The following is a 262,829-nucleotide window of genomic DNA, read 5'->3' as shown; positions in this document are numbered from 1 at the left end:
CATCTCATAGAAAAGCTCTGTTTTAGGTTTCTTGTTCTTAAGAAGCCCTCCCTAGCACACCTGCTAGGGTCCAGGCTGACTGTGCAGGTAGCTGTGCCCAGGGCCAGGGTTGGGAGAAGGGACAGATTCTTCTTCTGGAATTCACCCAGTTGGGTTGGAGCTCTGGTGTTTTGTCAGGTCTTTTCTTTCTTTCTCTGTTTCTTTCTACTCTTTGTGATCAGAGTATTTCCAGAAGTTTCCAAGGTGGAGGAAGTAACACCACAAATTCAGTGAGCAGATGACCGCTCCCTCACATCCTTTCATTTCATCTCCAGCCCAACAGGAATGAATTTTCCTTTAGATTGGGCTTTGAAAACAGATCCACATGGTCAGTCAAATTCTCAAGTTTCTCAATCTACTTTCTGCAGCTATCAGCCTGAATTAGAACCCAGGTATGGCTCTGATCAATTAGTTTCCTCTCAAAAAATAAATAAAATTAACAAACAACTCTAAAAATTCATCTGAGTCATCCGTATGACCCTGTTCCAGGGTCTGGAAATACTCCTGTGATATGCTTTAGTACCACCAAAGTTAGCAGTGGATGGCACTGGCAAAGGCCATGAGAAGGGCCAGTCATTCAAGATGGGAGTGGCATGCAGGAAGGGAAACAGGGGTGAAGAAGTTGCAGTTAGGCTAAAGTCCTATAAGAGCTTGCACTGGAGGTTTCTGAGATTGTTTTACATTGTATGTTTTTTTTTCCTTTTTCCCAACAAATAAGCAGCTCAGAGTCAGGCAAGAGTGGGATGATGCTCAGTGCCACCAAAGCACATTTGAGCTGCCAGGCAGCAGGGAATTTGCTAGTGGTCTTTCATGGCTCATTCTGGAGAGGTAAGTTGGGGAAGAAAGCAGTGTTTGGGGGAAGGGAGGAGAAATGTTTTTGCAGTTAATAATTTGGAGAAGGTCCAATCTCCCTGACACTCTAGCCAAAAAAGGTCTTCTTCATAGGAATAGCAGTCCCAAAAGAAGAAAATGACCCAAACTTCGGCAAACAAGTGAGGATGTAGACTAGACTTTAGGCAAATTCTAAAGAGAAGGATGCAGCTGCCTGGAATGGGTTTGTACTGAGGAGCTCCAGAGCCAGTTAGTGAGCTGCAGCCTTTGGCATTTGACTCATGCCAGTCATGCTCCTGTGATCCCAATTAATTAGGAGGCTGAGGCAGGAGGATGACTTAAGCTGGAGAGTTTAAGACCAGCATGAGCAATGTAGTGAGACCCTTTCTCGAAAAACAAAATGAAACAAAATACCTCCAGAAGTAGAAGTAACCTCACCAGATGGAAAAATGCTGCATACTGATCAAAGAACAGATTTACCATGGACTTTTTCAAAAGCAAAAGAAACACTAAAAGCTATACGAAAATGGATAGATGTTTCAAATTCCAAGGAAAATGAATTTCAAACTCAGAATTCTTTCATCATTTAAGTAAAATAGTACATTAGATACAGGTTTAGATGTGAATTTTCTTTTCTTTCCTTTCTTTCTTCCTGTGTGTGTGTGTGTGTGTGTGTGTGAGAGAGAGAGAGAGAGAGAGAGAGAGAGAGTGAGGGGGGGAGGATTGATTGATTGATTCTGAGGATTGAATCAGGTTGTTTTACCTCTGAGCCACATCCCCCAGCCTTTTTTATTTTATTTTTGAGACAGGGTCTCACTGAATTGCCCAGGCTGACCTCAAACTTGCATTCCACCCTTCTCAGCCTCCTGAGTTGCTGAATTACAAGTGTGCACCACTGTGCCCAGTTAGATGTGCATTTTCAAAAATTCCAACGCTCTTTGCATCTCTTTGCAAGGAAGCCTCAGATGGATGTTCTCTACTAACATCAGAGAGTAAATGAGGAAAGAAGTGGATGCAGTTTCTCTAATTCTCATTAGGCCCAGCTGTTAAATGGCTTTCCATGCATAGTTCAGCTATTAGTATGTTGAATAGTCTTGGGAGAAGGCAGAAACAATAACACTACAGTAGGCTGTATTTATAACTAGATACATGGACCCAGATACTTATGAAGCAAAGAGGTTTATTGAGTTCACAGTTTTAGAACTTGAAAATTCAAGATGGGACAGCCCCATCAGTTTAACCTCTGGTGAGGGACTAATGGCAGATGGCATCATGGAAGAAGTGCATGTAAGAGGGAGAGGGCACATCAGAAAGCTGCAAGCCACCATGAGGGGGAGGCGCTGTGATCATATTTTGTAACAACTCTTTCCTGAGAACTCACTCCAGGAGAACAGCATTCCCTTCAAGGCAGCCCCACCATGACTTAAGGGCCTCACACCAGGACTCACCTCCTTTTTGTTGGGGGTATTGGAGGTTGAACTCAGGAGCACTCTAGCACTGAGCTAAATCTCCAACCCTTTATATTTTGAGAGAGGGTCTCACTAAGTTGCCGAGACTGGCCTCAAAATGTGACCCTCCTGCCTCTGCTTCCAGAGTAGCTGGGATTAGAGGCATGTGCCATTGCTCCCAGTTTAGGCCACACCACTTAATATCACCACAGAGTACCAGGAATTCAGCACATAAGTTTGGAATAGACTTTATCCATAGCAAATACCTACCCACCATGGGAACTGCAAAATTTTGGTCTCTCTTATAGCCAGGACTTGTAGCTTGACCCAATTGATGAGATGTGTCTGTGTTACATTAAGACAGTGAACAGGGCTGAGGAGGGTGATCTATCCTTGGCTCTGGAGTGGCAGCATTAACACACTGCAAGGCTGAGATCCTGGCACAGAAGTGCCAGGGGTACAAACTGGAATCCAGAATCTGTATGAAATAGCAGCAGTTTTACCATGCACAGTGGTGTCCACTCAGTGCACCTCAGTTGTATGTCTTTTCTTGTTGCACTTTGTGTTTTTCCTGGACTTGGCAATTCTCCCAACTTTTTATTTACTTTGTCTTCATTTTACTAATTATGAATTTTTCCTCATACTCTTTTATTTTGTGTGGGGGAGGGGGTCGCTCAACCACATACCTACCACTTTTTGTATTTTATTTAGAGACTGGACTCTCTGAGTTACTTGGCCTCTCACCAAAGCTGAGGCTGGCTTTGAACTCACCATCTTCCTGCCAAAGCCTCCTGAGCCTCTAGGATTACAGGCTGGCACCACTTTGCCCAGGTCTTCCACATACTCTTCAACAGAATCATGATTTTTTTTTTTTTTTACAATGCAGCAGATATTTCATCATCTTTGAACTTCCTCCCTGCTTAATGAGTGAAAGTCCACTTTTGTTTTTATTCTTCCAGTGTTGGGGATTGAACTCAGGGACACTGTACCACTGAGCTCCATCTTAGCACATATTACTTCTGTAATTTTGAGACAGGATCCCCCATATTGCTAAGGCTGTCTTCAAACTTGTGATCCTCCTTCCTTAGCTTCCCCAGTAGCTGAGATTTCAGGTGTGTACCCTTGCGCCCAACTGTTACCACTTGATTCTTGGTTGCAAATAAAGCTGCTGACTCAGGGCTGGGAAGTAGCTCAGCCTCACATGCATGAGACCACAAAACACAAGGCCTTGTGTTTGAGAATAATAGTACGTCTAGCCTAGACATATCCTTTAGGGGGGCCCTGGACTATTTATTTCTCCTGACTTGTACTTCAGGTCAAGAAGTTGGTAAGGACAGCAGAAGTACAGCCTGCTGGGACATCTGCTCCTCTGCTTGTTGAAGTAGAGGATTCAGGTGTATTGGGCTTGTGGGCCAGAGTTCTTTCTTCCCCTGGTTAATCTCTCCTATGTCTGCTTTTGCCTCTGGGTTTGCTGTCCTCTCCTGCTTCCATCCTGAACCCCCTTTCTTCCACTTCTCTTACTGCAGCCAAAGTCATCTTCCTTGTAGAGGAACAAACAGGCCAAGTCTGACCCCTGCCTAAAATCCTCCCATGGGCTCCTGTGCCAAGTGCTGTGCTAAGCATTTGGCTTGACAATGACTAAGATACAGCCAGGCCACCAACATGGGCACCAGCTAGCAGTGAAAAATAGAGGCCCACGCAGCTGACCCCAAGGAAGTGGGAGAAGGGCTACACAAAAGAAGGGAAAATGAATTAAAATTTCCTGCTAACCTACTATGATTTGGTAACTTTATCCCATTCCTTCATTAAGTCATCGAATAGACACTTATTAAGTGTCCATAGGAGTTGTGCTAAGAATACAAAGATGAACAGAAAAGGTATTTGCCCTTGAAGGAATCACAGACTTACAAGGGAAAGATGAATAGGTAAACAAGAAAAAAAAAAGTTACCATTGGTATTTCAGAAGTCTGTGCACAAAAGATATTCAAAGAAGTCAATGCTAAAAAGCATCTCAAAGTATCTTAGGCTTCACACAAAAAGGCTATTTATATGAAGTTCCAGAACAAGCAGAACTAATCTTCTATGAAGAAATGTAGAACGAGGTTTGCCTGTTGGGGAGATGTTGGCAAGTTTTCATGCTAAAAAAGGCACCTGAGGGCCAGACACTGTGACTCATGTCTATAATCCCATCAATTTAGGAAGCTGAGACAGGAGGATCTCAAGTTCAAGGCTAGCCTCAGCAATTTACTGAGACCCTGTTTCAAAAATAAAAAAATAAAATTGGCTGGGGACGTACCTCAGTGGAGTACCCCTGGGTTCAATTCCCTGTACCAAAACAAAAAGGACAAAAACAACCTGAACAAACTGCCTGCTTTGACAGTAAGGTCATTTATTGTGATAGAGGTTTGATTGCACAGGTATACGTATTTGTCAAAACTCATCAAATGGTACACATAAGATATGCACAGTTCATTGTTTGTAAATGTCCCCTAAAAAGGCTCTAAGTACATGTTGGATGATAGAGAATGATATATAATAGGTGTTTAGAGGGAGGGTTTCTAAAGCCTTCATTTGAATTGCATCAAAAAATAAGATGGGGGGCTAGGGATGTGGCTCAAGCGGTAGTGCTCTCGCCTGGCATGTGTGCGGCCCGGATTCGATCCTTAGCACCACATACAAACAAAGATGTTGTGTCCGCCAAAAACTAAAAGAATAAATATTAAAAAAATTCTCTCTCTCTCTCTCTCTCTCTCTCTCTCTCTCTCTTTAAAAATTAAAAATAAATAAGATGGGATTGATGTTTAGTTAAGAGGTAGAGTGCTTGCCTGCCGTACACAAGGTCCGGGTTCAACCCCTAGCCCTGGAAAAGAGAAAATAAAAAAGATGGATGGGTAGATGGAGGCAGAGATGCACAGAAATATGTTAAATCAAATACAGCAAAACGTCAATTGTAAAATCTAGGCAGTAGATATACTATCTTTCCAAAATTTTGATAATTTTCAGAATAACATAATAGGGGGAAATGGGTGTTAAAGTTAAATTGGGTCTAACCTGCCCCATTTCCAACTCTCCAGACACAGGGTATGCCTCTGCTTCTCCCAACCCTCCATAAAGCAGCCTGGATGCTAAATATTTACTCCCCTCCCTTGCTGACAGGGCTGACACGTGGCATAGTTCTGGTCAATGAGGTGTTAAGAAAAGTCTGCTGGGTCTTCTGGGAAAGCTTGTGTTTAGGTGGTGCTGTCCCTTCCCAACTTGAATACAAATGTGTTATCTGGAGCTAAGGCAGCCCCTTGCAACCAGGAAGGAAACCTGCAAGAATCAGACACCCACCCTAACATTATTAAGCCACAGATACAATATCTACCCCTGCTCAATTCTAGACTTCTTGCTGTGTTAGAAAAACAGTTCCTTATTTTTTTTAGCTACTCAGTCAAGTTTTGCATTAATGGCAGTTCAAACATTCTGAGCATGAGGCAGAGACATAAAAAGCCCAGTCTTCGGGTAACTGCAAGTCATGTGATGGCTGGAAACACAGTTCAGAGAGGAAAATGTAGAGCAAGGGATGAAACTTCAGAGTTAGGAAGAGGAGAGACTCTGAGGGATCTTCATGCCATAGTAATGACTTGGGAGATATGGACATAGGCCTGTGGTGGAGCACTTGCCTGCATGCTTAAAGCCCTGGTTCAAAGAAGACTTAGGATTCTCTGGAGGTAAGGGTGACAGAACATGGGGGGCCAGTTCAGATCACCTTTCAGAGCAATGATTTTCAAACTTATGATTACTATCATTTGGGGTCAAAAATACAAATTCAAAGCCCACATCCAGAGAGTCTGATTGTGGATCCCAGGGCCACCCTCATATCCCCTCTCCTTCTCAGCAACTTCCTTGACCAGTTTTGCATACTGACAGCTCTGATGGCTTCCTGTCCCAGTATCTCTGGGTTTCTCTGCCTGAGGGCTTTCCCTGGACACAGGGTATGCCTCAAGCCTCCTTGCTTATCCCTGAGACATTTCAGAGGGGTGTGCTTCTCAGAAGAGCTCCTGGGGGTGCAGCACTAGTTGCCCAGAGTGGCGAGTAGCCCTCCACCCCGAGCTGCCTTTCCTTCCAGCCCTGTCTCCCTTCCCCAGGCCCCTCTCAGGTGGTACAGCGATCACTTCTTGAACTCCAGGCACTGAAATCCTGTCCTAAGGTTCTGCTGTGGGCAGAGCCCAAAGGAGGACACTGATTCAGAGCCACGGAGGCTGCACTTATCTTGCCACTCTCTGAGCTGTCAGGCACCAGGCTCAACCTCAGTCCCTCCTCCACAAGCAACTGTCCCGGTTGACACTGTCAGACACATTTGTAGATCAGAGTGAAATTCTTCAGTGGCAAGAAGATTTTTCAGTTGAGTTGAGACAAAGAGATTTAGCAAATTCTCTAGCTAATTCAGTTACTCCATGAAAAGTTTCCAAACATAAGCGTTTTCAAAGACAAGGCCTTAACCACAAGGCCCTCAAATCAGCTTATGATGTTGAAAGTAATAATCAGGAGATTGTCCAAACCCCACTACATAAATAAATACATAAGAATAAACAATCCTACAAATTATTTTATGTCTACATTTATGAAGACTTAGTATCTATTCTTCAGTTGTTTTGAGGAATTTATCTTTTACAGAAGACAATTAGATCTTATCAGAAACAGTGATTTAAATGTGTATAGGTCATGCAAAAGCTGTCTCCTGTGGTTTCAACATTCCCTTACTAGGAAAGAGAGCTCAAATATTTTCAGACCATGATTTGCTCTCATGTTAGGATTTTTTTTCCCCCCTCAGTACTGGGGATTGAATTCAGGGGCTCACTTATGCTAGGCAAGTGCTACTTCCCAATCCTTTGTAAATTTTTTAAATTTTGAGACAGGGTCTCACTAAGTTGCTCAGGCTGGCCTCAAACTTATCATCCTTCCACCTCAGCCTCCTGAGTAACTGAGCTCATAGGCTCAAGTTAGCAATCTGAGGGGAAGGGCGGGTGGGGAAGAAGAAGACACAGGAGGGTCCAGAGCAGGAGGAGCTGGGTTTCTCTGATGAGCCAATCTCTAGGGCCAAGAGCATGGGGTCCTCATTTTACAAAACTCAGGTAAGGGGACTGCCTAACACCTGTGGCAAACACCCATGGTTCCAGCTACTCAGCGGGCCTAGTGGAGAATCACATAAGCCCAGGAGTTCAAAGCCAGCCTGGGCAACAAAGCAAGACCCTTTCTCAAAACAAAACAAAAAAAAAAAACCCAAGTAAGTTGTCCAAGCAAGAAATAAAGTGTCCTCTGGAATCTCCTAGGAACAATCCTTAGGGATGTCTCTGAATGTAAAGGGCTAATTGAACATGGTAAAAATAAAGGAAGAGTTCCTCTGAAAAAAAAGGGGGAGCTATTGAGCTGGTGACTGTGGTGGAGCGCTGGCCTCAAAGGTGTGAGGCCCTGGGTTTGATTCCCAGCACCACAAAAAAAAAGGGGGTGGAAGGGAGCAGTGGATAATAAAAGGAACACTTTGATAAGTCCTAAATTTAATTTTAAAAGGCTTGAGGATGGGAGGGAGGAATTAATTTAAAAACAGGCTAGAAAAAAAATGAAAGGCCATTTTGCCTTCTTGAATGTATACTGAAACCTTACTGCCCATCACTGCCTGCCCCCAGGGCCTCAGGGCCCGTCTTCCTACAAATCATTCACTCACTTGACCTCTCTTACCTCTAGCCAACATTAGGTTCAATGTCAAGGGAGTCATCCTTCCCCAAAGTCCATAAAAACACTTAGCTCTAGGTCCAGTGGATCTTCTCCATCTGCTGCCTAGCCCTGTGGCTGGTACTCAGAGATTTCTCAGTCTTGAGAGTTTGGGTTTAACAATGTCAACTATACCTCAACAAAGCTGTTTAAAGAGTGTGATGAAATGTTTAAGAAAATGTAGATTCTTTTAAAAAAGAAAGTGTCTCATTATTGTAAGCTATGGGCTGTGGGTTTTTTGTTGTTGGTTTGGTCTGGTTTGGTGCTAAAGATTAAGCTCAGGGCCTCAATGCTAGGCAAGCACTCTACCCTGTACTACAACTCCAGTCCTTATGAGTTTTTAAAGTAATTTCCAGGAGCTGGGGACATAGTTCAGTGGTAGAGCACTTGCCTAATACACATAAGGCCTTGTATTCAATCTCTAACACCACACACACACACACACACACACACACACACACACACACACAGGAAGGAAGGCTTTTTGACTTGCACTGAAATATTTGCACGCTAGTAGTGATGGTGAGCAGCACACATGTGCTGCTCCCTGTATCCCCCACCTTCCCTGTTCTGCAGGGCTGCCCCATCTCTGTGCCTTTGCCAGGAAATCAGTTTCTCAGTCACATTAGGGTGTTAGACCGAATGCCAATGCCACTGAAGACAGACAGGATGTTCTGGAAATTTCCCATTAAAATCTTCAAGAGTTAGAGGATTGGCTTCAACCCTTCCAGCCAATATCATTTTACTTGTTGTTCTGGGGAAAATGAAAATGCAAACTGTCAAAAAGTAAGTGTGGGCTGCAGGGAAAGCTGTTGACTGATGGGGGATAAAAGAAGAATGTAAAAATACCACCACATCAGATTTTCTTTAATCCAAGCAGAAGAGAAGGGAAGGTCTGCATTTCTATGCCTGGATTAGTGTTCCTGTGTGTGTATGCACGTGTGTGTGTGTGTTTTCTATATTGAAAAGTAAGTCTTACTCCACAAAAGCATGCAATGCCACCTGAAAGTCTCACAAGAAAAGTTTAATATTTTGGCATAACAGGCAAATAAGAAAAAATACACTGACTTATAAGACTTATAACAAATTACAAACATTTCTTTCAGAACCTACTATGTGCCACATGCCTTTCTGAGTTACATGGAGATTCCAAGAAGTAAGGACCTCATCTCAGCCCTGGAGAAATTCATGTGTAATTGTAGAGAAATGACAAGAACCTAAAAGATAAATAACAGTCTAGTGTGCATACACTGCACAATAAACATCTACAGCATAGTCAATTATATTATTATGAGGGTTCACATAGAAATCACTCCCCCTTCCTTAGGATGTTTTATTTAGTGGGGGTGTAGAGGGAAGGTAGGAACTTAATAGCTTTGAGTAATTTTGATGTTTGCACATAAATGCATAATGATATTATTGATCCTCAATGCAAACTACCAGCAGAAACAGTTAGGAAACCTGCTGGGGGTTTGCACCCGGCAGCCTGGTTTCCCTATTCATCAGGGAGCCATGGAAAGAACCAAAAAGTACCGATGGCTTCCAGGATGTCACAGCAACCTAGGGTGCTTACTAAGTCAACCTAGGACTTCCAGAAGACCAAGGAAGTTTGAGTGGCAGTATACAACAGCACCAAATGGGAAAGAGATTGCTCTTCTGATCTCCAGCCACCAAAGTGCTTCACAAATCAATATTAGAAGCTGTGTTTATAAATTACACTATCATCAGAGATGGTCTGTGAATTTTTATGAAGATAAAAACAGAAAATTTTATCTTTTTTTTTTTTTAAATGCTATTTGCTGTGGAATTCAGGAGTTATTATTTGGCCCCCAAATAATAGTCCACTTAGAGCAATAAGTCATCTACTTATTACTATTATAAGAACACCGTGAGATCTTTTGAGTCTTGATTAAAGTATTTTTCAAGTTTTGATTAAAGTGTTTTTAAAACATTTAAAATAACAATATATCTCAGAAAATAATGAGTTTCCTCCTGTTAACTATCGAATTGTTTACTCCCATAACTGAATAATAACAGCACATCAAAGCCAACAGTGGTAATTAAATGATTTGTGAACATAGGTTAACAAATTAGTGCATCATAATGTGTAATTGTCTAATTAGGATAAAAATGCTAGTCCTACCTAAAAGACTGACAAGATAGCAAAGCAGGAAGGAACAGGTAAAAGCATCAGGCAAAACACTGGATGGATATAATGATGTCATTGTTCTGCTCTCAACTTGAGGGGAGCTACAAGCACTTCCAGACCTCACACATCCGAGTTGAGCACAGTCCAAGTACATCAGCCAAAGGAAGAACAAACAAGCAGGAAGCATGCATTTATTGTTTTCAAGGTGACCTGGCAATGGCCTACATGACCTCCAGTGAATTGTTCTTAGTTTTCATACAACAACTACTAGCTTCCCAGGCCTGTGAAGAAACTTAATGAAAATTCCTTTGAATTCCACCTTAGCCATGTAGGAACAAAGAAGGTGAAGAAGAATCAGCAGCAAGAGGAGGAGGAAGAACAAGAGGAGGAGGAGGACAAAAGAAGGATCTCAGAGGAAATGAAGAGGGTTATATTATAATAAGGCCCGAGCTGCTGGGATTACAGGCATGTGCCCCCATGCCTAGCAGCATATTTTGATGTGAGCTACATGAGTGAAGGGGGAATTTGGAAGTGATTCAAATGGGAGTCAGGAGGGCTGGATTGTGGCTCAATGGTAGAGTGCTTGCCTAGCACATGTGAGGCACTAGGTTGGATCTCCAGGAGAGGTGGCACACACCTTTAATCTCAGTGACTAAGGAGGCTCAGGCAGGAGGATTGAAAATTTGAGGCCCGTCTTAGCAATTTAGCAAGACCCTCAGTAACTTAGCAGAACCGTGTCTCAAAATTAAAAATAAAAAGGGTTGAGAATATCTCTCAGAGGTAAATTCCCCTGGGTTCAATCCCCAGTTTCCCCTCTCCCCCCCACACAAAAGTATCTATTCATCCCTCTTACTACACACTTGCTACTTCTCATTCTCTTATTTAATAAGTATTAACTAAGCACCTACTGCATGTCAAGTATAGAATTAGGTTTTTCTAAGGTTATGAAGATGTACCAAAGTTAGATCTTCTCCTACAGGGTTTTCTTTTTGATCAGAGAAATAAGACATGCATATGGCTGTAAACATTGCGTGTGAGACCATGTGCTGTCAGAGTCTGAAGACCAGGAGAGCCAGCCTGCTGCTGGAACCCAAGCTCTGTGGTGTTGCTGCGGTGTGGAGTTTGATCGTTACTGGTGAGGAGTGCTGGTGGTCAAAGAATGCACGCAGAATAATGGTGTGCACAAAGGCACATGTAGCTTATCACTTATTCTGCCACCAGTTTGAGGTTTAATCCTAATTACCTTCCATAAATGAAAGCCAACTCTGCTTATTTCCATTGGCAATGGAGGCTATTGGGCAGCTGAAAAAAAATCTGCTCTCTCAACAGGCAGTCAGAGACATGGCAGGGTCCTGGGGGCTTCAGAACTCTGAATCCTCAGAGATCATCCAAGCAAATGAGACCCCTAAATGTACACATCTCGTCTGTAAAAGGATTTGAAAAATAGTGTGGCCTGTGAAATGTACACAACTTTCTCTCCTTTCCTTCTATGAGCCATGCTTGTGACACCGTAGGACACACAGTCACAGCCACATTCTTGGGACTAGGGAAAGCCTCCTCATTCCTTGGTTGGTTTCCATTCCACTTACCACATCCTCCCTGTGGCCTTGGGAAACAACCTCAAAGTGCTAGTGAAATATGAAGTGAGGATGTGTTGAAGACGTTTCCTGCTTTTTCTGTTGGTTGCAAGAATTGACATTTGTTGGGCACTGTGGATATGCACATGCACGTGCCTGTGTGTCAATATTAATATGGATATAGATGTTACAGCACAGATCAAGTTTTGGTTAATAATACAAATCAGGACAAGAAGAAAAAAAAACTAAGCCGGGTACACATAGGCCTGTAATCAATCCCAGCTATCTAGGAGGCTGAGGCAGGAGGATCATAAGCTTAAGGCCAGTCTGGGCAATTTAGAGACCCTGACTCAAAATAAAAAATTAAAAAGCTGGTCAGGTAGCCTAGTGATAGAGTGACGCCAGATTCAACCCCCTATACCAAAAAAGAAAAAAAAGGAAAAAAAAAAAAAACTAAATGGAATCTCAAAAAGAAATAATTGATTTTTAGGCTCCAAAGACAAAAAACGGTTTACTGATATGAGACCTTGTGCTCTATGAGGGACTGCAGGACACTGTCTCATCACACCAGGACCTCCCGACAATGAGCCTTACCAGTCTCAAAGCCTAGACACACTGTCGTTTCAGTTACCTCTCTTCAGTCATTCACACTTGTGTTCAGTCATCAAGGTTCATCTAACACCCTCAGATCACCAGCCAGTGAGAAAACGCTTGGGTACACCTTTAATAGCATATATATATATATATATATATATATATATATATATATATAGAGAGAGAGAGAGAGAGAGAGAGAGAGGCAGGGGTGCTGGGATTGAACTCAGGGGCACTCAATCTGCCACATCCCCAGCCCTATTTTGTATTTTATTTATACACAGGGTCTCACTGAGTAGCTTAGTGCCTCACTATTGCTGAGGCTGACTCTGAACCCCCGATCCTCCTGTCTCAGCCTCCTGAGCTGCTGGGATTACAGGCATGTGCCACCATGCCTGGCAGCTCGTATATTTTGAGTGAGCTACATGAGTGAAGGGGGAATTTGAAAGTGATTCAAATGGGAGTCAGGAGGGCTGGGTTGTGGCTCAGTGATAGAGTGCTTGCCTAGCACATGTGAGGCACTAGGTTGGATCCTCAGCACCACATAAAAATGAATAGAATAAAGTAATTAAAAAATGGGAGTCATGAAGGGGTTAAAAGTTTGTTAAATGGAAATTTCTTTTGTGTGCGAGAAACTGGCTGAGGAAGACTGGAGGGAAGAAATCTACAGAGGCGAGATCTACCCTGCCTTTCTGGGGTAGTGCCGCAGTCTGGTTGGGCACAAAATCACTAGCCACCACACAGCTTGTAGATTCAAACAGCAACTCTTTATTCCCAAACTCACACCAGCCGTCTACTATCACGTTCTGCGGAAATCCACCCCCACTGGGCTTCTGTCTCCCAAAAAATACTGTTTGAATCCCGTGAGAACTCAAGGGGAACTCAGGCAGCAGGATACTCCCTATTCCCAGCAGGAATAACCTTAAACCTGGAAACACCCTAAACCGGATAGTCCTAAACCGGGAACACCCTAAACCCGGATCCGCCCTGGTCCTTGAGCAAGATCACCTTAGATGCAATGTCACTGCAAAATGTCCTATTTCCACGAGTCCTTCCACTAAGCAACATGGGGTACGCTGGCAAGGAAATTGTCATACCTACTTGGCTAATGGCTCCCAGCAGGGTAGGGAGCGCCCGGGTGGGTCCTAGAGTACCTCACTGTGATGGTTCCCAGGGCTGCTGAGAACCATCCATTTGCCTGGCTTGTTGGGACTCTCAGGCAGCCCATAAGAAATCAAATGCTCATTTAAAACCACTTTCATTCTCCCACCACTACATGCAGGAATGTTGGGTTACAGCCCTGTTTAGTTCTCAACTTGCTGTGGGAGATCTTAGAAAAGTCATTTATTTCCCAGAGTCCTCAATTCTTCCTGGTCTAAGTCAGGAGTATTGAACTAAAAGAGTTTTAAGAAGGGAGACCACACACGTTCCTGTAGGAGCTAGGCCAAGTAGGCCAGGACACATGTTGAGCTGGAGGGAGGCCTGCAGGGCCATCCAGGGGTCATGGCCATCACCTCAAGAAGCCTTTCCCACATTGGAGGACATTCCTAGTTCACAGGCTCGTCTCCCCAAAATAACCCCCAAGCCATCAAAAATGCTCCCAAACTTAACTTGAAAAAAAAAAAAAACACGAAACATAGTAACATAAGAAAAAGTAGCTACTTTGGAAAAGATATCTTACATGCAATTTCACAAAATTTCTTAGAAGTAGGAGGGGAAAGCAATCTGACATCAGAAATTAAGAAGCACTTAAATAGTTTATGTAGGAAGAGGTATTGAAGTGTCTTGAGATTTTTAAATCTTTTGAGATTTAAATATATACACACACACACACACACAAAGAGGAAAACAAAATCTATCAATATATAATTCTGTTAAACTGTTTCGTACTTAAATATATTTCAAAACAAAGTCAAATTGCTATAATAAACTAAAATGTTGTCAAAGAATAAAGCAAGACTAGCCAAATCACAGTGAATTAGACACTGTATTTATTTTTGCGGCACTGGAGACTGAACCCAGGGGCTCTCTACCACTGCGCTCCATCCCCATCCCTTTTTAGTTTTTATCTTTGAGACAGGTTCTCACTAAGTTCCCCAACCTGGTCTCAAACTTGCAATGCTCCTGCCACAGTCTCCCCCATAGCTGGCATTACAGGCATGTTTCACTTAGACATTTTAAACCCATTTTTTCCAGCAAGATGTCCTATTTTTAGTAACTAATACAAATTCTAATACTATTAATTCTGACATACCTTGCAGTATCATCTTTCCATAGATCTGCTGTGGTAAAGTTGTTGGTTTATGGCTGGTTTGGGAGTTAGTTTGGGGGATTTTGCAGTTTTACCTTCAGTGAAGATTTGGAAGCAGAAAATGTAATGATTTATCTTCTGTACAAATTGTTTTCCTGACACTATTGTTGTTGAAATAAAAGTCCTTCTTTGGAAAAAAAAAATCCCAAAACACTCTGTAGGGCTCAGAGTAAGAAAGAACATTATAAGAAACAGAAGTTTCCATTATAAGGCAGGGAGCTCCCCATCACCAGAAGTATTTCAGTATCCCTTAGGGTCACAGGGAAGATAAGTTTTCATTGGATGTAAGGCTGGATGGGTGGCCTCAAGTTATTGGCCAGTTGTAAGACTTATGAGTTTTGTGATCCCTGGGTGCATAGGATTGTAGCTGAATCCATAGTTAAAGCATCACCCACCATAGTCCTTTAGAGCAGGGCCTGTTCACACTTGCACCACCACCCCATCACGGGTGTGCTGGTGTTAAATTGCTTTCCTACTGCTTGGTTGAGAAGGAAGCTGAGTTTTATTTTGACTAAAGCAATTTTAATGCATCTGGGAGAATCAAAAAGCTCTAATAGCACACCTCAGCTTTTCTAAGAGAACACACTGCTTCATTACCAGCCCATGGCAAAAGAGCAACACAGTGACCCATGCAATAAAAATTCTCACTCAAGCCAGGTTGCAGGATGCAGGCCTATAATCCCAGCTACTCTAGAGGTAAGGCTGGAAGATCACAAGTTGGAGGTCAGCCTGGACAACTTAGTGAATTCCTTTCTCAAAATATAAATATAAAGGGCTGGGGATGCAGCTCAATGTAGAGCTCTTACCTATTCCCAATACTCCACCTCCAAAAAGTCTCTCTCAGTCGTTTACTATTTAGTGAAAGACTAGAGGAAGTAAAATCAGGCCTAGGTTCATTTCAACACTCAGGTCATCAAAGCAATGTGGGCAAGCGTGAGCGTTTCCATTCACTTACAGGGGTGGGTGTCTAAGGCGGCCCACACCTGTATGTCCTGCCTCTGTCAGGCAGGCTAGCAGAAAATATGCCCTGTACTTCTTCAGTCTCTGGCACCCCTTCTGAGGCAATGATTGACTGGGCACTGCATGCAGCAAATTCCATGACTCAACACTTTGGAGTTATGTTTCACAGTGAAACTAAGCAGGGAGAGGGAAGCCCTGGGTATGTGGGTGAAGGAATAGGCCACAAGGATTTTAGCAGAGCTGGAATCTTGTAAATAAGTCATATTGCAATAAGTAAAATGTCCTGAACATCCCGAACATCCTGAACAGATAAACTCAAGGTTGAAGACAAGTATTTTGATTTGTAGGCTTTTGTGGGACTCAATTGGCAAGATATGAAAGTATCCATTGGGCTGGGGCTGTAGCCCAGGGGCAGAGCACTTGCCGAGCATATGTGAGGCACTGGGTTCTATCCTTAGTACTGCATAAAAAACTAAACAGGGGCTGGGATGTGGCTCAAGCGGTAGCGCGCTCGCCTGGCATGCGTGTGGCCCGGGTTCGATCCTCAGCACCACATACAAACAAAGATGTTGTGTCCGCCAAATACTAAAAAATAAAAATATTGAAAAATTCTCTCTCTCTCTACCTCTATCTCTCTCACTCTCTCTTAAAAAAAAAAAAAAAAAAAAAAAAAAAAAAAAAAAAAAACTAAACAAATGGCATGCTGTCCATCTATAACTATAAAAAAATTAAAAATTAATAAAAAAGTATCCATTATCAGAGGCACTTCATTACTCAGGCTATGTGCTTCCTTGCTTGCTTGCTTGCTTTGGTGCTATAGATTTGAACCCAGGGGAACTTAATCACTGAACCACTGAGCTACATCCCTAGCCCTTTTTATATTTTATTTTGAGGCAGGGCCTCACTAAATTGTCCAAACTGGCCTTGAATTTTCGATCCTCCTGCCTCAGCCTCCTGAGTCACTAGGATCATAGATGTGTGCCACCATGCCCAGTCATGGCTGTGTTCTTTATGGATTAATCATGGGCCATCACCCAAAGCATCTTGGCCATAATATTAGAGATAGGGGGTCCAAAGACCTAAATTAACATTTAACCTTATATCTTAAATATCTTGGGTAAATCATTTCACCTTTTCTTTTTCCAGTGCTGGGGTCGAACCCAGAGCTTCACACAAGCTCAGCAACCATACTACCCCTGAGCTGCATCCCCAGTCCTTATTTCACCTTCTAATCCTTATCTACAAAATCAAGATAATAAAATCTACTTAACATAGTTACTACAGTGATTAAATTTTATAATTAATCTGGTTATCTGAAAATTTTAATGCACACTTAAAACATGCCAGGCACAAAAGATCTAAGTAGACATCTCTGCAAAGACCTACAAATGGCCAATAAGCCCAGGAAAAGGTGTTCAACATCATTAGCCTTCAGTGAAATGCAAATCAAAACCACAGTCCTGCTGGGAGGTAGCTCAGTGGTGGAGCACCTGCTTAGCATATGTGAGGCCCTGAGTTGGATTTCCAGGAGTGAAAGAAAAGAACAAAGAAAGAAAGGAAGGAAGGAGATAAGGAAGGAAGGAAAGAAAGAAGGGCAGATGAACAGACAAGACAATCCACAATCAAACACCATTCCACATATCCTGGAATGGCTATAAAGAAAAATACAATGAAAGGTATCAGTAAGGATGTGGAGAAATCAGAATTCTCATAAACTACTGGGGGAAATATAAATGCAGCCACTTGGGAGAAGTCTGACCCTTCCTCAAAAGAGCGAACATGAATATTCCTAATACCGTTCCTCATAATTGCTGGAAGGTGGAAATGATTGAACGTCTTTCATTTGATGAAAAGGCAAGTGAAATGTGGTCTATCTCTACAATGAAACATTATTTGGCAATAAAAAGAAATGAAATACCGATTCTTGCCGCAACATGGAAGAACCTTGAAAGCATTATGCTCAATGAAAGAAGCCAATTACGAAAGACCACCTACTGCATGGTTCCATTGATATGAAGTGTGTGGTGTACAGGGAACTCCAGAAGCAGAAAGCACACAAGTGCTTGTTTGAAACTGAAGGAGGAAGGATTTGGGCAGGTTTGGAATGGTGATGGCTGGGGAGTGCAGAGTATCTTTCTGGGGTGATGAAAATGTCCTAAAATTGATTGTAGTGATGCTTTCACAACACAACTCTGAATATACTCAAAGCCCCTGAATCATACATCTTAAGTGAGTAAATTGTATGGCATATGAATTGTATCTCAATAAAGCTTTTTTTTAAGTGTGCCAGGCAATTTGCTAGACACTCGATGCATAATGAATATGAAATGCACATGTCATGTGCTTAATAAATACAACGCAAACACATAATGCCTCATTTACTTTGAATAAGGCGAAAATACCTTCTAAAGGAATACAAGTACATGTGGAATACGGAAGCCTAAATTAATGTGCTAATTAGGAATAAAATAACCATCTCTAAGGCATATCAGCATGTAGTATTGTTCTGGGATATCATTAAACTGTACTTGAGTGTACAGAAAGGCAAAGCCTTCTGTAGCAATAATCTTTAGTAACATGCTATTGAGTCATAGTGCTACTTAAATGGAAAGCAAAGGCTCTTATAAACTAGAGCTGAGAATCAAAGACAGAGATAAAAAGACAGTTTGTTGCAAGAGGAGAGAATGCAGAGAGGGAACTATATCTCTCATAATTTCTGGGCTGTCACATTCTGAGTGCTCAGGTTCCCACTCTTTCCATGTCCTGCACACACATTCAGTACAAGAAAAGATAAGCCCTGTTTCTCCCTACCCTGGAATTAAATAACCAAAAGCAGAAAAATAGACCATGGTATACTTCTTTAGTCTTGGCCTCTCTCACTCCCCTGTTAGCCCCAGGAGGCTATCGATTCACAGTGTGTCAGAGCAGACACAACCCTCCTACTGATGGATGTGGGTCCCATGGAAGAAGTTGCCCTACTCTGGTAAGGTGTGAATGGTCTGAGGACAGATGCTGACACCTACCCCTGCTTTCACTGGCCAGGATCTTACCATTCCTGTCTCGATGTGACATCACAGATGGTCCTGAATGATGGGGAATACAGTGACACCAGCAAAGGCAGAGCTCTAGAATGTGTCCAGTGGCATTCAGACATAAGGTATCTGCAGCTCTGGGGGAAAGAACTGGTGATGGTGCTCTGACTCCCTAGAGCACCATAGTTCTGGATGGAAGGCATGTGGGCATGTGAAGAGTTTATCAAAAATAAATGGGAGGGGGGCTGGGGATGTGGCTCAAGCAGTAGCACGCTTGCCTGGCATGTATGCGGCCCGGGTTCGATCCTCAGCACCACATACAGACAAAAATGTTGTGTCTGCCGATAACTAAAAAATATTAAAACTCTCTCTCTCTCTCTCTCTCTCTCTCTCTCTCTCTCTCTCTCTCTCTCTCTTTATTAAAAAAATAAATGGGAGGGCAGAGCATTTGCTTAGAATAAGCAAGGTCCTGGGTTACTTCCTCAGCATAAAAAAGTAATTAATTCATTTCTAAAAAGAGAAGGAAAAGAGAAGTCACTGTGTGAAGAAGCAACAATAACATATAAAGTTAAGGTTAGAGATAAGAAAGGAAGGGAGAGAGAGAGGGAACACAGGACAGAGAAAGACTATGACAGAGTCTGTCCATGCATTTAAAAATCTGCCAGAGGGCTGGGGTTCTGGGTCAGTGGTAGAGGGCTTGCCTAGCACTGGTGAGGCACTGGGTCCCATCCTCAGCACCACATATAAATAAGTAAAATAAAGGCAGCGTGTCCATCTACAATTAAAAACATTTTTAAAAAAATCTGTCAGAAAGAGAAATGTTAACTTTAAGCACCAAAAAAACAAAAAGACCCCTCTTTGGTGGATTCATTTCTACAGTGAGATGGTGGCAGAAGATGCTAAAATATATTAAAGATTAATATATGTTAAGCAGGAAAAAATAAGGTGGTTAGCAGAGGACAATGATGGCATGTCAGAGCACTAAAAAGATAATGAGTGGACATAAAATTATTCATATTGATATGACAAGGGGATTGGACTTGTGGGCCAGGACAAGGATGGATGTGCAGCTGCGGGAACAGGAGAGGGCAGAAGGGAACAATGTAATAACAGCTGAGGCCAAAACTGACTGTACAGTGACTCTGAGAAAGTAAAATCAGCCTCAATGACAGAGATGAAGAGAAGCAGCCATGATACATCCCCAAATAGAAGCAGATTTAAATGAAATTCCAGAGCATTTACTGAAGGGATCACATGAGTCCGAAGAAATGTAAATCATAAATATTTAGTTGAGGAGAGCAAGAGCTTTAAAATAGAATGCAAATTCTAAGCCTGGAAAACAAAACACAAAATCGAGTTCACAATTGACAATTAAGTTGTGTTCCTCCTTTTCATTCACTAATTGTTTTCTTCGGGCTGCTTTGTAACTGAGAAATACTTTCCCACAGCAACACCGTGATAACTGGTGGATAAGTTCCAAAAGAGACCCACAAAAATCTCTTGATTTATTAAAATCCTACCCTAACAGTGCTCCACTAGTCTCAGCCTGAGTTCAGGGTCCTGGGCATGAGGAGTGTGTTGTCAGCTTTGTGTTACTGACAAGGATCCGAGATGATCAACTTATAAGAGGTTCTGGTCCATGACCAGGACATGCTGCTCTTTGGGCTCTGGTGGTGGGCAGCTCATGGTGGCAGGAACCCGAGGAAGCACAGAGCCACTAACCTCGTAGGAGAGATGTGGAAGGAGGAGAGAGAGAAGGGGCTGGGGTCCCACTGAGCCCTTCAAGGCCACTCCCCCAGTGACTGGAGACCTTCCCCCTGGTGCCACCTCTTAACAGTTCCACCACCTTCCAAAGCTTGAGACCAAGTCTTTTTTTTTTTTTTTTTTTTTTAGTTGTCAATGAATCTTTATTTATTTATATGTGCTGAGAATTGATACCTGTGCCCACACATGCTAGGCAAGCGCTTTACCACAGAGCCACAACCCCAGCCCTGGAGACCAAGTTTTTAACACACAGGGCTTTGGGGAACATTCCAGATCTAAACTATAGAAAGGAGTAAAAAAATGCCTGAGAGGACAAGAGGAGAAAAGGAAATGAAAGGATGAGAAATAAGAGAAAGGTGAAGGAAGGTTTCTTCCTTCTCGAACACTGGGTTTCAGAGCCCTGGCTCCAGTCTCCACAGTTCTGCTCAAGGTTAGAAGTCACCTAATTCACAGCAAGCTCTAAGCATCTGTGATAATTGTCCATTAGACTTCCTACCACGGGTCCTTGCTGTTTTATTTTTATTTTTTAAGACAGGGTCTCGTTTGTTACCATGCCTGGTCTTGAACTATTGGGATCAAGAGGTCCTCTTGCCTCAACATCCCCAGTAGCTGGGAACACGCGTGCACCACCACACCCAGCTGTTGATTTGGAATTTAGCAAGAATGTTCCAGGACAAGTCTCCCAACCATTCCTACTTCTCCCAGCCTCATCTTTCCTTTGTTCCTCTGAAGCATCCAGGGTTTTGACTTGGGGCTCTGAAGGTTATAGATATAGAGGGTTGGGTATGTAAGGGTCCCGCGAAACATCGGAGAAAGAGACCACCAAGTGACCACTCATGCAATTGGCAGAAGGGGGATTTATTGAACCAGCATGCTGGGGCTCCGTGCCTACTCAAGAAGGGAAAGCAGCCCATAGCCCCAAGCAGGGGCTGAGCACTGCTTAAGTACACTTTTTTTGGGAGGGCGGGGATTTTACATACATCCCAGTTTCCTTTAACAAATCATTATACGCCGCGGGAAAATCAAACAACAATTCCTAAACATGATTAGTTCATTCATTGGCGGGAACAGGTCAGGCTGGAGTGATAGGTCATTTCTAAACGGAGTACACATTCAAACTGATTGGTTTTAGGGCCTAGAAGACTACGTGATCAGTTTCACAGAGTCCCTAGTTACTGGACAACCAGGGAGTCAGTGGGAATATTTACTGGGCAATTCCAGTATTGTCCTAACAGCTATAGGGATTTCAGGTTTTGCAGGTAACATAGAAACCTAACAATACCTCCTTTACATTTTAACTCAGACCTTGCAGCTTAGAAACTTTTACAACACCCGGTCTTTTACCCTTTAACTTTTACGCTTTAACTTCAATTTCTTTTACCCTTACAGGTAGTTGTGTTTGGCAGATACAAAGTGTCTATGCAGAAGGTGCACCTAGAGAAGTGATATTACAGATTGTAGGTGAAGTATAGAGACTGTTTAAATCTTTTAACATGGGGAAGTATGCCATCACGTAAAGCATGTCAAAACTCTGAATCAGCGGGCGAAGACTGTGTGATTACTCAGAGACCCATAAGGGAAAGCAACAATTTAGAGAAATAAATGGATGACAGATAATTCAGGAAAACATGGAAAGTCAACTTGGAAAAACAAGGTTGGAAAGAGAAAGGAGTCAAGAGATTGGAAAGATAGAAAAAGGATATGGCAAGGAGTCATGAGGTTCACATCAGCAAGGACACAAGTAACCAAACACCAGTAGTCAAAGGTGAAAGGCAAGTCACCCTCAGAACAGAAAGAAAGCGCAAAGGATTTACAGAGTTCCCACTGATGAGATGTTTGGAAGAACAGTTCTCAAAGAGGACTGGGACAGGAGGAAATCTTCAGTAGGACAGGAAAATACTTGAACTGTAAAGCTATGTTCCACACTGGCAGGGTGTGTAAATACATCTGTGAAAGGATTATTATTAGGGGAGAAGATTTTTTTTAATGTGTATTTCCAATAAAGTGTCTTCTTACAGTTAATATTTGGGGAGGGGCTCTCTCAAGGACAATGAAGGGCACATTTTTATTGTGGGTTGGGTTTTTGTTGTCATTGTTATTGTGTGTTTTTTAGTGTACTGCCTCCAACAGGGCCAATATGCACAACTAAAGAAAATATCAAAAAGAAAGAAAGAAAATATCGAGGGGCTGCAGTTGTACCTCAGTGGCAGAACACTTGCCTAGCATGTGTGAGGGACTGGGCTTAATCCTCAGCACCACATAAGGATCAATAAATAAAATATTTTAAAAAGAATGCTACGTTAAAAACAAAGGAAGAAAGAAAGAAAGAAAAGAAAATATCTATACACAACAGCTTTGGATTTGTATTGTCCCTTCATTTTTGCCCATGCAGAAGTTATTTTTATTCACCTTGTTTCCTAAGAAACTGAAAAATTTTGTGACTTATCATCAACGATACTCCATTGAACTCTCTGCATGTTATTGTTAGATGTTGGCGTCTGGAAAACAGAGCTGAGAATACAGAATCAGGGCAACCTAGTTCAAGTCCCAGTCTGTCCCTTACGAATAACCAAGCAAAGTCATCAAACTTCCCTTCCCTCATCTTGTTATGAAAGCCTTGGATGAAAAGAACTTACTGGATCTTGTAGTCCCCTTGTATTCATGGTATTAGTCCAAAAGATAATCTATGGTAGTTATTATTGTAAGTTTTTCTTCAGGATGGCTTTATAAAATTTATTGATAGCCTGAAATAATCAAAAATTTACAGATATATAATAGATAAGAGAAGAAAGAATAAGTAGATTATGTCTTCAAAGGCAATATTTCTGTCATTATGTAGAGAAAATATTTGGATATCATTAAAAATTTTAAATCTGTAACTAGCATGCAGTTATTGATATGCAAGCATGTTAACCATTAATATAACCTATTAATATATGTAGCTATTTAAAACACGAATTAGTGCCTCATTTTGCTGAGGCTGACTTTGAATCTGTGATCCTCCTACCTCAGCCTCCTGAGCTGCTGGGATTATAGGCCTGCACCCCTGTTCCCGGCTGCGATTCTAATCATTTTGAATCACTTTCTAGTTTGTTGCTTATATTTTCCTAGCTCTGTAAAATGAGACAAGTAATAGCTGCTGCGTCAATCTCTCAGAAATGCTGATGTAAAGACACACTGATCACATAGCATACTCACCTTGAAATATATGGTCTGTGACCTCACATCTGATGTCACTGTGTTGGGAACATTCATAAAGAAAATGTTTCTTTCATCCTCTACGGAGAGAAATGGAGGATTTTTTGAGTGGCAGGGGTTCTACTGAGCAGGAGTCAGGATGTTGACTTCCACCGGTTTAGTCTAGTATTCAAAGTGTTTTTCATCAGTCAGTAGTAATCCTATTTCAACCTTATTATTTGGGAAGCTGCTTGGTTATGTAGAGAATCCTTCTTTGAAGTTCTAGTGAGATGAAAATCTTCTCAAATTCATTGAACTTCTGTTTCTTCATCTGTCACATGAGGGTAAAATCTACCTTGTCTACTTGACAGGATTCTTTTGAGGATTCAGTGAGGTCTTTCCATTCATTTTATTCATTCAGTACATATTCATGGTGTGCTTATCACTTATGCTGGAGGATGGGAATGTAATGTTCATCAAAGCAGACAGGTTCCACACCTTCCTATAGACTCCAGTTAAGAGGCATAGACAACGTATGTGAGGCACCTACAATGGTGCCTGGCATGTTTGTAAGTGCCAGTAAACATTAGCTTTCTACCTGTGATGTTTAATTGTATGTGTCAACTTGACTGGGCTATGGAATACCCAGACATTTGGCTAAACATTATTTCTAGGAATGTCTGTGAGGATGCTGCTGGATGAGATTAGCATTTGAAGCTGTGGGTTCAGTAAAGCAAAATGCCTTCCCCAATGAGGTAGGCCTGCTTCAATCCACTGAGGGCATGTATGGAAAGGTAGAAAAAGGAGGAATTCTCTTTCTTGACCTGCCTGCTTGAGATGGGAAATGGCCTTTTCCTGCCCTCAGACTAAAATTCACACCATATATGCTCTTGACTTTAAGGCTCTTGGATTTGGACCTGAGTCTCCAGTTTACAGACAGCAGATTGTGGCACTAATACACTAACCCTTGAGGTAAGCATCCTCAGAATGACTCGTGGGTATCCAACTCAGTGCCGAGGAATCAGGAAGCTGGATCTCAGTTGCAAACTGATTCCCTTACTCGTCGGGTCATGTTGTTCATATTCTCAATCCTAAGCTATTGCTACCCATACTGTAAAGAGTCATTCTTCTCCATATAATATGAAATGAGGTGAGGGGTGGGAGAGGGAGAGCTCTCACAGGTCATTCAATTTATCTTCCCTCGAGAGCTGGTAAATGCAATTTTATGTCCAGAGAATAGAGGATTCAAAAGTTTACCAAAGTCCTGGGAACTTAAATTGAAGGCAGGGATAATATTGCTGTTCATCACTGTCTACTTATTTTCTATTTAAAGAGTTCTATCTTCCTAGTAGAAGGGGTTGGTTTAATACAGTGTCCAGTAATGTATTGATTGAATGCATGATGATAAATATGGCCAAATTACCTCCTAATCTTCCTCTAAGTTTGCCTAGCTGAGGGTGAATGAAATTATTATTTATTATTTTTTTAGTTGTAGATGGGCACATTACCTTTATTTTATTTATTATTATGTGGTGCTGAGGATTGAACCCAGTGCCTCAAATGTGTGAGGCAAGTGTTCTGCCACTGAGCCACACTCACCACCCGAAATAATTTTTAGTACAGCCATGAAGGTCTTTTTTCTTTGCCTTGGGACTGTTGTACCATATATTATTATTATTATTTTCATATATATATATATATATATATATATGTTGTCAATGGACCTTTATTCATATGCACTGCTGAGAATTGAACCCAGTGCCTCACACATGGTAGGCAAGTGCTCTACCACCATGCTACAATCCCAGCCCAATATTATTATTATTTTTCTTTTCAAAGAGTAAGAATTTGGGACCTGGGGATGTGGCTCAATTGGTAGTGTGCTCGCCTAGCATGCGTGAGGCACTGGGTTTGATTCTCAGCACCACATAAAAATTAAAAAAAAAGATATTGTGTCCACCTAAAAAAATAATAAAAAATAAATATTAAAAAAGAGTAAGAATTTGTAGATTGGCATCAGGTATAAGATATTTTCATATGTGGCACTATATGCCTGAATATGAAGTTTTAACATTTCAGCTAGGAGCAATTAAGTTATGCCAGGATAATACATAAGGAAGGAAATGAAGAATACATACACTGTTCACATGTCAAAAATGTGTCCACATTTTACCAGAGAAGATGGCTTTAATACCTGATCCAGAAAAGGGAAGGACATTTATTAGCAAGGGAGAGAAAAGGTTTCTAAGGAACTTTACATATTGCATGCAAAACCAAAGCAACCTGGGTGCATAGAAAGAATGAGTCTGTTTAACAAAGCAAGTTAATTTTAGTTTTAAGACTCTCTTCTCTAATATGCAATATTTCTAAAAAAATAGTTGTATTGAATGTAGCATTTTTGTTGTACATCTCTCTTTGGCTTGCTCAAGACAAATGCAATGCTGAAAAGTTTTTTTTTTTTTTTTTTTAATGATCTAACAAGAAGTGTACTTCTGTCACATCCAGAGTGACTGATAACGCTCAGGCCTATCCATTACTCCATTCAAATAATAGGGTTTGATTTCTTTTAAAGTCACTTGGGCTATAGTGTTATTATTGTCTTTCCTGCTGTGCTGTAGTCTCATTTTCATGGAGGACTGGTAGAAGAGGTATTGGTCAGCACTCTTCACAGACATAATGCCACTGTCAGACCTCTTTGCCTGCAGTCCTGGATTTCCTTGCATACAACAGGGATTTTAGTGGCATAAGAAACTTGAGTTTCACTATGGATTCAACAATGCAACAATAGAAATCATTCTTGAATACTATTTGTCTTCAAGTTAGAAAGTAGGATGAAAATATTTATCAGTTTGCATCTCAAGAATGCTTTGTGGTGCTTAAAATAACCAAATCATATATTTGAGGCTGGAGGTATAGCTCAGTGGTAGAGATTTGCCTAGTATGTGCAAGACCCTTGATTAGATCAACAGCAGAATAAATAAATAAAATCATATACTAAGCAGAGTGGTAGGAGGAAAAGGCTTTTAGGTCAGAATTTAACTAAATTTCTGATCATTTGAAGTTCCATTAAATAGCAAACCACATCTTTAACATTATAGTCAAAAACATTCATTCGCATTTTAAATGAGGTCTCATTTTTCGGTAGTGGATATAGACTAATCTGAATTTCTGTGTTGTTGTTTTTATAAAAGGATATACATAACCTCATACTTTTTTCTCTATTTATGTAATTTCCTATTATAAGCTTGACTTTATTAACTTCCAAAAGTCTTACATGTTTCAGGTTTTGCTTTGTAGTCTCATTTTCATAGAGGATTGGTAGAAAAAGAGAGAGGAATTGGTAGCACTCGTTCATGCAAAAAGTCCAAACTTTTTATTAAACTGAAATAGCTCAGGAAATTTTAGATTGTTGTTGTTTTGTAGAAATAATTGTACATGAGGAAGCCTCAAATGTTAATAGAACACTGGACTCCTGGTTTCGAAATCCAGCTCTATTGTTATGTTGTGTGACATGGGGAGAGGCATATCTCTCTGAGCCTCTGTTTGTACTATAGCATCTCTGATGTCATATTTAACTACATAAATATATGCAATCCTTCCTATGACTGCAGGGAATTGGTTGCAGGACCTCCTATGGATACCAGAATCTGAGGATGCTCAGGTTCTTTTATGTAAAACAGCATAGTGTTTGCATGGAATCTTCACACATCCTCCTGTATGCTTTAAATTCTTTCCGGACGGACCACTTATAGCTAATACAATGTAAATGTCTTGTAAATAATTTTTTAGGGAATAATGACAAGAAGAAATCTGTACATGTTCAGTAAACACAATTCTTTTTTTGGGGGGTGGGATTACTATTTTTGATCTGAGATTCATTGTGGCTGGAGAGATAGAACCTGTCCTGAAATTTCGAGTCTACATAGCAATGTCTGTTGTATACCTGATGCTGACCCTGCTCCCTTTGCTCCACAAACTTGGAGAACTCTGTGTTTTCTCAAAGCAAAGCATGTTGGCTTAATGTAAGTAATTAAACCCAGGACTTCTTTCCCTAAGAAATGCTGGATTTTGGTTTAATAGGTTTTCCCAAGTTTTTTGTTTTGCAACATTTCAAATCTTCAGAAAAGTTGCAGGCAAAGTATAATGAGGAGCTTATATCTACCAATTGCTGACGTTTTGCCACATTTGTTCTCTGTTTCTGTACTCCTTCCCTTGGTGTATAGGTTTTGTTGAACCATTGGATAATTTATTGCAGGCATCCTGACACTTCATCCCTAAATACTATAGCATATATTTCTTAAGAAAAAGGACATTCTTCTACATAGCCACAATATGACTACTTGGGAAATTTAACATTGATCCAATATTATTATCTGAAAATAAACTCTATATTAAAATTTTCACAATGGTTCCAATACAGTTCTTGTAGTTTTATTTATTTGTTTGCATTCCATGATATAACCAAGATTAACTGTTACATTCATTTTTTCTATCTTTTTACCCTCCCTTGAGTTACAAATTTCTAGTCTTTTTTTATTTGTTCCCTTTTATAGTATTAGCATTTTTTTTTAAAGAATTCATGCCAGTTTTCAGTATGTCCCTCAAGTTGAATTTGCCTGGCTGTCTCTTAATGATTAGATTCAGGATAAATATTTTTGGAAGGAATGGCTCAGGGGCAGAACACATGCTTAACATGCACAAAGCCTGGGTTACCATCTCCAGCATCATAAAATTTTTTGAAGGAATATCATATAGGTATTAATGTGTACTCAATGCATCATATCCAAATTTATGTGCTGTTGTAATTGGTACAATATATTGGGTCATTTGATTAAGGCAGAACTCACCAAATGTCTGCAATGTTAAAGTACTATTTCTCCTTATAATTAATGAGATGTGAAGAGTGACACTTTGAGACTTTATTTGTCAAAGGTTCTGACATCCATTGTCAATGGTGATTGTAAGATTGCTATAGTTTGATTGCTTTCTACAAAAGTAATTGGGATAATCATTAGATCACTTGCAAGCATGGGCTGGACCACAGACAGACCCTGGAGTGTGTTTGTGTAATGGAGGTGCTAAGGCAAAGTGAGAAGATTAAACTGACATGCTCTTTGTATTTTGAACAGTGTTAAATGGAGGGCTTGGGGTACCTAATGGGAAGAATCTAAGAAAAGTAAACATTTATTATGTGTTGAACAGAACAAACACATTATACTGTTTTCTGTCTTTGCAGATAAGACCCAGAGCTTGAAAACAATGGGTTTATGCAATGCAAATAATGTATTAAAGTCTTTCTTTTTTAAATGGTGAGTTATAATTTCCCTTCTTTATTTCAGTTCCCCTCCTCCATTATATTTTTGGTTGTAATTTCATTTTGTAATTTCACTCTAATTCTGGTTGTAATTTCACAAAATTCATATATTATTGATAGTAAACACAATTAGTAACCCATACTGTGTCAGAAAGAAAAGTTTTCAAGAGACATTACCGATAGTGAAGATTTTAAGTGATAAGGAACAGTAACAAATAATCCAAGTATATGTCTATTTTTATCTTGAATAATTTGTTTTCTTTGTGTTTCTCTGATTTATCAGAGTTAATTTAGAACAAAAGCAAATTCTACACCAATGGGTGAACCAGTTTTTAAACAATAGGGAGAACATACCAAGTGTTACAATAAAGAGAAAACATTCTGCAGAGAAGAGCAAAAGTAAATAATAATAGCAATAATCATGATGATGATAAAGAATGCTAATGAGCTTTGATAAAAGATCTTGTAAAGCTGAGGTAGTCTAATAATAGCACTGTAACCAGAACGGAGTGCATGGAAGGTGGATTGTGCAAATTACATTTTAAGTGGTGAGAATAACCTGGCATAGGAAACAAGGAAGAGAGATTCGAAATGATAGATGGCATGTAATCAATTAAGAATCGCACTAACATATGTCTTCTTTTTGCTATCTTCATGTTTCTCTGATTTATCAGATGACTTGGACCCAAATCATGGAGAACAGTGTTTTACGATGATGTCAGTATTTTAGGAAAAAGAGCCAGGAATTTGAGATGTAAGCTGTTTACAAATACAACGGTGTCATTGTTGCTGCTGTTGTGCTTTGAGGATAACTGTTTGATTGTTAATTATGAAAACACAAATGGTAGATACAATTTTTTCTTAGAACAGGAGTGCTATGCCACTAAAACATGTATAACGGGGATTACAAGATCAACGAAGTGCAGGATTTTATAAAGACTGAATTTTAAATGCAATACAGCCAAAACACACAAAGAAACCAGACTTGTCTCATGAATGAATATTATTATAGCCATGTTTTATTAGATTTATTTAAAACTATCTACAAGTTGAACAACCTTTTTGAGCCCTCTTTAGAAAACACTTTTGCAATTTGCTGGAGCAATGGATTCTTTTCTATTTTTCTTTGAGCTACAGTGGCTAATCTGATTTTGATGTTTCGGTAATTATGTCAATTAATGTGTGCTGAGACTAATTTCATTTGTTGAAATGGATACCAGGTGAATATGTAATTAGTGTAATTAGAAGGTTGTCTCTTTAAGAACTTGAGTGCAATTTTCTAAGAGTAGCTGTAACATGGAAGAGGTTAAAATATAAATAATTTCTGATTGGTGACCAAACTAGTATCTAGTTTATTTCTTAACAATTGAAATTAAATTATAATTTCTTGCTGGGCATGGTGGCATACATCTATTATTCTAGCTATTTGGGAGAATGAGACAGTAGGATCACAAGTTGGAAGCCAGCCTTGGCAATTTAGCAAGAGCCTGTCTCAATATAAGAGTAAAAGGGTGCCAATGTAACTCTGAGTTCAATCCCCATGGTCTCAAGAAAAAAGAAATAATTTTTTAAATCATTTCTCCTACCAATTAAAGATACATTATAGGGTGACTCATCATTCCCACTCACCCAGGATGATTTTGATTTTAGTTATGAGATGTTCAGCATTCTGGGAAAACCATTAGTTATAAGCAAATGGGGACACTTGGTTACTACAATATACACACTTTACTCTTTAAAATAAAACATGATGCTTTATTTATTATCATATTAAATTTAGTATAAGAAGGAGCAATTTAAAAATAAATTTCTGGGGCTGGAGTTGTGGCTCAGCGGTAGAGCACTTGTCTAGCATGTGTGAGGCACTGTGTTCAATCCTCAGCACAACATAAAAATAAATAAAGAAAGGCATTGTGTCCAACTACAACTAAAAATAAATACTTAAAAAATAGATAAATTTCCATTTATATTACCACTAAAATCAAATTTACACATGCAGTTTTGTTTCTTCTACATGTTGTTATGACAAATAATATACAACTTAACAACTGTAAAAATAATTGTAACCTGAAAACCCAGTGACTCCTGAGTCTGAAAAAGAGCAGCCTCAGCAACATGAGGTTTAAATATAAATAGTGAGATTCAGTCTCAAAATGAAAATTTAAAAAAAGGGCTGGGGATGTAATTCAGTGGTAAAGCACCCTGGGTTCAATCCCCAGTAACAAAAAAACTTCAAAACAAACAAAAGACAGAACAATTGTAATCAGAGGTATTTACAATTCTATTTATTAGTTAACAAATACATAGTTTCACAAAATCATAGTTTTAATAAATTCATTAAATTCTAACATATGTTCATGTTATAAGTTACTTATCCTTCATTTTAGGGCATTTATGTTGTTTTTTCAAGTTTTTCCCCCAAATATAATGTTACAAATGTTTTTGTGTGCATAAATATTCATTTTGTATACATAAAATTCCTCCTTCAAATTTGAACTTTCAGGAAAAACACAACATAGGATAGAATTGTGCTGACAACATATAAACATTTTTCTTTTCATTTAAAAAAGAAAAACTTTAATACATTTATTTGCATTGCATAAACCCATTGTTTTCAAGCTCTGGGTCTTATCTGCAATGACAGAAAACAGTATAATGTGTTTGTTCTGTTCAACACATAACAAATGTTTACTTTTCTTAGAATATATGTTTTATATATATCTATATATTTTTATGATAGCTTATCAATTATCCTTCTATGTAACCATTTCATGAAACTTCCTGGTAATATAAATCCATTCTAGGAGTGGGGCAATATATTTATCTGGATGTTTCAAACAACAAGTATTTGCTTGTTTGTTCTGAAAGCCAGGATGATTTCATCACAGATAAAAATATTTCCTTTTTTTTTTGATCTTGCAAAACAATTAATAGCATTTGAAGAGAGAAATGTGATCACTGGGTAGTCATAATTTCATAAAGAAACATCTATTGTGTTCCAAAATTGACAGAGGCATTAAGGAACTCAGGAATACCACAAACTCATTTTTAAGGACCACATTGCCCCCACTTTTCACACTGGAGATTGAAACTATGGCTGCTCTACCACAGAGATACATTCCCAACCCTTTTTTTTTTTAAATTTTGAGATAGAGTCTTACCAAATTACACTGCCTCAGCCTCCAGAGTCACTAGGATTACAGGTGTGTATCACCACACCTGCCTGGCTAAGGAGCCCCTTTAAAACTAAGTCTTGAGTTTCCTTCCAACTTATTTTTAGAGTTTCTGAAGGAGAAGTGTGAAAATCTAAAGATTCAAGTCTTCATCTGTACTAGAAAACATAGCAGCCTAAGTCTACAAAATCTAAACTCAAATACAGAAAGGATAAGTCTTAAAAATCAGTTTACATTCATTGAGCATTCGACATTGCCCACCAGTCCTGTGACAGTTGAGTTACAGAATATATGTGTAATTACAAAATAAGAGAATATTGTGGCAAGTCCCATAACAGCAGTATAAACAGAGGGGACCCTGTCTCCTTCTGCACTGCGCTATTTCTAACAAAAATTGTAAGCAATCTAAATTTCTATTGATGAGATAGAAATCAAATAATATGTTGTGGAATGTTCATGTGATGGAATTAGTAGGCAACAGTGAAAACAATGCCCAGAAACTGTATGTATCAACAGTTCTGACAAATAAAACACTGTAACAGCAAATTTTAAAAGAATACATATAGACTGATCATGTATGTAGATTAAAAAACATGCAAAAGAATCCTATATATTGCTTAGGGATACTTCCATATGTATTAACAATATAGAGAAATGCATGGAATGGTAAGTGTGGGATTCAGAGTAATGATATCCCCTGGAGGATGGGAAAAGAAGATTTAAGGGCCAGGTATTGCAGAGATTGGACAGGACTATAGACAGGTACATAAGAGGGGTCAGGTACTTTGGAAAGGTATATAGACAGTATTCTTCTGGTAGGTAGTTTTTTTTTTTTTAATCAATTATCCTTCAACTTAATTATTTTGTAAATAATATAAACCCTTTTAGAAATGGGAAAGTACATGATTTGTCATTATATTACTTCAAAATATTTAACAATACATTGAAATATACATAAGCCCATACATTATAGTGCCACATAAGTAGAAAAAGGGTGATAATTCTAAATGGAAATAGTAAAAATAAGCTTTCTGGATGAGTTGGCTTTGATAGGTGAATGGAAATTCATTAAGTCTGGATAGCAGTAAAGAAGATTCTGGACTGATGGATCAGCATGGGCAAGGGTATGGAGGTGTTCTGGAAAGAGCTAGCTTAGGATGCACTGACAAATACATTCTGAAATAAAGGAGTTTGAGAGGCAACAGGAATCAGACCATGAAAGGCCTTGAACATGGCAGAAACACAAACTAATTACTAAGTTTTATGTATAGGAGGCTTGTAACTCGATCTGGACTAGAATTTATTATTTTTACTCATTATTATTGTTATTTGTGTGTGTTGCTGGGAACTGAACTAGGGCATGTCCCCAGTATCTAGTATATTTTTTATGTAATTCCAGAGGGTGGATACTTTCTTCAACCAGGATGGTATCTTAGCTGTATCTGTATTAGATCTATATTGCTCTTTAAAAATAAATATAAAAATCATAATTCATCAGGAGTCATCTATCAAATCCATTAAAAATTGACACTTGGGTTTACAATCAGTAAAAAAACACCTTGATCTCTCATTGGTTGCTTTAAAGAGTCGTTTGAAGTTTTTTCATATGACCTTCCATCAGTTTTCACACTTGATCAAGTCACATGAAATTTTGAATTGAAAACATTTCCTAAGAAGAAATAAAGACACAATTTTTAAAAATATAAGGCTTATTAAATTTTTCGGAACCACTTTTTTTGCATGAGCATCATTTGGTCACCAGCAGGCATCTTTCATTGGCTTCATATGGCAGAGACTGAAGAATATGTTTGCAGGAGCGCTTCGGGGCCTCGCGCGGCCAGAAGCCCGCTCCCTCTGCAGCGCCTGGTCACGCCCCGATCCCGAGCGCCCCGCGGTGTCCCCGCCCGAAGCGTCCTCCTCCGACCCCGTGGGTCGCCCAGGGGAAACGCCCTGGGGCTCCTCGGGCGAGTCGAGGAGCAAGTGTCCCGGGAAGACGCGCGACGCGTGGAGGGTCGGGGGCGGCCCGCGGGGCGCTCCGGATGCCGCACCCGCGCGCGGCCCCCGCCGCTCGTCCCCCTCGCCCCCTGCCACTCGCCGTCCGCCCCCCAGCGCTGCGCCCCGCTACCCCCAGTGCGCAGGCCCGGCCTCGCCAGCGCGCATGCCCTGGGCTCGCGCTGCCTGGCCCCGGCCGCCGCTGGCTGCGCGGCTTGGACCTCTTGCGGCCCGGCAGTGAGTTTCCTGCGTGAGCAGCGGCGGGGCGTTCTGCAGCGCCGGGGCGGGCGAAGTTCCGCGCCCCCACTTTGCCGCCACCTTTGCTGGCCCGCCGGCGGGTGCGGTCGGCGAGCGTCTGCTCTGGGCGGAGGGACGCCGTGCCGCCGGAGGGAGGGCTCCGTGTCAATTGTTTTTTTGTGCGGCCGCGGCTGGAGCCTGTGGCGCGCGGGCGGCCAGCGCGGGGACCCCGGCGTGGCAGAGCCATGGATGGCCCGGCTCGGGGCCATGGACTCCGCAAAAACCGACTGTCGCAGCGAGACCGGGAGAGGTGCTCCCGGGGCGGTCTGGGGGCCGGCGCGGTGGGCGGCGGCGGGGCCGGCCAGACCGGGGGCCCTCGCTTGCCTAGTCGTCGGGCTCCGACAAGGAAGACAATGGGAAGCCCCTGTCCTCCGCCTGGTCCCGGCCCAGACCCCCGCGGAGGAAGCGGCGCGAGTCCACCTTGGCCGAACAGGACATCATCGATGGGTTTGCCGTGACCAGCTTTGTCACTTTTGAAGCGTTGGAGGTAAGCGCCCCCCCCCCCCGTCTGCCTTTATGCGGGGCCCCATTGGCGGCGCTGGGTCCCCGCTGGGCTTGCCACGCTGGGCGCTGTCTTTCGGTCTGTCTGGCCCGCTGTAAACATTTTCCTTGGGTGTCTATACCACGTTTTGTTTACCCATTCATTCTTTATTTTACATGTGAGGTGCTTCTGCCTCTTGGCTGTTGTATATATAGTGTTGCTATGAACATGGATGTGCAACTCTCTTTGCAATCCTCTTTTCTGTTTTTTTTTTTTTTTTTGTGTGTGTGTGTGTGTGTGTGTATGTACATACATAGATATCTATATATGTATATATACACACACAGAGAAGTAAAATTGCTAGATCACATGATAAGTCTGTTTTTATTTTCAAGGAACTGTTTTCCATAAATAACTAGATTTTAAAGATATGTGTTTAAGGTCAACTTGTTGGTCCTTGATCTCTAGATTGTTTTGAATTGACCCTGGGTAAGTGCTCTCGGTCACCTGCTGTAGCATACCTTGATCTTGAACACACTCCCACCACTGTCCATTGCTCACTGAGGCCCAGACCCAAATAACAGATTCTCAGGATCCATGACTGGCCAGAGAAGTAAGTTGAATCTTTGCAAGCCTGAGCTTAAATATTTCTTAATTGTCCAGATCTTTCATTGCCCCACTTGGAGATTACTGTCATCACTGTGTCTCATCAGTTCTATTGTAATTATACAAGACAGTTTTTTTTTTTAAATCAGGCTTTGTATTCCTTTGTGTAGGTACCACATTTTAGTACTATCTCCTCTAAAACCTGCAGAATTTGGTACAATACTCTGTTGGCAATTTTCTAGTGAATGTTTGGTTTATCAGACAAGTGATTGATGGAAAGGTATATGGTAGAATTAGTGTCTTTAATCTTGACCATGGCCCCAGGTGGCTGTTTGACCACATCTAAGCTACCAGCCCTCTTCTTGTCATGTCAGATTATAAGCTGAAAGAAAGAATGAGCATAGGTTAAAGAACATTTAGCACTTACCTTGTGCTAGGTAGTTTCCTAAGCACTTACATTAGCTCATTCCGCTTTACAGTAGTGCAGTGGAATACATTTCACTTATGTAGGATATGAAACGATAGAGAAGGGAGACAGTCTGCTCAGCTCAAAGAGGTAGACTAGGCACAGGATGTATATTTCTTTTCCATGAGGCTAGTAAACTCATAGTTATAGCCAGGAGCTAGGATAGTTTCAACACCAACAGCAATGAACTATAAGCTGTAAGGTTTAGAAGAATGAATAGGAAGATCCTGAGGTGGGGTACTCAGACCCTGTATAAAAGAACCTCATTTTAATTAGTAATAAATGGAAGGAGTGATCAGTGCAAGGTGACAGTGGAGAAGGTTATGTGCTATCGGAAAGTGTTTGAGAGAGACAGTTGCCCTGATTTGGAAGAAGGGGAGTTGAGGGGAAAATGAGTTCCAGAGGACAAAATGAGAGGATGAGAAGAAAAGTTTCTTCACAGAGGGGCTTGGGTTTTCCAGTCTCCAAGCAGAACAGGGAAATGTGACCTGATGGCTTAGCTGGTGTCAAGGCTCCAGGTGGCAAGACAGCATCCTTCTTCTTAGATTGGGCCCTCAACATCCCCACCATGGAGCATGTGGGGCCGAGTTTCAGCACACATGTTGCACATATTCTCTTCCCCCACCGTGAGTGAAATAGAACATGAAGGAGAAATCAACAAATATTCTGAATGTCTTGACACAGAGAGCAAAACATACTGATGGTGTCCCGCAACTCTTGATAATTTCATTGAACTAGCTGAAACTTAAAATTGATACGTAGGTCCTGATTAACAGTGTTACTGTCATTCTGACTTGACTGGATAAACTGATATGGAATAATCTATTAAATATGTCACACTTGAACAAGGAATGTAAATCATATTTCATCTATAATTAGGTGGGAGACAAAAATCACAAAGAGACGATTTTAGTGAATATGTCTTGGTGTGTACACAGCATCACTAGAATTTTTTTCCTGTTCCATGGGGAGAAAGAAGTTGATTGCCTTTCAAGAATTGATTGCTGTCCAGGAAATGAGAGGGTGAATTATGTAATGTTCACAGAGTGGGTTTTATTTATGGATTCAATGAGATTAGCTGCAGTCTTCCTAAAGTTAATGGCACTGGAAATGCACCATTCTGTATTTAGCTGGAAATACCTAACTTTCCAAGTTAGAGACCTAATTGCTTCTCAGATTATAATGTGTTTGTATTTGTATCTCTTTCTCCTTTCATGGGAGCTATCTGCTGCCTTTATTGTTTGTGAATTAATGTTGCAAACCAGAGCTTGTGAGTGAAAAGGATGGTATATTTTTTTTTTTATTGTATGTCTATTTTAATTTTTTTTAAATTTTTTATTGTTGGTTGTTCAAAACATTACAAATTTCTTGACATATCATATTCCACACTTTGATTCAAGTGGGTTATGAACTCCCACCTTCACCCCATACACAGATTGAAGGATGGTATATTTTCAGTTCTTTGGTGCTCTTGTTTCCCAGTCACAGAATAATCTATAGTGAACCTGATTATTGATAATAAATAAGAGAAATAAACCAAAGTAAAAAAGATAAAGACAGTGTGTTTGGAGGGGGTCATTGAACCAAACTGTAGCTAGGAAATAATATAATTGTAGTTTTTACCTCATATGGTTGTTTTGAAGGGTGAAAACACATGCTAAACCTTTATAACAACATGTAGAATGTGTTTCAGTGCATTTTATTTGCTTTCATTATTATTAGATACGTAGTTCGTGTTTGTGGTGAATGGTGAGTGTGGTATGAATGTGAATGTTAAGAGCATAAATAGGCATGTAACTGATATGTTCATGTCTTTTTCCAGATGGTTGGCATAATGAAACAAAAATTGACATTATGGAATTGTTTTTATTTGGGACTAACATATCAGAGAATGTTTTAAGTTGTGGTTTCATTTTGTTTTGTGAGGTTTTACTTGACTGTTGTTGGTTTATAGTATTTTTGGTGCTGGAGGTTGAACCTGGGACCTTGCACATGGTAAGGACATGATCTACCATTAAGCTATACCCTAGCCCCTTTTTGTTAGTTCTTGACATATTAGTTTGATTTATTTCAGGTGATGTTCTCATAATGTATCAAAGCATCTTTTTATACTTTTAAAAATATAAATGAGGACCATACCATCATTTAGAAAATCCCTGTAATATTAGGTACTCAGTATATGTGTGGGAGTATTTTTTTAATGAGGATTATGTTTAGAATTTATTGACTCTGTGACACTGCCCTCAGACTTGAGTTATAGGGCTTTCCAAAAATGAGGTGTGAGTGCTGCAGTAGAATCATCCAGGGCTACCTGAAGTGTGTTTTTGAGGTGCCAGCCTTTTGCCTCCAGTGTGTTTGGAGCAGGTAGTTGTGTCTTGAGTCACCTGGACTATTGGGCATGGGATGCATGGTTATACATAGTATAGGGTTAGCTACGTGGAGTTAGGTGCAGCTGTGGTATTTCACCTAAGTCATAGCTTTTTGTGGAATGCTTCATTACAGAAATTTGGTGGATTTCAGAGATGATGTACTTTATAAACGGAGTCTAGAGAGGCCTATGAGAGAATAACAGAAGGCTGACATTTCTCACTCTGGGCCAATTGTTTGTCTCACTGCTTTGCATAATAACTTTCTTTCTCTCCCCTCCCCACCTCTTCTCTCATGCACTTAGAAGGACTTAATGGCATCATTTATCTTTAGAGAATAAATATAAAACTGATTTGTTCAAGAACACCAATAAGTTGCACTTAAAAAAGAAAAGACTCATATAAGGCAGGACAGATTGCTACTGGAGGGAGATACTGGCCAGTTGGTTTTAGAGTAGATCACCAAAGGAAATGTAGCTTTACCTGCTGACCCCACAGTTCAAGGCTGTGTTCATAGTGTTGGAGCATTGTGGGGAGGGCTCAGATTTTACAGCAGAAAGAACTGTGGATGACTAACCTTGCAGTTGCTCTGGCCTCTGCACCCATGACTCTTGTGCATTTCACATGAAAATTTCACCCCCCTCCCCCAATCTTCTAAACCCTGGAGATCTTTCTATACGTAGCCACAGGCTTTACCTGGTACCTGGACAAGGGAATGATGAGAAAGGGGATTTGGGATTTTTAGGGGAAAATTACTTGGCTTTGAGAAACTTAATAGAAAATATGTATTCAGTGCAGCTAGGTTCCAGGCACACACTGGAATAAAGAATTAAGCATTGTTTCATCTCTCAAGAAGTTGTCTAGTGTGAACCATCTGTGTGCAAATAAATGGTTTTAATTACTGTGAAAACAGCAGCAATGAAAGGGGCCACAAAGGATGGTGGTAGTATAGAACATGCAGTGGTAGTATAGAACATGCAGCCAGTGGAAGTGTTCAGGAGGAGTTTGAAAGACAATGAGAAGCTTGCCAAATAAACAAGAAGGGAGATCACCAGGGCAGAACAACAATGAATGGTCTGTCTCTTAAGAAGATTTGGAGCTAAGAACCAAATCCAGAGACTGGGTGTATTTTGCTTCAGTTCCACCTTATACCTGCCTGTCATGTGACCTGATTTCTTTGCTTTTACTAAGGGAAAGAAATGGGAATCCACATGTCTCCCTTTTGTTTGGCATAGAAAGCTGAAATGTCTAAAATTGTGATCTTGGGCTAAGATTATTTAGTAATCATCTAATCATCAGTGGTAGAGTATTTGTCCATCATAAACAAGGCACTGATTTCCATCCCTGGCAATAGGGGTGGGGTGAGGGAGAATTGTGATTGTGTCTAACTTGGATAATAAAATTTATAGAGCCTGGGATAGATGTACACGATTAGTTTAATGAAAGATATAGGGTCAAATAAGACATTCACATTGGTCCGGTCCATTTCAGTTGCTCTACATTTGAATCATTACTTTTTTTTTGCCCCCCTTGCTGGGTTTATTGCTTCTCATTCATTAAGTCAGTGCTTACTGAGTTGGTTCTAAACAGCTGTGTAGTTTAACAGAAGTATACTTTTATTTTTCCTGTCTGGAGCTTAAAGCCTTAAAACGTGAATTAACTTTGAAAATATAGGCTGGTATCAGTTTATGAAGAGCTAGTCTAAGAAGTTAGGACTTAATAATTTGCACCTCCCAACCCAGGGAGAATGCCAATGAGTTTTTTTAATTTATAGCCTAAGGCAAATCCTTTTTGATTCCTGTGTTCCTTGACTTTATTTATTACAGGAGGATAATGCCTTAATGTGTTTGAATAAATTTTGAAAATGTATACATAAAGGTAGGTTTATAAGCTTTGCATTGTGTGAGAGAGTAGTTTGTAAAAATGTGGAGTCAGGGAGCAAAAGAGCATGGTTTTGAATTCTGTCTCCATTATTTATGAGCTGTGTGATCTTGGGCTATTAAACTAGAAGTATCTCCTTATATGGAAAATGATAATTTAAATCATTGTCACACAAAAGTTTCTATAAGGAATAAATGAACAAATTCAAACAAAAGTATACAAGTAGGTCGCCTTACACATAGTATTATCCACAATTGGATTGTCTGGTGAGCCCCTTTAGTGGGTCTGATTTTTCTAATGCCCTAGAACATTGCTGCTGTTTCTGCACATTTGTGCATCAAAATCATTGAGAGGGCATCTTAAAGATATACATCTCTAAGGGTTCTAGTTCTGCAAAGAGTGTTAGCCCCATTCTTTCCTTTAAACTTTTCCCCCTTAAGGTCTTTTTCCTTAAACTAAAAACCTTGAACATGACACAACAAAAAAGCACATGAAAGGTAGAAAGGTAGACTGTCTACCACTTAGGGACTTGAGAAAAGGCATGACGGTGAATCCTCTGGATTTCCTTAATGATGCTTAAGGACACAAAACTCATAAATTGTGTAGTTGTAGAATGGGTGTTGTGGGAACTTCTGGTCAGTAATGGCGACAGTTATAGGAACTCCCCTCCTGCCCTGCTCCCCTATCCAAAAAAAAAAAAGCTTAAATGTCTTTTTCCCTTGCCAAGCTCTGGGAAAGGATGGGTGAATAACAAAGCTTTGTTTGACAGTACTCTCTCTACTGTATCCAATACTAAGGGGAAAATCATATCCCATACCCCTAAAGCTACAGCAGGGCAGAGCAAAAAAATTGATCTTCCCACTCTGCTTGTTGGAAACAGGCAGTGTTCATCAATACCCCTGCCAGGTGGTGTCAACAGCAAGGTGCTGGTCTTCCATTCCATGATTGACAGAACTAGGTGGTAGTCTAGAGGAGGACCAGGGAATATAAGTAGGGGTGGGGGGTGGGGTCCAGGCTGAAACTGAGCTTCCATTCCCATCCTTCTGCAACAAAGTGGTAGAATCATCCCTCCTCTCCCCTTCCCCTGGGTGCCAGTGGGGCTGAGAGGAACCTGATCTTACACCCTCAACTGGTGGAAATGAGGCAATGCCAGCGAGTGCATATTTTCTTTGGAAAGGTGTCAGCAGGGCCAAGCAGGGAGGTGAACTTGCACCTTGCCATCTGTAACAGGCAGTGAGACTCAGTGCATTCTTTTTCCACTGTAGTATTTGGTGGGTCCCAGAGGGAAACGGAATCTACACCCTGCCTCCCCATCCCCCATGCTACATTTCAACATGCCTACTAACTAAAGACATCTGGAATAAAATGAAAAGAATCAGGAAAATCGAACATGAATGAGAATAGCCAGTAGCACATGTCAGCACTGAGATGAATTAGATATCGGAATTATGAGAGAAATTTAATACTTCAACAAAGAATTTATTTAAACAATTGAAAAACATGAAATCTTAAGAAAAAATCTTGTGGGCCCAACAGGAGACCAATTTTGATGTTCACAGCGTGATGGAGATGTTGTAGATCTTGGTTATGGATACTACACCAAACAGTGTACTTAGAATGGGTATTTTCTTCCTGGATCTAAAGTTTTAATTTTAAATAACCAAACTTTATAATTTTATACATAATCCAATACAATGTTAATAAAATTAGCATTTCAGCCTCTAAGAATTGGTATGTGACGGAGATAGTCTTGAAACCAGAATGGGTACTTTTATTTGAAGTAAATTATACCTTAATAAAGTTGATTTATAAAAAATACATGGGGCCAGTAATTCAACTGTGGAGCTTCTGGTTCAGTAATTCTATGACAGAGTCCAAGCATATATATATTTTTTATTTTAATTAATTCCCCACATGATTTGAAGGCAGCTGGAGGCTCCGAGGAATACAGATTTCTCCAGAGAAATCTAGGCTAGTTGTGAATTCTTTAGAATATAAATCTGTTAGCAATATGTACAAATAGAAACTTGTTCTGGTAAATTATGAATTACCAGATAAGTACCTGCAGAATAAACAGAATACATAATTGCAAACGGTTAAGTGTATTATCCCCATATGGAAGTTATTTTTGTCTGTTTCTTTTACTGGGCAATGTTGTGAAAAATGTTATGTGGTCAACGAATTGGACAGGGGGAAGTGGGGGGAACTGGGGGAAGGAATTTGGGGTGGGAATGGGAAAGATAGTAGAATGAATTGGATATAACTTTCCTATGTTCAGATATGAATACATGACCAGTGTTACTCCACATCAAGTACAACCACAAGAATGGGAAGTTGTACTCCATGTATGTATGATATGTCAAAATACATTCTATTGTCACGTATAACTAAAAAGAACAAATAAAAAAAGTTATGTGGTATTTCTGGAAGTTGTCAATTATGGTGCTGGGTCATAAAAAAGCTGCATTGTGGTATGTCAGGTGACTAATAAGAGAGGAGATTAGATACAGTTATATATTCTAATCCTATTGGCTTTGTGTTAGGGGAACTATTTGTGGGGGAAAATAAACCTTTGGAATTTTCAGCCTATATTAACAGGTGATAACACTTACAAATTTGCATATGTATTTGTCTTCAAATCTGTATGATTTCTAAGATGGGGTAGATTTTTTCTTTTCTAATGTAGAACCATGACTGAATTAGAAGGCAAATACAGTATTATTCTGTTTTAGGAACAGCACTCTGGTAAGATTTTCAAAAATGTAAATAAGTCTTATGTAAGTGAAGGTATTCAAGAAGTTTTGGGTGTGGCACAGAAGGGATGGGTACTGGGGAACCTCTAAGAATATTTTAAAAATTCATTTTGTGCTGTTCTTTAAAAGACAGTAAGCCATGTATACAATTGTGGAACCATAAGAAATACACATAAAAAGTGATTTCTGCTGGGTGTGGTGGTGCACACCTGTAATCCCAGCAGCTCAGGAATCTGAGGCAAGAGGATCAAGAATTCAAAGCCAGACTCAGCAAAAAGCAAGGAACTAAACAACTCAGTGAGACTTTGTCTCTAAATAAATACCAAATAGGGCTGAGGATGTGGCTCAGCGGTTCAGTGCCTCTGAGTGCAATTGCAGTATCTCCCCTGTCTCCCAAAGTGATTTCTATATGTGCCGGCATCCCTGGCTATGGATCTAATGTGCTTGTTTGTTTAATAAACCTAGGAGTTAATAGTGAGGAGTCATTTTTGTTTCCTTAGGTGGCTCTGGGATCTATGAGATAACAAGAAATACCATGGTATGTGCTTATCTCTGTGTCTCTTGCCCTTCCCTAACTTTGCAGGATCCCTGTTACCTGTCTGTGTTTGACAGCGTGATTCTTAACCATGTGTAGTATGTATAACCACTTTCAGCATCACCGTTGTTTGACCTGGGGAGGAACACAGCCAGTTTGCTAATCATTAATCCCTGACTGTGGAAAGCAGTTTACTCAAGAGTGGGTCCTGATTCCTACTCGAGATGAGGCTTCTTTTATTGAGAGCAAAAATAAATTCAAAGTGGTTTTTCTTTGGGGGTGGGGTGGGAGTAGGGTTACCAGGGGTTGAACTCAGGGCCATTCGACCACTGAGTCATATCCTCAGTCCTATTTTGTATTTTTTAAATTTAAATTTTAAAGACAGGGTCTCACTGATTTGCTTGGTGCCTTGCTTTTGCTAAGGCTAGCTTTTAACTCAAAAGTGGTTTTTGAAGTAACCATCATAACCACTTTTCCCGCTTGGTGCCTGTACTTGCCCTTCTATGGTTAGAACAACTTAATATGTTTGGAAAATAATAAAGGCATTGTATCTAAAGGGAACTTTAGAATTACATGTCTTTCCTTAATTCTTGGGCAGTCTCAGGTAATCCCAGAAAGTGTGGTCACAATAAATCAGCGGAGGCTATCATAAACGGAGGAAATCTATCCCATTATGCTTGCCCCATGCCATTTTCTTATCTGTCACTTAGGGTTTCTAGACTACTAAAGTTTTCTGGTTGTATTAATGGAATGGTTGAATTTATTTCAAGCTCTGTTACTTAAGCAACTTTCTAAAAGTCATTGTACACTTTGTAGTTCTGAGAACACACTTTGCTTTAATTGAAGGTCTTGCACCCATATTCTGATGGAAGCAGCTAACATTTTTGGAGCAATTCCTGTGAATGCTTCCCTTTATGTAGATGATTCTCAGAAAGCTAGGTTTTAGAATAATTCCCTATAGGTGCTACTGTTTTACTATAAGGCCTTTGAGCCTTGATTTTTTTTTTGAGGTTCCAGGTATTGAACCCAGGGGTGCTTAACCACTGAGCCAGGTCCCCAGCTCTTTTTATTTTTTGAGATAGGGTCTCACTAAATTGTTGAGGCTGGCTTTGAACTTGGAATCCTCCTATTTCAATGGCATGCACCATTGCGTCTGGTCTGAGCTTTGATTTCTAAGAAATAGTTGAATCTTTAATGAAGTCCAATGAAGTTTTTTTATTCAATATATGACTGATTATTACTGATTTTAATATAAAATCATTTCCCAATAATTTTTTCTTTCTTTCTTTTAAAAACAGACTTTGAAGAAAAATTTCTTCTTCAGGATAATTTTTTCCAAATTTCTTCTTATAACTCTTGATTAAAGGAAGAGAATTTTTGATTTTTGGATAGTATGGGAACAGCTGACTCCTATAGGTTTAGAAGGAATTGGCATTTAATCAAGTTTCTGGGGACAGACCACTCTTGCCAGTTTATATTGGCATAGAGCCCTCCCTTTTCTCTGTGGAGAGTGTGGCTTATGATTCCACATGGAGGCTGGCTGAATGATAAGCCATTAAATATTAACAAAGCACCTACCCGTGTAAGGCACAGTACTGTCTATAGGGATATTTAGAAGGTTCACTTTCTTCCTTTGAGGACTTTATTATCTAATTGTAAAGGTAAGATGTAAATGCCTTAAAAATGAATCAACAGTACAGTAATTCTTAAATATTTTTAGGTTTTCTAAGGTAGTGGTTCTTGGATGTTAATGTACCTCAGAATCACTTGGAAGCCTTGCTGAAATACTGATAGTGGCCAGGTGCCATAGCCTACACTGCAATTCCAGTTACTTAGGAGGCAGAGGCCAAGGGAATCTCAAATTTGAGGCCAGTTTGGGCAACTTAGACCCTGTCCCCTCCCCTCATTATCTCTCCCTCCTTCTTTCTTGTTCTTATCGTTTCTCCTCACCACCTCCCTTTTGTGGTTCTGGGGATCAAACCCAGGTCCTTTACTGATGAGCTACACCCTCGACTCTGAATTTCTAAGAAGTTCCCAGATGTCACTGGTGTTCCTGGTCCAGAGACCACACTTAATGAAGCGCTAGCTGTCCTTGTGCATTAGAATCATCCAGCGACTTTAAAATACACACACACACACACACACACACACACACACTCCAGACCAGGTAAACGAGGCTGTGTGATGGGACCTTCAATGTATTTTTCTTTTTCTAAAGCTCTCAGATATTTGTAGTATGCAGTCAGATTGGGGAGTTACTGGTCTCACATGTAAGGGGCATAATTTTAGATTTAGAGTACATGATATTCCTGAGAAGTTATTGATTCTGATCTTAAGAATGGTAAGAGAAAAGAAAGGGATGTTTTATGTTCTTATAAAACTAACACTGAGAATAAGTCAACTAGTTTTCTAGTGGTTTCTTGGGGGTAGGCAGAGGGGCTTGTGAGGCAGCAAGGGGCCAGTGGGTAGGATTGAGGTGCATGCTACCACTAGCAGTAAGGAGCATTTGCTAACTGCCTTCTGAACTTCCCCTTAAATAGGCTAGTACTTACCCTAACAGACTTTCTTGTAAGTGCATTTGGAGTGATGCATGGCTGTGGACTATGAAATAGTGATAGGGTGAACTTTGAAAAATGACTGTCATTTTTACATTTCATTTAAACTATATTTATTCATGTATAAAATAAGGTACTGCATATAGTTGCTATAGTTCAGTGTGTGTGTGTGTGTGTGTGTGTGTGTGTGTGTGTGTAACAATTTTAGAAACATTGTTTTTTACATGTTGATCCCTTAAGTTCTAGCTGTGGGTCCTACATACAGTGTGTGCTCAATAAATCCATGTTTGTTAAATGAATTGGAAAGGTTATCTTTTCACATTAAGTGCCCCTACATTAGGAAGGACAGAGAACACTTGTTTTTGAGCTTTACAAAACAAACAAGCCCCTGCCATTTTAGGTTTCCTAACCTAGGCAAGAAGTCTCATAATTAAAGGAAATAATAAATAATGGAAATACATTTTCTCTAGTGTACTAGTCATAAGCTGCCTGTCATCTTTAGAGTTCTTTTCCTTTTCAGTTCCAATTGATATTTAATCATGTAAAATTTAGGTACTATTTTTAGATTTTGTTTTTGACTTTATTAAGTTAAATCAATTATAAAATAATAGAATATTTTGTGTTTAATTTCTTGGAAATAGAACTTTTGTTATAAATTTCCTAGGGCTCAAAACTTACAAAATAAATATTGGAGATTTGGTGTTAAAATTGCGACCTTTTCTGTTTTAAGTCAGTTGGAATGCTATGGTGAAGTGGCCATCCTGTGTTGGCGACAGGTCTTTTCTCCACCCATCAAGGAAAATGTGATGCACAGCAGCATCTGGATTTTTGGTCCAGGGCGAAGAGGAGGAGAGATAGTAAAGAAACCTGATCAGATCATTTGATGCTAATTTCACAGGTGGCTGGTCACTGTGTAGGGCCTGGCTGTTGCTATTTATAGAGCTGTAAGTGGATGTAGGTATACACTGGGGCCTGAAAGGATGGTCATGACTATCATGAGATAGGTTCTCATTATGTGGCCCAGGCTGGCCTCCAACTTGGCAGTTCTCCTATCCTACCTCAGCCTTCAGATTCATGCTTGGCTCAATTTTTTTCTTTTTCTACTCTGTTAGTTCTATAAGATTATCCTTTGGTGTGATATTTTCTCAGAATTATTTCATTAGTTGAAAAATGTCTCTGTTGTTTTTATTTCTTAAAATGAAAAATACAAACTCCTTTAATTGATAATACATCTGCTCAATGCCAGCATTATTAGTAATAGTCACAGTACCTCTTGGGAGAAAAGGGGGGTTGGCTAGATATGGGGGTCAATGAGAAGCACACAACATTAGTTAGCTGTTGTCCATAGACTGGTGGTACCTGATATAATTGCCTGGAGGGGTAGTTACTTTGAATTACATCTTGGTCTTGACCTCAGATTTGGAGACCAGCTCTCCTAAGAAAACTCTTCTTCTGTTCTGCCTTCAGCAGCCTTGCAGAGAAGTAGAATAACATATTGTTTAAATAATTGTTTTTTTAAAGTTTTACTAGCTAGTTCTTCTGTACAGAATTGACAGGCATCTCTGTGAGAGTATTTCTAGTCTATTAAAGGCTCTTCACCACATTACTTGTAATCTAATCTCAGTGAAGAATGTAATGATAGGTTTCTGTTTTTCTCTCCTTCCCTTCCCACTTGTTTCAAAGGCCACACACCAAGCTCTGGAGAGGGAGATGCCTGTGGGCAGGGAGTTGGCTGCCCTTACTCTGGCTGACTATATGTGTCTGCTGAAACAAGTGCCTTTGGGTCATTCATTCTCAGGTCACAAAGTTCTAATGTGAAGGCCTGAACATAGACTCTCTCCTGAATGATTTATTAGTTCCCCATCTGTAATTGGAGGGAAAGAGATGAACTTAATGTTTCTTGAACTTCAAAATAACCCCAGGGAACTTATTAACAGCACACACTCCTGGATGCTACCTCTGGGGGTTCAGGTTCAGGTCTAAGACTTGGGCCATATTTTAGAACCAGATTGCTCTGAGTGCTAGGATCTCATTTAGTCCTGATAATTTTTTATCATACCTACCAGTGGAAGATGGATTTTAGGCCACAGAAAATTTATTTGTAGTTATAGTCAATTCTCAAGGATTTACCTCATAGATGTTTTTAATCCCATAAACTTTTAGCTTGGGAAGGTCCCAGGTTATATTTTCAGGCAACCTTGTTGGTATGTACCCAGATACTGAAAGATATATATATTTTTATTTTCAGAAGAACTAATTTGGATGGGAAATCTGCCATTTGAAAAACTTCTACCTTCTGTTACTGTAGTCAAGTACAACTGTTGGCATTCTCTATTGGAAAAGAGCAGTGTGATATGTTGCCTTGTGTTTGGGCAGTTCTTTAGGGTCAGCCAGTATAGTAGCTCTTAACTTTTGGGCCATGTTAAGAGTAAATTTGATTTTTGAAAGGATTTTCTGAGTCCATTTAAATGGACTCTAAATGTGTGTAATTCAGTATTGTTTCTAGTTGGTTAGATTTGTTGTGTATCAGTATTGGCTTAGACTTCTGTCCCTGGCTCTGGATGTTACCTCTTACTCATATCCAAATCCATGCTCCACATGCTGTGGGGCTCCCTGGCATGTCCAGCTTTGCCACGTGGGGCAAGATAATCCCTGCATGCCCCCCCCTCCATCCCACTTGACATCACCAAGCCTGCTGTGACCTGAAGCACCACTACCCTGGTGGCTCTCTTCTGTGCCTCACTGAGTCTGTTTAGGATTTGAACATTCACCTTAGAGGGAGGAATGATTTTATAGTCATTGGAACTTCTAACGGGCCAGTGGTGATTTTAGGAGGGGTTTCTTCTCTGATCCTAATAACCACACACTTTATACTTAACTGGACACAGTCTATTTAAATAGATGCTTGCTCTTCAATTATCGAGTAGTTCCCATTTGGCAGATTTTCAATTGGGATTGAATTTCCTTGGCCACTGCTGTTTGTTGTGCTCATGCTGGTTTTTGTGGCATCTCTCCATGTTTTTGAGCCTTTTCTAAGCAGGAGAGATGTCAGAGTGCTTTGTCTCATTCTCTTGGCTATTAGGGAAGGACTTCCTGTAAAATAAATGGAGGGCAAAGGATAGTATCATGCCTGTGGCATAGAAATGCTGTTAGCAAGCTTGAGGCGTATCAGAGAGATAGGTCCTATGAGTAATATTTACTATTGCCTTTCTGCTTTGGAAACTTTCTTTTTTCCTTCCTTTTCCTGTTTCTGAGGCCTGAGATTTATCCTGAATTTAAAAATGGATTGGTTTTGATCACTTGAGTCAGCAACACATTCAGCAGGGAATACATGTCTCTTAAAGCCAATTTCTAGTATAAAATAATTTGAAATGATATCTTGAGTCAGTAATGTATTTCTGCTTCAGAGTCTCTGGCTAGTTTTATGCATTTATCTCCTGTTTTACTAGGTGATTTGCTTTTATTCTGCTAGGAGAGCCCATTCCACCTCCCAAACTTTAAATGTCAATCCAAGACACATGCATTTTTTAATGAGAAGGCATTAAACTACTACAAATGACATCAGACAACAATACCATAAGCTTAGAAACAAGGAGAACCTTGGATTCTTGTTAGATTTTCCAGCAAGCTTGATCAAGTCATTGCAGAAAGGATTACGTGACCCTTAACATGAGTTTTGGAGAGATTCAGTCAAATAGGTGGATGAAGTACCAATGGCAAATCAGTACCCAACTGCCAGTTGGTTTGATCTTTCCTCCCACAACTTGGGGTATGCAGCCAGAAGACAGCTTCTTTTTCAGAGCCCAACTACTTCTTTGCAGAGGGATACAAATAGAAAAAGATGAAACCATTTTCAGTTTTACTGGTCTACGTCAAGGTAGAAGCCTCTGGTTTGTTTTGCCCTGCTGTTATTTGCCTTTTCCTTGCTGCTGTTATTTTTTTGTGGCCTGAGGAGCTTCTGACTTTAGCTGAAGGAGGGGCATAAGGACAGGGTGCTTTGATTTCACATCTGTTGTTTTTTCAGAAAGGAAATGAGCAACTGGTAGTTCCAAAACAGTGCCAAAGGGAGCTGGGGAGTTGTTACTTGTAAATGTAAAGGAAGAAAGAAGCAAGCACTGATAGGTAGTGCATGATGTACAGCTTATGCCTTCAGAGTATAGGGGCTTGTCTTTCTGTGATTCTCTCATAGCCATGTAGGAGGGAAAAGAATGAGGCACTTGAGTTGTTGGGGTTGAACTTCTGTGCAGAAGTCAGTATTCTACTCATTTTATCACTAATTTATTAATTTATTTCACAAATATCTCTTGTGTTCCTAATCTTCTAAGTACTAGGGATAGCAGTAAAGTAGACAAGCAAAAATGGTCCTTGCCATCATGAAGCTTAGACTCAAGTGAGGGGATGCTGCTGAAGACACACGGTGGTAGTGGTGATGAATATGATGAAAGGAGAAATAAAACAGCAGAGAAGAGAATGAAATAGTGTGGTATGGAATATCTCCTTATAAATGACCAAAAGATAAAAAAGGACCATTAAAGAAAATATGGAGTTTTTATTATCTAAATTTTTTATAACATTTCAGTTATTCAATTTATTATGGAATATTAGCATGTATAGTGACTTAGAAGATTTCATTTTTCCCTTGCCATATGGAAGTTATCTAAGAACATAGCATTCCTTGGATATTCAGCCTCAGCTGGACTAGAGTTTATCATCACAGTTGCTTTTAGTGTAGATTGTATATTAAGACATGTCTTATCCCCCCCCCCTTTTCTTTAATATTACTGGGGATTAAACCTAGGGAGCTCTAACAATGAGCTATACCACAACCCCTTTTATTTTTTGAGATAGGGTCTTGCTAAGTTGTTGAGGATGACTTGGAATGTGTGATCCTCCTGCCTTAACCTCCCGAGTTGCTGGGATTATAGGCATGCACCATCATGTGTGGTTTAAGGGCTTGCTTTTTTTTTTGGGGGGGGGTTGTACTGGGGATTGAACCCAGAGCCTTGTGCATGCTAGGCAAGAACGCTACCAGCTGAGATATATACCCTCAGCCCAAGGGCTTACTTTTTATAAAATTGCTATAAAATTATTTTCTGTGATTAAGAGGAGCCTTCCCACTTTAAATAGATGTTTAGTGGTTTTCATTGTCATTTTGTTTTTAACAGTAATGAGTAAGCTTAATGCATTTTAGTTATATATAAAATCAGAATGCATTGTAGTATATTCACATGTGTACCCAGTATAATTTGGTCAACTTTATTTCACAGTTCTTTCATTTTCCCTCCTCTCCTCTTTATTACTTAATCCCCTGCTTTTACTTTTTTGATCTCACTTCCGTTTTGACAAGATCCCTTCTCTTATTCCTATCTCCTCATGTAATTATGCGCACTTTAGGGAATAAATATTTATTATTGTTATATCTTCTTGTTGCATTAATTTTATTCTCTTTGACAGTATTTAGTGTTCTTCCTTGTCTCTTCTGATTAACTTTTCCTTGCAATCTACTTGGTCAGATATGAGAATAGCTACTCCTGCTTGTGTTCAAACTCCATTTGCATGGAATGGTTTTTAATATAGCAATTCTCAAGCTATTAGTGATAGCCAGCATTTTATAAAGTGGAATCAAATAAATGATTATCAGAGTATATCACACTTTCTAAGATTTCATATTATTTTATTAACTTTTTTAAGGGATATGTGTACATATCACACACATGGATGGGTATGTGTGTGCATGCCATATCCTGATGATATTTCCATTATGTGTCATGCTTAAAATTATTAGAAAAATTAATAGAAAAATTATAACAACATGGTGTAATAAAAATTAGTTAATGTGGTCTTTCTCGGACCAGTCAAGAAAAATGTTAATATTTGCTAATAAACAATGGATTTCAGGGCCTTGTACATGGTTTCACTTACACAAAGCCCAGAAGTCAGGCAATCAGGGGTAAGCAGTGCCTGTGAAGTGGGTGGAAACCTGGGGAGAGGGCCTCAGGAGGAGGGAAGTCAGTATTGGGGTGCTGTTTCCTGCCTGTCTGCACTGACTTCCTTGATGAGCCCATCCAGACTCAGCTTTAACTGCTGTCTAATGGTAGTGACTCCATATTTATGTCTTAAGCTTACCACTATCTTCAACCTCCGTCCTGCCCAGTCTCCTTTCCTGTCAGCAACCAGAGAAACATTTTCTTAAATATCACTTTCTCATTTAAGGCTTTCCTGGTCACTAGCATCTCTGTACCCACTTTTCCTATGCCTTCTCCTTAGCATTTGTAAGTACTCTGTCCTCGTAGTTTCTCACCTCCTCCTCCATGATACTGGGAAATTTATACAGACTGGTTGTGTTAAATGCTCCAAGGAGGTTTGTTAAATCTCTGAATGAAAGTAAAAGAAATAGGACAAGTGAAGGAAGCCCAGTGAGAACGTGGAGGCAAGAAAGAATGGAAGAAATATGGGAGAGAGAAAGTTTTATCCACTTTCTGTTGCTATAATAAAATAGCTGAGCCTGGTAAATTTATACTGAAAGAGGTTTAATTTGGCTCATGGTTCTGGAGGCTAGGAAATTTAAGAACTTGGTATGACAAGGGACTTGTGCTTCTCCAATCTATGCTAGAAGATGGAATGGCAAACAGGTGTGTGCGTAAGACATGAAACACGAGGGGGTTGCCTTGCTTTACCACAACACACTGTTGTGATTACTTGTGGAGTCCTGCAAAAGTAAGACCTCAATCACAGGAGTGAGGCATTAATTCATATGTGAGGACTCTGCCTATGTCCCAGATGCCTCCCCACATAGCTGTGCCTGGAACTAAGCATTGTCGTGCATTTTGGTGGGGACAAACCACATTCAAACCTCTACTTCCTTAGTGACCACTAATGAGAGATAGGTGATATAGCACTGTGTTAGTCAACTTTCTGTCACTGTAACAAATATACTTGAGACATTCACCTTATAAAGAGAAAAACCTTTGTTTTGGCTCAAAGTTTTGGAGGTTCCAGTCCACAACCTGTTGGCCCCTTTGTTCTTGAACCTGTGGTGGCACATCAGGACCTGCATATGTGGAGAGCAAAACTGTTCACCTTGTGACCAGGAGGCAAAGAGAGTAAAAGGAAGTGACAGCTTCTCACAATCCCTTGCTAGGACATATTCCCAACTTCCTCCCAGAAGGAAAGCTCCATCTCTTAAAGTTTCTACCACCTCCAAATAATGCTAAGTTGGCAACCAGACCCTTATCACACTACAGACACAAGAGCACTGAGCTTACAGGGAACTATGCAGAGCCTTCTGGTTGGAGGGACAGTTGAGGGATGTGGGATTTTGTGAGAATGTGTGGAAGAGCAAGATGCTGGAGCATGGGTGAGGTTCCTGAGTAGAGAGGACAAGAGGCTTCGCAGCAGAGTGGCAGGTCACCTCTGGTCACCTCTGGGGAGGGGCGTGTACATGGGCACCGCCATCTCACAAGTCAGCGTCAAAGCAAGAGAACTGAGCAGCCATGTGGCCTTGCTCTTTAGAGATTTAGGGAGATGAAGTGTTGTGAGGTTTTTCAGGGTTTTTTTTTTTTTTTTTTTTTTGTATTAATGAGTGAGTTCACATTTTTTTCCAAATCAATTATTCTTTTCATTGAACAATCTAAAAATTGAGAAAAAACAGTAAATTCTGTTCTTAATACAAATGACAGTTTTAAAATTTTATGTATTTTTCCATCATGTTGTGGAACCAAAACTTGTGTCATTTCATAGATTATTCTCTGAGGATTATTTTGGAGAAAGATTTCCTTTCACTGCTTCAGGAAAGAAAAAACGGTCAGAGGCTGTGGGGCTTCTTTTGAGTTATATTTTCATTCCAAGTGTTTTCTTTTTCTCTTCAAAAATGTCATATGTTAGTTCCTGCTGCTAAATTTGTGATCTGGAGCAGCAGAAATGTATTCAATGTATTCTCTCACAGTCAGGTGGCCAGAAGTCAGGGCATGAGCAAACCCAGACCCTCTTAGATCTGGGCAGGACCCTGCCCTGACCCTTTTGGCTGTTGGTGGCCCTGTCTCTACCTTGATCCATCTTCAGGTGACCCTATTCCCTGTGTATCTTTGTGTCTCAAATCCCCTCTCCTTTCTCTCATAGGATATAAGTTCTTGGATTTAGGAACTGCAGTAAATCCAGGAAGGTGATTTTATCTTGAGATACTTAATTACATTTGTAAGCATGTTATTTTCAATAACAGGTACAAGGATTAGCACTTAGGTGCATCTTTTTGAGGGCAGATGTGTAATCCACTACAGATTGTTTTGTAATTTGAGATGTGAGTTTTTGTTATTGTTTTAAGTCAACACATCATTGTTTTGTGTTCTAGGAAAATCAACATCATTTAAATAATTATATAAATAAATAAAGTTGTTTTGAGTTTCAGCAAAACAACTAAGACCATGTTTTAATGTTTTTTTTTTTTTTTTTTTTTTTTTCTGGATCATGTGCCAAAAATAGCTGACATGGGAATTAATATCAGATATTCAACAATCTAAAAATTGTATGTTTCTCTTGCTGGCATTAAATTGTCTAGAAAACACAATTGGTAAAATGTCTGTTGAAGAAATGTGTTTTGCTCAATGCATTCCTCCAAGGACTGGCACATAATAGAATCCCAATTAATTTGAAGTCATGTCAATCTTTAATTTGTTTCTTTGAAACAATCTTGTTTCAAAGAATTGTTTCCTTTGAACATAGAGCTGCAGGAGTTCACGGAGTAGCAGGGATCCAGCAAAGGTTTCACATGTGGCACAAGGGAGGGGAACACATACTTAGCAGCTGCTAATTCAAGCAGCTGCTGCTAATTCAAGCACTCTGCACCGGGATCTCATTCCTGATCAGAGCAACCCAGCAACGACAGGGTTTGCAGCAAAACCCTCTTACTGTGAAAGTAGCAGAAAAGTGGATGCATGTGTACCTGACCCAGCACCAGCAGAAGATTCATGGGCAAGATGTGAACTGGCTGGTGTCAAGAAAATTTTGTTTAAAAACATATATTTGTACAATAATTAAATATTGAATTAGCATTCTTAAAGATCCAAATTCTGTTTTTTTCTAGTGGCTTTGGTTTGCTACTATGTAGACAGAACTTAAAACAATGTATTTCTTGTGTACTGAAAAAATGCTTAATGAAGAAACTACCTTTTTTTCTTTTTTGTGGAGATGGTGATTGAACCCAAGGCCTTACACATGTGAGCTACAGCTCCATCACAGAAACTATTATTTGTAATTAGTGAAAAAGGTAATAGAAATAACGTACCTTTTGGTTATTTGCATAAGTAAACTTCTATTTATCTACCATTGGCTCTTTTTCCTATAGTCAAACCTCTTCCATTTGCCTTGTCTACCCCCTGCCCATTTTAAATTATAGTGGTTTTTGGCAACAATAGGATAAAATGTTTGTGAATTCATTGCAAACTTTTAGTTAATTTTCAAATAAGTCATAACCATTTACTGTGAGTTAGCCACACACGATGTCATAAAAGCGTCATCTAAGACTTTATCAACTGCTAAGAGCCACAGCCAAGTAATATGATGCATGGCATTTTTGGTTGAAAGGTGATGCCAGCAAGCCATTGACATGATATGATTATGTTAAGATCTGCATTCATATGGATATTGGACTCCTGCTGTTCACCTTGGCCTGCTATGGGACTCCTGGAGAGTTCCCATTGGTTGGGAAAGTGCGGTAGGAGGGAATTCCGGAGGAGGGACTTCCTGTTGGCATCTGGGAGAACATGGCGTGGGTCAGTCAGCAATCTTCCCGGGAGGATACGAGGATACGGGGCATTGGAGGCAGTTTCAAAAATAAAGTTTGTTCCTGCTTGAGTGGCTCGTAATTTTGTGCCCAGCCAGACTGCGGCAATCAGCAGGTCCAAGTTAAAGGTAATTGGATATCATCATCTTGAAATGAATTTTATTATTATTATTATTATTATTTATTATTATTATTATTATTATTGCACTTTGCAAAGAAGCTGGCTAATGTATTCAGCTGCCCAGCTATAGAATCATCTAGGATGAGGGTATACAGGTGGCCTTTTGACACCCCTTTGATTCATGTTCTGCAGGGACTGCTAATGAGTATCCAATGTTGGTTGTTTTATTCAAACTGAAGAGTGAAAACAATGTCTGTATTTTACATTTGGAAAAATTCAGACAGTAAGATGGAAATAAGTTAATAGTTTTATATCAAATGTACTGTGAAATAAGGTAAAATAAACACCCATGGAATTTCCTTGTACTTCATGCCTAGTAATGAGAAGTAATTGTGAATAGCTATTCAGACATTGTATTTGTTTTTCTTTTTTCTTATATTGATAGTAATGATGAGCTGAACATGTTAGTTCATACCTGTAATCTTAGCGACTCCAGAGGATGCAGCAGGAGTATTGCAAGTTTGAGGCCAGCCTCGGCAACTTAGTGGGACCCTGTCTCAAAAGGAAAAATAAGCCAGGTGTGAGGGCACATGCCTGCCATCCCAGTGGCTGGGGAGCCTGAGGCAGGAGGATCCTAAGTTCAAAGCCAGATTCAGCAAAAGCAAGGTGCTAAGAAGGCTCAGTGAGACCCTGTCTCTGTTAAACACAAAATAGGGCTGGGGATGTGGCTCAGTGATAAAGTGCCCCTGTGTTCAAGCCCCAGAATTTCTAGCTTCCTTAGGATTCCTTTAAGCGCAACATGGAGTAGTGCACTTAGAGGGGTGGGTTTGCCTTATTATTAACAGGGGAACTAGTTCCTATAGGCCTAATTATGGAATTGTGGTGTCTTATTTTTCCTCTTATTTTAGCAACTAAACACAACCACTACTCAATAAGCTTCCCTCCCATTCCTAATGTATTCCTGGTTAGAATCACGTGATCCATGAGTTCACTCTTCAGGTGATTCACTGAGTGTCAGACTTGCTCTCTGGGAGATTTCAGGCTGTAAGAACACAGAGTTAGAGATCTTGGAGACAAATGAACTGGTTCAATTCCTTTTCTTCTTCCTGTTTAACTTGTAGTTTTGTTAAAATGTTGGCAGATTTAGAACACCATTTTAGCCCTAGAATGACCCTCTGCAGAGGCAGTAAGCCTTAGAATGGGAAGTTTCTCTTCAGCATTTTACTTTCCCTCGGATGTGCCCCTGATGGCCTCACAGGGTGGCCTCACACCCAGGTGCGAGATGGGAAGAGCGAGGCCTGGCAGCCAACCCGGCAGGCATCTGTCAGACCCGGGCTGTCTCCTGTTGAACCTGAGCTCTTCACCTCTCATGAACCACAGGCAAGGTCCTGTATCCATGATGGATCCTAACAATGTCTCCACTTTCCATAAGCATCTGTGAATATAGACAAAACACCGAATGTCATCCACACCACAAGAAAAATGACCACACAACTCCCAAGCCTGGCCAACATGACTGCGTTTCTCTGTCCACCACGGGTTGAGCAGGGCTTTGTTCTTCCCTCCTCCTAGAAAAATAAGATTTTTTAAGATACCTAGTCATAGACTTTCCCCCACATCCTGGTAACCACCTATGCTGAACACAGCCCTTCACCCCTGAATCTGCCAGAGATCCCTTAATTTAAGCCAAATCCTATTCTTGGTTCCGTGGCATTGACATGGCTAGCAACTTGCTTTTGAAGTTTACTCTTTCCAAATACCACCCTATTATCTATGTAAAATACATGTGTATGTGCATTGTACAATTTTGTGTATGTATGCATACACAAAGATTTGTAAATATATACACATATATACATGCAAGCACATCATATACATACGTGTGCATGTTAGCACACAGATACACGTATATATGTATACATACACACATGTACTCATAAGCACAGATACATGTGCATATCCAAATATGCATAAAAATGTTAGAAGTGACCTGGGACTTTGTTACTTTTTCTCAAATTCTTAATCTAACCTGGAGGCACAATCCTGATCTTCTCCTAAGACAGACTAAAAGCTGTAGATCAAACATCCTTAGATCCTGTCCTTCTAATCTTAATATCGTGAGCATCAAATTCTTTCCTTCCAGTTCCCACTCTGGGTCCACACATCTAGGTGCTTTTCTAAGGAACAATATGGGCTATTAATTTTAAAATAGGTACATAGTTGTAGAATATAAGCATTTTCCATAAAGTCATTATGTTTTACAAGGTAAATTTTATGGGTACTAATTTGCAATCTTTTCCCTTGGGCTATTGCCACCAAAAAGAACCTGTTCAAAATTTCAGAGCAACTCAATTCTTATGTACATGTATTATTAATTTTTCCTTGTGTACATATTTTTCTTGAAACATCTAGTAGCCTTAATGAATAAATAAATAGCACTTTAAAGTTAATTGACACTACATAGGTGTTATGATATAACTGATAATATCCTTTGTCCTAATCATCTTTTAAAATATTTACATCTTCAATAGAAGCAGCAATTCACTGATGTTTAAATTATATGTAATTTCAAATGCTAAATAATATCATAACTTTTGGCTAATCATGGTACATTATTTTTCCTCTTCAACTTCTTCTAGATTGAATTCAGAGAAGAAGCCCATTGTTTGGCAGAGACTAATTCCAGCACTTGGTACCCACAATAGTTCAAAGGAACCAATTTTGTCATTATTTTACTGTTTGTCTCTCTCCATTTCAGCAGCCAGTAGAAAACTTGCTGGTTCAAATCATTCCTCCTTATTCTGAAATAAAAGGTCCTAGTCTCCAAAAGGTGGCCTAGCCTGCCCCACCTGCCCCACTGGTCCAGGCTGTGCCTGAGATGAATGACAGAAGATACCCTTATGTGTGGGGAGGAAGGGGGGTTCCCAGTGGGTCTCCAAGAGCTCCCTTTTCTCATACTTCACACGCACCCATCCAAACCCTGCTGGATCACCCTGCAAATTATACCCAAACTCTTTGCTTCTCAGGACATTCTGCTCTCACCCTGCCCCTCAAAGCCAGTTATCAACACAGCAGATCCAGGGACCCCTTCCAAAAACTCAGCTTTATCCAGGTATATTTGATGAACAGAAATGCACATTTTTAGGCCTGAAGTTCGTGCATTGTAACAGGTGCTTATGTCCATATAACCACCATCCAAGTATCTCTCTGGAGAAGCATCCAAGGGCCTGCAATAGCCAGCATATCCTCCAAAGTCTGGGCCCCTGTTGCCTCTCTTAGCAAGGCATGCAGGGCCCACTCCACTTCTCCCACTGGCCTCTCACCTCTTGCCTGACATGCCAAGCCCACTTCTGCCACAGGCTCTTTTTCCTGGCCACTGTATAGTAACAACGCCTGCACAAACCCCCACATGCCCACACTCCCAGGCTCTGATTGTCCTGATCTCCATGCTGTTTTTCCCATCACTTTAAGTGAGTTTCCTGTGGCAGCCATAACATAGTAACAACTGAACACCTTCAAGTAACAGAAATCTGCTTTTGAGTGCTTGGTAATCAGAAGTCTGAAATCACAATGTTGGAGATTTGGTTCCTTCTGGAGACTTGAGAGAGGCTTGATCCAAGCCTCCTCCTAGATTCTTGTTTTGCCAGGTAGCCTTAGTGTTTCTTGGCTTGCCAATGCCTGTCCCCAGTCTCCACCTCCATCTGTATACCACCTTCTTCCCTCTCTTCCTGTTTGTCTTTTATAAAAAGACACTCTTTTTGTACCTAGGACCATTCCAATCCTGTATAGGCTTGTCTCAATCTTTACTCTAGTTATGTCTGCAAATCTATTTCCAAATACGATAGGATTCTAAGGGGAACATTATTCACCTTACTATACACTTAGTATGACCTGAGAAGTAATCTGTTTTTCTCTTTTAACAATTAATTACCAATTCCCATCTGAATGTAAGTTCTCCAAAGGTGGGAACATTTGCTCTCTTCAGTGCTGTGTCCTGGTTGTTAGAGTCTGTAAACAAGTCAGGATGGCGCCTGGTATTTTACCAGGGGGAGTGGTTTGTGAAGTAACGCCAGCGAGCCATTAAGTGTGGAGATTCCTTATTGGTTGACTGCTGTATCTAGTTTATGTTAATTAAGATAAGCTGTGTGGAATATATAAATACCTCTGCTGTCCTACAATAAAAGGCTCCCACTCCTGCTGTATCAATCTACACAAATTATTCGTCACCCCCCGGTTATTTTGCTGCAGCTGGACTGCGGCACTGGTGAGAAGGCATGGTGGCTGCCCCGTAAACACTGGCAGGTGGAGTAGGCGTACTGTGGCTGGATCCTTGGGCACAGCAGGCAGGGGTAGTAGGAATATGGCAAGAAGTGAAGGCTCCTGGGCCTTATAGGAGCCAGATGCAGATCACGGATGTTACATTTTCAAATACATAGATTTGCAGGTGGTGGCCAGGAAGTCAGAGTAAATCAACAGAAGAGGGTGCCTGGTAAACAGATGTCACACGAGAGACTCTCAGACCTGGAATTGAGGAGGAGACCAAGAAGCTAGGTCTTGGCAGTGGGGGGTCTTCTGCATTAGTTTCCTGCAACTGCTTTTACAAGCTAACACAAAATTACTGGGTTAAAACAACACACTTTTACTCCTGCTAGTTCTGTGCATCAGAAGTCTGAACTCAGGTACTCTGTGCCACACAAGGTGTCACTAGTGCCTTGCTGCTTGCAGAGCTTCCAGAGGGAGGTCCATCCCCTTGCCTCCTCCAGCTTCCAGAGTACTGCTTTCCTGGCTCCCGGCTCCTTCCTCCATCTGCAGAGACAGCAGCCTCCCCTCTCACTTCCCTGTTTCACTGCCTCCACCCGTGTCCAGTCTCCTGTGTCCTTGTTTGAAGGATGCTTGTGATGGCATTTAGGGCCCATTGGATGATCCAGGATGATCTCCCATCTCAGGACCCTTCATATGGTCACATCTGCCAGACAAGACAATACTCACAATACCAGGGATTAGGACCTGGGTCATGTGGGGTGACTGTCTAGTATCCCATGTATTCTAACCAGAGACCAAACACAGGGCAAGTGTAGAGCATCCTGGATCTCTCCCTCCTGGTTTTCCAGTGGGATTCTGTCCTTTCACTGAGCCAAAAGGACTAGTTCCTTTTCTTCTCTATTAATTTCTCTCCTACTGGCAGGTGACTTAAAGGTGCCTTGTGAGCTGGGCACATGTCCGTGGAGCACAGTGGCAGCTCCATCATGAGATTGACCCCATAAGGCATGGTGGAATGAATAATGCTTATGACTCAGTTCAGGGAATTCCATCTAACTCAATATGGAAAGCCTGAAGAAAGCCCTTTCTGTCTAAAAGCCATATAACAATTGAACTCACTTTCTAGATAGTCCTAATTCTGGTGCTACTGTTTATATAAAAGCAAAGACTTGGGCTGGGATGTGGCTCATGTGGTAATGTGGTCGCCTGGCATGCGTGGGGTGCTGGGTTCGATCCTCAGCACCACATAATATAAAATAAAGATGTTGTCTCCCCCGAAAACTAAAAAATAAATATTAAAAAATTCTCCCTCCCTCCCTCCCTCTTCCTCCCCCCACTCTAAAAAAAAGCAAAGACTTTTTCAAAAATGTGATTATCCTATTTGTTTTGTGTTACAAACTATCTAGGAATGAGGGTTGAGACATTAGTGATTTCATGTGTGTATCATTGAATAAGTTCTTTTGGGTTGACATATCTTCTTTTTATCATTTTAAAAATCCTTTTTTTTTTAATATCTAGCACTCTTCAGCCCTTCCAACTTAATCAACAAGCAGCATAAAAAACAAAGCAGCCTATCTTCATAGCTCTAGATATGAATGTCAAAGTCAGTAAGGTCTTTAAAACTTCAAAAAAGTTCAAAAGTTCATGAATGATTAAGATTTCCACACTTTTATATAACTTCCATACAGTCAGGCTCCCAGTGGAAGTTATTCAGGTTGCATTCAAAGTGAGCAGTGTCCCCTCTGACATGAAGCCATGTCGAAAACCAAAGTTTGAATTTGTGAGGACCCTGGGTGTCTCTACACTCTTTTCCTTGGGTAAACTTAATCAAATGTTATGATAGTCCTCCAACTCTTTGGTTTCAATCCCAGTATAACTTTGTAAAGAACTTCAAACTGTTTTCTATTTAGCTCTGTGCTAAGCGTTGTGATTTTAACAGTTCAGACAGTCCATATATGAGTGAGGGTTTAGTCACAGTATTGTTGGTCTATGTGACAAGTTTTAATGAAGAAAAGGTTATATTTGCATATTCTCTGGTTCCATTAACATTCTGAAGTGAAGCCCAGTAACAAATGAGTGTTGAGTTCAGCTTCTTAGAAAATTATAGATGCTTCTTGCTTCTTATTCTCCTTTTCTTTGTCTAGTTATATGTAACACCTGACATTTCTAGAGAGCCTACACTGTGTGCCATCTGTGCCTGTTATTGCCGATCTCCCACCAATATACCAGAGCAGGAATTATGATTTCAGGGAGGCAGATGGATTCCAAGTGCACCTATGTGGCAAATACTCCCCACCACATTCTGATCAGTGGAGGCTCAGGGGCAAGCTGGACAGACTTGAGCCCATGGCTGCAGAGAAAGTTGATGGGTCAGCAGGGTTCTAACCAGGTCTGGCTCCATCCAAAAAATCTTTTCCATTAACCCACCCTGCCTCTGAGGGAATAGCAAGAAAGAAAATAGTTTCAAAATGGCAAATGTTGATAGAAGCAAAAGCAATCTTTCTCTTTTCACTTCAATTTCTTCACATAAGCATAATGTCCAAATGGATACATGTCAATAAAAGGAAAGTTCTTAAAAAATTAGATGATGTCACATGATTATAAAAGAAAAATGTGTCCCTATAGCACTCTTAGCATTACAATTACTAGAATATATCTAGCTCTGAGTAGTTTACTAAGCACTTACCAATTTATGGTATCTTCCATGAGAACAGTGCTATTATTCTCTATAATATTATTCTGTTATTATATTACACTGTTACTCTCTATTTCATCTATGGAAGCCAAAGTCAACAAAGACTAAGAGACTATCCCATATTTACAAGATACAAGAGTTAAAGACAAATGTTCAAGTTCTGAACTCTTTTCCAGTTTTTCTGATGCCAAATCCTGAGATCATCCTCTTACAGTAGCCAAGGAACTGAGGCAGGAGAGAGTGATGCCCACCTGTCTCCAGGGTGACCAGCACAGAGAGCTGGGGAGGCAATGTAGAAGGCCAAGGGGACCTCCTGTCCTTTTACCAGGAATTCTGGGAGCCACCAAGGGTATGAAGCAGGAAATGGAGATAGCCAAGTTCATTTGAGTATGGTTAGATGATAGTGGGAAGGGCAGTGAGGTGGGGGGTGACTGACAGTTACAACTAGGTCTGTGGAGGTAGAAATAGGGATGGGTGGGGCTTTGGTATTCCAGAGGTTTGTGGCTAGAAGAGGTGTGGGAAGCCATCCTGACACGTGACTGGGCGGCTCCTGTTAAGGGTCTGAGGCGTTCTGGCTGTGTCGGAACTTTCCCGGCCCTTTCCTGATGAGAGAACCTGTCCGTGTGGGGGTGTGACTGACCACTGACCCTGGGGGCCCAATCACTGACCCTGACCTTGGAGTGCAGTCCCCCCTCAACCTTCATTGGATGGAATTCTCCCCTGAATTTCTTGTTCCCCAATAAAAGGCTACTCCCTGGCGTGTTCACTCTCTCTCTCTCCTGCTAGCCCTGAGTAATCCTTGCTGCCCTGCTGGGCAGTTAGAGGTTGGAGCCAGAGAGGGGAGCCGTCTCGGACCTGGCAATAGAAATAAGGTAACTGAGTCTGTGTGTTTTATTTCGATCTCTTCTAGCTAACTTTTATGCCAAGAATCTCATTAATGAAACCATTGCGCAGGCCGCATGGTGGAAAGAGGTGTTAAGCTGGTACCAGGTTCCTTCTGACCTATTAGTAGGGAGCTTGGATCTCTTCTGGATTCATGATTCTTTGGAATGTTCATTAGTCCCATATGAATTTTGGGGGGTGACATGTGTGGCTACACATGTTTACATTGTATGCATGTGTTCAAAAAGTCTCTAAGTCTTCTCCCCTGAAGCTCTTGTTCGAAAGGTATGTTCCTTGAGCCTTTGTCTAATAGAGCAATTACTACCTGGTTAATAAAATAGACTGAAATAAGTTCTTCACTAATCACTTCCTAATAGCCTAAACTTACTGAATTCATCTTGGTCACCCATTGTCTTAAATTTGTAGCTGCCCTGCAGATTTTGATGTTATTTGCAAGGCATGTAATTCTAGAGGGCTACTTTCATGAGAAGGACCATGCTATCTCCATATTGCAGTGGTGGTTTGGGATCATGCAACAAAAGGAAATTAAATTTGAAAGAAGAGCCAGCTTCACATATTTAGTTTTCTACTGTGATCACATATCAAGAAGGATTCAGCATCAGCAGTCACTTATACCTGTTTCCCAGCAAATGTAGTATTGTGCTGTGTGTCTGGTTGAGAATGTGCATGAATCTGCCTCCGGCGGTATGTAGATTTATTGAATAGTCAATGCACATGAAATCAAATGCTTTGTCTTTCCAATAAAAACAAAGCCACTTCAAAAGCCATCCTATTTCATAGTGTCTTCAGTAAAGCAAGCACCAACACATTTCAGGGTTTTCTTGACAGCTCTACCAGTTGTGATAAAGGAAAGATAAATAGAACAGGTTAGATCCTATGAGGAAACTTTTAACCTTTGTCTATTCCTTTCCATCCTATTTTTCATGACTATCTCCATGCAGATGACAGCGGTGACCTGACATCAGTAGGATGCATGCTTTTGAGTTGTTTCACGAGGAGTAGGAGTAGATGCTGCACAGCCATCTCATTCCTCCTGTAGCCCATCTTTCAGATAAACAGCACCCTTCTGTGCCTTGTGAGGTCAAGTTTTTATCTGTGGTCTCAGAGGTTGGTTTTTTATTTCTCAGTTAAAAATTGGTTCTCTGCTTCAAGAATAGAATCCATAGAGTTGGTCCTGTCAGCATTGTGATCTAACTGGTTGAGCTGAGAGATTTCAAAAAAAGAATATCCATTTGGACAATGGTACAATATCACTTCTGATTTAGGATATCTAGAGCATATTCCTTAAGTTTAAATTGAAAAATAGATTTTTGGAGTAGGTCAGATGTAAGAAGGAGGATTCAGGCAAAGAATATTTAGACATAAAATGTATTAACATTTTGTGAATACATGAATGTCTTTAAATAAATAATTTCCTCCTAAAATGTCATTTTGTTTTTTGTACTTTTGTCCCCAGAAAATCATTAAGGGAATATGTCTGTGTTTTATCTTTTCTTTTTTAATTTTTGTCTACTTTTTTCAGGACTGAAGCTCTTCTATTTTTTAAAGTGAGTTTATAAAAACAGCAACCACGAAAATGAAAATAATGATGTTATCAGCATCACCTACTATCATGAATTATATTTTCTCGTATCTGAAAATTTAGCTAAATGCCATGCCTCAGTTTTTTTTTTAAATAATATACTAGGAAAAGGTGATCTCTACAAAGTATCCATATAAGCCAAATTTAAAAAAGTGTATATTAATATAATCATGGGTCATCTTGTTATTTTTCATAATCATTATCTTCATAAATTTGGAACTTTAGTTGATACATTTAACTTCATATATATGTACATGTAATCTTTTTTTTTTTTTTTAACTTTTGGGTTCTAGGGATTGAACCCAGGGGCACTTGACCATTAGCCACATCCCCAGCCCTTTTTGTTTTCAATTTTGAGACAGAGTCTTGCTAAGTCACTAAGAACCTCACTAAATTGTTGAGGCCAGCTTTGAACTTGTGATCCTCCTGCTTTAGCCTGCCAAGTTGCTGGGATTACAGACGTGCACCACCATACCCAGCTATATGTGTCTAGAATCTTATATAATCAATGTGTATGGGTGCACTTAAAAACTATTTACATAAGGTGATCTTTTCAGGATGCTCTCTTAGATGTGTCCATGTGTAAAGAAACCAGAAGAACAATTGTGAAATATTTCTGTATAAACTAGTAAGTACAATTCATCAGTGTGCTAACCAGATGCCAGAGCCTAGAGGGCTCATCCTCATGTTCTCCTGCCTTCCTTTTGTTCAGAGAATTTGGATGGAGAGACCCAGAACTGCCCGAAGTGATCCAGATGTTGCAACATCAGTTTCCTTCAGTGCAGTCTAATGCTGCAGCCTGTTTACAACACCTCTGTTTTAGACAATAAAATTAAAGCTGAGGTAAGCACTACTTGGATTCTCAAATGAAAGGTGTCAGATGAGTAAGTATTCAGAATTTTTTAGAGAAATGTCAATGGGAAAAGACATCAGTTAAACTAAAGTTGTGTTTTCAGGTTTAGATCTCTCTTTAAGACGGAACCATCATTCTTTTCTTCCAGCATTAGAATACTGAGGCATAGAGGACCAAGGATGCATGCCAGAAGCAGCAGAGGCTAGATTATCAATGGCACATGTGGGTGTGCCTTCCTCTTCTGAATTCCATCTCTGGAGTCATCTCTGCCTCTAAGCCCTAAAAAATTACAAAGCATCAATTGCTATCTCCTCAAATTGCAATCAATATGAGGAGCTATGGCCTATCCTTCTTGGAGAACTCATTGAAAGAATGAGGATGTTAGGCAATATAATGGCTTTGCCTTATAAACAAGCATTTTGAAGCCATTTACAAAGGTAACAGCAGATATAATATGGATATATGTGATGCATTATAGAGACTATTGTCTGTGTCTATCACATAAATGATTGTCAACATGCCCATATAATATGGATATATGTGATGCATTATAGAGACTATTGTCTGTGTCTATCACATAAATGATTGTCAACATGCCCTGTTCTTTGGGAACACTCTAAAGTTCATAGCACCACTGCGGTGTGTGATTATTTTTGGAAAATCATTGTGGTCACTGCAACTCTGATTTTTTCAGATAAGGGAAAAGAATTTGCATACAAGCAGCTGAGTAATCAATTTTTTATAAAAAAGATTTTATAAGCTATAATGAGTCATCTCCATAGCATGTAAGCAATTTTGAGGATGAGTCTAAATTAGTTTAAGAGTGGAAAGAAGAGATTTGAAGATATAATTGCAATTTGTCATAGATTTTGCTTGCTCGCATTTGGATATATGTATAGCCCAGCAGCTTTTCATCTTTTTTCCCTCTCTTCCTCTGGGACTACAGAGGACTTGGTTCATGCCCATTCTTATCAGAAAAGTCATATATCTTTTTTGAATAAATGTGGAGCAGTGGTGTTCAACCAGGTGTGATTTTTTTCTCCCGAGTTACATTTGCTGTCTGGGGACAATTTTGGTTGTCAAAACTGGAGGAAGATGTGGTGATGCCACTGGTCTCTACTGGGTAGAGATCAAGGATGCTGCAAAATGTCCTATAATTCACAGGGAAGAACACAAAACTACCCAGCCCCAAGTGTGAATACTGCCAAATTTAGATACAGGGAAAATATTGCCCACCTAAGGCAAATTTAAAATGTGAAAAAATACCTACTGTTAAAATGACCTAAAAAGTCATCAAAGTCATGTGTCTCCCATCCCCAGTGGAACTCTCATCTTAGTCATTTGAATAGAAAACAAAAGATCCATACAAACTGAAGGACAGACTTCTGATGAGGGCATCATACACCAGCATGTAAGGTTCAGAAGAATGCAACCTGGAGAGTTTCTCAGTGGCCACAAAAGCATTCTGTCCACTGTTAGCCTGAGGTTGTCTCAGGAGTGTGGTGGTGTCCACCCGCAAGTGAGCTGGATCCCACTCAAATTGAGGTTCCAGTGTTGAGACTGCCAAGATCACTCTCACACCAAGAAGGTACAAAAAGGTGGGCTACCCACATGGTGAGGCTTTCCAGAATCAGCAGCATCACTGCCAATCACTCCAAAAAAATGGCTTGAGAGAGTTCTGGAGAGGAATCTGGCTGAGATCCTGGGGTGGTAGGCAATGGATTCTCTCTTGAGGACGGGACCTTGTGTGGAGGGAGATTCTTCCTATCAGCTTGTTCAGATGAGGGGCAGCAGACAGAAAGGAGCGATGGAAATCCAGGAATCAGGGGTGCTGTCCCACGGAGCTGTCCCCCAGTCTTTTCTAAAGTTTTTTTATTCTGAGACAGGGTCTTGCTAAGTTGCTGAGCCTGGTCTTGAACTAGAAAATCCTCTTCAGCTTCCCAAGTACTGAGATTACATGTGTGCACCACTGCATCTGGCAAAACTTTATCACAAGGGATCGTCTGGTCTGGCTGTACAGGCGTCATGGTTCAGGGTAGTTTGAACAGACTTCCTAACTGACCCTGTATGTGTTCCGGACTCATGGCCTAGGCATGGAGGTCTCAATAGTGATAATGGCTGGCACCTGGCTGTAGACTTACTTGTGGCCACACTGGAATTACCCTCAATGCCCTGTGGTTTCACATAGGCTGTTCAGTGAAGGGGCACATACATCACATCAGACAGAGGCAGCTTCCCATACTGGGGCCCCTGCTCATCAGTGGTTACCTGGAACAAACCAGTGTTGTCTACTGGAGCCTCTTACCTTTAAAATAGAGATGTGGATACCTTTGAGGGGATTAAGGGACTGCAGACTGCTTAGTGGTGGACATCCACTCATCATCACAGGAACCTAGTTAAGACACTGAAGCTATTTTACCTTATGAATATATGTGTGCACATGTGTGTATATATATGTCTTCTCTGTGCATGCATCTGTGTGTCTGCATATATCAGTGTGTACTTATTTTTACTTTGCTGTGGGTCCCCTCCAGGTCATCTGTATTACCTCTTAGTATTCGGAGTGCCTGCCAACAGCTGACCCTTGAGTAGTGGTTCAAATTATCCCAGCCCTCCTCACTGCACCTGATAGATTACTGGCTCCATGATGATGGTTCCTGGTACCTATGAGGCTGGGGTGAGGGATGGCAAGGGTGTAGGACTAGGGGCATGCCCTGATATCAAATGGAAAGCATGAGATCAAAGTTGCTGTCAGCCAGGGGGACAGAGACATGCAAAGGGCCTAAATAAAACCCAGAATGAGCAGCTCAGAGCTTTCCTTCCTCTCCACCCTCAGTCACATGGGGAGGTGTACATGCATGCAAAACTCTCATAAGAATCCTCCAGACCTGTTTTGTTCTCTCATCCCTACTCAGAGCCCAAACTATTAGTAATGGGTTCTCTGTTTGTGACAGATGGCTGCCTGTCATGTTTTCATATACAGGTATTGATTTTCGTAATTACCTGTTGTCCAAATACTAATCTTGCAGGCACTAGCCTTTCCAAATTTACTCAGTCCTCTAGTCTTTCTATTGCATTTTATTGGATTGATTTAGCCTTTCAGTCTACATTTCATTATTGGTATTGACTCTGCTCACACAATGGATTGGCCATTGATCAAAAGGCAAAATTAAATCTCCTATATGTGGAGGCCATAAACCATGCCTTGCTCGTTCCTTATTACAGTGCTTTGTACAGATTTCATATAATGAAGCCAAGAAATTCAGTTTTGTTCAAAATGATGCTGGATCTTATAGGTACAAAGTAGAGAATTCACTGGCATAAATCATAGACAAAAGCCCAGTCCTAACTTTTCCTTGTAGCCTAGTGAACTGGGGTTTGAGAGCCTCCTGGTGCACCTCCCAGAATTCAATTTGATTGATGTACAAATGTATGATTAAGTAAATGGTTTTTTAAAAATTAAAATAATCCCTTTTGGTCACTTAAAAATGTGGAAATATTTTTCAGTCTCTAGGAGATACATTACCTGGAATTCCGCCATTTAGGAAACCTGGGTGCGTGTGTGTGTCCTGGCTCATCCATAAATCTCAGGTGTGAGTGGGTCTTCCTCTACCTGCTGTTTTCATCAGAAGAAATGAAGAGAAATGCAGGAAAAAAACAGCATAAATAGAATGCTTTTGGGTTCAGGAGAGTGCCAGGTAGGGCCCAGCTTGATAGTCTCTAGTGACTTAGGTGAAGTTTGTATTCCATGGATCATCTTGACCCAGAGTCAGACATTTAGTGATTAGCACAGATCAGCCAGTGTGATTGGAGGACGTCACATAAGCAATGAGTCAGAGGTGGATAGAGATGAGATCTGAAGCCAAGCAGCTAAAAAAAATTAAAAGAGGTTGTAGGAAGCTGGAGAGGTGAAGAGGGGGCTAGGTTCTGATCACAAACACGCCACATGTGTGTGGCTCTTTTTCATGGACAATGGCTATCTGATCTATAAGTGGGTCCACCTGTGTTAATGGGCAGAGGCACCATTAGGGTGGATAGATGTCAGGGTGTGTGAACAATGCCTGTGGTCCACACTGTCTCCTACATTGTTGGCAATGTCACAATAAATTGAGTTTCAGAGAAATTGTTAGACCAGGCAACTAGCTTATGTGTATGGAATGCAGGGGGCTTTGCAGGGGTGCCTCAACATAGGTAACTTCTGGATATTTTCACAAATCCTTTCTTCTTTTTTTCTAGGAACTCCTGCTCAGGTGAGAATATTAAGAGCATCTCATTGGTTGAGGATAATTCTAAGTGCCTTTCATGGGTTGTGATCATTTCAGTTTTTTTTATGCTATTTTTTCTCATTTCTTCTGATGAAAACGGTGGACTAGGCAGATAGAGGGACACTCACATTCACACCTGAGAGTTATGTATGATCCAGGACACACACACACACACACACACACACACACACACACACACACCAGTGGTTATCTAAATGGCAGCATTCGCTGTAATGCGTCTCCTAGAGACTCTAGGAAAAATATTTCCACATTTTTGAATGTCCCAAAGGGATTATCTTAATTTTTTTTTAATTTTAAAAATATTTTACTTAATTACACATTGATCAATCAATCAAATTTAATTATAATTTTATTTGATAAAAATTTTAAGTATTTAAATAATTAAAAAAAATTAGTTAAAAGATGTTTTTATTCACTTAAACAATGTGCCTTTTTTCAGATCACAATATGACATTGCCTGTAGGAAGGGTTGGCTATAGTCTCTTCTTTATGACAGAAGTGGTCACTGATCACCAGTGATGAGGATTAATTTAGGGCCCAAGGTGGTGGTTCATGCCTCTAATCCTGATTGCTCAGGAGGTAGAGGCTGGAGGATCCAAGCTCCAGGCCAGCCTCAGCAACTTAGTGAAAACATCTCTCCAAATAAACTATTTAAATAGTTGGGGAGGTAGCATAGAGGCAGAATGCTTCTTGGCTCAATCCTCAGTATACACACAAAAAATATTCCATTTAGGGTTTGACCTGGTCACTTTTTGTTTCATGAAAAATGAGCCTCAGTATAATAAAGGCAGCAGAAGTACTGAAGATTTTACGTTATGAACTTATACTGTTACAGTACAAGGACCTTGGCCCTACAAAACCAATCCTCATTGTATTTTCCTCTCTCCAAGTAGCTTCTTTATATTTGCTGTATCATCCCAGTTCCTGTAAAGATTTTTATTATTAAAGAAGTGAACTTTTCATATTGATTGGCAATTAAGAAAAGATAACATAAACCACGCTCTCAGTGGAATTTTTTTTTAATGGCAACAGGGCATTAAAATACCCTGGTTTATGTGTATGGAAAGGCACATCCACAGCTGTAGAGGATTTACAAAATACTTGAAATCCAGCCTTGTGGAATCAAAGAAAGCTGCCTACTTCTTACAGTGAAGTCGGAATTTTCCATAAAAATATAATCTAAGGCATACCCACTGAGACCTGGTAAGCAGAGTAATTCAGGTTGAAGTATACCTGTCCCTTGAGTTTTCTCCTCTGTTGGGGTTTCTTTGTGTGTATATGTGCACATGGTTGTGGTGTCAGTTTATCCTTGATAGTATTTTCTTCCAAACTGACAGTATCTTTCTTTAACATATAAATTGATCTTTGTGTATAAAATATGCACACTTTCCCCTCCCCCATAATTTTGATTTTATTCAGAACAATTTAGAACAATTCATATGTTAAAAAATTGAGACTTGTTCCTATTACACTTAAAGTGCTTCATAATTTCTGCTTTATTCTTGATTCTTTCTACCTCATGCAGTTCAAGAGAAGCTGCTATCTATATTTTCAGTTAATTGCCTTTGAATGATTTCTTCTCTTCCTTCACCATAAATTGTTCCACATTTTTTAAAAGAGAGCCTATATTCAGTTTCTAGGTATCAGTAGACAATATGTCATTCATCTGGGGGCTAGGCTGCCTGCATTTGAACTCTGGCTGCTGTACTACTTTCTGGCTCCATGACCTTGACCTTGAGCAAGTTGCTTTACCTCTCTGAACCTCTAACAGACTATAAAATGGCACAGTGACCCCATATCCCTGCAGAGAGAATACAGGTGGACCGCCAGCACAGACAAATGGTTAAGTTAATATGAGTTATTATTAGCATCTGTTGCAAAGATTAATGAGAGAAATCTTTTATAGTTAAATATAAAATGTTTTAGTTTGATGGACGAAATCTTTGTACATACTCTGCTGCATGTGTATCGGCTGTTCACTTTTTGAGACTTGCTGTCGTCAGTGAGGGGAAGCTGAAAGGCAGGCAGTAACATGAACAGAGCTGGAAGACCTGTTTCCAGGGAGACATCTGGCCTCATCATGCTTACGCCACATTCTCAGGCTAGGAGGAGGAAGGGGCCAGAAATGGGGTGGGGTAGATACCTAGGTCTCTGTGGAGGAGTCAGCTCTCTGGGGAGTTGAAGCTTCTTGGAGATGACAACCCGCAGGGACATGCAGGGTGCCAACTGTGGTCCACAGGGAGCACCTCAGAGCCAGGGCTGTGCTGAGCAAGAGGAGAAGATAGCCCAACACACTTTTAAAAAAATTTATTGAAGGCTTGGTCCTTCACATGTGAAATATGTTTAAAGAGGCAGAACCAGAGTTATAGGGCCAGCACTTGAAGCAGAAAGGGCCACGAGTCACCCTTGGCAGAGGAGATAATAGGAACACAATATTGCTGGGGCAGAGTTACAGCTGAAGAGAACAGATAGGATGCCACACAGGTACATTTCAGTGTGGGGGAAGTCACAATCATGGTCTTTTCAAACAAGGAGAAGCAACAGAGATGAGGCATCGGGAGGCACCCAGTGCTGGTGATCAGGCACCATTTTGCTTGAAGATAAGTGAGCAGGGACACAGAGGCAAGGCTGCCTGGGCCTGGTGACTCCCTGGCACCCCTCCCTGCCACATAGGTCTCCTGTTCACATTTTGCTCTTGTGCCTTTCGGCCCTTGAGGTTCGTTCCCTGCTCCGGTTAGCTCTTCTCTCCAGTTAGCACTTCTCTCAGTGTCGACAGTCACAGCACTCATCAGCCTTAGCAGTTTTCCCCAAGGCCTAGAGATCAGGGCTTGCCTGGCAGAAGTCCTCCTCCTAAGGGCAGGGAGGCCTAAGAAGTTATCATGGCAGTTCCGCGGAAGGTGCCAAATGGGACCCAGTGGTCACTGAACAGAGACAGCAGCAGCTGTACTGCTCCAGGAGAAAATGAGTGGATAATTATCAGGACCAAGGTCAAAAAGGGCCCAGGGGGCTGGTGCTATAGCTGATAGGTAAAGCTCTTGCCTAGCCCATGTGAGTTACTAGGTTTGATCCTCAGCACCACATAAAATTAAATAATCTGGTGGTAGCACATGCCTGTAATCCCAGAGGCTCGGGAGGCTGAGACAAGAGGATTGTGAGTTCAGAAAAGTGAGGTGCTAAGCAACTCAGTGAGATCCTGTCTCCAAATAAAATACAAAATAGGGCTGGGGATGTGGCTCAGTGGTTGAGTACTCTGGAGTTCAATCCCTGGTACCCCCCCATAAATAGATAGATAGATGGATAGATGGATGGATGGATAGATAGGTAGGTAGGTAGGTAGGTAGATAGATAGATAGTATTAAGTTCATCTTAATACTATTAATAACTAGAAATATTATAAAAAAATACAAAAAATAAAAATCCCAGGTCTTGATAGAAGAACTATCACCTCATTGTCTCTTTTTAGTCTCTGTAATAGCCATGGCGACCTCCCTAATTTGACAGCCTTGTCCATTGAGATGTCTAACAGGAGAACTGGGAGAGAGACAGAATCCACACTGGGGAAGACTGTACAGGGATGGGAGGAGCCTTGTAGTTTGTAGGAAACAGCGAAGAGGGGGAAGAGGAGGAAGAGGAGGAAGAGGAGGGGAGGAGGGGGAGGAGGAGGAGGAGAAGGAGGGGGAGGAAGAGGAGGAAGAGGTGGAGGAGGAGGAGGAGGAGGAGGAGAAGGAGTCTCTCTTTTCTTTCTTTTCCCAGCTGGCTGTCAGCTCAGGTTCTGAGCTGGGGACTTGCCTGGGCTGCAGGAGCATAGGGGGAGGTGACACAATTGTACAGTCATACCTAATGGGCAATATTGTACTCCCTCAGGTTTAAGGTTCCCCAAAGGAAGGTAGACCAGGCAAGGTCATGGAGTAGAGAAGAGACCAAGGTTCTGGGGATTCAGATGCGCTCCTGCAGGGCAGCCAGAGTGGACGAAGCAAGGTGCAGGCAACAGAAAGCCCAGAGCAAGGCTCCACAGAGGGCAGCAGTGAGCATAGCTGTCTGGAGGAGCCTTTCTGTAGCCCATATGCCACATCCATCAGCAGAAATGATCCACTGAAAGACAGAGGCCTGGTGACCTGCCTTTGTGTAAGGGAACATCTCTCCCTTCTCCCTTTCACCCCAGCAGCAATAGAGAAAGAGCAGGGAGGGAAAGGAGGAAGAAAAGAGTGCCCTGAGGGTGGGTTGCTGAAGACAGGAGGAGACGAGGGTCCAAGGGTAACAGGAAGGCTTCATCTATGTGGCTGGGATGAGACTCTTTTAATAAGTGGATGGAAGTTAGAGATTCAAACTGATGCTGTGTTGAGATGAGACACCCGATTAAGACCTCTGTGAAGTTACTGGGTTGGGTTTGCTAATTTCACTTTGGGTTATTTTAACTTCATCTTCTATGGGTCATTCTTCCCTTTTATTTTAATGGGTCTTCTTATTACCCTCCCCCACCTTGGTCAGTTGTCGTTCCAATAATGATCGAAAGAGACAAAGACTGTCCAAACGTCAGTGCAGATGCATGTGCATCCTGGTGGAGGGCCTGCTCTGACCCAGGATTTCTCCTAGTGCCTTGTTTCCTGGGCATGTTTCAGAAGCTTATTTCATGTTTTAGAAGAGAAGACCTATTACCTAAAGCACTAGCCCATCCTTTGAGGACATAACCCAACTTTATAAACAGCCTAAACTTCTTCAGCTCTCTTTTGGGCCATTCCTTCTCCTCATCTTTAGGAGAGGTGGCAGGAAAACCTGAGTTCCCGCCTCCCGTCAGGCTTTGCTGCTAGCTCACCACCCTCAGCCCTTGTTTCCAGGTGGAAAATCTCTAAAGTGTTGAACCAAGGGAGAGGAATCTTATTCATCTGTCACATTCTTGATTTTCCCTTCCAAACCTTCTCCATGTTTTCCTGGTTCTGTGTACATCTTGCTCCATTTCTAAGTCTTCCATTTCTAAGACTGAAAGACTCTCAGGAGTGACATGTATTTTCCTGTTATCAGTGATATATAATGAGACAAGGTTCCCAGAACTGCTCTTGTTGAGATACTGTTAGAAACAGCACAAGAAAACTTCATATCATGTGAAATCCATGCATAGATTATCAATGCATGGCCAGTTCTCCTGTCCTTGATTTCATCCCAGTTCTGTGATGAACTGTATTTCTGCAACCTCTGACTTCATTCATCCACCATAAGTGGACTTGCTGCTTGGAGCCCCTGCCCACTTTTTCAGCTTCACCAAGGTTGTTGCTCTGTTTCATTCTAAATCCAGATATTCAGACCTCCTTGATCTGGTGGAGCTGCAGATGACCGATGTCCCTCCCCTCTGGCCCCTGCATGCACCATCTTGGAAATGTTTAACATCACTGAAGCCAGAACACCATGGAAGGGAAGAGCCACCTGAGTTGAATGAGATCCTCAGTTGACTTATTTTAAGTGTGGGAAAATTCAGGACATACTTGATTCTGGATGGAAAAATCAGATTCTGGATGGAAGAAGTGTGTCTTTTTACCCAAACTTTCCCACAGATGTTTTGTCTTCTCTCTTCCTTACTAGGTATACTTTATCATTATAAATGATTACAGATTTTCAAGAAAAGCTGTGTAAGTGATGGTTATATGATGTCCCTCCTGCTTTTATAGCCCCTGTGCACTTCTAACCAAACCCCACGTGTAAGAGGGGAAAAAACGTCTATTTTGCTAAAAGCTCTTTAAAATTCAAATTGTTCTTCCGCACTTACAATCATTCTTAATTTATTTGCCTCTTGCATAACAAGTGAAACCCTGAGTAGGCATTAACTCTTTTGTTGTTTGCATTTAGTTATATGAGATGGGATATGGGATGCTTTGGGTATTTCCTGTGGCTCTGTACACATTGTCTTCCATTTCCAAGACTGAAAGACTCTCATGACTGAAATGCATTTTCCTGTTACCAGTGATATATAAGGAGACAAGGTTCCCAGAACTGCTCTAAAACCTTGTTTGCATGTTCCCTGGACTCTAGCAGCAGGCGAACCATAATGTCATATCCAATATCTATGTGTATCTGGGGACCAACAAGGAGAATTCCAGTAGGAATGCCAGGAACTGTCCCCAGCGCTGTCCCCACACAACTTCCTTATGGGCTTTGGAGTGGCAGTGGGGACCATCCTTGCCACCATCCACAGGTGATGCTGTCTCTTGGCTCTGGCTGGGCAGGAAGGCAATGAAGACAAATGAAGAAGGGCAAGGATACAGCAGCAGTGTCCTTACCAGGAGGGCTTAGTAAGCTCTGAGATTGTGTGAGCCAAATGGAGGGGGGGGTTGGGTGGGGGGCTGAGTGTCAGCTCCCATGGGCACTGCCCTTAAATCCCAAGGGAATTTCTCAGAGCTCACTGGAAACCCTTCACTTGATGTGCCTAGGTTAACCACTGTCCTTCCTATCACTGCTGTCACAGCTTGGAGGCCAATTCTCTCAATCCTGTGCACTGGGGAAGAGAACACCACGTACCAGCTGTTCCCTGTCCTCTTCACTGTGAGGCAGACACTCTGGATTTTGATGTTATGTAGATTTTTACTATGTTCATAGTTGATGGAGAAATATGGCAGGAATATAATGCTTCCTTCCTAGATATCACCCTGTTTTTCTCTTATATCATAAAGACAAATAATATCACCCAGAAGTGACAAAATGTTGGCTTGTGCAATTGGCAGGTTTCCCTTAGGCTTTCTCAGAGTTCCCTTTCCTTTTCCAAGGAGCTCTTCCCTCTGGAGGCTCTAGAGGCCAGAGCCTTCCAGGGGTCACCCAGCTGCTGTAGTGTCCGTTGTGCAGATAGATGTGCAAGGTGAGACTGAATCTGTGCAGATAGTTATTGGAGAATTGCCTGTTTTTCTGCCCCCAGACTAGGGTTACTTGCTCATGGTCTGTTTGGATGACACTAAAGGAGGACAGATTTCTCTTTGAAGGGAACATTCTATCAAGAGGCAGGTTCACCCATCCCCTATCTGCAACATCTATCTGCAATGTATTGGCACCCCACATTTGGTTTTTATGCTTTATGATATTATGTCAGTTTTTATTTTCTTGTTAAAAGCTTCAGTTATCTCTGCATTTTAGTAAGAACCCATGGAAGAAACTCTCCTTGAATTATAATCTCTATTCATTATAAGTTTGTATTTTACCCAGAATCAAGGGAACAATGGACACACTGTGAAAGTTCCTGTCTCACCCATGTAAAGCTGTGTAGCTCCAGATCCAGAATGGTCTGGACATCACATAAGGTGTTACAGAATCTTCTCCAGCCTCCATCAGTCCCCGCCTGTTTGCCCCAGACCCTCTTCACAGAGTCTCCGCTTCCTCTATCACATCTCCTCTCTCTCTGACCCTTGTGCCTGTCTTAGGCCCATTTAGACAACCAGAATAATCTTCCCATCTCAGAATTCCTTAACTTAACCACAGAAGCAAAGTCCCTTTAGCTGCATAAGGTGACATATTCACAGGTTTCAGGAATGAGGATGTGCGCATCTTTAGGGGAGGAGAATTACTTCACCTACCATCTAAGTCTTGTCCAACGAGGAGAAAAACTTAGGTACTTTGGTAGTAAAAAGAAGTTAGAATCTGTAGTCTTCTTTCTCCTGAAAAGTGCTAGAAAATATGGGGTATGTATGTTTACCTTTGCTGATTTTTTTAAAGACCTGGATAGAGGCTCAGAGGAGGCAAAACCATGATTATGGAGAAAGGTTTGTGTTTAATTCATGTAGTGAGGAAGGAGCAGATAGAGGATGGGGGTACAGTGCAGGAGGGGTGTGGAGGAGCAGCAGGGCAGGGCAGGGGTACTCTCCTGCAGAAGATCATGTGCTGAGGCCAGTTTCATGGTGGAGAAGCTCCATTTCCTGGGCCTCATTGGTGTCATTATAATGGCCCTTGTGCTGAAGAACTGGAAGTTACTCAAAGTGAGAATGGAAACAGGCTCTTCAAACACAAAAGGTCTGTTTTCATATCTGGCTGGCCCATGTGCATCACCCGTACAGTGTGCAGTGAGTTTGCACAGGAGAGGGTGACAATGGTGGCAGAAGCCAGCTGTAGTTGTGCACATGAAACAAAGCCCCTAGGACCCAGCAATCCTGAAACAAGAATAAGATGCAGATGCTGACCTGACAACGGAAGTGGCAGAGGCAGGTTCCTGGGTCACAGCCCCTCTCTGTACAGACCAGTTAGCTATTCTGGCTTTACTTTATAGATCATTAGGGTCTAAATAGACTGGGACTCCCTACGGCTCTGACAATATCCAATATAGTTCAAGCTAATAAGGAAGCTGAATAGGCACCAGGGGTTTATAGGGCTATCATCAATCTGGAAAATTTCCATTTTTTTCCAATCCCAGTTTCTGAGAAAAAGTCAATCTCAATTTGTCTTTACCCTAAAGACCATACAATCCATTTTAACAGTTTTCACACAAGCTGTGTTAACTCCTTTAGCCATGTCAAAACTTCATCAAAGAGACCCAAACGTAGTCATATATGATATACGGGCTTGATGACATGATAGTTACTGGGTTTATAAAAGAGAAGCAGAGGGCTGGGTTTGTGGCTCAGTGGTAGAGCCCTTGCCTACCATGTATGAGGCACTGGGTTCAATTCTCAGCAAATATAATAATTAAATAAAACAAAGGTCCATCACAAAAAAAAAAGAGAGAAGGCTGACAGAACTGGACTAGCTGACCCATGTGGCAAGCTGGGGTGGGCTGGCCAGTCCTGCAGAACTATGAGGTTGACCGACCCAACAGGGCAAATCTGAGGAATCAGAAATGTTTCTCAACTGATTGAAAAAATTTTTCCTGATGCCTCCCTGAAGTGAACACAGAACATAACACTTGCTATAACTCCCTGGATTCTAGAGAAAATTTATTTTATATTTAGGAATATGATTAAGTTCTATTGGGGAAAAAGGAATGAAAATAAAAAGAAAAATCTAGAAAAATCATGAAAGAAAAGAAAGAAAGGGAGGGAGGGAAGAATGAACAATTGTTGAAGGTGGTCCCCCAAATAAGAAGGTCTCAAGGTCCACAGTGGGTAAGAATATTGGACACATTCTTGGATGTCTAGGATCCCAAAAGTCCTTCAACTAAACAGTGAAAATATCCAAAGAGACTGGCATCCATGGAAAAGCCCCTAGAGGCAGCAGAGAGATAACCTTGAGGTTTCAATCAGGTCATCACCTTACCTTGCTTCGCCGTAATCTGTTTACATTTTAAAAGGTGATCAGTGGCTTGCTTTTGGGCACAGATAAAGAGTACTTGCATTCTTAGGGAACATTGGAGGCCTGGACATCTTGGTAGACCTTGGAGAGTATTAGGAAACATTGACATAGAAAAGGGCCTTCCTTGAGACTCTCTGATTAAATGCAGGGATTTGCTCATAAACTTAAATTGGGCTGAAAGGCCAGAGGTGTCCAGTAAGTGCATGAACAGGAAGACTGTACCCACGTGCCCCACTGACCTTTCCGCTGCTTTGTCCTCTTCTGCAGTGAAAACCTAGTGCTGCCTTATACTTCTTACCAGAATAGTGAGGAGACTTGCAGACAAAGCAGGAAATGATGAGGAAGAATGCTTGGGGGGGGGGTTGAGAAATACTTTGGGAAATCTACCTCCTTCCATCCTGTTTTATGGAAAAGCTAAAAACAGGATAATAAAAAGCAAAGCCAAAACACCAGAGCCATCTTCCCAGGAGACCAGATTGTATTCTTCTGCATGAACTGTCTGAAGTGGTATTAGTTATAGTGACCAGTTATTACCTATGTAGACAGGGTCACCAACCAGTGTGCAACCTGACCCTTTGGGAGGACTGTTCCTAATTTTCCTCATTGAAATTATCTGAAAAGGGGGTCATTTAACATGGACCTATGGTCAGTGGCCAATGGTTGGGCCACTGAGTAAAGAAAATGGACAAAGAGCAATGAATATTCTGTTCTTGGTACTTCTTTATGCAGAGCAGATATTGAGGTTACCTTGGTCCTGCCAGATTTAGATATGCTCATGTCGTTTTAGATCATCCAGAAGCCAAGTAACTCCTACTGGTTAGAACAAGAGAGGATGGTACATAGGTCCTGACCATGGACACAGAAGTCTGGGCATCAGAATGTGTGGGTGCTGTAGCTCTCTGCTGTTGGCACCTGGGCTGGTAAAAGCAGTTGCCCTGTTCCCTGGAGAAGGCTTAAGTGTCACTCATGAACACCTAACCTGACAACCTATAACCCGTCACTGCCTACATATTATCTCTATATTTCCATTGTAACAGGTTACCACAAACCCAGGAGCTTAATTACAGTATGAACTCATTACCTTATAACTCTGGAGCTCAGAAGTCCAGAGTTGGTTTCTTTGGGCTGAAATCCAGCTGTAGCAGGACTGTGCTCATTATGGAGGCTCCAGGTAGAATCTGTTTACTTGTCTTTCCCAGTGTCTGGAGGTTTCCTGCACTCCTGGATTCATGGCTCCTTTAATCTTCCAGGCCAGCAGCAGCCGGCTGAGTGAGTCTTCCTCATGCTGTTATCTTTTAGATTCTAAATGTCTGTCTCCCTGTATGGCATCAAAAGGAGCTTTGCAGTTCCACAAAGCCCCTTGAGACCATCCTGGGAAAATTTTTCATTTTAAGGTCACCTGATAGGCAGCTTTCATTTTCTCTGCAACTCAGGTCCCCATTGCCATGTGGCACACATGAAATTAGCATGCAGACATGTTACAGGCTGGGAAACCTGGGAAGTGCCACCTCTGATTGAAGGTGCCACATTACCGCTGTTCTATGGGGATGTCTTCTCTCAAATAAGGTTCTGGATTCTTTTCCAATGACAGGATTATTCCCTGGCTAGGTGCTTGACTCTGTTGTATCAATCCTTTTCACCTTTATGACCACGCAACCTAAAAGAAAATGTGATGAGCACCTTCCAACTGTTTGTTATGGAAATCCCCTTTTAGAAGTTTCAGTGTAAATCAGAATTTAAATTTTGGCACTCAAACTTGCTATTTTCCCAACCTGTGAGTATATCTATATTAATAAATACCTTACATTTTTTCATATTATCTTTTAGAGAAAACAAAACTAATGTTTTTCCCTTTTTTGTTAGTTTTTCAGGCTTTAGATTTAATTTTTTAGCAATGAATGCATGAAAAAATGAATCAATAGATGATAATTTGCTTTGCAATTCAATTTTTTCTATTTTAATGTCTTCCATCCAGAAGAATGACAGAAAATTGTGAAGATTTTGAGTTATGAATAATCTTTATTGTTCTGACTTTTATCTGTCTCTTTACCTTTTAATCCAAGTATAACTAATGGTCATTGGATATTTAGCTATAGGCTTAGGTGCTACACTGTTTCACCTGCTTTTATATATTTTTGCATTAAGGAAAACAAGACATCTGCATATCTATAATTACCTAATATATTAATCGTTGGTTGCTATCAACAAGATGCAGGTGTACACAGTACAGAAACACTTTATACAGAGTGTTGGCTTTTACTGCATGAAATGAAAAGAAAGCTCTAAGAAAAACATTTTCTGAGCGTATATAATGTTTGCCTGGACTAGTGCCATTATATTCTTGGTTGCCTAATATTCTAAGGTTCTAAGATATCTGCTTAGGTAACATTTCTTCTAAAAGGTAGACTGTGCAAACCAGCCCTATTATAAAAATTCAGAGTCCAAAGTCAAAACTTCATTCATCAGAAGACAGTATTGAATTCCTGCTGGGTGCCAGGCATTCCCTCTGTTTGGGGGTGAAAGAAGAGAGTCAGTAGATAAGATCATGAAGTATATGAGGTGATAAATAGGAGATACTGCAGAATCTAGAGAAGAGGTGGACCTGAAGAGATGGTATATGAGGTGGTGAGCTCTACTGGATACTGATCAGGCTGAGTGGAGACTGTGGGATAGAAAGGAAGTCACACAACAGACTCAGACCACACAGGGTGGCTCAGCCACCTCCAGACAACCAGAGAAAGGAAGCCAAATGCCAGTCAGAGAGCAAGATGGGAGAACAGAGGTGGAAGTAGAGAGAAGGTGGTCAGGTCAGGCAGGACCAAAGGCCAAGGTTAATGATCTTCTGGGTGTGATGGGAATCATTAGAGGATTCTGAACAGGGATTGACAGAGTCTGGTTATACATGCATTTTTTTAAAAAAAATAAGTGATTACTGTGTTAGCAGAATTTAAAAATAAAACAAAAAAAACTTTTTCCTACATCTCTGCTTCATTATGGGTCCTTAGCATCCACCTAGCTGTTAAAAATTGAGCATACAACCAATATGCAGTTGGACACATATTTGAAGACTCTTGAATTAAAAATGCAAACCATTTTATAGACAATATCATGTAGACAATATTCCTTTAAATGCACAATTAAAAAATTAGTAAGAAAAAAACCTGCTTTAAAAAAAACTTGAAATTTCACACATTAGAGGTTTTTAAAGAGTTCATTGATAAGCTATGCCAATGGATAAAGTCTGAAAATAGGGTAAAATCAAAGCATTTAATTATTTGAAATGTGAGTTGTAGCCATTTAATCTGGTAAACTCCAGAACCAAAGATTTCATCAGCCCTGACTATCCAGAGAGCAATGTGAATATTTTAAACAATATACCTTTACAGACATTTTTTCTTTGTCTTAGGCTGTGGTACTATAACTATATGTCCCTCCAAAAGCACCAGGCCTTGTATATAGTGTTATGAAATGTCCCACAGATTAAATTTCCTACTGTGAGAGAGTGCTTGTCTTCTGAGTCTATTTGGTGCAGAGGTCAGATAGCAGTTTTAAAACAGAGACAACAATTTGTGATAATCTTTGAACCTGGGAGGAGAGCCTGGGAAGGAGAGGTCGAGTCCCCACTCACAAGCAGCGTTGGCCTCTGAATGATGGGGGGAGACAGACTTTTAGGAGAGGAGTTATCCAAGGCCCTGGGATTACTGATTCACCAACACCTAGAGAAAACCATGGCATTTTAACATCAGGTAATATCTAAATGTGGAAACAGAAAGTAGACATTTGAGCTCAGCTTGGAACATACTAAGAGAATCACTGGAGGCTTTCTTTGTCATTGTCACTGCTGTGTGATTTTGTATTCAGTATCCACATGGATAAATAAAAGATGCCAGTAGCAAGAACCACTGGACTCCCCTGGATCACATGTCATGAGTGGTGTCCTTAGGAGAAGAACTTGTGGAATATCCTGACATTCTTTCTTGTAAGGGTGGGGGGGGGCTGCCACAGGGGTGGGCACCAGGGATTTCAGCAGAGTCCACTGCCTGCTGTTCTTCCACTCACAGTTGGCAGAATCTCACCCTCAGACAGGGTGACCATTGGGAGAACATGGCTGCCTGAGCATGGTCAGTGCAGGGGAATGGAAGGGCCAGGTGTGTGTAACTTGGCTGTGGTGCTGCAGGCACCTTTTAAGTGACCACTGTGCAGAAAATGATGATTCCCATTCAGTCCAAGATAAAGGCTTTTCCTACTTTCCTTTTTCTCCTTAAATTATAGGATCATGACAGAGGTGAGAACTTAAAAGTTCAAACTGCAACCAAATAGATCATTACAGAGATTTTTCATGAGAAATAGTTTTCATGAACCAGAGTCATGGGCAGAACCCTTGCAAATACTGGTACAGTATCTGCTACTGCTCTTAAATAGAACAAAGAATTAAAAGATTAAGAATGCCAGCTTCTCGCCTCTAAGAAGTGCTTTCGGTTACACGTTGATGCATTTAACTGTGGTGGTGTTTTCTGACTCCAGTGCCAACTGAGAGAGTCATTTTATCAGTTCTCCAGTGGGGTGGACTTGAAGTCCAGAGTGGGTTTGGAAAGTCTATGCAGGGTGACAAATGGTCAGGGAATTGTGGGGGCTTTTTGATTGGATACTTACATGGAACCAATAAGATAAATAAAATAATAGTAATAATGATTTTGCAGACTTATTTTTTTCCATATGCACCTTAATGTGTTGCCTCCTTTGCCTTTCCTAATGGTTCTCCAAGGTAGGCAGGATGGAAACGCAGACTTTTTTTCTTTGATTTAATATTTATTGGTAGAAAGATACCTTCAATGCATACTTTGTGTTTATATAAATTCTTTTTGTTTCTTCTTGCTTTCATTGGAGTTTTTGGGCCTTGAAAATGAACTTAACATGTTATCTATGCATTTGATTTTTTTACAAGACAGTAGAGTGTGTTTTCAAATATTATACATTATTGTGGTTGTACATGATGTGGAGTTACATTGGTCGTGTATTTTTATATGAGGATAGGAAAAATATATTGGATTCATTGTTTCATACTCCCATTCCTTCTCCCTTCCCTTCATACCCCTTTGTCCAATAAACTTCTAATCTTCTCCTCTCTTGTTGTGGGTTAGCATCCACATATTAGAGAGAACATTATGCCTTTGATTTTTTGAAATTGGTTTATTTCACATAGCTCCATCTATTTACTGGTGAATTTCATAATTTAATTCTTCTTTATGGCTGAGCAATATTCCATTGTGTACATATACCACATTTTTTTATCCTTTAATCTGTTGTAGAGCACCTAGGTTGGTTCCATAGCTTAGCTATTGTGAATTGCGCTTCTGTAAACATTGAAGTGGTTGTGTCACTGTAATATGCTGATTCTAAGTCCTTTGGATATAAATCGAGGAGTGGGATAATAGGGTCAAATTTTGGTTCCATTCCAGATTCTCTAAGGAATCTCCATACTGCTTTCCAGAGTGATTGCATCAATTTGCAGTCCCACCAGCAATGCATCTGTGAACCTCTTTCCCTACATCTTCACTAATGTTTATTGTTGCTTGTACTCTTGATGATTTCATTCTGACTGCAGTGAAATGGAATCTCAGTGTAGTTTTGATTTGAATTTCTCTAATTGCTGGAGATGTTGAAAATTTTTTGACCATTCATATTCCTTCTATGAAGTGCCTGTTCAGTTTTTGTTGTTGTTGTTGTTGTTGTTGTTGTTTTGTCTTTTTGGGGGGTTTTGCCCATTTATTGATTGGGTTATTTGTGGGTTTTGTTGTTGTTGTTTGTTTGTTTTGGTGTTAGGTTTTTGAGTTCCTTGTATATCCTGGAGATTAATGCTCTGTCTGAGATGCTGGTGGTAAAAATTTCCCTCATGCTCTCGGCTCTCTGTTCACATTCTTGATTGTTTCCTGTGCTGTGAAGAAGTTTTTAGTTTGATACCTTCCCATTTATTGATTCTTGATTTTACTTCTTGCTCTTTAGGAGTATGTTGATAATATCAGTTTCTAAGCCAACATAATGAAGAACTGGGCCTGCATTTTCTTTGAGTAGGTTCAGGGGCTCTGGTCTAATGCCTAGGTTCTTGATCCACTTTGAGTTGAATTTTGTGCAGGGTAAAAACCAGGGGTTCAGTTTCATTCTAGTACATATGAATTTCCAGTTTTCCCAGCACCACATGTTGAAGAGGCTATATTTCCGCTAATGTATGTATATGTTGCCTTTGTCCAGTATGAGATATGGGTTTTTCTCTGTGTATTCTATTCAGTTCTGCTGGTCTTTTTGCCTGTTTTGGTGCCAAGACTATCCTGTTTTTGTTAGTGTGGCTCTGTAGTACAATTTAAGGTCTGGTATTGTGATGCCTCCTGCTTCACTTTTCTCACTAAAGACTGCTTTGGCTATTCTGAGTCTTTTATTTTTCCAAATGAATTTCAGGAATGCTTTTTCTATTTCTATGAAGAATGTCACTGGATTTTAATAGGAATTTCATTAAATCTGTGTATGCATTGGTAGTATGGGCATTTTGACAATATTAATTCTCCCTGTCCAAGAGCATGGGGGATCTTTCCATGTTTTAAGTTCTTCTTCAATTTCTTTCTTTAGGGAAATGCAGACTTTAGAAACCAAAGAGTGGACCGGGGCTGTGGCTCAGTGGTAGAATGCTTTCCTAGCACATGTAAGGCACCTGGTTTAATCCTCAGCAACACATAAAAATAAATAAATAAAATAAAGGTATTGTATCTATCTACAACTTAAAAAAATTAAATAAAAAAGAAGCTAAATACCTCTGTGCTAGACACTAGATGAATCCATGTCCCTATATATCTTACACCAGGACACCTGTGCAGCACCTGGGAACAGATACAGAACAGTAGAAACTTCCAAGTTGGGTCATTTGTTACAGGTTGCATCAATTGCCAGTAGCTTCCTTTTCATCTGTTTATTAGAAGCTTCTTTGTTAATAAAATAAAAAAAAGAGTTCTTTCTTTTTGCCTCATAATACTCTCTGTATTTCCTCTTTTTGCAAAACTCAAAATTACTGTTTTTAAATGTGTTTTTGTCAATTACCATAATGTGAAAATATTTTACTTTTTTAAAAAACATAAATTAATTAGTTCAAACACTGTTCTTACCTTAGAAATATATCTAGCAAGATATCTCATTCGTGCAATATTAATGTAGATATTTTGAAATTATTCCTTAAATGACAAATCCATATAGTTTATTATAGAACCAATATATTCCTTATTTAATCTCATTAATCATAGGCCAGATGGGATTCAGAATGCATTAGACAATACACAGTTTACATATTAAAACTAATTTATGAAGTGATAACTCTGAATTGTGTTCCCTTACTGATTACCATATATTATGTCATCAAATTATTCAGTTGATTTCATATGTTGACCAGGTTGTAAATCAATTAAGAATATCCTTTAACAAGTTGGTACAGTATATAGTTCCAGATATATATTATTTATTGAGCACTTTGTTAAGCAATTTATTTGAAATCTCATTTAATCTGAGAACAATGCTGTGAGATAGGTTCAGATATATATAGTTAAGTAACTTGCTGGAGGGCATACAGGGTTTCAGAGGAGAAGATAGGATTGTGCAACTCCAGTTCAGAAGCTGGCACCCCTCTTTACTACTTGATTTAAAATGAAACTTAACTCATCTTGATTCACCCACTGAATGGAGAAAACAGATCATTTCACACAACTGGAGGAAGAGAGAAACAGACGCGGAGAGGGAGAGAGACTATTGATCAAAATTCTCAAAAATAATTCCTGCCTTTAAACTAAAAGCATTTTTATGAAGTGGAAATTACTCAGAGGTAAATATGGTCACACATCAATTTGGATCTTTTATAAACATTGATTGTTTCACTGGCTTTACAATATAGTTAAGGGATTGAATTCAGTGAGGAAAATATACATTTTACAAACTAATAACTTTGCAATTTCTACATTAAAGTGTAAAAGTGAGATTTGATCAGCCTCTGTTTTTTGATTTACAAAACAAATCTGGCTTTTAGCAGAGAAGGTAATTTAAATTTTGGTATTAATAAGGATTGCATCGTAACTCTCAGTGTCATTATTTTTAGACCATCACTGTTGAAATGTAACAGTTAACAGGAAGTTTAGTAAAGTCATTGAATCAAAGCACTACTTTTAAACCTTTTTAATCAGCTCATTCTATAAACTAGTTCTCAGACATGGTGACTTGAGTTTTCATAAACATCCAAAGTGAGAAAAAGCACCATTCTGGTCTCTGAAGCGGTATTTGTGTGCATGTGAATGCAGTGTGTATGTATATATGTGACACTATGGCAGTTGTCTTGCACGCTATTATTTAAACTTACTTTGGGTTTCAAATCCAGCCTAGTTTCTTTTAACACTAGCCCAGAAGCCCAAAGATATACCTACTTTGCTTAAAATGAGATAGATGCCTGAGGGCCATAGAAGGGATCCCTAGGTTGTCACTTGTTCTGAGGTCCTAATTTCACCACCCAGTAGGCTGACAAAAGGCTACTTTGGCCTTCTGTTCTTGTACCCATGCCTCCCTCCACATTTCCCCTCTTTTGCAGTGCAGGTGAGCAATCTTTTTTGTCACACTGAAATACCCAAAAGGCTGTGTCCTCAGCGGCTCACCATCCTCAAAGAAACTTTTCATGGTATTTTTCTAAATAAAGACAAGTACTTCCCCAAAACAAATGTTGTTACAAACTTTGAATCAATTTTTTAACCCACTACATATATTATCCCCACTATGTATATCATCTGCAGACTGTCATGAACATCCTGACACAACTCTAACTGGGTGAGCTACAGATAGTTCACCAATGTTGATATCAATTTAATTATAATAACTAGCTTATTGGTAAGTAAATCATATTCTCAAAAATGGAGATTATATTAATAATAGATTAATAATAGAATCATTTTTATTATTTTGATGATCAAAATTTGTAAAACATTTAGTAGGGGAAAAATAGCTTCATGCTCTATTTTCAAAACGACAAATGCATCTACTAATATTCCTGGTATTTCAAAGTAGTCCAAATCATGAAGTATTTGGGGCACCTTCTCTACACCCTTGAGCACCTTTGTCCACTCAGGGAAGGATACTGATGGCAGTTCAAGCATGCTCACAGAGCCCGCAGCGGGTGGTGGATGAACTGAGGAGGGTTGGACAGCTATTCTGTGAAGGGCTGGGTAGTATATTTACTGGGCTTTGTGGACCACACAGTCTCTGTCACAAATAATGAACTCTCCCTCTGAGAACAAAAGCAAACAAAAGATACACAAATTAATAGACACAGCTGTGTTACAAAAATACTTTATTTACCCAAACAAGCAGTCCAGATTTTCCCTCAAGGTAACCCCGGGCCTTATGGGACTGATTCAAAGACCACAGGCACCAAAACCATTTCATCTCTGTTGTATTCACTTAAGTGACATTTCCAGTAAATGTTACTTCTAAAGACAGTTAAAGGGATTTGTCTCTGCAGTCATGTTTTTATAGAACTTTATAGTCACTGTGATAGTTGCTTAATTAATGATTAACAGTCACATTTGTATTACTGGTTGGTTCCACATCTGTAAAGAACTAATAAAAAATTCAGAACGAAGTTTATTCTATATGTTCTATTCATCAGATGGTGGGTAAAATGAAATCTCATCTGGTTAAAATAGACTGAGAGTTTGTTAAAGCTAGAAGTCATTTTTTCTAAAGACAACTACAGTATTTGATCACCATCTCTGCAGTGCTGATGCCTGTTTAGGCTGCAGGAGCAAAAGGCTTTCATCAGTAGGGGAACAGAATAGTGTGCTGTTTCTTTTTGCTTTATGTGAACTATTCTGAGCAAAAAATAGAACCATTATTTTAAAAGCATTTTCAAATGATGTCATAACCTGCAATGCCCATGGGCCAGTTCTAGAATTAGTCTCATTTTGGAAAACATGTATCTAAAAACCTAAACGTTCCACATGTCTGCAATTTTTCTTTTCCCTGCCCACCTTAATTACTGCTCCTCTCTGCCCATGGCAGACAGGCCCTCCATGCTCCCTGTATCACCGTTTAAGAAAGAACATTCTAGAGGTCCTTTATGAGCTTGCATCCAGAGAAAAACTGACAAAGCTGTCACAGTGACACCATGTTCAAACTGCTTCATGTGCTAATTGCCATCAGTCTCCTGCTGGAGTCTCAGGTGTCCATTTAATGGCAGCTTCTGGTGTGTAGAAGCTGGGTGAACGAGGTCAGCCACACAGGCATTCTGAGGTGCTGGGTAAAACAAAGACCTACCAGACTATTCTGAATAACTTTCACACGTCTTTGGTCTTGGATTCAAGTTGGAAGCTTGGGTCCATCATATTAGAAGTTTATTGAAGCAAGGTAAGAGCCTCAGTTCAACCAGCCCTCTGGAGTTAGTTGTTCTTCATGATGAGACAGAGACAGTCATGTCCCTGTTCTGCTCACCTGTCTTTCACAGCACGCTTCTAGAAGGTTCAAATGGGTGCTCTAGAATTAGGATCAGGCTCTAAGACACACCCCCACACACTGCCTCACTCCTTCCTGCCAGTGCCTTTCACTCCAGAGAGGAAAACACTGTGAGATGAGAACGACTGTTAGCTACCAACTCTTTCCTTGTGTGTCTCTTGCAGGAGTCCTGTGGAACCTCTCGTCATATGATGTACTCAAAATGCCAATCATCCAGGACGCCCTGGAAGTATTGACCAATGTGGTGATTATCCCCCACTCAGGCTGGGAAAATTCACCTCTTCAGGATGATCAGAAAATACAGCTGCATTCATCGCAGGTGCTGCGCAATGACACTGGGTGCTTCAGGTCAGTCCCGTGGCACAAGGGCCTCCTCCTGCCATCTTCCCTGGGTCCTCCTGGGTCAGGCACTCTTCCTTGTAGTTTTCGCTGCTGCCTTCCTAAGGGTAGGATTGTTCTGCAAAGATGAGTGTTGATGTGGCAGTACAGTATAAGAAGCTAACCAAAACTTTTTAATCCTGCACTGAACTGGTGTAGGCATCTTCCACTGCCCTGTACCTCCACCTGTGTCTGACTTATTTAACATAATTTTTTTTTCAGTCTAGGGCCCAAAGCACATACTTTATCTAACCAAATATAAGTCACTTTAATTGAAAACAATAGTTTTGGGTTATTTGATGCAATATCATGCATGTAGAATAACCAGACAGGTCAGTTTCTTGGGGAGTCGACAACAGATGTGCAAGGACCTACTTAACTATCACCAGTTGCTGTTTTTGTTTTTGTTTTTCAATTCTCTGTGTGACTGTTCAAGTCTGTGGTTCTTAGAAAGAGCTATTTCATAAGGCCTGTTGTGTTAAATGCTTTTTTAAATAATAGAAGTTGTAAATATGTCATAATTCTCTCCCAAAGCATTTTTACAAAATCATCCCCCAGAAATCTATTGAGACTTCTTAGAGCCTCTTTATGCCTTGTTTAATTTTGACTCCTATGAAAGAAAGTAATAATCAAGATACAGTTATAAACTCTGGAACCTGTGCTCCCAAGGATGTTGCATTTTGTGTCAAAGCTGGAAATCTCCCCAGGATAAGGTTAATAATGGGATGGGGCTCAGGAGGGGATAATTAAAAGTACCTAGTCAAATAATCTGTGTTTCAAGACTAAAATATACAGAGTTGCTTTTGCTGGGCTGGTGCAAAGCTGCCATTTCTCTTAACACTTATTCGGTTTCTAGGTATAAAAACTTGTCTCTGCCAAGTAGGAATGAAATCACCTCAGTGACATTAATAATCATTATGTCATGAATATTCAGAATAACACTCTCAGCCCAGTCTTGAGAAGGGCCTTTGTGTGAATGTGTATGCAGAATGTGAGATAAAGAGACAGGCTCCATGTGTATCTCCACACATTCACAGCAGTGGGGACACTCTGACAATTTTGCTTTTCTTCCAGGTCACAAATTCATGAATTTTTGACATGGGTAGTCTCGAACGTAAGCCAAATTTACAGTTTTCCAAAATACCTCCATTGTGGCATTAATTTTATGACTTCTTCAATTGTTACCCCTCAGAAACCTCTTGCCTCACCAGGAGAAACATAACTCTTCCAAAGCTCAAGCTGCAGGCATTCCCACCTTTCATGGCTGATCTTTCTAGATCAGTTATTTCCACTTATTACAATTAGTTTTTCCCTCCCTGCTGCCACCAACTTACCAAGCCTGTCATGGTTCTTAACGACGTCTATGTGTCTCAGACTCAATGGCAGAAGAGTAGAGAGCTAGTTAGTTTATTAGTTGAAATCTGAGTACCACAGGAGCATGATTATGTCTTCTTGATGTATGACTCAAGACTTGGGATGCTGCCATTAAGAGCATACACGTGTAGCGCTGTGATGAAAAAGTAGCTGAAGAAGCTAAACTGGTGCATGTCAAGGGCCCCCTTTGTACGCCCTCAGCTGAGGGTGAGGTGAGAACAAGGGTAGGTCAGACTCAGGAGACTCTCCATCCTTCTCTGCTCACTCAGAGCTTTGGCTTTTGCTGCTGGCTACAAGTAGTAGCAATACAGGAAGCACAAGAAGAGAATATTTGGTTTGGAAAGAGTCTGTTGTAGCCAGAGCAGGTTTCCTTAGCCAAGATGCAACCAGGGCTTGTGATTTCCCAGGTTTCTGGGTTTATCAGGCAAGTGACAAACCAAAACTCATCAAAATCAGTGAGACTTTAACTTCTTCCTTAATTCATTAAACTTCCATCCTCCTACAAAAAGCAGTATGATTTCACCTCTCTTATTTGTCTTTGTTTTTTGTCGTCATTGTTGTGTGTTTGGGTACAGGGGATTGAACCCAAGGTGCTTACCCACTTAGCTACATCCACAGACCTATTTTAAAATATTTTATTTAGAGACAGAGTCTTGATGAGTTGCTTAGGGGCTCTCTCAGTTGCTGAGGCTGGCTTGGAACCTGGATCCTCCTGCCTCAGCCTCCCGAGCCACTGGGATCACAGGTGTGCACCACCATGCCCATGGCTCCTCTCTCGTTTGAATATATTTATGAATCATATCACATTGATGATCAGGTTTGACTAGGAGAGGAAGAAAGCAGCCCTGGAGGAGGCCAAAATTAAGTTATCAAAGTGTGAGTGTATATAACCTTTCAAGGAATTTGTTTTTCCATTTATTGAAAAATAATGTTGACAATATACCCAAATGGGTGCAAATGCCTACATAATGATAGAAGATTTTAGGTTTTAGTATGAGTTTATTTACATTCTTGCTTTTTCTAGAAACTCCTAGATCTTTATTCACATTTTTAAATAAAAACCTCCCTAGGCTGCTTTTGCTTACAGTAGTTTTATCTTGTAAGCATTTGCCGAACACTTAGTGTGTGCCTTGGCGAACCAGACAGGAGACAAGAGGTCAACACAGCAACTCCTGCACTTTAGAAACTTGTGCCTAGTGGAAGAAAGGGCCCTCCATACAGTTAGCCCTAACGTGGTGTCCTACTCTCAGGCTGACACCATGGTTAGGGTAGCACAGGAGGAAAACTGCCACGGGAGTCACAAACTCAGCCAGGTGTGGTCAAAAATGACCTCAAGGATCAGGTGATATTGTGCCAGGCATGGAGAGGACTACCCCAGTGGGTGCAAGGGAAAGCATCATGGTCAGAAAGAGCAGCTGGCATGATCTGGTACAACCCTGGGAGAAGTCCAGGAATTCCGAGGTGCATTGTCCTTAGAGACTAGACTCTTAAGTCAACCTTCAACAATTATTATTATTTATAGAATCTCTGCCTTCCAAGGACCTGGAAGTTTTGATCCAAATATGGTCAAGCCACCTACTGGGTGGGCTCTACTTGGCCAACATCCTTCTTGCCTTAAAAGGCCAGTTGCTTTCTTCCTCTCTCCAATTCCTTCCATTCCATTTCCCTCTGCTAAGGCCTGCTGTGGTCTGGATTGACTTGTCCCCCTGAGTTGCTGTGCTTGGTCCTCAGTGTGGTGAGGAGGAGAGATGGTGGGGCCTTTCAGAGACGGGGTCTGGTGGAAAGGGATTGATGTGGTGGGGAGGACCTGGTTAGTTCCTTTGAGATGATTGTTGTTAAAAGACTGATCCTGGTCCACGAATCTCTGTGGCTTCTCGTTTTGCCACATGATCTCTTCCATACAAACTCCTGCCTTTGTAGTATCACTGCCAGGAGGCCCTGACCAGAGCTGAACATATGGGACTGGCTAGTCCTGGACTTGCAGTCTCCAAAACTCTGAACCAAATAACACCACCCCCTTTTTTAATAAAGTACCCAGAATCAATTATTTTTTGTAATAACAGAAAACAGAATAAGACAGAATTTAAGTATAGAGTGGCAAGTGGCTTGGACAGAGTTGTTAGTCTCTTAGCCCAATCTTGAATCTTCATTTAGACAGTTATAGTTGCCTTTTCTTTTCTTTAAGAGAAGGCTGTTTTTAAGGAATATTCTAGACAATGACATTGACATGATTTTTACAGTACTCAGACTCCTCCATCATTGGATAATGTTAAGATAAGTTGATATTTTGGGCTTGTTTCCATTAACTATATATTCAGGAATGGATAAAGAAAGTGAAATATAAAAGAAAATAGAACTCTTCTCAGGATAGTATTTACTAAGCCAGTGTAGCTTACCAGTCCAGTAGGAGCACATGATAAAGAAGGTCTATCACTTCACTATTAGAAATCATTACTCTTGATTTTTGTTCCTAAACAATTCATACGTGTTATGTCATCTTGGATGAGAAGCCAAGGTTAAAGATTTAAGCAGTTGCTATAAAGAGATTACATTTTTATTGTTTTTCAGAAAGAAAATACAATATTATGAATGCAAATTTCACTGCTCCTAAATGTCCAAAAAATATACTCAGCAAAGGGAAATCTGAGTGAGAGAGATAAGTCTGTGCCTCTGTCATATGGAGCTGAGAGGCTGATGTCATCCTGCCTTTACGAGCTCCGATCTCGGGAGACTGTGTCCACTGTCTTGTGCTGTCTCTTGAGCAGTGGGTGTGGTCCAGCATCCGTGGCCGTGGCTCCAGACCCTACCTGGGGAAGGATCCAGCTTCAGGGTACCTTCTAGAGAGAGGAACCACTTGCCTCCGCCTTCCCTAAGAGGCAGGGAACACCTTCTTGGAAAAGTCCTGGCATGTTGACACAGCAAAAACTTAAGCACATAGCAAATATAAAATGAAAAGTGGATTCCCTTAGTCCTTTTCCATTTAAAATTCATTTTGGAGTAGGAAATGGATTTTTTCTCAAGCAAATCTATCTATTTGTTCCTGAAGTATCTATCTGTCACTGAGGAAAGAGGACAGAAATGAAAAAAAAAAAATCTCTTACATTTTGTTGGAGAAGTAGGTTGATAAGAGTGATGGTGGCCGGCTTGTGGGAGGGAATGGGTTAGTATTGTGAGATCAGGAGCAGGACGGGAAGGGCTTCATTCCCTACTATGCCCCAACTCATGCTCACCTCCCTCATTTCTTCCCCTTCTCTCATTGTATCTTTTGCTCCAATTCTTCCTGATTCAAGCTTTAATGTCTGATATTTTAAAATATGGTTCAGCCTGGTATAGTGGTGCATGCCTGTAATCCCAGCAGCTCATGAGCCTGAGGCAGGAGGATTGTGAGTTCAAAGCCAGCCTCAGTAACAGTGAGGCACTAAGCAACTCAGTGAGACCCTGTCTCTAAGTAAAATACAAAATAGGCTTGGGATGTGTCTCAGTGGTTGACTGTCTCTGGTACCCACCCCACCAAAATAAACATAAAAATATGATTCAAAATAAATGTAGCAAATAGTTAAAAAGACTGAAGACATGCATTTGAAGGATATCACTAATCTTTTCTTCTTCATGTTATGATTAAGAACTCTTTTGGTGAAAGGATTTCAGATAGCCTATCAGGCTGTGCAGATCTTGAAATGGATTTAGTTTTGTACCCATGACTATTTTGTTGCACACAGTGTAATCAGATATATCTGTTAACCTTTGGCCGGCACCATCATAACCTTCAACTGAAAACACATATTGACCACCCCGTCTGAACACTGACGAGTGAGGTCAGATGGGCTCTGCCTCTGGACAAGTTCATGTCAGCTGAGGTCCACGTGATGAGCTGAAAATATCCCACCAAAATTCATGTCCACCCCTAACCTCAGCTTGTGACCTTATTTGGAAATAGGGCCTTTGGAGACATAGTTAATATCAGGTTGTACTTGTCCTTGTAAGAAGAGAAGAGCCGCACAGCGAGGTGAACAGGAGGAAGGGAGAAGTGAAGACAGAAGCAGAAGCTATTGGGATGGAGTGGCAAGCCAAGGAGGCCAGGGATTGCTGAAGGCTTCCATAAACTAGGAAGAGGGATGGGATCCTCCCATAGGGCCTTCAGAGGCAACATGACCCCAACAACATCTTGATTCTGGAGTTCTAGACTCCAGAACTCTAAGAGAATACATTTCTGTTGCTTTCAGCCATGGATTTTGTGATGCTTCATACAAGCATCCCCAGGAAAGGAACACATCACCTCAGGAAGAAATGGAGAGACACCTATATTGTTTTACAAGGTAGTCACCTGTGGACACAGCACAGGGAGAAAAATGAGTAAATAACTCAGAGAAGAGACACGGCCTGTCCCAGAATAGTGCCCACACATGGGGATAAACAACCCAGACAGGGACCTGTGTTTCTGTACACAGGCCATTACCTTCCATAGCTCAGATACAAAACAAAGCAGTATGTGTGAGCAGGACTGAGTTCTTCAAGCCCAGATATGTTCACCTCAGCTTAAGAAGGTTCCATCCAACCTCTTGACTGAATGACCATTCAATAAGGGTCTCCCCACACTGTATCTAACTTCTGCATGTTCTGCTCTCACTGAAGAGCTGCCCTGATCTTATTCTCTGGACTTCAAGCCAGCTTTGCCACAGTCTGGCTGGGCACAAATGCCGCAGTCTGGCTGGGCACACAATCACGAGCCACCACACAGCTTGTAGATTCAAACAGCAACTCTTTATTCCCGAACTCACACCAGCCGTCTACAATCACGTTCTGGGGAAATCCACCTTCTCTCCCAAATCCACGTTCTCTGCCCAAAATCCACGTTCTCTGCCCAAATTCACGTTCTCTGCCCAAATTCACGTTCTCTGCCCAAAATCCCCCTCCACTGGGCTTCTATCTCCAAAAATATACTGTCTGAATCCCGTGAGAACTCAAGGGGAACTCAGGCAGCAGGATACGCCCTATTCCCAGCAGGAATAATCTTAAACCTTAAACCTGGAACCTAAACTGGGAACGCCCTAAACAAGATTATCTTAAAACCGGGAACACCCTAATCTGCCTTGGTCCTTGAGCAAGGTTAAGTACATTCAATGTCACTGCAACATGGGGTACGCTGGCAAGGAAATTGTCATACTTACTTGGCTAATGGCTCCCAGCATCTCCCCCCTTCTGATTAATTAAACAACAAGCAATGCGGCTTAAGGACCGTGCCTGGTAGGTTGTCCAATTCAACATATGGTTCTTACCCGTCATCGGAAAACTGACCTTTAGGCGTCAGCCTCCTGTCTTAGGTTGATACCACTGCAATTGAATCATACCCGTCACTGACTACCGGTCCAGCATACAGCCATACTTGTGGATAGGTCTATGCACCAGTGGGGGGGTGAGGTTCTTTGCCTCACCTCTGTTGGCCCCCAAATTTGGCCTTGGTGCCAGTGGGGGAGTGAGGTTAATGTGGCTTATGGACCGTGCCTGGTAGGTTGTCCAATTCAACATATGGTTCTTACCCGTCATCGGAAAACTGACCTTTAGGCGTCAGCCTCCTGTCTTAGGTTGATACCACTGCAATTGGATCATACCCGTCACTGACTACCGGTCCAGCATAAGCCATTGGCCCCCAAATTTTAGACCATCACTAGCAGAAGGGAGGAGGATACAGAAATGCCACGACACCAAGCCAATTGACGGCTCCTTGGGAAAAATTGCATCACTGGTGACACCATCAGCAAAGATATGTCAGCACTACCACAATTAACATGGGGTGCGCTGGCAAGGAAATAAAAATTGCATCACTAGTGACACCATCAAACGATAGTTACATAGTCCAGGCAAGTTCTGCAAGCAGTTCAAAGCAGAGGAATCTATCAATATGTCCATTTCCTCCCAAAATCCGTTTCCTCCCAAAGTAAGTTGACTCTTTGATTGAGCATTACTTGTTGAGTTCTTCACCAGCACTGAGATGGAGATAGGAATTCTGGCAATGATGCTAAAGAGACATTATCCTGAAAAGAATTATTAAATATAATGAAAAGGAAAGGTGAAAGTAAACAAACAGATCTGTTAACCTACTTTAAAAACAATGCTTAACAGCCTTTTACCTAATTTAAACTAGTAAACAAACAGATCTGTTAACCACCTTTAAAAACAATCCTTAACAGCTGTTTACATAATTTAAATTAAACCATTTAAATCACGTGAATAAAAAAATAATAATAATTCGGATCCATTTTTTCATGAGCGCTCCTCATATAAGAAATATGGACATACGCACATACAGACATACAACACAAAACACAAGAGTGTACACAAACGTACAACACATAATAGTAAAGGCCTTGTAGCTTTACCTGGGTGAAATCTCCATTGCAATGTTTAAAAACTCCACAGTCAAAAAATAAAACTGATCAGAAAAACATTAACCTAGGTTTGTATGAGCTCAAAAAATAAAAATAGAACCTTATGATGTAGAAAAATGCAATAATAAAATAGCTATTGAAAAAAGCATCCTGGTTAATCACTGTCGCAGATGTAAGAATGGCCAAGCTGGAGCTCTGGATATCAGCTGTTATGGATTTGAGTCAAATCATCTTCTTTTCGATCTGTAGAAACTGTTTTAGTTAATCTCTCTGGAATCCAAATGGGCTGCTGTTCTCCCTGTGGAAAAACACAAACAGACCCCCGACTCCAGACAATCACTGGGTCAGGACCTTTCCATTGTCCTGTTAGAATATCTTTCCAAAGTACTTTAGGCTTATGTACATTTTTTGGATACATATGCCTTTCCGCAGCACTAAGTCCTGATGAATCCAAATTTAAAAAGTTTAGAGTAAAAAGCGTTATTTTAAGTTTATCTTTGGGGGATATATACCCCCTTCCAATTCCCTCTTTTTGCTTTAATAAGTATGTTTTAATAGTTTGATGAGCTCTTTCAACTATGCCTTGTCCCTGTGGATTGTATGGGATTCCTGTTATATGAGTAATACCAAATGATGAGCAAAATTGTTTAAAAGAGGTAGAGGTATAGCCAGGACCATTATCGGTTTTTAACTGTTTAGGAACACCCACAGTGGCAAAATTTTGTAAGCAATGAGCTATAACATCTTTAGTTTTTTCTCCGGCATGAAGGGAGCCCATCAAAAATCCAGAAGAAGTATCGACTGTAACGTGTAAATATTTTAATTTTCCAAATTCTGGCAAGTGTGTGACGTCCATCTGCCAAATATGGTTAGGTATCAGTCCTCTAGGATTGACTCCAAGATTAACTTGTGGTAAAAATGTCACACAATTTTGACATTGTTTTATTATATGTCTGGCTTGTTCCTTAGTTATTTTAAAACGCTTTTGTAAAGTATTAGCATTAACATGAAACCTTTTATGAAAATTTGTAGCTTCTTCAAATGTAGAGAAAATATGTATGTCATGTGTAGTTTTATCTGCTAAATCATTGCCTAAACTAAGGGCTCCAGGCAATCCTGTATGTGCCCTAATATGTCCTATAAAGAATGGATCTTTTCTGTCCCAGATTAGACTTTGTATAGTGGAAAACAAAGAGAAAACAGTAGAAGAAGGGGAAATCCTACCAGCATCTTCAAGAGATACTATAGCATTAACTACATACTGACTATCAGAAAATAAATTAAATACAGAATCTTTAAACATCACAAAAGCTTGTAAAACTGCATTAAGCTCTACCTTTTGAGCTGATTGTTTGGGTACTAAAAATGTAAAAGTTTGATCAGGGGTAACTACTGCTGCTGTACCATTATTTGACCCATCAGTGAATATATTTGGAGCATTCATGATAGGTGTTTTTCTTGTCATTTTAGGAAAAACTACAGGATGCTTAGACCAAAAAGACAACAAAGGATTAGATGGTAAATGATTATCAAATGAAACATTAGATTTACACATGATTATTGCCCAAGTATTTAACTCATTAGCTAACTCATCAATTTGATCCATAGTATATGGAGTAATAATTTTATTGGGAGAAATTCCAAACACTCCCTTCGCTGCTTTTATTCCTTTGAGTATTAATTGTCCTACAGCCTCAGGATACCTAGTAAGAATCGTGTTAGGAGAATAAGATAAATGTATCCACAATAATGGACCTTCTTGCCAAAATACTCCTGTAGGAATATTTTTTGTTGGTAGTACAATAAATAATAAAGGCAAACTTATATCAATTCTATCCAAATGTATGTTTTCCATATATGTTTCAATAATTTTTAATGCCTTTCTTGCTTTAGGAGTTAACATGCGGGGTGAATTTGGATCTGATGGACCTTTTAGAATATCAAATAAAGGTCCCAACTCTCCTGTTGGTATACCTAGATAAGGCCTTATCCAATTTATGTCTCCCAATAACTTTTGAAAGTCGTTAAGTGATTTGAGTTGATCTATTCGTATTTGAATTTTTGGTGGACGGACCATGGTTGAGGATAGTAGAACTCCTAAATAATTAATTGGAAAATTTAATTGTACTTTATCTATTGCTATCTCTAGATTATAATTTTTTAATAAGTTTGTAAGTGTGGCATAACATTCCAGCAATATGTTTTTATCTTTATGTGCCAATAATACATCATCCATATAGTGAAATATTTGTAGTTCAGGATTTTGATTTCTAAGTGGCTGGATTGCTTTGTTAACATATATTTGACACATAGTTGGACTGTTAGCCATCCCTTGAGGGAGTACTTTCCATTCATATCTCTGATCAGGACCTTCATGATTTAATGCAGGGATAGTAAATGCAAAACGTGGACTATCCTCGGGATGAATTGGAATTGAAAAAAAACAATCTTTAATATCTATAGCTAAAACATGCCAGGTTTTTGGCAAAGCAGACAATTGAGGAATCCCTGATTGAGCAGGTCCCATAACAACCATCTCATTATTAATGGCTCTTAAATCTTGCAGTAATCTCCATTTACCAGATTTCTTTTTGATGACAAAAATGGGAGTATTATGGGGAGATATGGAAGGTTGTATATGTCCTTCCGTTAATTGTTGTTTGACCAGATCATGGGCTACTTGTATCTTTTCTTTAGTCAGGGGCCACTGAGGAACCCACACTGGTCTTTCTGATTTCCAAGTAATTTTGATTGTCTCAGTGGCCCTTTCTGAAAATCCAACCCATGTCTGTCTGTTCCTTGATCTATTTGTACTGGTGCTGCTATACCTTGCCCTTGTTTTCCTAATCTTTTTTCTTTCCTAAAGCCTTGTCTAGCTCTAGTAGTGGGCACATTAGGATTGATATTATTTGTTAACGTCAAACCTAATTGATCTAGGACATCTCGTCCCCATAAATTTATAGGAAGATGATCCAATACATATGGCTGTATAGTTCCTTCACATCCTTCAGGATCCTTCCAATCTAATATCATAGAACTTCTATGGGGATTAGTCGCCACTCCTAGGCCTCGAAGCGTTTGAGTGGCTTGTTGTAATGGCCAATGTTTTGGCCATTCTTGACGAGATATGATGCTAAGGTCAGCTCCTGTGTCCAGTAGTCCATTAAACTCATGACCTTGAATATTTAGTTTTAGCATTGGGCGAGAATCTAAATTTAAAGACAACATAGCCCAATCTACACCTGTGGAGCCTAATCCCCTGGAACCTCTTTCTACACTATGACTAGGAAATTTATTATGTAGGCTGGGTATTATTAACAACTGTGCTATTCTATCTCCAGGTGAAATTACTGATATACCTCTTGGAGAACTAGCTATAATTTTTATTTCACCTACATAATCGGGATCAATTACCCCAGGACTTATCATAAGTCCTTTTAATGTAGATGAACTACGTCCCAGTAATAAGCCTACTGTTCCTTGGGGAAGAGGTCCTTTTACTCCTGTGGGAATGATTTGAACTCCCATCTCTGGAGTTAATACTGCTCTGGCAGAGGCACGGATGTCCAACCCTGCGCTCCCTTGGGTTTGTCTGATGAGGGATTTAATGGACAATGTGTCCTGGGCACTACCCTGATGGTGTTGCTGGGATCCTCCACTGCCCCGTATATTTGTGGTTGTGGGCCCCGGAGCATTGGGCCCCCCTGTCCGTTTTTTGGCAATGGAGCCTGATGCCTTTCTCCACGATATCTTGGATAAATACCTGGTCTTTGTCCGTTTTTTGATAAGGGAGTACCTTCTATGGTGGTTTGAGAACGGCATTCATTAGCCCAATGTCTCCCTCTACGGCATCGTGGGCAAATACCTGGTATTCTATTCCTTTGATACCTACTTTTGTTAAACCCTCCTCCTATGGGGCAATTCCTTTTAAAATGTCCTGTTTGTTCACAATCATAGCATGTTTTTGGCCTGGCATCTAAAGCCTGTTGTACTGCAGCTGCCAAGACTTGCCCTTGTTCATTAATATCTCTACATAATTTAATATATGTGTTTAAATCTTCATGTCTCCATGGTCTAATAACCTCTCTGCAGCAACGATTTGCTTGGTCATAAGCCAGTTGTTTTATTAATGGCATTGCTTGTTCTGTATCCCCAAAAATTTTGGCAGCCGTTTGAATTAGCCTATCTACAAAGTCAGCGTAAGGTTCATTAGCTCTCTGTATTACCTTAGATAGCTGACCTTGTAAATCTCCATGTCCTTGTAAAGTCTTCCATGCCCTAACTGCGTCTGCAGCAATTTGTGCATATATAGCAGGATCATATTCAATTTGTTGCCGTTGACCCTCATAAGGTCCTTTTCCTAACAACATATCTAGATTTCTTTGAGGATAACCGGCTGCTGCATTTCGCCTAGCTGTCTCCGTGCAAAATTCCTCATTGGCAACCTTCCATAACAAATATTGTCCTCCATTTAGTACAGATTTACACATGCTAGCCCAATCTGCTGGCGTCATGTCCAAGTTAGTAATGGACTCGACCATGCTTACCGTGAAGGGAGCTTGTGGCCCGTAGGTTGTTACAGCCTCCTTTAACTGCTTCACTGTTTTAAAATCTAAAGCACGGTGAATTCGCTGCCCTCCTGCCTGTTCAAGTACAGGGCATGCTAATCTTTGAGGTCCTGTCTCAGGATCCCATTTATCAACTACGGGGTTTGAGGGCCACTCAGCTGTCTCCATTGGTGGGGCTGTTGGTTGAATTACGCCCTCTTGTGATAAAATGGAGTTAGTAACAGCCTCCTGTTGTGGCCTTTTTCCTAACAACCCCTTTTCCTTTAAATTTTCTTCCTCTGTCTGACTAGCTCGAGAGACCTTCTCTTTTGTTTGATCTAAAATGTCTTTCTCCATGGTCTGAACCTCTAACAATTTACTTAACATCTTTTCGGTTTGTTTTTTACTAATTTCTAATCTACTATAAAGATAACGCAACCCAATAAGATAGCACAAAACAAAACCGAAACTGAATGAAACAAAAACGGAATAAAAAATCGTTGTATCAATTTTCTCTTCCTCAGGGCCGACAAACTTCAAACCTTTAGTCAACCATTTTTTCCAGTTTGCCTGAGAAATTTCTAGGGATAGGCAGCTTGAAACAAAAACAAGATAAATCAAAACAATAACACATTGTTTTTTGAATTGGTCACCCATTCTTTCGCTCTTCCTCAGGGGCGAGCAATTTCACTTACCTCTAAGCTTCAGAAGTTCCCCGTACGAGCCGCCAAATGCCACAGTCTGGCTGGGCACAAATGCCGCAGTCTGGCTGGGCACACAATCACGAGCCACCACACAGCTTGTAGATTCAAACAGCAACTCTTTATTCCCGAACTCACACCAGCCGTCTACAATCACGTTCTGGGGAAATCCACCTTCTCTCCCAAATCCACGTTCTCTGCCCAAAATCCACGTTCTCTGCCCAAATTCACGTTCTCTGCCCAAATTCACGTTCTCTGCCCAAAATCCCCCTCCACTGGGCTTCTATCTCCAAAAATATACTGTCTGAATCCCGTGAGAACTCAAGGGGAACTCAGGCAGCAGGATACGCCCTATTCCCAGCAGGAATAATCTTAAACCTTAAACCTGGAACCTAAACTGGGAACGCCCTAAACAAGATTATCTTAAAACCGGGAACACCCTAATCTGCCTTGGTCCTTGAGCAAGGTTAAGTACATTCAATGTCACTGCAACATGGGGTACGCTGGCAAGGAAATTGTCATACTTACTTGGCTAATGGCTCCCAGCACAGCTTCTCAAGGTGGCTTGGATTTATCTAACAGCCAGAAGTTATTCTGCATCCTTACACAGGTAGCATGATATGATATAAGTGTCATTTCTGGAAGTAATTCCAGCAGCTGTGTACAGAATGAATGCTTTCTGTAAAACATGGCTGCATTTCCCACTGAAAATATCACAAATCAATACCCTAAAGATCCCTGTTGTGGCCATTATCATCATTTCAGAGTGAGCTGCAAGTACAGCCTTGCTAGCATCTTCTTTTTCCTGTTAATCTAAGAGGCAGCTCAATAAGAAATTCGGATCTACTTTATTGTATAGCTGCACTGTATTTAGTCATGGGTACATGGGACTTTGTCTCCAGCCGGAGCATGTGCACAAGGCTGGGTTTGCTAGCTTCCCCAGCTCATTTCCTGGTGCCCCTGAGTCGTTTTTTTTTGTTTTGTTTTGTTTTTTTATTTTTACTATTCTATTCCCACTTCAGCATCTTGTCCTAAAGGACAATAATATACAACCCTAGTTTTTTCCATCTATCTTTGTGTACACAAGAAGGTTATTAAGCCATCAAAGGAGCTGCACTATGCCTGTGCTTATGAGTATAATTAAATGCAGACCCTCAATTAGTCATTTTAACCCATATAATGGATGAGTGCTCATTCCCAAAGTTCCACTAATACTAGAGTGACCTTGAGAAAACCCCATCATAAAGTAATGCTAATGATAATCATGCTCTAGCTGGAATGTTCCAAGGACATTTATTTTATCTGGTTTACTCTTGCATTAGCCATGACTAAGAAGGGGAAATAGTACTATTTTTGTGTTAAGATCAGGTTATTGCCAGTGTTTTTCATCTATTCAAAAAGAGTCTTAAAAGTGCTTTTAAAGTGCTGTGTGATGAGCTGTGGACTGGCTTACCCCAGTCTCCACCAGGCCAAGGGTGTGCACCTCTGCCTGGAGTGCTCTCTGTCCAGGGTCTGTGGAAGGGAAAGGACTTGGTCTCTGTGGTGCGAGAACACAGGAGACACTCACCCCTTGCCCCATCCCTCCCCATCTCCCACACCCTCGCTGTAAAGCAGAAGAAATTCTTTACTGGGCATTCTCCATGTTTAATATGATCAGAATACCTTGTTTTCTTGAGTCAAGACTCAACAGTGAAGGTCGTCTACTGTGGAGGGAACAGAATTCACTAGGGGCATGAGCAGGGTTCTTAAGAACTCATCTAACTGGTTGGCACCTACCAGAGCAGCCCCACTGGGGACAGGGCTTCCACCTCCCCAGCATGCCTAGCTCACTGAACCCAAGCTCAGCCAATAGGAGGTGGTGGTCTCCACTTGCATCAGGTTGCTCAGTTGACATGACAGAGTACCGTGTCTGCAAGGATGTAGAGGCCAGGAGTCCGAGTCACGATCATCAGGGTTGGTTCTCTGAGGTCCTTGTCCTTACCTGTAGCTTTCTGGCTTCTCCCTGTGTCTTCCCATGGCTTTCTTTCTGAATATGTGTCCAAATTTTCTCTTCTTATGAGGATTCCAGTCAAGTTGAATTAAGACCATTGCTAAAGACTTCATAAATTGTTTCTTCTTTAAAGACCCAGTCTTCAAATATAGTCACATTTTGAAGGACTTCAGGTGAGGACCTCGAGTATGAATTTTAGGGAGATAAAATTCAGCCTGCAGCTCTCATAGTGGGTTTCCCTGTTTCTTTTCACTCTGGGATATAATTTTAATAAATGAAACATTCTTATGGCAAGGTCACAATGACCAGTATGAAGCATATTTGATTCATGTGCAATATAAATAAAAATCATACTTATTCTCTAACTTTAAAAAAAGCTAATGTTATTAGTCTCTATTTCCAGATGGAAGTGATCATAAAAGTAGTCTATAGAAAATGTTCCCTACATAAGCTAACACTGTCACAAAAGTTCCTGTATGAGAGACTTTCAGAAAAGTCCTTATATAGAAGACTATAAAGGCTGATTAATTAATTAATTAATTAATTAATTTTTGGCATAGTTAACTGATGAAATCAATAATTTCATTTAGTGATAAAATATTACTTTCAGAAAATCTCTGTACATACTCATCGTCAATTCTAATTGATGAATCAAAGAGTAAATAAAATGACCTCTGATTAAGAATTCTAATTCTAGAGTGACCTTGAGAAACCCCATCATAAAGTAATGCTAATGATAATCATGCTCTAGGTGGAATGCTCCAAGGACATTTATTTTATCTGGTTTACTCTTGCATTAGCCATGACTAAGAAGGGGAAATAGTACTATTTTTGTGTTAAGGTCAGGTTATTGCCAGTATTTTTCATCTATTCAAAAAGAGTCTTAAAAGTGCTTTGAAAGTGTTGTGTGATGAACTGTGGACTGCCTTACCCGAGTCTCCACCAGGCCAAGGGTGTGCAGCTCTGCCTGGAGTACTCTCTGTCCAGGGTCTCTGGAAGGGACAGGACTTGGTATCTGTGGTGCGAGAACAGAGGAGACACTCACCCCTTCCCCCATCCCTCCCCATCTCCCACACTCTCTCTGTAAAGCAGAAGAAGTTCTTCACTGGGCATTCTCCATGTTTAATATGATCAGAATACCTTGTTTTCTTTAGCCAAGGCCTAACAGTGAAGGTCGTCTACTTTGGAGGGAATGGAATTCACTGGGGGCATGAGCAGGGGTCTTAAGAACTCATCCAACTGTTTGGCACCCACCAGAGCAGCCCCACTGGGGACAGGGCTTCCACCTCCCCAACATGCCTAGCTCACTGACCCCAAGCCCAGCCAATAGGTGGTGGTGGTCTCTACTTGCATCAGGTTGCTCAGTTGACATGACAGAGTACTGAGGAGAGGGTGGCTTGAGTAACAGAGATGTCTGCAAGGATGTAGAGGCCAGGAGTCTGAGTCATGATCATCAGGGTTGGTTCTCTGAGGTCCTTTTCCTTACCTGAAGCTTTCTGTCTTCTCCCTGTGTCTTCCCATGGCTTTCTTTCTGAGTATGTGTCCAAATTTTGTCTTCTTATAAGGATTCCAGTCAAGTTGAATTAAGACCATTGCTAAAGGCTTCATAAATTGTTCCTTCTTTAAAGACCCAGTCTTCAAATATAGTCGCATTTTGAAGGACTTCAGGTGAGGACCTCGAGTATGAATTTTAGGGAGATAAAAGTCAGCCTGCAGCTCTCATAGTGGGTTTCCCTGTTTCTTTTCACTTTGGGAAATAATTTTTAATAAATGAAATATTCTTATGGCAAGGTCACAATGACCAGTATGAAGAATATTTGATTCATGTTCAATATGAATAAAAATTACACTTATTTTCTAACTTTTAAAAAAGAAGAAGTTCTAATTAGTTATTAGTTCTAATAACTAATGTTATTAGTCTCTATTTCCAGATGGAAGTGATCATAAAAGTAGACTATAGAAAATGTTCCATACATAAGCTAACACTGTCACAAAAGTTCCTGTATGAGGGACTTTCAGAAAAGTCCTTATATAGAAGACTATAAAGGCTGATTAATGAGTACTGGGCTTTTTTTTTTTTTTTTTTTGGCATAGTTAACTGATGAAATCAATAGTTTCATTTAGTGATAAAATATGACTTTCAGAGAATCTCTGTACATACTCATCATCAATTCTAATTGATAACCAAAGAGTAAATAAAATGACCTCTGATTAAGAATTAGGTGGTCTGCATTTGCACCCCAGTTTTGCAGCATCTTGTCCACTGTCCTGAAGGAAACGTGGCAGCTTTATCTTGGCCTCAGTTTCCTGCCTGTGAAGAAAGGTTTGGCCTGCACACCTTCATAAGGTGACAAAGAAACTACAACAGAGTTTGGGTATTTGCTAGCTGACCCCAGACATTCTCTAAGTGAGGATCCAGAAGAGATATACCCAAGTAGGCATATCTCTTCTGGATATGCCCACTTAGGTCCCCAAGTGGGTTCTCCTCAGGGAGTGCCATGGCTCTGCAGCCCAGCTGTGGCCTTACTGGTGTAATACTGGACCTTGAAACTGCAAGACCATCGGGAGGAAATTAATTTCTGAAAGAGCCCCTTCTAGAAGCCCATTCTGATGTTTCTATAACATGTATGTTGCCTAATGCAGCTGTCCCAATAATCCTGTGAGGCAGGAATTCTGATCCTGTTTACAGATCCAGAAGCTGATGCTCATAGAATAAGCATAACTTCCCCAAGACATACAGCTTGTAAGTGAAAGAAGGATGCATATAAAGCCCAGATTGCATGATGACGCCTTTAGGTCCCTGCCACTCTGCTGTGTTCCACAAGACAGAGACCAAGCGATGCCCCCAAGGATGTGCATATGTGTTTGTTTACAGTGAGGGCAGATGTGACACTCATTCCAGATTCTGGGTCTAAACACCAAGTTGGAATTGATAGTCAATAAAAGAAATTTACTTAGGGAAAACACCTGAGAGGAAAATGGGAGGGAACCAAAGGAACTAGAAGAACCATCAAACCGTGGCTCAGGTCTGACCCCAAGTTAAAGAGACAAGGAAGGAAGAAAGGAAGGGAGTGGGGAAGGAAGGAAAGGAAGGTGTGTTGGTTAGGTGCTCATCACTGTGACCAAAACACTGACGAAGAACAACTTAGAAGAGGAAAAATTTATTTTGAACTCCCGGTTTCAGAGGTTCACCACTTGATTTGTCAGCTCCATTGCTCTGGGCCTTAGGTAAGGGGAGCATCATGGCAGAAGGACATAGCAGAGGAAAGCTGCTCAGCTCATGGTGTCCAGTAAGCAGAGAGAGAGAAGGAGGAGCTGGGGGACAAGATATAACCCCCAAAGGCATGTCCCCAGTGACCCACCTCCTTGAGTCATGCCCTCCCTGCCTTCAGTTACCACCCAGCGAGTCCTTTTAGATTATCAATCTATCAAATGAACTCATCCACTCACTGGATTACAGCTTGCATAGTCTAACTGTTTCACCCCTAAACATTCCTTCATTAACACAGGAAACACTAATATTCCAACCATAACATAAGGAAGGAAAGGAAGGAAGGGCAGGTGAGCAGGCAGTGGAATGTCTTAGACTTAAGCAGAATTCATCTAGACAATCAGAGAGTTCTTGAGCCCAGCCACCCTTCAAATGAACCATATCTCCCAGGAACAAGTCCACCTTGCCACTGCCGCTGATCTCCTCTGTGGCTGGGAGCATACAGGGAAGAGGAAGCCCGAGCATAAAAGAAGGCAAGGAAATAGACTTCAGGGTGCAGCAGCCAGCGCCCGTCAGTCAATGGCACTCCTGCAATCAGTGATCTGAGTGGTGTGTTTTCATTGAGTGACACATCAGATAACCTTTTGATAGCACTTCCCTTCTGTACACACTAAGCTTATAAAATGCTGTGTTATCATCAGGAAGCTACTGGATATAATATAAACATGAGTTGTATGAACCAACATTTGGTTCTGTTGGGGTACATTCTTTCAGACCCCTACCCTGTTCCAGGCCCTGTGGTAGATGCTGCAGGTGATGGAGAGAGGATGAATCTGTGGAATTTGTTGTTGGAAGCCCTGAAGAACATCATTAAAATAAGATAGTCTGATGTGTAGGTCCACACCTGGCTGCCCTGGAGTGGGCAAGTTGGGGTGTCTTCCCAAATTAGTGCCTCAGGAGATAATAATATTGTTTAATTTCCATGGCTTCAACTTCTTCTTACTGACACACTTTTTTTACACATAAAAAGTTTTTTTTTTTTTTTTTTTTTTTTGCCATTAACTAGTCTAAAATTTATGTCTTAGAGCTCCTGAGCTTTCCATCTTCAGGATTTTATATCTCCTTATCCTTTCCAAAACAAAAAGTATGAAAGGTTTTCTTTTTTTTTTCAAATCTTCAAAAGATCTTCCTATCCCCCCCGCCCCCCACAAAAGACTACTAGATTTGTGCAAAGTTCTTTCTGGCATTTACGTTTCCTGGAAGAGTAATAGGGATTATTTCTTTCTAAATGTTATGTTTTTTCCTCCAAGCTAGAAAAATAAATACAATGATTTTACCTTAAATATAAATGATGAATATAAAACATCCATCAAGCTAGTCCATCTTAAAGTTTCTAAAATTTATTTCTGCAAATTTAATCTACTTAATTATGAAAACTTACAGGCTCTAACTAAAATTTGTTTTATATTATTTACTCTATAATTTATAAAAATGGGCTTTTTTAAGAAATGAAGAACAAATATTAAATTTTATCTTTTTGCTGTGAATTCTCATTTTTCCTATCAGAATATGAATATTTAGATCTTTCCATTAGTATGAACAAATGACTTACTATAAAAAAAGTTTCAATGAAAAGTTTAGCTAATTCTCAATTGATATACCCTGATTTTTAACATTTATGCCTATAAAACATTGGTTTACAGGATGTTAATCCCTGATAAATATAAAGCTGATTCATTTCTAAAATTCTTTATAACTTCTTCATATTAGAAATATAATTTTTCTTCCTGCTGTCCCTCAAATCATATTTCATTGCATAAAGAGTAGCTTCCATAGAGGAGAAGCAAAGAAATTAGTCTACTAACCATAAATTAAAGAAGAATTCTGTACCATTGGTCCACCCGCCTGTTTTGGTACCAGTACCATGCTGTTTTTGTTACTATTGCTCTGTAGTATAGTTTGAAGTCTGGCATCGCTATACCGCCTGATTCACACTTCCTGCTTAGCATTGTTTTTGCTATTCTGGGTCTTTTATTTTTCCATATGAATTTCATGATTGCTTTCTCTATTTCTACAAGAAATGCCATTGGGATTTGATTGGCATTGCATTAAACCAATAGAGAACTTTTGGTAATATCGCCATTTTGATGATGTTAGTTCTGCCTATCCATGAACAGGGTATATTTTTCCATCTTCTAAGATCTTCTTCTATTTCTCTCTTTAGGGTTCTGTAGTTTTCATTGTATAAGTCTTTCACCTCTTTTGTTAGGTTGATTCCCAAGTATTTTATTTTTGAGGATATTGTGAATGGAGTGGTTGTCCTCATTTCCATTTCAGAGGATTTGTCGCTGATATACAGGAATGCCTTTGATTTATGCGTGTTGATTTTATATCCTGCCACTTTGCTGAATTCATTTATTAGCTCTAATAGTTTCTTTGTAGACCTGCTACAGGGACACTGCTACATTGATGTTCATAGCAGCACAATTCACAATACCAAGACTGTGGAACCAACCTAGATGCCCTTCAATAGACGAATGGATAAAAAAATGTGGCATTTATACACAATGGAGTATTACTCTGCATTAAAAAATGACAAAATCATAGAATTTACAGGGAAATGGATGGCATTAGAGCAGATTATGCTAAGTGAAGCTAGCCAATCCCTAAAAAACAAATGCCAAATGTCTTCTTTGATATAAGGAAAGTAACTAAGAACAGAGTAGGGACGAAGAGCATGAGAAGAAGATTAACATTAAACAGGGATGAGAGGTGGGAGGGAAAGGGAGAGAGAAGGGAAATTGCATGGAACTGGAAGGAGACCCTCAGTGTTATACAAAATTACATACAAGAGGAAGTGAGGGGAAAGGGAAAAATAATACAAGGGGGAGAAATGAATGTCAGTAGAGGGGGTAGAGAGAGAAGAGGGGAGGGGAGGGGGGATAGTAGAGGATAGGAATGGCAGCAGAATACAACAGACACTAGTATGGCAATATGTAAATCAATGGATGTGTAACTGATGTGATTCTGCAATCTGTATACAGGGTAAAAATGGGAGTTCATAACCCACTTGAATCAAAGTGTGAAATATGATATATCAAGAACTATGTAATGTTTTGAACAGCCAACAATAAAAATTAAAAATAAATAAATAAATAAATAAAAATTAAAGAAGAATGACTAGCCAGTTTTACTAATAGCATACATACTAAGTCTCTACAGTCTTTTAACCCATCTGTTTTCATGCCATTTCTCTTTTCCCTGATCAGAATGGCATTATTTTAAAATAAAGTCAGAAAGGGAAGGTACTAGGGAATGAGATTGATCAGATTATGTTATGTTCATGTACAAATGTGATGCAATGAATTCATTATTCTAATGTCTAATTTTAATGCACCAAATAAAATAAATTAACAAAATAGCCAAGCCATTTACCAGATTTGGGACAAAACAATCAATGAGGTGATTGCAGTGAACAGATAGCAGACTGTAGGTGGAGTGCCCTCCATCAAACTCAGATGGAAGTCTTCAGCTTGCAGGTGTGAGTCCTCTTGGAGGAAAAGAAACCTGAGCCATGGGAGCCACAGAAGGCATTCAATAAGCACCAGTTCAGAGGTTACCGCCCAGCCTCTTTTAAATGTAGAGTGAAGAGCGGGATGCTCAAGTTCATGCTGCGTGCATCTCTTGATCATCACGTACAATGCTGCTCATTCTGGAAACAGGATCATTCTTTGCCCCTTCATGGTCTTTTTCTTGAGTCTGGTGGACCCTTAATTAACAAAGAAGATTTTGCATTAAACTTTCATTGTTCCTTATTTGATGCAGAATATTTGGAAGAGTAGAAAGTCTCCAGTTGCCATTCTGTCTTCATGGGCCCCCTTTCAGGGTTAATGACTTCCTCATGTGGGCTTAGTGCTGTCCTCAGGAGTTACACTGGGCCTTTGATGGATCGCTGCAGGGCAAAGGCTGATGAGCAAGTCTGGTTCCCTAGGTCCCTTGGGTTCTGGGTTTCTCTCAATCAGCCTTTGCACCTGTGAGGTGGAGAAGAAAGGTGTAGGGTCTCGGAACATGACTGCTGATGGTGGTTGGGGATTTCATAGGAAGCAGAGGTGCCTTGGGGTGAGCTGGGGTTCCTGCACTGGGTTCCTGCCTGGCATGATGAGCCTAGGATGCGTTTCTGTAATGAACTCATCATCATCTCATACAAAGCTTCTCATTCTGGAATCAGGAAGCTCCTGAATGTAGGGATCCTTATTCCTCCATTCTTATCTAGAGTTCTTGTTCTGAACTGACTGGAGTCTCTGGAAATACCAATTTAAAAGTTTTCCTGCATTAGAAGAGCCAAAGGGAGGACAGCCCTGCCCAGATTGCATGCTCAGTCTGCATGTTCTTGCCTGGGAAAGCTTTAAACAAAGAAGAAACATTTAGTAATAATGTGTGCAAATGAGTTGACAGCCCTCAACCCTGGGCTGTCAGGACACTGTGTTTCTCTGTGTCATAAATTCATTTTTCAGTTGTTCAGTCTGCTAAGTGAAAGGACAGATGTGCCAAGAGTTCAGATTAACCCCGTGTCCTGCATTATTGTTCCATAGAGGTACAGACACATCATTATTCCCTATTAACAGGCTCTAAACCAGCAAGGAAGATGTGCTATGGATGCACTGATGAGAGTTAATAAATTCTTACAACTAATTACTTCTCTCTTAAGGTAACTTGTTACCAGAAAGTAGCTGTGTTTGCACAAAGATTTTTATGTGAGAATGGCCATACCCAGGAACAGGCAAGCTGATTAATCATCCTCCATAATTCTCCATAATAGTCCTATCTGGACTTTCATGTCCAGAGCATTGTTCTTCCTGGAGCTGCATTTAGCCTGACCTTAATTGGGACCTGCAATGTAATTGCTAATTGCAGGCTAATTTATATAAACAAACAAGGATTCTGCCAAATGAGTGTTGTCACCAGGTCTGGAATGTAATGCATGCTCTTGTACCTCTCTTTTGTGCACAGGTTTGGGTCAGGCGGTGGGAGCAAATGAAGCTTACTGGAAAACATAATTATTTCAAATCAGAACAAAAAGCATGTCCTTTTAAGGCCTGCCAGGAGGTGTGGTGTGTGGCCTGTCACATTAAGTGAGTGTTCACGCTTTCTGGAGGAGACTGACTTAGTCCTTTGCTCAAAATCTGACTGGGCCTGAAGGGCAGTCTTTCCCCTCAACGTGTATGAAAGCAGTGCTGATAAGCTTCTTTCTAGAAGAGAAAGGAACTTTACTTATTTCTCCTCTCCAGGCAGCACTGTCATCCTGGCTAGCAAATATGGTTAAATGTCATTTGTCCTTGACCCCTGTCACTCCTGAGCAGCTGAAATAGATTAAGAGGCTGGCACTTCCTAAATCAGATGGAGCGGAATGTCCTCAGCCGGACCTGTGGTAATAGGCTTACAAAGAACCAATGCCGGAGTTTATTAGGACTTTCCAGGGCTTATTCCTATTGGAGGGGAGATTATTGAGACAGATTATCCTCTTGTTTCCTCTCAAGCACCCAGCCTGGATGCTCTGCAGGCTGAGATTCTCCCACGCGAATCCCAAAGATACGAAAACTGAGAATGAAGGTGCCAAAGTGTCCAGATGGCCACTGTGGACAGGGATGCTTTTGGAGAAAAGGGTCCTTTATGTCTCACCTCTCAGGCTTCCTCTCTCTCTTTAGAAACTTACTGAGCTATGAAGACTTTTATGTAGAAGAAGTCAAAGGCCAAGGAGCACAATGAACCATGGAGATCAGATTATCCTGGCCTGTGGGCAAATCTGACTAACAGCAACAAGGAGACTCTCTGCCTAGTGGATGACTATTTGGGTCCTGTCACAAACCCCTCCCCTTAGAAATTTCTCCCCTTCATATTTTTTTTTTATTAAAAATAAAAAAAATAGATGAAATTCATACAACATAAAACTAACCATTTTTAAGTGAACAAATCAGAGAAATGTAGCACATTAAAAGGTAGTACAAACCACCTTTATCTGATTCCAAAAGAGATTCATCACCCCAAAGAAACCCCCAGAGCTACTAAGTAGTTACCACTATATCCTTTCCCCTAGACCTGGCAATTACCAATGCATGCACTATCTCTATGAAAGTACGTGTTTTGCATATTTCATATGAATAGAATCACAACACATAAGGCCTTTGACTGGCTTTTTTAGGTATAACAATGTATTCAAGATTCATCCATATTGTAGTATGCTTCAGTACCTCAGTCTTTTTTTATGGCTGAATAATAGGCCATCGTTTGAATGTACCATATTTTATGTATCTGCTCATTCATTGATGGAAATTGGCCTGTGTCCACTCTTTGGCCACTGTGAATAGTGTATTATTAACATGCATATAGGTATTTGTCTTCAATTCGTCTGGGTAGTTAATGTGGAGCAGAGTTGCTGGATCATATGTAACACTATGAATAGCATCTCGAGTAACCACCAAACTATTTTCCACAGCTCTTCTGTATACTCTCTGGTGTGGCCACCTCCATTATGTCTTTGAGTTGAGACTCTTCTTTTTCATTCATTATCTTCCTTTTCATTTATCTTCATACCAGAGAAGGGTTTTGCCCTGTTTAGTAGATTATTGGGACAATGGCCTTGATGTCACTCACCCTGAATCCATGTTTGCAATAGTGACCCATCACCTCTGCTCTATGCAGTAAGACTTTTTTTGCTATTTTTAAAATTTGTTCCTATTAGTTATACATAACAGAATGCACTTTGACACATCATACATAAATGGAGTATAACTTCTCATTTTTCTTGTTGTACATGATTGTGGACTCACACCAGTTGTGTAATGATAGTACATCGGGTAATAGCGTCCAATTCATTCTACTATTCTTCCTAATCCCATGGCTCCTCCCTTTCCTTCTCTCCCCTCTATCTAATCCAAAGTACTTCTGTTTTTCCCTAGCTCCCACACTTATTGTAAATTAACATCCACATATCAGAGAAAACATTCAGCCTTTGGCTTTGGGGGGACTGGCTTATTTTGCCTAGCATGATAATTCACTAGCTCCATCCGTTTACCAGAAAATGCCATCATTTTATTATTCTTTAAGGTTGAGTAATATTCCATTGTGTATATACACCACATTTTCTTTATCCATTCATCTGTTGAAAGATACCTAAGTTGGTTCTGTAGTTTAGCTATTGTGAGTTGAGCTGCTATAAACATTGATGTGACTGTGTCCTTTGGTTATAAACAGAGTTATGGGATAACTGGGTCAAATGGTGGTTCCATTCCAAGTTTCCTGAGGAATCTCCATCAGTGAGATCATTTCAGCTCAGGATGCCCACACATGACTCCCACCATACCGAGAACTTTATTCCCACCTCTTTACCTTTATATCAACTTAAATGATCCCTATTCAGAGATACTTTCCTTGCCAGTTTGCCCCCATGTAAATCAGTGTGGCCTTGAGGCATTTCCAAGGCACCCTGGGCTTCTGCTCCAGTCCTTGTCATAATTTGGAATGTCATCCTTGCCTGGGGGCTAGGGTTGGAACCTGGGTGCTCCACCAACTGCCTTCTCAAGCATGAGAGACTCACATCTTTATTACTGTAGAAATAATCTCTTTCACTGGAACAATTTCTGGCACCTTGTAGACCCCTGGTAAGTAGCTGCTAAATAAATGAGCGAGTGATGTATGAGGGAATGGCCCTTCCCTCGCTGCTAAGTTATCTGATACCCATCCAGTGCTCATTGTCACCAAGGCAAGGGACCTTTCCACACTGCTGGTTCCCTTGGGATCAATGGCAGAGATGAAGTCACGGCATGGCCACCCCTTTCCATGTGAGACTTATCCCTTGGTTAGAGCCACATGCCTACTTGTTTTCCAGCATGGGCATATGTGATATTTCTGCCAAGTGAAAACAGCTTCTCAATTATTTTTGTCAAACAGAAGACTGAATTTTCTCTTGGAGAGCTGTCACTGGCCTGTTGAGTACATTTTGTCCTTGCAGTTTGCTCAGATAGCTCCTGGTTCTTAGGATACTGGATTCCTCATCTGCCTCATTTGGAGGAAGCTATTGGACTGTCACCTTAACAGTACTGTTTAAAAATCCATAAATAATATCACTAGAGTGCTTTATAGGGGTAAAAACCCTCTTTAATAATTCTGATCATTCCTTAATCCTCAGGACAGCCTTACAAATGATATGTTTTCCTCCAACTTTAAATAAGAAAAAAACTTACCTGGTTGGCCATTTATCCTGGCATTTTTGGTGGAAAACCATGCACCAGGCTTCCAGCCTGGGCTTCTGAATCTGGACAGAAAGCTTTCCTCCTGGTGCTTCCCTGCTGTCAGCCTGTCCTTGCTGATCACTGTGGTCAGACACCCCATACCCCCAGGCGATAAGTAGAACAGCTATAACCATCTCATGTTCTTCTTGGCTAAGTGCTACATCTAAAGCTTGCATAAAATGGATGATCACTCTTCCTCTGCACAAGCATATATTGAATTTCTAGTATGTGCCCAGGATTTTGCTAAGTATGGTAGAAACAAAGATAAGAATTTATGACCTTAAAGAGTTGAGGGAAACCTAACCCATGGTGCATAATGGGTGCACCTAGTGCTGTTAAAAAACACCGTGGAGAACTGGGAGGACCCCAGTGCCTTCTCCTACAGGACTCTAAGAGGACCTCTCAGGTGATGGTCCTGCTGAGGGGGTTGGAGAGCAGGCCAGGCTGAAAGATCCAGGGGCAGGAGGGGCACAGTACCTGTGTGCACTTTTGGGGGCCAGCAAGTGGCTCTGTGTGGCTCGCCAGGGAGAGGTTGACAAAGAGGGTCCTGAGAGGGGACAGGTTAGTGGGAGTTGAGGTGGGTCAGGAAGGAGGGTCATGTTTCTGTGGAACCATGGAAGCTTGACTAGCAGGAAGTGCCTCTGTGCTCTAGAAATGTGGCAGTGCTCACAGAGGGGAGGAGGATACAGGGGAGATTAGGTGGTGGCATGGGGCAGGAGGGACCTAGGATAGCACTGGGCCCCTTTGCTGATCCTGGACTGTGTCCTAGAAGCTACAGAAAGAGCATCAGTCAGGGACAATATCTTTGAGGTGCACGTGATGTTGATATGAGGTGAAATCCAACTGTATAGTAGCCGCATCCATTCCCGAACTGACTGCAGACCTCGGCTGGGTAACTGGGGTCACTGAGGCAGCAGCTCTGTGTCTCAGTGTCTCTGTCTGTAAATGGGAATGTGCCTGCCATGCAGGGCTGGGTTGAAGCTAAAGCGAGGCGGAATGAGCTATGCCAGGTTGGAGCCCATCTTTACCAAAAATGGTGATATGTTCATTATGGATTTTTTTGCAACAATTTTGATGAAAAGTTATTTCCTTAAAATATTATTTATCACAACCATGTGATCACACACAATACTACTAAACTATATAAAATGGTTAAGAAGGTAGTTTTGTGTCTGTTTTACCCAAATTTTATGTACATTAAAATAATTAATGAATTTTTTTAATGCCCTCTTAGCATTCCGAGCTGTAACAGACAGTTGAGTTTCCATCTGTGTCCTGTGTCATATTTTTCAGTGAATCCTGAACTTGGCAGAAAAAAAGGGGTTTGATTATTGGGCTGCCAAGTCAATAATTGAGCCTGAGTGATAATAATGTGTGACAACACATGTGCTGGAATGAGCAGAGGATTTCCCTATTTCTCCCCACACTGGTGTCTCACATCCATGTCCTTCCCTGGATGCTGAGGTCACAAGTCCAGATTGCCCTGGACACTGTGGTCATATATCCAGCTTCTGAGGGTTATACTAACTTGGAACCTGACTGGCCTGGAAAATAGGTTGGAATTCACAACACCCTCCATTGACAGTCTTTGAATTCAAGATAAATATGCAAATACATTTGTCAAGATCACAGTGCAGAATTTCTAAACAATTTCAGAAATAATTTTGCCTCCAGTAAAAGTAAGGCTAAAGAAGATATTTTGAGTAAGAATCAATGAGAATGCATTCTTAAGTCTAATTCCTGAATTCTCCTTGAATGTATCAGGGTTAGCATGTGTTTTAGGTTCCAGTTCTCTAGTGGTTTACAGCTCTGTGTACTTCGGACCACTCCTGGATTTATGTATTCATCTTACACATGCCTGTACTTTGGGAGATGCATGCTCACACTCTCTTTGACAGCACTGGTTCATTAGCCCTCTGAGAACTAAGCCCAGCCCCACTTTTTCCCCTGTCCTGAGTCAAGCTGTATCTCTCATCCTCAACCTGAAAGGAAGGAATCTGTGGGTAAAGATTGAGCCCTGATTCTTGACCTCTTCAACCTCCCTCCAGGGGTGCAGGGCCCTGGCAAGTGTTTACCAAACCCTCCCAATGAGAGCACCTGACTAGGTGCTGCCTTGCCCTTGGGTTTTGCACCTATATAGACAGATAGATAGATGGAGGAAAGACAGGAGAGCCCTGCCCTACCCCGACACTGCACAGATCACTGTTACTGGTACCCAGGTGCCCTGCAAGATTCACAGTAATACCCGAGCTGCCAGGGAAGCAGGAATTTAGTCACCAGGACCCTTTGTGCGTGATCCTTGGGCATTTTGTTAATACAGAAAAATGAGGCGTGGTGACCTAATTAAGGGAATTTAGTAGGAGCTCCCTGTTCCTATGAGAGAAGTGTCTTATCACTGAACTCATTCCACATTTTTTGCATATACTACTACTAATAACAATAATAATTTTTATGTATTTTACTGTTTGCACATTCTCTGGAAACTACACAGCCCCTTCTCACCTATACCCAGGGGGTTTCTCTCCTGCCACCTTGACAGCTCTGCAGGGGAGAGCAGGTTGGGGATAGTAGACTGTGCTGTGGCAGTTTGTCACTGGACAGCATGACCTTTCTCTCTGCCAGCAAGTTTCTCTTTATGCTGCAATGCTGAAGAGCTAGAGAGAATTCCACTGTCTGGCATACCATGATGTGGTGAGCCAGTCCCTTTTTTTAGAAAATGAAGTTGCTTCTAATTTTTCACTAGTGTAAACTGTAATAAACACCCATGTAGTTAAAACTCACCTACCTCCTTAATTGTGTCTTAAAGATACATCTTCAAAATGAAATATCTAGACCAAATGAATGTTTAAAGGCTTTTGATACATGAACAAAAATTTATCTATCACATTGCCAATGACAATTTAGGTATATGGAGTTGATTTCCTTATTATCACTTCATGGATCTGCCTGTCATGACACTGTTGAAACTCTAAGCTTTTCATTTCCTAGCATCACAAGTTGTTTTTCTTCTCTCCAGCGGTTTTCCTTTTCTTATTAGTAACCATAATTTTTCTTTTGTGTTCAATACCATTTCCTCTCCAGCCATCTGCTTCTTTCAGCTGCCAAGCACTCCTCTTGGCTGCTTCCAGTCTAGTCTTGCTCTGTGAAAACCCCACCATATGCCAGGAGCTTGTTGATTCAAGACATGGAATATCATGTCTTAGAAGCAGTGAACCACTTGCTCTTGCAAAGATCAGCTGCACGTTTTGATGCAGAAACTCTCCTGTATCTATGAATGAGATTTTTCTTCTGCCTTTTCCTCACCTCCAGAAGCATCTGAAAGTGTTGCTTATTTATTTTCTGTGAATTTCCAGACTTAAAGCTCTGTTTCAGCTGTCTCATCAAGTTGTCTTAATTACATTTTGCCACTCAGTACTCCATGCCACCAATACTCTGTCTTTGACCACTGCACCAGAGTTCCTCAGCTTTGCTGCTAGATACATTTGCAGCTGAGTGATTCTCTGCTATGGGTCTGTGCTGTGCATTGTGGGGTGTTTATAAGCATACCTGGGTCCTACCAGATGGCATTAGCACCACCAAACCCCACCCTGCCCCTGCTATGATAACCAGATATCTCTGCAGAGATTATCAGCTGTACTTTGAGAGGGAACATTGCCTTGGTTGTTAAGTCCACTCCAGGGTACTATACTGGTGTGTGTGTGTGTGTGTGTGTGTGTGTGTGTGTGTGTGTGTGTTAGAGATTAAATCTAGAACCTCATGCATGCTAGGCAAATGCTCTACCACTGACTCACATCCCCAGTCCTAGCTCTCTTTTGAGGGCTGAATCACCAAACAACCAAGATTCCATGGTGATCTTGAGGGATGTTGACATGTAGGTCACAAAGCCCCTTTAGCAAGCAGATCACAGGGAGCATCGCATCTCAGATTCCCTGGATTGGGAGGGGAACTTGGGAGCAGAGAGAATGACAGGGGAGTGTCCTGCTGTTCCAGGTGGTTCCAGCAGTGACTTGAAGAAGGGTCAGGAAAGTCCCGTGATGCTGAGCAGCCATGGTAGCAGGCCTCTCAGGGCACACACATCAGCCAGCCTCATTCTTCCAACCTCCCTCCCTCTTCCCAAAGGTTGTGTGCCCACTCCCAGCCCCATGCACATGCAGGGAAGTGTATTGGCAGGTAGCCTGGAAGGTCTCTTGTCTTGAGCCTTTTTCAGAAAGCACCCTACCCTGCCTCTTCTTGACAGAGGTTTCTAATTTCTCAAGTGCCAGAGCCCTCCTGTCTTGTACAGGGGAAAGTCTGACATTGCAGTGCCACACAGACACAGCTAACTGACCACCAGTTCTGCTTTCTCTCTGCAAAGCCTCAGCCTCAGCCTCAGCCTTGAGGCAGCACTGGAACTCTCCTGGCCTTTGAAACTCCCAGGAGTCAACACAAAGAATTATGTGTCTTATGGCTTTTTACAGATAAATTGGTGCTACCAATCCTCACCTGCCCTTTCTATTCTCACCTCCAAAAGGTTGTAAGTGGTCATAAAATACTGTGAAAGCAAATCAGCTAGTATCTCGGCAGTTCAGACGAGCCAAGCAACAGTGGCAGCAGACAATGAGTGGATGTGGGATTTGGTCCTAAGTATTTTCTAAAGTGCTGAGTGCTGACTGCAGCCTGATTAAACCAAATCCTGCTTGAGAGAACATCCCCAGACAGTTTACCTACACAGAGCCATCTTCTCTTCCAGTATTTCACTGTGCTTTGGTTTCCTTCCCCTGGGAAGGAAGAATGGGATCTTAAAACCAGAGTGTTCCTTTGTTGATGCAGACTCTTTCCCTTAGTCCTACAGCATCTTTGGTCTGTTTGTTTCACTGAAATCCCATTTTGAAAAGCTATGCTGCATATATGCAAGAGCTTTGATGTTCCCTGGCTGGTAGAGAAATCTAGATAATAGAGATGGGCTCTGCCGGCAATGCCAGCCTTTGCTATTTATGTCCCAAGATACAGCTCAGCAGGAAAGCCTCTTTGGGGAAGGCAGACTTGACTGGCTGAGACTAAAACAAGGCACATTGGGAAGACATGGACTTCTCCTTGAAATCCTTCTCCCCTTTTAGCAAATGCTTCCTGTTTGTATCTCCTCAGTACCCCCAGCATAGGGTGTAGGGGACCAGAGACTGGGGACCTTGTAAGCTAGTTCAAAGGGAAGACAAGCTGTCTTTTAATTCTCCTTATTCAATAGGGGCTTTTATGAATGTGATAATGATAGTTGTCCTGTGAGTCTCTGTGCCTCAAAGAGCCCTTCCTGTCGTACAGTCTCTGTAAAGTGTATTGACATCTTGAACTTTTTGTTTATTCATTCAGTGATTAGTTTGGGGATTTTATTTTATGATTTTTTTTTAACTTTCAAATTTTCTTCCCTAAGTTTTATCATTCTCTTCACATAAAGAGCAAATGGCTTCTACTAGTCCATCCTCAAACCAACTAAGATAGAAATTATTCAAATAGAACTTAGCCTCTACAAGGAAACCAAAAATATTTTTAAATATTTTTGAATTTTAATTGGCACATAATGTATTTATGAGTTATGGTATAATATTCCAATGCATGTATTCAACACATAATGATCAGATCAGAAGAACTGGTACGTCCATCACCTCAAACAGAACATTCTAAATCCTCTCTGCTGGCTGTGTTGAAATGTGCCCTTAAGCCATTGTCAGCCTCAGTTACCACAATTACGTGCCTTGCTCCTGAGCACTAGAAGCCCTTGCTGCTGTCTAGCTGCATGGCACCCAGGACCCTTGCAGCCACCTGCACATCCCACACATCATATTCCCTCTCAGGTTAACAACGCCATCCTACATCCTCTGCCCTGACCACAGTCCTGTCAAAAAGCCTTGTGTTTAAATTGGTAACTCTAGAAGCATATAATTCTCTTCCTTTCCAAAAAGATTTGAAACTTTACCTTCTGGATAGGCAAATACATTTTTTAATTCTAGACAATTTTGAAATTGGATAATAAACCATGTACTGTTTTTTTTAATTGATGGTATTAGCAGAGTTGTACATTCAAGGCCAGTACAGAATCTGCTGGTATGTTTTGGAGGGAGTCGCTATTTGGGATGAGAAAAACCAGCCTCATGGTTTGTTCCATGATCTGTTTTCCACATCCTCTAAGCACTTTCATTGTTCTGCTGCCAGCCTGTCCCCACCAGTACTTCATGGCAGAGAGTTTGAGAAGTAGCTGACAGGCTCTCCTACAAGCACTGTTCTTAGCACTTGCTGTGTGTGTTTCCATGAGAAAATCTCATTGATTGGTTATAACCTACTTAATCCTTAGCTTGATGAACTCTAAATATATGCATAAAATCCTACATTGCCACAAACAAGACATAATTATCAGATTCATTCTACTATCCTTCTTACCCCATACCCTTTCCCTCCCTTCACTCCCCTCTATCTAATCCAAAGTAACTCTCTTCTTCCCTAGCCCCACCCACTATTTTATTGTGAATTAACATCTACATATCAGAGAAAAAATTCAGCCTTAGGTTTTTTTAGGATTGGCTTATTTTGCTTAGCATGATATTCTCCAGCTCCATCCATTTATAGGCAAATGCCCTAATTTCATTCTTCTTTAATATTCCAAGAATTTTCAGTTATATGTCCTCAAGATAGAGTGGATATCAAACACAGTTGGCACAAGGTTTACAAATTCAGTTCTGTGTTCTGTGGGACGAAATAGCTATTTGTTTGGTCAGCCTTTTGAACATGTTAAAGATTTAGTCATCACTTGCCTTTACTTAATGTACCATACAGTAGAAATGTTAGGACAAAAGCATTGTGTATCTAAATTTATAAATGATGTATTTCTGTTTTAGTAAGAGTTTCATATCCCACAATTTCTCAAGGATTATTTCTCAAGAGAAATAATCACATTGAAAGTTTTCAACTACAGAACAATTTTATCTACTTCAAAGTGTGACCCTAGCTGCACCACTGCTCTGTTGCCTGGTTGATGTTGGTTAGCTAGACAAAATAATGTCAAATATGTTTACATAACCCTTGAAAAAGTCCAGTCATTTTCATTAATGAAAATCTCTTCTTTAATGGATACTGATACATTTGCCCCTATTAACTCAATGAAAGTTTGAATAAAGGTCAGTTACATCAACTGGCTTTGAAATAGTTCTTTTTCTTCTGTGTTAACCTGCCAGGGGGCCATCAATGTTCCGAAATAGCAAAGAATCCCTTTTGAACTGTATCTCTAGTTGCTATCAAAGATTATCTATATTCACATCCATTGTGCTTTTATTTCCTTCAGAGTGTCTCTGTAGCTATTAAGAAATGAATGTAATAAAAGGTATTTAAGAGCTACATAGATGGCATTTCAGAGCTAAAGAAAGTTGTCTACTGCTATAACTATTAATCCTGCTTTATTGTGGAGAAGTTGGAAAAGTGGAACAAGAGAAGAGCCAGCAAAAGATAATGCGGTTGCTTTCCCTCTTTTTACACTTCAGCTGTCACATTTGTGATGAGCCCGCAGACACTACTTCCCTACGCCCCCTGCTCACCTATCAGCTCTTCTGGAAGAGGGAAATCTCATCCTTGTTGAGTTGACATTTTGTATTCTTATTTTTCCAGATCTTATTAGGTCTTTAAATGATAATGTTAATTTAAAATGTTTAAGGGGATGATAAAGTAGAAAATAGAACAAACAAAATAGCCAATGCAATATTTTTCTATTTCTTGTTACATTAGTAGCTAGACTCCCTGCTCTATCTGGCTTCCTTTGTGAAGCCAGTGTTACTACTGCTTCATCATCCAAGTTGACACACTTGCAAAATGACTTGTGTCTTTCCCTAGTGTCCTTTCTGTCCAACTCAAAGAGCGGGGCAGGTCTCAAATAAGGAACCAGGAGCAGTACGACAAGGGCGTTTGACTTTCAGTGTTTTTGTTAATACTTGGAAGAGGTGTGCAGGCTTCATGAATAGTCATCTAAAGGCTTCATGCAAAGTTATCTATAAATGTTTTTGATTTAAAAAACCAAGATGCTTTATGTACTGAGCCTCCTTTTTATAAACTTGAAACTGAGTGACAAACTCATTGAAAATGACCTTTAGTGGGATGTCCAACATCCATCAATTGACATCATTTAGCTCTGACCTAAGCTAAGCTGTATGATAATGGAGAGGAAAAGGTGATGGAGTTTGAATTTGTCTCTTGGAAAATAAGTAATAAAATTCTGGAAATTATTTGTGACAGTTAAATAACTTTATAGTATCTCTATCAACATTTCCATTTTAATGTTGCAAGGATATGAGGCAAATGTCTATTTTCTTCCAGTAAAAATTTCAAGACTAAGGAACTTAACTCAGATTCTGGAATAGAGTTTTGTTTTCACATTTATTTACATATACACACCTACATACAGATGGATGTATATAAAATGACTGTGAGGAAGCTTAGTGTGTGTCATATATGTTATATTGATTTTAAATACATTAATGGATACAAATGGGCTGAACGGATTGGTACCCCACCCTAAAATTATAAAGGAATAGCTTTGTTTTACTGTGGTTTTTCTCAGAAGTATGAAAATATTTTCCCCAAATATATGCATATTTCATTTCTGTCCTTTATAATAATTGCCTTTGTTTTTCACAAAAGTCAGAAACTTCATGTAATCAAAGGTCAGAATCATTATTTCAAATTTTAATATTTTTAAAAGTCATAGTGAAGATAGAAGATTTGAAGTGTAGACAAAAATGAAAGAAACGTTTTATCAAAGCATCTTTTATAATTGTTGCATGTTTTTATGATGCATGTTGCTTAGGGAAAAGCACCATCTCCCATTGTGCTTTGAATCTTATTTGTTCATTTAACTTTTATTGTTATCATTTGTCCAAGTTGCTATAATCTTTATAACTCTCATTTCTATTGGTGGACTGGTATTTCTTTGTGCATATAACCCATAATCTTAAAATTATGTGTAATTAATTTTTAATTACATGTTCTCCCATTATTCATTATGTTTAATTCAAAGCAAATTTAACTATCGGGATTGCTGTAAGATCCAGATTTGCCTATAGCTCATGTCAGTGCATCTAATAAACCATAGCAATTTTTTCTCTTTCATCCATTCTGTCATTTTTTTGTTAGATGCAATATGGTACCACAAATCAAGCAAATATGTATTTACAAATTATATAAGAATTAACCACAGTTATGCCTGAGTTATGCATAAATTATTATAATTTTACATTAGTGCAGGCTTTCCATTGTTGATAACTTCCTATGCAATAGTTGATATATGTAAATATAATATGTACTACCTCGATCTTTAGCCTTCCTCCACCCATCCAAAACCGCCCCATCTCTGCTTGTTCTTTGCTGTGTAGGTTGTGTCAGAATAGTTCTCAGAGAGCTAATCCTGGGTGGCTTGCAATTGCAGTCACTTTTATACATATCCCAACCCCCCACAAACTCCATCCTAAGCTCTCTGTGGCAGGAATGGCTCTCCTAATCCCTGAACAGGTGACCCTCCCTGTCGCCAATATTCACTGGATTCTATAACACCTGCTTTTGTTTTGTTTGTGATGTTTGAAGATGGAAATATGAGGAAGTTGTTAAAGACGTTTACTCTCTCATTTTTCTTCCACGAGTGGGATGGAGTAGGACCTCTTCCAGACTGTGCAGAACCACCCAAAGGGATCCAGATGCTGTGGAACCCCTCCATAGTCAAACCCTACCTCACACTGCTCTCTGAGTGCTCAAACCCAGACACGCTGGAAGGGGCGGCAGGTGCCCTGCAGAACTTGGCTGCAGGGAGCTGGAAGGTATGGCTAGTTCGTTACAATACAAAAGAATCTGGAGTTGCAGCAAGTCTTGAGAAAATAATGCAAGTGTAGTTCCAAGGGGTGCATTCTAACAAACAGGTTTAGGGAAAAAAACAATTATATTGAGTTGTTGGGCTTAGAAAGTTGAAAAAAAAAACTAAAAAATGAAATTCTTCTTAAGGTTTCAGAGGTCTTTGAAGACCACTGGTGAATAATATGATCATTGAAAAGGCTGTGAAATTCTTGTGATTCTATGGGGACAGCTGAGCTGCTTGACTTTCAGGGACAATTGTGACATGTGTATGTTTTCAAAGCACCATCATTGGCTGTTAAGGAAGCTAATCTGCAAACACCCATATGAGTATTCTAGATGTTGTACTGGATCCCAGCCCACAAGAAGACCCCTTGCATTTTTAAATCGTCAGCTTACAGAAGAGAACAGTATTGTTAATTCCGTTTGCAAAAATATTTTTAAAAATGTATGAGTTTTATGAGATTAAGAGGGTCCTTTCTCCAAGTCCTTATAAACTGACACTATTCCTGCTTGATTTTCACAGAAAATTCTCAAGACCCCGATTTTTGATAGGAAAAGATTCACCAGGGGGAAAAAAAAAAATTCTTGACTGTGGTCATCATAGTTACAAGCTCCAATTTGCCTTGTTGCATTAAAGTATAAAAATGTGTGACCACTCTTAGAGAAATGAAGATAGAATGTATGGGGAAACGCAAAGAAAAAAAACATCAAAAAAAAAAAAGTTTTGATTTTGCCATCATGTTCCATCCATTTAATATCAAAGTCAGGATTTGGGATGTTCATAAACCACTCTTTGCTTTGACATTCATTCTCTTCAAAGTGATGTTAACATTGACACATAGCTACAGAATTTTCAGAAGCTCAGAGGCAAAGATGTCACTTGTCCTGGCCTCAGATTATCATGTGACTGCACATTTCCTTGTGCTCATACGGTCCAATGTCAGCCTTCTTATCATATCTCTCTCTCTCTCTCTCTCTCTCTCTCTCTCTCTCTCTCTCTCTCTCTTCCATTGCCCCAGCTTTTCCTTCCAGCTGTGACATCACAACTCATGGGCCTGGTCCCTGAGTGTGCCTGGGGAGCTGCTTGCTGCTGTGTGGACAGGCTCAAGCTTCCTTGAGATCCTGAGGAATGAACATGATTGTCCCTTTCCCTCCCTGCCTGTAAAACATCCCTAGTGTTTCTACCTACAGAACTCAGGTCAAGCCAGGCTGGAAGATGTCTCCTACTTTCAACCAGAGAAAGGTCCAGACAACATTCAAAAGCAGAGTCCCACTAGGCAGAAGGCCAGAGTGTGGCCTTATAGGACTAGGAAGGTCATTAATGGAAATCACTTCTTTGAAGTGTCCCTCACATCTCATGTCCCTGTAAGCTTAACATAGTCCAGTAATTTTTTATTCAAACCACAGTTCAAACCCAGGACCTGCCTTTTCAGAGGGTGGTGATCTTGGGCAGGTTACACCTCTCGTGGGTCTCACATGTGTCATCTTCAAACAGAGAAGACCATAGCTGCCAAGCACTCTACCATGCAGATCCATCACCACCTGGATGCAAAGATGGGAACAAGATGGCATGGCCCAAGGATTGTCACGTTTTGTGACCAAGAGTCCCCACCAGCACCCCTGCCTTATAGCACTACCTCAATAGGCATGGAAAGGAAGGGGACTGTGAGCTGAGACTAACCTGAGGTACAAAGACCTGGATATCCAGATGGTGACAAATCTAATGTGCTATCTAAGTTCTGTATTTAACCAACTACCATGGTCCCTGAAAAAGATATAGTTCCTTATTATGATAATTTAAAAATCATGAAATGTCTTTGGGCACTGGAAGATTTTGAATATAAGACTTTGACTTTTAAACTCAGATTCTTTATGTTCAAAACGTTAGGAGGATCTGGCAGGAATATGTAAAAGACTCAAATCAAACTTCTAGAGTTGAAAATAACATGTCTGAAACTATGGCATTTCGTTGCATTTAAATGGAATTAATAGAAGATTATTGTAAAGGGAAAAAAATGTGTGAACTTGAAGACAATATGGGAGATTATCCAAAAGAAAAGAAGAATGCAGAGTGCATCTTGAGAATCGAGTAGTCTTGAGAAATGCAGTGAACCCTCCCACAAGGGAAGGAAGAGAACAGAAAAGAAAATATTTAAGGAAATAATGGTTGAAATTCTTCACATTTTATGAAAACCAGAAATTTGCAGATTCAAGTAGCTCAAGGAACCCAAAAAACAAGAAGCATGAAGAAACGATACCAAAGTACATTATAATTCAGTTGCTCAGAACTGGTAATAAAAGGAAAATCTTAGAAGCAGCAAGCGAAAAAAGACATGTTGAATACCAAGATCCACCTTTCATCTAACCAGCGAAGGTCAAGAGCAGTGTCATAGATCATTTATCCCTTCATACCACAAGTCCTTGCTAAGCGGCTAAGACTGACTCTAGAAGAGAATCTGGGCTGTAAGCCCCTGAAGGGCCAACACCAACATCCACTTGTCTCTGTACCCCACTGCTTGGCTGAGCAAAGATGTCCCAATTTTAGATTATATAATGCCAATTATGAAAGATGTGTAACAATTATTCTCAGCATTTAACCCAAGCAGTACCTGTCCACACGTCTTTCTTGTAGATGATATCTATTCATAAACATCTATCTATCAGTAAGAATTTAGTAGCATATTAAGGACCAAGCCATCCTCAGATGGTCACATTTAAGACCAATTACTTGGTCTTTTGATTCAGATACAAATATGCTTTTTATGCTGAATAAAGTTGGTAGAGTTGTTTTTGCAGAATCTGGGCTCAGCTGTGCTGGCAAGCTGCAGGTTTAGAAGTGTGGCCCTGCTCTGCAGTTTCTGCAGTGTGGAAGTATCATGCAAGTTACCAGACTCCTGTCTCAGGGGAAACCAGGCCAGCATGAGAACTGCTGACAAGTGTGGGTAGTTAGGTGTTAGGAGTAAGAAAATGGCAGATTTGAAAAATGTTCTCTATTTCTATGTTCTCCAATTATCTCCTACTTTGGATTATATAATACCAATTATGAAAGATGTGTGACAATCATTCTCCATGTATTCTGGAAAGAGCATCTTGCTATTTCCAGATATAAGCCTATGTATTAGTGTAGCACAGTTGCCCCAGTGTGACTACTGACCACACACATCCAGGGAACATTTATTTGGTAAATTTTTATAGAGTAAATACTATTAAGAAGGCGAAACTGAAGTCAAGAACACAGAAGTTGTTCTGTATTTTAGACAAAGTTTAACAACTAACCACTGGAATTCCCAGTCTGCATTGTAGACATGAACTAGAAAATTTAGATGCACAGTAAAAAGTCAGGGTGGATACCCTGATGGCAAAGAGAGAAGAAAGAGGAGTTAGGAAAATTAAACTTATACATGCAAGAAAGAAAAACTCCCAGAGGTTGTTCTAATAACTGGTAGTTATAGTGCTGACCTCTGTCGTCAAGAACATGTTAAATTGCCACTAGTAAATTTTAGAAGACAGAAAGAATTTTAGAATGCCAGCCTTATTCTAAGCTCAGATTCCCAAATAATTCTAGACAAGTGAGTTAGTCCTCGAGCAGGGTGAGTTGCTACTAAGGAACATTCTGTGCAGTTGTAAATAAATATATACTTATGTAGGGTCTTTTTTATTAAAATACAAATACACAGGTACATATATAACTCAATCACATTATCAACATCTATTACATAATTTATTAATTTACAATGTGGGAAGGGAGGTGGACAATTCTTGGACAAGATTGGGAAAAATTTCATTGAACCAAACACTAATAAATTACTTCAAGAAAATTGAGAATTAAGTGTGCAGAAACCAAGCAGGGAAACCCTTACTTTCAAAAGTCTATTTCAAAAGACAGTTCTTGAATAATTAAAATATTGACAGGATACACAATAGAATTGACTTTCACACAGATAGTATTGCTGTCTGAAATCTAGAATCTAAGAATGTGTTTTTATAGCAATTGTCAAAATTTAGTGGTATTTCTTTAGTGTCCTTAACTTTTTATGGCCCAACAAAAACAGAAATGTGAAGGTAAAACACCAGAATTTTGCATGGAGACAGCTTTTTATAGACCTCATTGTCTGAAACAATAACTTTCCTTTATGGGAAGAGCATGCACACTCTTTTTTTTTTCTGTAACAAATTGACTAGCAAACTAGATCTTCATAATGGCCCTAAACACTTTTTAAAGTTTAAAACATTCATTACTTGGTTTATGAGCATCAGAAAAAGATAATGGCATTATGTAGAAGCAAAGTGATACATGTTTTTCATAGCCGACATGGACATCAGTTACCTTTTTCTCATTTACAGTACAATGGTTTTGTTTGTGGCAGAATATTAAAACAATTGGATATAGTAGCCCGAAGATTTCCAAAATGTGAATGAATGCTCCTTCACTCTATTTGTGGATATTTCTATTGTAATTGAGCTTTATTGAAACCCAGGGATTAAACTACAAAAATAAAATCTGTACTGGCTATGAAGTCAAGCATGTTTGATACCTTTGTATTTTCAATTTCCCCCCTAAAATGTGAAAATGCTCCCACTGGTTTTAAAAATAAGATAGGAGAAAAGAATACTTGGATAATAATACATCAGTATTTAATGAGTTAACATGATAACAACAGAAACTTAGTGAAGAAGGAAACAGAATGTGTGACCACATGGACCAATTGAGTAAAAAATTTAAGGGAACCAGGAAGTTCGAGACTTATTCTTACAGACAGGGACAATAGCCTTAGGAAGGACACTGATTAACATAGCTTAGTGCTCAGTGGGCATGGGGGGAAGAGAACCAGGCAAGATTAGGGGAGTTCAACAAAGAGAAGTTAAAGTCATGAGTTCACATCTAAGACAAAGTGAATTGCCTCTGTCCCAGTTAACAGTGTGAGGAAAAGCATGAGGTTTAAATGCAAAGAAAGACTATTTTGAAAAGAGTTTTGAAAGATTATGAAGAAAACGGGGCATGAAGCATCATCCCTCATGGGTTTGGACTGGGCCAGAATCTGCACCAGGGTATCTGAGGAATCTGCTCTGTTGGAAGTCTCCCAGAGACAGGGCTTGAGTGGAGCTGATGTTCAGCCTGAAGCAGGAAGGAGAGGCCCACCCTGAGGAGCAGGCCTAGCCCACAACCACACATGACTCAGCAGTTCCTTCTCTAAAAGAAGTACTGAGAATACCCACCCAAGAGCTGTACTGTCTGGCAGATGTCATCTGTATCCACACCACCTGGGCAGTGGACCCATTTTCTTTTTGATGGTCATTGATTTCAAAGATTTCTGAAGTCCTAAGTTTGGAACTCCATTCTGAAGTTATAGAAACCACTAAACCAAAGGAACTTTCACTTCCAGCTGAGATAGCAAGATGGAGTTGCAAAGCTCTGATTTACCCTCCTTCAAAGAAAAACTACAACTGTAAAATGGAAATATATGAAACAGTGTGGGTTTTTGATAAGACACTAAGCATTAGTCAAGGAAAGACAGTGATCTCCAGAGACAGGAAACAAACATGATGAGCCCTGTTGGCCTCAACTATGCCAAGCCATGGCGTAAGGACTGAGAACCCCCAGGGAAGCCTGTAAATGTTCTGCATGGACGAGATGGAGCTGGGAATCTGGGGAGATCAAATGGACTAGAGTTCCTAGACCTGGAGATACACAGAGGATTCCCCTCCCTACACAGCAGAGAAACATCAGCACGTGCATATGAGGGAAATACCCAAGACTGGAGAAGGCCATCTGAAATTACAAGAGAGAGTGAAATTCAACACTTGCATAGGATGGGTATAGTGTGTGTTTCTAAGAGACAGGAAAACCTCATAAAGCATGAGCCATCTGGTAGAGCACTTAAAGGATCTTGCCTCCATGTGAGGAATAATTAGCTCTGGACTAAACATGTGCTAATCTTTCCTGTTGAGTCTTAAATGTGACATCCAAACACATCAATATTTTCCAAGAAAATTAGTTGTATTCTAGAAGAAAGCTTTAAAATATCTGTGGGAATACAAGAGCACCCAGTATTGAATTTAAGAACGTCTGGCATCCAGTTGAAAATTACCCTGTTATCACATAAAATTTTTAAAAAAGTACAATTCATAATGAGAAACCAGCTCAGAACTGACAGTTAAAATTGGCAAACAGGAATTTTTTTATAACTTTTAGTTTTATATGTGTTCATAAATTTAGATAGAAACAGAACATACATAAAAGAATGAAATGAAACTTCTAGAATTGGAAGTACAATGAGTAAAATGAAAAATAACACATTAGATATCTGCAGATTAGACACTGTAGAAGAAAAAAATAGTGACCTGGAAAATGGGAATAGAAACTATCTCAAATAAAAAACTGAAAGAATAAAGAAAACATACAGGTTGTTAATGAACATCATCAATTAGTATTTGGAGTCACCAAATGAAACGAGAGAGAAAGGAGCAAGAAGACCAAAAAAGTTGAAGGAAGAAAGATTTTAAAATTTTCCAAATTTAATGAAAAAAATTGTACACTTGCAGATCCAAGCAGTTCAAAAAAATCCCAAACTCCAGAAACATGAAGAAACCATAGCAAGGTGCATCATGATCACATTTTTCAAAACCAATAATAAAGGTAAGCACTTAAAAAGCAGTCAAGGGGAACCTATGTTCGTACAAATCTACAAAGATGAGGCACCACATTTCCCATGAGCACAGGCAGTGGGAAGACATCTGTAACACTGAAGAAACAGGGAGCCGGCTGCACTCCTCCTATAGTAAACTGGTCTTAGTTTGGTATCTAACAGATGCAACATGTTCCCGAAGAAAGCATCCAGGTTGCTAATTACATTAGAGCAGCTGTAGAGCTAGCTATAAATGGAGACTCCTCCCAAGCCTGATGAGAGCCTGGACTAACCTGGAAATGGACAGTGTTCATCACCTGGGCAGTGGTGCCAGAGAGAAATCCTAACATAAAAACACCACCTGAATTGGACAGCACACTCAGAGAGGTGGTGGCTGCCATGTGCCATCCCAACATCCGGTTCTTCCCATCCTGCAGAACAGCAAGCGTGCATACACCCTGAGTCAAAAGCTCCAGCTCCCCACACAGGGGCCACAGGATGAAGGGATTCATGTTCCTCCCACTTGGAACCCTAGCAACACCTTTGTGGCAGTGGTCATTACCCATCTACCCCACTAATGACAGCAGTGGCTTTCATCCTTTCTTCATAGATCCTTTCAGAGGAGAATGCTATTGTTGAAAACTAAAGCACTTGATGCTGTAAATCAACCTGACATCTTCTCTTGTCAATTAAACATGTAAAAATCTCCTGTGGCCTGGAAACTGGAAGACAGTTAAAAAAAGGAAAACAATATGACTTGGTCTCTTTTCTTATAATAAACCTGTGAGTAAAGAGTTCAGATAGCCATTGTATTTTCTGTGCTCTGAGTGTGTGCAGGTCCAGGGTGACCCTGAGGTCACTTTGACAAGGAAGTGGTAAGGCAGGAGGAGGCCCACTCCCAGCATCATTGGTTAAAACCTCAGAGCAAGGATTCAGTGGTTTAAATTCCCTTTAGTACTCTAGTATAGGCCATTATTTAGGGAAATACCAGCTGCCATAACAAAGGAATTTCCAAACATGCAAGGGCCCAAGCAAGAAGGAAACAGGAAGTCCCTTTCTCTTCTGGTGTCAGAGTAAGGGCAGGGGTTAGAGGCAGGAAGCCCCCTCCAGGAATTAATTCACCCAAACTGAGAGCTGCTCTGTCATCTTCAACATGTGGCTCACAGAACTGCCCACATCACCACTGTCCACCAGCACGAAGCCAGAAACAACACAAGAGACTCAAATCCATCACAGGAAATATTCTAATATCGAAGCAAGGTCACACCTATAGGTCCTTTCTTGTATCTGGGCTCCACTCCTGGTCACCAAAAGACAAATGCTTCCCGAAGATCCTGCTCCACCAACATTGAACAAGAATTTGCAGGTAGGTGATCTAAATCCAGATTCAATAAAAATAAAGTTCTCTCTTCTAGTGGGACAAGGATTTGCTAATATATCGAATTCATATTACAAAATGAAGCATTTACTATCTTAGTAAAAAAGAGTTGCACTTGAGTCACTGACTACCTGAGCTTCTACAACAACTCTGCTCTGCACATGCAAGACTACATGGCCTCACCAATGTCATCCCTCCAGACGATGCCCTAAAGTCAAGTTTCAGATTTCCCCTCCACATCACCTAATGGAAGAAGTGGTTTACCATCTTCAAAGTAGAATGTTTTCTGGATTTAAAAGAAAAATATGAAGTTCACCCCCTCTACGCTTGAGGGGCTGTACTTAAAAAGACAAAAAAAGAAAGAAAAAAAATACACACACACACACACATACATACATACATACACACACGTTAAAGGAAAAGTTTTCCAACCTGCTATCTAATAAGTGAGAAGAAGAAACAACTGAATTATTTTTATCAGATATTGAATAAAAAAAATATGGCTGTATCTGCCCTGTCTGTGAACACAGTGACTGAGAGCCTAACCCTTCCCGTGTGCATGTCTGCATCTCTACTGCGCAAAGGGCAGGAATGTCAGCACCTTCATCTGAATTCTGTCCTGTCAGTCACCCCTTCTCAGTGGTGTGCTTACAGTGCCATCATGAAGGAAACACAGGAGGCTCAGAATAAGATCTAATCATCTTCAAGCCTGCCAGGCCTCCCCTCTACCAGAGCCACTCTTAATCACCAAAAGGCATTTCTAAATGTCATCACACATAATGATGATCTTTGATAACATTTCTAATAAAAAAATAAATAAAATCTTCCTGTGTTCAGACAGGTTTATTTAATTTTTTTTTCAGTTGTAGATGGATACAATGTCTTTATTTATTTATTTTTATGTGGTGCTGAGGACCGAACCTAGTATCTCACACATGCTAGGCAAGCACTCTACCACTGAGCTAAAGTCCCAGCTCCAGAAAGGTTCATTTTTAAAGAAAAGTTTTTTTTTTAATTGAAAATTACTGATTCTTAAGATAGCTGAAGAGCCAGAAAAACAGGTATACTTGTTCTTATTTGTTTAGCAAATGCTTCCTCTGAGTCTCTTGCTCCAGCCTGACCTTCTTTATCTGTTCTTACTGTGAAAGCACATCAAAATGCTTTTTTCCCCCCAGGAAACTCTGTTGGCTGGAAATTTATATTTTCAGCATGAATACATGCAATAAAATTCAGTATTTGCACTAATCTGATTCACATTTAAATAATATAGTCAGACAAACAAAAAACACTTTAAACATACTGTAACTACCATTAACTTAATCAAGATTTGATGTATTCAATTGATTTATTGCTTTGCAAACATAAGGAAATCCTTCATTAGTCCTCCCAATTAGAGATACCACTTTAAAAAATAGATTTTAGAATTTTGAAAAGAAAGCTATATAATCCTAAAGTATAGCACTGAATTTAAAGAGCTGACACCCACGTCCCACATTCACTGTAGAGAAACCCATCGTGAGAAGGGCCCAGTTTCTTCCCAAATCCTAGAGCAGCCACCAGACACAGTTCTTTTTCAACCTCAAAACCTTGGTAATTCAGATTATAATAATAAAACAAAACAATGTGAATCATGCAGGGAAAGAAAACATCGTTTCTGAATATTTAGTACATTGCTTTCATAGTAAACTTCCAGTGAAATAAGGCTGAAAAAATAATTTTGGGGAAATGCTTTCTGCCCTCTTATTATGAGAGCAAGGTTCCATGATAAATAACATGGTATTTTAAATCAATTCAGAAGCATATTTCATAATCCACAGCCATCTATACCAAACTCACTGTATGTATTTCTCATTGCATTGAATGGGACTTTGAATACATATGACCCTGAGACACCACAAGATGCTCAAGTGCTTCTGAAAGATTAAATTATATTTGGAGGAGTTACCTTCTCGAATGTGACCTTTCTTTACCATATCAGAAGAAAAAGTGGGGCGCAGAGCATAGTATGCACACCTGTAATCCCAGCCACTCAGGAGGCTGAGGCAGGAGGATCAAAAGTTGAAGACTAGCCTGGGCTACTTAGCAAGACTATCTCAAAGTAGAATAGGTTTCAAAAACAGGGATGGGGATGTAACTCAGTAATTGAGGGTTTGCTTGACAAGTATGAGGACCTAGGTTCAACCCCGTTACCACACAAAAAGAAACTAAGGAAGGGGAAAAAGGAAGGACAGAGATAAAGAGAGGGAAGGAGAGGGATGGATGGATGGAAGAAGAAAAAGTGGGGAAATGACTACTTTAATAAAGTCAGTGGGAAAATGCTTATTTAACAGGAAAGAGTTTAATTTCAGATACTTCTAAAGCCAGAGTACTCTTGAAGAATAGAAAATTAATCAACAAATTCAGCGAATTTTAGCAATATAATGGGTTCAGCCTCAGAAAAGACTATTTTGTACTTAAAGGAGAGTGTTATTTGTTATCTTATTGTTTAATTTTTTGAGTTCTTTGTATATTCTGGATATTAGGGCTCTATCTGAAGTCTGAGGAGTAAAAATTTGTTCCCAGGATGTAGGCTCCCTATTTACCTCTCTTATTGTTTCTCTTGCTGAGAAAAAACTTTTTAGTTTAAGTAAGTCCCATTTGTTGATTCTTGTTATTAACTCTTGTGCTATGGGTGTCCTATTAAGGAATTTGGAACCCGACCCCACAATATGTAGATCGGAGCCTATCCCCCACACCTGGAAACCTGTGGCCTTGCGCTGCAAAGGAAAGCAAAGGTGCTAATCAGCTAATCTTAAAATAGGGAGGAGGCCCTGGATCACCCCAGTGCACTCAACATGATCCCAGGTGTTCTTAAAAGTGGAAGAGGGTGAAGGGAGCAAACAAGAGGATCAGAAAAATGTGATGTGAGGGGTATTCAACCCACATCGTGGCTAGTTTAAAAGACAGAGGCTGAAGGTTACCTGCAAGGAATGCAGTGCCCTCCAGAGCCCAGAAAAGGCCAAAGAGCAGACTGTCACTACAGTGCCAGGCACACAGCTGCCCTGTCCACTCCTTGATCTTATCCCAGTGAAGCCCATGTTGTAATTTTAGCCTATGGAACTGAAAAATAGTAAATCTGTGTAATTGTAAACTAAGAAGCATGTGGTGATTTGTTATGGTGGCAATAGAAAACTAATTCACACAGCACAGGCTGTTTCTCTACTTGTAACTTTTAAACAATGCACCCAAGTTGTTTCTTCAGACATAGAGCAGACTCAAAGGTAGGTTTGTGAGATCTGGGGCCCCAACAGTGTTGCTCCCCCCTTGTCCTCCCACAGAGCCCTGTTGTCTGCCCAAGCAGCAACACAGATGCACACACTAATGAGGTCAAGCCTGCTGCACATCTGCAAGCCTTTGGAGAATGTCTACGTGTGCCTGTGCACCTGTGTTGAGTGACCAGTCTTTTAGAAAAAAAGAGGCCATTTGAATTTCTATTGAGAAAGTTAAATGCAATAACAGTAGAATTTTCAGAATTATATAAGGTTAAGAAGAGCAAACCCTTTATAAAACAGCAGTTATAGAATTCAGTGTACTTGAACACCTGTTTACTTTTATCATTTTAAATAAATAGTGTGGGCTTGTCTGAAATAAAACCAGAATTGGAAATTAAGTTGACTTATATTAATTCACAAATGAGGAAATAAACCTTATCTTGTATAAAATACATCATGCTAACAAAAGATTTATGACATTAAATGCCCCAATAAAAATGTGGAAAAAAATAAAAATAAAAATAAAGAAAAATTTATTACACAATAAACTCAGGGAGGGGACACATTTCTCTTTTACCCTCAAATTTCCAAACATTTAATTTTTGCAAGGGTTTGCCTTAGCTAAAAATATAACCTAACTCTTTCTACTTTAAGTACCAAATATTGAAACCCCTTCAGTTGTACTTCAGGGTCCTTGAAGAGTCTTGGTACTATTTTTTCCTTGCCTTTGCCAATGTGACATGCACTTGTGTTCCTTTGCTGCACAGTTTTTTAACCTAGCAACCAAGGCCATTAGTTTAATTCATCACTAACCAACTTTGCATTTCCCTTTACGAAAAGATTTCATTAGACAATTGTTTTTCATAAAGGACAAACAGCTGAAATCATTCTGAGAGTATGTCTTCACTGGAACATTTTTAATTCTCTAATTATAATTTTACATATAAAGAATTAATTGTCTACCTAATCCAATGAAACCAAGGATTTCCATTTAATAAATTCACCCAGAGTATATAAAAACTTTGCCAATCTCTTGACCCACAATATGTTTATATACACATAGAAAATAGGCAAGCTGGAGAATCCAGGGGAACTTATAACTGTGTTTCTCCCTATTAAATAGCTGCGACTTTCACCATGCTTGTCCAGCCCAGTGTGGGCCCAGGGGGTTTACTCTAAGATTTACCAACACCTTATTATTATTTTACAAATATTTTTACTGCCCTTACATTTACCTTCATTTCTATGGGACTATGCTAGTTTTTTATTATTGTGAAATAACTATAGAGTCACAGGAAATTATAGACACAGTGCAATCTCACAGTATATGCCGTGTCCAAATTGGCCTTTTTCATTTAACATAGTGATGTTGTGATTTGTCTAGATGGCACCTGTATTATTCTTTTTTAAAATTTTGTATTTGTTCTTTTCAGTTATACGTGACAGTAGAATGTATTTTGACATATCATACATGGAGTATAACTTCCCATTCTTGAGGTTGTACATGATGTGGAGTTACACTGGTTGTGTATTTATGTATGAACACAGGAAAGTTATGTCCAGTTCATTCTACTGTCTTTCCTATTTTCATCCCCCCTCCCTTCCCTTCATTCCCTTTGTCTAGTCCAAAGTACTTCTATTCTTCATTCCCCACCCCATCCGCATATCAGAGAGAGAACATTCAACCTTTTTTTTTATTTTTTATTTTTTTTATTTTGGTTTTTTTTTCAGGGGGGGAGGGGGGAAGGAGGGTACCAGGGTTATAACCCAGAAGCACTTAACCACTGAGCAACATCCCTTGCCTTTTTTTTTTTTTTTTTTTTTTTTTTACTTTGTTTAGAGACAGGGTCTTGCTGAGTTGCTTAGAGCCTGGCTGTGTTGCTGAGGCTGGCTTTGAATTCATGATCCTCCTGTCTCAGCCTCCCAAGCTGCTGGGATTACAGATGTGTACCACCATGCCCAACTGGCCTTTGGTTTTATGGGATTGGCTTATTTCACTTAGCATGATAATCTCCAGTTCCATCCATTTACAGGAAAATACTATAATTTCATTCTTTTTATGGTTGAGTAATATTCCATTGTGTATACATACCACATTTTCTTTATCTATTCATCTGTTGAAGGACACCTAGATTGGTTCCATAGCTTAGCTATTGTGAATTGAGCTGCTATAAACATTGATTTATCTGCATCATTAAACAGCACATATTGTTTTGTTTTCACTCAGTAATATTCCATCTATTTTTGGTAGAAAAGGAAAATTTTCTGTAAGCAGATCCTTTCAGATAGTTCCAGAGGTCAGAAATCTTCAGACCAATCAGAATAAATTTATCAGATTCAATAAGCATTCAATTTTCTTTTTTCAATAACTAACAATACCATCTTATGTGCTTCACTAACTTGGTCTATAAGCACATAAATCAGTTTTGAAACATATATTTTGCTCATGCTATCTCCTTTTTGACAACAGATTATGTGGATAGGTTAAATATTCTTATAGTGCATAAATGACTAGTTTTTATGCAAATTGAGCTCCAGACATTCCCCAAAAGAGAAAGGAGAGATAAAACTGCCTACTTGCTTTAGGTAGAGCTGCAGCTATCCACAAAGCATTGCCAAAGACAATAACCTTCAACTGCAAAGGGGAGAGAAACTCTACTCACACTTATGTACAGATACCCAATCACATAGTTATCAACCCTTCACTTTGATTTCTTTATTCAGTGGGAAAAAGTAAACTCAGTACAGAGAGGATTGGGGAGTGATATAGGAGGAGGAAGCACTGTCACTGTGACCCCAACAGCATCTGGCTGATGTAACTATTCAGAAACTCAGGAGTCTATTGAAAACTTGTGACTTCCAGGGAAAGGCTTATGCAGTAAGTTGTGGTTGATTTTGGTCTATATTAGCTTTTACCCCAGCAGTAGCTACACATCTCTTATCCCTTGGCCTCAACCCTATGACAGGCAGCTAGAGCAGCTTACATGCAACTTCCAGAAGCCAGGATTGGCACAAGAGACCCTGTCCACCAAATATTGGAGATCCATGCTTTCTACTGATACCTGCTTCTGATCACAGAGATGCCGGCAGAAGGGCAGCACTGTTCTACAGGTACACACACACCATGGTGCAAGCCCCACTTTAGCTGATATTTCAAGGGCTTTCACTTTTTTTTTTTTCTTTTTTCCTTCTCTTAGGAGCTAGTCATTAATGACTAGGATGTTTAAAAGCAGCTACAGAAATTAGAAAGTCAGTGTGCATGCCCAGGGAAAGATGCAGGCTCAGAAATGTCTGTGAAAGCTTAAGTTTATACCTCAGATTACTCCACAGTCAGAGAATGCCTACAATAATTAAAACAAAAACAAAAATGTATTAAATCTGGGGAAAGGGTAAGGATATGATTTCCTGAGTAACAACATTATTAGGTTCAATTTTCTATAATAAATTCATCATCATCATCATCATCATCATCATAAACATCATCAAGGGTTGCAAAGAAATAGGGAAATATGGACAATTTAAAGGAAAAAAACTAACAGAAAATCTCCCTGAGAAAAGCTAGATGGATGATCTACTAAACAGAGACATTAAAACAGTTATCTCAAAGGTGCTCAAAAAATGGAAGAAGACTCAAAAAAGGTCAAGAAAATTATGTGTGCACAAAATGGAAATATAAAAAGATACAAAATTGAAAAAAGAAACCAAAATGAGAAGTACAATAACTGAAATGAAAAAATTAAAGAAAAACTAAAAAGTTCAAAGGCAAATTTGAGCAGACAAAAGAGAGCATCAGCAAATATGAAGGTCAGACCATTGACATGATTGAGTCTGAAGAATAGGAAGGAAGAAGATTCTGGGAAGAAGCCAATTCTAAGGGATCTGTGGGTCCATCAAGAGGATTCACAGTCACACTGAGAACCCAGAAAGAGGGAGAGAAAAGGGTAGAGAGAATGTTAGAGGAAATAAGGGCTGAAAGCTTACCAAATTTGATGAAAGGCATAAATATAAACATCTAAAAAGTTCAATGAAATCCAAATAAAAGAAGGTATTTTGCAAAACCCATCATAATCAAATTGTGGGAAGACAGAGAATCTTGAAAGCAGCAAGAGAAATAAGTCATCTCATACAAGAGATCTTCGGGAAGATTAACAGCAGATTTATCATTACAAGCTACAGAGGTCAGAAGACTGACATATTCACATACTCAAAGGAAAAACAAAAATACCTTATCAACCCAGAATCCTGTGTTCAGCAAAATGTTCCTCAGAAGTGAGGGAAAAATTAAGACATTCGCAGATAAGCAAAACCAAGAAAGACCATTAGCACTAGACATGTTCTGTTAGAAACCCTAAAGGGAGTCCTTCAGGTTGAAATAAGAGAACACCAGGCAGTAATTCAGATCCCAAGATGAGTGAAAGACCTCCATAATGGTAAAGATGGGCAATTATGAAAGCCAATATTATTGTAACAGTAGTTTATAGCTCCACTTTTATATTTTCTACATGATTTAAGAGACTAATAAGCATAAGGAAGAAAACACGTATTAGTCTACAAACTATTTTGTGGTAACTTTGGTTCATAGCTACACATTTTGTTTTCTATATATGTTAAGAGGCTAATGTATTTTAAAAAGCTATTATCTGTTTATGTTTTTGACATGTAATGTTCAAAGGTATGATTTTGTGACATCAGTAACTGAAAGGGATAGTGTGTCACCATAAACAATCAGGTTTTGTATGTTATTGAAATTAACCTGACACAAATTCAAAATAGAGTGTTATAGCTTTAGGATGTTGAATGTAATTCCCATGACAACCACAAAGAAAACAAAGAACCTGCACAAAGGAAAAGGAGAAGAGAATTTTACTACAAAAATATCAGCTACACACCAAAGAGACAATAATGCAGGAAATAAGGGATTTAGAGAACAGCAAAATGGCAGGAAATAAGTCCTTCCTAATTGGCAGTGACTTTAAATGTAACTGGATTAGACTCTCCCATGACAGGAATCAATCATTTGCACACAAAACCATGATCCAAGTACCTGTTATCTGTAAGAGACTAACTTTAGATCCAAAGACAAATAGATTGACAACAGGGTATTTATGCACCATATTATAGCAACATTATTGACAATAGAAATTCAACTGTCCATCAATAGATGAACAGGTAAGTGAAATGCATGAGGAAGAAAGTAAATTCTGACAAGCTACATGTGGATAAGCCTTCAGGACTCAGTGCTCAATGAAATAAAGGACCCACAAAAAGACAAACAGTCTATGGTTCCACTCCATGAGGCATCTAGAGTAATCAACTTTATAGACACAGAGAGTAGAATAGTGGTTCCAGGTGCTGAGAAGAGGGGAGAGGGGAAATTAGTGTTTAATGCATAAGGTTTCAGTTTTGCAAGAGGAAAAGGTTCTGGATATGGATGGTGGTGATGGTTGTACGATGATATGAAGGTACTTAATTAATATTGCTTAAAAATTGATGATGTGGTACATTTTATGGTATGTGTTTTTTATCACCATTAAAAAAAGAGTTAAGTTAAAAAAAAAAGTCAGAATGTCTCAGCAAAACTCACAGGTCACTCTTAGCAGCTCCAGAAACAGAAAGGCCAAAGAAGCACCAAGAATTCAAAGACAAAGGAGTTGTGGGTTCCTGATCCTGGGTTTCTGTCTATTCTGCCTAATCTTTCTTTAAGAAAATATATTTTCCCAGTCAATTTGAGACATTTAAGTTTAGGGTAGTGCACAAGAAAGATCAGCTAACAGAGAACTGTATCAATGATCAAAAGAAACACATAATCAGTGTAGGAAAGAACTCAGGGGACTTTTCTGTTGTCTGACACCTTACAAAGCATGGGTGATAAAACCACTCAAAATTCCCACTTCCAGTGGGGGAAGCTGAATGGTCGCATGCACATCAATACCAGAAATAGGCTTAGTTCAGAAATAGAAATAGAGTCACAAGCAAACACAACACAGAAGCAGAAGCAGTCAGAAGACAAAGCTCTGTCCCCCATCATGAAAGCCCCCTCCAGCCTGCATGCCCAGCCACACCTCAGTGAGCACTATCTGTGGGCAGCATGGTTTGTTAGGTCTCCTGAGTGAGTCCACTGGCTACCTTGAGGTGCCCAGAGCTCTAACCAGAAAACTACTAGCAAGAAGCATGATAAAGAGAAAATAATTTTTACTTGTAATCTGTGAAAAGAGCCTGAATTTACAAAATGGTTTTGCTGAGTACTAAACTCATGGATTTGGAAGAAACAGAGCAAGTTACAAGGCTGTGCTTGGTCTGTTACTGATGGAACCACAGATTATAATTCCACACAATTACGATATCCCCAGCAGGTATCTCATATTTGTACCACCAAATTCATAGATAAGGTCCTCTTCACTAGAGACCAAGCACTGCAGAAGAAACAGCTTGAAGGTTCATTTGTACTGGGAACTCTGGGAAGATGGAGTGACTTGTCTGGTGGTAATGGTGGTGTCGGGCTTTGTTTTGTTTTGATCCAAGAAAGTAAAGAGCTTTTCTCTCTTACAGTGTGGCTCTTGCTAGTGGATCATGGGAAGCATGTTCACTCCAAATAGAAGCAGGACAGGGTGTCCTCTGTGCCTCACAAACCTCTGTCTCCTTTGAACCTGATAACCTGCTTGTCTTCTGATAGGATTTGGCTGAGCAGTTCTCTCATGTATCTAATATAATGTGTCTTGGCTGATTTTCTAGTATAATGTGTCTTGCCATTTACTCAATGGCAGAATAGCTGAGACTGAGTCATGTATAAGGGTAGAGGCTACATTTTGGCTCTCTGACCTGGAGGCTGGAAAATCCAACACTGGGCATCCACATCTGGTAAGGCCCTTGGGCTACTGCAAATAATGGTGGAAGGGGAAGGGCAAGCTGGCTCCTGCAGGGGTAAAACTCTCAAGGGACAGCCTCCCTTTGTAACAAGTCACTCTTTCTGAAACTAATCCAGCCCTTCAAGAGCGAGAACTTATTCAGTCCCAAGATATGACATTAATCCTTCATGAGAATGGATTTCGTGACCCCAGTGCCTTCCACGGGTCTTATCACCTCCCAAGACTGTGAGAGTGGAGACCAAGTCTCAACATGAGTTCTGATGGGAACAATTCATGTTCAAAACTAGCACAACTAATTTTGCACATTTTCCTTTGAGTGAAAAAGTAAAATTAAATTCACTTGCCCATTATTATTGAGTTTTAAAGTTCTCTTTGGTTTTCACTTCCCACTTCACTGGCAAGCTGAAAACCTTGAGTCATCCTTTCTCCATTACCTCAATTCTGCATTGGACTCCAAGCCCGTGGACTCTCCATCATGGTGCGCTTCTCTTCTCCAACCTCCCATGGCCACCTCTTAGTAGTCACACATCCATATCATTTGGAGACTGAAATCTTGTAGTGGCTGTCATGTGGCCTCTCGGTGTGAACCATTATGAGACTGCAGTATGTATCATTTTCTTATTTTTAAACCAGAAAAATCCAAAAGAAGAGGGAGTGGTCGTCCACCACCTGATTGCTGGTGCCTGGGTTATCACCTCCTATGCCTCATGCCCGGCTCTACCCCAGGGTGATCCCTGTGCTCCATGTCCTGCTTTGCATCCACAGAGTTTCCCCAGGCCCCATGGAGCCACTGCTGAGCTGCAGATGCTTTTTATGTCCCTGGGCCCCTACAGAACCTCCAACCTGTTCCCCCTCAAGATCCCTAGAGAGACAGTCACCACCTGTTGTCCCGGCCACTCCATCCTTAGCCATAGCAGAACCTAGCCTCTATCATTTCTCTCTCTAAAAATAAATTGTTGGGTTCAGTAACACATGCCTATAATCCCAGCAACTCAGGAGGCTGAGGCAGGAGGATCTCAAGTTCAAAGCCAGCCTCAGCAACTTAATGAGGCAAAGCTCTTAGCAACTCAGCAATTCCCTATCTCTAAAATATTCATTAAAGAGCTGGGGATGTGCCTCAGTGGATAATTACCCCTGGGTTCAGTCCCCAGTATCCACCCGCCCCGCCCCCCCCCACACAAACAGAAAGAAAGAAAGAAAAGAAAAGAAAGGAGACAAAGAAATCAGCAACTTGACATCTTGATGGTGATAAGCTGTGAAAATTAAGGTCTGGCCCACTCTCTTTATTATGAAAGGAAGTTAACTCCATTTACCTCTGAAGAAATTTCAGGCCTCAAGGACCCAAAAGCCTGCATGAGGGTTGGAGGAAAGGGGACCTTGATTCTTATTTGATAAAGTAGGAAAGTTTTTTTAGCTTTTTCCAGTGTTTCGAAACCTATGGAAAAAAGAAACAAGGGGCCTTTGACAGTTACAGGGATAAAGCTCTTTGAGTTGTCGTGCTGATAATTTTTGCAGTTCAGACAGTTTTATCATCAGGGATAAGGTCACATGCTTCTCCCACCTTCAGTCTGACTGCTGAGAACTTCCTTCCTCATGCCCCAGAATTCTCTTTGTTAAATAGTGACTGGTTGGCCCCTGACCTTCAGAGCAGTCCTAAATGTCCACCTCCCATGTCTGGCCTGCCCTAACAACTCCAGTCCACCCTAGTGCCTTTCTTCCTTGAACTGATGTTATGAGCTTGCCACACAAGGTCACTTGTGGCTATAAGCATTCTATGTTCAATTTTTCCTTCCCACCCCCTCAATTAGCCTCAAAGTTTCTAAACACTAAAAAGAGCTTTAGAAACTTTCCTGGCTACCCAAATTCCATGTAAAAGTGGGATTCAAATTCTAATGTGAGAAGATAGTATTTTTGAGCACATACACAAAGGTTAAAAAAAAATAATAAATAAGGTGCACCCTTAATATAATCAACAAAGTTCTTCCGCATGGAATAATTTTTCTCTCAGATGATAAAAAGTGTAGACTAGAAGATATCTCTCTGGATAAGCAGACTACATGAAAAATCCCCAACCGCCTAGTAAAACTTCAGTGAATTTTATCAGAAATATTAGAAATCCAACAATTCTGGTGCATTTCCCAGGATTGTCAAATTGTGGTGGCTTAAATTAGAGTGGCTCCTGATCTTTGTCACATCGTGGGTCACATGGACAATGACAGTGTTTGCACTGCACCCTGAGGTGAAGGAAGAGGCTGCTCAGCAGGGTTTCTGCCACCTGAATATGACAGGGCCAACTGTGTCTCCTCGAGGATTAGGGGTCTGGGAAGCCCTGATAAAACTGCACATTCAGGTGTATCCCAGCTCATTTGGTGGTGACAGTAGCAACCAAACTAAGAAACACTGCAGCCAAACCTTTTCCTGTCCTCATTTCTGCTTTCAACATTGACAGCGTCCAAGGTTACAAAGCCAGTCTTCCATGGTGCCCTGAGTGTGAATGGTACCATAGGCACAGGGATTGGAATAGTTTTCAATTCTGTTGCCCTTTCTCCATCATTTGAGAGAAGGGGGGAGGAGGGAGGGAGGGAGGGAGGAAGGGAGAAACATTCATCTTCTCACTTTTGTGGATCTCAAATGTATCTTCTCATGGTTTATGGGATGAATGGGCTGAGAGAAGGTCCCACATACTGAGTGCTACAGAAGTAAACTCTCAGCCCAAGTTCAGTCTGGTCCAATGACAGAGAGCTAAGGCAAGTTGCTCAGAGGACTGTCCATGTACAGATATCTTCTCCAAACTACTGGGAGTGCTGTCATTAGAGAAGAAATATGACACATGTGGGAGTTTTCAGGAAACCAGTTTTGTCAGATGCTTCCTCTGCCATCACCAAGTGGATGAAGACAATTTTCTATTTCAGTAAACATCAGCATTTTCTGTCCACACTAAAATAAGCCACTAGAACACAGGATAAAAGCAGATACCAAAATTACAAGGGCCTGTGTTTTATTTATTACTGCCTGGAATTAAGATATTGCATATTCCCAAGGGGTTCTATTTTCTGGCCCGAGGCTCTGTGCACTAGAGAATTTAGCAGCAAATGAAAGAATCATTTACAGTATATGCTGGAGGTAAAATGTCCACATAATTTTGAGGAGCTAGCCACACATGTCTACTGGGGGATAGGGAATAAGTCAGGAATATAACTCTGGACACTTGCCAATTCCACCCCTCAAATTTAAGAACAGCCAACTTTGCTGCAGGCACTCATTTACTCACTTCCATAAATAAATTAAAAAAACAGAATTGGAACCTGCAGGTGGGATAAATGAATTGTCTTGCCTAAACTGCTATGTAAACTAAAATGGCTCTATAATCATGTCATTGTAAGTACCCTTATCATCAGGAGTAACCACATTAATAATGATAAAGTGAATTAAGTAAGCAGAGTTAGATTTTATTTCTTATGCAGATATAAACATGCCACATTAGTAAACATTGGGTGACCCATACAATAAAATCCCATTAGGCAAATTCCAGAGAGGCAAAGTTATCCTGATGGATCAGGTACCTAGTTATATAGCACTAAGCAACTTCTCTGTGCTATAAAGGGGTCAGAACTCACATGCGTGATCATGTTCTCTATATATGTGTGGCGTGACTCCTGTTCAGTAGTACAGATCCCAAGATAGCTCCTGGCAAGGCATTTTGGGGGTTCTTAGAATCATACATTTTCTTAACTTTTGTGAATACATCAGGTAGGAACCTAGTGTTGGCTAATGTCTAGTGAGTCCTGCATCCTCGTTAATCACTATGTCAAATGCACTCCCTACATTTACTCCTTTAATTTTTAAAATATCTGTGAATCAAGTATCATTGTCATTCCTCCTTTATAAATGGAAAAAACAAACCAAAGCTTAAATGAAGTGATCCATGATTCATCCTTGATGTATCTAGGACCAAATTCCAGGTGCTCACCATGAGGAGATTCAGTCAGCCTTCCACATCCATGCATTCGTCATGCTGGATTCAACTACCTGCAGATCAAGATACTAAAAAAAAAAAATTGCACCTGTACTGAATATTTACAGATGTTTTTCTTGCCATTATTCCCTAAACTATTCAGTGTAGCAAATATTTACGTAGCATTTGCATTTTGTTAAGCTAAAAGAATCTAAAGATGACTAAAAATACAAAGAAAAATGTGCATGTGCCATTTTATATAAGAGATTTGAACATCCAGACTCTGGTAACCATGGGGCAGAACAGGAGACTTCTAGAACCAATGCCCCATGGGTTCTGAGGGAGGACCATTGTGTTCTCTGTGTGTATGTTTGAAATCACCTTATAGTCAACACTCAGAGGTGGGAAAGTGACACTACTGCGTCAACCTGCCTCTGTTCTTTTTTTTTCCTAAACCTTCTTTGTCTGCTTGCCCTCTCCTCAACTCTTCCCCCTGTTTCTTTTTCCAAAGGCAAATACGCCATGCGAGACCTGGTCCACATGTTCCTGGAGGGAACAACAGCAACAATTCAGCGAGCAAGGCCATGTCCAATGACACGGTGACTGCCATCTGCTGCACCCTGCACGAGGTGATCACCAAGAACATGGAGAACGCCAAGGCCTTGTGGGATGCAGGAGGCATCAAGAAACTGGTTGGCATCTCCAAGAGCAAAGGAGACAAGTAAGTTGGCTGGTGACGTCCCACCTCCACAGGGGAAGAGTTGGTTCTAAGTGTGCCGATGGATAGCACTATTGAATGTCACTCAAAACCATTTTTCTCCCATAGTCAAGAAAAGGAAAATGGCAGATGGTTTCCAGTTTTCCTTCCTCACCATGAAAGCTGGTCTCACTGTTAATTTTGATTTGATAAATAACTTGTGAGTTGGCGATGGCCATGAAATTGGAAAGGTAAAATTGACATTCCAACACTCATGCTAGTGTGTTGCAAGAGACACTCGCTTAACCTGGAGGCATGAAGGACTCTTCTTGTTACTGTCCTTGTGTGGTTGCGAGTCCAGGTATTGATGGACCTGTGCTCCTTCAGCTCTGCATAGCAGCTCATCACGCAGCACCGACCGGGAAGAAGACAGCAAGAGGCAGTCAGGGTAAACTCAGTCCCAGCCCACCACCTTGCCTTACAAGCTGTGGTTTGGGACAAACCACTTAGTTTAACAAGTCATTATGCCCATACTTTGCAATCTAAAGCTGAGGGGGAGCTGTATAATATTCTTTCAGAAATTACTGATAATCAAACCCACAAGGATGAGCAGATATTTCCTAGCCTGAGGAAATGGTGGGTAAAAGGGAGAGCTTTCAGACAAATGGAATGAAAAGAGATAAGATGGGGTGTCAAGCAGCTACACTGCCATAAATGGGAATGTTTCCCTGTGCGATTGAAGAGCCAAGGGTATCTTAGTGTACACAACTAAAAAATATCTCCACCAGCCAGGGTGCTAGTATATCAGAGAGCTGTCATTTTTTACAGAAACCTGCACCAACATTAATTAAATTTTGCCACCTGGAAGTCCCTCAATGTAATCAAAGAAGATTAAAAGGGTAAACCTTTTGTGGGTCTGTCTGCTTCTAGACTTTTCATTCCTTTACATCTAAATGCTAGATAATTTTTCTTTCATTATTAGAAACTGTGAGAAATGCACTTGGAGACTTTCTGGAAATGCTGTCTCATTATTTAACTTAATTCAAGATGCTACTAATGTGTTTCAGAGATTTCAGTGTTTCTGTTTTAAGCACCTTGAGAACCTATTTGGAAATAGGTCCAATCAACAATGCAGCATTAGAATTTGAATACTTTCCTGTATCAGATAGAGAAGGCCCACAGGACTCATGCAATAATGGTGCAGATTGTTGGCTTGAATTATAACTATATATGGTTGGATGGATAGACAGACAGAGATACTGTACGACACCCTCCCCAACTATACTGCATGATGATTTGTTATGCAGCAAGGAAGGGCACAGAGTCATGGACATGGATCCATTAATACCTAGACTTGCAACCATGCAAGGGACAACAACAAGATAACCTGTAGGTATGTATGTAAGTAGGTAGGTAGGTAGGTAGGTAGATAGATTAGATAGATAGATAGATCTCAAAATGTTTTGCATACACTGCAGGTTTGTGCTTTTCTTTGCATAGTTTCAGTAGGTGCTTGGGATCTCTAGTTGGAGTGCACAGAAACACTCTAACATTTTGTCTATGTCCATGAGGCATTCAAAGATTGAAGTACTTTCTCTGAATTTTAAGACTAGGGAGTTAGGGAATGATACTCCATTCCTTCCCATGAGCTTCTCTACAGCAGTGTGCCTCACTATTGGAACCTTATAGAGAAAAGATGCTTGATTCAGTTCTATGGTCAGAGACAACTGTTAATCAAAATTACTAAAAATCATTTGAAGAAACTATCTGTGATACAGTATGTATACTTGATGCCAATACAAAAAAAAATGGACCTGTTATATCTGGTCCTAATTTGATTATTATTAATGGGAAGGTATTTTCACTTGAGATGATCTTACAAATGTCCTTTAATTTGACTAAAATTTTCTCCATGGCACTTGTTCTGTCTCATTGTTCCTTGATCTTCTTTTCAATGTCAACAACCTGAGTTTCTTAGTTGCATAAGAAGTGTTGAACTAGAATGAATTATGTACCTTTTCAGTTGTATTTCTCCAGCTTAGGAAAGCTCATCCATTTTTCCATATTGACAATTAAAAAAAAAAAAAATATATATATATATATATATAAATATATATATATATATATATATTGATATTGATTAATTGAGGGGGTAAAACAAGGATTTTATAATTCCTCATTTCCTACTTACACTTCAGTTTTGTTATTCATTTCATTGCTCTTAAAACCAAGTGATTCCAAGAGAATTGCTCCATATTTCAGCATGAAACTCACTAAATTCTATCATGACAGGAGATATTGAGATTCCTATTACCTTCTAGTGATATTTTAATAAAAGAGAAACTCTTTATTGACAATAGATTTTTTTGGAATTGGGAATTATTTCATAACTGAAAATTGTAGGAGTATCAATTCATACTAGGTAATTATTAAAATACTTGCAAATAAGTCCACCCTAAATTATTATTTAAAAAATTACTTCCAAAAATAAATTTAGTTTATATCTGACTTTTATTTGAAATAACATTAGAAGCCACTGGCATTAAAAGCATGCCTAGCTATGATCCTCCATTTTATGTATACATCTGTTTTATTTCTAAATATATGCAAGCCTAAATATGCAGTGATATTAACCAGGCTGGTGAGTTGGCCATCACCATGTGTTGGAAGCACAACACTCACTGCATCTTGGGAGCACAACCAATGGGACTGGGATCCTGCTGCTGGCATGACTGTTCAAAACAGTCATGCCAACAGCCACACCAGCTGGCATCTTCAGCCACCCCTGATTTGACAGCTCTTGTGAAGACCGGGCATTGTGTAATTGTTATTAACTCTTGTAGGAGTCTCATACTCACCATTTTGAAGTCTTGATAATGTTCTTTTCACATCATTTTAAACACCCATCATGGGCATTCTATCATGTCTATCTCAAAAATAATATTTTTTACACTTTTAACAGTTGTATAGGAAATAGCATTGAATGTGTCCCTGTCTTTTGTCATAAGACAGAAAAGCTATTAACAGTCTCAACTGTTACTTGTCAGAAAAGAACTCTATATTGTGGCTTGGGTTATAATCACTTGTCACATTAAAAGCACTCAATGTTCAAGTCCTTCAATCAATACTCATTGTTTTTCAAGTAGAAGTTTATATGATACCAGTCTAGTGGATGAATCAAAATTAAAGTCTTAAAAGAAGGCACTGTTTCTTTGACCTTCACATATTATTATAACACTATCATCTATTGGCATTTTAATTAAGAAGTTAAAAACTGCTATTTATTACACATCAAAGTCTCTTTCTATTTTATAACTAGGAAAGAAGTGGAACTTAAAAATTACACTGTGTCAGAGAAATGTTTTACTGAATGTTTCAACTACACTATTACTACCTAAATTTTAATATAGTTTCCTCTTAGGTTGCTTGAGTATCATCACAGACAAATACTGCGCCAACAGTGATAAAATGCAACAAAACATAGCATCTAATCTTTGTTCAGCATTTATTATATAAGAATGGCAGGTACCTTTATCTGTGTCCACAAAAAGGTCTAAAATTCTGTCTTTAAGTCAAAGGAATTTAAAATTACATTTGGAGCACAATACTATCATAAATTTTGAAATAATTTAGTAACAATTCATTTCAGGAAAAGAAATGTTAAAAATTGGAATTTATAGAAACTCTATATTTGTTCTCTTTAATTCCTTGATGTAACTAATGTGGCCAAAGTTGAATTTCATCTCAGTAATCATAGCAATGGCTGTTACACTTGCCCTTCAGTGAATGGATGAAGAATCCTCAAACTAGGTTGGTCTAAATGACAAATGTGAAGACCTAGGAAAATAGCAGCCACTTGCTTCACCATGTATTGGCATCCCATAATTTCACTGGAAAATGCATATCCTCAGAATATCTATTTACTTCTGAAGCTGTGTTTACAATATATATACTGAGAGGAAGGGGCTGACCCCTTGTAGATGTCTAATCCCACCTCTCCAGCTACAGGGCCCTGTTACCCTGGGCCCCCAGGGTAACACCCTGAGTATGGGAAGCATATTCCTGATAATAGTTCTGAGCCTTGACAGACTGCTCTAGCTCATCCCTTGCACAGTTGAATTGAATGTCATGCAGAGTTTCCAGAGTAAGAAGCTGTGGGCTAATATGTTATCCTCAACAGTCTGAAAGCCACTTAGACCCTTTGTCCACACTCTGTAAATGGAAGAAATCTCTCCAGTAATAACATTCCGCTTGAGATGCTTACTGGGTGCTCAATAAATATAATATGGAGAGTATTATAAGTTCAGGAACCTAAACATATTCAAGTTCTGTGAAACCGAATAGAGTAACGGCTGCCTAGACCCACCATGAAGACCCAGTGGTTTTGAGGCTCTGGAGTGTGGTGAGCCGCTTCTGCCGTTTCTGCAGATTATGGTCGCCATTACAAGATGACGCTGGCTCCACTGTGGTCTGTGACAAACAACTCCTTATCTGGGAGAGTTGGCACATGATTTTTCACCACCCTGTGAGAAAGCTCCACGCGGCAGCTTTGCATTGGGGCTTGGGATGCTTTATTAAGGCTGGGAGGGGCATCCAAGAGAGAGAAGAAGAAATATCCAGGGACCTGAATAAAACTGTTGAAAGAAGATTCTCGAGTTGCGTCTTCCTTGCGGGCAAGGGGTCGCGAGAGTGGAGTGTGCATGAACTTGTCATTCGGGCACTCCACACCCTTGAAAATGCCAGTGGGGTAGACCCCAGCTTTGGGGAATGATAAATTTCATAATGAAACACGTCAGAACCTTTGACACAGAAGCTGAAAGTGGTGGAAGGACACTAAAAGGGTACAATAAAGAAAATCAGATAATTCCTGGTGGCAATTTAAAAGTTCAATGACTTTGAACTCCTCTTTAGATTTCCATCTCTAACTACTTGGAACCATTTAACAGACTCCAGTTTTAAGTTTAATGTGTTAAAAATAAAAACCAATTTGAGGCGCAGATATCATATCACATTTTTGGCAGCTTAGCTGGGTCTTGAGCTGGAGGGCACAACTTCTGGATCATTCTGCTGAGCCATAGATGTTGAAAAAGTTCCTTATCCTCAATATTGAGGATTAACAGCCCTTCCCTGGTTACTGTGCCTATTCTGAATTCTCTGGTTTTCTTCTTTGAGCTTTCTTATCTAACCCCTGCAAGCCAGAGAGATGGTGCAAGGGGGGTCTAGGGCCAAGCACCCAATGTACTAGAGCTCCAAGAAGTTCTCTGGCTGACAGTGAGTTAAAATTTTAACAAGAAAATCATGATTAAGGAGGCAAACAATGATTGAAGATACCTGTCCAAGTGGCACATGTTTACATAAACCGCTTCGAGCCTTTCTGAATGAGAGTGGGAAGGAAATGATTGGTAGCTAGCTGATCACAAATATGTAAGTGGCTAGTGGGATGAAAAGAAGGTTAACTTAACAACAACTTCCCAAAGAAACTATCTCTTCATTTCCTTTCTTATTTAGAAAGCCAAACATTGTTTTTTAATTGACCTATGCAAAATTTCATACAATAAAAGGTGTGTAGAGCCATGAAATTCATCCTCACAGTAACTGATTCTTCATCATAACTCTTTGTAATGAGCATTGACTAATCTGTATCCTAGGCCAGCTGTACCCTGGTCTGGCATCCAGTGTTAACGCTGGCTTCTGGGACATTTGGAAATAGGTACATTCAGAACCCGAATTTTAAGTCCCTTCCAGGCATGGTTGAATGCAGCAAAGTTGAAGTCCGACAGTTTAGCCATTGAAATGTCTACTGCATCTTGAACTAAGAGGGAAGAGGGAGCCCCTCTTCTTCCTGCTCCTCCTGGGGCTCCCCTGCAGTGGCTCAGGAATTGCCCGAATCAACATCCTTAACTGGGTTTCCACAGCCCTGCTCTTTAAGCTCCCCTCTCCCCACCTCCACTAGGAATTTCTGTGCCCACTTGCATGGCCATGTGAGAGGGGTCTGGCTCAGAGTGGCATTCTCGTCCCTGCCTCTTACCACCTCCTCTCTCACCACCCTCAGGTGCCTGCTAATCCCATCATCCAGAGACAAGTTACCTGCCAGGTCACATCTCTGTCATGCATGAGCATTTTCAGGATTGGACATTATGAAGGATTTGAAAGGTGTGTGTGTGTGTGTGTGTGTGTGTGTGTGTCCTTGAGGGTTCCTTCATAAGCAGTTTTGTATGGCCATTTTCCTGACATGGAAGAACTTAAGAGGGGAGCAGTGTACCCTAAGCCCCATGAAATCTAAACTGCTTCAGATTTGACTGAAGCTTTGTCCTAAGCCATGACTTACAACCCCAAGGTGTACCTTCTCAATTGCAAATGAGACCAGCATAAAACGAGCTGTCTTCATTGGGTCATATTTAGGATTTTTTTCTGCTGTCAACCAAGCATTCCCTTCAAAATAAAAGATTATCTTATATAAACAATTTTTTAAAATCATTCTCATATATGAGTAATGGGTACATACACTTTCAAAATATTTTCCACCCTGCACATGTTTCAGTAAACCTGTCCCTTCCTGTCATGGACACCACCCTCCAGAGGATCTAAGAAAAACCCATAGGTTTCCAGTGGATACATTCTCTCCTCCTTCCACGGTCCCAACCCCTTACCATTACATGATCCCACCATTCCCTGAGGACACGATTACACCTTACATTCTTCATTCACTAATTCAACTGCTGCCAATTTCCTGAGCCTTCTGGGTCATCCATCAACCTCCAGCTGCCTCCAGAGTCTGTCTTTGTCCTACACCTTCATCTTTAACCCCTGGTGTGCTGGTAGCAGCCCCTCTATGTCCATTACCTGGCTGCTCTTTCTTCCTCTTCTTGCTCTGACCGTTGGAGACCCTGGGGACTTCACCCAGCCTCTCAGGAGGTAGCTGCTTCCTCTTTCCTCGACTCACTCACCCCATGTCACTGGCCCTGGAGGTGGGACTAGTGTGCCCTCCTTCTCCTCATTGCTCCTTTGAGAACTTGGCCTTTTCTTCCCTTTTAGGAACTCCCAGCATCTGGGAGGCACCCCCACTCCAGCAGACTCTGATCCTTGTGGGATCTCCAGTCCATTAGCTAATCTCCACCCTCCATCCCCTCCCTCACATCTTTATTTTCCTCTCTACCTGGCTTAGTTTCATGACTTTCTCTTGTCCTTGTTCCTCTCCAAGTTGCATGACTGAAAACCTCCATCCAACTTTGCCCACCTGCCCCAGAGCAGCTGGATGTGGCTAGAGAAAAGCAAAGGACCACGCTGACTGGTCGCCTCATTCTCTGTTCATTGCTGCACACATCAAGTAGTGTCCCTGCAATCCCTCTGCCCACCCTGGCCACCCAGCACCTGGCCGTAGCCAGCTTCCTCCCCCCTCACCTCCCAGACTGTTCCACACCCTTCTTCTCCCTTCTCCTTTCTCTTCCTCTCTCCTATTCCATCCTCCAAACTCCAACCCTTCCTTACCTTCAGCAGATGACCTCACTTTTCATTTTCCCTGAGGAGAGAATGTGCTCATCCTCCATCTCCACATCTCACCATCTCCTCACTGCATCTTGGCTGGAGAGCCTGTCTGGCCTCCCTCCTGTTCCCATAGCCAGTGACTCCTTTGCTCACTGAATCCCATCAGCCTATTTCCTCCTGTGATCTTCTCCTTTCTCACCTACATCACCAGTTTTTCCCTCCTTGATGTTGAGTCATTCTATCAGCATACAAAATGCTGCAAAATCTTCCCAGGGATCTATTAAAACACCTCTTGATCCCTCTCTCTTCAAGCCCCATTCCTCTGCTGCCCTTTTATGGTAGAATTGTACCACAGGCTGCTGGATTCCCTGTCTCTCCTTCATTAGTTCCCCAGTATTTTTTGAGCCTTCTTGAGTGAGACAGTCTGGCAGAATCAAGTACTTTTGTTCCTTCCAATCATGATGACTTCCATCTTTCCAGGACCAGTGGACATGCCTGGTCCTTCTTCTTTTATTGGCCTTCTCCTCCTCCTTATGCATCTGATCTCCTAGTCTTGCTGACATGACACCCACTTTGTTTTCCCCCCAGCCCCACCTCTTCCTACTCAGTGCCCTGAGAAACACCCCTGACTCCTGGCACCCTCTAAATTCTGGAGTGCCCCAGGGCCCACCGGCTTCTGTCTTTGGCTTTCCTGTGTTTCCATTCAGATATATGGTTCCACCCATTCTCTTGCTCTGAATAATATCTACATGCTCAACTCCAGAATTTCTTCTCTAACCCTGACATTGCTCTAGGTTCACAGATTCAGATTGACTCTCTAGTCTCTGTTCCATCTCTGAACTAACCTGTGCCAAGGTGGTCCTTGTTTCCCCTTCTACTTATCTCTCTATTCTCCCTTAGTCAGTGACTCCTGCCATTCTGGTTCACACCAGAAGCATTGGGGTAAGACTTGATTTCTCTGTCCCACACTCATTGGAAAACCCTCCAGCATAGATGCAAATCTTCCCTTTCTCCCCATGCACACCCTAACTGAGTCAGTGTGGCCTCTCCCTCTCTCTTGGTGAAATTGCAGCCTCTATTCTATTCTTTGTAAACTGTCCTCGGCACAGAAGGCTTCTTGCTGTCCTGGTCCCCTTGCTCACTCTGCTCAGTCACAGGAGCCTTTTGTTTGTTCTAATGTGGGTCAGACCAGTTCCCACCCAGCACCTTCACCTCTGTTCATCCTGTGACTTGGAGGCCCCACCTCTGTCCTCCGTGTCAGACTCCTTGTCATTATCCAAAATGCTTCCTTGACCATAGGCCACTAAATAGCCATACCAGCATGACCCACCACACTCTCTCTCTTTGCCCTCCTTCCCTTCTGAGTACTTGTAAGTATGTCACATTTTAATATTAATGTTTAACTTGCTTACATTTTCACTTTGGGAGCTATCTTGACATTGTAAGGCTCAAGTTCCTCCTCTGTAAACTGGGGAGAATAATAACATCCAGCTCTTGGGATCGATAAGAGGTTCTTGCACCATCGTAAGTACACAACAGTATCTTTTAAATTAATATACCTCTAATCTGAACTTCATCCCACCATTCAAATAAACAAGAATAACAAAAGTTTGATAAATGAAGAGATGCAATAGCAAAATCAGTATGAATGTTGTTTTTATTAATTTTCATCTATTGATATTTTCAATGATTCTCTAAAAAGCATTGAATTCCCTTAAAAGTCTAAATATTATCCAAAATGAAAAGCTGAAAGAGTTGGAAACAGTTGTCTCTGTGAAGCAAGAATTGGGAGCAGGATAAGAGTCCTGCTCTTCTTTGTTACAACATTAATACCATTGGACACTTTACTTTGATAGATATATAGTTGAGTTTTTTTTTTCTTTTTTTTTTAATTTTAATATTTTATTTTTTAGTTCTCGGTGGACACAACATCTTTGTTTGTATGTGGTGCTGAGGATCGATCCCAGGCCGCACGCATGCCAGGCGAGCGGACTACCGTTTGAGCCACATCCCCAGCCCAATATAGTTGAGTTTTAAGAAGAAAGACTGGAAGGAAATACTGTGACCCGTTAACAAGAGCTATCTGGGGTGGAGAAGATGGAATCACCAGCTGTTCCTTCCTTCCTTCCTTCCTTCCTTCTTTCCTTCCTTCCTTCCTTCCTTCCTCCCTCCCTCCCTCCTTCCCTCCCTCCCTCCCTCCCAAAATGATCCAGAATGTATTTATATTTTTTAATCATATGCATGTTTTTCATATATGAACTGGATATTAAAAGACTAATGGAGGCTTGGTAGGATGCATTTGGAATATGCTCCAAATTTTAAAATGTAACTTCTGGGGCACCAGGGAACACTGCACTCTAGTGTGGATACTTAGCAGAAGCTGCTAAGACCTTGAGACAGGCGGAGTTGGGTATCGGTGGCAGGGAAGAGGGTTGAAAACAGGGTAAAGAAGGTAAGTGGGAAGGGAGGATGCCATTCCAGCATCCTGATTGCTCACAAATCGGTCCTGAGAACAAGAGTAATCACTTTGGGAAGATTTGGAGACAGTGGGAGAGGAGGCAGACATGGCCAGATACAGGTAAACAAAGGATAGACATTTTCAGGGTCATCTGACATTCTGAGCATCATATTTGCATTTAATAAAAACCTCTAACCAAAGCAAATATGCGAAGAGACCATTTATTCCACATCTGGGAAGGAAAGCAGGCGCTAAAAGCAGGGGCTCCCAGCCAGGCTGCCTGGAGGAGAAGGGGTGTGTCTTAATTCATATTCCCTCTTTTAACCTTGATGATGGCCAGGAGCTCTGTAATCTCTTTTGACATGCTATAGAAATATTTTGCAAATTCAAATGCTTAGAACTTTCAAATGTCAGGAGGTGAAGGATCACTCTGCCTTCCCGTTTAATAGGAGCACGCTGTCTTTTGCAGGATGGATGTTCACAATATCACTTTGTAGCCTCATCTTCAACCATTGAGAGGGATCGGCAAAGGCCCTACTCCTCCTCCCGCACACCCTCCATCTCCTCTGTGTGTGCGTGTCTCCCAAAAACCGCTCAGGTAAGAGGCTGCCCAGGGCCATCCCAGGCCTTGGTTTCCCCTGAGCAAAGGCTCTCACCCCAGTCCCTCAGCTGAGATGCACCCGGAGGGGAACTGCCCCAACTTTGACTAGGAATATGAAATTCCTTTGTGTTATGTAAACACATATTCAGAGCAAATTCTCTAACAGGCTCACATGCACAAATGCCTATCAGGAACCTGCCTTCAGAGAGGAACAAGTGTAAGGAAGACTGCCAAGACTGTACACATCAGGATTTTCCATGCGCAGTTTTTGAAACTTAGTTTGAGTTGCATCTTCTTTATTGTATTTGGGATAACAGAGTAAAGGACACAGGATGTACTATTTCTTTCTTTGGCATGAGATGTATCTTGAGGGTCTCATAACTACTCTGTGTCCAGTTGGCTTTTTATTATTACCTACAAATCATTGATAAATTCTTACACCAAATTTTAACTTATAAGTCATTCCATTTAATTTTCTAATTTTGTCACATTCCTCTTGCTTAAATTTTGAGCTTAATTCACACATTTATTTGTGAAAGTATTTTATGTTATTCCACTTTTCAGTTGTTTAAAGGAATGCCAAAGATTAGATGGAAATATACAAGGTAAAATATGAACACCTTGTTTAATAATATAAGTGGCATGGGTTTATTGTTCTTTTACCCAAAGTGCAAGTTTTTGAAACTTTTCATTTCTGCATATTGATTTTGTTTGGAGAATGAAGAATGGAACAAAAATTCTATGCCCTCACCTACCCAATTCTCCTGACTTCCACACATGACTCTTTCCTTACCATCCCCAGCCCTCTCCCTGATGAGGTGATCACATTTCTGAAAGGATATACTGGAGACATTGGCAAAAAAATGCTACCCACCAAAGTGGCCTGAGGACAATTGCAAATCCTTACACTGGCCAGTCAGAATGACGGAAAATCAGAAACCAGGGGGGAGCTTTAGACCGACGTAAGGCACCCTCTCCAACCCATGAAAGCTTCTAGGTTCAGCCTCCCATGAGGATAAGGAAGCCCTGTGACTGGGAACTCTTCCACCTAACGTCGCAGTGCAGAGGTGGCCTCTTTTTCTTCTTTTCCTACAATTTTGGCAGGTTTTAAGAGATAAGGAAGTGTCTTCTCTGGTGCCTTAACCCATTCCAGCTCTTCTGCAGGAGAGCTGCATTCTAATAAGATGCCCCAGTGATTTGTGTGAACATTCCTTGTTTTAGGAGCTCTGAATTATAGACCCTGAACTAATATGAATCTGTAGGGTTTTTTTTTTGTTTTTTTTTTTTTTTTTAGCAAACATTCATTAAAACATTCATTTTTTTCTGGGGTTCTGCAGGAACTATCAAAACAAAGGGGCAAAGCTTGTGCCTCATATTTGATTGACAACCTCTCTCTCCCTCCCTTGGTGGGCATCACAACAAGACCGACCCCTCATAGCTGGTTGCTCTTAAGAACTGTCAACAGGAACCATTTCTGCTCATGTCTTATGTTCCTGTCACACTTCAGGAAAGTTGAGTTAAGAAGATAAACCTGAAAGTCATGTACCAGTAACCAGATAAAGGAAGCATGGAAGGGAAATGTATAGGTGTGGAACAATATCCCAGCACACTGCAGGGTAGCATCTACCCCTTCAAGCAGGTGCAGATGTCCTGAGCAGAACCATTTGGGTGGGAGAGAAGGACAACAGGCTGTCTCCTTGACCTTAAGTCATTTTTTCCTAATCAGACATCAGCAGGAGATATGACCATCAGCAGAGGAGTTAGCCTCTCACCCTCAATTTTCCATCCAACTGCAATCATTCTGGAAGACATCTGGTGTTGTGCATGACCCCCTGGTGAATGCAATGGCCCTGCTTCCTCCTGACAAATTGCTAATTGGCCTCCCTTAAGTTATGGTCTTTACTAAAAGCAAAGAAGCCAACAAATAAATAAATCAGGTCATGAGCACTAGACGAGGTCACCAGTGTGGCTCATAGTTGCACACATGCCAACGTACCTGCCTAACCATAAAGGAAAACAGAAACAAAATGTATTGGGAATGCCACCTCCTTCTATGGAAAGCAACCACTTTTCTTATAGCAAATACTACAAAATTCTGTCAGCACAGTGAGCAGACTGTCTCTAGCTCTTAGGGAGACCTGTCAGGAGGCTCTAGGACACTGATTTTGCATTCAAGAGTGTAATATTAGTCATTAGTTCCCAGGGTACAGAGAAACTCGTCAGCAGAATCAGTGAATTCCACACCAGCCTTCCATGGAATCCTGCACTCTTGGCAATGAAAAAGCACTCTGGTGTGGCCCAGGAGTCCTTGGTGCCTCATGATGTAACTACAGAGGGTTCCAAAGACTGGCTGCTATCTAGACATAGAGACAAGCCATAACTGTCCTAAGGGACACATTCTTAAGAATATTCTGGGCCCTTATGCCAATTAGAATTGATGGGCTAAGATGGGGTCCTGCATTGGAGGGAGCCAGTCCTCAGCACTGCCCAGACATCCATCTCAGAGTGAAGCCTGCTGGCCACAGAGGTTCTGGTGAATGCTGCTGAACCCCTTTTCCCGACCCAGGAGGAACCTGAACACCACAGCTCCTGACCACAGGGAGAGCCCACCCAGAGCTGAGTCCAGTGGTCATAGCTCAGTGCCCTTGTTATTTATGAGCAGGGCAGCAAAGGGAGGGGGCAGTTGGGCTGTCTGTCAAATTCTAATACGAAGCAGCATTTTAAAAATATCCACCAGAGAGCTCTTTCCCCCTAAAAAATCATTATCACACTCAAGTGAGCCTGGAAAACAGAATAAAATGTACTTACTTGGACTCCACTACTGGAGTGAATCTATCTTTATGTGGAGCTTTTCCTCTTGAGGACTCAGTAAAGTTCACCCCACCAACCATTCAGAAGAGGAGGTGTTTTGATTCTCCTCCAGTGGGGTAGTTCCAGAGATGCCCTTGTAGACAGGACCCATGATTTGGATTTTCATGTGGGTAGGAACAGCCATTTCCAAATGGAAGGCCTTCATTTTAGGAGCTTTCCTGGACAGTTTTCGCCTGAACAGTTTGACTGGGAGGAATGTTCTGGAGTTTGTTGAGGGTTAGCTCCCCTCGGCTGAGCCCTCTAAACTTCTGTGTGTCTCAGCCACCAGTGGGGCCTCAGGTGTATATGTACAAATCATCCCAGCTCACCCATAATTATGATCAATTTAATTTTTTTTCTTAAAAAAAGCAAAGGTGGAAGCCTTGGGAGAATGCTCATGGGTGAATGCCCAGCTTTTCTCCGAGGCCGGGTGGAGTGGCCTGGCGGGAGGGAGCTGGTGGAAATGAGTTAACCCAGCCTGGCTCTTCCCTCTGCCCTCACAGGGTTCAGCACAACCAGTCCCCCAGGAGCCCAGCAGAAAGGATTACAAGGCCTACCAGCCATTTCAGAACTCCACGAGGAATTACAACGAGTCCTTCTTTGAGAACCAGGTCCACCACCGCCCTCCGGCCAGTGAGTACACCATGCACCTGGGCCTCAAGTCCACGGGCAGGCTGCAAAATCTTCCCAGGGATCTATTAAAACACCTCTTGATCCCTCTCTCTTCAAGCCCCATTCCTCTGCTGCCCTTTTATGGTAGAATTGTACCACAGGCTGCTGGATTCCCTGTCTCTCCTTCATTAGTTCCCCAGTATTTTTTGAGCCTTCTTGAGTGAGACAGTCTGGTAGAATCAAGTACTTTTGTTCCTTCCAATCATGATGACTTCCATCTTTCCAGGACCAGTGGACATGCCTGGCAACTACATCGACTTCTACTCGGCAGCCCATCCCTACAGCGAACTGAACTATGAAAGGAGCCATGACCCGGCCTCGCCCGACTCCTGGGTGTGAGCTAGCCAGGTGCCCGGAGCAGTGCATGTGCATGCAGACACCAGGAGACATTTCTCCCCTCCCGCCCTGCAAATTTAGTTTGTTGAAGCCTGTTCCATAGGAAGGCTGTGATAACCAGTAAGGGAATATTAAGAGCTATTTTAGAAAGCTAAACGAATCAGACGTTAACTCAGTAATCAGTAGATCCTAAACACAACAACGGGTGACACTATTCTAGTCTGAGCTGTAGGGTTTAAAGAGTGCTTTATATGGAAGGCGGCAGAAGAAGGAGGGAGGAGAGGGCCGGTGGTGGGGTGTGGAGGTTAGTTAAGCTCAAGACACAGAAGAGTTTACACACTTATGGGGGACGGCTTCTCACGCTTTGTTTACTCTCTTCATCCATTGTGACTCTAGGCTTCAAGTTGCATTGGGGTTCCTCTGTATAGCAAGATATTTCTTGCCTTTTGTTAATGCATTGTTGTAAAGTATTTGATGTACATTACAGATTAAAGAAGAAGAGCGCATTGTGTATATTACACCAATGCCACTGTGTTTCTTCATCTATGGTTCTAAATATTGCTTCAATTTCAAACTTTTGAAAGATGTATGGATTTCCAGTTTTTCTTTTCTTTCTCCCAGTATGTTTTAACTGAAAACGAAAAAAAAAAAAAAAGGAATATTTAGCAGTATGGTTCGTTCTGATATGTGAATTTGTGGCAACTAACGAGGCATTCAGCAGTTTCTGATGATTAACATCCATCATTCCACTTTCCTTGTCAACAAAATGCTTTTCCACTGCCTAAAATTTTAGATGTAGATATTTGAAATAGATTTTTTTTCATTTATACCAGTTTTCTTTTTTTCTTTTTTTTTTAATTTTTAATATTTATTTTTTAGTTTTCAGCGGACACAACATCTTTGTTTGTATGTGGTGCTGAGGATCGAACCCGGGCCGCACGCATGCCAGGCGAGCGCGCTACCACTTGAGCCACATCCCCAGCCCCTATACCAGTTTTCTTTATGATGATAGAGTGTTAAAAGAAAATAAATTACAATTGATCTGTCATCCATATTTGCTAAGAATGTCTATTTCCAAGGACCTAGCTTACAAAAATACGCATCCTTGCTGTGCGTCTGTGCATGTGTGGGTGTGTGTATGTCCATGTACGTAGGGAAAAAACAACCTGTGTGAGATCTTATTTGGATAGAAGTGATTTCATTTGCTGTTCCTTTGTGCAGAATTTGGTTTTGGTTTTTAGTATTAATGTACATCGGTTCGTTCCTTTCGTACTGTATCTATTCTTCTGACCATCTAGTGACTCAGGATATTAGGCCAGTTGAAGTGAAGTTATAGGATTTTCACACGTTCACACATTCTTGGATACCAACTCTTTCTACAGGTCAATTTCCTTCCACGTTTTACACCCTCAGAACACTACAAACCATGGCCAATCGATAATTTCACTTTGGGGCCAATTACTTGAAGTGTCCACAGAAAATGTAAACTGCTCACCTTATTCCCCCCTAAACTTTTTGTTCGTGGCAGGGAGCAGTAGTCAATTATGGGGTAGATTATTAAAATTGAACTTGAAGCTAATGTTAGACTAGTGGTTAACAGAGCTAAGAAATAAGGCTAACCATTTCAGAGAACACGGGCTGTGGGTGAATGAGCTTCACTCTTTAGAGGCAAGTGACTGAGGCCAATAGGTGCCTAGTAAATGTTAACTGTTCTTGGAAAAAATTAAGAAATAAACAACAAAAGAATTTGGCTGCCATCTTCCTTTAAAACTGACTGCCCTTCACGCCACATAGATTAATTCAGCTCAAAGTCTGAAGTCATGGTTCTTGCTCCAAATTTAACAGTAATCCAAATATACTTCATTTGTGCCTCTTTTTGGAGATGTTAACTTCCAGAATAGAGCAGCAGACACAAAATTACATATGCATTTCCTAAAAATTACCTAGGCGTTAAACCTTGAAGCTTTGTTTATTGTAGGTCGCCAGGATTCTGGGTTTCCTCAAAGAAATGCTCCCACCTTTCCTTCTAGAGAGAGAGAAATATGTAGCATTAAAGACAGAGCTTGGTCTTCATCTGAGTTGTAGAGTGAAATGCAAGTTCATCAAGGCAGAGTGTGGTATAGACATTACTTATCCACAACCAATAGCTGGTTTAACCTTTCAAAAGTAAACAGTAGGATGCAGTTCTTGCTGAGAGTTGTGCAGGGAAAACTAATGATGTGCTAACACAGTCCTCCTCCTAGCAGGAACTTGCAATTTTTTTAATGACTTTGGGTCTCAGTGGATGGCCCACATTAGCAATTCTTGAATACCAAAGATGCCTTTGCTGTCTGTATTTCTTTGAGGGCATATGGTACCAGACTGTGGTGAACTGATTCATCCAGGAACCTCTGGGATCACAGCTGGAAGGAGGAGAAGGAAATTGAAGTGTGCATAGTTACTCAAGCCAATCTTTTTTTTTTCCTTTTCATAAATACACAGAGATAGATGATAGGTAGTTAGGCAGAAGGCAGAAGATAGCTGATAAATGGACAGAAAGGAAGGGAGGGAGAGAGGAAGGGAAGGAGGGAGATGATGGATAAATGACGCACCAGATAGATGGGTATTATCTGAACAGTAAAATGGCCTTAAGCCCCACAGTCTCCCTTGGTAAATAAGGTTGATCAGCTAGTGAAATATAAGATATGTATTGATTAAAAGCCTCAAGTGGCAAGAAACCTTTGGTTGGCTTTCACTGTGCTGATGAGCAAGTGGCTGCTTCTTAGGTCTACAGAATTTCCAGATCCTGGGTCATCCTTTTGAGATGGGAATGGCATTTTTCAGCTAGCACAACTTCTTTTTCTATTCAGCCCCTAGTGGTAGATACTAAATACACCCAATGCACTTAACAGGATGTAAGCCCAGACATGAACATAGGAAAAGCTGATCACCACAGTCTGATAAAGGAACACTAAGACTACACCATTATAAATAGAATTAACACTTTCAAATAGATCTTTTATTACTGATTCAGCTGCAATACCACGCACTAATATTTCAGTCCTCGATAACAGTTATGGGTTAAACAATAAAATATCAATTTTCTAAGAATTAGGGTGACACAGAGGTCATATCTTACTGGCGCTGACCTAGGTAAAGGTTAGCCAGTGATGACCTGTTCATCTTGATAAGAGTCACATTATGGAAAGCTGCTCTTAAAGAAATAATAATAAGATAAAAGCAGCATTTAAACTGAATAACAAATAAAAATCAAATACATACCAATAACCACCAAAATACTCAATGTATTTGGTCTGTCTGGTTTCTCCAGTTGAACTCTTCCTTAGTGTCATCCCCTTTCTTCCTAGAAGCTGTGCCCCTGGGCCATAAGATCTGAAGACCCCCACGTTGGTGGGGGGAAGTAACATTAAGTACTGCCTCAAAAATATCTGCAAAAGTGTTGCTCCAGACTGCCATAGTCTCTCACTAGCCAAAAATGAAAACTCAGAATGATCAGCTCAGCTCAGCTCAGATAGCAGGAGAAGGCCAAGCCCAGTGGGTTATGGACACCTCACCTCATCAGCTGACCGAATGACAGACATCTGTATGACACAGAGAGGAGAAAAGCCAAGCAACCGGGGGCTCATGGTGTTTTAGAACTGCATTTCCCAGACCGGATCCCGCTGATACCTGGCTGAATTCTCTGGGGAAACATGCTCTCCCAGGCCCAACCTGAGACACTTTCTTTCCCAGTGTGGTCAGGACAGTAGGGCTGAAATGCAGGTCAAGCAACCAGCTAATCAAGACCAAACTAATGACCATCTGATCATCAGCTTGTAACCTTGCTCTCTCAAATATCCCAAATAATATTTCACTATTGGCTTGGTGGCAAAACACACTCTGTGCTGGCTGCAAGCCCTCTGTGGTCTTTGTTTATCATGCTTAGTGTGGCTGCTCAGATATTTGTCACACAACTGTGTGCTTGAGCAGAAGGTGCTGCCCAGACTCTGCTGGGGTGTTGGGGTGTTATGGAATTTATGGGAGAATGACTGATTGCTTTTAAAAATCTGAAAATTTGAGTTTAGTTTGCCCAAGAGTTTCACACACATGAACTGGTATACGAAATGAATAAGAACTGGACTTGTGGTTTCCAAGGTCTCCTTTAGCTCCTAGAGATAATCTACAACCCACGGTGCATCTCAGATCAGGATCTTCATGAGGGTGCACCTTGGTGAGGGCTCTATGGGAAAGAGAACCTTGTGCACATCATGCCTCACCTCGAAGCGCCATATTGTTTGGTCACCAGTAGAATCAAAGAGCAAGGAGAATCATAATGTGCTAGATTATTAGTGGCCTTACAAAGTGAAGGACCAAGAACTTCAGTTCACAAAGAATACCAAGTGCTCCCCAGGGGGGAAGGTCAGCCCCAGTGGAGAACCACTGTCCCAGTGCCCTGCTCAAGATGCTAATCACAATCGAGTTCAAGAACATAAAATGCCACACTCCACAGCGTGGTGATCTGAGAAACAAGACAGAGGAGACAGCATTTGGCTAGAATGTGAAGAAAGGATAGACTTCCATGGAGCAAGAATAGGAGCATTTCAGGTAACAGAAACAAGAATGAAGGAGATGATATAGGAAGCACCAGGAATGGACAGGGAACAAAGGTGATGATTTTTATTTTAAAATTAGGAACAGAGTAAGGATTAACTAAGACAGAAAGAAAAATCAGCTGGGGGCAAAGCTGCAGGCCTTTGCAAAACCGCCTTGTGGAAACATTGACATTTTCTTATTACACCTGTACAAAGATCCTTGGTGTGTGTGGTGACAATAAAGTCAGACTCTAGATGGGTGCTCTAAAACTCCAGCCCGCAGCAGAATCACCTGGAGCACATGACCCAGCAAGCTCGTCCGAAGGCTTGCCTGGGTAGGGCTGGATATGGCTAAGAATTTGCATTTCTAACAAATGATGTTCATGTTGCTTTTCTGAGGACCCCACTTTGAGAATGCCTGGTCTAGAGACAATCACTTATGAGACAATTGTAATGACCCAGAAGCGTGAGCATTTTACTCAAAATCACTCCCACATGAGCATTTCCGCATCAATATCTGCCTTTTCACAAAATGCCTGAGTGATGCACAGAACATTACAGAACAACAGTCCAGAAAACAAATAAGGGTCTGAGGGAGGAGCTAACAGTAAAACTAACAAAACTAATATAAAATATTGTCAGTGTTGATCAGAGGCACTTGCCCACTACTTGATGAGAAAAAGAAGCACCTAAAGATGCCTCTGAGATGTGAGCCTGGGTTGCCCAAAACCCAGGAGTAGAAAACTTCCTTTCCAGCAAACAGATCCCACTCCATTTGGACATGTGGAGTTACCTGTGCTGCTGGTACATCTAGGGGCTGAGCTGCAACTGGCAGTGGGAAATGTAACAGAGACTCTGAACTGGAGATATAAAATAGGCATTGCTCCTCTGGGGTTGAAAGTAAGAAAATGGGCATGGATAGAGCATTTGTGAAAAGGAGAATATGGCGAGAAGCAAGTCCTGGAGTGGGGAAGGTTCTAGGGAGGCTGTGCACTATAGAAAAGGACACAAGGTGAAAGCAAAGGTTTCAAAACCAGGAGGGAAGACCTCATGTGAAGAGAGTGGCAAATGCCAATGGTGGGCTCAAAGGATGGCAAGGAGCAAGAAGGCAGAGAAGCAGCTTCAGACACAGTACTTTGCAGATCATGCAGGGTCTTCAAGAGCTGTTTCAACAGCAGGTGAGGGTGATCGAGTAGGAGGGTGGCAGTAGACCACCTACTGAGATGCGATCCTGAGACAATCATAAAGGAAAGGAGGGGCTGGGGTTGTGGCTCAGTGGAAGAGCACTTGCCTAGTAGGTGTGAAGCACTGGGTCAATTCTCAGCACTGATTATAATTAAATCAAGGTCCACTGACAACAAAAAAATATTTAAAAAGAAGAAGAGGAGGAGAAGGAGGAGGTAGAGGAGGAGGAGGGGGAAGAAGAGGAAGAAGAAGAAGGAGGAGGAGGAGGAGAAAGGAAGGAAGGAAGGAAGGAAGGAAGGAAGGAAGGAAGGAAGGAAGGAAGGAAGGAAGGAAAAGCCGAACTATCTGGGCCAGCTGACAGAATCAAGGGGAATGTGGCTTATGCTCATACAAACAGTTTAAAGACTACCCCTTCTATAGGTATAGCATTTGTGGCTTCTGTACTGTTTAAACACTTGTCCTCCTTGTCCTGTGGACTCCTACTAGATTAAGCCCCATTTTTTCAAGTCAGAGGAATGGATATTTTGATGCCACATAGTGGTAAATTTTGTGGGTCAACATAAAACTGAGACTTTGCAACCTGAAACATGATTAAGACCCTGCCAAGCAAAGAAGCCATAGGAAGAGGACAGTCTGACTCCCCAGGGTACACCCTTTACTTGGCACCCTAAAATATACAGAGAACAGCAGAAAATAAGGTTAATCCTATCTCAGTAAGGTTGGGCATCTGGCTACCAGCCCTTTCAAGGAGCCCATTTACTCTCCACTCCACACCCACAGGCACCTGCCACATGAGCTATGTGGATTCCTTCCAGACTTTCATCCATACTACCTGCTCTGTGTTAGTCATTTTTGCATCAATGTGACCAAAATGCCTGGGAAGAAAAACTTAGAGAAGGAAAAGTTTCTTTTGGCTCCGGTTTTCTAAGAGATTCTGTCTACAGTGGGCCAACTCCATCACTGGGCCCAAGGTAAGGCAGAACATCATGGTAGAGGGGTGTGGCAGAGGAAAGAAGCTCATGGCAGACAGGAAGCCGAGAGAGCCAAGGATGACTTAATCTACAAGTGCATGACCCCAGTGACCTACTTTGTCCAGCCACGCCCCAACTGCCTACAGTTACCCCCACACATTAATGCATTCAAATTAATCCATCAAATGGATTAATCCACTAATTGGGCTACAGCTTTCATAATCTAATCATTTCACCTCTCAACATTCCTGAATTATCTCACACATGAGCTTTTGGGGACACCTCAAATCCAAACTATAACACTCTCTCACCCCCTTGTGTTCAACTCTACTCCATATTCCTCAATGTCTGGTCTACCTGAAATCATCACAACACAGCCAAGCTCCCTTTAGTCATGCACTTGGCAGAGAAGCCAGGTGTCTATTTCCTAATGGCTTCTAGGACTCTTCATTCTCTCATGAAAGCAGACATCTATGAGATAAAACATTTTGGTCACAGAGCTGAGGAAAGTGAACTGCAAGTTAAATGCAAATCAATAGCCATGTTAAAACTGTATGTCAAGTATCTGAGCTAACCAGTTATCAAAGAAAAAATTGTTACAATATCAACACTTGTATGTTCAACTTACTTAAAAATCACACAATTTTTAACTACATTCATTCTGATTGTCTTCTGCTCTTTAACGGACCTCTCCAAAAGTTGCTCAAGAATTTGTAATCTAGACTGGAAACCATGGGGATGGCTCAACTCTGCTCATCTCAGAATCAGCTACAAGGTCTGGGACGGAAGGCCAAGCTCTTGGTCTGGGTAGTTAGGCAGCGGAGGCAGGAACAGCTGCAGCTCCTGAGCACTGGGGCCTGGCTTTGTCTCATGGCTCTGCCATCTGAATTCTGGACACTTCCTTGAAAGTGCAGGGACAAAGGGAGCCCATGTGAGGACACAGTGGCCAAGTAGGGCCAGAGTGAAACCAACAGTGACAGCACCTTCCTCCCAGACTTCTAATACTGTAGGAAATACATTTCTGCTGTTTAGGCCCCACCTGTGGTTCTCTGATACTGCAGCCCAGGCACACTGATACAGGGATCAAAGGGCAACACCATGGAATCCAACCAAACTTCAGAAATTCTAAAGCTGAACTTGCTGCTAAGCACCCAATCTTCATCCTGAGGGCACCAGCCAGGAGAACCGTGTTTAGAAGCATTAATTGATCAAATGAGGCCATAAGGCTTCACCAAGTGGCACAGTATTCCTGATGTGGCCTGAGTCTCTGCCAAGGAAACAGGCCAATGTCGTTGACGGTTCTCCACCGAGCCACAGCTGCCTCCTGGACAGTACTTGCCCTCTTCCTTTTCAGCTCCATCTTTGAGCAAAGCCTCTTGGTGGGTCTCAAAGCTCCTCAAGGATAAGACTTCCCCTGGACCTCACAAACCTGTGAAGGTTCTCTCCAGTCACATTTGGGAAGCAAAAACTCAGCCATATGGTAAGTATGATTGAGAAGTAATTTTTTTAATTGATAATGAGATGCTTTCACTCTTTGTACTGAGTTGAATAGTCTTACCCTCAAAATTAAATGTCCAGGAGAAGTTCAGATAACTTATTTGGAAACAGGTCTCTGTAGAAGGAATCAAGGTAAGAGATGAAGTCATACTGGATGAAAGTGGGTCCTAAACTCCTCGACATGTTCTTTCAAGGGAGGAGGCCCTGTGGAGATGGAGACAGGGGCTGGGGACATGCAGCCTGAGCCAAGGAAAACCAGGGACTGCCAGAAACAAGCAGTGACCAGGGAAGGGCCAGGAAGAGATTCTCCAGAAGGAACCCAAGTAACCTATGCCTCCACTTCTGACTTCTGACATCCAGAACTGAGAAAGAATATATTTCTGTTGTTTTAAGGCACCAAGTTTGTAGTTATGTGTTATGGCGGCCCTGGAAAATGAATCTACTTTGTTTAGATAAGATTATATCTCATTAGCGCCACCTCTGATCTTTTCACTGCTGAAAAGTTATCTAAGTTAGTTTGAAGCACACATCCTTGACTGAAAGGATCAATCATAAAGGAGCTGTCGACAGACCACGTTTAGACGGGCAGCTGCCGGTCGATGTCCTCACAGAAGGAGGTTCTTTGTGTGTCTGTGTTGGTCTTCATGCAAGGTTGTGTTTCTGTCAGAGTCCTTGCGATGGTTGTATTAAACTAGTTTGCTGACAGTTCTTGTCATCAGGCATGCACGCATGAGGTTCCCTTCTTAACCTCTCTGCTTCATTTGTTTACTGTTTTATTGAGTTTTGACACAAGTGACTCCATTTTGTTTCTGACACCTTTCACAATGGCAATTCATCAACCTAAACTCCCAAATAAAGTTTTGGAGGGGGGCCTACATAACACTAATAGAGGAAGAGCCTCCCCTGGGAAGAATACCAGCATTAAATGACTGATATCCACAGACTCCTGTCGGGTCTTGGAGCTCTTCCTCCAGCACCTGGGCTGCCAACATCCAGGTTCCTGTACATTGAAAGACCCACCTGCTTCCTGGGAGCTCATCAGCAGAGTCTCCAGAGGTCATTAAGACAAGGTGGCCTCTGAGATAATCAGAGTGGGACTGCAACAGCCTGCTTCACAGGTGGCACCAGAGCTTCTGTCTTCTTGACTCCAGCCCTTGCCCCATCTGCAGCAGGTTTTTACAAGGTCAGCAAACAGGGGAAGGCACAAATGAAACAAACACATACAAAAAAAAGAAGAAAGAAAAATATCTGTAACTCTATGTTGTGACTGAGCATGTCTCAGCATTTCTGTTTCCAATGTGATATTTGATTGACCATGAGACCCAGACTTGGCACTACCTGCTCAGGCCAGATGCCAAACTCAGTTGAAGAAATTTTAGATGTTGCTATGGATTTGGCTTTGGCACTTAAAAAGCACTTTAAAAAGATGCAGTTTTTGTTGTAAAGGTACCATCTCTAAACTGAGAGCTGCCAAAAATATCAAGAAGACTTTTTAGGCTGACACATCCTTAAAACACCGAAGCCAGCCACCCTTGGGGCTCTGAGAAGAGGTAGAGGATTCAGAAAGGCAGAACTTTCAGTGGCTCCACACAGGGAAGGAGGGAAAGTAGTTGCCAGGTTGGGGCTTCACAAGAAACAATGATATTTAAACTGTATGGATATGGACTGCATCTGTCACAATTCTTTGGTTTCACGTGACTGAAACCCTGACCCAGACAGCAGGAACAGAATGAAATTAACTGACACTTGTAAAGGAAAAGTCTGGAAGTCATTAAGCTGCAGGTTCTGCTGGGTTCAGGGGCCAGAGTCGTCTCTGGCTTGTTTCTCCCTCGCTCTCATCTCCCTCTCCCGCTGTCCTGGTTTTCATCTCTGAGTTCAGATGTAATAAGATCTCCAGGAAGTTTGTCCTCTCAGCCTCAAATCCATTAAGCAAGAAGACTCAGCGAAAGTCTCAGGGTATCTCATTAGTTGTTATGGGGTCACATGCTCATGCTGAAAGAGTTGTTAAAGATGGGAGAATGGAAAGCTGCAAAGACACAAGCCTTCCTTTGAAAAACCATCATGTACCATGTACTATACTAAAGACCTTGTTGTGCATTTTAAAGTTGATTTTTAAGAAAATTCCTGAGAAATGTATCTGATCTTCCTGAGCTTCAAACCAGGAAAGAAAGATTCAGCAAAGGTTAAATAACATGCCTGAGTCACCGAGTATGTGGTGGGCATGGGAGGTAATGCTGTAGTTAGCACTTTTAACCTTTGAGTTAGAATGGAGCTTGGAGCCACCTAGTCCAAGTAAGAATCAAACAGACAGCATTCTTGAACAATGTTCCCACAGCGTTCATAGCGTTCCAGGGATGCATACCAGTTTAAGTGAGCCCAATCCATACAATAGATAGCAAGAAAGTTCTCTCTTATTTTGAACTTGCATTTATACCCCTTCAAATTTTCTTTCTCCAAGGTGTTTGGACACTGACATCTATTCAGGCTATATCATCTTTTTTCTTGTATTGTTTTTAATAGTGAATTATAGTTACACATAACAGTGAGATTCATTTTGACATAATTATACATGCATGAAATGTAATTTGTGCCATTTCAGTACCTACTACTTGCTCTTTCCTTCCCCTCTTCCTTCCCTTAGTCTTCCCCATACTCTACTCTATGATCTTGCTTCTTGTTGAGAGCCGACAGGTCAGAATGACGCCTGGCATTTGCCAGAGGGAATGGTTGAAAGGTGACGCCATGGAACCATTGAGATGATGATTTGAGTTAAGCTATATATAATTGCTGTGATGCTGGATTGATTGTATTGTATATTTGACCTTTACTGTCAGGCAATGGGGCAGCTCTTGCTGCCTGGGTGCCCACTACTTTGGAGTTCTCACGGGGATTCCCGGAGAGTTCCCATTGGTTGGAGAAGTGCTGGAGGAGGGATTTCTGGAGGAGGGATTTCTGGTTGGTGTGTGGTGTGTCCAGGGAGAAGGCCACGTGGGTGGCGTTGGCAGAAAAGCGCGTGTGCAGTGCCGGTAAAAGTTGAAATAAATTAGTTGCTGTTTGAACCTACAAGGCTTTGTGGTGGCTTGGTTATTCGTGCCCAGCCAGACTGCGGCAGCTTCTATGTATTTATTGTTTTTTTTTAAATGGGCACTTTGTAGATATACATAAGGTGAGGTTCACTGTGGTATATTCACATATGGGTACAGCATAATAGGGTCAAGTTCCTTCTGTGGTTCTTTCCTTTTCCTGCCCCTCCCTCTCCCTCTTTATCCCCCTCCTCTACTCCACTGATCTCCCTTTTATTTTCATATGATCCACCCATATCCACCCCTTTCCCCACCTCACTTTTCTCTAGCTTCTGCATAGAAAACATTCAACCTTTGACTTTCTGAATCTGGTTTATTTTACTTAGACTTATGTTTTTCAGTTCCATCCATTTACCAGCAAACTCCATAGTTTCATTCTTCTTTGTGGCTGAGTAAAGCTCCATGGTGTATTTAGACCACATTTTCCTTATCCATTCATCAGTTCGTGGGCACCTGGGCTGGTTCCATCACTTGGCTATTGTGAATTGCACTTCTGTAAACGTGGATGTGTCCACATCACTCGAATATGCTGATTTTAGTTCTTTTGGATAAATATCAAGGAGTGGGATATCTAGGTCATATGGTGACCCATTTCTAGTCTTTTGAGGAAACTTCATACTGTTTTACAAGTGTTTGTACCAACGTATAGTTCTACCAACAATGCACAACTGTGCCATTTTCCCCACATCCTTGCCAGAATTTATTATTTGTATTCTTGATGAATGCATTCTAACTGGAGTGAGATGAAATCTCAACATACTTTAATTTGCATTTCTCTGATTGCTAAGGATGTTGAACATTTTTTTCATATATTTGTTGGCCATTTGTTTCTTCTTTTGCCCGTTTATTGATTGGATTATTTGTTTTTGGTTATTAAGTTTTTTTATTTCTTTATATATTCTGGATATTAATACCCTGTCAGCAGAGTAGCTGGCAAAGATTTTATCATTCTATAGGCTCTCTCTTCCTACTCCTAATTGTTTCCTTTGTTGTGCAGAAGTTTTAGAATTCGATGCTGTCTGACTTATTGATTCTTGATTATTTTTTGTTTTTGTTTCCTTGAGCTTCAGGGGTCTTGTTAAGGAACTTGGTGCCCATACAATGTAGCATCAAGCCCATGTTTTCTTCTAACAGTTGCAAAGTTTCTGGCCTACTTCCCATAGGCCTTGATCCATTTTGAGTTGACTTTTGTGATGGGCGAGAGGGATCTGGTCTCATTTTCTACATATGCATATCCAGGTTTCAAAGCACCATTTGTTAAGAGTCTATTTTTTCTCCAACAGATGTTTTTGGCACCTTCGTTGACTATCAGATGCCTGTGCCTATGTGGGCTGGTCTCTGTGTCTTCTATTTTGTTGGTCTTCATGTCAATTTGAACACCAATACCAGGCTGTTTTGTTACTATATCGCTGTGGTATAATTTGAGATCAGGTATTGTGGTGCTTCCGGCATTGCTTTTCTTGCTTATTAGTACTTTGGTTATTCTGCTTTTATTTTTTTTATTCACATTTATAGATAAATTTTAGAACTTTTATGTTTCTAGTTCTGTGAAAAATCTCATTGGTGTTTGATGGGGATTGTATATAATCTGTGAGTGATTTTGTTAGTGTGATCATTTTGACAACATTAATTCTGTCTGAGATTATGGAGGTCTTTCCATCTTCTAAGGTCTTCTTCAATTTCTCTCTTCAGGGATTTGCAGTTTTCATTACAGAGGTGTTTCACCTCCTCTGCTAGTATTTTATTCTTAAGGTTATCATGAATGGGATAGTTATCCCTATTTCTCAGAAAATTCATTTTGGCATATAGGAAAGCTATTGATTTAGGAATGTCGATCTTGTATCCTTCTGCTTTTCTGACTTTGATTGTGATCTCTAGAAGTCTTCTGGTGTGGTTTTTTGAGTCTTCTAGATGTAGGATCAGGTCATCAGCAAACAGAGATCATTTCACTTTTTCTCCTATTTGTATCTCTTTGATTTCCTTTTTATACCTGATTATGATAGCTAAAGTTTCAAGAACTATGTTGTGTAAGAGAGGTGATTGCAGACATCCTTGGCTTGTTCCTGATTTTAGAAGAAATGTTCTCAATCATTCTCTGTTCAACATAATGTTAGCTTTGGGTTTGTCATATACAGCCTTTATAATGTTGAGCTAAGTTCCTTACAATGCTAGTTCCTCTGGCATTTTTAACATTAATTGATGCTGGATTTTTTTGAAGTCTTTTTCTACTTTTATTGGATGATCATGTGGTTCTTGTCCTTAATCCTGTTTATGTGGTGAATGACATTTATTGGTTTCATGTGTTGAACTGTTCTTATGTCCCTGAGATGAAGCCCAATTGCTCTGATTAAGCAGAGGCCAGCTCCACTCTCCAGGACTTCCCAGCTTCCAGAACCATGAGCCAAATACACTTTAGAAATCACCCCATCTCAGTATTTTGATATAGCAATAGGAAATTACCCCAAACCAGACACTAACTCCACTCAGGGTGGTTCCACCCTCATGACCTAATCACCTCCTGAAGGTTCTGCCTCCCAACACCGTCACACTGGGGTTAGGCTTCAAGGGGGGAAGGGAAGGGGTGACAAACACTCAGTCCAAAGAATTCTCTCACTACCTAATAAGGCACCTTGGACAGGTCACTTTCTTGTCTGAGCCTCAATTTCCCCTGTTAGCATAATAAGAGTGTCAAAATAGAAGGATTTGCAAGGTCCTTTCCAGAAAACTTATTCTTTGATATCTACTTTTTTTCCTTCTTACACAGCAATAAGTTCAATGAAGCATTCATTTCTTGCTATAATGGTTTTGAATTTAGATCTATTTTAAAAACACTCAGAATTTCTTGCAGGCATAAACAGCAGCTAGGTCAATGTCTCCCCTATCAAGTTCTCAGCTCGTCCATTTATTCACTTGTAGATTTTTTTTTCACTCTCTCTCACCCTATTTCAAAGGTTTCAATGACAAAGTAGTGTCTTGCCTGTCTATAAAAATTTCACCAAGTAATTCTTGATGATGAGAGAAGTTCTCCATTCCGAAATTTGAATACACACTTCTAAGCAACACCCATCAGAAACTTCTTACAGGCCATGGATACATTAGTTCCTGTTCAAAAAGACAAGGAATCCGTGGACTTGATTCAGATAGCCTTTCCTGTCTCCTGTATTCACGCCTGGCCTAGTTGATTCCAGAAGCTTCTTCTCTACCAGCCAGCTCAGGTGACCCACCTTGGAGCCCAACACTATTTCCACTTCAAGCACATTGCTTCAAGAAAATGCACATTTATTCATAAAAATGGCCCTGGTTTCTGTACTATGCTAGATGTGCTCATTTTTCAAAGGAATAAATTATAAGTCTGTGTAGTACATGTTCAGCTTATGAATGTAAAAGAATGGAAAAAATATACAATTAATTAAACAGAGTTTGTTTGCCTGAGAGAGTGACATTTGTCAACTTCACATGCCCTATACCTTGATTACAAATGCCCATCACTGGAAATATTGAAGAAGCCTAGAAACTTGTTCCAAAATATGATTTGTAAGGTGTTGGCACAGGTTATTAAAACATCCAGTAATAGTCACTAGACTAACAAGGAGATTTTACTTCAAATGGAAAAATCATTCCAGTCAACAATAGGAAGACATAAAAATAATTAATGTTTTCATTTTCTTTTGGTCTTTGGCATCAGTCTGTGGCATACAGAGATGGCATGGAAGAGAGGACTCTGGTCTAACCAGAAGCAGCTATTTAAATTTAGCCTTTCTTGATTGGATAAAGTGATATCCTATTTTTTGGTCACTCTTTTGTTGATTATTTACTACTCAGTCAAATAACAGCCCTAAAACAATGGGTCTTTCAAGTGAGTGGCTGAATCTGGTGGATCATGGAGGAAAAGGAGGTATCACAGGAGTGTGGGGAGGGCTGCAGAAACAGACAGGAGGGAATGTTCCAGGCACAGGTGCCAAAATCCAGCCTCCAAACTGCCCAACCAGGAACCCTAGTGGCTGCTGCTGCCCTGTGGGTGCCAGAGGAAATCACATTTACTCTCTGTTGTTCATCAGACAACTAGGAGAAGCTGCGAGAAAGGCACCTAGCAGTCTGAGTAAAGAACTCCATCCAATTCTCCCGGTTTCCTGCTCCATTTCTTCATTCCAGATATCCTCCTTGGATCTCACACCCAGACCCAATGAATTCACTGCAAAGACCAAGAACCCCTTAGAATAGCAGGAGCTGGGTTTACCCTCCCACCTTAAGCACCTTGAAAACTGGACAAAATGCCTGCACCTTTGGACAAAGGTCTACATAGGATTGTGGTCCCCAAGTGGAAGAAGACACCAAGATGAGCCCTGAGATATCAATACTGTTGGGGTCTCAGGATGCCTGCAGGCAAGGAGGGACCCCAACAGGACCTGAGTTGAGAAGAGACAAAGCCTGAAGTTTGGGGGGGCCAAGGAGTGACAGATGCGGGAAAAAGAAAGCCACACAGGGGTAAACTGGTGCTGTGGTCTGAATGTTTATGTCCTCAGAACTTTACCTGTCGGGGTAATGGTATTAGGAAGTGATTGAGTCCTGGGCACAGAGCCTCATGAATGGTACTAGTGCCTTTCTAAGAGGGACCCTAGAGAGACTCCTGGCTCCTTTTACCAAGTGAGGTAACGGTGAGGATTCTGCAGTTTGTAACATGGAAAGACACCCTGTTCAAGCCTGACCAGGCTAGCACCCCGATCTCGGACTTGCAGTCTCCACAACTGTGGAACGTGCATTTCTATTGTTTATAAGACACTGTCTCTATGGTAATGTGCTATATAGCAGCCCAAGCTGACTTAGCTGGACAGGCCATCCTCCCTTGATCCTGAAAAGCCCCAGCCCTTTGTCTTTACTTCCTAGGTTCCTCCTGGACCAAGAACTGAATTTTCACACAGTCTTCAGATACACTGAGGCAGAGTCGATTAGTTTGCAGATCTCCCCTGATAGCGATGTGATCCTAGACCATTCACCTTTTGCCTGGACAAGAGTATTTCTCACAGATCCCAGGGCATATGTTTAAAATGACCATTCCTTGAGTCACTTCTGCAAGCTATTAATTGGTTCAGAAATTCCTTACCAGGCATTACATAAGAGATGGAGAGGTTGACACTCAGTCAACCTTAAGTTACCCTTAAGCAAATCACCCTAGCAAGGAACTCAGAACTGACTCACACTCCACAAGGCACATTCTGGATGACCACATTTTTAGAAGGGAACCTTCGTTTCACGTCCTGGGGACATCTTTCTCCAGGTTTTTCTGTGACAACTGCGGGCATCTTGACTATCTGCAGCACTAACTTGCCAATCCTCATGTAGAATTTTTAGTAATGACTTTGTACTCATTTGTGAAATTGAACTGTTTTAAATACTGAGACCAAGATGTGCTGGAAGATGCTTCCCTCCCAGCAGTCGTGGACACTGATGTACTCTCGCCACCAAGCACCTATTCACTCTTCTGCTAATAATAATGCCACAACATTTCTCTGCCCATGTCCATTGAGAGGGGTTGATTTTCCTTTGGCCCCAGGACTCAGACATGACCAGTCAGAGGATGGTATCTCCCTGGTCACTGTGATTGGCCCAAGGAGGATTGTGTTACCCGATCAGAACTAAAGAAATTCAAGGAGACCTTCCCGACTTTTCCTTAGAAGTAGGAAGATGTGAGTCAGGACCTGACAAGGACCACCACACGGTCCTGGGAATGAGACCAAGGAGGCAGAAGTCAGAGCCAGGGGACAAAGGGACACCACGCCCTGATGGTTATGTCAGAACATCTTAGGCATTGCTTACCTCCGTTTTTTTCAGGCAATGAGCTAATGAGATTTGTTGGGTTCTCTTAGTTTAAGTTGGCTTTCCTAAGTCTTGTTGAAGGACCCAGCTCCACCAGAAGCTAGGAAAGGGAATGAAGCAGTTCTCTCCAGGGCCTGCGCAGCAACGCAGCCCTGCTGACCTACAGCACAAGACAGTAGGTCGGTGGGGATCTTCACAGCAGCAGAGGACCTCATTCAGACTCTGTCCCTCTGTCTCTCAAGTGTGCTTATCTTCATGAGCTACTTAAGGGATATTAAAGGACAGTGAATCATAGTACTAATTATGTTCCTATATCTATTTCAAATTTTATTTAACCCACCCTCTTTGAGTTAAATATGTTTAAAGAGGAAATTTCTAAAACTGATGGAGCTATCTTTAAAATGAGACAGTCCCCCAAATCAGTCCTCTGTTGATAAAAAACAGTGGATTTCAATGTTTAAGGTCAAGATTGTACAGTCTTTTAATATATCCAATATGAGATAAAATTTTATAGCAATTAGTAAAATTTGTGTAGTTTCCTTTTTAGAGAAAGATTCTCTTGGAATAGCCACATAAACTAATATATCTTAGAATATGATTTTGTTATTTTATTTCTGCAGGGTCTGGAAATGAAACAACAAGAAGAAAAAAGAATGGGAATCTTTGGAGTGCCAATTGATGATTTGGCTGAAAGGCTGGAAACAATCTGTTTATCACACACTATACGTTCATTGATCACTTCCCCTAGAGAAGATTAGGTTAGCACACAGAAGTAAAGAAGGTGCCCATTCCCAGGGAAGTCACAATATTATATAGTCGGAGCTCCCCTGATATGATAAAAAATAAACGAAAAAGAAAATTAAAAGAGCATATAACACCCAGAAAATCTGGTTTGGGACCATTTGATTTTAAAAAAAGTGCTGAAGAATAAAACCACATCTGTGTGAGTTAATACTCCATAAACTTGTGTAGAACAAGCCTCCTATTGATCAAGAAAAGTTCGACCTACATAGGCAAATATATAACTCTTCCCAAGTATTTTTATTCAAATTTTCTCTAAACTGTGAACCATTCTTTAAAAAATATTGGTTGGTGATTTTAACAATTTCCCAAGACTAAGAAGAAATAAACTTTCTTCAGGAAAAGGAACCACAAGACACAGTAATGGATGGTGTTCAGAGACAGGGTCCATCCTTACCCAGAACGTTAACCAGATTTGGGGAGTGCACAGTGGAAGGAAGGATGTCCATTCTTCCAGAGCAACTCAAAGAGAGAAGGAAATGGAGCACACAGCAGAGCAGAGACACATGTCAGAACCCCGTGGTACATCTGGGACATTCAGGCCTCCCTCCCTCCCCCTGCCGCCTCCTTTCCTGGTGCTGCTGGATTCTTCTTTCTACATTCACTCTCTGAATGCCAGTCTTCCTGCTCTGTGCACTTCCCTCAGAAGTCATTTATTCCCACTGTCTGCAGTTGACTAGGTACCCACTAGTTCGTGTCTCAAGGCCACCGAGAACTGAATGAGAGACAGCTCTGTCAGCTTCACCCCACCCCACAGCATGTGCAGGCTGGGTCCACTTCCCTCCAGCCTTCTGCAAGCCCCACCTTCTACACCCCCAGCCCAGGCAGCAGTCTGGGCATTCTCAATTCTTCCTTCTCCCTTCCCTGCCTGTATCAGTTCCCATCCTGACAGTCCTGATATTTCTGTTCTACACGTTCCTCCTCTTCCTGCATCTCTGCATCCATCCAGCCCTTATTTCCTCTCACCTGGAATACCACAGCAGCAACCTCAATGGCTTCCCTTTTCATGGAATGAGTCCATCCACTCTATCATCTACGAGAGATTCATCCTTCTTCAACATACATCCAGTTACGCTGCTAGACATCTTCAATTCCTTTCTAAGAACTGTTGGGGTAGAGTTTGAATTTCAATAACCTTCACAATCAGTAACTGCCCCAATGGTAGCTCCAACTGTCTACCTATACTTGTCCCTCCAAGGACAAGCCATTCGCCATTCTCCAAACTTCAATAGGCATCAGGATGTCAAAGCCATTACTTTTATCCATTTAGTGACCTCACACATAAGACAGAAGAATTCAGACATTAAGGCACCATTTAGATCACTTTGGTTGTGGGATTCCTACAGGCTCAGCAAATCTGACCTAACCATCCCAAATAATTGGTTACCCACAAAGTCTTCACAGTGGGTCCTCTCTCTACCTGGAATACACACTGCCACCATTTAACTTCTACACGTCCCTCAGGCTTAGACTAAATGTCTTCATCCTCAGGCAGGGTTCTCTGAGTCTGTGATCACATGTGGACCCCCTCCCTGCCCTGATGGCAAGCTTCGCTTATGCCCTCATCTCTCTGTCTGGCAGTCATACCTGTGTTTGCTTTGCAGTTTCCTAAAAGAGAGCAGCAGCTTAAGGTCATCCTGGGATCCTGGTACCATGCCTGGTCAATAAATGAGGTGGTGTCAAAGTGTGCTGGGTGGCTATTAGGGGAGAAGGTAACTGGGATAATGGACTGGTTTTACAAGAATAATGAGGTGGTCTCTGCTCAGAAATCATCTGGTAGTTGGAAAAGACTCAGACAGATCAAAGGAACCAACTGGCAAAGAATTTTATTATTATTGAATGGAAAGTGAAGTTTGTGGGATTTGGAGACTAGACTCAGTGTTTCCCTAGGGAAAGGCCAGGTGGTGGTACTTGGCTTCCTAAGACAGGAGAAATTTTAAGTCAGGTAACAGTCTGAGACAATGATGATTCCATGCTTTGGACAATTTATTTGGGCTCTTTCTCCATTTCCCTCATACCATCTATGAGAAATAATATTTAGAGGTAACACCATTAAAAATAGTCTCTATTCTATGAAGTGGGTGTTTGATAAGACTCCATAAAGTTATAAATAAATTTCCTGTAAAGTCTTCTACAATGAACCCAAAATACCGGTATGTCTCTATTTGGAAGATAACAAAGCTTTCCTTTAAAGATAAAATGCCTCTCCTATTAAAGACCACTGAGCACTTCCACTTGCTTACTGCTTCCTGATTTACAAGACTTTGCCATCCATAAAATCTTTACTTTCTCTGAATTGAATAAAATATCTCCAGGTACCTTACATACGGAGGGATGAAAGCCCCCAGATGCATGGTGGGATCTGACATGGGTTCAGGGGTTCACAGTTTCTCAACTAGTAAAGAAAAACACACAAACCTTCCACCCTTAAGCCATTCTCTAAACTTCAATAGGCACCAGGATGTCAAAGCCATTCCCTTTATCCACTTAGTGACCTCACACATAAGACAGAGGAGTTCAGACATTAAACCACCATTAAGATCACTTTGGTTGTGGGATTCCCACAGGCTCAGCAAATCTGATCTAATTACTGCCGCCTCAAATGTGAAAAGAGGATGTTCTGAGGTTGCTTACTCGAAGAGCTTGCACAGTTTAAAAAATGAAAATCAACAGTGAAAGAGGAGACCACTGTAACTTAATTAAAAAGGAGCTTCTGGTGAGAAAAGCTAAATGGATCAGGATTGCTGATACTGAAACAGTGAGTTACCTGAAGTGGCCTGGTAAATAGACTCTGAACTCTGCTCATCTCTTTTTCCTGTACTTTACAGAAAAGGGCTAGAGGGGAAGAGGAGCAATGAAGGAAAGGAAAGAAAGGAGGGAGGAAGGAAGATGACTATGTGAAATTGAAGGGAAAGCAGCTGGAAGAGGACCCATGAAGGAAACGCATGATGGTCTCAGAAGCCAGGCAACCACAGTCTTGAGCCAGCAGCCCCCTCCTCTTTAGTGTTCCTCAGTCCTGGAAAGATCTCTCTCCTCTTTCATTCCATCCTTCCAATCTCCACTTAAGTACCCATCTTTCTCTTAATTGTTCTTCATTCTCCTCCTTCTTCCATCGCTGCTTGTGAATCAAATTGGAAGGCTGGGAGATGGGGTGCAGAGGTTGATAGTTGGGGATTTTTCAACATTGGTGCTTCCTTGAGTGATGGTTTGAGCCAGTCAACATTCCTGTAGAACCATTTCTGTCTCAGGGAACCTGAGGGACCTTTTGCTCAGAACTGAAATTAGGTCGGATACAGAAAAGAGTTCACAAGACATTTGAATATTGTCTCAAATGCTCTTGGATCTGCATTCTTGGGGAAGCTGAGTATGTGTGTCATTTAGTTAGCCACTAGAAGAGCTTATAGATTTGAGAAAATACATAATCCCTATGCAACCAGCAGTTACTGGGCCTCCTTTTCCCTCTCTCAAGGGTTGGGTTTGCTGAGGAAATTTCGACCTTCTCTTTTCAGCCCTAGACCTCTGTATCCCCTTGTGGGCCAAGGGCTATTAAATGGCTACATTAGGGTCCATGCTGTAATCCACCCAAGGAGCCAGAACCCTCCTACCCCATTTTCTTTTTCAGAAGCCACTGTAGAAGGTCCCTCTATGGCCTACTAAATCTGTAAATCTAGCAACGTGACTACTAAGCTATTAAAATGCATGACCTCCCATAAGCTCCAGGGTTCAAGAGCTATAAAGGGGGTTCTACATCCAACCTAATTTCAATTCAGAGTGCCCCTTGACTCCTCATGGGGTATGGGTAGAAGTGGGTAGGCCTCAGTTTTCAAGATCTATAACATTGCTCTTCTCTGTCCACCTGTCTTGGGGACAGGTAGAATCAGATGAGAGTTGGGACAGGTGAGGGCTAGAGATCTCCCCAAGTGCAGCTCCATCTCTTCCCTGATGAGAACTGCATACTGCTCATGCCTTTCCTGGGTGGGATGTGGGGTCAGCCATGCCTACAAGACAAGAAAGGGGTTTCTGCAGGGACAGCAGCCCATTCTGCCTCACTTTGAGGGATGGTCCAGGGCAGCTTTGACCACAGATGAAAAATGATGCCACTAAGAAGAAGGAGATGACTCAGGTGCACAAGAGCACTGGAACCTCCACACCTGGGGCCCTGCAGGCTCTGTGATCTGCGACTCCTGCACCTGGCTCAGGCAGCAAGAGGGATGAGTAATTCCCCAAGTGCTGCGTGTCCACACTGTCCCACCCCCCGACTCCAGTATCACTGTTGGAGGAAGGGCCACCAGTGAGAAGATTGGGTTGTGCCAGTACACTGTCCACTGCCCCAGCTCCCTGCATAAGGGTCCAGGCCCTCACACCAAAGCTAAGTAGGTGGCTTTTATTTTATTAAGGAAGCAGAAGTGCAGCCTCTATGACCAACAACACTTCTTCATAGAGTGGACAAGAGCAAAGACTCTGGAATCCAAAAGACTGTGTCTTCAATCCAGTCTCCATCCGATGCTCCAGTGATATCAAGTCAGTTCCTCCCATGGCTTTACTCTGGAAGCCACAGTTTCTCTGTCTATGAAATGGGGACGTCAGTAGGGCTAACATTCTAGGTAGCTTGTGAAATGGGAAACACCTGGCATCCAACTCATAGTAAACACTCAAGAAATAAATTATCCTTAATCAATGAAAATGTTTGAAGTTACTAGAAAGATGGCCACCACAATTTTTATTTTAAGATTAACTTTACAGAGTTATAAGTTATACATGCCAAAACATGTCTACCTGTACATTCAGCACCTTCGACCAATGGATGGCCTTGTGCCTGCTCCAGTTGAGACACACTCTCTCCCACCTAAGGGCTCCCCTTTGCTGTCCATCTCTGCCAATGCATGACCCCAGGCAACCACTGTTGTGCTTTTTGCACTACTGATTAGCTTCACATGTTCTAGAATTTCATAGAAATAAACTCAGTATGTGCTCTTGTTCCTCGTGCCTTTCATTCAGCCTGTGGTTGTGAGTGCATCTCTGCTGATACATGTATAAGTACTTCCTTCATTGCTGAGTGCAGTTCCATTGTATAGATGTGACTCCATTTTTCACCCATCACCTTGTTGATGGACATTTGAGTAGATTCCAATTTGGAGCTCCTGTGAATACACATTTTTGTATATTGTACACTAGAATTTTGTTTATCTTTGTTTTTCATGGTGGTGGAAGGAGTACATATTTATTTTTCTTCGGGGTAAATACATGGCAGTAGACCATCAGGTCATATAATATACATATAATATTCATGTAACTTTTTTAAACCAGAGATTGAACTCAGAGGTGATTAACCACAAAGCCTCATCCCCAGCCCCTTTTTATTTTGAGACAGTGTCTAACAAAGTTGCTTAAGGCCTTACTAAAGGCACGTCATAACTTTTTAAGAGACTACTGAACTGTTTACAAAAGGAGTTGCTGGTATATCCACCCAAAGAAAGATCTGAGAGTTCCAACCCTTCACATCCTCACTGACATTTGGTATTGTCAGTTCTTTAAATTTTATCCTTTTTATTTGGTGACTAGTGGCTTTAATTGGGTTTTCTCTCATGAATAATGAACATGTATTCATGTACTTACTAGCTCTTTCGACATTTTCTTTTCTTTCAAGTTACTGATCAAAAGAGGTACCCATATTTTACTGGATTGTGTGTTTTCTCCTTATTAAGTCATTAGAGTGCTTTATAATTTCCAGATGCAAGTCCTTTGATGCATATGTGCACTGTAAACATACTTTTCCAAGTTTGTGATTTTGTCACTTCATTTTTAATAGTATCTTTTGAAGAGCAAACTTTTTAAAATTCATTGAAGTATTGCTCTTTAAAATCTTATAGTTAATTAATGGAGTTTTTGTTTGTTTGTTTTGTTGGTCCTAAGAAATCTTTGTCTACCCCAGAGCTGTGAAGATTTTCTCCTGTTTCTTCTCAATGTATCATTTAGTTATCATATTCAGGGTTTGGATCTAATTCAATTCGTTTCTGTTTTATGTTTTGGCATGATGGACAGCAGAGCTGAAAGCTCAGCTCTTCCCATACAGATGTTAATTGTCCAGCCCTGCTCCCCCAGAAGATCACACTTTCTCCACTGAATTGCAATCACCCCAGACTTCCACGTCTGATTTCTATGGAGTAACAGGGAATGCATTTACTCTTAAATAATTAGGACACTCAATAACATAAAGGGAGCATGAAATGAGAAGGGAGACCAGGAAAGTGGAGGAATGGCTGGGGGAGGGAGGACGGAGAAGGGGAGGTACTGGGAATGAACTTGACCAAACTATTACGTACATATATGAACATGCCACAAAGCACCCCACCATTAGGGATAATATAATCCAGCAAATGAAAAAGTTAATTAATATATTTAAACAAAATTTTTGACCAAAAAAGAGAAGATAGAAAGAAACAGTGGACAATAGGCAATTGAGGAATAGGAGACAGTGATCAGTAGACAAGAAAAAACAAGTGTGGGATGTCCTGCAATTGCGCCAGCTTGTGTCTGGAGAAAGATTCAGGCTGCAGTACAGTAATGAGCCTATGACTCCCCGCACTGTCCTTGAGTTGAAAAGATGAAGGTGCAGGTCCAAGGAGACAGAGCAGGAACTGACAGAGTGAAGGAGGAAGAAGCAGAGGCATGTATCCTTCACTCCCATCCATCCTCAACTGAGGGCCACCCTGAGCATCTGCTCCCTGCCCTTCTGACCTAAGTAGGTAACCCTGGAGAAAGCTCTCAGGTTGACCCAGGTGTTGCTGTGGGGGCCCTTCTGCTGCTCTGGAATGGTGTCAGGTAACATAGGTTCAGAAACTACCAGTTTCCACATCAGAGGTTCAGAGCCACCTGCGCAGGAAAACCAGCCCTAGTCTAACATCTGATGATAAAAACTTTAAAGGTTGTTTGGGGTTTCTCTCTTGCTACCACCATATTCCCCTATCCCATTGTGACAAGAATTAGGAGGGACCAGAGTGCAGGTTTTCCCAGGACTTGCTGGGCCATGGCATGGCAGTGGAGAGCCCAAGCCACAGCAACAAAGAAGGACCAGGTGAAGACTCAGGAGAATTGCTGTGTGGGGCAGGACAGGCCCTTACAGGTGCTTGCTCCCAGACACAACTCAGGTATTTGAGGCTGAGGTCCTACAAATTCGTAGAATCTCAAAAGATTGGTCTACAGAGCCAGTTAGAGTCCCTACTGCCACAGACCAGAAAGCAGAGCCTGAATTCCTCTACCCATCATGCAGTGGCATTTTACCACGGGGCTCTGTGCCCTGAAACCACCTGTCCAATGCCCAGTTCATGGCATACCTAGCTTCTCAGAACCTCTAGGCAAGGAGGAACTTGCCCACTTGATTTCTCCTGTGCCCAGACTTTGAATGACATCTTTGAACATGTGTGGAAGGAATACACACCGAGCAACTTCATATTGCAGGGCTTGTCCCTATGGTTCCCCTGTCATGCTCTCCCTCCCAGACCCCATCTCTCACCCACTCTGTGCTCAGAGCCCACATCAAGAGTTGCTCCTTCCGGAACCCCTTATCTCCCAGGCAGAATTAATAACCACCTCTCCCAAGAGCTTTCAGCTTTCATTTATTTCTGCTTCAGTTTTACCTCTTGATCTAAAGATGATTATAAACCCTATCACTAGTCACAATCCTTGCGCACAGATGACACGTTATCTTTGTGGAGACAAGGAAACCAAATCTGGATTTAGTGTACCTCCAAGATGTGCCCTCTTTAGAAAGCCATGACTGAAGTGCCCTTTATCCCGATGCAAAAAAGCCAAAAATTAGGAACAATATGTGCCAAGAGAATAATGAAGATGACAAGTCTCCATTTCCACCCCCTAATTAGTTAATCATAATGAGTAATTTGCCTTCCAGCTACTGAAAGCCTAATAACCACGTGGAGCCTTAGCAGCACCTCAAAGTAACGTGTGTGGAAGTTTCACCCTTGGCCCTTGTCATTGAGGCTTGACCTCTCGAAGAGCTTCAAACATTATCCTAACACCATAATGTCAAAAGCTCCTTGTCTGAAACCTTGTTCTACTGGATGCTTATACTATGTGAATGAGACCCCAAAGAATCATGTCCTCTTTGAGGCATGTTGAGATGTGGTGGGACATTTTAGGCTAGGTGGGGTATGGTGGAAGGTCATTAGGTTGGGGGGCACCACTCTTGAAAGGGCTTTATGCAAGTCTCTTGGGACTGGATGAGAATGGGTTGTTATGAAATTACGTCAGACTCTCCTGGATCAGCTTCCATCTGTACCCCATACACATGGTCCCATGGCATAGTGAAGCCATCTGCCTTGAGACCTGCCCAGGAGCTGAGCAGATGCCAGCACTGTGCTCTTGAACCTCTAGAACTGTGAGCTAAATAAACCTCACTTCTTTATAGTAACAGAAGGAAGACTAAGACAGATGCTATGTTAGGCTGAATAAAAGGTTCATAAACATAGAGCAACAAGGCTGGAAAATACCTAACAGCTCATTTATTCAAGTAAAACCCCCTGTGAGCCTCTTGGAGGTAGGGAATTGACTCCATGTTATTCTTAAGGACCTTCAGAAGAGAACATGCCCCACCTCCAGCAAGACCTCAAGCCCAAACTCCTCCTCCTATGGATGCCTCTGTGGTTTGGCACCACAATGAATTGCACTTAAAAAAATCTCCAATGCTAGCAAATCAGGAGAATCAACTGTCATGTATTTGAGACAGCCATCAAGGCTCAATAAACTCCACTACAATGTAGCACAGAAACAGAAACCCTAACTTCCAAAATATAAAAGTTCCAGAATTGTCCAAATGTAATGCCTCCATATATTGGCAGTGTCAGGGTCTCAGTGGGGATGTATGAACTTCAATATGCCACACTGGAATCATCAGTCACCAAAGATACAGAGAAAATAGGATACAGCCTGGTTGATTGTATGCAAATCCCCAAATGTAAGATGAACTGTCACACTGTGAGAACAAACAAAATCCCCAAAGACCAGAAACAACCAGAGGGTGCCTCCTTCTTTCTTGGACCTTCTTGTTTGACTGTTCCAACCACTTCTGGTAATGTCTATGTATGCTAAGCATTTCTATGTTGCTCTGGAGAAGCATTCTCCTCTAGCAAGCAAAACCTACTCTATTGAAAAAAAATACATAAAAATTCTTTAAATTTCACCTAGACTCTCAAGGATTTCTTTTTTTTTCAATTGGCCTGGCAGATAGATACAGCTCTTACCTTCAATTCACATAGGTAATCTGCTCAGGTATATTTTAAAATCAGTATTTGCAGATCACTATAATTTGCAAAGGACAGTTTTATCTAATGGTTGTTTTTGCCTTTTCTGAGAGTGTCATGAGTACTCCCCTGGATTCCTGCAAACTGTCCAAGCTGCCCACTCAGTTTACCTGCTGTCTTTTCCTATCCTCCAGTCTCCCTGCAACTAGCCCAGACAAAAGAACCACTTTCCTTAGGATCCTTCAATGGCCCTGCTTAGAGTTGGGATTGGGAAACCAAGAGCTGTCTGTACACGTCTCTGTAACCTTCACCCATCAAACCTCCCCTCCCCCTCATTCCCCTTCTTCCCAACTGTACCAAATGCCAGCTGTTGCCCTGAGGTGTCACGGTACTGCTTGCCTCTATTTTCATATGCTGTACCCTCTGCCTAGGATTCTCTTTCTTGAACTAGAAGCCTCAGATTAGCTAGCATCTTCTCCAAGGATCTGTCCTCCACCATGATGTTTCCCAATATTGCTCATGTAATGACATCCAGAGAAGTTATGATTTTGAAAGGTAATGAATGGATTGAGGAGAACCAATAGGTCACCTGAGGCTTCTCTGGCCAGAGAGGACCAGCCCCAACCCATAAGTCAGCACCTGCATTCTGTTTGCTTCTATGAAAGCAGGAGCTACAACCTTCAAAGACACCAAGTGCCCCTGCACCTGTGTGACTGGCATAAACAAATGCAGCTGGTGAGGAACCTGGTATTGTCCCTGTCTGACCCATCACTGCACACAAATGTGACAGGAGGGACAACTTAGCAGAGCCAAAGCTTATGGCCAATTGCCTTAATTATTGGCTACAAAACAATTACTTCCCTTTCTGGTATACTGGATGGTATAGGTCAATATTAAATGTGGAAAATGGCATTTTCCTTTATATTGTAGAAATGAGAGTTATCCCTTCCATGAAGAAATTGATTTTGTTCCTCCTTTTTATACTCAACAGACTGACCCTCTCTGAATTTGTGGAGTCTTCTGCAAATTGCAAGTGTCTATTGTAATGAAGATTTCTCTTAGACTACAAGACTGCCAAACAATTCCCAAGTCCCCCATGAAACATCCACTTCCACTGGGTTCTGTCCAGCAGCCTGAAACCAGAACACTGTGCACACGAGAAAACTGAAATGTGGCTCCATAATCATCATAAGAAAACTCCTATTCAACAAATGTCCTTTCTATACTGCTCTTGTTATTTTTCCTGAGTGGTTTAATTTAAGAGTTAATATCAAATCTCCTTATGTAGCTCCAGGCATCCTTAGCACATCAAGAGGAAGAGTGTGTCAAAAACAACATGTATTCAGAAGAGACAGATGCTATTTTTTTAAACTTACCTTGAACTGAATACTATTTCCAGAGCTAAAATTACAGATCTGCTTTGCTGCAGGCCATGGTAGCATCTCCAAACAAACGCTTTCCTGGCAGCCCCAAAGCAAACCCATTTGACCCTGAGCACCCATCGATTCTGAATGTTGTCACTGCCGCTCTTCTCTCCATAAAGAAGTAAATCAGGAGAGAACAAGACAGGCAAGGTAAGCTGTCAATCATTTCAAATATTCATTTTCTGAATAGAGTATTTTTTCATGATTTACTAAAAAATGCATGGCCACTCATTTGGAATCCCTTCATTAATGTGAGACATTAACTTAATCTACTTTGCCATTTTGAAGAATTGTCTTCATTTAAACTCCTTCTCTCATTGGAAGTTTAACACCTCTACCTCCCAACACTATTCCGTTTTGTTCAAACCCCCAGATTCAGTTAAACAAGGCATTTTTATAATATCACCATAATTTACCTGAGAACAGAGCCCTATCTTATTCAGGAGATTGATGTGTGCATGCAACAGTATCCTTAAGCTCTCAGAAAGAGCACAAACATTAACTACCTTTATTTTTATCATCTCTTCAGTACCTGATACATAGCAGAGACTCAATGTATGTCTGTTGAATTAATCTAAATGTGGACAAACAGAAAAGACACAAAGGGAAATACATCATGAAAATGATAATGTGTTCCAAATAGAGAGTTGTCCCCTGTGCAAGCATTGCCAGCCTCCCAGTGTTGGTCTTGGACCAGAGTGGGCTCCTGAGACTGGTCGCACACTCATAAACAGATGTGGATTGCCATCATGGGTCATGATGGTGCCAACCTAGAGTTGCATTCAGTGCTCACATTTCCCAAAGAGAAAACTTACTGCCGGTGGCACCTGGTGAGCAATGAGATTTTCTGGTCCCACAGGGAGTCTGAGAACATCACCGCTACACACCAAGAGTGAGAGCTCTTCTCCTCAACTGCACCCCCAGAAGTCCCCTCCTGGCTACTCATGCACTTGACTTAACACTGTCATCAGAGAGTAACAAGCTACCATAATGAGGATGTCTTTCACACAGAGGGTTTTCCACATTGGGATAAAGAAAAAGAGGTATAGAGATAAAAGTGGAACATAAAGGTCTTATCCATCACAGAGATGTCACACAGCAGAAAGGTGACATGCTAAACCTTGCCACCATAATGTCATGTTAATCTGGCTCTTCACTTTTTAAAGGGTGATGACAGCACATGGAAAAGGGAACAAACCAGGGTCTCTCAGGTCAACCCAGAGAAAACAGTCCAAGAGCATATTTCAACAGGAGGAAACAATGTGTATGCATCAAATTGTTCAGTGAAGAAATATCAACACTAGGGAAAAAAAGAGATGAACCAGGATGGAAGATGGAAAGCAGGTGTTCAGGCTAATAATGGACACTGTGCCCACTGTGCAATATTTATCCCCAATTTAAAAATGTGTTTAAGATGACTACCTTGAAATATGGAAAAAGTGTATAATAACATTAAACAAAAAGTAAAAGGAAAAATTAAAAAGCAATACGCCATAGTTATGGATTACAGTTGTGTAAAAAATAAGTGTTTGGAGAAAGGTTTGAAAGTGTTTTCAGATGTTTTAGAATGGTTATCATTAAAAAGAAGCTGTCCAATTAAGGTTGTTTTCAAAAAGTATAATAGTTACTTCATCAACTTTTGAAATCAAAAGAGCAAAAATATTTGTTCTCACTCAAAAGAAATTTTGAAAATTTAGATAAGAATCCTAAATAACTCAACATAGCAGTCAATGGAGAACATTTTCCACCTGGAATCACACCTAACTTGGGGACTCTTGATCACAGATTCAGCAGTCAACTTGGGGCATTTCAGGAAAAGCTTTCAGGGGAAGCTCTAGAAGGGCTAAGCACGAATCCTCCTTTCAACTTCCCTAAAGCCCCAAAAGCCCACCAATGAGCACATTTTTGAGCCCAACCCTATTTTAACTCTCAAAAACAATTCTGGACTAGAACCATTCTGCACCTTGTAATCATAATATGGGGTTAAGAAGTATCCCATGTGTAACAACAGGAAGGGAGTCTCAGTTATTTTTAAATGTTGGCTGATAGGGAAAGGAGTTACAGCAAATCATCCCAAACAGCTGGTGCAGCTGAAATGAGTGAGGATGGGCTACACATGTGACATCATCAGTGGGTTAACGTCAGTTCCTCCCAGATGCACCTCATTACCTAGCCCACCTGAAATAAGAAGAAGGTGATGTTGAGGTGCCTCACAGGAGGCATTGTGAAAAATGAAATTTTGTTCACTTACCTTGTTTTCTTTTAGATTTGAACAAGGCGTTGCTAGTAAACCCTTCCATCAAACTCAAAAGCAAATCCTAAGAAAAACTCTTCATATGACCTAGAAGGCACCCTTAAGTGCAGGCTGAGTGAAGTGTTCCCATCTGCACTAGGGAAATGTTCCCATTTACAAAGGAATCTCTGGGGTAGAACAGCCATTGTTGCTGGCAGCCCAGGAGGAATGGGAGAAAAACTGCTTCCAGCAACCCCAGGTATCCCTTAGAATTGCCTACAAAAGCTTACCCTTCGCTTTCCAGAACAAGCAACAAATAGCTCTTTTCCCACATTTCACACCAAAATATAATTTAATTTCCTTTCCCTACCATGTCACCCCTGCTGTGTTAGGCTGCAGAAAATGTCAGCTTCCAAACAAGAATAAGTCTAGGAAAACAGAAACAACCTGCTTCCCAAACACTGTCCATGGTTCTCAAAATGTCCTCAGATGGGCAGCATCAACCTCATCTGAGAACATGTTTAGAAAGGAAATTTGCAGCCCCACCCCAAATGTCCTGGGTCAGAACCCATGTTTCAGCAAGGTCTCCACTTTCCAATGTGAGTAGCAATCATCCCATTAAAAGTTTAAAGTGAGACCACTTGTCTGCCCTCCGCTGTTGAGCTTGGTCACACTTTATGGCTTCACCATTGTACTCTCCAAAAGGGGAACAGCCTTCATGAACGGGCAGCAATAAAGCATGGAGCAGAGTCTGGAGAGGGAGAGGAGAGCCTGGGCAGAGGAAGGAGAGATGAAAAGGCAGCTCAAGCTATCAGGGAAAATATAAAACAGATCAACTGATCTACAAAACAAGATTAAGATAAATCACCACAAAACATGAACGGGGACTTGCATTAGACCTTCGTGACTCTCTGGATATTCAAGTGGAATTCAGAATTTGATCAATGCTAGGGGCAGAAATTTTGCTTCTGGTGGACAACTTTAAAAGCTGGATGGAGGCCCTCCAGCCAGGTCCTCCCAACTGCAGCTGCCAGGGAGGCCACATGTGCAGGTGACAGAGATGTGGGATGCCTACTGCTGATCGGCTCACAGGGCAGAACTCTCCCCATCAACTTGACCTAAGAATCGACGTTAGTGTTGTTGAGGCACTGAGAGTTCAGGGTGAAATGTCCTACAAAGAGCACCAGAGGAAACTGAGGAGGTGGAAAGGTCAGCCTAAAGGGAGGTGAGGGTCCACGCTTGTCCTGGTTAGGCTGTCAGCACTGACCAAACTGTTAGCCCTGGGACCAACATAATCAGGCATTATGGGAACATGATAAGACCCAAGTTATGCTAGATGAAGATAAGCCATCTTTACCTAGATGAGGTGAAAAGAGGAACAGAGGGACAGCCCTAGGCTGTGCAGTTGTCTCTGTGGTTGAGCCTGTGACAGAGAAGCAGGGGTCCTGCCACATTCTGCCCTATAGAGGACAGCCCTGTCACCTGGAGGCACCCCTGTATACACCACCAGCCCCTCAGCTCTCCTAAACAGGGTTGATTCTCATCGCTCTGTATGGCATGGTAGATCTAACATGGTGTTTTGGTGATTGCTCATAGGCTTTTGGAACTAGGAACTCCGGGGTCCCTATAAGCACCATCCAATATCTAGCCCCTTTATTTCAGAGTTGTCTCCTGGAATCAGAATTCTATCAAGACTGAGTGACCCTGAGGGAAATTGGCATTGTGTAGCTTTCCTTAAAAATAAATCAATGATGGGAAAGTCCTTCCCGAGAAGAAAAATGGTTTAAAAAGAAACCCAAGTAATTTCAGCTGGAAAAATAGCCTTTAATTGTGTTAGGGATATTACCAGCCATCTCTAAAATAGAATAGACAGAAAGAATAAAGGAAAGAGGGGAAGAGCATAAAAGTATCTTCCAGAATTATGCCCAGATATATGCTTGTTAATATAGACTTTAATCCTTTCCCCAAACCCCACCTCTACACACTATGGCTAGATTAAGTTTCCACCTTCTCAACACCTCCCAGTGAGATTCCATTTCAACACATGAATTCTTGGGGGACACTCATACCATCTCCCAATAAAAGAAATTAAGCCCGTGTTCACACTGATTCCTAATAAAGAGCTGAACTCACCAACATGCGAGCTTAAGTCTTGTACAGCTTAAGTCTTGTCCACCTTGCTGGTGGACAACCCTCCACCAGCAAGGTGATCACCAGGCTGATGACCTCGGTGACCAGCAGTGCTGACAACACTCCCCCCCCAACCCGCCACACACTGTGATGCAAGTGGCACAGGGTACTCCCACACCCCAGCTGCTGCTGAATCCTGGGAAACACACCAGCCAGGATCCCAGGGACAGTCCACAGAGACAGACAGCTGGGAAGGGTCCTTTTCTGGCTTCCTGGAAGCCGAGCGACGTGCCACAGGATGTAGTCAGTGGCCCATTCCACACGTGGGCAGCAATGGGTGATGCCGCCGGGATTTTTCCAGTTGGTCTTACTGTTATTCAGGGTTTTTTAAGAGACAGAGAGAGAGAAGAGAGAGAGAGAATTTTTTTTAATATTTATTTTTCAGTTTTCGGTGGATACAACATCTTTATTTTATTTTTATGTGGTGCTGAGGATCAAACCCAGTGCCCTGTGCATGCCAGGTGAGCCCGCTACTGCTTGAGCCACATCCCCAGCCCTATTTGGGTTTTTGAAAGTTGTCTTGGTCTAGATCTGGGATGTGCCCCAAGAGCTTGCAGGGTGAAGGCTTGTCCCCAGCTGGTGGTGGGAACGGGGACGCGGGGCCTACCTGAGGAAATAGGTCATTGGAGACGTGGTGATGAAGGGTATATTGTGTCCCTGGTCCCTTCCTCCCTCCCTCTCTCTCTGCTTCCTGGACACCTTTTCTCAGCCAAGGCTTCTTCCACCATGAGTGGCCTCACTTTGTGGCCAAGAGCTGCTGGGCCAAGCAATCACAGATTGAAGCCTCTGAAACTGTGAGTGGACATCAATCTCCCTCCTTTTGAGGGGTTTGTCTCAGGTGTTTGTTCACAGACATGGAAAGTGACCAACAAAAGGTCATTGCTTTTGCATTTTTCTGTGAAAGTGTGCTCATAAAAAGCTCTTCCTTAGCCCAAACACCACGTGTCCCACTGCAAGAAAGCACAAGAGGGCGCTGTGGGGGAAACACGGCCGGCGGACTCCATCCCACACTCAGGGGCCTGTGGAAACAGCCCTGAGGGAAACGGAGCCCTTAACCCTGTAGACCCTGAGGTTGCACAAGCCACCATCCATGAGGCAGAACAGCACAGAATGAGGGCCCCGTGGGTCCAGAGACGCTGCTGTGTAGGGAAGCCGTTCTCTGGGGGACAAGGCCCAGGTGCCCCCCAGCATCTGTGGGTGTCCAGGAGAGGGGAGCCCCAAGCCCCACCTGCTGACCAGGCCACTGGGGCTGCACCAGCTCACACGGCAGGCCCAGCCTGTCATGTTGTCATGGTGCTGATGACCCCACCCCCTCCACTGTGGTGGTCACATTACTAATCCAGATTTTTTTTTAAATTTTGTATCTTCTATCAATAAGTATCTAAGGAATTTCTAGGACAGCGGTTCTCAAAGTGTGTTAGGAGGAACACTGGAGGTTCCCTAAACCCATTCAGGGGATCTGGGAGGTTCAAATTAAGTGGGGTTTTTTGTCCTGCTGTTGTTGTAATAGTTATGCATGACAGTAGAATGCACTTTGACACATCATGCATAAATGCAGTATAACTTCTCATTTTTCTGATTTTACCTGGTGTAGAATCACACCAGTCATGCAATCATATATGCTCATAGGGTAATAATGTCTGATTGATTCTACTATCCTTCCATCCCCCATACCCCTTCCCCTTCCTAATCCAAAGTACCTCTATTCCCCTCTGCCTAATCCCCTCTGCCTAATCCAAAGTACCTCTATTCTTCCCTAGCTGCCTCTATTCTTCCCTAGCTGCCCCCCCCCCTTATTGTAAGTTAGCATCTGCATATCAGAGAAACCTTCGGGCTTTGGTTTTGGGGGATTGGCTTATTTTGCCTAGCATGATTGTCTCCAGTTCCATCCATTTACCAGCGAATGCCATAATTTCATTCTTCTTTAAGGCTGAGTAATATTCCATTGTGTATATAAACCACATTTTTTTTATCTCATTTATCTATTGAAGGGCACCTAGGTTGGTTCCATAGTTTAGCTCTTATGAATTGAGCTTCGATAAACACTGATGTGGCTGCATCACTGTAGCATGCTGATTTTAAGTCCTTTGGGTATAAACCAAGAAGTGGGATAGCTGGGTCAAATGGTGGCTCCATTCTAAGTTTTCTGAGGCATTTCCATAATGCTTTCCAGAGTGGCTGCACCAAACTGAAGTTGAAATTATGTTTTTGAATATTATTTGTTGCATGCCACTCTTCTTCTCTCTCCAGTGTGCAGTGGAATTTTCCTGTGGTTCCTGGCAAGAGAATGAAGGCCACACAGGTGAGGGGCCCCTGCCTTCCCTTCAGACTGACCCAGCAGGAGATCTGCTGCCTGCAGGTCTTCTGGGGCCAGGCTCTGTCCCCACCTCCACGCCTCCCCTCTGCTCTCCTTCGTCTGAATACCCCCATCTCCTGCCAAGGGGAAAGTCTCAGGTCCATTTCCTGCTGTGACATCTGCTCATCCTCACCCTTCCTCCCCACACAGCACCAGTGAGACCCTTCCTAGAATACCATCACATTCTGCCTTGTATTCTAAGTCTATTTCACTTTGCTATTTCTCTAAAATCTCTCATCAACAAGCAATGTGCTTCTAGTAGATTTGTTTATTTCCTTCAGGTTGACAAAGAATCCTGAGCACTATCACCTGTGCCTCTTGTAAACATCCTAGGGGGGCATTACTCTCTCTGTGTGGAGGTAGCAGCTCTGAGACTCAGAGAGGATGGAGCATTCTGGAAGGCTCAGTCTCGGCCCTAGGTCCAGACACCTAGGTCAGTCACTTGCAGGCTCTCTTTCCAGATGGAGCCGATGAGAAATGTCTGAGCAGAGCCTCTCGGGCTTGAGAAGGCAGATAAGCGGCCCTTCTGCTGTTTCTACGGTGCCCCCAGATATGTTACACTGACCCTTCAAGAGCCTTTTGAAACGTTTCATGTTTTGTTTTGTTTAAGGAAGGAGGGATTAGAAAAAAATGTCCCCATGCTGCTGCCTCCTAGATAGAATCTTTTTAAAAAGGGGAGTAGGTAATAAGACATGTTATTCTTCAATTTCAAATTTCAGGCTCCCTGGAGATTATTTTGTCTTGCTGAAAGCCTCTTTATTTTTGATGTCTTGTCATGTTTATTTTTTAACTTATAGCAATTCATACACCCTTGTAAGAAATTTCATATGAGGAGATAAATGCTAAGACATAATATTGAATAACTATTTGAATCCCTAAGTAAGATAAGTATTATTGCCTCCAATGCATAATTAGAATCACAGAATATGTAAGGAGCTTGCACAAGGTCAAAGAATGGCTCAGAGGAAGAGCCAGAAATACAATTTATCCCTCCCCTTCCCTAGTTTCTTGCTAAGACACATTTTTCATAAATAACTTTCAAGCGTTTGGAAATTCAGTGGGAAATCAGTATTCATGGTTGCATTATTGTCATCTTTTTCAGTTTCTATTTTCTAACTTCCAAATAAAGATAAGATGGATATTTTGCCAAGGTTCAGATTGGATATTTTTTTCCTTCAAATATCTTTTACTAATATAAAACTTCATATATGACTAAAGTTGATCTCTGTGTTCTTTATTAGCTGAACAGCTGCTTTTGAAAAGTTCCCCAAAGTGTTTCTCAATTACCCTGTGACTAAATGACAATGAAACCTCCAGAGATTCCTCATGTGGGGGGGGGGCAAGATATGTGATATGTGATGCTCTATCGTTTTTATTTGGCTTTGGGACAGAAGGTGTGTATCCTCTTCAAGTATTCTAGTGTAGATGTGCATATGCCAAATACTTTATATTTAAATTGATTTTATTTAAAGCCTCTGTAATATATTATAAAAAATATCCTGCGTGTCAGACTGGAATGTTGCTCAGTGGTAAAGCACTTGCCTAATATGCACAAGGCCTTGGGTTCAATCCCCATCACAAAGAAGGAGGAGGAGGAGGAGGAGGAGGAGGAGGAGGAGGAGGAGGAGGAGAGGGAGAGAAAAATAACATCATTCTGGATGTTACAAAGCAAAGTCGAAAATGACTGTTGCCCTCGCTTTATGAGAAAAATCAATAATGGAAGAGATTCTGTGTAAGGACTAACACTGTAAAAGTTCTCATCCACCAGACAGCAGCATTAGAAGACAGAAAGTGGAGCTAACCTGGAATAAGAATGCAAGGTTCATGGAACTGTTTGATGCATGGGGTCATTATAATATGACATGTGACAATTCATGCGTTTTATGAAGGCTGGTGAAAAACTCCCACTGCAGTACTAACAGGACGTTCTCTAGGACAGTATGGTTTGCAGCATGAGGTGGGAATGGTGGCAAAAGCAGACTCTCTAGGGCCTTCCCACTAAGGTACCAATACTGCCCTTCACAGGCTCATTTTCTCCATCAAGAAGGCCAGAGATGTCGCCACGCCTCAGGAACCCATAGGCAGTAATGGGATAACTCAGAGATAGGTGCGTTGATCCAAAGCCCTGAACTCTCCATTCCTGGGGAGGTCCTACAGTTTCATCTGGAATGTCCCCAAATGCCCATGTGGTAAAGGCTTGGTGCCCAGTTGGGGGCTATTGGGAGGTGATCAAAACTTTAAGAGGTGGGTTCTGGTGAGAGGCTTTCAGGCCACTGGGGGCATGTCCTTAGGGATGATGGCACCTCAGAACACAGTGTGAATGGTTTCACTCCACCATGCACCCCCAACATGATGTGCTGCTTCACCACGGACCCTAAAGCAATGAAGTCAATCCCTCCTGAACTAGAACATCCAAAAATATGAGCCAAAATGAAGATTTTTACAATGCTGGACATCAAACTCAAGGCCTCAGGCATGCTGGTAAGTGCTCTCTCCCAAAGCCCAACCTCTTTTATATATATGTATAAATTAATTTATCACAGGTGTTTGTTGTAGTGGTGGAAAGCTGACTAGCACAAGAGATTTTCAAGTTCATGTCTTGATATCACCAAGGTTACAAAGTATACACATGTAAAAGAGAATCTGTAATTCTGTTTCTTCTTCAAACACTCTTCCCAGTGCTTACAGTACTCCCATTAAGGAGTATCAGATTGGATGCCATTGTTTCAAAACAACATAAGACCAGAGAAAAACCTACTTAGAAGTTAGAACAGTGATGCACACATTTGAGTAATCTCAGACACTCAGGAGGCTGAGGGAGAAAGAGCAGAAGTGTGAGGCCAATCGTAGCAACTTAGTGAGGCCCTGTCTCAAATTTTCTAAAAACTGCTAGGAATGTAGCTCAGAGGAGCACACTGGCAAGTCCCTGGTTATAATCTGCAGTAGCACATGGAAGAGAGAGAGAGAGAGAGAGAGAGAGAGAGAGAGAGAGAGAGAGAGAGAGAGAGAGAGAGAGAGAGGAGAGAGAGAGAGAGAGAGAGAGAGAGAGAGAGAGAGAGAGAGAGAGAGAGAGAGAGAGAGAGAGATATGAAGGAAGGGAGAGAGGGAGGGAAAGAAAGAGAGGAAGGAAGGGAGAGAAGAGAAAAGCAAAGCAAGGCAGGCAGGCACATGCTTTGCTTGTTTACAGCGAAGGTAAATATCAGGAAAGATTAGAGGCATTTACCTTCTGATTCTGGGCATCCTCCTCATTCCCTACGCAGTCCTCCTGTGCTCCCTTCATTCAGGTAAACAGTTGGAAGAAATTCTGCATTTGTGCTCCAGAATTATGAGGAGAAGATACTACTGAACACTGCTGCGGTGCCCACCATGGCTTTGGGAGCTGGGACACAGGAGCAGGCCAGATGGACAAGGTCTATCCCTTCACGGAGATGACCTTGTCATCCATGGAGAAAGACAGTGGGTGAGCAGACAGTTACATGGGGGATTTAAGACAAGGATGAAAAGCTATTCAAATCAGTAAAAGTGGTATCAGTTGAGCTTCTCGGTGGCTTCTTCACAGGAAATGGTTCAAGACAAGGCCTCAGGAAGCTGATTACAAAACAGGAAGGAGTTGATCACACAGGATATGGAGAGATGGTTCTTAGTGGTGGAAATGGTTGATGTTAAGGCCTGAAGGGAAGAAGCAGCTTGTCCCACTAAAGGAGCATCACATGGGACAGTGTGGCCACTGGAGCCACGAGAGATGAGCTGACAGCTGGGCAGGGCCCCATCATGCTATGCCTGGTGGGCTGCAAGGGCTCTAGCTTGCATCTGGCCATCCACACAGCCTCCAAGCACAAGGTCTCCATATAACAGGGACTTGTTTTCAAGTCCCATGTGCTTTGGCCTTGTGCCCTGCCATCGTCCACGTGTGGTTTTCAAGCCTTTGGCTGCCTCAAGGTGATAACTCATTTGTTATGTTATCAAAATACCTGATGGGAAAGATTTATTTTGGTTCATGGCTTCAGAGCTCTCAGTCAGTGGTCAGTGGTCCATAGTCTCCATGGCCTTGGGCAGGAGGTGAGGCAGAACACCGTGGCAGAAGGGTGTGGGGGAGGAAAACTGCTCAGCTCATGGCCACAGTGAAGAGAGGGGATGGGTCAGGAGAGAAGAAAGACCACTCCAGGGAAGGCCCCAGTGACCTTCTTCCTTCAACATGCTCCCACCTCCCTATGGTCCACTTGGCTTCAATGGCTCTGATGAGGCCACTTCCCAAAAGCCTCATCTCTTAAATCCTGGGAGGCATTCCAGATACAAACCAGGACACTTCCCTCTGCTTTCCCCCCCACAGATTCCAGGTACATTTCAGTGGTCAGAAATGCGACACCTCACCACCCCCTGCAAGGGAGGTTGAAAATCTGTGTTTTTAAAGCTAAGTTCAATTCCTCCTTAAATGTCTTCTTCAGCAGGAATGCTGCCCAGTTGGCACACTGCTGGAGTAGCTTAGCCTCTGCTCCAGAGAGGAAGCTATTGGTGGGTAAGTAGGTGACAAGGAACTCTGCTCTGAACATGTGGCACTGTACATGCTGTTACACTAGAGGGCCCCATCAGTCTAGTCCTCTCAGACCTCAGGCCATCCCATTGGTGTCTGTGACCCCCAGACCCTTGGGTCACTCCGCTCTTTCCTCAGAAAGCTCCTCCTTTTACCCCGGCATTCCCTAACAATCCTGTTTGTTATTGAGTCTGAGATGCCACAGGTTATGCCTGCTACGTTATGTGCCAAAAAGGGGAAACCATTGCCAATAAAACTTTAATACAATGTTTTCTTTCTAAAGTTTTTATTTTGTATTTCTTAGAAATAATTATTTACAGTTAAGACTTGAATTTTTAGTCATATAGATACAGAAAAAGGAAAATATTCATAAAATTAATTGGTTAGGTATTCTTAAAGCTTCTCAGTTCAAAATCCAAAGGACTATCTTCAGATTCTCTCTGTTCCTTCAAAGGTGTTAGTGAAAAGAGCACTTTGGGGCTGGGTTGGTAGAATGCCTGTCTAGTATGTGTGAGGCCTTGGATTCGATTCCCAATACTATAGAGGAGAAAAGTGCTTCACTGTTATTCCAGGATTTCCTTCTAAGCTGTTCTTACTGGTTTGCAACTTCTGATGTGAATGCAAGAAAATGACAATGTATCACAATTATCAGGTGGCCCACAGCCATTAATGATAGTAAAACATGGAGGGTGAGTGCAAGATCAGCGGATGGCCAGCATCAGTGTGTGTGGCCTGACACAAGGAACTGGGCAGCCCTGAAGGAGGTATCTTCTTTGATGGAGTTTCAGAGCCAATGGAATGTATCAGTCAAGAGATCAAGGATACAGAAATAGGTTTGCAGGCCTGGGATCTGTAAGCATGTGGATGAAAGTCATACTTGTGGGCTTGCCTGTGATAGAAGGCATCCAAGATGTTCTTTGATTTGACACGTTCCTCCAAGGTTCAAGTGTTGAACTTAATCCTGAATGCAACAATGCAGGAGATGGGGGCTTAATAGGAAGTGATTAAGTCATGAGAGTTCTGCCCCCATGAATCAAGTTTGCTTTTATGGGGTCACCCTTACAGTGAATTCATTAGGAGAGTTCAGCCCTCTTCCTCACCCTTTTACTTTTCACTCTGAGATGTTGCTGCACCAAGGCCTCACCAATATGCCATCATTGTGCCTTTGAACTTCTCAGCCTCCAGAAGAAATCTCTGCTCTTTAACCCCTTCTCAGATTTTGTTGTAGCAGCAGAACACAAAGTCATCATTTAAGCCTAGGGAAAGGGGCGGCGGGGGCGAGAGGCGATGTTGAGGCTTGGGACACTCAAATATTTAGAAATCTAGACTGGGTAGCCAGGGTGGCCCCAAAACTGCAAGAGGAGGCACTAACATGGCATCCCTGAAGCTGAACAGGAGGATGGATGGCTTCTTCAAAGTACTGCTAAGAAGTCAAGTAGAATCAATGGAAGAGTGACCACTGGATTTGGCAGCATGGAGGTCATGTTTGACGTTGTCTAAGGGATTTCCCCGCAATTGGGGGAAGAAGCAGGGGAGCTGACTGAAAACCGTTTCAGGCGCTGCCTTTCTCTCCTGGGGAGCAGGCTCATCCTTTGCGTCGTCTCTTAACAAAATCCGACCCCCGGTTCCATCAGGAGGGGTCTAGCTGAGGACGTCAGGACGAGACCTCAGCTCCCCACCGCGTGGCAGTCCACGTGGGGACACTGGCGGGCGGAGCGGTTTCCTGGAGGAAGGAGTGTTCTCAAGCTGGGCCCTTTTTAGTCACCCGCTACTCTCCAGGTCCTCAGCCTGCCCTGACCCCTACTTCCCCTAAAACCGAACGCCACGCCCTCCTTCCTGTTCACTCCTCCCCAAGATCCCCAACGTGGCACAGCCCGCTGCGCATGCTCTGTAACCGCGCATAGGAGGCCGCAGTGACGTCAGCGCGCCCGGTGCCAGAGGGCGGAGCATCCACGTCGACGCTCATCGGCCACGCCCCCCGCCGGATGGCGGCGCGCCCTCTTGGCTGGGTCGCCCCTTGTGCATACTCTCGCTCTTACACGCGCACTCCCTTCAGTCCGCCAGCCGCGCCGCCACCTCCGCCCAGCCCCGGGGAACTCCGGTGGCACCATGTCTTCGCCTCCTAAGGGAAACTAGAGACTAAAGCTGGACACTCGCCCTCAGGTACTGACTCTTTTCCGCTTACTTTCTGGGGCGCCGGGAGGTGGGGAGCCCCGGAGGAACCGCGCGCCCTGATGCCCGAGCGCGGGGGCGCAGGGGAGTGCGGGCGCCCAGGCGCGCGGTCTGCCAGCCTGTGCAGGATTCCACCGCTGCCCCACCCGCTGCGGTTGGCAGATCCGGTCCCGCGCTCGCCAAGACCCGCTGTCATGACGAGTGCGACAGGTAGTCTACCTGTGGCTGTTGCTTGCTAATGACAAGGGCCTAAGCCCAGTTGCACAACTTTACAAAAGACAAAGTTTGAGCTGTTATTATTTACTAAGAATGTACAGGGTTTCTTTCTTTCGTTCTTTTTCTTTTTTAAAGAGTAACAGGAATCTGTGTTTTTAATATCGGGATGATTAATTGTAGCTCGACAGCATTGGGTACTGATAAAGAACCAAAGGAGCGGAAATCATTTTCATCATTAATCACTCAATATGATTTCTCTTACCTCACTTTCTTTCACGTCCAGCTTTTTTTCAAAGGTGCTTTAAAAAAAAAGAAAGAAAATGTTTAACTTCTGAGCCAAATAAGCTATACCCAGGAAAGAGCCATCTTTCTTAGAATATAGGAATTTAAGCAGCCTTTGGGTTCACTGGGGCCTTCTCTCTCTGCTCACAGTTCTGTTTGCTCTGATGTTGTCCAGACTGGTCGATTTCCATTTCTGCTGCCCTTTCAAGGGACAGTGGATCCATATGGAAAGACACTTGGTGAGCAGATCAAAGTACTTAGGTAACAGAAGACAGGTCACATTGAGGTTTGGGGTTCTTTTAGGGTCTTAATCGCAAACGTCAGTACTAGAACCCAATCTTTCGCTGACAAATCCTCGGAGGACTGAGGCTTCTTTATGTGGCACATGTATGCCATCTAATAGTGAAGAATTCGTAATCTGTCTCCCACTGTAGGACACAAATTCTCTGCCTCATTACAGGGAATAGGGACAATTCTTTAAATATGTTACACTGCACAGGAGGAATATAATTCACTAGTGACAGCCTCCCAACAGCAACAACTTGCGCTAGAGTGAAAAAAATGGCTGACTGTTCCAACAGGACTTATCAGGACCTGTGTTAGAAAAGTGTCCCACTGTAATGGAAATGGCTTTGGGAACTTTTGCTCATAACAAGAAAGGTGTTGCTAAGTGATAGAGTACCCGGTGCCCTGAGTGCTATCGGTAGCACAGAAAAACAAAATACAAAACACAAGCAAAACCACCCTCGAAGGGATTTTCTTTAAGGATAGCTCTGATCTTTAATTCCTACAGCAAGGTGTCCTTGCCCAGCTGCCTGTAGCTCTGTGCTTCTGTGTTGGGAGGAACACCTTTATTTACCCTCATGGCAGGGTTGACACCCCAGAACCTTGCAGCAGCAGTCTTCCTGAGACTGTCCACTGCCCCAGGGTAGTGAATTCATTCAAGTATATTTTCTGAAATGATACCAAATCAAAGTAGCAGTAATTAAATTGCATATATAGACATATTCATATGGAGATTTTTAAGACCAGAATTATCAACTGTACATGTTAACTCTGGGAGAAATTTTCATGCAGAATTCTAATTTTGCTTGAATTGTAAACTACAAGGCTTTTGAATTCAAAAATTAATGATTTATTTATGCCTAACAAGAGAAGAGGCAATTTATTTGCACCTATGTATCAGTGAACTTGGGTTCCAAGTTTGGAGACAGGCCACTCCATTTCTCTGGGACTCCGATTTCCTCATCTGTGAAATCCCAGGATGGCATGAAGATCTTCCTCTGGATAAGTCCCAGCACACAGCCTTTGCTGCTGTGACTCTTCCAAGCTCTCAGCTGCCCTCCTCAGGATCAAAGCCCCCAGGTCAGTTAACCACAGTAAACTCCAGAGATTTCAGGGCACACCTCTTAACTGTGGGGCCCAAGTCTAGCAGGAGTGCTTTGGGTAGCTGTCACTGTCACACAACATTTTAAAGGCCAATAAGACTTGGCTAGAATTGAAGGAAAGGCCCTGGGCTCTAAGCCCAGAGGCCTAGGTAGACAGGTACTTGGAAGGTACAGTATTGGAAATTGCAGTATTGGCTCTGCAGTGCTCCTGGGAGGCATGTTTCCCCAGTTTACAGAGGACCTGTGTGCAAGCCTCTTTTCCCAGGAAGCTCCCAGTGTTCTTTAGTCTGGTGTTGCCAGAGAGTAAGCCATTCTGCCAGCCACTATAATAATCATCAAAGATAGCCAAGAGCATAATTCATAAATTAAAATAATTGCCTTAAAACTTTGGGAACACTTTTATTAAGTGCTTAAATTGGATAACAGACGTGCTTTACTTAATCAGAAATAATAAAATTCTCTTACAGTGACTGTCTTGCTGTTCTTTTGTGTTTTCTCTTTATTGCTCTCTGGATCAGGTCCCCTCTTCCCTCTCCCCACAGTAGTACCATTTTCTTTATTGCACTTACCTCCCCCTGTCTGCTCTCTTCTCCTGGCTTCCAGGTCTGGGTCTTATTGATATCTTTAAATCCCAGGGGTCTCACTGTGCCTGGCATGAGATATTCCACAAACAGCTTTCTCCTGGGAGTTACTTCAGGCCCTTTCTCACCTTCTATTCCCCAAAGCATGGTAAGCCTCCAACTTCCCTGTGTGAGACCTCTCCATTGTGTGCTAATGGTGCAAGTGGTCCCCTTCCCTCATTTAGGTTGCGCAATGCAGGAAATGGTGACTGTAATTTGCTGGGTTTAATACTGTGTCAGCATAGTTCTAAGCACTTGGCACTGTCATTAAATTAGTAGTCACCTTAACATTGGGACCCTGAGGACAGTGCCATTTAAAAAACTGTCTAAACTGTTTGGAATATGTCTTGCTGACTCCTCTGAGCCAGTGACCAGGGGACCAGCCTGAAGGGCCTTTGCTGCTTATAGCCAGACAGCGGACCCTGTCACTTGCCAGGTGCTCCCTCTGAAGGTGTGATATTATTGGGGCAGTTTGTAAAGGCTTCTGGTTAGTGTGAAAGGAAGATTCTGTGCAGGTACAAAGTATCGTCACTTGAGAGTGATGGATGACCTACACCACATTCTGCCAACTCTTTGCAGAAGAAATCCATTTAGTGACTGGAGACCCCACCACTCTTCTCCACTACAAAATATTTGCAGAGAAATCCGGTGAAGAATGCTTATTTTATGAGAAGTTTTGCAAAACTGGATTATCAAAGTTAAAAGTAGTGAGATTCCTTGCTTTTTTCCCCAACAGCAGCAATAGCCTTCCATAGCAGAAAGGAGGACATGATTACAAGCTATACTGTTACTCATCTCTGCCAGTCTCTGTGGGTTTTGGCAGTGATGTGAATAAATACATGTTGCTGGCCACATTCCCCTGCCCCCATTTCTCAGAGGAGCCAAAACCATGTGTCAGTGAGGTCTCATAAGTCTGATATGATAGCATTGAATGTTACTAATGTTATATAGTTTTCTTCAAAAAGTAGGTGGCACCCCCCCATAGAACTAAGTCAAGTGAAAATATGAATATGAACCAGTTGGTCAATCATGAGTTAAGGGAGAATTTATAAGGTTGTGGGTAACATTTCTCCCTGAATTATCTTCCTGTAGGAGGGTTTTCAAGTTATCCAGGCCATTCTACTGCTAGAAATGCGAAGCTCCGTTGTCTTTTATTGTATTAAGCATGTAGTCACAGACTGCCCAACAGCGTCCTCATGTTCTCAGCTAGATTCAGGTCAGAGGTGTGCTTTTGGTTTCAGCATGCCAAGGGGAAAATATCCTTAAGTTATTGTGTGGTTGTTTTGTTGTTGTTGTTTTGTTTTTTGTTTTTTTTAAGAAGCTTCTGGTCAGGTTGGACCACAGCCTTTCTAGATTTTGCTGTTGTTCCCTAGCCACCTTTGGTTATTTTCCCCTTCTAACATCTTCTATGTGTGTCCTTTTCATTTCAGCTAATGATCTGTGCGTTCTGACTTGGTTTTATGAATATTTTCCCCTTCTCAACCTCAGAAGTCTTTGTATTTATATAAAGGATATTCACTTTTGTAAAAAGTACAGTAAGTGAGCTGAACAAATTAAAGTTTGGGCAACCCTCTACAAGAAACAGTACAGAGGTCCAGACCCCTCCTGCTGCAGGACACTGCTGTTTCAAGGCAAAGCCACGACAGAGGGGGATAAGTGTGGGTCAGCATGCTTGGGGCCCGCAAGTGGCATGCTTCACTGGGTTAGTTTTTATGACTACTATAGTAAAACACAATAACCTTGGTAGTTTAAAACCACTGTAAGCTTGAAATCATTACACATAAGTGTATTTATTTAAAGTCAAATGGGAAACAGACCACTGTGTTTGTTTTAGTAACTGCAAAATAATTCACTTCTTTATTATCTTATGATTCTGGAGGTAAGAAGTCCAAAATGAGTCAAGGTGTCAGCTGGGCTGGTCCTTCTGGAGGCTTTGGGGGAGAATGGTTCCCCTGCCGTTCCCAGAGTCCAGAGGCACCCACTCGCCTTGTGGCCCCTGCTCCATCTGCAGAGGCCACAGTGGCTGCTCACATCCTTCTTCCATCACAGCCCCCAACCCTGACTCTTTCTCTACAGCTTGCATGTTTGGAGACCCTTGTGATAACATGGGCCATGTGGATAATGCAAGCATTCTCCTCATGTTCAGATCAGCTGATCAGCCTCTTACTCACAGCCTTGATTCCCCCTTGCCACAAAGCACATCTAAGGTCCTGAGATGAACAACACAATGCTGCCCACCAGTCACTTTTCCCATTCCTTTGTCTAGGACCCAGTTAAATGACCCCAAACCAACTGCAAGGGATGCTGGGAGTTGGATAGGCAAATACCGGACAGTCCCTGCTTCAGCCAACAATCCTCACTGCTGGGCTTCTCCTGAGCACCTCCAGGCAATGGATCCTACTTTCCCCTGGCATTTTTAGAACTAATTTCTTTCCCTAAATTCAAGGTTCCCTACATTTCTGACCCCCACACTTCTCAGCTTGAAGGGGACATGGTTATCTGCCCACCAGAGTCCCCTTCCAGTTCCCCACCCAGTTTGTCCTTGAGGTCAAAGCTGTGTCCTGAATGGAGTTCACAGCTATGGAAGACACACCCAGCTCTTCTAGAGCTCAAGTTTTAGCACTTCCACCTGTGTGTATGTACGGACAGAAAGCCCCTGTCCGTCCCTACAGTCTGGGGTCCCCCACAGCTGGTGTGCTCTCAGTCCAGATGTCAGAACTCAGTGCCCCACAGCTTTTCTCTGCCTCTAGCCTCTTATCCTTTCCACTTTGTCTTTACAGGGTTCCCACACTAGGGTGATGAGCTTCCATCGAAGGTTTTTTGTTTTCTTGCCAAGTGGTTCTCTCCTAGTCGAGCCATTTCTCTTGAATAAAATAGATGGCATCCCTTGCCCTGTGCCTCTCAGGAGGCTCACCCTCCAATCTCACATACCAGAGGAGAGGTCCGATTCCATGTACTTACCTGCCGCCACAATGCCCTAGCCATCAGGTTTAATCCTAACCTACACACTCTGGTTGTTTTCTATTGTTCTTCCTACCAGAATGATCCTCGGAATCTTCATTTCTTGTAGTGGATTAGCGTCCCTTTGAATAACATTTCAATAGCCCTTCTCAGGCAAAAACAAAGGCAGCAACACTTCTAAGTAACGCTCCAGTCTCCAAAGTCAGTGCTTTGGTGACATTTGTGTGCATCCACAGCCCTTCCTCTTCCCTGCTGGGCACCACACTGGGGCTCCTCAGGTACTGAGTGACCCTGGAAAGACCCTTCTCTTTCCCCGCTCCATCTTCCTGCTATAGATTTTTCTAGTCAGCTATTGAGCATTACCAGTAGCTAGCTGCCAGTGACTTCCTCTCACAGTTCCCTCCTGTAGAGGATAGAGTACTCTGGACCTACCTGTAGGCCCCAGCCTACATCACTGAAGAGCCTCCACACTCTGCATCTTGGAAGGATCCCCAGCGTAGGAAGATCTGATTGGGGAGCAGATCCTGGGTCTCATCCTGCTGTGCTGCTGGCTGCCTGTGCATGGTGGCTGCTGCTTCAGGCCCTGCCGCACGAGGAACTGATGAAGTGGGAACATGGATAGGAGTGCCCAGGGCAGTGCCCGCACAGTGACAACAAAGAAAGCAGAAAGTGGGAGGATTGTCCAGGATCCCATAGTCTCTGGAAGCTTCCCTGCTTAGGTGGTGAGGTAGTGGTAACTACCTGGTGATGGTTAGCTGGCTACATGATCAGCAGCAGCACAATGGCCAAGCACTTTGCAGGCCTCTCCTTCATTCCTCAATGACCCGGAGGTCATAGGTTGATGCTGTCACCACAGGGAGGAGACATTCAGGCACCAAGGATTTGAGCACTGTAGAGGTCTCTAAGCATGCAATTCTAATTTTTAAAACCTGCCTATCATAGTTTAGTTGGGAGGTTTCCCCCAAAAGCTCGTGTGAGGTAATGCAAGAAAGTTTAGAGGTGAAATGACAAGGGATCAACCCCCTAATAGAGATTAACTAGGTGTTGACTGCAGGCAGGTAGAGTATGGCTGGAGGAGGTGGGTGGCTGGAGGAGGTGGGTGGCTGGAGGGTGTGCCTTTGGGGACTATATTTTGTCCATGAGGAGGGAGCACATGTGTTCACTCTCTCTCTCTCTCTCCACCCTCCTGCCCCCCCTCCTTCTTGCTGGTCATATCCTGACCTGCTCTCTTCCACAACACCCATCTGCCATGGTGTGCTGCCTTGCCCTGGGCCCTGATGGCACTGAGGAATGGAGTTGGCCATCTAGGGACTGAGACCTCTAAAACTGTGAGCCTCAAATAAACTTTTCCTCCTCTAAACCTGTTCTTGTCAGGTGCTTTGGTCACAGGAGTGAAAAGCTGACTGAGACCCTACGTGGTGAGACTAGCTAACAGCTATGCACCTCTGTGTATCAGGCCTGCTGGAGGTATTTCCAGGGTGCCAGTTCACATAGTCCTCAGCTGTCTGTGGGAGGAGGAATACTGACACTTTCTTCACAGAGGGGGATCTTGAGGCACAGAGAGCTTTGACAGCTTGCTAGGCACATTCACACACGTGCAGACGCCTGTGCACACACGTGCAAACACATGCACACAAACACGCAGGCAGGGGTGGAAGTGAGCCCGAGGGTCTGGCCCCAGGATCACGTGCTTCTCCTCTGCATAGCACTTATGATGAGAGGTATGTAGTTATTCCTTAAATTAGAAGCTCTTGTTTGAATAACAACCACCACTACAAAAATTCGAGTTTTTTTTTTCCTAATGTCTCACAAAAATATCTAAATTGACAAATAATTCTGCAAAGATTTCTGAGAAAATAATTCTGCCATTATAGTTTTACCAATGGAAAGTTCTTGAGACATGGATACAAAATCACAATAAATTTGTGCTGTCATATTTTGGGGAAGTATTGCAAGTTAAAATTAGTCTGTCTCAGCCTTGGCTTATTATTATTGTCACTTCTTATTGCTGCACTAATCACCAAACATACTGAGAGAGATTAATGAAGTTAATTGTTTTTAGAAACAAAATTAAATGCAAATGCTAATGCTGGGTGACTGGCCCTGACACTGCCCTTATTTCAATGGAAGAATGGACAGGCCTTTCCACAGAGCTTCCAGATACTTGATTGTTTCAAATGTCACCTTGATGCTCAGTATCAATTTTCTTTGTAGTTGGTTTCACAGCCCTTTTTACTTTTAGTTAGTTTATGGAATACATCGGTGAGTTACAGTTCAAATGTTTTATGTCTGCCAAGTAGAAATGATTCAGAGATTATTTTTAAATGGGCACCTGAATGAGTTTGCTAGGGATGCCATAACAGAATACCAAGACCTTTCTTTCTCACAGTTCTAGAGGTTGCAAGTCCAGGATCAAGGTGTGGGTAGGTGCTGTTTCTCCTGAGGCCTCTCTTTGGCTGGCAGTTGGCTCTTCTCTCTGCCTTTTTCCTGTGCACATGCATTCCCTGCATCTCTTCCTTTTTGGGAGAGGGGTACTGGAGATTAGGAGTGCTTAATCACTGAACCACATCCCCAGCCCTTTTTATGTTTTTATTTAGAGACAAAGTCTTGCTGAGTTGCTTAGGGCCTCATTAAGTTGCTGAGGCTGGCTCTGAACTCACAGTCCTCCTGCCTCAGCCTCCTTAGTCACTGGGATTATAGGCGTGCACCACTGTACCCACTTCTTATAAGGACATCAGTGTTATTGGATCAGGATCTGACCTAGTTTTAACTTAATTACCTCTTTAAAGACACACTATTTAAGGTGTTAAGACTTCAACGTATGCATTTTGGTGGAACATAACAACATCTCTAATCAATTTCTGAAGGGCATGGGATCAAGGTGTGAGAAAAGGAAAATGTGTTTTGAAAAACATGTCATGGGGGCTGCAGCTATAGCTTAGTGGAAGAGCACTTGTGTGAGGCCCTGGGTTCAATCCTCAGCACCATATAAAAATAAATAAATTAAATAAAAGGCTTGCTGTCTGTGTACAACTATGAAAAGAATTTTAAAAAGAAAAAAGAATTCATGGGACAGTTCTAGGCTCTTCTTTTGGTCAAAACATAATTCTCAAATTCCACATTTCAAGAGAGTGGAAAGTCATTTACTGTACTGCAGAATTTTATTTTCAAACTCCATTTCTAATGGAGTACTACACAGGCTGGGAAAACTTAGATTGAAAAGCTGTCCACTAATAGTAGATTTATCTCTCTCTCTCTCTCTCTCTCTCTCTCTCTCTCTCTCTCTCTCTCTCATAACCCCTGAGCCACATTCCCAGCCCTTTTATTGTATTTTATTTTGAGACAGAGTCTCACTGTGTTGCTTAGCATCTCACTAAGTTGCTGATGCTGGCTTTGAACTTATGATCCTCTTTCCTCAGCCTCCTGTACTCAACTATCTTTTTTTAAATCTGAGTTTAAAGTAAGGAAAATCCTTAGAAAACAAACAAACAAAAAAGGAACTGAAATTCAGACAGCCTGAGAGTTGGCTCACAAACCCCAGACTCCAGCATAATGCTTCATGCTCAGAAGCCAAACCCTGGGGGAGATATGGCAGAGGGGACCATCCCCATCAACACAGTGGAATGGCAAGGAAGGACCCCCCCAGCCTTAGATGTCAGCATGTGCTCTGAATGGAGGCATAAATCTCCTTGAGAATTGGTAAATGAGGCCGGCTTCTATGAGTGGGGTTCAGATTACACTGTCTAGTCTGGCTATTCCAGTCTAAGAAATCTTTGGTAAGGACTTTCAGGCACCTTCCTCTTGATCTAGTAGAAACACAAGCAGCATTTCTTGAAAGAATTGCTGTCTACACCTTGGGCCCCATAAGATCTTCCTGACAGGCCTGGTGAAGTCAAGTGTGTGATCCACAGTTTTCTGCACGAGAGCAAGAAGGAGCAGACAAAAACCAACAGGAGGACTAACTCCTAGGGCCCCAGGTGACAAAATATCTGCATATACAACTCTAAGTGCACATACAAGTGTGCCCAAATGGTTAAGTTTATTATAATTGGAAATATGAGAAAAGAAGCAGAGCCTATCAAGTAAAGACCTGATGAGTTGGAGACCACAAGGCATAAGCTCTCGCAGTCAGATGCAAAATGATTAGAAATTAATTCCTAGGATAAAAAGGGGATCACTAAACAGGATCCTATTTCTTTCTTTCCAAAGTGGAATGCCCCCGCTCCATGAAAGAAGTGTTGAGACACAGGGAGATTGTGTTTCCAATCCCAGACCAGCATGGGCACTGTTTAAACTGTTTAAACACAACCCTTTATTTTACTTGATGCCTGTTTTGCCCTCATCTGAGGGACAGCTGCTAGGGTACCATTGTCCCTGAGAAGCAAGCGTCATCATCTTCCTGAAGTCTGAGAAATTTAAGACTAATCAACTTGGAGCATGTGAGGCTGAGGTAACTTCACAGTTTCTTCCTGTTCATCAGCATCATCAACTTGCCCTGGACTTTTGTGAACCAGCAAGGTCCACCCAGATTTGAGACTCCGGAGGAGCTGGAGTAACATATGGATGGTGCTGTGGGATGTGGCTGCTTCTTTGCCAAAGACCCAGTAGCTGCCCTGAGTAGGGCAAGGGTGGGACTCCCTAAGGTCTGCATCAAGAACCTGGGGTAAATGCAAACAACAACAACAAAAAACCCAGCCCTTCTTTCCATCAAGCACTCCCCTCCTTGAGAGTTGGTAAATGAGGCCCGTGGTGTAGACTGCTGTTCCCTCCTTTGAATGTCTCCATCTTGGATTTTTCTCCCCTTTATGCAGATGAAGCAACCACTGTCCATGTAAAACAACAACTGTGCTTTAAAGGAAACAAGAAAATAGTTTATCCTAAGCCAAACATGAGTGACTGTGGTCTGGGAAGTGGCATTGCATGACATACTCCACCATGCAACTTTTACAGCCACAAAATAAGGGAAGTCCTAATCAATACACTTAGCAAACATTTGGTAGGTCATCAGGTAGGCTGGCTATGAGCAGAGGGAGAAAATCTTTCCTGTAGTTTTAGCCATTACCTTAAACATGCTTAGCTTGGTGGATGCTTATAGGTCTGCAAAGCTTAGTGGTTTATTCTGAGAGTTTTATCTAAAGTTATAATGGCAGATACAGGAGTTGAAATTAAGTGGCTACTAAAGAGCCTAAGAAATACCAAGATGCTTGGGATCCCGATCTGAAATCTTCCATCTCTCCACAATCGCAGTACTCTTGGTCAGCCAGTCAAGCAGTCTTCAAGATCTTCTAAATGGGTGCAGCTTCTTCAGAGACCCTCAGCTACACACCACCATGTGAGGTCAGCTTTTTGGATATATGGCTAGTATTTCCAAACTCTATTCCATGGGACATTATGGTGCTAAAAAATGATAACAGTATTACCGCAAAACCAAAAATAGATCAAAACAAAAACTGAATCAAATGCATCTGGGGCCAGGCATACCAGTAATCCTAGCAACCTGGTAGGCTGAGGCAGGGGGATCACAAGTTTGAGGCCAGCCTGGACAATTTAGTGAGATCTTGTCTCAAAATTTAAAAAAGGGTTGGAGATGTTGCTCAATGGTAAAGCTCCCCTAGGTTCAATCCCCAGTGCGTCCGTACACACACACACACACACACACACACACACAGAAAAAAAAAAAGAAAAACATCTGGGGGAGACTGCATGCTCCATGCCCCTCATAATACTTCATGCTGCACATTAGCACGCTAAAGGACCCCAAAATCTCTCTAGAAGAAGCCCATTTGCTTTTGTTCAACCTAGTATTTCCTACACCCATTAGATCCTGGGTCCCATGTCCCACTCTCTTCCTCCTTGTAAGATAGTATTAACATGTTAGTGTTTGGCAAATGTGAATCAAACTACTATGAAATAGCACATCACACCCACTAGAACAGCTATAATTAAATAGACAATAACAAACGTGGACACATGTGCAGAAATCCTCACACCGGTGAGAATGGAAAATAGCACACAACTGAAAAGCAATCCTGGTTCCTCACAAGTGTAATGCAGAGTCAATATGTGACCCAGCCATTCATTCCTAGGTACAAACCTAAGAAAATGAAAATATGTACACAGAAAAAGTCACATAAATATGTTCAAAGCTTATTATCCATAACAGCTGAAAAGTGGAAACAACCCATATATCCACCATGTGATGAACAGAGGAATGGAACATGGTGAGTCTGTGCGATAGAGTGTTTTGTCCTTGAGAAGGATGGAGCTCTCACACTGCAGCACAGGCGAACCTGAATATGTGCTGTCTGAAAGGAGCCAGCCACCCAAGCCCATGTGTTTTATGATTCCATTTCTATTCCAAGTGTCCAGCAGAGACCAGCCCAAGTAACTGTTGTAATTGGTTGCTGGGAGCTGGGGGACAAGTGAACAGGGAACAACTGATTGTAGGTGTGGGATTTCCTGCTTGAGTGACAGAAATTTATTGTAGTGATGGTTGCATAACTTTGAATTTACTCAAACCACTATATTATATAATTTACATGAATGAATTGTACATAAATTAGATCTTGATGAAGCTTTTGGTGGGGGAGATTGAACCCAATGTGAAGAATGTGAACCCAAGAGCACTTAACCACAGAGCCACATCCACATCCATTTTTTTTATGTTTTATTTAGAGACAGGGTCTCACTAAGTTGCTTAGGGCCTTTCCAAGTTCCTGAGGCTGACTTGAACTCACAATCCTCCTGCCTCAGCTTCCTGAGCTGCTGGATTACATGCGTGTGCCACCATACCAACTTCAATGAGGCTGTTTTCCTAAAAACTGAATGAACATCTACCAATAGGAGGGTTTCACAGCACAGCCTGGGAAGGGCTGCTCTGGACATCTTTGTCACTCCTGACCAGGCTCTGTGACTAACATAGTAGCTGTTCTTGTGTCACCTGTAGCTATGTCACCTACAAAAGCATCACTGGTATTTGAGAAAATAATGCTCACAGGGTAGGACAGGGTTTAGGAAGCCCCTGTATCAATAAGATGTGCAGAACTAAGCAGCCATTGCTCCGCATGCTTCACACTTTGATTATGTGACTGTTCTTACAAAATATGTGAGAGGTAACCAAAAAGGGACCCCAGAGTCTTGGAAAGTTTCTAACATCTGGAGTAAGAGATAGCATTGCACAGGTAACACATTGAATCTCCTCCAAACCACACTACTCCCCTATTCCCAGTTAATTATTGTCACTGTCAGGGTCTCCAAACTGACTTGTGGCCACTGGGCAAACCTCCAAGGCAGTTCCCCATCTGTACTAATCATGCTTGCCTTTTGTTTTCATTTCAGTGAAAGCTGGTGGAATGCGGATTGTGCAGAAACACCCATATGCTGGAGACACCAAGGAATAAAGAGACAAGGATGACCAGGAATGGGAAAGCCCCAGGTGGGAGATGTCTGGTGACTCTTAACAAACTTTGCAAATAACGATCATTCTGTTAAACATTAATGTTTGTCCTTCCTCTGTTCTGATAACTCCTGGGCAACTGGACCTGTGCTGTGTATTCTTGCTTTCCCTGTCAATGAGGTAGAGTTCTGTGTCACTTGGGCAGGAGACAGGGCATGTAAAGTGCACCATTTTCTCTGTCGACAACTCAGGAGCCCAGGCAAGTGCAAGGACTGCACTGATGTTGGCAGGCAAGGCAGACCCTCTGTGCCCTGGGTAAGTCAGGGCCCCTCCCTTTCTGCAAGCCAAGGGGCTGTGCCAGCAGGAGCAGGGGACCCTGGAGAAACTTACTGTGGCTCCAGGGTCTCCGGTGGGGCATAAAGCTACCATCATTTCCCTCCACGCCCGAGTGGAGGAAATAGGTTAATTCTTGGGGCTGCAGGTCCTTTACACTCTAGGTTTCTGTTTACTATTCCATAGAAGTGTGCACTGACAATCTGTGGACTGCAGTTCTCCACTGGAGCTACACTTCTGAAACTCCTGGGAACCTTGAGATACTATACTAGTTGAATCTTGGCCATCTGCTCAGCTGGGATGGAGAACTTCTGGTTTAAGAAATGTTTATGGGAAAACCTTACATGACATCTCTGCTCCCTTTGGGTCTTGGAACCTCTCTGCTTACCTTTCTGTTGGGCACCTCTTTTCCTTGGAGGTTCTGAGTTCAAGCTTGGCTCAAGGGCCTCGTCCTTTGCTCTGCTTGACCTTGCTATGTACAAGCAGGCATCACAGACACATGCACCTCTCTAGGTGTCCACGAGGAAGAATGTGAACATCCAATTTTCTGCTTATAACTTGTCTCCAGACAGCAGAGGAGGAAACAAAGGGTGGGAGGGAAGGAGGGCGTGGACAGCAGTGAGCTCTTGCTCCTGTTGGCCAGGCACATGATCTGACTTCATTTCACTCCTGTAGTGCTGAGCAGCAGTTAGTATTCTCCCCGATTTACATACAAGGAAATGGGATCCCACATCACGCTCCTTCCCAGTTAATAGAGCAGTCATTTAAATGCAGTTTAGTGGGGTTCAGAGAAGGCCAGGTTTCCAAAAGAAGATTCCTGGGAGTGCACACCAACAGGAAGGCAGGTATACTTGGTACCATGTGTCTGGTGGCAGGTATGCCCCGCTGGGCATTTTCCGTAAGCCTTGTATGGGTGTTTCAGATTCTAGTCTCTCGTTCACCCAAAAGATTGCTCTCTTTCTGTGTAGACCCAAGGTTTTGAAGCAAGCTTACCACAGAGTACAGACCCAGTCAAACACTACTTGAGGGGCAGACCTCTGCATGAAGTTTCTGTGCAATCATTTCCCATTTTGAATTGAGTAAGCAATATCAAAGAAAGTTCAGCCTAAGTCCTGGTTTTATTTTTTAACTCTTTTTTTCCATTTGTTTGATGCTGGGGTTGAACCCTGAGCCCTGCACATGCTAATCATATACCCGAATTCTGGTTTTAAAAGAAGAAAGTAGTTTAAAGAAAATTCCACGATTATTTCTCACTGACTGTTTTCCAGAGCTGCATATGAGTTGCAAGGGCAGCAGTAACTCCTCCAGGTCCACACCCTGGGGCCCAGGATGTCTCAGGCTCTATAAAGGTTGGGGTATTAGAGAGTGATGCACATGTGATGCAGTAATGCACACACCATCCAGCTGCCAGGGCACAGGCACCTGTCTCAAGCTGCTCACTGCCCTCCAACCAGGTGGGCTGAATGCTCACCTGTAGGGACCTGTAAATAGTGCAGGTGAAGTTTTGCCTCCATATGGAACATAGGGAAACTCACAATTTCAGAACATTTCAGAATAGAGGGCAAGAGGATATGCCCTGCAGTGGTGTCCTCCTCCGGGACCCCTGCTGCTGCCGTCCTTCCTCAAGATGCAGGAAGATGTTAAGAGAGAGAAGGTGCTGCTGGAGTGAGGTCCTGCATGGGTAGGGAAGGTGCCTTTCTGAGTGTCCCTGGGGCAAGGACACATGGCTCGTCCCCTGCCCAGTCAAGTGCCAAGAAGCCAGAGATGCATGCTTAGAAATAAGGGCAGAGTGGTTTGTCAGTTTTCTTTCTATTGATTTTTCCCTGAAAACAAATACAGCATATATTGAAGATGAGCAGTTTAAATAACCGTGCCAGAGGATGAACAGTGGAAATGGAAAAGGTGGCTCTCCCCAGCGCTTCAGATCTATCTCCTTCACCAGAAAGATCACTCTCTCTCTCTGTGAATACCTGAGGTTTTAAAGCAAGCTGACTACAGAGTACAGGCCACAGCTGACTGCTGGTTATCCAACCCAGTGACAGGTGGCCTGTCAGTGTCCTGGCCAGGACCGCCTCCCGGGTCTGTCTTGAATTAGCTGCTGTGTGGAGTCTGCAGACACAGTCAGGGACTTTACTTGTCAGTCTCTGCAGCTGAGCTGCAGTGTGTCACTCTTGTCCTCTTCACCCTGGCTGGCTCCTGTCCAGCATGGGATAAACCACATGACACAGAGCACATGGAGTGCAGGGAGCTGTGCTCTTCAGCTTCTGACCTGTGTCGTCAACACAGCTCCTAAAACTCCGCATCAGGCCGTGGACCCTGCCTAACCATTTACTTCTACCACCAGGCCCACCCCATTTTCCTGTTGGTAGTTGAATAATTGGTAATCATTGCTGGCTCTTATGGAGAGCAGGGAATCTGCCAATTCTAAGTAGTCTGCCCCCCTTAATTCATTGAATTCTCATAATTGCTCTGTTATTTTCACTATTTCAAAGATGATTAGTGATTATTATCTTCATTTCAGATTCTAATCTCTTTTTGGTGGCTCAGAGAGTTAAGTGAGTTTTCTAAGGTCACACAGCAAGTAAGTGGCAGAGTGCTGGCAGCTGGGTTCAGATTCTTCACTCTTAGCCATGAAGCTGTGCCTGCTGATTCCCATTTCACATCAGGTTTAATGCCACTTACACCTTGGGGTTAATGTGCCCCTCATAGAGATGAAGAAGGAAGGCTTAGGGTAGTTATCCAACCCCGTGATAGGTAGCCGGTCAGTGGCCTGGCCAGGATTGATCTCTGAGTCAGTCTTGACTTAAAAGCTTTGTTAGTTAACTTTCCACTGTGAAAAAATACCTGAGAGAAACAACTCAAAAGAGGAAAGACATTTGGCTCATAGTTTCTGAGTTTTCAATACATGGGCAGCTGGTTCTGTTGCTCTGGGCCTAAGGTGAGACAGAACACCATGGCAGAAGAGCACCGCAGAAGGATAATGCCATCTCATGACAGCCAGGAAGCAGGTGGGGGGTGGGGGGCGTTGTGAGGAAGGGGCCAGGACAAGAGGGCCCCACCCCATCGACCACCCCCCCCCAATGCCATTAAATTACGAACACATAGGTGATTAATCACTTCCCAAAGGCCCTGCTCTGAACACTGCTGCACTGGGGACCCAGCCTTCAACACATGAGCCTTTGGGCTCCAGAACTAAACTATAACAGAAGCCCAAATCTCAAGTTGTTACAGAAGCCCTGATCAACATAGCCTGCAGTCTGGATTCTTTCTCAACCTCATCATTCTGAGGTTGCCTTTGACATTGTCTGTGCTTCTCAAACCCATAATCCTACCTATCTTCAGCCTCCCCATCCAGAGAAGGTCTAATTGTCAGCTTACAACAGGATTTCAGGGGGCTGGTTTTATTTTACATATGGAAAGATCTTTTTATTTGCAGAATTTGTAAAACATGAAATGATCCTCTTGGAAATGTCATATGGCCTATGACTCAGTCATATCCCAATCCTATTAGTTTTGTGTTTTGATGCAAAGTTCTTCAGATATGATGATAAGTGCATTGTTTTGGGTGCCAATTTCCTCTTTCAGCATAGATCTACATTTAGAAACTCTTTGTTTTCTTTCCCAAATATTTACAACTGTTCTTAATTTACCAACTCATTTCTGGTGGTTTCCTTCCCCACTCATTGAGAAGTCATACACTGATTACAGAGAAAATGAAAACTTGGAGCATTGAAAAGGTTATTATGTTACCAATAGAAATCCCAAGACCTTTACTAGTAATTACTTTTGTTTTGCAAATATTTGTGCAATTCTTGCTCCCTTTAATCTTGTTATTTTCCAGAAATTTAAAAATAATCTCATGTTGCTAAGTTGTTTGAGATGGTACTTAAAAAAAAAAAAGGAGAAGAAAGTGGCCGGAATGTGAAAATGTTGCCCAAGAATTCCCATCAGGCTGCATTCTAGCCATCTATGAGTCTTCACATCCAAGGAGAGTACAGGGTTCCTTGTGCTCTCCTGAGTGGCTGCTGGATTCCATCTCATAAGTGACCCAATTGAGAATAGCAAATGTTGTCCTCAGAGACTTTTGTTGGGCATAATAATATGATGTGCCCAGCTTCACTGTGAACAGGAGAAACTGCAGGTGTGGGATGGGCTCCAAGAGTCAGGATTCACTGAAGGAAACAATTAATGTTGAGTATTATGGAGTACCTACCATGAACCAGGCTTAATACAAGACATTAAAAAGCAATGAGTGTCAGAAAGAGTAAACCAGAAATGAATGCACTGTTTACTTTGTTGTTGTTTGGGTTTGGGTTCAGAGACTGAACCCAGGGCCACTTTACCACTGAGCCACATCCCCAGCCCTTTTTAATTTTTTCTAAGTTGCTTAGGGCCTCTCTAAGTTGCTGAGATTGGCTTTAAACTTGTGATCCTCCTCCTTTAGCCTCCCCAGTCACTGAGATTACAGGTGTGGGCCACCATGTGCAGCAAATGAATGCATTTTGTTGCCACCAGGATTGGGAGGATAAAGAGTAGTAAGAATGATTGGATGGAATGAGCAGTCAGGATCAGGAGGGAGCAAGCAGCTCCTCACTGAGCTTGGATTTTTGTGTCCCTCTGAGCTAGAACCATGGTATTGTTGCACACATCCAAGAAATAAGCAAACCATTGACATCAACCAAATGCAGGAGTGGGGGATCCAACCTGCATACAAACAGTAACAGATGAGGCTGACTGTACCATAATTGATTAATATGACCACATTGAAGGGAGTAGGAGGTTACCTAAGTAACTTTGTAAAACAACATTTTGGTTGGATACTGTAAGGCTGAAGATAAAAAAGCATCACATCCCAATGTCATACTACAGTTAGTAAACTGTTTTCCCACAGGGGGTTGGGGTAGCTCTAAGTATATACTAGAATTGAACAAGTTGGTAAATATGTTGTAGATCAAGTTTCTCACTGCCAGAACAAGGGGTCACAAATAGAGGGAGGACTGAAATGGACTTTGTGCTGATTGATGGAGGGTGGAGGTAACTGTCAGAACTGATGGTTTTAGATGGATGGGTGGATGGAAGATGCATTTATATACATACATAGTGCCAAAATAAATGAAGATGAGGGGTTATTATACATACAAGTATTTGTGCTTCTATTCCCTGCCTCTCTTCACTGAGGGGACCTAAAAACCAACACCCATGCAGCCGTAAGCACCTAGGGCTGACATCTTGGTTTCTACACAGTATTCCCAGTCATGGGAACAGGTCCCTTGGAGAAGTTGTCGAATAGAGATGCCTGGGTGCGTACCTAGAATCCTCTGTCCCCCACTGTCCGGTAGACAGGCATAGGACAGAGAGGTCAGGTCACTAATTTCTCAGCAGCAGCCATTACCTATTTCCAAGGGTGCACACATCCACGTGGCCCACTCCATGGTCCTTGACCATTTGCTTGTCCCCCAGCCCCTGTACACACCTGCTATCCACTAGGCATACTTCTACACAGTGGGGACATGTTTGCGGACAAAATAAAACCCATCCCTCTTTTCCCAGACCTTAAAGTCCAGTGGGGGTGATACGCATACAGATGATCGAATTTGTGCCATGGCAAGTGAAGTTATCGGTGCTGCAAAGAAACCAGAGCAGGCAGAGGGTACTGGGTGCTTCAACTCCTAAGAAAACTGCATGGGAAGATGGCCTGATGGAGTGCTCTTAACCACTGTGATGACAGCCAAGGCCTGTGCAGAATGCATGTGGGAAGAGGGAAATGAAGACTGATGCTGAGCAGATGTCCCAGACATGGCCAGGCAGGCAGTGTCTGTGGGCCCAGGAGCCGGTGGGAGCTCTCTGAGCCGTGCTCTTGCTGCGTGCCAGGATGACAGCACACTTCCACCCCGCTGTTGACTTGGATACCACAAAGATGAGTTTTCTGCTAACAGAAAGCCAGAATGCAATTTTATGGGTGTGGCTTCAAGACTGATGGCAGGTTGCAGGTTGGAGGCTAAGGATTTTGCCAATAACACACAGTCACATCAGAGTTGTTTGGCGCTCTGGTCCGAGTTTGGTTGGCTGCTGCCTCCCTGGTATTCTACAAAACAGATCCCCAAGTGAAAAGTCACAGAGTACCAGAGAAATAGCACCATCTTCATTGTGCCAAGAATTTGTCAGAAAACCTGGACTCCCACCACTAACTAGATAACTTGGAATTTATTCATGTTGAGAATAAGAAGATTGTAAGTGACATCTGCTAGGTGTTCCTTTGTATCAGTTCCTCCCAGAGCAATGATGAAGGCATTCAGGCAACTTCAGGTAGCCTGAGTAACTGAGAAAAGTAGTGGCTGCTCACTCATTGAGGGTCAGGGCAGCAAGAAAGGAGAGGAAGGGGAGAGAAGGGAGAGGAAGAAATGCCAAGACGATGCAGCAGAAATCACACATTCTGAGGCAGGGGCCTATTTTGAAAGATGATGGTCCAGGATAAAGTTTATTTCACTTTCAAGCACTAACTCATTCTTTTCATCTTGCATTCCTACCTATGGATTAGCAACAGCATGACCTCTGTAGGGAAGATTAACTTGCAGCTACACAGGGATTCAGCAGAAAGCAGACATGAGGGGATTGTTTTGACAGTTTTGAAATCCATATTCTTTGTGGGAAAAACACTGTTGAAATCCTGCTCTTTCACTAATTACCTGGGGTTGGATAAATTTATCAAGAAAAAAGGTTTATTTTGTCTCGTGGTTCCAAAGATCCAAGGCCAAGGGGCCATATCCAGTGATATCCTTCTTGCAAGCAGAATTCCAAGGCTGTGCATGGTATCACATGGCAAGAACAAGGAGTGTACACGTGTGTGCCTCTTCTGGTCTCTGCCATTCTCTTTATAAAGCCACCAGGATTCAGTCATGGGGACCCCACCCCACTGACCTTATCTATCCCTAATTGCCCAGAGGCACCATCGTAGTGTGATGAAGTCTCGACTCTCTAAACCTCAAGGTGGCAACTAGAGTTCAACATGTGACCCGTTGGAGACACACGCCAACCATATCTAACCAGATCATTAACCAGAATATTAAGTTAAGTTCTGTGCGTTGAGAGAAAAACTCAGACAATTAACATTAGTCACTAACTAATAAGTGATTTAACTTATATGGGAAAAGTGATTCTCTCTGAACCTAGAAGCACAGGTAGAATTTTGGTAGGTTGCTACACAGGCAGTCTGTGCTAGTCAGGAGGCAGCGCATCCATGGACTTTTTGAAAAAGGCAGAATCTTTGGTGCTGATGCTGGGGAGAGGATGGGGCTGCCTCCTTCCCTTCGCCTCTCATCGCTCTCTCATCTCTCTTTCTCTCTCTCCCCCTCCCTCCCTCCCTTTCTCTCTCTCCCCATCCCTCTCCCCATCCCTCTCTCCCTCCCTCCCTCCTCTCTCTCCCTCCCTCCCTGTCTTTCCCCTTCCTCCCTTTCTCTCTCCTTCCCTCTCTCTCTTTCTCTCTTTTTCTCCTTCCCCCTCCCTCCCTCTCTCCCTCCCTCCCTCCTTTTCTCCCTCCCCCTCCTTCCCTCCCTTACTCCCTCCCTCCTTCCCTCCTCTCTTTATCCCCCTCTCTCTCCCTTCCTCTCTCTTTCTCTCTCTCCCTCCCCCTCCCCCTCTCTCATAAGGGTATCATGGGGGCATATTTCTCCCCAAGGCTTCAGTGTCTGATAGGGACCCCCGGCCCAAGTGCAGTGTGGGCCACAGTCAAACAGTTGCATTTTGGGACAAGATAGGCTTTCCTGGTTTGCCATGCATTGGAACGTAGGAGTTTGGTGACTCTCCACACCTAGACTTACTGGCAGGCCAAGTTTCTAAAGAACACTCAGAATCGGTAAGATCATAAATCTGTATCACTACTTTACCTCCTTAACCCCAGGATCTGCGGCTCTGTACATCTATCTGTATCTCCTTTCCCTGAAGCTCTGAAGAGTAGGGCAGAAGACTGTGGTTGTGGGCCACCAGGGTCCCCACTGTATCTTTCTTGCCTGTACCTGGGTAAGTCTAAGTCTTCCCCCAGGGTTTTAAGTAGCTCCATACTTATCTTCTTAAAAGTAAGCATGATAATTAAAACCCACTACAGACTGTCTGAATGAATGGGAAGTTTATACAAATGAATAATAAATAAATAAAACTCCCAACAGATTAAAAAGAACACAGATAATTCACAAGAGTAAACATTTGTAAATAAATACTATTAGTGAATAAACAAAAAATAAATAAAACTTCACTCTCCCTGGCATCTAGAAAAAGAGCTTACCTCCTTGATGTTGTCTTGTTCTTACTAATCATAGTTGGATCTGCTCTCAGTCTATAAGCCCTGCCATTTCTCCTTCTCCCTTCTCTCTCCTCCTGGCTTTTCAGACCCTTGTTGGGTTCTCATTTCTGAGTTAACCACACCAGGATCAGGAAATTGGTGTTTATTTCTCCTTCTCCCCAGTTCCCCATGACCAGAACCTCAGAATAAACCAGGTCCTTGGACATTAAGAACGAGGCTGCAGCCCCCTCCCATGTACCTCTCACACCCATCTCTCCTGCCATTCTGAACACTGAGCTCAGCTGGGAGTCAGCAGCCCTGGGAACCCTTTCCAAACAGCATCTCCCCCACCTCCCTGGGCTGAGGGTGGGGGAGGCAGGCTTTGGTGGCCTGGTGTTCCCAAGGACACCTGGAACTTCCCCTCTCCCAGCAGGGTCACTTGATTGTGGCACCCTCTGCTACTAGCTCCTGGGGCAGAGCAGTGTTGTCCCCTGCTGTGTTCTAGCCACCTATAATCTGAACACAGACACACCAGGTATCAGTTCTCCACAGACATCTCTTATTCCTGCACTCTGGATTCTCTGAGCAAAGATAGACGCAGCCAAGTTAATAGTGTTCCTGTAAGGGGATATTTCAGACCAGGGAAGCTCAGAGAGTCTTCCCTCCCCAGAGATGACCCAGAGCAGTAACCCTCCCACCACCACCTCCCAGGACAACTGCATATGTTCTGCCCTGTCTAGTCCCTGTCTCTCCAGACAAGAGGGAGGGAGGTCAGCAGAGCCCTGGGTAAGATGAGGGTTCCCTAATTTCAGATCCCTCTCTTGTGAGGGTGCCCTGCATGCACAGGTGACCCCCTGTCATTGTCACTGTGGGAACCAGTGCTCCAGGAACAAATGCCAGTCCACCACTGCCGGGGGTTTGGTTTGTCTGTTTTTGCTGTGAGTGATAAATGTTCCTTTTTTCTGAATTCTCTCTCTCTCTCTCTCTCTCTCACACACACACACACACACACACACACACACACATACACACACACACACACTGTGGCGAGTTCAGAGGCTGAACAATCAGAATCCTGGTGTCCTGAGTTCCTGGCCAGCACCTTGACCTCTGCATGACCTGCCTCCTCTGTGTGACTGAGGAGTGAACAGAGCTTCTGATTGCAAATCACTTGGGAGCCAGGTCAAAACTCAGGCTCTGCAGTAGCAGGTCTGGGTCCACTTTTCTCCAGCTGGCCATGTGGTGCTGCCTGGGTCTCCCCCACCCACACTAGCAGCAAAGCTTTAAGGCCTGTGCCCCAGTCTCTGTAATGCACACTCTGTAGAAGGAAGAAATGCTTTTTGAATAACTTACCTGTTAGTTGTGGCTGAGAAATTACACTTCTGATTGACCACTGTGTTTACAGGTGCTCTGGAGGGGAACCGGGAGACAGTGTGAGTGAGAGCTGCTCATAGAGCAGAACTGGATTTTTTTCCCCCATGGGACTTTTTGTATTTTGGAAATGTGTGACATTCAACCTGTTGAATTTATGCTTAGGTCTCATCTTCATGTCATCTTGGGGAATGAGAAGGTTAGAGTATTATCCTGAGTGTTAAACAAGCAATTCAGCATCATTCTGAAAGTCTAGAAGCCAAATAATGGCAAATGCTTTCATCCTTAGCCTTCCTTTGTCTTCACATCCTACAGGGGTGTGGACACAACTTCACTGGATGGTCAAGGAGATCTGCTGTGGAAAGCTGAGGATGTGCCCATTGTCATCCAGTGAACTGTCAGAAATAATATTTAAGTCTGAATGTGTGGATTGCAGAGGCTCTGGCCACTCCCCTGCCCACCATTTCTCTTCTAGCAGCTGGTGGTCCTTTTCTAAAGCACGGGGGGGTGTGTGGTTGTTAAGAAGAACACCTGCAATTCTACCTGCTATTTTAAATTCAGAGGTCTTTTTGCTAGTAGAGTACACTACTAGGCACCGGCTTCCACCCAAGCTCAGTTAAGATGCAGGAGTTTCTGTTATTATCTGTCTCGGATCATCAGCTTGGGCTTGTGGTTTTACAAGGTACCAGGACAATGCAGGATGCTGTGCTGGAACTGCCCCCTCCCCAGCACCTGCCACACCAGGAGTCCCAGAGCCAGCAAAAGGACCATCCCAAGGGAACACCTGGCCCTGCCTGCGAGCACAGCGACACCCCCACCTCGATTTCAAGGCCAGAAAGTGGGGTTCTCCAAGGAAGCTTCCAAGAAAGGAAATCTGGAGGGAAAAGTACAAAAGGGAAGTTGGAGTCAATACAACCTGATGAGTCCCTGCTACTAAATTCATGATGACTTTTAGTGGATGGCACCTATGGGCCCCAACAAGAGCTGCTAAGGAATTGGAAGAGTGTGTTTCCTTTCGTAGGGGTCCAAATGTGGGGGTGGATAGAAAGGAACCAGACCAGCTGTGGCAAGGCAGAGCCAGGTGCTGGGTGGAGGGACCCCCATTGGGACAGGAGAAAGGCAGGTCCTACAAGCTCTGTGGGACCTTTCTTCTCCTGGAAGAGGGAGGAAACCAGCCCTACAGAGCTTGGATGTGCCCAATTCCTGGGTGACAGGCACTGAAAACCCAGGTCCCAGGGAGCAGAAGGGCCCTGCCTCCTTGGAGTCCCTGAGTTCGTCCACATCCCTGAGGGAATGGAACCAGAAAAGGAAAGTGTTTGCCAGGGGCATGACCTTGAAGCAACCCAGACAGCCCTGCCCTTTCCTCTGTTGGTCTTTCTAACTTCTTTTTTTAATAAGAGACCTTGGTTATGACCCTGAATTAAGCAAATTAGGTGCACACAGTCCCTAAAAGTCAGCCTGCTCTTGTCCTCCTGAAATGTGCATTTCACACTTTTTGTCTGGGAGCATCCTGAGCTTAGGGGAGGAGCCCTGGGCTCCCCAGGTTCCTGGGACAAGCCTGGAGGCAGTTGGCGACCGGGTGCTCAAGTAAATCACTGGGCTGTGGCACCTGTTTTCATGGCTGTAGCCAATTTATGCATGTGTCTGCTCCTCTTTTAGGACTTTTATGATAAAAATGAGAATCAAAAAGCACAGCATGAATCAATAACAGCCTCATTCTTGTGTGTTTTTTTTTGTTAATGAGGGTGAACCTCACTAGATGCTGAAGGAGATAAGAAAAGAGAAGTTAGCCTGCAAGAAACCCCCAGAGCCTGGCTAGTCCTCACTGAGATTGGCTGATCCTGCGCGGCTTTGGTGGGAGGGTAGGTCCTGGGTAGGTGTTCAAAAATTATTTCAATCATGCAGGATTAGAGGTGCTATGCTTTAAATGTTTTTAATTTAAGGTTTTTACCAGAGATGATTGTGAAACAATTGTAGGGCAGCAAGAAAGCACTGAACCAGCCTCCCAGTTCACTTTTGTGCTGTATGTTTTCTTTCTCTTCTGCACCCAAACAACACGTCATTTGTGTTTTGACTTTTGCTTCCATAACCATCCAAATAGACACCTGGCAAATGCAGGGGATGACAAACAGCCCCATGATGCACAGCGAGATGGACCAGCCTGTTCTCAGAAGCCTGGCTAGCTCTGCCAACTCAGGGCTGTCTGTGGGAACTGCTGAGGGCGGAGATAAGGGCCGTAATGAAATGTATAGCCAAGGCAGAGGGAGGGTGTTTAATGAGAGGGGATCTGGATTTCTCACTTTTATTCTCTTGCTTTCTGGCCTGCAGCCTGGGCTAGAGCCTCTCCTTGGAGAGTGCTATGTGTTAATTAGTGACTAGAGCCTGCTGTCTTTTTCTTTACTAAAAATGCTCAGGACCTCTTTTGTTTGATCTCCTGCCTGGTCCTCTTACTGCTTGTTTCTCCACCTCACTGCCATGCCTTCCCCAGGTGCTCACTCACAGTAAACAGAGTCCTGGTCTCTACTTACTGACCAGAGCAGCCGGCATTATTTGCAAGGTTACGTAGGCTGCATTTTTCTTATGAGGCATGGGATGAATGAAGTGCAAGACCCCCATAAAACTCCTGATAAAAGACCTGAGGTGGGCAGTCCCACCACTGGCCAGTGACCTTGCATGAATCAAACTATATTTATAGGATAGAAAAAGAAATATGTAGAGAGAGACTTGAATTAGTTTCTCTGATTATTATCATTCTCCTATTTTTTTTTTAATCTGGTGGACTATTAATACCATATCTGTCCCCCTCTGTCAGCATAAGTCTGTCACAAATGCTGTTTCAGAGGAACTAAGTATTTGGCTTTTTATCTTTAATAAGGTACTCTCTTGGAGGAGAACATGATGGCAGGAGGGAAGAGAGAGAGCAAATAAGCAAGGCGTGTCTGTCTGGATTTCCTTGGCTTTGACATTTCATTTCACCAGGGAACATGGCTCTGAAAGATGGCTGTCCCTTCTAATGGATGGGAATTTGCAGCCCCAATGGCCAGAAGCATAAAGACGTGTAAAGAGGATTTCTTGGTACATGGAGCACTGAGCGCCTGGTTCAGTGGCTCCTGTGATTGACACCCATTTCTGTGTGCTCCTTCCTAACTGCACTCCCTAAAGCATGCTGGGGAATAGTAATTTCAGGAAAAAATTGGCATGTGCCATCAGTCACTGGGTGGCGGTTTCGGGAGGGCATTGCTGATGGTGGCTGCAGTGTCATCCTCCCCAGGATGGTCTTAAAGGATTCATGGGGAAGGAGCTGAGGACCAACCCCAGTGGTTTTCATTAGGGTGGCATTCCCATGGCATCTGGGTCCAGGTTAGGTATGGCAGACAATGGCCAGCCACCATTCAGCCATCAACAGTTTAGAGTTAGTTTGGGGAGAAGGGCTGGATAATATTATTTTTTTCTTGCTGCCTACGGGTATCTAGATCTCAGAGAAGGTTTGCTTTGCTCCTTGCAAACCACAGTTTGAGCCTGTTTCCCTCTGATTCTCCATTGACAGCACTCAGTTTCTGTTTCTTCCCCTCATGTCCTCTTTGCCTCTAAACTGTTAAGTGGTCAGTAGACGCTCGTGACAGCCCATGTGTCCTGACACTGGCCATGCAATTAGGAACAGGGAGCAGGTGGATAGGAGGGGTCCCCAGGCGAGAGGACTGGCAATGAGGGAAAGCTGTCCTGGGCTGATGTCAGCATCCTCTGCGGGAGAAATCAGCGAGGGTGTGTATCTCTGCTAAATCTAGGCCCAGGGAACCTGTCAGACCCAGTTTGGGATCATCAAATTAATTGTTACATGTTACAAGCTGACATGTGCAGAAGGTGATAAATAGTTGGTGCTGAAACTCCACCATGCATTCTCGCCATGAGGCGGAGGGTGAAGGAGGCTGCCGGCTTCCACCCACTGAGAGCAACCTGCCCGGACTTCCTGGTTTTCCTGAGGCCTTGCTTAACTCACTGCCTCCCACCATTGCATTTACTCATAGCATCCTTCTGCTGCTTTGGAGGGGTGATATTTACCTAGAAGACACACAGCAGCTATTTTAGAAGGCCATTTGCTAGGTCCTCAGGAGCTGCCTGTTAAAGCCAGCATGTAGGGGTCTCTCCAGGTCAACATGCACTGAGTTGGGAACCAGGACTGATCCAGCCTTTGCTCTGTGTCCCTGTGGGTGGATTGGAGCAGGTGTGGCCAGGCATTCAAGTGGCCCTGGACATGGGTGAGTGTCAGTAGTGGACAGGCTGGAGAGTTACTCCTACTGCCATCCTGAGACTTGGACTTCAGCCAGCATTTCTGTTACCGTAGGAGGTTGCCACAGGGTGGGGTACAGCAGCACACTTCAGTGGGATGTCTGATGACAGTTCTTCAGCCTCTGCAGTGTCTTAGGTGTGGCCCTCCTTTCCCTCTCTTCTTCTTTTTTTTTTTTATTTTTTATTGTTGGTTGTTCAAAACATTACAAATTTCTTGATATATCATATTTCACACTTTGATTCAAGTGGGTTATGAACTCCCATTTTTACCCCATATACAGATTGCAGAATTACATCAGTTACACATCCATTGATTTACATATTGCCATACTAGTGTCTGTTGTATTCTGCTGCCTTTCCTATCCTCTACTATCCCCCCTCCCCTCCCCTCCCCTCCCCTCCCCTCCCCTCTTCTCTCTCTACCCCCTCTACTGTCATTCATTTCTCCCCCTTGTATTATTTTTCCCTTTCCCCTCACTTCCTCTTGTATGTACTTTTGTATAACCCTGAGGGTCTCCTTCCATTTCCATGCAATTTCCCTTTCTCTCTCCCTTTCCCTCCCACCTCTCATCCCTGTTTAATGTTAATCTTCTTCTCCTGCTCTTCGTCCCTACTCTGTTATTAGTTACTCTCCTTATATCAAAGAAGACATTTGGCATTTGTTTTTTAGGGATTGGCTAGCTTCACTTAGCATAATCTGCTCTCATGCCATCCATTTCCCTGCAAATTCTATGATTTTGTCATCTCTTAATGCAGAGTAATACTCCATTGTGTATAAATGCCACATTTTCTTTATCCTTTTGTCTATTGAAGGGCATCTGGTTTGGTTCCACAGTCTTGCTATTGTGAATTGTGCTGCTATGAACATCGATGTAGCAGTGTCCCTGTAGCATGCTCTTTTTAGGTCTTTAGGGAATAGACCGAGAAGGGGAATAGCTGGGTCAAATGGTGGCTCCATTCCCAGCTTTCCAAGAAATCTCCATACTGCTTTCCAAATTGACTGCACCAATTTGCAGTCCCACCAGCAATGTACAAGTGTACCCTTTTCCCCACATCCTCACCAGCACTTGTTGTTGTTTGACTTCATAATGGCTGCCAATCTAACTGGAGTGAGATGGTATCTTAGGGTGGTTTTGATTTGCATTTCTCTGACAGCTAGAGATGGTGAGCATTTTTTCATGTACTTGTTGATTGACTGTATGTCCTCCTCTGAGAAGTGTCTGTTCAGGTCCTTGGCCTATTTGTTGATTGGGTTTTTTGTTCTCTTATTGTCTAATTTTTTGAGTTCTTTGTATACTCTGGATATTAGGGCTCTATCTGAAGTGTGAGGAGTAAAGATTTGTTCCCAGGGTGTAGGCTCCCTATATACCTCTCTTATTGTTTCTTTTGCTGAGAAAAAAACTTTTTAGTTTGAGTAAGTCCCATTTGTTGATTCTAGTTATTAACTTTTGTGCTATGGGTGTCCTATTAAGGAATTTGGAGCCCGACCCCACCGAATGTAGATCGTAGCCAACTTTTTCTTCTTGATTTGATATCAAGCTCTTTGATCCATTTTGAATTAACTTTTATGCCTGGTGAGAGAAAGGGATTCAGTTTCATTTTTTTGCATATGGATTTCCAGTTTTCCCAGCACCATTTGTTGAAGATGCTATCCTTCCTCCATTGCATGCTTTTAGCCCCTTTATCAAATATAAGATAGTTGTAGTTTTGTGGATTGGTTTCTGTGTCCTCTATTCTGTACCATTGGTCCACCCACCTGTTTTGGTACCAGTACCATGCTGTTTTTGTTACTATTGCTCTGTAGTATAGTTTGAAGTCTGGTATCACTATACCACCTGATTCACACTTCCTGCTTAGCATTGTTTTTGCTATTTTGGGTCTTTTATTTTTCCATGTGAATTTCATGATTGCTTTCTCTATTTCTACAAGAAATGCCATTGGGATTTTGATTGGCATTGCATTAAACCTATAGAGAACTTTTGGTAATATCGCCATTTTGATGATGTTAGTTCTCCCTATCCATGAACAGGGTATATTTTTCCATCTTCTAAGATCTTCTGTTTCTCTCTTTAGAGTTTTGTAGTTTTTATTTTATAAGTCTTTCACCTCTTTTGTTAGGTTGATTCCCAAGTATTTTAATTTTTTTTTTTTTTTGAAGATATTGTGAATGGAGTGGTTGTCCTCATTTCCATTTCAGAGGATTTGTCGCTGATATACAGGAATGCCTTTGATTTATGCATGTTGATCTCGTTACGAGTTGTCCCCTTTTAGATGTCACCCAATTCCATGGTAGAATCCAATCATCAACTGAAGCTTTGGATGTTCCATCTCTACAGCCTCAAACTCCACAAACCTGGCAGGTAAGCGAAGGATAGGATTATTTTTAAAAAAAGAATACTCATTGGAAAATCCAACCTATATCTTCATAGTAATGAGGATCTGGTAGAAGTAATGGGCAACAGTGCTTAGACATGGGCCGTTCCAGTTCCAGGAGGGATCAATTCCCATTACAGAAACAGTTCTGTGTGCACCCGACATCACTTAGCACCTGAAGAGAACCATGTAGGCCCTAGTGAAACAGGCACATTCCTTTATGTATCTCCCCATGCAGCCCTGCCACTTATTCCAAGCTTCTCATGTCCCTGCCCTGAACCACACAGTAAAGCCAATTATCAGCATCTGTCGAAAGATATGATTTATGTAAGAGAACATAATGAATCCTCTATTGCTATCAATGGTGGTGTGAGGACTGTGTACCACAGAAGAAGGACCAAGAGAACAAGACTCAGGAGAGGTCATGAGAAAGTAGAAGCTATGCTGAAAGTATTGGGATGCTTCCAAATAGGTCTGTTTTGTATTTGTTTGAATGGCAAGGATTACATGGAACAAAGACAAAAAATTCCAGAGGTGTGTGCTCAGGGTATCTAAGATACTGGCTTTCCCTGACCATGTTCTTCAAATTTCAAATCTCTTCTGGAACATCAGTGTATAATTGTGGCATCTTTTGAGCCGGGGTGATCCATATTTTGTAAGAGGGTTTATTTCCCAGGTTGTTAGCCAATATCAAGCTAGTAAAATTTGTACCCTGTGCACAGCCCTCACTGCTGAAGGAAACCCCCTGAGCTTGGATGGTTACTCCCCCACACCCTAACCTGAATCTCTATCCAGTGGTGAAACTAAGAATTTTGAGGCCAGAGCTCCTGAGACTATGAGAGAATGTCCAGTCCTGCAGGTAGAGGGAACAGATGCTTGGAGAGAAAAGTGTTCAGTGGTTGTCCCTGTGGTAGCAGATGCCCTTCCTGGCTGGGTATGAGTGACGAGGCCCACCAGAGCCAGCTATGCAACCCATGTTCTATAGCACTTAAGCCTAGCCCCAAGTCTCTGCCTCATTTTTCTGCCATCTCATAGATCATCTGGTAAAAGTTGTGTGTTGACATTCCGGTAGACCCCTCCATAGTCCCTTCTCCAGAGTCATGGTAGGCTCCAGTCCAGATAGGGTCCAAAATACTGACCTGGGATTCATCAGGAACAGCCACAATCCACAACCCACACTTCATTGCCAGTTGACCTGACCCAAGACACACCTTACCTTTGCCTCCTCTGTTCTGTCACTTTTAGCACCCCATGTGGGCTCCCTGCATCCAGGACATGCTCTGATATACTAGAGAGAACATCAAGTATTGTACTGGAATCTAATTTCCCTTGAGTTCTTGATGTTGTTGTGTATTGTGACATGAATGTCTTTGTCTTCCAGAATTCATGAGTGAATGCCTTAACCTCCAGAAGGATGGTATTTGGAGGTGGTGGCTTCAGTGTTTCTTAAGATTTTAATGAGATCATAAGGGTGGAGTTCCCATGATAGTAGTGGTACTCTTCCAGGAAAAGGAAGAGACACTAAAGATGTTTCAGCAATAGGATGTCACAGGCAAGGCTGCCATTATCTAAAACCTATATGGCACCATTTTTCTGAGATACTTCAACTTCAGAACTTTGAGAAACGAATGCCTGTGGTTTCAGCTGCCCATTCTGTAACAGTGCATATGACAGCATGATTTGAGTGACCCAGAGTACAGAATTCCCTGGGAGCAGGGTTAAAGCCTAAGACAATGATGTACATATCCATGGAGGATCCAAATGGAATGAGTACCCACTCAAGAATTCTGCATCACCTCAATATCTTAAACAGAAATTCCCCAGAACAATATGTTTGGGTGTCCAGAGAGATCTGTACTGTTGCCTCCACCCCCTTCCCTGACACTGGTTGTGATGTTGCCTATCATGAACAATCAGATATATGCTAGAAGGTGAAAATATTAGTAAGGGAAAATCATATGGCATCAGAGAGTCAATTCCAAATTCTGGCTCACATTATCCCCAGGATCCTTCTCTGACCTTGAGTCCTCCATGTGATGGTAATGCTTATTGGAAACAAAGACTGCTGCACTCACAGGGGCTGAGATGGACAACTGAGATAAGGAATATTTCCTCCCCTAGTGTAAGATGAACATGGCTGAGAATGTAGGTCTCAGCTTGTCCCTCCACCCTCAGAGTATTCCTTCCAGTTTTCCCTATATCCCAGCCTCCTTTTTCCTCCTTTTTTTTTTTACCTTTCAGAGCTCAAGGAGAAGTTCTGAGTCCCTGGAGAGAACACTCACATGAGGAAGCAGGAAAGTGCTTCCACATCTGGAATCTGAGGAAAGTGCCAGTGTATCAGGAACTTGAAACACTGTCAGTGCCAGAAGTTTCCATAGATGCTGTGCAGTCCGCTGCAGTTATCTGGAAGGTGAGCAGTGTGCCCTCCCTGTACATTCCCTGTGGCTATTGTGAACATTTATTAGGAAGATGATGGGGGCTGATTGGGCAAATAGTGGTGGTGCTGGAGGGTGAACACCCAGGTACCCATGGCCCCCATAGTTCCAGGTTCCCCCACTGGCTGAGGCAGGCACAGTGGTCCGCTGGGAAGAAGCTGCTGTGAGGAATGGAGCAGGATTGTCCTCATCCCTGGGGCCCTCCAGTTGAGGTGCCTGAGTGAGGGCAGCCTTCTGAATGTTGCTCTCCTGGTCTCCACATGGCCAATGTTGACCAAAGTTGAATTTCCCAGCCATACACAATGCAGGAACACCAGTTCCTGCTGCTATTCATATTTAAGGGTAAGGATACTTCACCTGTGGTTTACTCTGGGAGATTGGTGCAGTCACAGGAGGCAACATAGGCAGCACCCAGAATGGCTGGTGTGTTGGCATAAGAGCAGAGGGAACACAGGGCAGGTCTCTGAAGGAAGACTTAGGGGAACCAGGTTCTGCCTGGTCTCAGCATTCAAGATGCTGTGGAAGCAAAGTAAGGGGAAGTGGAAGTAGGAGTGAGGCTCCTCAGCCTTTTTCACTGGGCATCTGAGGAGGAATGGCAACAGCTCAGGGTCTTATGGGCAGGGAAATCTTGTGGTTTGTAACTTTCTTTGAAGGAAATTTAGGCTTTCTTCCTCCAATCAAAAGTTACACTCAGAGAAATCTTGATCCCAGTACTCAAAGATTCCCTGAACATGGTCTATAGTGACACCTCAGCTTTCCCTGACTGAAAAGGCCCCTTGGCATTCTTTGCTGAAAATGGATCAGCCTCCTAGGCATCTTGCTGAAAACTGACTCTCCTGAGTGGCACCATTCCTCTCAGCATTCTCACAAACAGGAAGGAGACCTTCCTTCTCCGGGAAAGTTCCAGGCACTCCAAAGGCCTATGTGAAGGTAACAACTTCATAACTTATGGCTTCATCACCTCCTCAGCCTGTCTTTTGCTGATTCTCCTTGGAAAACCCTCTGTTTCTTTCCTGGAGTTGCACAACTAAACAGAAGCAACTGAATAAAATTTCTCCCCAGCTAGAGCCTGAGGAGCCTTGAAGTCACCAGGAACAAGCACATCCTGCCCAGAGTGTGGATACTTCTTCCAGTGCTTCTAACCACAAACACAGGTAGGGACACAGATTTTGGCACCTTAGCATATCTGTAAACAGGGTTTTCCCAAGAGAATTCTTGACATGGCAACAAATAAACTAGCACTTGACTATTTTGGCTGGAGGTACAAAAGCCATGGTTGAAAATTGTTCTCAACTTGAAATGAATCAAGGCAGTGGACCTAAGCTGTACTAGTAGAGACTGTATTTGTCCCACCAACCAAGATGCAGAAATGACAGTTTTAGTTAAGAATGTTCTAAACAAAGTAGAAAGAATGTCAATCATTCTTAAATCTTGAACCATGAGAGAAGCAATGCTAATACTGAACACACTAGGACCACACTTGCACATATCAAATAAATGGTGGAAAGAATTGATTTGGCACAGAGGTATTTCAAAAGTGGTGGGAAAACATATGGGGTATTGGGTTTGATAGCTAAAAGTAAAGGGATTTCTTTTTGAGCTGATGAAAGTGTTCTCTATTTTATTGTAGTCATGAAATTGTCTATAAGGTGGCAAACTATGAAAACTTTCAAATTCTAATATTTGATAGGTGATGTGAATTATGTGAATGTCTTCCTAAAGGTTTTTTATAATGACCTATAGCAAAAATAGTAAGGTGGTAGCAGATCATGCCTCAGATGGCTGAGCAGTGTGCCACAGCCTGGCCAAGATCCCAGGAAACAGGAGACTCTGATCAGTCCTGACCAGTGCACAGAGATCAAGAGGAGGTCCTTAAACTGAGTTTAAATAAGGGTGCAGCTCAAAAAGGAGACCCACAAGGGGCTAGTCCCTTTGATCACTGTCATAAAGCACAGCTTTTCATTAATGCAGAGTGGGTCTTGTTGGTGGTGTCAGTTGACGATTCCCTAGTGTGCTGGGACTTCTTCCCCTAGAAGTCAGGGCTGGTCCTCTCATCAGGCCACCTACTCATGAAGACCTTGGTCATGCTGGGGTTTCATCCATCCTCACTGCCCAACATCACTCAGGGGAGGAGAAAGAATCTGTCTTTAAAAATACTGTTTCCACAAATCTGATTAATGCCACAGGAGCCTGAAGGCTGAAAAGTAGCTCTCTATCCAAATGAGAATGGAGCTCCCAAAGTTGTCAAGAGGTACTTAAAAAATTGTGACCCTGACTGTGGTGGCATGGAACCTGTGTCTTTATAAAGAACTATGGAGTTTGATTTTACATGACAGATCACAAACAACTTCACCTCCCATGAGTTTTGTGCATGCCTGAACTCATGCCAGTACTGTATCCCATAAATAGCACTAACCTTTGGCTTCCTTGCAATTTAATTATTCTCCTTTGCAAACTTCTCCATTTTGTTCATTGGCAAACCATGTGGTGCATAGCTTTATCTTTTCTCATTGATTTGCACAACTTGATTACACTTGGGCCAGCCACACTCAGTATAGATCAGGCTGGGGTTGGGGTGGGGCCAATACTACATATGGGAGGGTCACAGAACTGTGTAATTGGGGGCGGTGGGTCTGTCTTGGGATGCAATCAGGATCTCCAACCTGTTGGGTTCCCAATGAGTTTCCAGTCAGAACTGTAGAGGGGGTGGGAGAGGTGTGAAGGCAAGCCTTGTCCTCATCAAGACACCTACGCAGGAAGACCATGGCCATGCTGGGGATCTATCCAACAATATTGTCCATCTTCATTCAGGAGAGAAGAAAGATAATAAGAAAAAAAAATCTATAAGCCTGCTTATTTCTAGAACCCTGATTATTTCCACAGGGGGTTGAAGACTCAAAAGTAGCTCTGCATCCAAATGAGACATGAGGGCCCAAAGATCTCATGAGTTACTTGATAAAAAATTCTGCACTTGTCTTTGATGGTCATGGCTACCATAAATGTCTCACGGTCATTCAGAGGCTTTTGATTCCATAGCAGTTCTCTCAAGCTGACTCTACCCTGCAGTGGCTCTACATAACTCGACCCTATGGGAATCTTCAGTGGTCCCTAGTCTGGCATGCAAGGAGCCCCTCCCCAATCATGCCTAAGCAGAAATATTGTGGGATCTTGGAAGGACACTGTGCATGCTTGAGCTCACCTTTTTAATTCTAATAAGATTTCTTCCACATCTCCTTATACAAACAGTCCCTGTACACTTTTCCTTCTGCAGCATCATGAGTCCTAATGAAGTCTCTTAGGGATGGGTATAGTTTCGGTATACGAGTTCCCCACCCCCCACATAGCAAAGCAGGGGTTCTACTGCCTGGAGGATAGAGTACCCTCCACCCTGGCTAATGCAGTATACAAACTTCCAGACACCCAGGAGGGAGGGGTCTCCTGACTGGAGGTGCGAGTCACCTCTACATTGGCTAAGGTGGTATACAAGCTCCCTGTGACACCCGGGTGGGAGGGGTCTCCCGACTGAAGAGGCGAGTCCCCTTTTCCCTGGCTGAAGTGGTATACTACTTTTCCCTGACACCCAGGTGAGAGGGTCTCTGGCCTGGAGGGGCGTGTCCCCTCTATCCTGGCTATAGCTGTATAGGAGCTCCCCCTTACACCCAGTTGGGAGGGTCTCTAGCCTAGAGGGTTGAGTCCCCTCTACCTTGGCTGCTGAGGTATATGAACTCCCCCATCAATCAGGTGAGACAAGTCTCTTGTCTGGAGGGGCCAGTCCCATCTACCATGGCTACAGCGGGATGGGAGCTCCCCCGACACCCAGGTGAAAGTGGTCTTCCACCATGGGGGCAAGTCCCTGATACCCTGCCTGCAGCTGTATAAAAGCCCCCCACCCCCAGGACACCCAGGTGGGAGGAGCGAATCCCCATTACCCTGGGTATTGTGGTATATGAGCTTTCCCTGACACCCAGGTGGGCGAGATCGCCCGTCTGGATGGGCAAGCCCACTCTACCCTGGCTAAGTTGGTACACAAGCTGCCAGTGACACCCAGATGGGAGAGGTCTCCCGACTGGAGGAGCAAATCCACTCTACCCTGGCTTCAGCAGTGTAAGAACTCCCCCAATAACCCAGGTGGGAGGGGTCTCCCACAATGAGGGCAAGTCATCTCTCTCCTGGCTGGGGCAGTATATGAGCTCCCCCTGGCACCCAGGTGGTAGGGATCTCCAGCTTGGAGGGGCAAGTGCCCTCTACCCTGGCTGTGGCAGTACAGGAGCTCCCCCTCTACACCAAAGTGGGAGGGGTCTCCTGCCCTTTGTGGCGAATCCCCTCTACCTGTCTGTGGTGGTATATGAACTCCCCTGAAAACAAGGGTTGAGGGGTGTCCCACCTAGTGGGACGAATCCCCTCTATCTAGGCTGCAGAAATATATGAGCTCTGCCCCCCACATAGCCATATGGGAGGGGTCTCCCACCTGAAGGAGAGAGTACACTCCACTCTGGCTAAGGCAGTATAGAAGCTCCCCCCAGACACCCAGGTGGCATTGGTCTCCCACATGGATGGGCAAGTCCCCTCTACCCTGGCTGCTGTGCTATAGGAGCCACCCCCATTAGCAGATGGGAGGGGTCTTCTGACTGAAAGGGAGAGTCCCCTTTTACCTGGCTCCAGTGGTATACAAGCTTCCCCTGACACCCAGGTAGGAGGGGTCTCCTGCTTGGAGGGGCAAGTCCCCTCTCTCCTGCCTGGGACAGAATATGAGCTCCCCCTGACCATAAGGGCGAAGGGGACTGGTGCCTGAAGGGGCGGGTCCCCTCTACCATGGCTGCTGCAGGATAGGCACTGCCCTGGACACCAGATGCAAGTAGTGATCCACCAGGGCTTTCAAGTCCCTGCAACCCTGCCTGCAGCTGTATAGGAGCCCCCCCTCCCCAGGACACCCAGGTGGTGAGGGTCTCCCACTTTTAGGGACAAGTCCCCTCTACCCATTCTGGGGAGGTATATGAGCTCCCCCCGACAACCAGATAGAAGTGGTCTCCTGCCTCAAGGGGCAAGTCCTCTCTACCCTGACTACAGTGGTATAGGAGCTCCCCCTGACACCCAGGTGGTAGGGGTCTTCCACCTGGAGGGGCGAGTCCCCTCTACCCTGGCTGTAGTGGTATAGCAGTTCCCCCATACCCAGAGGAGAGGGGTCTCCTGCCTGGAGGGAGGAGTCCCCACAACCCTGGCTGCAACGGTATAGGAGCCCCACCCCCAGGTGGGCAAGTCTCCCACATGAAGGGGCAAGTCCCCTCTACCCTGGCTGCACTGGTTTACTAGCTTTGCTGACACCCAGGTAGACGGGTCTCTAGCCTGGAGGGGCAAGTCCCCTCAACCCTGGCTGTGGCAGCAATGGATCTTCCCCTGAACCCAGGTGGGAGAGTCTCCGGCCTGGAGAGGTGAATCCCCTTGACACTGGCTGTAGTGGTATAGGAGCTCCCCCCTACACCCAGGTGGGAGGGGTTGCCTGCCTCAAGATGTGAGACCCTCTACCCTCCCTGTGGCAGTATATGAACTCCCCTGACAACCAGGTGGAAGGATCTTCTGCCTGGAGGGTCGAGTCCTCTCTCCCCTGGCTCTGGTGGTATAGGAGCTCCCCCTGACACCCAGGTTATGGGGTCTCCTGACTGCAGCTTTGAGTCCCCTCTACACTGACTATGGGGGTATAGGAGCTTCCCCTGACACCCAGGCTGTATACAAGCTCTCCCAGACACCCAGGTGGGAGGGTTCTCCTGCCTGGCAAGGCAAGTCTTCTCTACCCTGGCTAAGGCGGTATACAAGTGCCCCCTATACCCAGGTGGGAGTGGTCTTCTGCATTGACAGGCAAGTCTCTTCTACCCTGGCTTTGGCAGTATACAAGCTCCCCAGACACCAGGTGGGAGGGGTATCTCACCTGGAAGGGCAAGGCCCCTCTACATTAGCTCTTGTCATACAAGAGTTACCAATACACCCAGGTGGGAGGGGTCGTCTGCCTGCTGGGGCATGTTTCCTCTACTCTGGTTGTGGCAGTATAGGAGCTCCCCCCAAGACCCAGGTGGGAGGGTCTCTCGCCAGTTGGGGTGAGTCACCTCTACCCTGGCTGCTGCAGTAATCAGACTCTCCTTGACACCCAGGAGGGAGGGGTCTTCCGATTGGAGGAGCAAGTCTCCACTACCTGGGTGTGGATATAGGAGCTGACCCAGACACCCAGGTGGGAGGGGTCTCCAAATTGGAAGGGCAAGTCCACTCTACCCTGGTTGCAGTGGTATATGAACTGCCGCTGACACATCATCTAGAAGTGCGAGTCCCCTCTACCTTGGCTGCTGTAGTATAGGACCTCCCCTGACACCCAATTGGAAGGAGTCTCCGGCCAGGGGGCTAGAGTACCCTGTACCCTGCTGTAGTGGTATAAGAGCTCTTCAGGACAACCAGGTAGAAGAGGTGTCCCGTCTGGAGGATAGAGTTCCCTCTACCCAGCCTGTGGCAGTATAAAAGCTCCTCTGAAACTGAGGTGGGAGGATTTTCCAAACCTCAAGGGGAAAGTACCCTCTACCATGGCTACAGTGATATAACAACTCCGCCTGACACCCAAGTGAATGGGGTCTCCTACCTGGAGGGGTGAGTCTCCTCTATTCTGGCTGTGGGGTTATATGAGCTCCCCCTGACACCCTGGTTGGAGGGGTCTTCCGCCAGGAGGGGTAATTACTTTCTTTCCTGACTATGGTGGTTTAAGAGCTCCTGCTGACAGCCAGGTTGGAAGGGTATCCCGCCTGGATGGGAGAGTCTCCTCTATCCTGGCTAAGGTGGTATACAAGTTCCCCATGACACCCAGGTGGGGGAATCTCCCGCCTGAAGGGGCAAGTCTCCTCAACCCTGGCTGTGGGGGTATACAAGCCCCCTCCTACCCTCAGTAGAGCAGGGTCTCCCACCTAAAGGGGCGAGTCACTGGTACCCCAGCTGTAGCTGTATATGAACCTCTCCCTTGCCAGACATCCATGTGGGAGGCATCTCCTAACTGGAGGGACTAGTCGCCTCTACCCTGGCTAAGGCAGTATAGGAGTTACCCCCATTCCCAGGTGGAAGGTGTCTCTTGCCTGGAGGTATGTGTTGTCTCTATACTGGATGCTGGGGTATATGAGCTACACTTGACACTCAGGTGGGAGGGGGGTCTTCTGCCTGGAGGGTCGAGTACCCTCTACCCAGGCTAAGGGGGTGTAGAAGTTACTCCCATTTGCAGGTGGGAGGTATTTCTCATCTGGAGGGGAGAGTTGCCACTAACATGGCTGCTGGGGTATATGAGTTCCACCTGACACCCAGGTGGGAGGGTCTTCTGCCTGGAGGTGCGAGTCCACTCTATCCTGGCTGCAGAGGTAAAGGAGCTTCCCCTGACCCCCAAGGTGGAGGGGTCTCCCGCCTAGAGGGGTGACTTCCCTCTACCATGGCTGAGAGGGCGTATCAGCTTTTCCAGACACCCACGTGGTAGGGGTCTCCTACTTGGAGGGGTGAGCCCCCTCTATTCTGGCTGCTGTTGTATAGGAGCCCCCCCGCATACCCAGATGTTAGGGGTCTCCTGCCTGAAGTGGGGAGTCCCATTTACCTGGCTGCAGTGCTTTACTAGCTTTTTAGGACACACAGGTGGGATGGGTCTCTCACCTGGAGGTTCGAGGCACCTCCACCCTGGCTGCAGAAGTAAAGGATCTCCCCCTGACACCCACGTGGGAGGGTCTCCATCCTGGAGAAGCAAGTCCCCTCTATCCTGACTGCAGTGGTATAGGACGTCCTCCCTACACCCAGGTGGGAGGGGTTTCCTGCCTCTGGTGGCGAGTCCCCTCTACCCTGCTATGGCCAATATATGAACTCCGCTGATAACCAGGTGGAAGGGATCTGCTGTCTGGAGGGTCGAGTCCCCACTCCATTGGCTTTGGCTGTATAGGAGCTCCCCGAACACCCAAGGTATAAGGTCTCCTGAATGGAGGGGTGAGACTCCTCTACACTGGCTTTAGGGATATAGGAGATCCCCCAAACATCCAGATGGGAACAGTCTCCCATCTGGAGCAATGAGTCCCCTATACCCTGGCTGTGGGAAGTGTCTTCAGCCTGGAGGGGCCAGTCCCCTCTACCCAGGCTAAGGGAGTATAGGAGTTACTCCCATTCCCAGGTGGGAGGTGTTTCTCGCCTAGAGGTTTGAGTTGTCTCTACCATTGCTGCTGGGATATATGAGCTCCACCTGACACCCAGGTGGGAGGCGTCTTCCACCTGGAGGGGCGAGTCCACTCTTCCCTGGTTGCAGAGGTTAAGGATCTTCCCCTGACACCCAGGTGGGCGGGGTCTCCCGCATAGTGGGGTGACTTCCCGCTGTGCTGGCTGAGGGGGTGTACCAGTTTTATCAGACACCCAGGTGGGAGGGGTCTCCTGCTTGGAGGGGTGAGTCCCCTCTACTCTGGATGCTGTGGTATCCTAGCTCCCCCCCATACCCAGATGGGAGGGTCCTCCCACCTAAAGGGGCAAATCCCCTTTGCCCAGGCTGCAGTGGTTTACTAGCTTTCCCTGACACCCAGGTTGGATGGGTCTCTTGCCTGGAGGGGCGAGTCCCCTCCACCCTGGCTGCTATGGTAAAGGATCTTCTCCTGACACCCAGATGGGAGGATCTCCAGCCAAGAGATGCGAGTCCCCTTTACCCTGGTTGCAATGGTATAGGTGTTCCCACCTACACCCAGGCTGTAGGGGTCTCGTGCCTCCAGTGGCGATTCCCCTCTACCCTACACCCAGGTGGGAGAGGTGTACCCCCTCAAACCGCAAGTCCCCTCTACCCTGCTATGGCAGTATAGGAATTTCCCGGACAACCAGGTGGAAGGGATCTTCTGCCTGGAGGGTCTAGTCCCCTCTCCCCTGGCTCTGGTGGCATAGGACCTGCCCCCCCAACACCAAGTTATGGGGTCTCCCGACAGGAGTGGAGAGTCCTCTCACACTAGTGCAGGGGTATACGAGCTTACCAAGACACTCAGGTTTTAGGGGTCTCCCACCAGGAGCAAGGAGTCCCCTCTACACTGGCTGTGGCTGTATAGAAGCTCTCCAAGACACCCAGGTGGGAGGGTTATCCCTCATGGATGGGTGAGTCAACTCTACTTTAGCTCTTGTCATACAAGAGCTCCCAGTACACCCAGGTGGGATGGGTCTTCACCTACAGGGGCATGTTCCCTCTAACCTGGCTGTGGAAGTATAGGAGCTCCCCCCGAAACTCAAGTGGGAGGGGTCTTTCGCCTGTTGGGGCAAGTCCCCTTTACCTTGGATGCTGCAATAATCAAGCTCTCCTGGACATTCAGGAGTGTAGGGTCTCCTGATTGGAGAGACAAGTCCCCACTACACTGGGTGCAGATATATAGGAGCTCACCCACACACCCAGGTGGGAGGGGTCGCCGACTGGAAGGGCAAGTCCACTCTATCCTGGCTGCAGTGGTGTAAGATCTCCCCCTGACACCCACAAAGGAGGGGTCTCCCGCCTAGAGGTGGGAATCCCCTCTACCCTGGCTGCTGTAGTATAGGAGCTCCCCTGACACCCAGGTGGGAGGGTTCTCCCGCCTGAAATGGAAAGTACCCTCTACCATGGCTGCAGTGGTATAAGAGGTCCCCATGACACCCAGGTGGGAGGCATCTTCTGCCTGAAGGGTCGAGTCCCCTCTATCCTGGCTGTGTCCATATATGAGCACCCCCTGACACCCTGGATGGAGGGTTCTCCCGGTAGAAGTGGCAAGTAATTTCTTTCTTGGCTGTGGAGGTATATGAGCTCCCGCTGACAGCCCGGTTGGATGGGTCTCCCACCTGGATGGGGAAGTCTCGTCTACCCTGGCTAAGGTGGTATACAAGTTCCCTACAACACCCAGGAGGGAGGGTCACCCACCTTAAGGGGTGAGTCCACTCAACTCTGGCTGCGGTGGTATAAGAGCCCCCTCCTACCCCCAGGAGAGGCGAGTTTCTGCTACCACAGCTGCAGCTGTATATGAACCCCCCTCCCCAGACACCCTTGTGGGAGGAGTCTTCCACCTGGAGGGGCAAGTCCCCTCTACCCTGGCTAAGGCAATATAGGAGTTACTCCCATTCCCAGGTGGGAGGTGTCTCTCGCCTGGAGGTGCAAATCGCCTCTACCCTTGCTGCTGGGGTATATAAGCTCAACCTGACACTCAGGTGGGAGAGTTCTTCCACCTGGAGGGGAGAGTCCTCTCTACTCTAAGGCGGTATAGGAGTTAATCCCTTTCCCATGTGGGAGTTGTTTCTCACCTGGACATGCAAGTTGTCTCTACCCTGGCTGCTGGGGTATATGAGCTCCACCTGAAAGCCAGGTGGGAGCAGTCTTCCACCTGGAGGGCTGAGTCCTCTCTACCCTGGCTGCAGTGGTAAAGGAGCTCCCCACTAAACTCAGGTGGGATGGTTCTCCCACCTAGAGGGGTGACTTCCCTCTACCCTGCCTCTACCAGCTCTCCCAGACATGCAGGTCAGAGGGGTCTCCAGCCTGGAAGGGTGACTCCCCTCTACGTTAGCTCTTGTCATATAAGAGGTCCCAGTGAACCCAGGAGGGAGGGGTCTTCCGCCTGCAGGGGCATGTTTCCCCTATCCTGGCTGTTGCAGTATAGGAGCACTGCCAAAACCCTGGTTGGAAGGGTCTCCTGATTGAAGGGGCGAGTCCCCTCTACCCTGCTGTGGAGATATACAAACTCCCACAGACACCCAGGTGGGAGGGGTCTCCCACGTGGAGGGTGAAGTTCTCTCCATCCTGGCTGTGGTGGTATATGAGCTCCTATTGACACCCTTGTAGGAGGGTTCTCCCACCAGGAGAGGCAAGTACTTTCTACCCTGGCTGTGGTGGTATATGAGCTCCCACCAACAGCCAGGTTGGAGTGGTCTCCCATTTGATTGGGTAAGTCTCCTCTATCCTGGCAAAGGTGGTCTACAAGTTCCCTATGACACCCAGGTGGGAGGGGTCTCCAGCCTGAAGGAGCAAGTCCCTACTACACTGGCTGCAGCAGCATAGGAGCTCCTCCCCGCCACACCCAGGTGGGAGGATCTCGTCTCAACCCTGGTTGCGGGGGTATAATAGCCCCCTCCTACCCCCAGGAAGGAGGGGTCTCCCACCTGGAGGGGTTAGTCACTGCTACCCCATCTGCAGCTGTATATGAACCCCCCCCCCTTGGCTGACAACCCTATGGGAGTGGTCATCAGCCTGGAGGGGTGAGGCCCCTCTACCCTGGCTAAGGTGGAATACAAGCTCGCCCTGGCCCCAAGATCGGAGGATTCTCTCCCCTGGAGGACCATGTCCACTCTACCCTGGATGTACCAGTATATGAGATTCCTCTGACACCCAAATGGGAGGGGTCTTCTTCCTGGAGGGGAGATTCGAATATCCTCTGGCTGCCACAGTGTAGGAGCTCCCCCAGACATCCAGTGCAATGGGTCTCCTGCCTAGAGGGGCAAATCACTTCTACCCTGGCTGCAGTGGTATAGGAGCTCTCCCAGACACCCAGGTGGGAGAGTTCTCCCAAAAGTAGGGGCAAGTCCCCTCTACACTGGATATGGTGCTAAAGCCCCCCCAACCTACCCAGATGGGAAGGGTCTCCAATATAGAGGGGTGAGTCCCCGCTACCCTGGCTGCTGCAGTATATGAGCTTCCCCTAACAGCCTGGTGAGAGGGGTCTCCCGCCTGGAGGGACAAGCACACTCTACTCTGGCTTCTGTAGAATATGAGCTTACCTGACTCCCAGGTGCATGGAGTCTCCCGCCTGGAGGGGCGACTCCCCTCTACCCTGGCTAAGGTGTTATACAAACTCCCAGCTACGCCCAGGTGGGTGGGGTCTCCTCCCTGGATGGGCAAGTTCCCACTTCACTGGCTACAATGGTATTTGAGCTCCTAGACCCACACCTTGGTGGGCGGGGTCTCCTGCCTGGAGGGACAAGTCCCCTCTACCCTGGCTGAAGCAGTATACTAGCTCCACCTGAAACCCAGGTGGGAGGGGTCTCCCTCCTGGAGTGGAGACCTGTGGCGAGTTTAGGAGCTCCCCTGAACACCCAGGTGGAAGGGGTCTCCTGCCTGGGGGGGCCCGGCCTCTCTACTCTGGCTGCGGTGGTGTAAGAGCTCGCCCTGACACCCAGGTGGGAGGGGTCACCTGCCTGGAAGGGCAAATCCCCTCTACCTGGACTATGGCAAGATAAGAGTTACCCCTGACACCCTGGTAGGAAAGGTCTCCCACCTAGAGCAGGGAATCTCCTCTACCCTAGCTGTGCAGGTATACAAGCTTCCCCAGACACCCAATTGGGTGGGGTCTCCCGACTGGAGGGGCAAGTCCCCTCTACCCTGTCTTTGGTGGTATACAAGCTATACAAGACTCCAAATCTTGTATACCGTGGTGGTAGGGGTCTCACACCTGGAGGGGCGAGTCACCTCTACTTTAGTTGGTGCTATATAAGAGCTCCCAGGACACCCACATTGGAGATGTCTCCCAACTGGAGGAGCAGTCCCCTCTACCCTGGCTGGAAGATATAGGAGCTTCCCCAGTACCCAGGTGGGAGGGGTTTCCTGACTGGAGATTCGAGTCCCCTCTAATCTGGCTGCAGTGGTATAGGAGCTCCCCTGACACCCAGGTGGAGGGTTCTCTCGCCTTGAGGGGCAAGTCCCTGCTACCCTGACTGGGTGGTATGAGAGCCCCCCAGACACCGAGGTGGAGGGGTCTCCAGCCTGGCATGGTGAGTGTCCTCTACCCTGATTGTGGTGGTATAAGAGCTCCCCTTGACACTCAGGATGGAGGAGACTTTGCCTGGAGAGGCAAGTCCCCTCTAACCTGGCTGCAGCAGTATACAAGATCCCCACAACACTCAGGTGGGAGGGGTCTCCTGCTTGAAGCCGAGTGCCCTCTACCCTCGTTGGGGTGGGGTACTAGCTCTCCAGATACCCAGTTGGGAGGCATCTCCTGACTGGAGGGGCCAGTCGCCTCTACCCTGCCTGCGGAGTTATACAGTCACCCCAGACACCCAGGTGAAACGCATCTCCTGCCTGCAATGGTGAATCCATGTTTTCCTGGCTGCAGCTCTATAGGATCCCCCCAAACAAACCCAGGTGTGAGGGCTCTATTGCCTAGAGTGGTGAGTCCCTGCTCCTCTGGCTGCACCTAGATATGAGCTCCCCCCTGACACCCTGGTGAAAGGTGTATCCTGTCTGGATGGGCGAGTCCCTGATACCCTGGCTGCAGCTATACAGGAGCTACCAACCCCACTGGGCACCCAGGTGGAAGGGATCTCATGACTGTAAGGGTGAGTCCCCTCTATATGGGCTAAGGCAGTATACAATCTAGCCTGGACACCAAGGTGGGATGGGTCTCTCGCCTGGAGGAGCCATTCCAGTCTACCCAGGCTGAAGAGGTAGAAGAGCTCCCACAGACAACCATGTCCTTTTTCACTCACCCAGGCCCAGGTGCTAGCACTTGGCTCTCCATTACTGGGTGTGGCTCCTTTCTTGAGCCACTGGCTGCCATTCTGGAGGACTGAGTCCTTGTCCCTTGGTATCAGGCCCCTTTAACCGGCCCCCTCCTTTTTCTCCCCTCTGAGTCCCTCATGCTGTGGTATCCTGGCAATGCCGGGAACCTCCACTCCCCCTACTTCTCCCCTACCCTCCGGCATTCCATGCTGCCCCTACCACAACCCAGCCCTCCCTAACCCTGACCCTTTGTGCTGCTGTCCCTGGGCCTGGGCATTTGCCTGAGCCACTGACTGCATTGCTCATGGTCCTTGGCATGGCAAGGAACCTCTTTGTGTTGGGTCTGATCTTGGGGCCCCTTGCTTGGGCCCAGCGGGCTCGCCAAGGTGCCCCTTGGCTTCTCCTGGATATCACGCAGCCCCTTCCTCCCATTCCCCTTGTGCCTTCTTCTGGCGCTTGCAGGTCTCCTGTTCCTTGGGTCCCCCATCACCATTGAAAGGGTGGGCCCCTTGCCTGGGTGGCTGGCTTGGGCCTGGGTCTTGCCCCTATGCACACCCACCCCGACCCCCTTCCGTGCCCTCCCGTCACCCTCCATCTGGCCCCCTTCCTTTTCTTGGCCTACTTAGTCATGACTCTGGCCATAGATTCTCATCTGATCCAGGGTGCCTTATAGGCAACAATGCGCTGGACCTTGCCTGGGCCCCTTGTTCTCCCTGGGTGCTTGGTCCAGCACCAGGAACCTTGAAACCTGGAGGTGGCCCTGGGCCTGGAGGCTGACTGCCTCCTGCTGGATCCCCTGCCTTCCTTTCCAAATTTTGTCCACTGTCCTGAGCCCCCTGCCCAAGCCCTGGCCCTTGGCTCTCCATTCCCTGGCCTGGCTCCTTGATTAAGCTTCTGGTGCCCCTTCTTGCTCACTGCTATTCTAGGTATGGTCTAAGGACACCTCGCAGGGGCTGCTTCCCTACTCCCCTTGGCATTCCTGTACTTCAGTACCTAGTGAAGCCCTGCCTTCCCAGCCCTGGCCCTTGCCTGGGCCACTTGCTTCTCCAGGACTCCATGCAGCCCCTTCCTCCCCTTCCCCTTGTGCCTTGTGCCTTTTTCTGGCGCTCCCAGATCTCCTGTTCCTCGGGTCCCCTATCACCATTGATCAGGTGGGTCCCTTGCCTGGGCACCTGGCTTGGGCCTGGGTCTCGCCCCTATGCATTCCCACCCCGACTCCCTTCCATGCCCTCCCATCACCCTCCTTCTGACCCCCTTCCTTTTCTTGGCCTATTTTGCCAGGACCCTGGCCATATATTCTCATCTGATCCAGGGTGCATTATGAGAAACAATGCCCTGGATCTTGCCTGGGCCCCTTGCTCTCCCTGGGTGCATGGTCCGGAACCAGGAACCCTGAAACCTGGAGGTGGCCCTGGGCAGAGTAACTTGGTGCCCTTCGTAGCTGCTCTGCTCTTAATATCCTTCTAGAATGGAGATGGCTGCATGTACAGTGATGGGATGGGGGAGGGCTCTGCTCTCTATACCTCCAGGGGTTTGCTGGGTTTTAGAATGAGCCACAGCTCCAGTTTTCAGCATTTCCCCCAGATGTACACTAAGTGGGAGATTAGAGGGCTCAGGGGTTGGAGTAAGCCTTAGGGGTTCAAGCACAGGTGGGTGGTGGACATACATGGATCCAGCAAGAGGAAAGTGAAATTAGTTTAGGATTAGAATCCAGGCATGCCATTGGTTAATTAACATTTGAAAATCCATACAGGCAAAAATATCCTTGTCAGCTTAATTTTTCCAAAGGGTACTAGATTATGTTCTCTCCTTCTTTGTATCAGTGCTTAACAAGCTCTGAATGAATTAGGAGTGAGTTATAGCTCACCAGTGGAGTCTAGAGCACTTTCACTGTCAGTTTCAGAACACAGGAAAAGTAGAACTTACACTATAGTCAGTTTTTCTCTTCACAATGTAGTGATTGACCTTGAACACTGGGTTTACTTTGCTCCAACCCAGGTCTACACACAGTAGTTTGAAGGGACAGAATTAATTCTTTGTTAGAAAAGCAGACATCTTATCACAGAGCTGTGCTGAACCTGGCTAACTGTTATTTGGTGGGCCTGTTCAGAGACACAGGTATCTTAATTGCTATTTCATATGCTTTAAAATTTTTTCTTCAGAATTAAAATTAATCAAGTAGACTTGATTATCTGGGGAAGACTGGCAGAACAAAAAACTCTCAGAAAACCTTTATGAATTTATTGTAGGGGCAAATAAATTATGTTGCATAGATTTATTATGCAAATTAACTTTACTCCTAAGGTATACCAGAGCATTTCACAGGCACAGCAGGTACCTACAAATATTTCATGAAGAAATAAATTCAATAAATGAATAAATTTCATTAGACTTCTCAAAATGTAAGGATTATGAAGGTGGTGATCTCTTATCCACAGGGGGAAGTCTGGCTCCACAGTAGAATGTAATTCATATCAGAGGCAGAAATTTGTTTGAAATAAACTCTGTTTTAAGTTAAAAGTAATAAATAGATGGTATGATTTTCAATATAACATCAGTAAGTTGAAATGTTTTTATATTATTCAATTAATATTAAAAGTAATTAAGATCTTCCTAGCTATTTTCTGTTATGCTCTGAAAACTCATGTCTTCCAACAAATTTACCTAACAAAAAAGGAACTAGGAAACATCCTAATGAGAAAAGAAAAAGTTAAAAGGAAGCTAAACTCAAATCAGGTTTTATACACACGCACACACACACACACACACACAGATATACATACATACACATAAGCATATTTATGTGTATACATACACAGGTGAAATATATACACACACACACACACATATAAGGAACACACAAATTGGGATAATTTGTGATTTCAGGTATAGAAACTACTTCGTTGCATTAGGTCTACAATTTTTACTGTTTAATCAATGTCTTCCCAAAATTCAGCCAAACATGGTATGACTATCATCACCTTGGCCATGACTGACAAAGTAGTGGTCACATGAAAATCAATCTATTCACCTTGAACCTCTTTTGGACAGATGCATAAGTAGCGTGTGAGAGCTTATAAAGCCATATGCATTTTGGGCATCTATTTACTTAATATTGAGTCAAATGTGAAAATTTCAAAAATGTGTAAAATCAGCAATTTTATCTATTTTTATACAGTGTGAAATATTTAAAGTAGCATTTGGGTGTTTATTTAGTTAGATAACTTTATACAGTTTGAGCACTTAAATAACTTAATTTCAGTCCAAATTCAGCAAGTTTAAGAAGTAAAGAGATAGCAGAATGTAGGATTTTGGAAAATTTAATGATTTACACTGAGACATGGGAGAAGAGAAAATTCCTAACAGTGAAGATGGGCAGAAACTACTAACAGGAGAGAGAAAATAAGTGTAAAGAGAAGAAAAATTCAACCAAATTCACAAAATTGTTTACCAGATATGAAAAATCAATACATCATCATCATTGTAAAATATCAAAGCACAGAAACCTGTGCCTTACACATGAGTTCTGCAGTGGGACGAGGTGAGCAAGAGGGAAGCACATTGAGCTGGGTATGGTGGTGCACACCTATAATCCCAAGGCTGAGACAGGCTGACCACAAGTTTTTCCTGGATTCCACTCCTCAGCTCCTCCTCTATTTGTCTCATGAATTCTGGTGTTCCACAGAGATCTTTCTTGCCTCAGTTTCTTCAGATCATTTCATTAGTTGTATCCTACCTGCCATTTAAGTCCACCACCCTACTGCTCACTTTTCTGTACCCTGCCCTGTGCTGCATGAAGATGCCTTCCAGGGATCTCCAGGAGTTTCAGTGCCATCTGTCTTCATGGTGTGCTGGGCCAGTGGAAGGCCAGAAGTCAGAGGGTAGTAAGAGAGGTAGTCATGGTAGGTATTCTCTAGGCTCCTTGCCCACCAAGTCAAGTGCTGGCAGGCTCTGAATTCCTTCCTGATGGACCTATAGCCACACCCACAGCTCCAGCTTCTCCCTCTTCAAGTAGAAGCCACCTCTCCAGGACCAGAAGTAGTAATCACTCTGCTGCTGCTAGTCCCAGTGTGTTTTCTCTTCTCAGCTGGTTTTCTTACTCCTCCCACAAACTTTATTAATTTTCTTGACTTCAAAATTTCCTTTAGTACCTAATAGATGGTTGACATCTGCTTTCTGCTGGTATCCTGATTAATGCTCTTTTTTATTCTCATTCAGCTGTAACTCCCACCATATGATAATGATTTTAAATCACTATCTCCAGATTTCTTTACAATGTTCAAACATGCATTTCCAACTGCCTTCTACATATCCTAAAATTACTTGAAATTAGCATGTCCCAAATTGGGTCTGCCTGCCTCATTCACCTCTTCTTGCCGCACCCACACCTCCCTTTAACCCATTTCTCAGTCTGCTCTTAAAGTACAGACAACCATCCACACACCTGCACAATCTAGAAGATTTCCAATTACCCCATATTCCTCCCTCCCTAAGACAGTCAACAAGTCTTCTTGGTTTTCCTTGCTCTATAGGTCTAAAATGCTCTACTGCCTCTCCACCAGCATGGCCCCTACTTCAAAGTGAGCCCATGTATGGTTCTCTGTAATTGTGTCACACCAATTAGGTAGTGACCAATTTGAGTAAAGAGACAGTTGAGTGAATGAATGAATGAGTACATGAATAAAAGGAAAACCACAGATAAGAATGAACACACAAAAGAGAAGTTTTACTAGGTGTATCTATCAGGCTGAACAGGCTGAGTCCTGCACCACCTGTTCCCAACATTACCCACCCAAATTTAACTCCTAGCATTCCTAAATTACTTACAGTGGAGTTATTATTTCTTCTTCATGCCCCCATGTCCATCTATTATTCTGCCTCCAACAATAACACCTGTGGCCAAGTCTCTACCATTTCTCAGCTGGATGGCTCCAACACCCCTCAGTCTTCCACAAGAATCCACTGCCCTCAAATGCATTCCCCATGCTGCAGCCAGTGTGAGTGTTTCCAAATGGCAGTGAGAACATCTGATGATTGCTGCCACCCTGCACCACTCTTCAGTGGGGTTTCTCAACATTCCAAATTCCTGGTATTAGAAGGTTGAAAGTCCTAAGTGCGGAATTCAAAGTCCACAGTGGTCCCCACTGGCTTCCTCAATCTGACAGCCCACTCTCCCCTCCAGTCCCAAGAACTTTCAAACTTTCCAGAGACTCTCATGCACCACTACTACTGGTGAGTATATTCTTCCCTAATTTCACTTGCTAAACCTATGAATTTCACATTTTCTACGTTCTGTGATAAGGTCAAATTGCCTTAGAGCACCAGCAATCTCTCCACTATAGATGTTATTTCAATTATCACTGTGTATTTACTCTCATGGTGGGTTGATTAATGTTGATATCTAAGTCCCAGAGAGAGACAGTTATCTCTTTTTAACTCATGACTTCATACATGCTTGTTGAATGAATGCATCACATGATATGTTCACTTTGACTGCCACATGGTTCCAGTTCCTAAGGGACTTTAAGCTCTGCCCAAAATATAAACCTAGTATTTCTTACCATGCCCAGCTCAGAATTCATTTTAATTTAACAAATAGTCACTAGTGAAAGTAAGTTCTAGATCCTATCTTAAGGACAAGGACTGCCTCGCTGCCTAAGACCTCAATAGCTCACTGAAGAATGCCTCTTCTTCCAGGAAGAGGAGCCACTAGCTGCCTCCTATGGGAGAGGAAAAAATGAAGGAATGGCCAAAATCCACAGCAGCACACTGAAGAGATCAATTAGTGTCTCTGGACCTTCAACAGCATAACAATGGAAGAAACACTTGTCTAACATTTTTAAATCCTCCTTCTTTAATATTTCCTGATTTATAAGAAAATATTATGATAATAATTGCTACTTATTGGGCTTCTACTTTGTACCAGTCACTATGATTAAGGCTTTCCATAAATTACTATTTAGTTTTACCTCATAGCATTTCTTACTCTAAATTTTAGTGACATGATTTTATAATAAAATTCCATTGAAGTATATAATGTGTGGTCATTATTTAAATTGTTTCATTTAATATCAAAATACTGCTCAAAAGCCGAAAACTAAGGTGGTGTGTTTTCTCAATTTGTGTCCTCCATCCAACTCCACATTGCTGTACCAGACCCAGGCTAAGTGGTTAATAGACACCTCTGGATCAATGGCATCCAGGTGATCTTTGAGGACACATCATGAAGTTTCTATTTCCATTAAAGTACTCCATAAATAAGTTATCATCATCATGAAAATTTTAACTACATATGATTTTTTAATTAAAAACATGAAGATCAACACTCCACACTTGCTGTATGAATTTTTCAATGTGTGCCCTTAAAAAAGGCCAGAAAAAATGAGGAAATGTGAAGTTTCTTTAGAATATTTCCTGAAAATTTCCTAGGTACAAGCTCTATGCATATGCTTATAGCATAAGCTCAAATCTTGCCATCCCAAAGCTTCCTTATTGTAGTATTCTTGAGATTATTGTTTATTCTTGCTTTAAATAAAAGCATTTCATAAAATGTCAACATTCTTTACTTCATTTTATTATATGTACATCCCTAAGACCTTGACATTGCTATTTCTAAATTGCAGAGAAAAAAAAAAAAAAAAAAAAAAAAAAAAAGCATCAAATAAATGTCATAGAAAATTGGACAACATCAAATAACACTAGTCCAGATCTTTAAAGCTGACCTTTAAAGCTTACCCTCTCCTACATCTTTTCTTCCCTTCACTGAGAAACTTGTTCTATATCATGTTATATATTCCATGTGATTTTTTGAGAGAGAGAGAGAGAGAGGATTTATATATATATATATATATATATATATATATATATATATATATATTAGTTTTCGGCTGACACAACATATTTGTTTGTATGTGGTGCTGAGGATCAAACCCGGGCCGCACACATGCCAGGGGAGCGCTACGGCTTGAGCCACATCCCCAGCCCTCCAAGTGATTTTTGCTAGAGTGAATCATTCTATATGACCACTATTTTCATGTGTTAGGTGCATTTTATTCTATCAAGAAGCTTTAAAAAAAACGTCATGATCTTTATTAAAAAAAAAAAAAAAACCTCTTCATAATTACATGAGTAAAATAAAATTGTAAGGTGAAACTTAAGACCACAGATTTCCAATGCTTATTCTGAAGAACCAAAGAAAAATGGGAAAAAAAGAAAAGGAAAATGTATGTATTGATGTCCCAGAAACTTTTGAAATGCATGACTTGAGCAAACCACTTCCTCAGGATTTAGGGTCCTATAACATTGAATTACTACACAAAATAAAACTCTTGTAACACCAGCTGAAGTCATCAATGGGCAAAAGTGTAATGAGCCTCAAAAACTGCAACTTCCAAGATTCCTGAAGGTATTTTTGTTGAGATTATTACATATTCTTACATTAAAGAAAATCATTACAGGGGATGGGGTTGTGGCTCAGCAGGAGAGTACTCACCTAACACAAGCAAGGCCCTGAGTTTGATTCTCAACACCACATAAAAATAAATAAATGAAATAAAGGTATTGTGTCAACTAAAAAAATAAATAAAAGAAAATCATTACATAATGAGATTGGTCAAATTATGTTATGTGCATGAACGAATATGGTATAATGAATCTTACAACTATGTATAATTATAATGCATCAATGAAAAACAGCATTTCATAAAATAAAAAGCAAATAAACTTTCCACCCTTTTTTTCCACAAGTATTTTTTGCATTTTTACTTCCTAGCTACAGCCATCCCATGTCCCTCATTTTTTTTATGTTATCTATATTATAAATGGTGACACCATCTAAAGAGCAGAATTACATCTGAGTGCTTTTCAATTACTGAATTTTGCACACGCCACAGTTTAACATAAATTATAACCTTAATTCTCAACAAGTTATCTGGGTGCAGTGGCACAAATCTGTAATCCCAGTGGCTCAGGAGGCTGAGGCAGGAGCACAGTAAGTTCAAAGCCAGCCTCACCAAAGGTGAGGCACTCAGCAACTCAGTGAGACCCTATCTCTAAATAAAATACAAAAATGGGGCTGGGGATGTGGTTCAGTTGTTGAGTGCCCCTGAGTTCAATTCCCAATACACCCCCCCAACACACACACACAAAATCTTAGCCCAGTGAAAAACCTGGCATCAGTAGGATGATCTGGAAATGAGGACATGAAACTGAAGCACTAGCCCCAAACAGAGACATTTAGGGATAGGGAACACAGAGATGATGCATTCTACAACTAAAGCTCCACACTACCAGAAGGAATGTCAAAATAAAAGCTTAAGAACTCTTAATGTTTTCTAACTCATGTTATAGTGATCAAATCATGAACAATCAGTAGGCATCTTTAGAGAGCAGGGAAACTGAATTTATACATAGCAAGTCACAAGCAGAACACATTAAAATAATGCATAGCTTTTAAAAATTGATATCATTCAAAAGTATTTTAAAGGATAATTTAATATTTAATTGTAAAAAAGATAAACACTTATTAGCAAAAATGATGGTTAAATTTATAAAACTAAACACAAATTCATGCCACGTGATTTAACTCTAACAAAAAGGTCAGTAATTAAGAGTGATGCAGTGTGGAGGAAAAAGATTTAAGGTATTTGAGTTCTGATCTTTGTGTATGTAAGAAATTGATCACCTTTCACACTGTGATGAATAATGTGGACCTTGTTAACATTTTTATTGAATGCTGGGATATATGAACAAAACAGATCAGAGGATCCCTGAGTCTGAAAGCTTTAATCATATATAATCTTATCTATCTTTCTACAACAGTTGTAGAAAGATAGAACTAAATAGCCATATATATCTTTCCCTGTGATTTCCTGATGCCAAACTTCAGATCCCAATGCATTTATAATCAGTAACTTAAAGCAAATTCCAAATGTTAGAAAAGTTGTATTTCCAAGTGATCAAAGTTATGAAAAGCATAATGCTTTGTTGAGAGCCACAGCCGAAGGGGCCCCAACAAACTTCCAGCTGCCAGCAAACTTCCAGCTGCCGGCTGATGATTGGCTCACAGCGGCCCCAGCAACATCTAGCTGATTGGCTCCTCTGCGGTGATGCTCATTGGACTGTTTCCCTGCCCTTTCAGACCACGGAGCTGCTCATTGGGGGACTTTTTTGGCTCCGCCCACATGACCCAGCCAATCAGCCTCAAGAGCAGGAGGATTGTGGGAGGTGGAGAGAAGCTTGTGTGGGAGAGAGAGGCTTGTGGAAAGCCGGTGGTGGCAGTTGAGGCTCTGAGGGTTTTTCCTGAGAGGCTGTTTTGTTTGGCATGTGTGGTTCTAAAAATAAAGTTAGTTTCTTTTGACAAGTGGCTCCTGATTGTGCCCAGCCAGACTGCGGCATTTGGTGGCTCGCACGGGGATCGACTGAGGGTAAGTGAAACTGCTTGCCCCTGAGGGCAGGGCGAGAGGATGGGTAGCCATTTTAAGATTCTTCTTTTGTTATTTTGTTTCACTTTTGTTTTAAGTTGCCTGTCCCCGGAGATGTGTAAGATGGAAGAAAAACCTCTCACATCTGAGGAACAGATAGGGAGAAAGGACGGATGGACATTTCAGGAGGCTATTATAATGATTTTGTGTTGTTTCAATTTTGTTTCACTCTGTTTCAGTTTTGTTAGGCGTCATCTTGTTGGGTTGTATTATAGTAGAAATACGGGATCAGAAATTAGTAAAAAACAAACTGAAAGAGTGTTAAGTAAATTGTTAGAGGAAGGAGGCATCTCAGTAAAATCAAGAACAATCAGGGCATACGTTGATACAATACAAAAATGTAGCCCATGGCTTTTTAAGGAGGAGTTGTTAAATATATCACAATGGAACCATCATGGTGAAGATTTAAAAAGAATAGAAAAGAAAAGCCCAGGGACTCTGCCAGTTGGCACACTGACATTGTGGGCGTTGGTGTCTTGTTTGCTTAGTCCAAAGCCTTCAGTTCAGACAATGGTAGAGGAAGGAGAAGACATAATGATTCAAGTAAAAGAGAAGGCCTCTCAAGCTAGTCAGACAGAGGAAAAGATTCAAGTAAAAGAGAAGGCCTCTCAAGCTAGTCAGACAGAGGAAAAGATTCAAGTAAAAGAGAAGGCCTCTCAAGTTAGTCAGACAGAGAAAGAAAGTGTAAAACAGAAAAAGCCATCAGGGGGAAAGTTACAACAGGAGACTGCTACTAACACCTTTCTATCACCAGAGGACGTAAGTGTCCAACTAACAAGGCCACCTCCATATGCTGGGAGGTCCCCAACCCCCGCAGTTGATAGTTGGGATCCTGAGACAAGATCTCAAATATTAACATGCCCTGTACTTGAGGCAGGAGGGCAGCGATTTTACCAAGTTTTAAATTTCAAAACAGTGAAGCAGCTAAAAGAGGCTGTAACAACCTATGGTCCTCAAGCACCCTTCACTGTAAGCATGGTCGAATCCATTAACAACTTGAACATGATGCCAGCAGATTGGGCTAATATGTGTAAAGCTGTGCTAAATGGAGGACAATACCTGTTATGGAAGGTTGCCAATGAGGAATTTTGCAAGGAGACGGCTAGGCGAAATGCAGCAGCTGGTTATCCTCAGAGAAATCTAGATATGTTGTTAGGAAAGGGACCTTATGAAGATCAGCAGCAACAAATTGCATATGATCCTGGCGTATACGCACAAATTGCTGCAGATGCAATTAAGGCATGGAAGACTTTACAAGGACATGGAGGTTTACAAGGTCAATTATCTAAGGTAATACAAGGAGCTAATGAACCTTATGCTGAATTTGTAGATAGGCTTATTCAAACAGCTACCAGAGTTTTTGGGAATACAGAACAAGCAATGCCATTACTAAAACACCTGGCTTATGAGCAAGCGAATCATTGGTGCAGAGATATCATTAGACCATGGAAACATGAAGATTTAAACACATATATTAAATTATGTAGAGACATTAATGAACAAGAGCAAGTCGTGGCAGCTGCAGTAAAACAGGCTTTAGATGCCAGAGACATTAATGAACAAGGGCAAATTGTGGCAGCTGCAGTAAAACAGGCTTTAGATGCCAGGCCAAGAACATGCTACAATTGTGAACAAACAGG

General features: G+C 42.4%; 1 protein-coding gene and 1 long non-coding RNA gene across 5 annotated transcripts; both read left to right on the top strand.

Moving 5' to 3' along the window:
- The first annotated feature begins 34,323 nt into the window (after window positions 1-34,323).
- Window positions 34,324-165,265, top strand: LOC124100911 (catenin delta-2-like). 4 transcript variants are annotated; one of them, XM_058583183.1, is made up of 9 exons: window positions 34,324-34,899; window positions 66,107-66,237; window positions 90,477-90,660; window positions 149,630-149,839; window positions 159,214-159,325; window positions 160,228-160,356; window positions 163,713-163,842; window positions 164,108-164,229; window positions 165,097-165,265. In XM_058583183.1, the coding sequence occupies exons 3-8, from the start codon at window positions 90,515-90,517 to the stop codon at window positions 164,218-164,220; spliced, it is 840 nt and encodes a 279-aa protein (XP_058439166.1). In that variant the 5' UTR covers window positions 34,324-34,899; window positions 66,107-66,237; window positions 90,477-90,514; the 3' UTR covers window positions 164,221-164,229; window positions 165,097-165,265. The 4 variants fall into 4 exon arrangements, 3 of the variants coding, with proteins under 3 accessions (XP_058439166.1, XP_058439164.1, XP_058439165.1); XR_009227994.1 differs by having other exon boundaries at window positions 34,325-34,899; window positions 164,108-164,337; XM_058583181.1 differs by lacking the exon at window positions 165,097-165,265 and having other exon boundaries at window positions 34,325-34,899; window positions 164,108-164,741.
- Window positions 111,844-131,564, top strand: LOC131424638 (uncharacterized). Its single transcript, XR_009227995.1, has 2 exons — window positions 111,844-127,008; window positions 128,062-131,564. It is a non-coding gene; the product is annotated as an uncharacterized LOC131424638 (long non-coding RNA).
- Window positions 165,266-262,829: the final 97,564 nt, after the last annotated feature.

Source organism: Marmota monax, unplaced genomic scaffold (assembly GCF_021218885.2).
Source record: "Marmota monax isolate L192 unplaced genomic scaffold, Marmota_monax_Labrador192_F-V1.1 WCK01_AAM20220418_F8-fsc00440, whole genome shotgun sequence".
NCBI classification, from domain to species: domain Eukaryota; kingdom Metazoa; phylum Chordata; class Mammalia; order Rodentia; family Sciuridae; genus Marmota; species Marmota monax.
The sequence above is the reverse complement of the archived record's forward strand: the minus strand, read 5'-3'. Positions and strand labels throughout refer to the sequence as shown.

What these genes read in the sequence shown, in the direction of transcription:
- LOC124100911 (XM_058583183.1), top strand. Translation starts at nt 90,515, where the DNA reads ATGCCAATCATCCAGGACGCCCTGGAAGTATTGACCAATGTGGTGATT. An exon ending in GTCTCCCAAAAACCGCTCAG is followed by an intron (nt 160,357 to 163,712) that starts GTAAGAGGCTGC and finishes CTGCCCTCACAG; the next exon opens with GGTTCAGCACAACCAGTCCC. An exon ending in CCACCACCGCCCTCCGGCCA is followed by an intron (nt 163,843 to 164,107) that starts GTGAGTACACCA and finishes CCATCTTTCCAG; the next exon opens with GACCAGTGGACATGCCTGGC.